General features: G+C 40.8%; 12 protein-coding genes, 2 long non-coding RNA genes and 1 other non-coding gene across 29 annotated transcripts; 9 read left to right on the forward strand and 6 right to left on the reverse strand.

Moving 5' to 3' along the window:
- Positions 1-10,167: 10,167 nt before the first annotated feature.
- Positions 10,168-18,429, forward strand: LOC122658692 (protein EXORDIUM-like 5). Its single transcript, XM_043853755.1, has 2 exons — positions 10,168-11,280; positions 18,404-18,429. Exon 1 carries the CDS (start codon positions 10,168-10,170, stop codon positions 11,227-11,229), a length of 1,062 nt encoding a protein of 353 aa, XP_043709690.1. The 3' UTR covers positions 11,230-11,280; positions 18,404-18,429.
- Positions 15,302-22,038, reverse strand: LOC122658691. 5 transcript variants are annotated; one of them, XM_043853754.1, is made up of 4 exons: positions 21,935-22,038; positions 20,347-21,434; positions 20,200-20,277; positions 15,302-15,510 (listed from the first exon to the last, which is right to left on the reverse strand). In XM_043853754.1, exons 2-3 carry the CDS (start codon positions 21,383-21,385, stop codon positions 20,201-20,203), a joined length of 1,116 nt encoding a protein of 371 aa, XP_043709689.1. In that variant the 5' UTR covers positions 21,386-21,434; positions 21,935-22,038; the 3' UTR covers positions 15,302-15,510; position 20,200. The 5 variants fall into 5 exon arrangements, with proteins under 5 accessions (XP_043709689.1, XP_043709686.1, XP_043709687.1 ...); XM_043853753.1 differs by having other exon boundaries at positions 15,466-15,524; XM_043853751.1 differs by having other exon boundaries at positions 20,200-21,434; positions 21,935-22,037.
- Positions 22,039-25,949: 3,911 nt separating this feature from the next.
- LOC122658428 (DNA mismatch repair protein MLH3) lies at positions 25,950-49,420 on the forward strand. 7 transcript variants are annotated; one of them, XM_043853383.1, is made up of 26 exons: positions 25,950-26,042; positions 26,546-26,701; positions 29,644-29,695; positions 29,793-29,840; positions 30,256-30,410; positions 30,510-30,567; positions 30,934-30,991; positions 31,149-31,241; positions 31,320-31,485; positions 31,589-31,604; positions 31,720-31,940; positions 34,928-34,997; positions 35,083-35,166; positions 36,294-38,027; positions 38,126-38,219; positions 38,303-38,400; positions 38,595-38,668; positions 38,808-39,005; positions 46,537-46,581; positions 46,694-46,747; positions 46,896-47,002; positions 47,372-47,420; positions 47,683-47,742; positions 47,877-47,949; positions 48,059-48,144; positions 48,948-49,420. In XM_043853383.1, the coding sequence occupies exons 2-26, from the start codon at positions 26,576-26,578 to the stop codon at positions 49,113-49,115; spliced, it is 3,987 nt and encodes a 1,328-aa protein (XP_043709318.1). In that variant the 5' UTR covers positions 25,950-26,042; positions 26,546-26,575; the 3' UTR covers positions 49,116-49,420. The 7 variants fall into 7 exon arrangements, 6 of the variants coding, with proteins under 6 accessions (XP_043709318.1, XP_043709317.1, XP_043709319.1 ...); XM_043853382.1 differs by having other exon boundaries at positions 25,959-26,042; positions 26,542-26,701; XM_043853384.1 differs by having other exon boundaries at positions 25,959-26,042; positions 26,542-26,701; positions 35,086-35,166.
- Positions 48,440-62,373, reverse strand: LOC122658429 (phosphatidylinositol N-acetylglucosaminyltransferase subunit H-like). Of its 3 annotated transcripts, XR_006332440.1 has the most exons (7): positions 62,245-62,352; positions 58,739-58,920; positions 57,864-57,948; positions 54,930-54,984; positions 52,307-52,445; positions 50,850-51,031; positions 48,440-48,460 (listed from the first exon to the last, which is right to left on the reverse strand). XR_006332440.1 is itself a non-coding variant. In XM_043853388.1 (6 exons), the coding sequence occupies exons 2-6, from the start codon at positions 58,916-58,918 to the stop codon at positions 50,924-50,926; spliced, it is 567 nt and encodes a 188-aa protein (XP_043709323.1). In that variant the 5' UTR covers positions 58,919-58,925; positions 62,245-62,373; the 3' UTR covers positions 50,824-50,923. The 3 variants fall into 3 exon arrangements, 2 of the variants coding, with proteins under 2 accessions (XP_043709323.1, XP_043709325.1); XM_043853388.1 differs by lacking the exon at positions 48,440-48,460 and having other exon boundaries at positions 50,824-51,031; positions 58,739-58,925; positions 62,245-62,373; XM_043853390.1 differs by lacking the exon at positions 48,440-48,460 and having other exon boundaries at positions 50,824-51,031.
- Positions 62,374-64,744: 2,371 nt separating this feature from the next.
- Positions 64,745-92,574, forward strand: LOC122660238 (Fanconi anemia group J protein homolog). 3 transcript variants are annotated; one of them, XM_043855458.1, is made up of 29 exons: positions 64,745-65,122; positions 65,825-65,918; positions 66,186-66,261; positions 70,397-70,461; positions 70,549-70,587; positions 70,694-70,794; positions 70,915-71,056; positions 73,012-73,073; positions 73,411-73,484; positions 73,563-73,633; positions 73,744-73,831; positions 73,942-74,014; positions 74,105-74,200; positions 75,471-75,576; positions 77,033-77,126; positions 77,217-77,300; positions 77,388-77,544; positions 77,929-78,116; positions 82,255-82,299; positions 83,637-83,665; positions 83,749-83,870; positions 87,305-87,352; positions 87,489-87,613; positions 87,756-88,058; positions 88,612-88,661; positions 89,033-89,987; positions 90,205-90,261; positions 91,787-91,867; positions 91,952-92,574. In XM_043855458.1, the coding sequence occupies exons 1-29, from the start codon at positions 64,777-64,779 to the stop codon at positions 91,979-91,981; spliced, it is 3,801 nt and encodes a 1,266-aa protein (XP_043711393.1). In that variant the 5' UTR covers positions 64,745-64,776; the 3' UTR covers positions 91,982-92,574. The 3 variants fall into 3 exon arrangements, with proteins under 3 accessions (XP_043711393.1, XP_043711394.1, XP_043711395.1); XM_043855459.1 differs by having other exon boundaries at positions 91,790-91,867; XM_043855460.1 differs by having other exon boundaries at positions 91,793-91,867.
- Positions 72,698-72,878, forward strand: LOC122660239. The gene is made up of 2 exons (XR_006332652.1): positions 72,698-72,750; positions 72,822-72,878. It is a non-coding gene; the product is annotated as an uncharacterized LOC122660239 (long non-coding RNA).
- Positions 92,575-94,732: 2,158 nt separating the features above from the next.
- Positions 94,733-117,112, reverse strand: LOC122657985 (WUSCHEL-related homeobox 8-like). The gene is made up of 4 exons (XM_043852816.1): positions 117,067-117,112; positions 99,132-99,424; positions 95,897-96,427; positions 94,733-95,148 (listed from the first exon to the last, which is right to left on the reverse strand). The coding sequence occupies exons 2-4, from the start codon at positions 99,370-99,372 to the stop codon at positions 95,063-95,065; spliced, it is 858 nt and encodes a 285-aa protein (XP_043708751.1). The 5' UTR covers positions 99,373-99,424; positions 117,067-117,112; the 3' UTR covers positions 94,733-95,062.
- LOC122657984 lies at positions 115,247-123,291 on the reverse strand. The gene is made up of 6 exons (XM_043852815.1): positions 123,027-123,291; positions 121,636-121,830; positions 120,968-121,047; positions 118,602-120,326; positions 118,301-118,469; positions 115,247-116,157 (listed from the first exon to the last, which is right to left on the reverse strand). The coding sequence occupies exons 2-6, from the start codon at positions 121,706-121,708 to the stop codon at positions 115,496-115,498; spliced, it is 2,709 nt and encodes a 902-aa protein (XP_043708750.1). The 5' UTR covers positions 121,709-121,830; positions 123,027-123,291; the 3' UTR covers positions 115,247-115,495.
- A 5,324-nt stretch (positions 123,292-128,615) lies between these two features.
- LOC122658513 lies at positions 128,616-132,567 on the forward strand. The gene is made up of 3 exons (XR_006332454.1): positions 128,616-129,317; positions 130,838-130,840; positions 132,557-132,567. It is a non-coding gene; the product is annotated as an uncharacterized LOC122658513 (long non-coding RNA).
- Positions 132,568-139,143: 6,576 nt separating this feature from the next.
- On the reverse strand, positions 139,144-140,829 carry LOC122658512 (HMG1/2-like protein). Its single transcript, XM_043853507.1, has 8 exons — positions 140,752-140,829; positions 140,590-140,644; positions 140,284-140,406; positions 140,049-140,106; positions 139,895-139,939; positions 139,713-139,793; positions 139,519-139,614; positions 139,144-139,391 (listed from the first exon to the last, which is right to left on the reverse strand). The coding sequence occupies exons 2-8, from the start codon at positions 140,634-140,636 to the stop codon at positions 139,371-139,373; spliced, it is 471 nt and encodes a 156-aa protein (XP_043709442.1). The 5' UTR covers positions 140,637-140,644; positions 140,752-140,829; the 3' UTR covers positions 139,144-139,370.
- A 17,788-nt stretch (positions 140,830-158,617) lies between these two features.
- On the forward strand, positions 158,618-166,268 carry LOC122658511 (heterogeneous nuclear ribonucleoprotein H-like). Its single transcript, XM_043853506.1, has 2 exons — positions 158,618-158,796; positions 165,461-166,268. The coding sequence occupies exons 1-2, from the start codon at positions 158,780-158,782 to the stop codon at positions 166,218-166,220; spliced, it is 777 nt and encodes a 258-aa protein (XP_043709441.1). The 5' UTR covers positions 158,618-158,779; the 3' UTR covers positions 166,221-166,268.
- Positions 159,886-159,950, forward strand: LOC122660607. The gene has a single exon (XR_006332720.1). It is a non-coding gene; the product is annotated as a small nucleolar RNA snoR101 (small nucleolar RNA).
- A 7,474-nt stretch (positions 166,269-173,742) lies between the features above and the next one.
- Positions 173,743-179,973, forward strand: LOC122660117. The gene is made up of 9 exons (XM_043855299.1): positions 173,743-174,366; positions 174,938-174,977; positions 175,070-175,148; positions 175,244-175,289; positions 175,373-175,471; positions 177,644-177,712; positions 177,794-178,154; positions 178,241-178,398; positions 178,830-179,973. Exons 1-9 carry the CDS (start codon positions 173,851-173,853, stop codon positions 179,781-179,783), a joined length of 2,322 nt encoding a protein of 773 aa, XP_043711234.1. The 5' UTR covers positions 173,743-173,850; the 3' UTR covers positions 179,784-179,973.
- Positions 179,974-188,832: 8,859 nt separating this feature from the next.
- Positions 188,833-191,350, forward strand: LOC122659881 (protein RKD5). The gene is made up of 3 exons (XM_043855031.1): positions 188,833-188,933; positions 190,251-190,471; positions 191,081-191,350. The coding sequence occupies exons 1-3, from the start codon at positions 188,849-188,851 to the stop codon at positions 191,318-191,320; spliced, it is 546 nt and encodes a 181-aa protein (XP_043710966.1). The 5' UTR covers positions 188,833-188,848; the 3' UTR covers positions 191,321-191,350.
- A 7,437-nt stretch (positions 191,351-198,787) lies between these two features.
- LOC122659808 (glycosyltransferase family 92 protein Os08g0121900-like) lies at positions 198,788-200,596 on the reverse strand. The gene has a single exon (XM_043854940.1). The coding sequence runs from the start codon at positions 200,587-200,589 to the stop codon at positions 198,820-198,822; it is 1,770 nt and encodes a 589-aa protein (XP_043710875.1). The 5' UTR covers positions 200,590-200,596; the 3' UTR covers positions 198,788-198,819.
- Between the last annotated feature and the right edge of the window lie 18,476 nt (positions 200,597-219,072).

Genomic DNA, 219,072 nt, shown 5'->3' on the forward strand with positions numbered 1-219,072 from the left:
GATTACCTCCCAAGAAGATTTGGAACAATTGGATATTTGTAATTTATCTTATATATATCTTTATGTATTTGCTTAATTCTCTCTTGTTTAAATCATTGTTGATAATTGTGCTCGGTTATGATTGATTCATTATTGTTTATGAATTGTAACATATAGTAGCCCATTTATGACCTACTTAAGGCTCAACCAAGCAATTACAAAGTTGTAGCTTAACAGCCTAGGGTTCAAGTCCTAAGTGCCATGTTGCCTATTATCTTCTAAGTTTTTTGTTTCACCACAACCAGTCTTCTCCTATGTCTGCACACAATCATTTATGTTCTTGAAGATTTTTAGTTTAGAACCTAATTTTGGAGAGTAAATCAAGAGTCCGCAAGACTGTGGTTGGTGCAGAGCATCATTGTCTCTGATACCATGTTGTCACACCCCTATCCCGACAAGGGATAAAATACAATATCAGGGTATGATTGGGGTGACACGCGTCATCCCACCTCACCGCCAGGATCTCGATGCAATGGCCAACTCACAGTCATAAACCAATATTACAATACAATAATATCAGAGTGCGAAAGATAAAGGAATATTACATTTCCAACGATCATAAAATAAGCGGAAGCGTTTACAGTAGTTACCTCATGTTCACACGGCTAAGTGATACATAAATAGTTTGGATGGATATCCCAAATGACCATAGCATAACTACCCCAAAACAAGTATAATAATAAATATTTATACAAGGCACGTGGCCTCCAAAAAAAAAACAAAAGAAGGGAACAAGTCCCAAGTATCAATACAGCCCGTAGGCACAATCATCATGGGCAACCATCGCCATGATCCTCAGTCACGGTCTCTGGCTCCACAGTAATCATCTGCATCAAAATCTAAAAAGAATGTGTACACGGGGTTTAGCTCCACCGAGCTAGTGAGAGAGAAAAGGGGATGCACAATCACACAATCACAAATAGTCCATGGTGCATGCTATTATTAATTCATTTACCACCTAACACACAATGCTAAGTCAATGGGTATATGCTACGCAATAACTCGGGAAGACATTGTGGATCCTTCCATTCTCACCACAATGCAACCTCAATTATTACTATGGAGCCCGCGCCGGTCGTAGTCATCACCACCCAGAGGCAGACCCGATAACCATTACTACCCCTGGCCTGGCCTCTCTAACTCTCCACAGCGCAGGTGCTCGGCTACCCAACACCTAAACCCCTATTGGTAAGGGTCGTAGCATAGGGAAGCGAGCCTAACCACGGATATACTACATGAATCCTATCGTGTTGAGAGGTACATCCGGTGTGTCAACGTCCCATTCCATCTAACACCGGTACCAGACAACACGCGCATACGAGACAAGAATGAGATGCAATATACAATTCCACGTAATTCGGGGTTCCGGTGCAGATCTTCCCGCACCGTAACCCAACACAAATCCATATCATCCAAATCATCATCATCGAATAAGAATAAATGCAAATATGCAATCATGCTTGAATGATAATGTCACAATATAATTCATAAATGCATGAATAAGCAATAGTAAACAAGCTCAAACAGTCACCCAAACCCACTCACCAATTACTTCAAATGGAGTTTGTATAAGCGCAACGATTCCGCTCAAAATCACCCCATTGCACATATGTTGGCGCCTATGGAAGTGAATAAGAGTGTGAGAGAGTGTAGGGGAGGCCTCATAGAGAAACCCCACCGTTTACATAAGTTATAAGCCTTAAAACGCATCGGAGGCAACGTCGGACTCGAGCTTGCCTCGACCTTGCCTCCGACCTTCCCTGCAGGCTCGGGACACATCGGAGGCAAACATCGGACTCACGCATCTTGCCTCCGATGCAACCCAAGTGTGATTTCAAGGTCTTTAAAAGCCCGGGTTGTCCCATTTGGTTCTCTAAGCCTCAAGGGACAAGGGAGGGGTGTCTTGGAGTCTATTTGGGTCTTAGAAACACCCAACATTCAAAGATTTAAGGGGGTTTAAAGGATCAAAAGCTCAAAATCCAGATTTGGGGTTTTCTTTGGTGGTTGAAGCTTTAGAATCAAATAGATTCAGCAAGAGGTCAAATAGAGGTCTTTACAGGGTTGTAATGAAATGGGATAGCATCCTACAAGGGGAAACTACACATGGCTCGAGCTAACCCTTTGGGTTTCCAAAAAGAAATCCCCATCTTGGGGCTGCAACCAACGAACCACCCAAGCTCAAACGAGCAAGGGGGAAGAGAGAAAAATGGGGGAAAAGGGCACTTGGCTTACCTGGTTTGAGGTACACACGAGGTGCCCTCTTTAAAGCTCCAAACCCAGCAGCCGTTTCCTTCTTCTTCTTCCCTTCCTTCTCCTCCTTCTCCTCCTTGCCGCCTCCTCTCTTCAAAGCTCTCCTCTCCTTTCACGATTAGGTTAGGAAAGAGAAAGAAAAAAGAAAGACTAAGGAATAGTCTTACCCCTCTCTCTTATAGAAAACCACTATTAATGGCCTGTTTGGATAAGGCCTCATAGTGTACCCTAGGGTCTATTTGGGTAGGGTCAAACATGGCAGGGCACCAATAGCACCTTAGCCACAGGGTCTCACCCACAAGGGTCCTTGTTAGCAGCATTGGATGCAGGGTCGGAGGCAGCCAGTAACCTTGCCTCCGATGCGAGTAGGAAGGTGGTTCCCACCATAAGAGGTCAGGGCCTTTGGACCATACTTCGAGGGCTTTGAGAGGGCAGTAAGCACACAACAAAATTTGGTCAACTACTTACCCCTGACACGTCAAGGTGCAACCTCCGTGGTCCCGACTAGTTTCCACAGGCAACCTCGTACTATGGTCAATATAGCTGGGTTTGACCACCAGTAAGAACAACTCACCGGCATACGTGGCAGTGATAACTACACGTCACGGGGAAGAATTAATAATTAATTATACTCCCGGGGTGCGGGTATAACAGATTTAGTACTACGGAGGGCAAGTGCATCGCAGCCACAGAAGGCGGGGAAGCTGTCACCCAACTGGGAAGGACCCTACATAGTCTCCAAGCAGATACGCCCAGGGACTTACCGCTTGAAGACTCCAGGGGGCAAGAAGGTAGACCGTACTGGAACTCAGAACATCTCGAAGAAGTACTACCGGTAGAAGCATAGCAGTAGTGGTAGTGATAATGAGCGATAGCGATAGGAGTAGCGATAGAGCGACATCAAAGACAATGTGAATTTCAGTTAAAATAAAGAAATGTTGCAAGAATACTTGTCTTCTCCTACCACTCAATCGAATCACGGCCACTACATTAAGGCGATATGCCAACACTGAGGCTTCGTGCCAAAGGCGATATGCCAACATCGAGGCTTCGTGCCTAAGGCGATATGCCAACACTGAGGCTTCGTGCCTAAGGCGATATGCAAACACTGAGGCTTCGTGCCTAAGGCGATATGCCAACACTGAGGCTTCGTGCCTAAGGCGATATGCTAACACTGAGGCTTCGTGCCTAAGGCGAGGCTTCGTGCCTAAGGCGATATGCCAACATCGAGGCTTCGTGCCTAAGGCGATATGCCAACACTGAGGCTTCGTGCCTAAGGCGATATGCCAACATCGAGGCTTCGTGCCTAAGGCGATATGCCAACATCGAGGCTTCGTGCCTAAGGCGACATGCCAACATTGAGGCTTCGTGCCTAAGGCAACATGCCAACACTGAGGCTTCATGCCTAAGGCGCCATGCCACCATTGAGGCTCTACGCCTAAGGCGTTAACTATAAAGGGTCAGAGAGCATCAACGCGCAAATAATCACCAAGCGGCAAGGCAATCAAAGAAAAGCAAAAGCGATCACATAGAAAAGTCATAGTAGTTACAATTCAAGTTCAAAAAAGGAAAAAGGTGGAGACGTCTACAGGATCGGGACGACCGTAAGGTCAATGGATCACAGAGTGGTGGGTCACCTCCGACCCAGCTGGAGACATCATGTCCGCCTCGGGAGGACGTGCGACACCCCTCGGCGGGGCAGCCTCCACCTCGACACCGGAGCGCTCTCCACCCAGTGCACCGGGCGCAAAACTTCAGAGAACCCGAGACAGAGAAGTCATAGTCGGGGTCACCTCCGAGACACAAGCGGCTAAGTCCCGGACCCCTCCCTCATAGGCGGGCTGAAGGCTGCGCACGATCGTGTCGAGAACGAGAGGATGCCTCGGAACTCAGCCACGGCTCGCTCACTGCGGATGCCGCTCCACCTCATGCCTTCCCCTCAATGAATGAAGCTCCTCCTCCAAAGCAAGAACCCTAGCCGAGCTCTCGGCCGCACCAGAAGTCACACGCAGCTCCTCGAGACACCTCTAGGAGCTTCCGGGACGCCACACGAGCTCCCCGACACCCTCTGCGCGTCGGCCTCGGCCCTCTCACGGGCATCGACCGACCACTGGAGCTCCCTCTCCACGTCACGCAGGTGCGCTGTATCTGTACCTCACGAGAAGCGTGACCCTCCAGTCGAAGCACCGCCTCAGCAATACGGTGATGGACCTACAATCAACATGGCAAGAGATAAAATAGTGTAAAAATAAATGGAGCAATGGACATGAGGAGACAGTAAAGGAATAACTCACCGAAGCCATGTCATGGTAGAGGGTCTGGGCCAGACAAGCATCGCTAAGCCTCTGCAAGGCCATCCTCGCGGTAGGGAGCCTGCCCCTATCCACCCACTCCCGCGATACGCCGGCCTCAGCCAAGGTCGAGCCCTCCGGCATGCCCAAGGTGATCACCAGGGACTCACCCAGCGTGGGAAGATCAGTGGCAGGAGCGCCCGAAGAACTCACACCCTTCCCCTTGGAAAGGGGCAATACAGAAGAATCAGAAGGAACAATAGAGGGAGGCAGAGGCACAGAGCCTGGAACGCCACCGTCACCAGGAGAAGTACGGGGAAGGAGGACCCGCACGCCAGAGCTTGTCACGCGGGCATGTCCTGGTCCACCCTTCCACTTCCCTCCAACAACCACAGGCACAGAAGCACCACTAGCATCGGTCACTCCAGCAGATGGACCACCCTGAGAAGCGGCCTTCCTCCGCAGATTGCCGCGGAGCAAACTGAAGTCCGGACGCGTATCCACTGTATAGATCGACCAACCAATCAGATTACACATACATTCAAATACCAACATGCCAATCAAGTACAAAAGACAGCGCTCTTACCAGGACTCAGCTTCCAGAGAGACAGGAAGGCCTCCGAGTCCAACTCCTGGACGTGGAACGGATCGCGACCCAGGCACAGCTTGAGGGAGTCACCCTCAAAATCACTCAGCTCAAGCCCCTGATTGACCCTCTTGAGGTCAATAACTTCCCTAACGGTCCGTAGTGGGCATCGGGGGACCGTGGCAAAAAAGAAGCGATCCCTCCAATACTTCACGTTGCTAGTAATCCCCGTGAGAAGCTCCACAGAGGCATAGGGCCCCTTGAGCACGCGGCGAGCAAAGTGATAACATCCATGGTTCCCCTTCTTCAACAGATAAAAGTGGGAGAACAGGGGAACAGTGGCGGCACGCCCCAGGCGGGCGAAGAAGACATAGAAACCCAAGATCACCCTCCAAGAGTTGGGCAACACCTGCCCAGGGGTGAGGTGCCAATGCTCTAACACCAACTCGACAAAGCGAGGGATAGGAAGGCGAAGGCCCTGGAGGAAAAATGCACGGTAGAGGCAGATCTCCCCCGCACGATGAGAGAAGGCATACTCGCTAGGCCCAGGAGCGCGCAACATGACCTCGGCGGGAATATGAAACTCCTCACGGAGGGAAACCAAGTCAGAGGGTGACAAGACGCTAGCAACAGGGCCTAACCTATCAGCAGGACCGGCAGCTGAGGATGCCGCCCCAGAGGGCTGACGATCCCTACGGGGACCGGAGACACTAGAAGGTCCCACTCGTCCACCAGTATCACTAGGGGAGGGTATAGAGGGCGGAGTACCCACAGAAGAAGGCGATCCGGGGGAACGCTCCTCTGAAGATCCAACCCCGACTGAAGCAGGGCCAAGGTCACCAGGGAACGACATGAAGGACAAGAGGGGAACGAACTACTTACTCGAGAAAGCAATCTCCCTGAAGCTGGCAAGAAAAAGGAAAGGAATGTCACCTGCAAAATATAAACAGCAGATCCATCACATACAAGAGGAGGAATAGGGAAGAAGAACGAGGGTCCATCACGTCCACGCCGCGGCCACCATAGGCGCGGCATCACCGACAAGGCGTGGACCACACCCAGGCATGGCCACCCAGCGCCGCCAGGCGGCCTCAGCGCGGCGGCCTCACCACGGGCGCAGCCTCAGCCACGGGCGCGGCCTCACCACGGGCGCGGCCTCACGAGCGCGGCCTTACCGCAGGCGCGGCCTCACCAAGGGCGCGGCCTCACCACGGGAGCAGCCTCACCGCCGGCGCGGCCTCACCACGGGCGCGGCCTCACGGCGGCCACACCCCGCAAGCGCGGCCTCGAGGAGACACCGCACAAAAAAAAAAAAAAAAAAAGGGGTGGGGATCGATTTACCTCAGAAAAAAAGTGACCGCACGGAAGAACAAGCACACGGCGATGACGTAGCCACACCACGAGGCACAATCAAGGGATAGAGGTCACAAGAGCCAAGGCACTCAAGCCAAGCACCACTCAAGCTTTCCAAGCAAACCAAGGCACCAAGGGCACCAAGAGAACACACCCCAAACACAAGGACCCAAAATCAAGCAAAGGGGATACTAGTGGAGGTGACCCAAAAACAAGCACATGGTGGGCACCAAAAAGAGGACAAAAGACAAAAAGGGGGAATTAAAGGAGAACAAAAGGGGAGACAAAAAGTAAGAAAGAGAAATGAGAAGTAAAAGAAGAAGGGAGAGGAAGGAACATATACCCACAAAAAACAAAAAGAAAAAGTGTAGGAGGTAAGGTTTGAACCCCCAACCTCTCCTACCTCATTAGTGGATTTACGGGCAAACCCCACAGGAAAGTTTATTCGCAGCGGACCCCTCACTATGCAAAGACACCTACTCTCTTGGACATCCTATCCCAAGAGAGTGGGGGGCAAATGATACATCCAATATTCACAGGGCCAATCAACGACTGCCACGTGTCATAGACGACCCGCCCCATAGCCAAGGGGAACGAACCGAGTCCCAAGACCATTCGGGCGGCCACTACTCGGCGCGGCCACACATTCGGGCGCGGCCTCACCCAGCGCGCGCCTCAGGCCTCAGCGCGCCTCCCAGCGCGGCCTCACGGCGCGCCTCACCAGCAGACATCATGGGCACCGAGGTGGGGGCCACCCATCTACGACCCCGATCGTATCGCTAAGACTCATGTCACTACCGGGCTGTAGACCCTTAGAGGTCACGTCATCCAGACGGATTCAAGCACCAAGGACGTTATCACCACACGCGGATATCTATCCACCAAGGATCCTGATGCCACCAGGACACTCCCTCCCGCGGGGAGATGGCCAATCAGGATAGAGCCCCGTTACCCAGGGCCTCTATCCACTCAACGGCACAATCCTCAATCAAACGGGGACTCTCCACACCGCCATATGCTACTATAAAAGGCAAAGGTACACAACCCCATAGGGGACATCTAAACTCATACTGAATAATCACTATTCATCTGTTTGCGCCAGGAGATCTAACTTTGGCATCGGAGAGCCCTAGGCCGGGACCACACCGGTTCTCTCTGATGACCCCTTTGGTCCACTTGCAGGTGACGGCACTCGCAGGACCGCTCGACGATTTCTTGACGCAACAGCGGGGGTGCTCATTTTGCCCCACCATGTGTCTAAGCGCAAGAACCATGCTCCCAAACACAGTCATTTTTTCGTTGTTTTAAATATTAGAATCCGACAGTCAAATTGGATTACAATTGACCATAACTGATTTTGATCCGATCAACTTAGAACAGACTATTACAACAACTCAATCTTATCTGAACTTAAATTTTTTTAACTACATGGATCCTTGCCCTCCAATGAGTTTTATTAAAGGTCATACTTAATAGAAGGCATAGGCTATGCATAATTCGCAATAGACTACTATTGTCCAAACTCTAGAATCACTGAATTTTCAGAACTAAAGTTCAATTCTAGTGAGTTTTTGGGCCGATTTCTATAAATCGGCAAAGACCAGTCCGATTCAGTATTTTAAACCGTGACTCGTGAAGGAAAACCCGGTCCACCGCTTATTAAAAGATCCAAAATATATTTACAAAAAGGGCGGCCTTGGGCAGTTGGGCCTTGGGGTGTGTACCACAGCTAAAATGGTGTCCGAAGAAGCCCTTCCCCAGTCCCACCCTTCTTCAACGAAAGCAGTTTTAAGGGTCCCAAGAAGAAAACACGTTCAAAGTTTTGAGCCACTCACCAAAAGTTGAAATTTCAAAATTTGAAATCGATCAGCACCGTTGGATCAGAATCAATGATCCATGCCCTCTGTAACGCAGTGTGCGTCATAAATCTTATGGCATAGCACCAAAGCTTGCCATGTGGATGGTGCGGATCAAGCTGGAAATTCGGATTTTAAAATTAAGAATGCATCACATATGCACAACACTTAGGATTTCCAGCTTGATTCGCATCGTCCAAATGGAAACTTGTCTACATGGCAAGTTCCAATGTCCCGCCACAAGATCTGTAGGGCACCCCGTGCTACAGAGGAGCCCAATTCCAGAATCAACTCCTCCTATTCACCTTATCAATTCAGTACCATAGTCCTTGTAATAACTTATTACCATTAGAAAATATGCCACAAACATTTGAAGGCTTTCAACTCCAAGTTTCAGGTTCCAATCTTAACGAAAGAGTCTTAAAGGACATCTGAATTGTTCCAATTTTAACGCAAGAATCTTAGAAGAAGGCAATCTAAAATTTCCTTCCACTAGAGGAAAACTAAAAGACTTCATCTCGCAGGTTTAAATGGATACCTTTTTCAAAATCTTTCGATACACTTGACTTCACTTCGTCCCCCATCCGATATAGACATTATTAGCTGGTCCCCTCGGCTTGCATGTGCCACAACACATCTCAAAGAAATCGATCCAAATCCCCCTCCCTAACTAAATTCAAAATCACATCTAATCCTAAACATATATTACAGTTTTTTTAAGTATAGGTGTTGTATTAAATGAATGGGGAAGTGTTCAGTGTTCTCTATCCGAGAGTGTGGCTATGCATGTGCACAGGGCCAATGGGAGAGCACATGAGGGCATCAGGAAGGGTGTCATTTGCGCATTTCATGGGGGTGGAGCGGTCTCCCCCCACATTTGTCTGATGCAAGGCGTACACTCCTAGATAGAGTTCTTATTCTATGAATTTATAAAGAAATAGGGAAAGGCTTCTTTGTTTGGCAGGATGGCCAATCAAAGTGCGTGCATGAGTATCAATTGGAGCGGAATTTTTTACATTCACAGGGGTGAGACGGTTATTTTGTCTCCCTTTGTGTCTGGGAACAAACACCATCCTTCCAGAGTTCCAGGCATGATTCTTTTTTTCCAAAGAAAAAAGAAACTTTAAAATACCTCTTCTATGCTCTCTTGTCTCTTGGGGTGTTTGTTTTCACACGTGTGAAATGAATTGGATTGTGATTAAACTTAAATCCAATTTTTTTTTCTTTTTATCAATATAAAAATAATTTTTTCTTTCATCTTGAAGTTTTGGACGTCAGTAACAACTAGTTTTCTGTATCTACTCTTCTAAACTTATATCCATCCAAATTAAGTGAAGTTTCAAAAAAGAAAATCTATTTACCGCTGATCAAATAATACACATTAGTATGAATATCAATATTGACCATGATCGATCCTGATACCTAAAAAATCGGGTTATTTTTTCTTAGATTAAACAATGAAGATAATTTAAAAAAAAAAAAAAAAGAATTAAAATTAGTTTTTCTAAAAATAAAAACAGTTAATTAGATAAGTTTTATATTTTCATTTCATTTCTAAGAATAGGCTAAACCGGACTCATCTGCCATAAAAAGTGAGTCGGGTATTACCAGAGAGAGAGAAAGAGAGAGATAATGCAGAAGTGTCCACATGGCAGCTGTCACCAGCTCCATTTCCCTCCCCTCGTACTCTCCAAGGCTCTGGGCTCCCTCTCCTTTATAAACCCCCTTCTCCCACTTTCCCTCCTTACCACCACCACCAGTTCCTCGTACTCAGTCGCCGTAGTTTCTCAAAATGTCGGTGACTGTTCCCCATTTTCTTCCTCCTATTCTTCTTCTGCTCCACTTATCATGCTGCCTCCAGGTCAGTGCAGCATCTTCTTCCCCAACCTCTGAAACCCTCAACATCCACCGGCCGAAATCCTTCAACCCAAAGCTCTCACCCTCACCACTCTCCGCCTCCAACAGGTTCGAGGGTTCCTCTAACCTCGTCAACGTCAAATACCACATGGGTCCAGTTCTTTCCTCCCCAATCAACATCTACCTCATCTGGTACGGCCTTTGGACACCTACCCAGAAACTCCTCATCAATGATTTCCTCCTCTCCATCTCCGCCGGTCATCGTGCCGCTCCCTCTCCCTCGGTCTCCGATTGGTGGAGCACCGTTACCCTCTACACCGACCAGACCGGCGCCAACATCTCTCGTTCCATCGTCGTCGCACGCGAGTACAACGACAACCGCTACTCCCAGGGGAAACAACTCACCCGCCTCTCTATCCAACAAGTCATCGGCAATGCGGTTAAATTCGCACCCTTCACTGTCGATCACAAGAGCGGCATGTATTTAGTCTTGACCTCCGACGACGTAACCGTTCAGGACTTTTGTCGAGCAGTTTGTGGGTTCCATTATTTCACCTTCCCTTCCATTGTAGGTCACACACTGCCGTACGCGTGGATTGGAAACTCGGCAAAGCAGTGTCCTGAGCAGTGCGCATACCCGTTCAAGGTGCCTGAGTACATGGCCGGTGGTGGACCAGGGGTGGTGTTGCCACCTAACGGGGATATTGGATTAGATGGGATGGTCAGTATTATAGGGCATGAATTGGCGGAGCTATCTTCCAATCCACTGATCAATGCTTGGTATGCAGGGGAAGACCCAATTGCGCCCACAGAGATCGGTGATTTGTGTCAGGGGCTGTACGGGACTGGTGGAGGAGGTGGGTATATGGGGCAAGTCATGAAGGACAGAAAAGGAAGGACATATAACCTCAATGGGAGGAATGGGAGAAAGTTTCTGCTGCAGTGGATATGGAGTCCAGTTTTGCAAGCGTGTACTGGGCCTAATGCTTTGCACTGAAAGTTAAAAACGGGTTGAAGCACACAGTTGCAGACAGAGTTGATCCCCATTTTTTTTTTTTTCTTCTCCTTCCTTGTTTGAACATCTCCTTCTCCTTTTTGTGTTAATATACCTGAGAGAGGTGTAGTTGGAGAGTCACCTGAAGGGAAGGAGGGAGAGAAGGATGGGTTCTGGTTCGATTTAATTAAGATTTTTTTTTTTTTTTGGGGGTGGTGGTGATTTGTTTTATTTTATTTTATTATATTATTTAATCGGATGTAAATGAAAGTAAAGGGAAACACTTGGAAATTCACTTCCATTAAAATTTTCTAAATTCAAACATGGGAAAGGGTTCCCTACGATGTCAGTGTGGGAGGCTCTCTTGTGTATTTGTCAATGTGTCTCCTTTTGCAGTCTACACGTTATCGGATCGATTATTGATTGATCACCTTTAAAATCAATATGATATCAATACGGTATGGAAAATTTTACCCTTGCTTCTCCTTATAAATGAGTTTTTTGATTTATTATTTTACCTCTATTCCATACTCCATGCCATTTCACTGATACGGTATTGATCACTTTCAAAATTGTGCAGTATTTGGCTATATTGGGCGAGCCGATAGCGATATGTCAAACCATGTTGATGGTTCTTAATTTTTTAATGGAAAAAAGAATACTATTTGGTTGCGTGCGATGCGCAGCTTGCATCATCTGGGATTTCTATCTTTCTATGGGGATGCAAATATGAAATGGTCATTTCGCGTAGTCTTGTGTTTAGGCGCAAGAGAGCAATCCGTCACAACGCCATCAAGTAGCATTCTCTTTTCCTTTTTTAATATTTTGTTTTACCACATAAGGACTGGAAAGTTTTACAACTAATAAGGGAGAGGGTTGGGCATGACTTTCAGTAAGTTAATGACATACACCAATTAAAGGGTTGGACACAAAAGGGCCGGGAGTCTTTTCCAAAAGGGAGGAGAGAGGTTGGCACATGATGTTGGGAACCCGATGGCACTAATAAATATGTATAAAACTAAAAGTTTGATAGTTAGAAACAACAAATAAACAAGGGAAAAATATCCTCACTTTGACAATGTAGGGATATTTTGCGAAGTTGAAAATGTGGGGATGTTTCCTTGTATCACATCCTAATCACATGAGTCCTACATTGTCAGTCTCTTCTCTAACCATGTGGGATTTCTATTGGACGAAATTGTTTCTTGTATTGTGATTGGTGTAGAGTAGTAGACTCACCCATACACTTTCGGCATGAGAAACCCACTCTCGACAAGAAAAAATTTGTATAGTGGAACTCAAGGTGTTGAAATGGATGAGTGATAAACATTAAAAAAAAATAAATAAAAAATGGACATATTATAACTAATTTAATAGTAACTCTTATACATGATAAATTGAGATAACATGTCTATTATGTAGATTGATCGCATTCCATTCCTTGGCTAGACAATCTTTATGTCTCCAAATGTTTGATGGTTTATGCTGTACACATGTTTTGAATCAGTAAATTCTCTATAAGAAATGTTATTAAGAAAAACATGCATAACTTATAACCCAATAGGGTTAGAGGGTGGGGGGGGGGGGGGGCATTAAAGGATTTACACTATCGGTGCTAGAGGAATGAGAAAAATCAATTCTCATGATTTGGAGTGGTATCTACTTTTTCTATGGTTGGTTGGGTTGATTTTGACTCTTGAAGTTGAGTTATTGAGATTAATAAATAGGTTGAAGATGAGACTTTTTAAGTGGGTTTTTTTTTTTTTTTTTTTTTTTTTTGGGTAAGAACTTTTTAAGTGGGTATTGGGTATAGAGAATAATAGAAGTAGACCTTAAAAAAGGAGTTTAGAAAAGGAGCTATGAGTTTATTATATCACATCCAACATAATCTAAGTCTCTAATCTAATGAAATAGCAATAAAATCCTACTTTTCTACTTTTGGATGATAATGAGATGTCCTGTCAAACCTAATAAGAGTATTGTTAGTTCTTATGTCATCATTCATTTCATAGATAGAGAGAATAAATTGTGTCCGTATCATGATTTAAAAATATCAGTATTGGTACCTGTCTGCCCAAACCAATATGATATGATACGGATCGTTCATCATTATTTAAAAGATCGATAGCGTGATACCTGTGTCTACCAAAACCGATATTAATTTTCGAACCGTATCTAACGGTTTAACCACCTTGCTTTTTGTCTTTTTATTTATTTATTATTTTAATAAATTTACTCCTGAATCAGACCATTATAGATTAGGCTACTCTGCTGCGTGGCAAGGCATGGACCGTTACACTCATATAGAATCGGGCACATTCTACTGATACCTATATAGCCGATACTGATTATCAAAAAAAAAAAAAAAAAAAATTCCGATCCTGATTCCGACTTATTCAAATCAGTCAATCTGTATCCAGTACCCAAAGATTGGGCAGAAAATAGTAATTTTGAGTTCTGAACGATTCCAACCAATCCGAAAAACGGAATTGAATCAGAATAAGCTTGACCCACAGTTCATGATTCCTTTTTTTTAATACTCTTGTCTATGCACTTTAGAAATCGAGTCTGAGTAAAAGGGTACCATACCATGCTACGACTTTATCACCTAATGTGGGTGGGTAGTTGACTTGACGACAATAACGCCATTATGAAGGAAGACCTCAATTGTGGCTGAGTGAGGAGCATACAGTGAATGGAGAGAGAGAAGAAGAAAAAGAAAAAGATGACCGCTTGTGAAGTGATCCTCTGCAGTACCAACGGGGTGGTGGTGCATATCCGACGGCACAGCAGAGATTAGGTGGCACATATGACACACATGACCTCTGTTGTACCGTCTGATGTGCACCATCGCCCCGCCGATACTGCATAGGATTTTGATACCCAACTTTTGTTCCAGTTTGGATCAGTGCCCACTTCAACGCCACTGTCTGATCGTCAGGTAAGTTTCAACATGTTCAGACTAAAGTCTTTTTAAGACAAAATGCTTTAATGGAGTGATAAGGTAACTAGGTAAGTGACACTAACCACACCCAACTGGGAACATGCAAAACCCCATAACCATTGACATTGATAATTGATATACCAGTGGTTAAAATTGCTTGTGAACTTTTATTAGTGTGGAAAGGGGAAAATAAAGAAATCATTAATACATCCAAGAGAAACCTAGTAGTTTCTGTGCAATCATAGTACATTGCTATATTAAGATAGAAACTGGAACCTTGGAGATGGCAATTCAGTGAGAAAAAGAAATAATAATAATAAGACACACGTTCTCTGTCTGGGAGTGCATCTGCCACACCCTGCGCCCAGATACATGGGACGGGACAGGGACGTGATTTTGGGCATTCAGGAGGGGAGGGCGGGCCGATCATTTCGTCCACCCCCCATATATCTGGCCACACCCTAAGTCCATTGCAGAGAACTTTATCCCAAAAAAATATATCCAAGAATTCCCCACGATGCCAGTGTGGGGGGAATCTCCCATGCCATACCAATGGCAATGTGGGGAATGGTATAACCCATATAGGGCCCACACATTTAGGATAAGAGAGAAAATAATAAATAAAAAAAACATATTGAGAGTGGTAGTACATTGGTGTCATAGGGAACCTTTTCCCTTATTAAAGCTCTGTTTGTTTCCATGAAAAAATGTGGAATTTTTTTTTTTCCTGAATAATAGAATTTCCCACTATGTGTCTTAATGTAAAATAAACCAAAAAAAAAAAGCATTGAAAAATAGAAAAATTTACATTGAGCATAAGTTGCAACTAAACAAACAGGTGTTAACAGTAACACAATCAGGACAGTATGCAAGCACCACTATTGTCCATCACTTGTTCGTTTAAGTATTGGTATATAACTATACATATATGTGATTTAAGGGAGAGAGGGAAAAAAACAAAAAACAAAAAACAAAAAACATTATACACAAATAGAAACATTGCTTACCTATTCTTCCAAGTGAGAGTGCTCATCAATTGATGTTAATCCACACACAATGGCTTCACATGGTAGGGAAGTTGTTATTTGTATTAATGAACATCACCAGGGGACCCAAGTGAATGATATATGAGAGTGGAATGGTTTGAATGATCCATCAGTACACCATTCCTCATAAAGCAGAAACAACTGAAGGGGACCAAAATTATGAGTGCTGCTTTTAGAAGACAACCACAAGATATTTTGGATATCTCGTCTTGTCACCACCACATGATCATGATCAAACGCCTATGGAGTTCACGTGATAATAGAGACCATATGACTGACCACTTGCTTCACCAGCTGTGTTGAATTTCCCAACTGTTACACATTAAAACTTCAATATCCAACAGATTAAGGAAGACATGCTATTCAAAGAGCTAAACAAGGCACAAACCCAGAATAAAGTATTGGATTAAGAATAAGGAGAAATACTAAATGCATACAGAAGCAACTAATGACATTAAGGCACAGTCCTTATCCAAATGGATTGTCTCAATGACACTTCTACAAGTGTATTTAGAACATGTAACTTTCTTTTGATTTCTACTAGTGCACTTTGGTGTAATGGTTAGGTTGTTCTATTGTGACCGAGTGCTCACGGGTTCAAGTCTCTCGAAACAGCCACTCTGTAAAGCAGGGGTAAAGCTGCGTACATTATGACTAATGTAGTCCTAGATAGGTAGGAGACCTACTAGGAGCCAGTTCAACCAGGATCTAATCTGAACAGGTCATCTGAATGGGTGAAACTTGAGTTTTAGGTCAAAATTAGGGTTAAAGTTAGGTTTAGGTTAGGGTTGTCTTATATAGTAATGATAGGCAGATGTAGGGAAGTCTAATGGTATAGGTTTTATGATGTTTGAGTGAATGGAAGTAGGTTAGATGAATTGGACAGCAAGAAAAGGTTATTTGAGACAATTCTTAATGGAGGTAGGAGAAGGGGATTCTAGGGTTTAGGGTGGTGGGGGTCTGATGAAACTTGGATCGAGTGTCAATAATGATGTAAGGGATGTATGCTGAAAGTTTGGTTTGAAACTGATGGACAGATTTGAAGTTATGGAGGAATCCTAGTTAGGGTAGGAGTGAAAAGAAGAAGGTTTAAACAAAGTTCAGATACAAACTTACTGGATTTGAAGAGATCTTCAATGGCAGCAGCTTTGAAGATGAACAATGGGGTCTCCTGATCTTCACGATGCAGGGAGATAAGTAGCAGTCCTCCCGATCTTCACGATGCAAGGAGTCGATTGGAGATCCGCCAATCCCTTCCACCTTGATAAACCCACAAGGATGCAACACTCTCAAGGAGCAACAACAGCAACAAAGGCAGCAAGCATAAAGCTGAGTCTTTATTAATCAAATTCGTCTTCAATGCTGGCCTCCCTTATAAACTTATATAAAAGACTCAAAAATAGACTTAGACACTAAAAAAGAAAGGCCTAACCCAATCCTTAACCTATTAGCTAACTTAAACTGACTAGGAAACTGAAATAGACTCAAATAAAGTCCTAATCCAGCCCAACTAAACAACTAAAAGAAAAACTAATTGAACCGGTTCAATTTAAAACACCAAATAAAAAGCAAAGTATGGAAATAAAACTAAGTATGAGAGCTAATCCCGTATGCAACCTATTTACCCATATTTTAGGCCCATAAAAGTGGCATATTACATAGAAAACCCATGGGATCAAAGGCCCAACATGTATTTAACCCAACCCTAGACGTATTCCTAATAAAAGAAGCCCAATTTGGTGATAAATCTGCATCAATGACCTTCCCCAAACCCCACACCGGGTACGCCCTTAACCTTCTTTTGTTTTCTACTTGTTTTGTTTCCGAAAGTTGTTTAAAGTTAGGAGTAAAATAGGTTTTCAAAATAATTTAAAAAAAACTTACCATCAATTACATTCTCAAGATTTTTCATTGTCTCACACATTTTTCAAGTATAGAAGTACAGATATAAAATGACAGAATTTCACCCTCATTGAAAGAGAAAATGTATTATTTTACTAAGAGGACAAGTGCACATTAAGGGCTGTCAATAAGAAAATCCCTTCACCAAAATATAAGAATTTATAATGTATTCTCATAGCAAACCCAACAAACCCATCATTTGAATGATATAATCATGTAAAATAAAAACCCAAACTTATGAATATGAGACGGGGATACATAGATCTATTTATCCCAGATCAAATTATCTTTCTTTGATTATATTTTAGTATATGTAAAATCTGAATTAGGAAATTACTGACATTAATAGGATGAACAGGAAATATAGATATCCACAAGGGTATTGGACATCAAGCAAAAGACTGCATGTCAAAGGAGAGCTGTGAAGCCGACTGTTCCATGCTTCCCTTGTAGAGGACAAGTCCTTGATCTAAAGACAATAATAAAAATCAGAAGTTACAGAGATCTACTTGTTCTTATTGGACATCCTGAAATTGTTGTATGACTCCCCCATATACAGAACTTTTTTTTTTTGTAAAAATAATGAACTTTTATTTTATGAATGATAATAAACATTAATTTTAACATAGTCTGCCAACAGAAGCTCCTACAGCAAGGGAAAAGGACTCCAAAACACTCTAACAGGAGAGGAGAAAACCAGAATTTGCAATTAGTGAGGAGTCCAAAGACCTTAGGATAACCGGTCTCCTCCACTCCAATGCAGGGAGGGAAACAACCTCACCAACTAAGAATTTCTCATAGAAAGCAACAGAACTTTGTTCTATATGGTCTCATAGACATTTATTTCAGCTGAATCTAAGAATTTTATACAAGAACTCAGCAAAGATCTCAACCATCCCTCATACCCTAGTAACCCTGCACCACCAATATACTTTCACAGGAATATTATGAACTCCATGGTATGTCAATACTGACTCATACTTGCATCAAATCTTGTTATGTCATCCAATTTTTCTATACCCTTGGTGAATAAGTCTCTAAGAATGCATCCATCCAGTTGGGGTAAACACTATTCCCTTGTGCAGTGCTAGCCTGCCTAAGTTTGCCAAGGCCTAACAAGTTGAGAGCCCGCAGAAAGGAAAAGGTAAAATAGTTAAAAACCATAAGCAAGGAGACTACAAAGCATAACAATTGATCCTCTAACCCAGCCACCGAAGCAAAAGGTTTTTTTATTTTAAAGAAGGGAAAAGTTCTCTGAGCCGCCAGGTGAGGGTACGCTAGCACCCTCTTTCTCTCTCTATCTCTCTCCTCACATGAAATGACCTTGTTGCCTTCCTATATATGAAACCACTCCGCCACACTTCATTGGTGCACTCCTCTATGACGCTCAGAGAACTTCTCCTTTTACAGAAATAGATTTTCAAATATTTCGACAGCAGGATCCCTGAACAAAAGACCAACATGGTAATCAGTATCCACGATTGGAAGTGTGGATACATATGCTGTGATATTGTCTGATACTGATACAACATATAATCAACAAATTCCTGTAATATCTAATAATGTCAAATATATTGGCCATGTTGGTATCAATCTTTTCAATATCATCGATATGTTGTAGGCTTATGACATTAGCATCTAATAAAATCCTTATAAATATTGTAGGGACATGCCATTACAATATTAGATGACATTAGCATCTAATGAAAAGCCTTATAAATATTAAGGGGACACTTCAATTATAATACTAGGGAACCTCTCTCTCTCTCTCCCTCACACATACACCCACAAACACAAACCCACAGATTTGTGTTACTTACTAAAAAAATTACATAACAAAGAACAAGATCGGCTCTTGCATGAAAACAAATATTATACGGTGCATGCTAAGGGTTTATGGTTCATTTATTTTTTTAAATACTAAAAGTAAGATTTGTTTACAAAGATTATCAAAATGTCACATTACACTTCTTCTTTTTTCCTTTGTCAAAAAACACATTACACTTCTTAATATGTAGATAAAGCAGATGTGTATGTATCTATTCTTCATTAGTTCTAGTCATTTTAGCATTGAAACAAACATTATTGCACATCTGCATGATTTGCATCTGTATCCTAAAAATTTCAATATGAAATCAACTTTTCCTCCCATCCATTTCTTTCCATACACAGCCTGCTAAACATGCTTTAATGACACTCTCATCAATACCAGTACACCAATAATAGATCGCAAGATTGAAACCATCAATTAAGTAATTACAAAGCAACAATATTTCACTTTTTAAGAAATGAATTTAAATCTAGAAGCATTTGAAATGTAAACAGAACTAGACATCAATACCGTTATTAATACAAAACTGATAGAAATAATTGTCACAAAGTGGAAACCAGAAAGGAGAGAGGTGTTATTTGGTGTGCAATGTTAGCATGTCAGTATAGTGATGCTTTGTAATTGCTGAAAAATACGAATAATCTGGAATATGTCAGACAACTCTCCCTGAGATTCTCTCCCCACTTCTCCAATTTTTGCCATCATTACAGAAACAGAGACAGTTAATAACACACCAGATTCACTCACTGAGTTTTTATAGTGGCATTATGTATTTAAGAAAAGCAAGAGGGTGGACCTTGGTGCAACGGTAAGGTTGCTCCATTGTGATCAAGTGGTCATCGGTTCAAGTCTTTGGAAACAGCTTCTCCATGAAACGGGGGTAAGGCTGCGTACATTTTGACCCTCCCTAGACCCCGCAGTGGCGGGAGCCTCGTGCACTGGGTACACCCTTTTTTATTATGTATGTAAGAAAAGCAGCAAAACAACTACAATAACCATAAGGGAAACAACATTGAAATTTTTCTAATACTATTTCATATACCTACCATCTAAACAGATGGTTTTGCAAACTGTACACATAGTTCATGTTCGACCAATTACATATAGAATGAAGGCCAATTTGGTAACTGACACTTCGGAGTAACCAGAAATGAATATATTCTAGCCAGTCCCATTTATAAATGCCATAAAATATTAATGATTAAAAAGAGAAAACATCATCCTCAGAAATGGAGAATAATGGATCCTACCTCAATGATCAACTTCTATCATGGCAGATCCTGTAGTCACTGTTGGATTTGAACATAAAGGTTGCATGATTTTATTCTCAGCAAAGCATGGGGTTGGTTTAAATTTCTTGCTCTTCCGTATCGGCATACACTTGACTGACTCCTCACCTTCAGATGGAGTATTCACAGAAATTAATCTCATATTCCTTGAAACAGATTCATCATTTGGCTCTCCCATCAATGAGCAGCCTATGGATTCTGAATCTTCTCTGAGATTTTCACGATCTTTAATGGTACATAGTGTTAAAGATAGCTTTTTCTGCTTGATTCTTCCCCTCTTTCTACCAGTAGTACCAGTATCCTCTGATATCTGCCCATGTTTTTTCTTTAGGTAAGTAGTTACTGCTTCTCTAGCTGATGGAAACATATCCATTTCCAGACAGTTAGCTTTAGTGCAGACCAAAGGTTTGGACTCCAAACCTCTCTCACTTACTTTATCAGTGTTTCCTACCTTCAGGATGGACCCCCTGCAGTTGACCTCACTTGCCACAGCATTCTTCTCACATATAGAAGGTGGATTTCCTTCTGACAACAACACTCCATCAGAAAACATTGGTTTATCTAACTCATGAAGATTTTTAGGGTTGTCATTAATGTGAATTTTACAGGCAGAACCATCAGAATTCTTTGAAATTCTGGGGGAGCTATTCATAGCTCGGTGCAGTCTACGCGCCAATTCTTCATCAGCTTTACAATTCTCTACGGGTTGGCGCTTCTTATATAAGAGTTGGACTGGAACATGTTTCTTTGGTTTGCTTTTCCTAATAGATCTATCTTTGCATGATGTCTTTTCGGAAACAGAAGCAACTAGCTCTAGGGCGCTCTTGGCAGCAGCTGCAGCCCTCACTGCCACAGCTGCCTTCTCTTCTGCTGCAGCTTTGGCTGCAGCCGCAACCTTGGCAGCAGCAATAGCTGCTGATCTGGAGGCATCCACGATCTCCTCGGCCGAAAGACCAAGGCTGTTAGAATCAGAGCCCAGCAGATTCCGCAGATGGGCAGTGTAATCAGTCGCAATAGAAGAAAGAGGTGATGAAGGAGAAGAGTAATTACAACTCTGCTTCTTCAGTCCAGCTAGGAGACGCTTTCGTGGAGGCAAACGGACATCGGCATCCAAATGATTGAAACCACAGAAGTTGGCCTCCTCCATTTCTTCTCTTCCACTCCCGCTGCCACTGAAACGATTGATACCTCACATGCTGCAAATACCCATCAAAATATATTACTGCTAAATCAGAAAGTAATCAAAACATATATCCCAAAAATAACCCGTAAGTTCATCGGCAAGAACGAATTTGACAAATTCAGAAATTCTGAAGCAAGCATTTCAATCATATACGCAAAAACAACAGCAAAATCAAGTATATATCCAAACAACATCAGATTCATTCGTCGATATCAATCACTGTAAGTTATCTTAATTCTTCGTTTCTTCAATCGCAAGAATTAAAGAGAACATCATGCAGACAACCAGACTCCAACTCATATGAAGGCTGAAAATTTCTCAATTTCTCCTCATGAATGGATAAAATTAAATGAAATCAAGGAAAAACTACCCAAAAAATATGATAAACATCAGATTGAATCCAGATTGAGCCAATTACGATTTCAATGAACTCTTCGATTCTCATCTTACATGGAATTTTCAACTTCAAGTAAACATGTTATGAAATTGGACAAATAGAAAAACAAAGAGTACCTGAATCCAGTAAATGAGTCACAGAGAGTTCGTCGATGAAGATTATGGATTTAATTTGACATCGAAATCAACGAATTTTGATAGCGATACCAGTCTCGGATGAAAATGGAAAATCTTCTGCAAAAGAGTTTCTGAGATAACACACACAGACAGAATCTTTATATTCCCTCGATGAATAATCAATAAAACGACCCCTCTTTGTATAGGAAACTACGAATATACCCTTATTCCTTTAATGACTAAAATGTTCTTACTAGCCGTTAATTCTGAGCATCAAATTAGCAACCTGGTTAATTCGTTAACGGACGGAAGACGATCGTCACAGTAGGGGTGTCAATTGGTCGGTTCGATCCGAGTTTTTTCGGTTTTAATGTGACTTGGTTTTGTGTTAGTTTTGATTTATGATAATGGATTAATAGCGATTTGGATTCGATTCGGTATCTGATTTTTTTAAATAAATTGGATTCAGTTTGTGCCTATTTTCTTCTTTTTCTCTTTTTAACTACATAAAATATTTCATTAGCCCCACACTTGAAAAGGAGAACAATGAAACAAGCATTGTTACAAATCAATTTTCCTATTTTCATAACATCATATTCTTTGATTTGTAATAATTTTCCTTATAATCATCATTTTGCTCATTAATGTTGAAATCAATTCAATTATTTATAATCTTATACTCATTGTTTTTTTATCGGTTTCATTCGATTCGATTTTTTGTCAATCGAACTTGTGTGGTCCAATTTTCAATCGATCCCATCATATCCCAGCCTTATGAATTGGTTCATGTTTCTAACTTCTTTATGTCTTCTCCAAGTGTCACCGTACGTTCCTTCTTCTCAAGTGGTGTTTCGTATGACTTTATGTGACTACCATGCCATGGGCTTCAAATAAGTGGAAGACCAGTGATTATCTGTGATGGGAGTTGATATCTTTTTATTGGGGATGGAGATTGGGCTTCTATGCTATTTTATAACGTTAACTTTATAATGGCTTCTATGAATTATGATGTTTCAAGTTGCCCACAAGACGAAAAAAAAATGTCAGATGCCAAAAAAAAAAGTTGCGCACAAGAGTCAGATGCCAAAGGTCTCGTTCAATGATTATAAGATGTCAATGATCAAAGGCAAATGGTTGTGACCCAATCTTTAGTTTGGATGCCTCAGTCGATGGCATGTGAGATTGGATCAATTTCTATTCTTTGGTTTTGGATACCGTATATTTATACCTTGTGTTTATCATGTCTTCTATCATGTATTTCATTTTCGTTTGCATGGTGTTGGGCGCGCATAAATGAATAACCCTCTTTCTACCAAAAAAAAAAAGGCCAAGGTTGGGATGAATTTTTATCCTCTATTGTTTGTTGCTCGAATAGCACAGTGTTGTCCCCTCACATGGGGTGCGAAATGACAACTTAACCTCCCCCAGACAATGTGTTTGGCAGGGAGGTTAAGTCATCATTTCGCCCCCATGTGAGGGGACAGCACGTGCTGTTCGGGCAACGGCAGTAGAAGATAACGATCCAGGTTGAGATGAGGTAGAAGTTTGGACTAACCGCAAATGTTTAATTTCTTGGTTTAAAATAGGAGAACAAATAGATTGACCGTAAAACTTATTTTCTATTTTATATGATATTTATCAACTTATTTTAAGTTTTAATATGTGGTTTTTGTGAGAGAAAAATGATAGATCTGTAATTTCGATGGCTGGTAGGATAGCTAAATGAGCAAGGATAGAGAAATGTTATAGAACTACTAACACTAATGTACATTTTTTCTTTTTCTTTTTTAAATGAAAACACTAATGTACACTTATTTTAATTAAAATTTCTTTTGCTCATGGAAAAAAAAATCCAATTTGATTCAACTTCCATTACCTTTATTTTCCTTCTATCTAGGGGGAGGCTAAAATAATCGTTGAAAGAGAATTTCAAACTATTGTGAAACTCATGCTAGAAGCATGGTTTCAAATATTAGTTGACCAATATCTAGTTAATCTTGTATCGGTGGAACAGTTCTTATTAAGAGTAAATTTGTTTCAAATAATTCTTTTTTATTATTAAAAATAAGGATAAAATCATCTGATATGATTTGATATATATCGACATCGATATGTCGATATCAAAAATCATCGAGACGACACCGATATTTAAAACCATAGTCATTGCATCTAAATTCAACAATTAAATGTATAGTTCCATTCGTGGATGGCTATTTTGCAAACCATTTTGATAGCAAATTTCTAATCCAATAGAAGATTACTATTAATGTAGCTTGTTTACTTAATCTAAAACAAAGACAAATATGGATTAATATTTACCTTGAGCTTAAGAGCCACATAATAGATATTATATAAAAATACAAACTAAGATAACATTTAAAATGGCTGGGATTGCTTTTAGCATGAGTACTAGTTACTTTAATGTGGTGGGTGTTGAAATGGATGCCATTTTGAAAAAGACATTGGTGGCCAATGACATATAACAATTATCCATACATGCCATCCCTTTCCTCATATAAATTGGAAATGTAATATAAAAGGATTTGAATCTTTGATAAATTTATGTTTATAGTTGATAAACCAAGTCTGTCGTATTAATCATGTAGGTAAGGAAAATTAATCCTAGGGTTACATATCCGATTATTAATTTATGTTTTAAAAATGAACTTTAGTGATTAGTTGGTGATTTCGTATGCTAATCACTTGAAGAGAGAGAGAGAGAGTAGTGAGTGAAAGCGAAGCAAACTTAGATTATGTGTGCTTAGAAATAAGTGAGTGAAAGTGAAGTAAGAATATATACATATGGGGTGCTGTTCTCTGTGCCGCAGCATAGTCTACGCCGAAACACATGGGGGTGGGTGCAATGACCCCCTACCCCCTGCATAGGCTGCCCATCTGCCTGGGCGCAGGCTGCGCTGCGGCATAGAGAACATTCTCCTTAATCATATGTAGAAAACCCTTTCTATTTCATTTTATCACATAGTATTTTTTTATTTTTTTTTTGGGGTCACTATGATGAGTGAAGTATAATGCTTCATTATTTTCCATACATGATAGTATATGAATTAGTCCGTGTGACAGACGATCATGCACGCATCTCATTCGTACAATTTCAACTTACAATGGATAGAAGAAATAGCTAAAAATACAAAAGATAACATTTTGTATTTTATATTTATCTCTATTTGATGGCATTGTAGTAATTTTACTATTTTTTTGTTGCTAAAACTTTGAATTTAAGTTTTGAGACTTTGAGTACTTTTCCTTGCTTGATTTGGACTAAAATTTGGTCATTGAGATATATGTGGGTTCCTCTATCATATGGACTAACCATGGTTTTAGGTATCAGGCACATCGGATGATTTGTAATGGTATTGACCAACACCGATACATGCCTAATACTGTATCGGTTGTACAATACGGACCAGGGGTAAACTTGTCAAAAAACCCACTTTCGAAGGAAAACTTGGGGTAAAACTGTCTGATACGGGTCAATCCATACCGATACCCAATATGATATCATAGAACTAACCATAACTCCATCTCATGTTGAATTCTACCCAACAAAAAAAAAAAAACTATAACTCCATCTTGTGCACTCTCATTGGTGCAATTTCATTAATTAAAAAAAGGAGAAAGAACGCTACTTGGGCACGCTGTCCCTGTGCCCAAACATAGGGGTGGGCGAAATGACTGCTGTGCCCCAATGAAAAGGTGGAATTTCTCAAGGACATGATGTTCATTTCGCCCGCCCCTATGTTTGGGTGCAGTGCTAGCATGCCGCACGCGCCTAGGTAGTGTTCTCTTTCCCTAAAAAAAACCTTCACTGTTTAACCAAAATGTAATGTGGAAAACGAAATCTCTGGGCAGCCTAAATATTTGTTCATTCATTGGGCCAGGTTTGGGTACTGGGCCTTGTTTGTTCGTCGTGGGCTCGTTATGGCCCAGTCCAATCGACTATCCCCTTCGCAACGGAGCATTTATATATGAGCAAATAAGGACATTGATTCACCGCCTTCACTGCCTTCACTGGTACTCTATGGTCGTTAAAACTTAAAAACCCTGAACAAATATTCCCGCCATTCTGGGGTTCTTCACTCTTCATCAGGTGAGTTGATCTACCAAAGCCTTCTTCCTTCTTACATCTTTCATCTATTCTACTTTCGCATTATTTCTGAACTTCTGAATTCTTTGATGTTAAATTTCTTGAAGAACAATCTCTCAATTAAGATTATATTTAAAGCTTTCATAGGGTTTAATTCAGTTTATGTTCTTCTTTGGCTATCTTTCTCTCGCTCTTTCTGACAACCCGGCAAATTTCCCTTTCATTAAACTGTTAATCCTATAATTATGTCACTTTTTTGTCTTCATTAGATTTACGATTAGTTCGTGTTCTGGTGGAAAAGTTCACGGGATGAATTTCTTGAATCCTGATTTGAACGGAACTTCTTGGTTGAAGCAAATTAATACTTCCTTTGATTAATCTTATCCTTTTGTTTGATCTTTGACAGCCCCTGAATATCTTTAATGGTTACCTTTTTGTTTCAGACCGAATTGTGGTTTTTAATTTACATGTGATGTCCTAACTTTCTTCTTGATGTATTTAGTCAGATTGTAGATACTCTCTCAGATATGGTGTAAATGAGGAGCATTAAGCACTTGCGAAGTGCTGTTCACAGTTCCTTACGCTCAAGTGTTATTCTGTTTGACTTGACGAGGGTTGTGGAAGAATTGATATTCAACAGTCTGGATGCAGGCGCAGCCAAGGTAAAAAAAAACAAAATAAAACTAAGAGAGCTATATAAGTCGACATTTTCACCATTTAATGGCCGTGCCTGTTTGTTTTCAGAGTTAAAAATTATTTATGGTTCAGCAGGATCTCCAGTTTATGGTTGTTATGCAATTTTGTTATGTATGGTTGGAGAGAAACTTATAGTTGGGTTTTGAATTGCCGAAGTTGCTTTAGTAGATGTTATGCTTCAAGATTTTATAATTGTAGACTGCTGAAATAGTGAAATCTTTATTTTATTGCTCAAAGTCAAGGTTGAATATGCTGTAATTTTACACTATTTGTTTTCTCAATATTAGCAGGCAAAATTCTATTACTAATCATAGACAAACTCTAGCAACTGAGAAATTACCTAAAGAAACTCCAAATGAAAATAGAACTTCCAGGCAAATAGCTATTCTCACAAACTGATAACCTGCATTTGGCCTTAACTTTCCCAAATGACATCAGCTTCATAAGATCTTGGACTTGGAGAGAGAACTGAATAAGCTTCTAAAACACCAAAATCAAGCCAGATGGGTATTTTGATCTTGACATAAATTTGACTTTTGACCACATAAGGCATGTACAAGCCAGGATACTGAAATATTGGCATATTAAAAAAAGAAAAAGAAAAAGAAAAGAATTGAACAGTAACAGTAGCGTTTTGGTGGCTGAATGCTCAACATGGTCAATAGCTTCAGATTATAAACCCTAAAACCGGTTGACTAGGAGGGCGGAGGCCTCGGTGCAATGGTAAGGTTGCTCCATTGTGACCTAGTGGCCGCGGGTTCAAGGTCGGGAAATAGCATCTCCAAACAGCGGGGGTAAGGCTGCGTAGATTATGACCCTCCCCAGAACCCACAGTGGCAGGAGCCTCGTGCACTGGGTACGCCCTTTTTAAAACGGTCGACTAGATGCACCTAAGCGACTAACTAATGCATGAGTCAGTCAGTCCAGATGCTCCTTCTATTCTTTTCCTTAGCACAGTTGGGTCATCCTGGTCTTGAACCAGAGACCTTGCCTATGAAGTAAATCATCACTCCTATGATCCAATCAATTGGGAGAGATTTTGCTTGTAATATTGATTTTCCCAAATAATTAGTAGAGCTGCTGCGATTTCTTGAAGTGTTTTCTCCCTGCGGTTTGGTTTGCCATTGCTGTTATTGATTTCTGTTGCCTTGGTTTGCCTCATGAGGCTTTTATTTGATGTCGTATTGCTCCTATATTGTTCTTGGTTGACATTTCTCCCTGTGGTTGTGATTTCTCTTGAAGTCCTTTAGCTTGCAGTTGTGATTCTGGTTGTTGTTACTGCCATTATTTATTCCCTGATACGATGAGTGACTCTAAGCCTTCTGTGGACAATGTCAATGTCCACATTACTTCTATTAAGCTCAATGGAGCTTCTAATTTTTTGTTGTGGGTCCAAGCTGTTAAGGTCTACATTAATGCTAAAGGCAAGTTAAAGTATCTCATATCAGCCATAGTTCCAAAATTCTAGTTTCGGCCTGACTGAATTGACCAAAATTTACCAAAATGACCGAAATTTTGCCTTAATTTTTTTGCCATCGGTTGGCCTTTTCAAGGGGCAAACAGCAGAAATAACCAAACTTTTTGCTGGAACAGTGCATTTTTGTCTATGATATCGGCATGACTGAAATTTTGACCAAAATGACTGAAATTTCGACTGGAATGACCAGAATTTACTGAAATGCCCGAAGCAGTGTTGAATTCCTGATTCCTGTGGCATTTCATCTCGGCCATGTTGAAAACACAGACATTTTTGAACTTTCGCCTATTTTTTGAACTATGATATCGGCACCACCACCTCCTGATTCAAAAGAATGATGAGTGGATGCATGAAAATGACACTCTACTTGTATGGTTGAACAGTATGGAGCCAACCATTGCCGCAAATGTTATGTTTCATACCACAGCTGAAGGAGTTTAGGGCGATTTAAATGAAAACTTCTCTCAAGATAAGAATATGTCTCGAATTTGTGACCTTTATGTGAAGAAGAGGGTTTTTTTTAATCCCCTCCCCTCCCTGAAGCATACTGGAGAAGAACATTGGTACTGGTACCATAAAATTCTTAAAGTTGGGTAGTTGTTTGTTCTATGAATGAGACTCAACCGCTGACAACAGTCCAGTTGACATGTGGGCATGATGTACCTACTTTTTAGACCTATGTTCTATGCTTGGAATGCATCCATATGTGTGACTTGGGAGCAATTGGCAGGTTGATTGATGCTCAAAGATGATATGAGGCGATACTTGAGAGTTTTTAGGGAAGAAACTCGGAGAATGAGAAACTGCAATAAATTCAGTTGAAATGGCCAAAGATAAAATTCTGTGGGTTGAAATTCTTTTTTATAGAAAATCTTAATTTGATACTATTGTGTAGTAAATTTTACAAGAAATGGGCACTAAACGTAAGAGCTAAGAAACGAATCACCATACCCCATCTCAACGAACTTAAATACTGACATGAACCCCCTTATTTATCTTGCAATTTTTTTTTCCAGCAAATTATTGAGGTCCAATACTAGAGAGTCTTAGCATTAGTGTAGAAAAATTATGCTATAAGTCTTGGAGATATCTTTAGACTGCCTATAGATCATAGAAAATGGACATCCATTAAAAAGTTATGCTTCCTGGAACCTAGTATACCAAATAAGTTTCTTTGAAAATGTGACAGTTCATGACTATTAACATTGGTGAAATGCTGAATACATAATATATGAAGCCTAACATCATCTTGTTGTCTAGTGCAAGTTAGCGAATCTTATGTTTTCATTATTTCGATTGTCTTCTCTTAAATGCTCACAATTTTTAGGATCACAAATGCTTATTATCATGATCTTTAATTTTGATGCTACTCGCTAATTTCTTCATGCTTCAGCAAGTGATATAAAATCTTTCTATTATTTACTGTTTTAGGTATCCGTTGCTATACGTGTTGGGGCATGCTTTGTGAAAGTAGAGGATGATGGTTAGTAACAACAATTTATTTTAAAATGTCAGTATCATGTAACGCATTCAATTATTTTCCTGCTTATTTTTTCTCCACCTGACATGCCTAATTGCAGGATCTGGTATTACTCGGGATGGATTGGTTTTGCTGGGAGAAAGATATGGTATTAATGTTAATTTTTTTTTTCAATTTCTTCTAATGTATAATCTTGCCGCTTTGCGCATTTGTGTGTACACGTTTGCCTGCTGGTTTTAATTGAATTAATATTTTTATGTTAATGAACTGCATCTGATTGAATTATAATCTTTTTCTTTTCTTTTTTAAACCAAAAGCTTGCTGTTTGCAATTGTTGCTGAGACCTTGATAATATTGGCCTCATGACAATAAAGTCATGAATATCCAACATTGGTCATCATGGCTTTGTTTAGCATACTAAATAGTTCAAGATTTTGTTGGTGACAGTTATATGTTTCATCCATTATACCGCACAAAATAATCTCCTATTTAGTCTGTGATTGACTCTTGAGATATTTAGTGTTGTCCATCTGATGAGTATGGTCTGTTTGATATGTGAACAGCAACATCAAAGCTGCACCATTTGGCCGAAATGGATGCTGCTAGTCAAAGCTTTGGTTTCCGAGGAGAAGCATTGGGTTCCCTCTCTGATATCTCTTTGTTAGAAATCATAACAAAAGTTCATGGGCGGCCAAGTGGGTATCGCAAGGTCATAAAGGCATGGTTTCTTCTCTGGGTTTTTGAATTTTGTTCCTGTAATTTTGTTTTCATACTATGATGCGAGATTATTTGTTTTTCTTTTTCTTAATATTGTCAGGGATGCAAGTGTTTGTATCTTGGAATTGATAACTGTAGGCAAGATGCAGGTACAACAGGTAAGGTCTCCATGTTGATTGGATCGGTTTATGGTCGCAAGACTGACTTTACTTACATTTATTTGTAAGCACCTGATTCTTGTCTTTAATATTTCTTGATGATATAGGTTTTAACATTTTGAACTGTTTATTTTCGGTAAACTAAATTTCAACTAAATTTCTTAGGCATACATTTCTCAAAGAACAAGAACTCATAAATAACATTTCTGGATAGTTTTCCCCCAAACACTCAAGGAATTACAAATATACAGGCCAAAAACAGATAATTCATCTTGTTATTGGTGTGACAAAGAAAAAACGCTATTACCTTATTTATCATTTTTATCTGGCTTTGTAGCTATGTTAAAAAATTATCTGTCGTTGCAGTCATTGTTCGTGAATTATTTTACAATCAACCAGTTCGAAGGAAGTATATGCATTCCAGGTTATGTATTTTCCAGAGATTTTGGCACTCCTTACTTCTTTTCTAATTGATTCAGAAGATGATTCTGGTTGTTTCTATTATATCATTTAGTTGTGTTATTGATTTTGGTTCTGCTGATTTCAGCGTTGTTATTTATTTTTATATCTGTCTTTGACAGCCCCAAGAAAGTCTTGCATTCGGTCACAAAATGTGTACTTAGAATTGCTCTTGTGCATCCGCATGTTTCATTCAAAGTCATCGATATTGAGAGGTATCTTTTTATCACAACAGGAAGATAGATGCTGCCAATTTTTTTGTGTCTATTTATATTTTATTTTCCTGAATGCAGTGAAGATGAAATGCTGTGCACACCTTCTTCCTTTTCTCCATTGTCTTTAGTGATGAGAAATTTTGGTTTGGAGGTTTCTAATTCTCTTCACAGACTGAATTTCTCTGAGGGTGCATTGAAGCTTTCTGGGTATTTAAGTGCTCCTGGTGACTCTTTCCCCATGAAGGTAGATGTTATTCATAGACCGAATAACTGTTATACCATAGTATGTTAACACATCATATCCTTCATTCCTTTGTTCTTAATCAGGGTTCATTATTTTTTTGCAGGTTTTACAATGTGTTTGTATCCATATCTCTTTTTCCCTATCTGTGAATATATTTTTCAATCTGACAATCCGATTTTCCCCCTTGATGACTTCAATTTACTAGCGGTTTGTTATTGACCTTTACATTTCTAGACATCAACTCACGGTTTGTTTGCAAGGGTCCAATTCATAAGCTGCTTAAAAATTTGGCTTATAGTGACAAGTGTTTGGATCTGTGGAAGAGAGAAACCGAGTCCCAATATGGGAAAAGGAGTAAGCCCCAAGCTTATCCGGCATATATTCTGAACTTGTGTTGCCCTAGGTCTACCTATGACTTAACTTTTGAACCATCAAAAACAATTGTTGAATTCAAGGTGATACCTCTCTCTCTCTCTCTCTTTGTGTGTTCAAATTTTCCTGATTCAGCGAATTTCTTTGTAGACATCCAATGGGTATCATAGTGCTTACAAATTTGCAATTGTTTAAATTTTCTTCCATGTAATTTGAAGAAATTATTAAGTCCTGCCAATTTTTTTTGGGTGAATATAAATTTATTACTAAAGGGAAAGAGAACAAAGGGCCCCTAAATAAAGTGGAAGAAGAAAAAACAATACAAAATAACAATTCAAACAAAGCGAGACCCCCTCCTCAAGGAGGAGGAAGAGGCCTCAAGAAGGGTGAGGCAGTCCCCAAGGACACAACAATATGGCTGTTCCTTGGGGAATCAACACAATGAGAGGTTACCTTAGATAACTTGCTCCTTACATCAAAAGAGATGGAGTCCCAAATCTGCTGAAAGCATAGTTCAAAATCTCGTTTCGTTTCGGTCGAAATTTGGAATATTTTGAGTATTTTGGTTGAGTCTAAACAAAATGCAACATCGAATTGAAAAAATGCAATATTTCGGAAATTTCGATTATCTCGTTTCGGAAATCTCGGTAATTTCAGTCTAAAAAATGCACCATTTCGTCGAAATTTCGGTTATTTTGGTCATTTTGTTTCGGTATTTCGGCATTTTACACCCACAAATGGCCAAGCAAAACTCATAGAAAAAATACAATATTTCATTGTAATTTTGGTGTCTCGGGAATTTCGGTTTGATTGAAATGGCCTTCCAAAACGAGATTTAATATTATGGCTGGAAGGATATGGAAAAGGAGGACCATTTCTTGAGATTACGCTCCATCCAAATATGGTTGATAGTAGCACCAAAGGCAAGTTTGCCCACCATGTCACAGGAAGAATTACCAGCAAAGTCATGTCCACCCAGATCCATTCCCTCGTGAATGGAGGAATCCTTTGTCTCCTTGGCCAGCATTTGAACAAGAGCCCCTTCCAAAGGGAAGAGGAAAAGTGGCACACAAAAAACAGATGGTCCACATCTTCAAAAGGATTCCAGTTAGAGGCAGCAGGAAGAAGAGACAAGAATTTGGCGGTGGACGAGAAAAGACTGCATTGGAAGGCAGTTGTAGAGAGTCCGCCAAACAGTGAAGCTGTGACGAGGGATGTGGTTCTTGAACCAGACTAGCTTGTGCCAAGGGGATGACGGGCCGCAAGATCTGATGCAGTCCCAAGCCGCTTTAGAGCTGAATAGGCCTGAAGAGGATGCAAGCCAAAAAATTGTATCTCCCCTTCCATGAGATCTTCTGGCAATAGAAGGCAATGCATTCCAGACGGATAATAGTAGGGGATAGGAAGATGGTGGGGGAGGCCCCAATAGTCGTGACTATTGATATCTGCAAACCAAAAACTGTTTAAAGAGACTCGGACTGTAAATGGCTCTAGTACCAATTGAGTGGAGGAGAACACCCATAGGGTGCCACTGATCATGCCAAAGGAAGGTAGAGGCATTGTGATCAAGTTGGCTGGAAATGTCCCCTGGAGCAATAGGCTTAAGCTTTATAATCTTGCGCCAAAGTTAGGAAGCGTCAGAGATGGAAGGAGCAAGTCCAAATTTTCTTGCGCAACTCATAGACCTAGGCATCATTCCCTACCTGAAAATAGGTATCCTGGGCAACTTTCCAAATTTTAGCAGCAATATCCAGAAGTAGATAACCCCGAGCGATATGGGGCCGCATAGAGTTGATGAGAAACAACATCACCAACAAATTATCTGAATTCCACTTCTTCTGAGTAGAATCGGAAGTGGTTGGCTAATCTGTCTCTCCTGTGAGAGACCCGGAATAACCACGGGAATTAATAGATAAGTAGCACAAACGATACCACATCAAACAATTACTCCTATCCAGCTTGATGGAGCTCATAGGGAATGAAGGAAAATCACCCCAACTCATCCTTTCAATTCTAGTTGATGCAGTAGTCATATCAGACATCATTACCAGTGCAAGAAGTACTCCAGGTAAGTAAGAGAGTCACCAAGAACAATCACACTCTTCCACAATCTGTAGATAGCGAGAATCAAATACTACCACAATCATGTAGAGATCAAGAATCACTGGAGAATCATTGAAGCTGAAAATCGACATTCAGGGATTGGTCCCTGTCTAGAAGCATCAAATAATAATCAGGGATTGGCCCTGTGAAGATCCGGCAGGTCAAGGATTGGCCCTGAAAAGAAATCGATAAGTCAGGGTTTACCCTAATGTGAGATCAATTTCAGGGTTTTGCCCTGGGAGATCCAAATAACTAGGGATTGGCCCTAGGTGAGATCAGCAAGCAAGTAGGGATTGACCCTGTAAGATCGACATCCACAAAAAGCAGGGATTGGTCCCTGTGAAGATCTAAAGAAGTCTCTCAGATCATAAGATAAAAAGTTTAGGTTGTTTAGGATCTGAGAGACATCAATGAAGCAAGGATCAAGGACCCTCGGTGGTCTAGAGAAATCCTATGGACAATTCTACCCTTATACCCATATTACAACATTTATCTTTGTTCACTTAATTAAAATCATATTTATCATCAAAAGATCTATCTGGACATCTCAACTTCTTGAAAATAGTTGGGTTCCTACAAAATAATTTTGCTCCATTGTCAACCACATTTAATAAAAGAACATTTCTTTGTGAGCTTCTTCAATAAAATCCAAGCGTCTCAGGAACTTACAATTAAACTTGGGCAAAATATGGGTTTCCTAAGATTGACTAAAAGTGTCGCATCTTATTTTTGTGCTAATTGTTGCTTCATCATTCCGGATATTTTTTCCCCTTATTTCTCATGGTTAGCAATAGGAATATTGTGCTGCATTTTAGAAACTCAATATTCATTTATTTGCCCTGCCATTCTACCTCATCTTCACCTTTTTCTGATTCAGTTTATTTGTTATCAAATTTATCTCCTATGGAGGATTTTTTTTTTCCCATTATTTTGGACCAGATGTCATATCCACCCCCCTGTTTTCCAGGATTGGGTTCCTGTACTTGCCTTTGTTGAGCAAGCCATCAAGCAATTCTGGCAACAAATTCCAATCGAAGGTTAACTCGAAGGACATAATTCTGTATTTTAGACTTCTTTCTTTTGATAATTTGTTAAACTAATCTAATTAATGATATTTTTTAGGAGAAGACATTGTTCATGCTTATGAGGCATCAGGCGGATATGAAAAATGCATGGAAGATGAAAAAATTGCATTGCCAAGACATGGTAATTGGACACTATGTTATTCTAAGAATCCTCTTTGGTGTAGATGTGCATCAAGTCTGACCCATGTTCCATGATTTTCCATTTTCAAATCATTTACTAAGGATAAAATCACTTCCTTGAATTATTGATTGTTTGCATAAAACCAAGGTACTAAAACTCGGAACTCGGTACCAACTCGGTCCATTGAAAAACTGAGTCGAGCCAAGATCTCGGCGAGATCTCACCGAGTTGCTGCATTTTTTTTTTTCCGACTCGAAGCCTCAACTCGGTGGGTTTTAAACCTAGTTTGGGTCTGAAACATGGTATTCAGCCTATTTTAGGCCATTTAAACACAATGGCACTATCAGATTTTGCAAAAACAAAGTCCAAATAGAGGTTATGTACTGGTCAAACTTAATTTGGTGTGCACGAATGCTGTCAAAATTGCTCTGAATGAAAATATTTTCTTAGACATCAAAACAAATGAATATTTTACCGCACTTTTGGTTTTTAGCAATGTTTTACCATATTAAGATTTATGGAATTTTTAGATTTGAGAAAAACTCCAGCATTAGAAAGTTGAAAATTGCACCTACCGTCGAAAATCCAGTTTTTGTTCTTAAACTGGGGGGTTGACTTTTTTACCTTTTGAAATTTGATTTTTTAACTATTTTTATTGGATTCAAATAGGGGGGTATTTGCTTATTTATGAATAATATCTTAAGTAAATAAAATACAAAAACATTTACTTAAATGATATTAGGCATAAATCAGTGTCTGTCTTGGTTCCTGGCCTAAATAAGTGTCTGTATACCAAGGTTTGCATAGAGAGGTGTCTGTATACCAAGATTTTCCACAAAGATCTCGAGATCTGGCACTCATATAAAGGAGTTTGGGTCGAGATTCTCGAGCTCTCGAGAACTCGGCGAGATCTCGAGATCTCAGTCGAGTTGTTGCACTTTTGCAACTCGTATGCCAACTCGTCTCGGTTTCTCAAATAACCGAGAAACTCGCCAAGATCTCGCGAGTTTTCGAACTATGCATAAAACCTTTTAAGCATGTTTTATAGAGACAATGAGAGAAGTAATGAATTTGCATATTCAAGATCAAATTTTTGAAGCTTTTGTCCATTGAACTTTTTATTGCAGATATGTGGGTAAAATCTGAAGCTGTAAAAAAGAAGCGTCGGACCCAATATGATCTGATTGATATTAGCCCATACTCTTGTCCTTTAAATGTCCAATCCGAAGAGTCTGACCTTATACCCCACCATAAGAACTGTAACACTCCATCAAGGAAACTTCATAGAAACACTCCATGTTTTGAAGGACAAAATACTAAGACAGGGTATGCTTTCCCAGTCATGACTCCAACTTCATTGAGTTCTTCTATTCCAAACCATATGCCAAAATTTAGTCCAGAGGGTTGCAGCCATACATGGACACCTGGAAACAATGTTTTTCCTTCAGTCGATAATTTAATGAAGGATGAGTTGATTGCCGCAGAATTGTCCTTGGAGTATGTGAAAGGTTCTTTTTTAAATTCAGGATGGGGAAATGAATCTCCTGAAGCTGATGCTAACATTAGCAGAGAATTTACAAGGTGGCTTTCGCCATGCAACAACCAGTTCAAATACAGAAGCAGTGTGAGGGGGGTTTCATTTCCTTCAGACTCTCCAAAGAGTCTTAAGATACCTCTTTTGGGGCGTTGCTCATTGTTGAGAGATGTGCCATATGAAGGTTCATTGAAATTGAATACAAGCCGTGAAGAATTTGAATGTTCTATGCTGAGAAATGTACCATATGAAGGGTCTTCGTATACAAGCCATGAAGAATTCGAAGTTCACCATGATAGATTCAAGACCAAAACAAAACCTTCTGATTCTGAGGAAATGGTGGGTGTTCTAGATGATGATGATGGTAACCAGAGTTTTGATTTCTGTTTGAAAGCTTCATGGCAAGATAGGCCAGAAACTTCTCAAATGTCCTCTGGCAGCATTAGAAAGTGCAGCACCACAGCTACAGATTTAGACTTGTTGCCAAGGGACTTTATTAAACCATATCCTTCTGATTTTGATAAGATGACGAGGGTCCCGGAAGCTGAGATAGGTCAACAGAGTTATGATATCTTTTGGAAATCTACTTGGCAAGATGAGGCAGAAACTTCTTGGTTATCCTCCGGAAGCATCACAAAATGCAGCACAACTACAGAATTAGATGTGTTGCCAAGGGATTTCATGAAACCGTCTCCTTCTGATTGGGAGTACCTTAGTGAAGGGAGTGGCCCTCCAAATGATTCTCCCCTGAAAGTTGGAGAAATAGGCTCTAATCATCAATCCATAAACTCTGAATGGTGTTACAGAACCTCTGATTCTATTTCTTGGGATACACCTTGGAAGGGTGAACATTTTTCTGGTGACTATGCATGCAGAAAGAATTTTAGGACTACCAAGAGTGCTATGTATGAACTTTCTGAAAATGGAGAAGGGAATGATGAATATGAAGTTTTTGGTTATGATACTATGCAGAATAGTCCCACTGAAGAAGGTTGCCCTGTTGTTTGTAGGGAAATTTTTTCTGATAAATTAACTGATGTAGTAGAATGGGTAGGTCTAGACGCTTCAAGGACAGATAATACAGATAATTGTACAGTACCCACACGGCCCTTTCCTTCTCCTTATTACAATAATAAGGGAAACAATCAAAGGGATCTGGGATCTCAAAATTGTGTACAGTATCATGGTCATACGCGACATTCCAGGAGAAGCCACTCAGCTCCACCATTTCACAAGGGCTGCAAAAAGTTCTCCACTGTTTATAACCATGAGACCACTACAGCAGAACCTGATGCATGGATTGTCCATGATGCCACTACATTACCAGGTATTTTTAGTATGTACAATACTCTTCTCCCTCCCCAACCCTAGTGCTAGTTTTTGTGGATTGATAATGCAATTTGACTATGTCCTGTGTTCATACAGGAGCTTATAAATTTAAGCCTTCATCACGATCTTGTGCTGTATCTGAGCAATATTCTGAAGGAAACCTTTCTGATAGTTCTTTTTTCTACATGGGGTACTGCCACTGTTCATTTCAACTGCCATATTAAAATGCAAAATGAATTTCCTTCTGTTCACTAGATTTGCTCTTGAATGCAGAACAATCAAGGAGACAATGCAACATGACAAACAGAATATCCATGGTATTGAAAAGATTGCAGAGATTGAGAAGACAAACGACCCAGATTCTCTTGAAGGTAGACATGATTTACTGTCTGTCAGTCTTACTGAAAGGGGATTTTGTTGATGTTGAATGTGGTTTTTTGAATTTTGAACTACAAAATTATTTTATAGTTTATAGGCAATTCTGAAAAGTATTTTAAGCCTTTTTTTTACTACATGGAGACTGGAGACCCTTAGCTACTGTGAATTCTACTTTTGATGATTTCAGGCCTCATAACCGATCGTCTGGAAGATTCAGAACTTTCTGGGGTCAAGTGGCGGAATAGCCATCTTCAGGCTACAGTTAAGTATATAGCGATTTTCAAGTGGTTTTTTAAGTGCAGGACTTGAGATAAGTGTGGCAATCATTTATTTACATGTTTAATTTACAAAAGTTGGCTCATCCGTTAACCCAATTGCTTTCAATGCACTTTTGTTTTAGGATGGAAATGAACCAGAGAATTTGCATGGATTAAATGATGTACTTGATGTCTCTTCTGGGATCTTGCAACTTGCTGGTGGTTCATTAGTTCCAGAATCTATCGAAAAGGATTTTCTTGAAAATGCCAAGATTCTCCTGCAGCTGGATAAAAAATTCATCCCCATAATGGCTGGTGGAACATTGACCCTCATTGACCAGGTTTACTTACTGCTTTGTTTTTTCGTTTTCCTCATCTTCACATGAAAATTGTGTTGCTTTGTTCCCTGCATAATCTGAAGGTTGCTTTATACCTGAATACACTTCAACTGTAGGTCTGCTTTTGTCATGAAGATGGCTTTAGCGTCTTTGTTTTTATGTTCAGTACTGGTTGTCAATTATGAGCTATAGGTCACACATGAGGCTGAAGTCATAGCCGTGAATAGATCTTTTATAGGAAACCATGGAACTTATGCAAATATACATATACCAAAAAGAGTTTCTTGTCATTGTTGAACCTCAAAAATTACCTGTCTAATCATTGATGTGCCTATCCTTGCACCCAAAATAAATAAATTTCCAAGGAACACAGCTGCTATTCTGTCTTTGAAATTTGAACAGATTCTCACAGCAGTACAGCCCTGAAGTCACTCCTTGATTTTTTGGCAATAGCAACCGATAGATAGAATTCACCTAGAAAAGAAAAAAATCTTCTGTTCGGGAGGAATCCCATTTAAGAATCGGCTAATGGCTTTAAACCATAACCCTAATGGGGATCATAATAATGCACTGCATCACTGAAAGGGTGCCATGTTCTCGGTATTACCTATTACAGTCCTCTCTCTTACCATTATGTAGTCCCATTATTTGGTACATCTGGTTAATGGACTCACTCTGGAATTCAAGAATGGAGTTACCTCAGCTGTCATTCTTATGCCTGGTATATGACATAATTGTAGTTGTCGTTCATGGCACCTAGGCGTCGCCTAATCGACTAAAATGTGCATATACCAAGCGGGTTTTAAATATAACATTTGAGATTTCTTTCCTTTAAGATGTAACTTTGAGGGGGGTAATCTGTAAAATGAAGAATTTATTTATTTTACTTGTAAATATGAGTGGGCAATGTATTTTTATAAATAATATCTTCTCTAAAGCTATAACTTTAGCAAATTAAACCCAAAGGAGCTGGTCTTCTTCCTCTTTGATGTGGATGGCAGAAGAGGTGGTGGTTGCAGCGCCAGTTACAGGTATGTACCTTCCTCCTTCTCCTTCTTCTGGCAAGGATGGAGGTGGTGGTTGCAGCGGTCATGGCTGTTGCATTTCTGGTAACAGTTTTGGCTTTCATGTCTGCTGCTGCTACTTCTGTTGTCTTCTTCTTCTACTATGATGGTGGTGGATAATGGTGGCAGAGGCTTCTATTGCAACTTTTTTTCAGCGGTAGTGGCAGCTACTATTGCTTCTCCCCAATTTTTCTTCTTATTCTTCCATCTTTTGCCCTTTTTCCCTCCACCATTTTCCCTGTCCCCCCCCCCCTTGCTCCTTTTTTCCATGGTTCTTGGGACTTGGGCACCTAGATAACTTGGCAATCGGTTGCCTAGGACCTAGAAAAATGCCCCGGCACCTAAGCTATGCCTTGAGAATTATGGATATGAAGACTGCTGTCCTGATTGTGGTCACTTCCTGGAATAGATTTTAGAAAAAATATTGATTAGTTTCTTGTTGCCTTTCCTAATACCAACCACGTTCTACTAAGCTTGTCTATCGGTTCTGTTCCCAGTATTTGGTTCTATTTCGGTTCGGCCCAAGGGATTGGCTAGTGTGAACCGATACCAAACCGAAAACCGATTTGGTTCTGGAACTTTGTACTCAAGCGGTCAAGCCGAGCATGTTCGGTTTCGGTTTGTATTAGGTTCCACTCTTAAAAATGTGCATCAGGGATTAGGGTTAAAGAGTCTAGGGATAACGAGGCATATAAGGAATTAGCCGGCAAAGTTGAGGAGAACACCAACTAAGACGACGAACTAGCCAAATGACTCCGGCTATTGTAGCAGCGGTATGAAGCTCCTCCCTGTCGATTCACTTTCTCCATCTCCTCTCCCTTCATTCTTTTTCCCTCTCTTCCTTTCCACCTTGATCTACCTTTTCCCTCTCTCCTCTCCACCTTGATCTACCTTTTCCCTCTCTCCTCTCCCTTCATTCTTTTCCATTTTTTTTCTCCGTAATTTTGGAGTTTTATGTTTAATCAAGAGATGTAGGTGGTGGAGTAGTATAGATAAAACGAAATGACAGGGGAAGGAGAGAGAGAATGGAAGAGAGAGGGGGGGTGGCAGAGATTATCTCTAGGTTGCGGGAGATAGAGCCCAAGACAATGCAGATCACTATTGCCAGAGCTGGGTTCGATCTATGGAGTTTCCCAAGAGAGAGAAAGGAGCTCTCTGGTCTTCAATAGTCAAAGGGAGTCCTTCCTCCCCGGATCCCACCAGCACCATGAAGGAGGTTATATCACGCGTGATGAGAAGGCACAGGCTTATGATCAAGCTAATGATAAGTGACTAATTCGGTTTGGTTTCAATTTGAACCAACAATTTCTAAGCCAGAACCAAAACCGAACCGAAATGATTTTAAAAACCATTGTTCAGAACCGATTTGGACCAAATAGATTCAGTTCGGTTTTGGGTTCCGGTTCCAATTTGACACCCCTTACTTTCTACACTATCAAATAAAAATATTTGAGCTGACAATGATGCAGTTCAGAAAAACAGTTAGGCCAGCAGCAAACCAAGATATCGGTTGTGTCAGATTGAACTAAGAATGGACCAATATGTTTAATTGTGAGTGTTTCAATGGGTTAAATGGGCCACGGGCTTAGTATTTTTCGTTTTTTACTATTGTACTGGGCAAATATGAGGGGATTTGAATCTTATGCGGGATTAGGTGTCAGTTTCTATTTTGTTAAGTTCTAGAAGAGTTTCTATTTTATGGAAAACTTAGGTTGTAACTTGTAAGGGATTCCTCTTTCCATTCATGGGGGGTTTCCTATTTTGCTTATTTCCATAAGTTATAAACAGAGAATAGGGGATCATACCCACCCAAATGATTTGAGAAATAATTTAGCCTTGAGCTTGTGAGTTCTATGAGAGGCAGAGCATGGTTCTGTGGGATTCAGTAGGGAAACCTTGTTGGTATGCCAAGGCTGGAGTTGTTGGGCCAGCTGAAAAACGTTAGCTAGCTAGGCTAGCACGCTACTCTGGCTCACTTCTGAAAGCGGAGCTCGCTGCTGTTAAGCCAGCAAACGTAGGCAACACAGCCTGCAAACTCCGGTCCGAGACCCAGTAAATGGAGCAAACGAAGGCTTTCAAGCCGGAGTGCGCTAGCGCTAGAGGCATAATTGTTAGATTGTAAACTGCTCTCAGGCAAGAGTTGTCTTTCTTTATTGGAACCGTAAGAGAGCAGTTTTTAGTCGGCAGCGCTTTGGGAGAACAGAACCACGCCCCCCCCCCCCCCTATTAGTAAAGCAGGCAGACAACCCAACCCGGCATTAACTACCTAGCCTAATGTTTGTTGACGTGCCGAATCTTAAGCCCCAACCTACAGATACCCTACCTGAGCTGATAGAGCTACCCTAGCTGACCTACCTTCTACAGCGACAGAAGCGGAAAGAGTCAGTTCACAACGACGCTACGAGTCCGAAGGCATTGCTACCGCCTCACACTCTGAGAGCGTCTTGCAGCGAACACGCTGCTTATGTTCAGTTTGTGACTAGAGGCGATGGTGAGGGCAGAGATGTTTCTCACCATTAACCTCGAGCCTTGGCACAGTACAGAGATCGAAGCCGTAACTTGTAAGGGATTCCTCTTTCCATTCATGGGGGGTTTTCTATTTTGCTTATTTCCATAAGTTATAATTAAAGAAGAGGGGATCATACCCACCCAAATGATTTGAGAAATAATTTAGCCTTGAGCTTGTGAGTTCTATGAGAGGCAGAGCATGGTTCTGTGGGATTCAGTAGGGAAACCTTGTTGGTATGCCAAGGCTGGAGTTGTTGGGATTCCTTCTCCATAATTAAGTGAAGGGCCTAACATATCCTTCTTGTTTCTATTTTCTTATTCTTCATTCTATTTTCTTATACTTCATTGTATTTTCTTCTTCTTCCTTCAAGTTTCAGATCAAGATATAGTGTTGGTTTAGCAAACCATTCCTTCCATCGAATTGAAGTTTTCTTGGGCATTCACTACTGATTCCTATGTGCTGTTACAGCATGTTCTCCATCCTTACTTCCTATAGTTCTACATGTTACTAAATCTGATTCACTTGCTATTTCTGTCCTCACTTACTAAATCTTCAAGCTGTTTAATAAGATTATGAGCACAAGGATAATGCCAGATGAATGAAGGAGAAGCATTGTGGTCCCAATCTACAAAAATAAAGGTGATATTCAAATCTGCAATAATTATAGAATCATAAAACTAATGAGTCATACTGTGAAGTTATGGGAGAGGGTTATTGAAATCCACATGAGAAAAGTACTATTTCGGAGAACCAATTTGGTTTTATGCTAGGAAGATCCATGATGGAAGCTATTTTCTTACTTAGGAAGCTCATGGAAATATTTAGAGAGGGCAAGAAGGATCTTCATATGGTTTTTATTGACCTACAAAAAGCATACGACAAAGTCCGTAAAGAGATAATTTGGCATATACTGGAGAAGAGAAGGGTGTCAAGTAAATACATGGACATAATTAAGGATATGTATGATGGTCTAGTGACTAGCGTAAAAACTATAGGGGGTCAAGGTAGTGAATTCCCAATTACAATTGGGCTACATCAAGGATCAGCTTAAGCCCTTATTTGTTTATGCTTATCATGGATGATTTAACCAGAGACATATAGGATGAGGTTCCTTGGTGTATGCTTTTTGCTGATGATATTGTCTTGGTGGATGAAACAAGAACAAGGATTAACGCCAAGTTGGAGTTATGGAGATCAACCTTTGAATCAAAAGGTCTTAAGATAAGTAGAATAAAGACGGAGAATATGGTGTGTAACTTTAGTTACACTAGGATGGTTAAGGAGGTGGTAAATATTGATGAGGGAGATTCCACAAAAGTGATTGTTTCAGGTATCTAGGCTCAATCATAAATAAAGAAGGTTGTATGGAGGATGATGTTGCTCGTAGAATTATAATAAGATGGATGAAGTGGAGAGGGGCGTTCGAAGTGTTGTGTGATCGACATATTCCTTTAAAGCTTAAAGGAAAATTTTATAGGACTGTCATACAACTGGCTATGGTGTATGGTGCGGAATGTTGGTTACTTAAGCAGCATGAAATAGATAAACTAAGTGTAGCGGAGATGAGGATGTTGAGATGGATGTGGCGCAAAACTAGGAAGAATAAGGTAAGGAACGACCATATTAGAGCTAATTTGGGAGTAGCTCCGATACAGTATAAGCTACGAGAAAGTTGTTTGAGGTGCTATGGTCATGTGGAACGGAGACATCGGGATGCTCTAGTACGGAGGAGCGATTTGATTCAGATTATAGGAGCTAAAAGAACCAGGGGCAGGCCTAAATTAACCATAGGAGAAGTGGTGAGGAAAGACATGCATAGCATAGGACTTGTATCATATATGACTTTGAATAGAGCTAATTGGAGAGCAAGGATCCATGTAGCCGACTCCATTAAGTTGGGACATGGGATAAGGCTATGTTGTCATTGTTTGTTACTAAATCTATTCTAATATTTCTATTTTGGGTTCTAGCTGCTATTTCTATGAGTTACAAAATCTATTCAACCAGAATTTCATGCATATCTTAGTTGTCCCTATACCTGTGATCCTGTCGCAAGCTGATCTCCCATTGCACTTCACTGATTTGAGATTATCACTTTATTAGATAATTTGAGGCTTATTTTATCCTAATGTACATAATTGTTGATTAGTTTCAATAGGTAATACATTGCAGAAAGCTGCTGCCACAACCCGAAGTATAAATGTATAATTCACCAACCCCTCCCCCTCCCCCCCCCCCCCAAAAAAAAAGTAGAGTCCTAGAAATCTTTTGATGCAGGAGCACTTCCTTGGACCGGGCCAAACCTGTTTGAGGGCCCTCCCCGAGAATTAGGCCTGAATTGGGACTTGGCTCTAGTAGGATAATTAGAGATTAATTTTCTATATTATGATAAACTTTAATATTTAATATATTTATTTTGTTTTATTTTTGTAGGAAGTTGGATATGTTGGGGTTTGCTTAGGATTAATTTCTTTATTGAGTTTGTTCCTAGGTTGAATGGGTTTCTTTATTTGTGAGTTGGATTTCTTCTTATTTAAAGATATGTAACCCAACGATTAGAGTAGTTGATTGAAATGGAATGAGTATTGGATTGTGGGTTGCTGCCCTGCGTAGTGGGTTGGTTGCATGTTCAGCCTCTTCTTTTCCCTTGATTCGTTTTCTTTCTCCCCCAGGTACAACCTTCTTCCTTTATTAATTTTCTGGCTTCCTTTTCCCCTTCCCTGCTGTTAATCCCTGCACTTCATAAATTTCCTGCTACTAGAGGACAAACAGAAACACACGGAAGAGACCATAGACTTGGCATACCTTATTGGTTTGGTCTGAAACTTGGAGCATAAACCATCCTACCTTGGTCGACTAGAACCCTAGAAGACCAGCCCTGGAGATGCTCTCTGTCATGGGTTCCACACTGAAACAGGAACTTGCATCTCCTTCTTCAGGCAGACTACATTTCAGTGAAGTTTCTTTAGTTATTCGATCGCTGGTTTGGTAGAGTATTAGTTGGGTTTAGAGGGGTGAGACTGTGAGTTACAAACTTAAATATGAGACTTTGTGAAGTTTGAATGTGAATCATGGGTGCTGACTCAATCTGAAGAGGCACAACTCCACCGCCTTGGTTCTGGTTTCATGGAAGGAAGAAGAGGAACTCCTCGTTCATTACTTCACCTTTTCTTTCTTATTCCCAATATATATATGTGGTGAATAAATATATTACCAACCCCAGGAGGGGGCACGGAGAAAAAAAGGGCGGGGGGGGGGGGGGAATAGACAAGAGAAAGGGGAAAAAGGGGGGGGGGGGGGAAACAAGAACAAGCAACCCAACCTACGCAGAGGTGGTAGACTGTAATAGAAACAAATCAAGACCCTAGGAGACAACAATATGCCTGTTCCTTGGGGTATCCAAAAGGTGACTGGCGAGTAAGACTGAGCTTACAATATGCCTTATTCCCAATATTGCCCCTTTAATTTAAGTATTATTTCATTCATTACCTACCTCCTCTTTTAGTTCCAATTTTACCCTTCTCTTTTAAATCTCAATACCCATTCTGTCCCTAATTTTGTTATGTTGCCAAAGGGTATCCAAACTTCCACCTAATTACAGTCTTTGCCACTGAATTCTTTTTTGAATTATTTAGTATTCATGTGGGCCCACAGAAAACCCAACAGGGTTTTGGAACCCTTGGATCGCATTATCTTCCTCTACTGGAGCAGTCACTTGTTTGTGCTTGGATCATATTTGTTTTATCTGTTTACTTGATGGTTATTGTTATATATCTGATTGAGTTTTCGAAGTTTTTTTCTTGATTACTTACTCTGTCAATATCCCATTCTATATTGCTTGCATCAAGTGAACAAATAAACCTTGAGCTTTCATTTGGGAGTCCCTGTTAAAAGGCAGGGAAAACAGCCAATTGAATGCATTTGGCTGTACTTATGACACCAATGAATTTCTTGTTCACAGCATGCTGCAGATGAAAGGATTCGACTGGAAGAGCTGCGTCACAAGGTGGTCTTGTCTTTCCAGTAAAAACTCTTGCAGTGACAAATAGATCATATTCTGTTGCTTCATCCCCCAAAAAGAAAAATGTAATAGGTCACAAAGCTATGTGATTTCTCAGGTGCTATCTGGTGAAGGGAAGACTGTTGCTTATCTGGACGCTGAGCAAGAGTTGGTATGTCCATGTTTGATGCCATGAAAGATCTAAGTCGATGTTGATGGAAGCTTTTATTTTATAGTTGGGATTCAGATCTTGTATATTCTTGTTTCTTTTTTTAGGTTATTGAGTGATCACCACTGTTTAATGACATTATAAATAACAGGTACTACCTGAGATTGGATATCAGTTAGTGCACAACTATGCAGAACAGATAAAGAATTGGGGCTGGATCTGTAACATCCATGCTAATGTTTCAGGTTCCTTTACGAAGTAAGTGTTGTATATGCAAAACTGCCTTTCTTATTCATTATGTATTAAGGTCATACTAAATGAGAATCCTGTGACATGAGGGACTCTATTTTAACTGTTGGCTTGGTGTCAGGAAGACTCTTGTCTTGCCAATGCTAAGTGCCAATCTGATGTTAGGAAAATAATAAGTGCCCCTCATTTGAGGATGCTTCATTAGATTGAGATATAAGTAGTTCAGTATCTATGTTCTTGTAGTGTTTCAACTTTCCTTTGGGAATTGTTTGAGGCACCTCTATTTTTCCAATTAGGTGTTTTACTCCGAAAATATGGATTTACATTAAAGCTAATCTTCTATCTCAGATAATGAACCAATTTTAATCTCTTCTTCAGGAACATGAATCTCCTAAACAGGCAACCATCCACTGTCACACTTCTTGCGGTGAAGACCCAACTTTCCTTTTTATTTCTATTGCATGCTTATAACTTTGATGTTCCTGGACTCTCTTTTAGGTTCTGTTTTCTAGTTTTAACAGCATCAAATGGATAAAATAGTAAAAGGATTAAGAAAATCTTGAGAACTCATTTCCTTCGTAAACTATTTTGTTTTTATCAAATTTAGGGAATGATCCCTTCAAAATTAGTAGTTCTATGCTGTCAGGTTATCTCATACTTAGTTTATGTTCTTCTAACTGGTTATGTAGGTACCTTGTATTTTAGGTGTCAATTTAAAGGACAAGGATCTTCTGGAGTTTCTGGAGCAGGTAATGTTGAGCATTTTACACAAATCGTTTTCTTTACTAATAAATGTCTCAATGTTAGCTTTGCTAAAACTTGATAATATACTCAAGTTATTGATTATGATGATCTGGCTTCATTTTTTGTTACTGTCTCTAAGCTTGCTGAGACGGATGGATCATCAACTATGCCGCCTTCCGTACTTCGTGTCCTCAATTTTAAAGCATGCAGAGGTTGAAATGTCTGAAATCCCTTATTTTTATGTCTTTATCAAGTAGTAGATGTGAACTTTGTTGTCTCTACATGCTTTTCTGATTATGACCATTGGACTTAACAATTAAGGAGCAATCATGTTTGGGGATTCCTTGTTGCCGTCAGAATGTTCATTAATTATCAACGAACTGAAGCAGACCTCCCTGTCCTTTCAAGTAAGTTCATTGTTTATCAATTTTGGGCAGAGACGTTTAAGTCAAATTCCATCATATGGAGTTTCAATTTGTATTTACTATTCTGCAATGGGGTATAATTATTAGATGGGAAAATCTCAGGTCTAGATATTTAGAATGCTTTACAGGTCTGGGGCCTTTATAGCTTGTTATGTGTCATATGCTCTATTAGGTGGATCCCATGTAGATCACGTGAAACAAAAATTAGCATCAAAGGATAATGCCATGGTGTGATCTTTTGTTCATTTAATAGAATGATTGAGAAACTTTTTGAGTTCCAAAAAATTTCAAAGCATAACATTTAGATCGGATGGTTAAAACTCATCTAATCGTGTTGTTTTTTTTTATGTATAATATTTAAGATGGAACCTGTTTAGCCAATGGTTATGATCCTTTAAAGGTGCAACACGTGGCATGTTATTGGTGCCCCAGATCTGTGTACAGGTCTGCTGCTGGTCCCAGATCCAAGTCATTCCCATATTGAGAAGAACTAGGAGAGAGAATCAGTTGTATCTTCCCATCCCCTTCCCCCCCCCCCCCCAACAAGTCCCTTGTGTATGAGTTTCCCAAGCAAGGGAATTCTAGAGAGAAATTCTCTGGACCCTTTTAGGCTTCTACCTTGTAGAAGTATTTTAGTTCTGCCTTTGTGGCTCTCTGTTTGATTCATGCTGATTGTATTATTTTGTTGTTTTCAGGCTCCTCTTCTGTTCTGTCTCTTTTCTCTATTAAAATTCATTATTCGTTAAAAATAGATAAAAGACTGATTGAAAGGAGCCTTTTTGTAGTGTGCTCATGGGAGACCAACTACTGCCCCTATCGTCAACTTGAAGGCCTTGCACAAGCAGATTACCGAGCTTCAGTTGTGGAATGAAAATTCCAATGGATCGTGGCATGGTCTGCGTCGACATAAGCTCAGTCTTGAACGTTCAAAACAGCGTTTAAGCTCAGGTTGAGATTGATGTGGATGACAAGCAAGGATGCCTTCATGTTGTCAGGTTTATGCCTCCCATTTCATTCCCATCAAATTGAAGGCCTTGCATAAGTAGGTTGCTGAGCCTCAACTATGAAATTTGCTTTTAAATAACCTCGGGCGTGACTTTCACTGATTTGGGTTGACCTAAACATGGAGAGCAGTATTTAAGCACAAAGTCAGTGAAGATGACAAGCAAGGTTGCCTTCCCTAGTAATTTGGTGGCCCTCGGTTAGGTGCCAAGCCTGCACAATTTTGTTCATTTGAAATGCATTCTTTGATTTCTTTGTACACAGTTCTCAAAGTTTCACCTCAATCCTTCAATCAAGCCTACACGGTTGACTTCATCGAGGAAACAGATATCATTAATGTTTGGACCCTACATGGGATACATCAACATGAATTGTACAGTGATTGCGGATATGTTAAGATAAGGCTATTACATTTACCATCTCAAGAAAAGGCAGGAGTGATATGGTTGCTATTGCCTTTTTCCTTTCTGTTATTTTTTTTCACCTTAGTATGAATAACATCTATTCATGTAATGGATGGACTGCCAGTGCAGATGTAGTACAACAGAAAGAATTTTTGAAGCAGAATACAACATAATTAGTAGGAGTGGTTAATGTAGCTGAGTTGGGATGGGATTTAGTTGCTTATGCTTTGTTTGGAGCGAGGGAGTTCAAACTCCCATCCATTTACACTATAACTGGCAATAATTTGATAGTAGGTTTTCTGTTCTGTCAAATTAGAGTCCCTCAGCCATAACTAATTCCTGAATCCTGCATTCTGATTTCTTATTCTGCCATTGTAGGTGGAGCTATAGTGTTTTGAATTCGCACTCAAGGGAACTAACCCAGCTAAATAACAAAACTGGTTGTGATGCTGGATTGAACTCCCCCCCACCCCATCCACATATTATTACCATCCAATCACTATCACAGCAGTTTGGAATCCCAAGGACTCAAATGGCATTTCAATATCTGTTGATACTCGAGAGTTGGTTTCAGATGGGAAAATAATCTATATTTCATCCTTCAATTGGGATATTTGTAAAAGAGTTAAGTTTTCTGTCCAATTTGAAAGGAAATTTAAATGAGAAAACAATTAACTAATTCCAATCACTTCCAACGTGGTCAATTCCTTTCAATTTTCTAGTGCAACAAAATTTACTTGCTTGAGCATGAGGGAGTAAATAGAATAAAGAAAATTTCCCTGGATTGCCACAATCGTCTACAAAGAAATACCAGGAAACAGTAGTGCAAGGACCTTGGCCTGGGTTGGGTAATTGAAAATTTTGAACCATATTGACCCTTGAACCCCCAGCCATGCTACTTTGGTACAAAGTAGATTCCCATTTTGGCCCCACTTGAACCTTATCTGGAAGCACAAACGCTGCACATTCTCTCTCTTTTTATAGTGACAATATGCTACTTTCCTTTTCAGTGCCAGACTCCACAAAAATATAAGGAAAAAAAAAAGGTAAATACCGTAAAAAATGGCCAGAGCATTAAGAAAAGAAGAATAGAATTTTTTATGCACATGTGCACTACTTGCTTGTAAGCTAATCAGATAACCACAAAGATATCTGTCCCAAAAAATAAAAACGAATTTTTCAATGGGACTTTCAACAATAATACATTTGTAAACCCAAAGATTTCATAGATTTTTTTTTTTTTGGGGGGGGGGGGGGGGTTTGTCATAATATTCATGGTTAAGTACAACAATTTGATTAAACTCATGGATGCATGTGCTTCCCTTGGTTGAGATAAAGCATCCACTGTTGAAGATTTAATGATCATCACCTTCTGTGTCGGTATGTGAGCTTTCTTTACTATCTGTGGCAGCACACAAAGCCTTCCAGATAGGAATCAATATTTTCACCGGTGGTCTTAGTTCCTGCACAGAAGAATGCTAACCCCATTAGTCAAGAGCGATGCAGAAAAATGTATGCATTGAATTTTGTGGCTTATCTTTATATTCAATCTGTTAGATCTGAATTTCCAGCAGAGGAGTATTGCATTATAATGGGTTGGGGTGTATTTTATAAAAATCAAAGGTCTATGAGTTTAAGCATTGGGACTTTCTTGTAAGAGGTTTTTATTGTGTTACACTGAATTATAAACCCCATTTGTGGGGTCTAAAAGGGACTACAAAATTTAGTAAGCATTTATAGTCTAGCTGTTTAAGAGAGTTAGTTGTTGAATTTAGGCAAGTTTCTAGATTGTGAGTTTCTTGGGAAGGGGATTTTAGTCTACACATACTATAAGGGAAGTTTAATAGAATGGAATGAATTTTATGGTTGACATGGTAGAGAAAGGTTCTCTCCCTTGAGGTTTGATGGGCAGACCTAAATCTGTTCATGGTGGACAAATCCGGTTCTCACCTCTCCTTTTCTTCCTATCTCATGCACTAACTACTTTTCTCTTTTATTGCTTTAAATCATTTGATCAACTCAATTTTCCTTCTCGGTTCTCTCTGTAACTTTGCTAGTTGTCTTCTGGCTTAGATCTAGAAAGCAGATCTACTTTATTCTATTGGCCCTGCAGGTTTTCAAAATCCACCTACATCACAGATTATTAATTATTTTTTTAATAGCCAGAAAGGAGATTGAGGTAGGACTATCTCCCCCAACATTTTAAAACCAAAATTGGACTCAGTTGAGGTGCCACACTTAGCTTGGTGGTAAGGTCTCCAGCTGTTGCTAGTGAAGATCAGGGATTGATTCCTGCCTCACTTAGGTTGGTAGTGGAGGGAGAATTGCCCTTATGCCCAAACCGCCCAAAAAAACCAAAATTGGACTCAATTCCAAAACTGAGTTGACTTGGCCAATACAGCCCAACTCTGGCAGATATTGAAGGAACTCAGATAGGATAGGGTAGAATCAAACGGATTGGTTGCTGCCAATCCCTGACCTGAGTTTTCAGACCATTATCAACCCCCCCCCTCCCACCCACTCCCAAAAAAAGGATTCTTGGTGAACGAGTGAGAAACCCACCACCACCTACTATTTCCACTGCTTTCTACTGGCCTACCCTAGTTCAAGTATAATTAGGGAAGGCATCCTTTTCTATTTCTAAATTGCATTCTATTTCCCCTCTTTAGAAGAACAGGAAAAGTATATAGAAAGTAAACATAAAGAGACCAGAAGGTTATAAATACAAAGACTTTTACCTGAAAGACTAACATCAGTTCTGATTCACCACGTATAATCAAAGCCAGGCTCCAATAACAAGTGACAGGTGTCACACACTCATTCAGTAGAGGTCTCAAAATTTTTCCCAAGGGAACAAAGCGGTGGACAATTCTCCCACTGGATGAGGAAAACAAAATCATATTGAGAACACGAGAAAATTAATTATAGTAAATAGAACTAGCCACAAGCTTAGTTGTAGTTTCCCACAATGATAGATTGTTTAGTTGGTATAGTTTAGGGTTCACGAGGAACACCTAGGTTCATAAAGCACTGTAGTTCTTCAGTGGATTATCTAACTAACCATGGGTTAGAGGGAACAAGCAGAAAAACATTTGATAGTTTACTGAATTTGCCTTGTTCTTTGGTTGGCTCCTATACAACAACAACTCAGGCTTATCCCAACTAGATGGGGAATCAACTCTATTTGAAGTCATACTTGATACAAGACCTAAGCTATGCAAGTCTTTTCTCACCACTTCTCCTAGGGTCATTTGGTTGGCTCCTATACAAAAAACAAACAACAACTCAGCCTTATTCCAACTAAATGGGTTGGCTACATGGATCCTTGCCCTCCAATCAGCTCTATTCAAGGTCATACTTGATACCAGGCCTAAGCTATGCATGTCTTTCCTCACCACTTCTCCTAAGGTCATTTTAGTTCTGCCCCTGGCTCTAGTTCCTTCAATCTGAATCAAATCACTCCTCCGTACTGGAGCATCCAAAGGCCTCCGTTGAACATGGCCATGCCACCTCAAAGGACTTTCTCGTAACTTGTCATATATCAGAGCTACTCCCAAACCAGCTCTGATATGATCATTCCTTACTTTATTTGGTTGGCTCCTATGTCCATTCTAATTATTCTCTTCTTTCTTCTTTCCAATTATCTAATCATTATTAATAAGGAAATGAATAAAATGTAATTCTACTACTTACCAAATAGTATAATGATCATGATGATAAAGCACATATGAGAACTCAAACAAGTCACAACTCCCCCCCCCCCCCCAATAAAGTTTCTAATGTACCATCCACCAGTAGTCACTCTTTCATAAATGTGTGATAGATCTACATTAGAACATGTCACTTTCCTCTTTTTAGAAGTACTTACTCGAGCCGCAAGAAAAGAAAGTTGATAAATATCTAACAAAACTTTACAAGAACAAGTATCCGTTATTAGAGTTCAAAACTCCAAGGGGCCAACAAGGTCGAGTTGGATTGGACATGTGCAAGAGACCAGCAAATGCTGCGAGAATCTGTATTTCAACTCCCTTGTTAATGTTGAAAACTTTTAGCTTGTTCATTGCTGCATATTCTTTAGAGTTGTATGACTATTTGATGAATGACTCTTATACAGGATGCTCAATTTTGAAATTACTCTCATGTCAAAAAGTATGACCATCATTCTTCCCTCTTCCTTATACCATCTTCTACATATGTACATATCAAACCCAACCTATTCCAACCCCATGAATTCAAAATCTTAGCTCATTTCTGCAGCCCCTAAATCTCTAACCTATTCCAACCCCATATAAGTGTGGCCCTTCAAGCTCTCATACCTACCAGACACCAATCTTCTTGCCCTATCTATAAGTCAACAACCTTTAACCCTGACCAATGTCCTGAAAGTCTCAGGAAGTAACCCATATTTAGGCTCCATTTTAGGACCACCAATAAGAGTTCAGCCTTAACATATAGTAAGTTTAACATAATTGATTGCCATAAGAAATGAAAACCCCTAATCATGACAAATAAAAGTGAGGGTGTACTGTTGTAAAGCCCTGTGGGCTTGGATCCTTGGTCCTTACACCTAATGCATTAGCATTTCCCTTGATTTGAAGAGCCCTCATTGGTCCTCCAGCATTGATTGTGACAAAGTGGCTATGGTAGCTTTAAGCTGCAAAAACTTAAAAGTTTCTAGCAGCCATTAAGATGTATTAATCACTTGCACCAGGTTTTATAGATATGTTATTGTTATTTAAATAATTCCTCAGGTTCAGCAGTACAGTCATCATAAATTTCCTGAGATAAAACATTAATTGGTCATTATATGTATGTTTGCATCAGTAAAGAATACTTTTTAAGCTGTCTGCAACACAACTTTGTCTTTCTAGTTATTATTGCAACAAGACAAGCAGTCTCTCCTCCTATATCTAATTTTGTCTTCTATTGATGGCTCAATCATTTTTTCATGGTTGATCAGCTTGTCCATAAGTGTCTATTAAAGAAAACAAGTTCTACTGCAAACATATCTTGCATTTAGAGACATATGAAAGTACTCACTGTGGTCCTACGTTTTCCCAAATCAGAAATAATAACAAAAATAAACTTCCTCACCCAGAATAACTTTTATAACAATAATTAATCACAATTGTGTCCCAGAGGACGTACCATGGCGCAACGGTAAGGTTGCTCCATTGCAATCTAGTGTTAGCTGGTTCGATTTGGGAAACAGCCTCTCCATGAAGCGGGGGTAAGACTACATACATTATGACCCTCCCTAGACCCCGCAGTGGCGGGAGCCTTGTGCACTGGGTACGCCCCTTTTTTAATTAACCACAATCTTAATTAATATAAAATTTCTGTTTTGAGATACAATAATACCTTCCATAGTGTGTCTCGAGTTGCACACCAAATGTTGGCATAACCACCACTGACTCTGTTTTATTCAAGCATAAACTAAGTGGTAAGATAGATGTGATGATTTCTTGGAAAAGATAAGTGATAATCAAATACAAGCACAATAACTCATGTTAGCTTGAATTCCATGGGAAAAAGAGGAGAATAAAGAAAATAATCAAGGATGTACTTAAAATTAGGGTGGGAGAGTCTGAAAATCATTTAAAATCAGTTCAATGTAACCTCAAGAAAATGTTAAATACATTTAACCTAATCTTACATATTGAGAGGGATGCAGCAGAATTGCATGAAAGAAATAAGAAAAACAGACCATGAGACAGGTACAAGAGTTAGAGTTAAAGATATGCGTCAGTGGACTCAACTTGACTGAAATATTCAAGATAAGGAAGGTAGAAAGTCAAAGAAGCAATGGATTGTTGTTTAATGTGATTTACAGATATTATAGAGCTATTTCTGTTTGGGGTCCGTTTTTAAAAGAAAAAATAATTAATTACACTATTGACAAAACATCAACATTAATTCCGCTTGTCGTCTCGGGTCAAATTGTTTGCCTATAATTAAAAGATGGCTCAAAGTAGAACATCAAAAAAGCCCTTGGCCTTTCAGGTACTTAAACTCTTGGAATTCTTGTAATCAGCTAGTACTCTAGTAGTGAGTCCAAACTCCTAAGTGTAATTAGACTCAGTTGTGACTTAGATCTAAATTTTTTTTTGTACTCCATGGCTTTCCTTGTATAAAATTAATAAAGAAAAATAGAAAGGAAAAATATCTACCCCCTCCCCTCTAAGTTTGCCTAATATCAATCCAGTACCCAAGTTTTGAAAAATATCTACCCCCTCCCCTACTTTATAAAGATTATATCAACCGTACCCTAACCATGTAACGGTGTTAAAAAAAACCTGTGTAAAGACAAAATTACCCTTTTTAATATCTATGGAAAACATTTGTCTTTCTCCCTTGATTATGAAAAGACTATATTACCCTTATGTAGAGTTAAAAGGCAAATCAAACGAATCTTGGCTTTCATCGATCAACTTCGACAACTCCGACTTGGGTAACCTTAATTTTACCCTCACCACGCCGGCGTCGGTCACGAGACTTCTTTCCTTCACGGACGACAAATCTGAAGTTGCCCGTCGGGTGAACATGAGGCTTTCCATTCTCTCTTTTGCACTCATCCGAACCCCTGGCCTCACTTTCCTCTGAAGAATATTCTTATCTTGTTGTTGAGGAAATTTTGTTCTTTCCAAGAGGAAATAGAGTTTCCTTGGCTTCAGTTCTTGTTGTGGTTCCAAAGGCTTTGCTTTGATGCCGAAGTGCTTCACAGCTTCTGATTCTATGAGGATATGGCCTGGGTAGTCTTTCGTTACTTCCCCTACTTTTAATGGCGTTTTAAACTTAACCGTCTCGCCATCTACGGTCATCACCTTCGCTAATCTTCTCCTTGCTCCTATTGTATTTCCCATTTTTTGTTTTGTGAATTTCAAATTCGAAACTCAGGCTTCTCTCTTGTTCCAGCAAGAGAACGATTTGGGAGAACTAACTCCGTTCTTCTATTTACCATAAGAAATGGATAGATAGATAGATAAGAGGGAAGAGATAGAGGCGAAGAGAGAGAGAGCCCGTGATATGTGGGCCGAACTCGTATTTGGAGGTGTTGAAGGAGATGGATTTTCGTAATTAAATATTGATTAACGTAAATAAAATATTAATGTGAAAAAGATGAGAGAATAAAGCTTCTCAAGTCTTCCTAGTTCTCGTGTGAATCTGTGAAATTTGGGGAAGATTCGTTTGATTTGTTCCTAGTATGAGTTCATCAAAATCTATCAAGACAAATCTATTTAGTAACTCTGTTTTGCTTACAATTAGATGATGAAAGTAGCAGAGAGAAGATGAAGATCGGCGGCATGTGTTGTGGTGTTGCCGCTGCTGCTGCTGCTATGATGGTGGTGCTGGCACTACTGCTGCTGCTATGGTGGTGGTGCTGGCGCTGCTGCCGGAATAATACGAAGAAGAAGAGGATCTGCCAGAGAAGAAGAAACCAGAGAAGCAGAGGAAGAAGAAGAAACGGAACAGGCAGTTAGAGACAAGAAGAAGGTGGGGCCAGTTCGGTTGTTCGTCTTCTTTGTTTTTTTTTGTTTTTTGGTAGAACGTCTTCTTTCCCTTGTTTATTTCTTCATTTTTTAGTTGCAGGTATGAAAAGGTCTTTGGCTTTTGGGGAAAAACGATGAAATGGGATTTGATTTTGAGAGAAAAACGATAAAAAAAATGCCTTTTGGGGGGGAAAAACGATAAAAAAAAAAAAAGAGGGGATTTTGGGATTGGAGGGGTAAAATTGGAATTAAAATAACTTAAGGGTAATTTGGGGGTTTAGATAAATTAGATCTGTCCACGTCATCAGTTAATAGTCATTTTTTAACGGTTAGGGTACGGTTGATAAAATCTTTATAAAGCAGGGGAGGGGGTAGATATTTTTCAAAACTTGGGTACTGGATTGATATTAGGCAAACTTAGAGGGGAGGGGGTAGATATTTTCCCAAATAGAAACTTCAAAACAAATTTAATTGTTATTTGTACTTGTATTATTAAGCTCTTCAGACTTTATCCAAGTTCCTGTGAATTTATTTGTGTTATAGCCTATAGGCAACAGGATTCTTGTGTTATTGATTAATTTAACTGCTCTGAAATAACCTCGCTCTATAGACAAACCAAATAGAACAAAGGTCAAAGGGTTGACTATGTGCAATGAAAAACAAAAGCAAGAGAGGCAAATGTCACTGCAATAGTGACGTCTCTACGATGTTGATCATGGGTAGCAAGCCTACCATGACAGATAAAGCTTCAGTGGCTGAATTTTCACATCTGTAAATAAAAAAACTGAGTATCTGCTTAACTCACCTTTCACCACACGCTTCCAATGCAATGATTTGGCAAATAACAAACCCAAAAGAGTGCTCCAAAGGAAAACAGCCCAAGAATTTTCCTGTTTTGCATTTTGCAAGGCAACCATGTCAGCTATTTATCATCAGTGATATCTTTGAGGTTAAGTCAATCTTGTCATGGTTAGTAACGATCAGTCGATCACAATACTAGTAATAACATTAGTAGCACCAGTAGCAGCGGCAACAACAGCAACAGCAGCAGTAATAGTAATAACACTAAGGAAAATATTTTCTTGTCTGAGGTCCATTTCTGCTACATGAAGGCTAATCTGGTCATTCTGACCATTGAATCAATGGGGGTATCCTCTAGATTGGCCACACGCCAAATTTAGTTGCCCATCTAAATCATGTGGTCCACCATATGTTGAGCTCTTTCTTATGCAATTCTAAAAATATGATGGGGATGATGATAAAGAAAATAATAAAATATCCCAGAAACCATCTTCTTGCATACAAGATCTTGAGATCCTTGAGTTTCACATGTATAGTTTCAAATAAGATTGTTTCCTTCTTTTTCTTTCCAGTTTCTGATATTCTCAAGTAAGATAAGGAAGCAGTCAAAATATTGAAAATCCCTTGAGAGTTTTGCTTGACAAGGACCAGTTGAGAATGAATTTCAACAAACATCAACGCAGTGACAGAACATTCAGAAACAGAATGATTGTGGGAGCATCTAAACCATATCATCCGAAATCACTATCAATTAGAAAATACATTTCCACCTAATTCCAGCCATTTAGGAAAGCAGTAGTCTCCTTAAATATCAATCCAGGACTGGGAAATATTATAAGGGAGAGAAAACAAATGCAGCAAAGAGAGACCAATATCTACCTTGAACATTACGATATTACAGGCATTTGCCAGCAAGAGGAGAGAAGCAATGTACGCCAGAAACCTCCCTGTGCCACTCCTCTGAACGACAACATGGTGAGTATCAACTGCTTGGAAAGGTCCAACATAGTTATCATGGATGTAGGTGTATCTCCCATAGGCAAAGGTGACCTTGGTCATTCTTAAACTGAAGCAGATGAATATTCATTCAAATAATCCTTGGTTATAACTCAGTCAAAAATAGCATGAACCATTTGTAAGCCATAATACATTGTGTATCTAAATTGTTTGATTGATGCTTTATGTAAATCAATATCCATATATAGGTGTCACACCAGTAACACTAAGAGAAGTTTATTCTTATCAACAACACTTTCTGAGAAAAATGAAGTAATAAGTTCTGCACTTCTGCAGTACCATAACCATCAATAGTGTTTATTTGCTGAAGCATTATGAAGTTGTTATTAAATACCTGTCCAACTCCTTTATTAGGCATGGGACGTGCATAAAATGTATAAGTTTGATTTTCCACAATGTTAAGCTGATAAATAATCTAGTTGATAATTTACACTACATAATAATATGACAACACATAATTTATCATTCAAGGTAGCCATATTTATCCGGAATGCATAGAAGTATTTCTGATCATTTAGGCCAGACTAAGAAGCTGCTTGAGAAAAGAAATGGCCACAAAATAATCAGCATTCTTCATCAGCTAAGAATAAAAAAATGACAGTCATTAACAAGCCAAAACCTCCGAGAATTTTCAGCATGATGAGCATCTTAACTTTTTTAAAAACTTGTAAGCCTTTTCCAATTTGTTTGCATCAATTAGCTAGTTATTCAATATCCTATAGATGAAATTGATAGGGCAGAATCCTTTACACAAGGATTCTTCATCCTACATTTCCTGCTTCCTTGTGAATAACCAAAGCAGCATGTGGAGGACCAAAGCTACACAAACGTTCAATAAAATATGTTCCTGCATCTGTTTTAGGAATAATTCATCTACATAACATCTCATCAAAAATTTAAAGTGCATCGGCCACTCTTTATGACTTAAGAGATCTAATCAGTTTGGTAAACGTATCAAAATCTGGTGCACAATTCATTTTCAACAGTTTCTTGTAATATTTCTGATGTAGATTCTGGCCAGAGGAAAAAGCAAAAAAACCATCGAATTTTTGGGCCAGAACTGGACCAGCTCGAGCCAGCCCAGCAGGACCAACTCAAGCCAGCCAAGCAGGGACCAAAGATGTCCCACAATTTTGATAGGATTCCCCTTGGACCAGTTAAGTAGTATTGGTGCATTTCAGTAGTTATCACATTTAGTAATTTCTAATTTGTTCCTTGCATGTGGCTGAATTATAAAGCCTAGTAGTTCTAATTTAGTTACCTTCTATTTTAGTTAGGATTTAGTAGTTTCTATTTTAGATTAGTTCTTATTTTAGAAGTTTCTATTTTCTAATGTAAACTTGCCTAAGCTATTAATAGGCTTCACATTGTAACGAAGGAACAGATTTTGATAATAGAATTTTCTGGCCAATTCAGCCATCGAATTATGGGAGATCCTCCTTGTTTCAACAGCTGAGATAGCTGTCGGTGAGAGACCATGCAGAGAGAGTCATTCCCCTACCCCTTTCTCTTCTTTATTACCCTGCTCGATCTCTGTTGAACTGCTGCCGTGACTGTTGCTGCTACTGGAGAACATCATTTGAAGGCTTCTGTGATCCCTCATTCACTTCTGAGTATTGCAGCTAATGCTGCGGTTGCTGAACTGACAAATCAGAGGCCGTACCATCCTATGGATTCAAGTTCTGCTTGGGTTTTCTGCTGTTACTTTCAAGGTTGCAAAACCCCTTATCCCTCCATCCAAAGTTGACGAGTTTTGGAGCACAACTCCACCCCATCATCCACTCCACTTGACCACACTCCCATTCCATTCCAGTGGCTGGATTAGCCTGCATCATAAAACCTTCTATTTTCATTCGTCCCTTCCATCTCCACTTCTACCCATCAACATTGACCCAAACTTGCAGGTCAAGCTCCAATCATCTAGGCCTACACTCGGCTACTGTTGGAGTTCTAGAACAGCACTGTTTTGAGGGTTTCTCTTAACCTTCTATTTTGGTGTTTCACTGATATCACCGCATCAGGCCATCAGAACTGAATCAAATTTGGAGTCAAGCATCCCTTTAGCATCAGCTACACTCGATCCAAGTTGGGTGATCATCACTTGGCTGGTTTGGTTTCTATACCGAATCATTTACTTTCTAATTTGGTAACCTACTGATTCTACTGTTTCTGGCCATCCAAATCAGTCCGTGTCTTTGAGGGTTTGCTGAGCATTCTCAGCCTTGCATTCGGCCTGGTCACAGTTCCTTTTAAGTGGCTGAAGTTGTGTTTGACTTGAACCCTAAATCCTATTTTCGGACCTGGTTTGTACCCTGCTGTTAGGGTTATTGCTGGTTGACTGCTGTGATATATTTTGGGTTTAATTGGGGCTGGGTTAACCCTAACCTTGCCTTACGTTAATTTCACTTATATACTGTGGACGAACCCAAACCACCAACTGATATAAAATTAGAAATCATCACATTGAAAGCAACAGTGTCGGGTGGACGGCCTTTCTCCTGCATCTCGTCGAACACCTCCACAGCACCATCAATCACCAGCTCTTCCTAGACTCTCGAGAAGGTAAATAAGCAGTCAAGATCTAACCCATCTTCTATCATTGCTTTGAAACTCCTCTCTACTTCACTAACTCCACCTAATTTTTTACCACCCACTGATGATAATATTGTACATTGTACGGTTAACGGGTATCTTTCAATTTATTGCAAGAAATAGTGAATGTGCAATACCAGCACTGGCATAGACTGGTTAAAGCACGTTGAGAGGCTCTGTATCACTTTTTAGACCCAAGCCGTTCCATTCTCTGAAACATTTGAATTGCTTTCGACACTTTGCAAGCTCTAACATAACTGTCCATTTCACTCGAAAGAGTCTTGGTAAGGGAGTAGCCCATGTTTATTCATTTCATCCAAGATCTCTTCCAAAAATTTGAAGAACTTCTCCAACCTAATGCCCTTATAATTATATGGTTAAAAAAAAAAGTGACCATTGCCTCTCCGCCTAATTTTCCACTGCTCATTACTTCCGCCACAGAGTGACCATTAAGGCAGATTCGATTGCAGATTTGCCGCAGAGTTTCTGAATGAAAACACCCCGCAATTTCTCTGCTAGTGTAGGTACCCATCCACCGCCCTGGATTCTATCGGATTATCTGATTAACTTTCTGTAAAATGACGATTTCTCAGTGTGTTTGTGTTGATAGGCAAACAGATTATAGAGTTTTTCCAGCACAAATAGTTCGTCTACGTTAGACATGCATTTAGTTTGGTCGTCTAATGGTTCATGAATCCAAAGAGCTTTTGGTTAAATCTAGGGTTGAAAACGGGATATAGATGAAATTGATGAATTTGAAAGGAACTTGAAGGTACCTGGTTCAGTTGTGATGCTCAAGCAACCCTCTGGATCTTCTTGTTCTAAACGCCATTAGAGAAATGCGAAATCTGATAACGTCGATTTCGCGGCAAATAACGGTCCTTGTACAAGCTGTAAGCTCACTTTCTAAAATGGAGTATGATCTGACAAAGTCGACAATACCCCCATGTAGGTCGTGTTTGTTTATTTAAGGGTTTGAGGGGATGAGATGATAGAAATTGTTAAATAGAAGAAAATTCATTATTAATTCTTACTGACTTACTGTAGTTTATACAGATATTTTGCACTAATTTCGATTAAAAAAAAAACATATTCTAAATAGATTTATTTACAAAAATTTCCTTTAAAAGGGATCAGCGACCATTGGAGTGATCTAAAACATCTTCCTATTGGACGAAGTTGATAACATCTTCCCCCGTTATATGATAGTAATGATACCCTTTGTTAGTTGAGGTCAGTAGATTCTCTTTCACCATGGCTTAAGGAAAACTTGATAGATCATTTGTTTTCAATTAAAATTGTTCTACCAATACAAAATCAGGCTTCAAATCATAGTTGGAAAATCAGGTTTCTTGACTCGACTTGTCTTTCCAAAAAAATTGGTGATTCCGCCATGTCAAACCCAGTCAAGGCGAAACACATTCTTTAAAATTTTTTAATGCAATAAATATGTATAAATTATAAAAAAAAATCAGAAATACCAATAAAAATAAATAAATGAATCACGTATTAATGCATTTTGAGTTGAGGAGTTTAGGGTTTTTAACTGTTTAGAATACTGATTGACTATTTTAACTCAATTTCATTTCTAAGTGAACCCCATTATGATGTTTTAAAAATAATTAAACTCGTTGAGTTTGTCATGACTCAGATAACAATACCAAGCCTTGTTTGACTCGAATAATTTCTGACCCAGTTTCGTCATTTTTTATCCTAACTTAGTCTATACGACTCTTGACCAGGTTTTCTAAAATTTTGACTCGACTCGGGTGACTCGCTCCAATCAAAATCTAGTTTTCCAACTATGGCTTCAATATCTACTATGCCTAATATCATTGTACATCGATAAATCTGATACCACTTTTTGTGAACCACGATTCTTACTCATTTCATTGGTTAGATTTTTACCATGTCTCGTTTGTGGATCTTAAAAGAAAGGGAGAGGGATATACCCGCATGCAGTAAGCTAGTGGAGGACACCAATGACGGTGTGGGATGGGTCATCATAGATGAGGGGCACAAGTCATTTCAAAGGGAAAAAAAGAGAGATAGACATAGTTGGTGCTAGCTCGCAGTATGCGGGTGGTGTTCCCAGCCTTTTCTCTTTAAAAATAAAAAGAGATAGAGGAGCAGAGAGATGAGGTGAGGATTGAGGAGAGCAAGAAATATCAATTAATCACTTCATTGTCTATCCTTGGGATTTGGTTTGTCATCTTCATTGCTTTGGTCTACTAAAATTCACAAGCTCACCAACCATGTCTTTGCTACAAATGGATCCTCCTATCCTCACCCTAAGACTTCCATCTTGACATCCTCAAGGGCTAAAGCTGCCTCAAAACTTGAATGGTTCTTGGAGTTGGTTCCTTTTAGAGTTCACATTGAGCTGCTTTGCCATCCTGCGATTCCGATTTGATTGAAATGGGATGGAAGCCTCTCATCTACTTCAATCTCAAAACCATTAGACCATGACCCATCTTGAGAGCGTTCAAGTGGCTACCCAAGGAGGCGACCCAGGGGCAATGTGTTAGGTACTTGATCGATATATCAAAAGTTTCAGAACTGATAGAACACATTAAATCAAGCTCTTTAAACCTATCCCGTACTAGGTTGGTCCAATCTAATGCTCATACATTAGATCAAACCCTGTTAGGCACAAAACACATTAACAATCAACATTGTTATTCGTGGGAGTGGGACTCTATATCGAGACACAGTCCTCAACTTTGCAAAACATCAAGCTAAGCCAGTGTTCACTTTCCTTGCATGTTAGCCATGCAAACTTGGGTAGGAAATAATGAAATATCTCTAGTTGGATCACCCTGTGAGAGTACTTTTGGTTACAATCCTAGTTCTCAATTCTGCGTGGGAATAGAAATTGATGCCACTAATTGGTATGTTTGAGTCTAATCTTCATTTTTTTTTGGTTTGGGTTTGCCATTTTTCAGATTTTTATCTCTTATTCCATAAAAGGATTTTGACACCTAATGTATTAAATAATTTATAATTTTACCTTTTTACCATTTTTCAGAATGAGACCCCTCTCGCCGGGAAACACCCCATCCATTCGTTGCTTCACTCGGAAGTTTTCCCCAAATTTTAAATCGTTGCGCGCCAAAACGTCATATTTCCTTCCATTTATATCCTCTTTCCCTCCATTTATGGTGATGTGAAAATTTTGAGTTGAAGCAGAAAGGTATAATACCCAACCGTGATCAACCCTGTTTCACGTTTTAGAAAGTTTTCAGTTTCAGTCTTTCGGAACAAACCGAAGAGAGATATCTAGAAAATATTAGCGAAGACGAGTGACGATGGATTCGACGGCACCCGCACCAAACACTAACCCTAACAATACTAGCGGCGTCTACCACATTGGGGGGATTCCTGTCGAGTTCCCGTACAAACCCTATGGTAGTCAGCTGGCATTCATGGGCAGGGTGATATCAACCCTAGATCGAGCTCAGATTCAAGGCCATTCTCATGCATTACTTGAATCACCAACCGGTACTGGGAAATCGCTGTCGCTCCTCTGTTCTACGCTTGCCTGGCAGCAGAATTACAAAACGAAGATTCTCTCTCAATCCAAACCAGCCCCCGAGGCCTTATCTGATCCACTTGCACATGGTGGTGGATTTATTCCTGAACCAGAACCTTCCGGTAATCTTGCTACTTTATCTGTGAACTAGCTAGAATCCTTGCTTGTAGATCATTCGAGGTTTCCTCGGACGTACGGCATATACAGTTGCTTGTTGCTTTTTCAAATTTTCACCATTTGATAATCATAAGTAATTTGAAAATGACTAATGCGTGATATATGGAGTGGCTCGAAGGGGAAATACATGAGCCATCTTGGACTTAAAATCTGCCCTTTCAAGCTTCTGAATCTAGTGCGCCCCGTTCGATTGATCTTGTCTTTGCCCCGTCTTGGTTTTTCCTTGATATAAATAGTTTTCTTTGTAAATATTTTCTATAGGATATCATAGAGTAAGAAAACGCAGTCACTCTGTGAACATGGGGTGGTGATATTGTACTATGATGGTTCATTTGAACTACTGCAACCTAGCATGTGACAGTTCTGTGATTCGAATCTTTAGTTCCATCATGTTTACCCCTTTTTCTTTCTTTTTATAATTGACATATAAACTTAAGTTTATTCTAGTGATTATTCATCATTGTATTGTTGTTGTTTAATTCTACTCGACCATACCATCTTTCCATGTTTATTGTAGCACAAGCAAAGAATAACGGACAGTGGCTACATGTTGATTTTTCTTAGCCCTTCAACTTCATATCAACCTTGTTGGTTTTTATGCATAGTTTGACAGTGCCAATAACATTGCTCATATTAAATTACTTTAGGTAATTCAATACCGGAAACTCTACAACCATCTCCATCTGCAAGGAACAGTAGGAGTCAAAAGATGCCGAAAATTCCTACCATCTTTTATGCCTCGTGAGTTTTATTTCTCTCTGCATTAGTATTAGGCACAATTGTTGTCTTATGCAGCTAATATGAAAATATATGGTAATTTTATTTGGGAGGTCTAATATATTGTGAAGTTGGATGAATTAAAATGTAATTCATGGACTTTTGTTGGAAGATTTGATTCACTGAAGAGGTGATAAGTTTGAAATTATTATTGATGTTTGTTTGATAGATGCTACTATTGTTACTCATTATTACTTGAAGTTATAACTTGTCTTTCACTGGTTATACAAGGAGGACACATACACAGATTAGTCAATTGATCCGGGAATACCGCAAAACATCATATCGAGTTAAAATGGCAGTTTTGGTAGGTCCTTATATGCTCTTAAATCTGTTAATTTATTCCTTTTGTTTGGATGAATTAAAAATATCTTCACTTCACTTGCTTTAGATTTCTAACCTACTTTGTATCAAATGTGTTAGACGCTTAACATTTATTTTTCTTTTTATAGTGATATCAAGTCTGTCAACCATTAATTTAAAATTTAGGGTTTTATTTCTTACAGATGGTTGTTAATGTGGCATCATGAGAGGATATTTATCAAATAATCTTTTTGGTTGTGTTTGCAAGAATATTGGGTTGTTTCATTGAACCCTTTTAGTGTTATGCCTTTACTCGCCATGTAGTTTCTAAAAACAAGTTACTTCCTAAAATGACTAAGCAATGTGTTGTTCTTCAATCTTACTTTCCTCTATAGTCACCATCATGTCTGATACATCATGGTGTAATTTCTGTCAGGTAGAGTGGTTTTTCCATAATACACCTGGAAGTGAACATACAGCAGAGCTTGGATTTTGTTCCTGGGTGTATCATTATCATCTGTTTATTCTGTCAGAATTATTCTTTGGTCTCCATGTCAATTTGACTATGCAAATTTCCCAGTCTGTGATAGTAAAACATTTTCCAATTTTAAATACAGAATAACTGGCACTTGTTTGTTTCACGCAGGTATGCCTTCAAACATATAAATCTAGGAACCACTAGGTTGACGTTTGCTTGAAAATCTAGTGGTTTCTAGTGTTTGTGGAACTGATTGAACCATAGGTCCTTTGAGAGCTGAGCCACAAGAGAAATGTACTCTGTTGTCCAGAATAATAATGAACAATAACTACCAAGAATTTTGGGTTGTTGGAATTCTTAATTTGGTTTTGGTTGTGAGGGTAACTAGGGAAAAATCTACAAAGATAGAGTTTGAATGGGATTAGAGAGAATCAAAGTAACATAGAAGAAATCAAGAAGCAGAAAAGAACAAGAGAAAATGTGAAAAAAGCGAAACATTGAATAAGATAGAGAGAAAAGGCAGAAAACACGAGCAGAAAAAAAGTTGGATAAGATAGACAGTAAAAAAATTTCCTTCAGATTTTAACTGGATATCTGAATTCCTTCAGAGTTTGAACTACAAATTCAGTTTTGGGTGAAGTTGAAACCTAAATTGACTAGTTGAAAACCAAGATTTAAGACCTGGCTGGGCATACCTTAATATCATAAAGAAAGTTGATTGAGCTTGGGCCTTGAAAAGCAAATACAACACCTAGGAGCAAAAATTAGTCTGAGAAATTGATTTTTTTTGGTGAATAAAATTCATTTCCAAAGGAGAAAGGAAACAATGGGGGCCCCTAGAAGAAGAGGGGAAGAGAAACAAACCAAAAGAAAGAGGTAAATACAAAGCCACACATACTATTAGAACCAGTGGGGGATTGTCCCAAGAGGCAATGATAAGCTTATTCTAGGAGAATCAATACATCTTGAGGGAGTCTTAGATAGTTTGCTCTGAATATCAAAAAGAATAGATTCCCAAATCTGTTGGTAGGATCTAGAACCGGAGGTCCATCTTTTGAGGATGCGCTCCATCCAAATGTGGTGAATGGCAGCTCCAAAAGCAAGCTTACCAACTCGGTCATAGACTGAGGAACCACCGAAGGACATATCCACCCATATCCATTACTGCTAAAGAGGCAAAATTCTTCTTCTTTGTGGCCAAAATCTAGTTAGAAGGCCATTCCAAATTCTTTGGGAGGAGGGGCAACTGAAGAAGAGGTAGTCAACATTTTCAATTGCATTCCAACAAAGACAGCAAAAAGGAGGAACAAAAATGTGCCTGTGGATGAGAAAAGCCTGTGTGGGCATTATACAAAAACTCGTTTTGTCTCGGTCGAGATTTTGAGAATTTTGAGTATCTCGGTCAAGTCGAAACGAAATGCAACATCGAATTGAAAAAATGCAATATTTCGAAAATTTAAAAAATTTTGGTCATCTCGTTATGGAAATTTTGGAAATCTCAGTAATTTTGGTCATCTTGTTTCGGGAATTTTGAAAATCTTGGTCATTTTGGCATTTTACACCCACAGAAAAAATACCAATTTTCGATGAAATTTCGTCGAAATTTTGATATCTCGGAAATTTTGGTTAGACCGAAACACCGAAACGAAACAAGATTTTAAACCTTGTGCTTGGGGAGGCAGTAGGATAGGGCCCGCCATAATGTGAAGCTGTGACGGGGAACGTGGGAAGAGAAGCAAACCAAGTTACTCCATGGCTTAATTTGACCATGAGATCGGATGAGATTTCACGCTGACGTAGTAGAGAACAAACCTGAGGGGGAGACCGACCAAGTAACACAATCTTCCTCCCCACAATCCTTCTAGGGATACCCGAAAGAGAGTATCAAATTGAGGCCATATGGGAGTGGGGAGGATGGAGGAGGAGCCCAATCATCATGCTGAATGATATCAGAAACCTTGGCCAATCTGTCATGATTCAAACTGTAGATACCTGTCACCCGCAACATGAAGGAGAACTCCTAAGGGGTGCCAATAGTCCAACCATAAACTAGTAGAAGACCCATCATTAATTAAGGAGTTGATAACTCTATACGCAAGAGGCCTAAGTTTCAAAATCTTTCCACAGACTCCAGAAGCATCAGTAATGAGAGGAGCTGTCCAGATGGAGTCATTATGGAGAAGCCTAGAATAGACCCAGTGAACCCAAGTACTTTTTTTCTTGGCTGCAATCTTCCAAATCAACTTGAGGATGCCAGTGGAATTGACTTCTTTAATGCGCCTAAGTCCAAGGGCCCCTTCCTTTTTAGGAGACAAACAGAGGCCTAGGAGATAGGGTAAAGAAATCTGGAGTAGTCAGATTCTTTCCAAAGAACAGAACACATAAGAGATTCCAACTTTGAGATAACAATCTGGGGCAAACGAAAAATGACTGACCATTAGATATAAGTGGACTGAAGATCCAACATGATGAGCTCAAACAGCTAGTATAAGATAGTAACTTACCCTTCCAAAGCTGAAGTCTCTTTTGCATAAGATCCAGCATGGGGGTACAATGATGAGCAGTCAATTTAGAAGGAACCAACGGCAACCCAAGATATTTTACCGGAAGAAGATCCAGAGAGAAATTAGTGAACTCCTTCAAGCAAGCTTTGACTTCTTCAGAAACCCCAGCCAAGAACAGAAGGGATTTAGAGAGTTTAAAATGAAGCCCTGACATGCTCTAAAGAATTCCTCAAGCTGGACATAAAAGACTCAACAGAAGTCGGATTAGCCTTAGAGAATATCATAAGGTCAACAACGAAGGCAAAATGGGAAAGGTTTAAGGCCTTGCATTTAGGGAGGGGGATAATAAGCTGCTGGTTTATACTAGATTGGATGGATCTGGAGAGGATTTCTAGGGCTAAAGTGAAGATGTAGGGGGAGAAGGGGCAGCCTTGGTGGATACCAACAAAGGGGGCAGAGTAAACCTGCGGGGCTACCATTGACATGGACAGAGAAATGGGAGGAGGAAGTGCAGTGGTAGACCCAATTGGTGAAAGCAGAAGGGAAAGACATCTTATTCATGACATTGGTAATAAAGTCCCATCTCAAGGAGTCAAAAGCTTTATGAATGTCAATTCATTAGGGGCAGCCGGGGAATGGTTCTTTCTTTCAAAGCGTCCTACAATTTCATACAAAGGATAATATTATCACAAATGCTTTGAACAGGGATGGAAGCCGATTGGATCACTAACTAGGGAGTCAAACACCAATTTGAGTCTATTGGCCAAAGCTTTAGAAATGAATTTGTACAGGAGATTGCAAAGGGCAGTCAATTTTTGAACCATGGTTTATACTTTATATTGATGCTAAAGAAGACTAATATTAACATAACATGTTCAGGATAATAGTAACCACTAAGCACTAATGTAACCTGAAAGGTCCTAAATTAAACATGTTTTATCCGCACCTTGAGCAATAAGGCCTCACCTACGCTCTCATGTGGGCCTCTAGGCTCCAAGGTACCTGGCCAGCACCATGACAACTATGTTATCTCAATCTAGTGTCCGTTTTATTTTTTCTATATATTGGTTTAGGTAATTTAGCATAAAATTTCGTATTCAGACTCGTTAGAATTTTATGTAGCAACTGTTCTATTGTTGTCTGTCCAATCTTTTCAGGCATCACGAAAACACTACTGCACCAACAAGCACATATGTGGACAAGAGAATATTGATGCGGAATGGTGCATGTCTAAGCCTTGAAGGAAATGTTTAATGTGTTTGTTTTCCCTTTATTTTTCGCTAACATGAGGTTTCTGTAAGTTTTCCAGCAAGAAGCTTCTGAAGGATGGAGAATGTTTTGAATCCAAGTGAGTTGTTTTTGTTTGTATATACATATATTGTCATGAATTCTTGATGTTCCTCAATTTCTTTCTGTCCATGAACAATTGATATCTGATCTCTTTCACCAATCAGAAACATGCTTAAAGTCGTAACTCACCAATCATTACAAAGTGGCGGCTGCCATGAGGCCCATGATATCGAAGACCTTGTGAAAGTCGGACAATCTGTCAAAGGTTTAGATATATTCTATTATTATTATTATTATTATTTTGAACTCAAATTTCTCCTGATTTAAGTTCATAAAAAATTGCAGGTTGTATCTAAAACTTTAACATGAACACCTTTTATTGTAGGTTGTTCTTACTATGCAGCACGCCATATGGCAAAAGATGCACGACTTGTTTTTTGTCCATACAACTACGTAATAAATCCAATAACTCGGAGAGCAATGGAAGTAGATCTTGAAGGATCGATTCTCATTCTAGATGAAGCCCAGTACGCTTTTTTTTGTTTTTATAGTTCCAATATGCATTTTCCTCAGATGCGTCTGATTATTTCAACATTTTTCACTTTCTGTTGAATACTGGAATTATTAATGATGCTCTTACTATGGATAAATACTTTTTATATAAAATGCCATTTATTATTAATATTTAATAATGCAATTTTATCCTTTTTTCCCCCTATAGATTAATGTACATTAACCTTGAGAAAGCACTAAATTTGTCATTACTTTGGGGATTTATATTTTTAAAGGAGGCGTCAATGGTGGTCTACCACATACTAACCAAAATTCAAATTCATATACTTTAGTCATTTGTTTTTTCGTCTTGTTTTCCTTCCCCTCTTCCCCCAATGCTCCTTTTAATGTCAGTATACATTTATTGCTATGTTACAGTTACGTTCTTTGTTTTGTTTTTATAACTTAAGGATTTGATGGCTAGGAGTCTTCTTTTGAGTGTTTGTTGTTGGAAAGAACTTAAAAAAGACAGAAGGGAAAAAAAAAAAGGAAGAAAGAAGAAAAAAAGACTGTCATCAGTCCTAAAATGAACCAGATAAACGATTAACAGTGGAAAGCATGCGTATTTAGAATCGAACTACTTTTCATCTTTAGCTTATTCCCATGCCTGGCAGTTTGGTGCCATATGCATTGATTCATCAATTGGTGGTTTGGGCTTGGAACCAAGATAATGGAGGAGCTCCCATTTGCTGTGGTGGAGAATTGACAGTCTGATCTTTGTCAATCTGTTAATTGTGTTGCTGATTGAGTAGCTAATGCTGTCATAGATGTTGGTTAAATTTCTCCCTGTTTCTTTCATTGAGATTGAGGGAGAAGTTGTGTTATTTTTCCATGTCTAGTATATTTGTGATGGTATTTTCAATGACTAAAGTGGTGGAAAGGCTTTCAAGAAAACCTGCAAGATGCCCTCGGAGTTGAAGGGAAGAAAACTGAAAAAGGAGTAAGATGAGGATCAGGAAGTTAATTGAAGTTGTAAGGGAGGAGATTAGGGATGGGGATTTCTGGTTGAAGGAATGTGTTTTTAATTTTTCTTGAAACACCTCCACAACCTGCTGGAATTGATTTCATGGTGGAATTTTGTTTTACAAAAGGGCAATTAGTTCTCTCCTTGTGGTGGTCTGCTGGGAGTCTTCTTTTGTTTGGTGTGCTGTGCCTTCTGTTCTTATATTTTGCCGTCGCCTTCTTTGTTTTTCCTAGCTGTGATCTGGTATGAAGTTTTTGATACCTTCCTGTACTCCGGGGGGTGTGATATTATTGTTCTTGTCTGTTATGTCTGCCTTGGTGTTTCCAGTTGTTTGGGTCATGTTCCTTGATTGCCCTTCTCGGCTCTTAATGATGGCTTTGAGGGTTCTTGAACCTGTTGTCTGTTACCTATGGATTTTCTTTTTGGGCTTCTCCGTTCTCTCCCCCTTTTCCCCTTTTTAATAAATTAACTGATTGAAATAACATAGGTGCTTGAAAAGAACTTTATAGAGTGGCTAAAAGTAACTTGAAATAAATTCATGCCTCCCAGGTGGCTATCTTTTAGAGCATACAGGCATCTTTTGATCTTAAACTTTGATTTCTCTAATATGTCTACTGCATCTTTAATTCGTATTGGTGCTGTTCATGAATGTGTTTGATGTGTCAAAGACATTGTATATTCCTCAAAATCATGGACTCTATTTCAGTATGAAGAATCCATTTCGTAGAACTTTGCATCCCTTGGGATACAGTTTGATCCATGTGAAACCACAAAAGCCCATGTTCTTCCTTACTTGTTATCATATAAACTACTATTTGTAGCAATTTAGGTTTCAGAAGATTGTTTCATCACATAACAGTAAGCAAGAGATAAGTTTTAGATCTTCTTATTTCTCTTTCTGGATTTGGGGTAATTAAGGTCATATTTGGTTGTTTCAATTTCTAATTAGATTCAACTGTATTACAGTAATATAGAGGACATGGCACGTGAAGCTGGTAGTTTGGATGTTGAAGAAGATGCGTTGGATGGTAAGTATTGCATCCATTGCTATTTCTTTTCTGTTGTATGCGGGGGTGGCAATTCTTGACCTGACCCATAGCCACCAGCTAACATCTGCCCAACCTGATCCAGTCCACAGCCACAATGCAATCATTTTCCTCTTCACTGTTTTTGGTTTGTAGATTCCCTCCTCTTTTCAAGGAATGGTTTACCTACTTGGTTTGTTTTTTGGGTCAGTTTAAATTCAGGTCAGGTTTGGTTGGGTAGTAAACTGTCATCCTCAGCATTCAAGCTGGCCAAATTAATTGCTGTTTTATTTATGTTGGGTCTAATATCCTTCCTTTATGTTGTAAATCGTTTTGAAAGCGTTGCAGACAGAATTAGGGCAACTGTGCTTATCTGATTCAACAATTTACCAACCTCTACACGAGACAATTGAGGTATTTTTTTTTTTGGGCTTACAACAGTAGTCATCATTGAGATCTGCCTGGTCAACATGGACTTTTAAGCTTGTGCAGGGAATTATAAGTTGGATTGGCCAGAGGAAAAGTACCTTGCAGAAGCATGAATTTCAGCACTACTGCACTTGGTAACTTGAAAAGTTTATTTATGTTTTTTTTGTATTAAAAATACTAGAACCACAGAACCAGAAAAACTTAGGTGTCTCTGCAAATTTATTTATTTTGTTGTCTATTTCAGTTGGACTGGTGAAAAGGCCTTAAGAGAGCTTCAAGAGGCTGGTATTTCTAAACAGTGCTTCCCAATCTTGCAAGACTGTGCATCAAAGGTATTTCTAGAAGTTAATTAGGCTTAATTCTTAATAATTATTTATCAAAAAAAAAAAATAGTTACAAAAAATCTAATAATTCTCACCCTTACTTAATGTTGTTGTTTAAGGCAATCAAAGATGCATCGATTGTGGATTCTGATGTAGTTGGTCTAAGTGGCATGTCTGCAGCGGTACTGGAAGGTACTTGTGGCATGTTTATTTTCATCCATTAATGATAAATTAGGCTTTTTATAGTTATTCTCTTTACACAATCCTTGGCATGCCATGCAGGGCTTTTCTCTGCGTTCAGTTATTTTTTCTCTGGAAATGGGCTTCATATCCATGACTATCAGCTTGTTTTACAACGCTATGCAAAAAGAGTTGGGGGTCAGTGTCTCACTTCTTCTTAGCCCACTGTGAGATAGAAAACATTTTTACTTTAAGCTGTAATTCAAGAACATTGTTATTGTGCCAATAGGAATTTAGTTCTTTAAGTTCTCCTTTAAATCAATATATTCAGATATCACTTATTATGATAGGGATTATTGGTAAACATGTTACTGCTGCTTTATTAGCTCATAGCTTAACAAATTATGTTAGGAACACTGCCTTAAATAGTCGTGTCCTACCTCTTTGTTGCTCACCATTCCTATAAGCACATCCATCAATGTGAAGTGGTCATAATGTTATGCAAATAATATCTACTAAAATATACTCATTTCTATTAATCACCAAAAAATATATGTATATATTATAGAAACAGTTTTGGGGAGTCCACTTCCTACATGCCTGTGGTAGGAATCTTTCCAACTTGCCTACTTAAAATTCCAACAAATGCCATGTGGCAGGTCAGATGAGGTCCAATTATTGTGGACAGGTAGACCCATGATTCCCTACTCACATGTTAAGTGTCAGCCCTATTGGAGTTTGCCATGTGGCAAAACAAAGCTCTTTGAAAATCCAGGGTTATGGAAGAGTGCACTGTAGTGGTCTTTTGTGAGTAACGTAAGCATGCATGGACATACACGGGATGCATGCCCATACACAGGAGGTTTTTTGATTGAATTAGGATCTGAAATCTGACAAGGGGCTAATTAAGGCCATGACCTTTCTATCCAATGTGGTCTTAATAGCTGCATCATTTGTCCACATGACAATAGTTAAAGTAGGTGCGTAGGAAAGGTTCTTACCATGGGCATGGAGTGACAATTTTTCCCATACCTTTATTTTGTAGAAGTCTAAAATGATTGCACTTCTACTCGTGGTTCCATTTTGAAGCATCACCATATGCATGGAAATGGTATGAGCTTGTGAGAATTCGAGGTGAAGTGATTCCATTCATGGTGGCAACCTAATTGAACCTAGTATTGTAATAGTATTGGTAATTATTTGCAATGCAACGATGTACAATATAGTAATACTATTTTATTAAATAATCTATTTTTCTAATATCATTTACTTTATATAACTATTTTCCCTTGTCTATACAAAGGTTGGAATTGCTACATCTTTAATCATGGGTTCCATGGAAATTCTATACTGATCTTATAAAGGCAAAATTGCCTTTTAAGTTATTAAGAGTTTCTATTTGTATTATTATTATGATGGTGATGGCATAACTTTTTGACATCTTATACTTGTATCATGGTGCGATCAGAACATGATGGCAGCTGGAAACATTCTTTCAGTCTATGGTGTCTGAATCCTGCAGTTGTTTTCAGAGAAATTGCGAATCTTTCTATGTCCGTGATTCTTACATCCGGGTAAGTGTCTAGGCACATACTAGATTATTTGAGTTTGTTCTAACTCCTGTTCCTCCACTCCTCCCTCATGAGAGTTAATTGTGAAACTTTATTGATTTGATAAAACTATTACAGCTGGGTGGGGGAATGGTTTAATGGAAGAGCCTTTCCCATCAGAAAAAATGACTTAACCAAGGGTTTCTTATCAGAGAGGGAAATAGAATAAAAACCCCTTGTCTTAAAACTATGTATTTCCTGCAATACAAGTGGTTAACCATATCCTAAACTAATGCCTTTTTCTGGATGAATGACAGCAGTGGATTTTTATAGTTACTGCTTTAGGCAGTCCATACTAGAGATGAACAAACTTTTAAATAAATGGACTTTTCATTGTTTCTCCATACCAGCAGCCAGCTGATACTTAGGGGTGTCAATTGGGACGGCTCCAGGTAATTGGGATGGGTTCTAATTTATTCTGCCTTTTGAGGCCAGGACCAGAACCACCCCGATTAACTAAACAAATACCAATTAATAGTGGGATGGTCCGGTTCTGGTTCCTAATTGGTTCTTCTCAAAATTAATGGTAAACGTTGAAAGATATCAATCCGACAATGATAAGTCCAAGTCTTAAGGTGGCTCCATTAGCCATGGCTGTTGTGACATCGTGGCGATTGCATCACTACTGGGACTGGCTGCCAGTGGTCCCCAAATGAGAGAGAGAACATTTATCCTCTAACCCTCTTGATCAAACCCCAAAAGATAGATGGAAAGTGAATGTAAAATTAGAATGGTTCCTAATCGGTTCCACCTTTTTGGTGCTTGGACCAGACTAATTGGTTATATATCCAAATCAAAAACCGGCCTTACATTCTGATGGGTGGGATGGTTCCTATCCCAGATTGACACCCCTAGATGATACCACTTTTTGTAAACATGCATAAGCATGGTAACAATTAGCATCTCTTAAAATTTAACTACCATGGAACTAATCTGTTACTCATCTTGACTGTACATACCTTATGGTAAGGGGTGGGTTTCTGCTTTAGCTGATATATGACAGTTTAATAGCCCAAAGATAATGGACCCAACTAAATCTGTAAATGAAATTGCACAAAATTTGAGGAAAGAAAGAGCTGAGGGACTTTTTATGCTGAATAGTTGTAGCCTGTAGCGATTGATATCATGATGTTTCTTTTGAAAACCACCCAGGATTTAAAAACTCAGAATTGCGATCCAGATCGGTCCTGGCCGATTCCGATCTGTCTGTATCGGTTTTGGAATCGGGGTGTAGATCCACACATAGGGTATCCGTACAATGATCGGGCCGATATCCCAATTCCCAAGGCATTTCTTAAGGAGGATTTTAGTCAAACTTTCTGGTTATTCTTGAGTATTTATCTGCTTAGTATTACAGCTTGTGGCATAATCAGGCTTTTTCTTCCATGTCTGCTTTTTTGTTGGTGGCTCAATAAACTAGGACATTATCTCCAATGGGATCATTTTCATCTGAACTTGGAGTCCAGTTTGAAACTTGTATTGAAGCTCCACATGTAATCGATGTTGATACACAGGTTTGACTCATTGTTCCCCTACAATGTCTTTCATATTCATTTCATACTGCTGGTTTTCTGTCATTTGTTACTAGCCTTCATTTGTTGCAGCTATGGGCTGCTGCCATTTCTACTGGTTGTGGAAACTACCCATTGAATGCAAGCTACAAAACAGCTGACTGTTATGCTTTTCAGGTATAGACAAATATATTCCCCTGAAATTTCACTACCCATGAAACGATACTGGTTTCATGATAATAATCTCTGAAACTGGTCGTGAAGGATGCCCTCGGTGCCACTTTAGAGGAAATCTGTAAGATTGTGCCAGATGGTGCTCTTGTTTTCTTCCCCAGCTATCATTTGATGGAAAAGCTATGCAACCGTTGGCGTGAAACAGGGCAATGGTCTCGGTTAAATGCACAAAAACCGCTTTTTGTTGGTGAGTTCTCTTTTCATTCCCTCTTAAGTCAAAATTTTATCATTAATGAACAAATATAGAGAAATTATATTCCGAGAACTGTCAACAAGCATCATCTGTTATTTTATGCTTTTTGCTTCGACTCTTGCTATGGATGCAAGAACTTAGCTAACCAATAGTAAGAGCTAGCCAAGCAAGCAAGCAAGCAACAAGGCACTATCGTGAACAAAGGTAGTGGGGAAGGAATAAAAAAGGCAGAAAAAAAGAAAAGAGTCATGGAAACTCTTGTTGCTTAGTGTCTTCTTTATCTGCATATTTTCTGCACAAGACTTTTACCTTTCTGGAAAAAAAAACTGCACAAGGTGTTGAGGTTGGGGTTGTCTAATATATTAAAGGTTTGTGTAGAGCCAAGAGGAAATCAGGAGGATTTTGAGCTTGCTTTGAAGGGTTATTTTTATTCAATTCGTCAAGGTAATGGGCCTACTTTTAAGAAACGAAGGGGGAAAAAACGTGACCTTAACCAGCTTGATGCAAAGTCCCCTCAGAAGACTTCAAAGGGCGGTGCTGCTTTACTTGCTGTGTGCAGAGGAAAGGTATGCGAGTGCTATTCGATCCTTGAGATAGTTATTTTGACCGAAATTTCTCCGCAACTGTGTCTTTCATTTGTATCTAATTGAAGTAAGGTTTTCATATGGGTTTAATGGACCCATGTATAGTCGTCTCAGAATTTACCTGAACCTTTGATGCAGTTAAAACACAAAATTAAGATTATTTTAGTGGAATCAGCCTTGGGTTGGGTTATGTATGTGTTGGGCCTTTAGTCCAATGGGTTTTTGTAATAGGCTACTTTAATGGGTCTAGATTATGGTAGGAGGTAGGAATACGAGATTTAATTTATATATGTTAGTTTGAGTTATTTTATTTCATTAAATAATTGTTATTCTTTGGTTGTCATAGGATAGGATTAGGATAGAATCTTGTCTTAGTAGAACTCCTATTCCTATTTTGCAGAGAGTTTTGGTTACGTGGGATGCCTATTAAGATCTGCTATCAGTTGTCAATTCTGGGATTCTGTTTTAAAGGATCCTATCAAGGCCTTGCTGGAAATATATCTGAGTTAATTGAGATAGGAAAAAAAGATGGTCTTTTTTCTGTTGTATTTTGTTCACAATGACATCAAGTAGAGAGTTTTTGTTTTTTCTTTGACAGTATAAGAACCTCAAAATAAGTAACCTAATAAGAGTCTAAGTTTAATTACAATGAATAAAAGCAATATTAAAAGGAAACTACAACTACAACTCAACATAACACAACGACATGGACACTCCCCCTCACAGTAACCTTTAATCCTCCCCCTCGAGCTGGAGTATATATATCTCCCATACCCAGTTTGGAACAACCACTAAGAAACATAGGTGTAAACAACGCTTTAGTGAACATATTACCAACTCGATCACTTGAATTTACAAACGGAGTTGAATCAATTTTTGAATAACATTCCTCACAAAATGATTGTCGACCTCAATATGCTTAGTCCTTTCATGGAAAACTAGGTTTCTGGCAATATAAATCACAGTTTGATTATCACACTACATCTCAATAGGTTTAGTAATTGAGGATACCAATTCCTGAATGGGAGATTTCAACCACATCGTTTCAGTTGTCGTATGTGCCATTGGTCTGTGTTCAGTCTCTGCACTTGACCGAGCCACTGTAGTCTGTTTCTTACTCCTCCAGGTAACAAGATTTCTACCAAATGTACATTATTTAGTAGTGGATCTACGATCACCATCAGCACCCACCCAGAAACCAATAATATCAGTATGACCATGACACCGATAAACAAGACCTTTCCTGGTAGCACCTTTAAGATACCTCAAAATGTGACAAGTAGCATCTCAGCGGCTCTACTTAGGATTTTTCATGAACTGATTAATAACACCCACATCAAATGAATTATCAGGTCGGGTAACGGTCAGGTAGATAAGTTTTCCTACAAGTTACTTGTACTAATGTTTATCTGCAAATTCTTTTTCATCACACTCTCCAAGCTTCAGGAATATCCACAGGCTTAGAGCCCGACATCTTAGTCTCAAATAAAAAATCAAGCACAGACTTGCTCTGAGATAGATTGATTTTTTGGTCAAAACCTGTCTCAAATCTGATAAAAAGCCTCATTCATGGATGTGATCGTCTCTCCTGCAAGGATTTGACTTTTGACAGGCTGAAGATCATATAGTCTAGTCCAGAAAAAAAATTTAGCAACTAGAGATTCAACATGTTGAGATTTGAAAACTTCAATATCAATAGAAAGAGGTTGATACATATTAAGTTCCTCCCACATGCCTTTTAGGGAATTGTAGTAGGCACCAACAAATTTGCCATTATGTTTAAAGGAGAAGGAATTTCTCATATAAATTATATACCCTGGACATATTTTGATCTTGAGAATAACATTCTTTGAGATCATCCCAGACACCCTTAGTTGTGGTACGAAAAATTATGTTGTTCCACAGCCAACAATGTGCCGCGGCATTTTCTGTTGTTCAGTTCCTTGTACTCAGCAGAAGTCGGAGCAGGTGACGGTAGAGTTAGATAGTCCATCTTCCATTTGGCATTGATTTAAACTCTGATTGTTTGAGCTCAGAGAAGATAATTGGATGCACCAGTATGCTTAACAGAGGTATTCTGGATGTTGAGGGAGTCCACTAGAGGTTTTGAATCGCCCATTATGTATATAAAAGAATAACCAACAAAGATATCTCAATGAAAACACTACACAAGAGCGGTCATTACAGCCCAAAGGCCGATAAGTAAGGATACAACCAATTCTTTAGAATGATCAGTGGCAATATGACCAATGAAAACTGCCAATTCTAACAAAACAGTACATAATTTAGTGTATAAACTAGTGATAGAATTGTAAATAGGTGGAATCTTAAATTGCTGTTTAGGGAAATAAGGGATAAGATGACATAAGGGGGATTACAATTAAGGAGGGGAGTAGTCTTGGAATAAAATAAATTTAAAAGACATTTGATTTAACTTAAAGGAGAAGGTCAAAAGAGGAATGTAATCCTTAAAAGAGAATAGCATGGGGTTTGAAGGTTGTCTTCAACCTCTTGATAGTCACGAACCAGCAGGAAGGGTTTGATGTCGAATGAGACTTCTTCCTTACGAGAAACCCAATGGACCTGGGGCTTTTGTGGTCTGAACCACTGCCAATGATCCTCTGAAACTCAGGTAGTAGGAAGCCCTAACCACAGCAGAATGGTCCACTGCAACACCTAGCTGGTGGTATTCCCAGATCTTTAGGAGATTTTGTACCACACAGAATCAGATGCTTGGATCAGCCTCAAGTTAAGGTTGAAGGACCTTACCAGGGAGGGCAATGCCCCCAGAATACTGGAAGGATCTGATGGTTATATCCTCAAAAAAGTAGATATCTCTGCTGCCAAAAATATCCCAAAAACAGGGCATCCACAGGTTAGAATCAGACCAGAAAACTTAAGATTATGAGAGCTGCGAGTGAAGAGCCTGTGAGAGATGTAATCTGCAGGCAATATCCTCCGCATCACTGCTTGCAGTCTAGATACAAGTTGTAGAAGATTGACACAAGATGCATCCAGCAGGTAGATGAAAACATCAATATATCATAAAAAGAACCCCCAGTTTTCCATGTTTTTCTCAACTAGGGTTTCATGGAATATCTGGCAGCATAGGGTGTTGCAACCCACGCAAAGATAACTCTTAAAGAGCTTTCAAAACATAAAAGGAATGGTTGGACCCTGATTTAGAGATGCTCTGATACAATGTGACAGTATAAGAACCTCAACCAGTGCTTATGATAGGAGTGAAGGAGGAGAACATGATTGAGAAAAAGAAGAAGAGAGAGCTAAGACCACGATAGGCTTCAGAATGTGTCTATCGTGGTCTAGACACATTCAAGTAATATACTTATAGTAGGAAACTACTATGAGTCTAAGTCTAATCACAATGAATAAAAGCAATATTAAAAGGAAACTACAACTACAAATCAACATAGCACAACTACAGATACAGTCCCCCTCACGGTAACCTTTAACATTTTCTTTGCCATATTTGAGGATCATGTTTAATTTGAAGTTTAGATCTAAAGGAATTTGAATGTTAAATTGCTTGACCTACATATCTTTGTCAGACTACAAGTGGTTGTTGTCCTAAGTGTAGGATGGGTGGCAGAGGTTTAAAGGTTTTTTTCCCCTCTTTGATTGTATGTTGGTAAGCGGGATTTATTTTTTGAGTCTAAACCTCGAAAGTATTAGTTTTGGTTGCTCTTTGACATCCACAGGATTGGGTAGATAATTTGCTCTGTAGTAGATTAGAAGTTTGAGTTCTGTTAACTTAGATCCAAGGGTAAACAGAACATCACAATGCCCCAGCTCAAAAGACATTGTTCTACTTCTTCTTCCCAGACTCTTAGCCCTGTGGAAATGTATACTTTGGCCTTCTATGTAAAATCATTTTTTACTTTCGTATCTATAATATTCATGCATAGCTTTTACTGGTTGTTAGACTACTTACAAAAACATAATGACTACCATATTCCATAGTATACCATCAGATAAGTAACATTACAACCTGCTCAAATGCCTAACATGTGTTCTATATCTATTCATGTACAGAAGGTAAAAAACTTTATTCTTCTTCTTGGCATTAAAGTTTTATGAAATGTTTTTTTTAACTTTGCAGGTCTCAGAAGGGATTGACTTTTCTGATGACAATGCTCGAGTTGTTGTATCCTTTTTGAATTGAACTTAAAAGTTTTCTTTGATTAGGTGACTAACTCTTCTGGAAGATTATGAAACTCTTCTTCATCTTGGGTGTTACTGGTTCATTTTCTTTGATGGAGATTCTAGTCATCTAAGGGTTAGGGCTAAAAATCCGTGAAGAATTCCAGAACCGCAAGGATAGGAACCGAGTTCAGAATTGTAAAAGTTTTATAACTCATAGAAGATTGTTCGGGTTACCCTCAAACTATGGCTGAATGTTCAGTTTAATGGACAGAATATGACTGGAAAGATAGAGTAAAATTAGATGGTCAGATGTTAAGTTAAAAAGGAATCCTACTGCTGGTAGGTAGGATTGCTCACCTTTTAGAATCGATGTCTAATTTGAAGGGTTTAAACCCAGCATTTGATTAGGGAAACAACTGAAATTAAATAGTTAAACTGAAACCAGAATCAGAACTGAAATCAGAAATTGAAAATTCACAGATTTTGAATAAGTAGACTTGAATTAGGAAACCTGAAATCCAGGAAGAAGTCAGGGTTCTGAGAGAAATTAAAATCTGAATTTCTAGGAGAGAAATTGTTGAAGGAAATATACCAGTGAATCATCAATAATCAGAGTTGCAACTTATGTTTTTGAAGCAACTTGGGTCTGAATATGAAAGCAGAACAGAAGTTGCAGGATAGAAAAGGTAGAGAAATTCTGACCTGTTTAATGAAGAAGGGATGGAAGAAAGAAGTGTTGGATTAGTCCAGGAATCCACCTTAACTGAGGGCCTGGAATCCATCAGAACTTGCTACTGAATCCACTGAGCAATCCCTCTTGAATCCACAGAGCATTAAAGCAACAAAGCCTTTTATTCAATAAAATTGTGGGTGGTGGGCATCCTGGACAGAAAAGGAATAAAAACCAAAGCAAAGACCGACTAAAACTCCCCAATTGCAGGCTCTGATGCGGAGTCCTATACTGACTAGGATTTTGAGAAAATAAGGAAGACCGATCAAAACAGGTCTGGATTTATAGAAACTTGATCCAGCCTGACTACTAACTATTAAATAAAGAAAGAAGATCCCACAAATGAACCAACTTCCAGTTCCCTGAAGTGACTAGGATTCTGGATTCTTGGACGGAATCTGTAACCACAGGCTGCTTTGGCTGACGGATTCTGACTCTTCTTCTCATGATGTTGCCATTGCCTAAATTCTGCATTATTCTCTTAGTTGTGTCCAGCTATCGTATGGTGCTTAGTTCCTTGAATTTAATGTGAATGTATTAATACAATGCCATTCATTTTAAAATATGCTTATATTGATGCTATTTTGAGTTGTTCTTGACTATTCTAGATAATTGTCGGCATTCCATTTCCAAATGTGTAAGTATTCTATAGAAACTTGTTGTGCAAGACTACCTACTGATTTAGGTACATTCATGCTGATTTATTCAAACTTGTGGCAGACATGATATTAAAGTGGCACAGAAAAAGAAATATAATGACACTTACAAGTCATCCAAAAATCTTCTAAGTGGGAGCCAGTGGTATTGCCACCAGGCATTCCGTGCTTTGAACCAGGCTGCAGGTATACTCTGTCTTTGGTCTCTGTTTCACCAATGTAGACAGGCGATTTTGTTTCAGTATAGGATAGAGTATCCACAATTTTTTTACTATATTTTTTTCTCAAAATCATTCCTGGTTTCATTGTTAGGTTGAGCTGTTTGCTCTTCATTCTCTGCATTTTCAGTGTAAGACATAAAAACTACTTTTAGATTTTCTCTAATTTTCCTGTTGAGATGGGGATCTTTGCTGTATATGTATTTCTTTGGTCTCCTTGTTACCCTGTCACTTTTAATTTTTAATGAAATCATGAATGATACTGGAACACCCATATATGTGTGCATATTCCTTTTTAGAATATTTGCAATAATTGTTTTTTATCTTTTGAATTTTTATGGTGAAGTCTATTTATTCTCGAGGGTAGCTGGTTCTTCCTTTTCTGTTTGCTAAAACATTCAACTTGACTTTTCAGCTAGTAGAAACATGCTTTAAAAAGGTGATTAATGGTTGAGCTTCTATTTTTGTTATGAGCTTCTATTTTGTTATGACCTCGAATAGAGCTGATTGGAGGGCAAGGGTCCATCTAGCCGATCCCATTTAGTTGGGTTAAGGCTGAGTTGTTGTTGTTGTTTATTTATGAATCCTTTCCTACTATCATATTAGGGGACCATTGATACCATGAGATTATAGGAACAACATACTTTCATGCCTTCTAGGCTGCATTTGGTTGCACTTCCATTCTGTAAGAGTGATCTTGGGGTGGAAATGATTTTTTTTTTTTTTTTAATTATGTTCCGTGAGGAAACTATAGGAGTAGATTGGCATTTGATAGCAAGGGGTAAGTGATTCTGGAACAGAAAAAGATTAGAATCAAAGTTTGGTAGACACTTCACATAATCACTTATGTTACCACACCCAATCATTACGAAAATGCCATCTCACTTAATACCAAAAATTACAAATTTGCCATTATGACATATGCAACCCACCCCTGGGTTGATCCCCTCTCCAGGTGGATCACCTATTTTCGTCGTAGGTACAAAGGCCTCCCCCCAAGTCAGTGCTCTAACCATCTGTCTTGTCATTTCTACCAGTTTTATCTAGAATGTCAGGGGACTTAACTCCTTGTCAAAACATGTTGACATTAAGTCCCTTATCAAATCCTCCCACTGCTCCTTTTGTGCTCCTAGAAACCCGTGTCTCCCTTGCGAACGCCCCTGCATCACCTCCTCTTGGTCCCTTTCCAATTATAACCACTCCCCTAATGGTCGTATTTGGTTTCTCTGGGAGTCTGGGACCCTTCTAAAATTCACGTCTCTATTTCTTTCACCTCCCCCAACTCCTCCATCTCCAATTATCTCTCCCTAATTCCCCCTCCCCCTTCTTCCTCTCTATTGGCTATGCCCACAACCGTGCCAATGATAGGCTGCCCTTGTGGTCCGATCTAGTTGCCATCAAACCTGCAGTCGAGTCTCTTCCTTGGTGTGTCTGTGGCGACTTCAATGTTGTTCGCTCTAGTCTTAAAAAACTGGTCAAACCCTCTTGACACTCCTTCAGTCAATGTTTTAATTGATTGTCTGGAAGACCTAGGCATAAATGACTTAAGATGGTCGGGTTCCCCTCACACTTGCACAACCGCCGTATAAGTAATGATCGGATCGCTTGCAAGATTGTCTGTGCTCTCATTAATGAAGCATGGCTCTCCTTTTACGCCAATTTCCATGCAAATTTTCTCCTCCCTGGGATTCCAACCATAGCCCATGTCTCCTCCTCATCCAACCTTATATCTCCTTTGGTCCTAAACCTTTCAAATTCTTTGACATGTGGATAAAACATTCCTAATTCCTCTCCGTCGTCCACTGTCATTCCCTTCCTCTCCTCTCTTTTGCGATCAAACTTCACAATACCAAAGGAGCCCTTAAAGTCTGGAACTCTTCTACTTTTGGGAATATTTCTTCCCCAGTCTCTTTGTGCTGTTCCAGCCTCTCGTCTAATCCTGCCTCCAATTTGACATGCTCAATCCCCTCTTGGTAGAAGAAGAGAAAAGGCTCTCCATTGAGCTTTCTACTCTCTCTGCCCAAGAAGAGAGCTTTCTCCGCCAAAAATCGCACATCAAATGGTTTGAGCTTGGTGATTCAAATACAGCTTACTCCCTCCTTGTTTGACTTTATACCAATTTCTCTTTGCAACCTTCTCTACAAATTCATCGCCAAAATCTTGGCCAATTGTCTCCAGCTGGTAGTGCCTTCCCTTGTCAGCCCCAACCAATCGACTTTCATATTGGGAAGAAGTATTTCGGACTACATCCTTCTTTGTTCCATAAAGCTTTTGATTCCTTTCGTTGGGACTTTATTACTGATGTTTTGACCCATATGGGCTTCCTCTCCCCCCCCCCTTTCATTCGCTGGATCGATGCTTGTATCTCCTCCCGTAGATTCTCTGTCCTTGTCAATGGCTCCCCGGCGGGGTTCTTCTCTTCACACCTTGGTATCTGCCAAGGCTGCCCCATGTTTCCTTTCCTCTTCTCCCTTGCCCTTGAGGTCCTCTCCAGAAGCATTCAGTCCAAAACCGATCAACTTCTTAATTCTATCATCCCCAAATTCAAAGCCAGTTTGGATATGAGCCCGTTCAGATCAGATTGCCTGATCTGTCAAACTGGGTTCAGATTGATTGATCCCTCAAACCAGTTCAAAATGTCTAATCAATGAATGATTGTCCTTTAACTCCCCATGTGGGTGGTCATTTAAATTCTTATAAAGGGCATAGCTTGTTTCATTTAAAAAAGGAAAGAAGAAAGTCATTGAGTACAATGAGTAGCACCTTAAGCGTTTGGTGCATATCTTGTTGATTTTATAACTAAGCTCATATATCTCACTGGATTTTCTGCAGGCCTATTGGCCCTATCTTTATTTGGATCAGACCGAGCCAGATGAGCAGGCCATGTGGGCCTCTAAACCTCAATGCATGTTATAGTTTATTTTATTGAATTTCTAGTGGCAAGGATTCCCAATTATTGTATTTTGCTGTGGTATATAATAGTATCAACTTTGGTCAGATTACTTTATACATTATAAGGTCTTGGTCAAAGTTAACTGGTGAAGTCATCTAATTTTGAGTGCTGAGTACATATCCTGTTTGTTTTAGTTGAATCATGAATCTGACTTCTTTTGACCCTAAAACCATTTTTTGCTCTTTTCCTTTCCCATCCCTCCATCTCTTGCTCTTAGGAATTTGTGTGCCATTCAGTATCAATGAGCCACTCTTTCTCAAACGTAGATGTACATGCTCACTAAACACCCACCCCCCAAACCAAAAAAAAATGGGAAAAGAAAAAGTCTATCATTTACACTTACTCTTAATTGACAGATTGGTAAATATGGATGCAAAGAATATTATATAATAAAATAGTGATAATCCATCATTGTGTTATCAATACTAATGTCTTTCTGCTTTCTCTAGGCCGTTGCATACGTCATAGATTTGACTATGGAGCCATTATATTTATAGGTATTGGTTACCCATCCAAATTGAGACTCATCCTCTGTCTTCAATTTGATTAATTTCAGACCCTATCAATTGCCATTATTAAAATACCCTTTTAATTATCATTTATAACTTTCAATTTATCTTATTGTGCAAGCAGATGAACGATATAAGGAAGATAGGAATAAAGCACACATTTCGAAGTGGATAAGGAAATCCATCAAACAGTATGGCGATTTTGACATGTCAATAGAAGGATTACAGTCATTTTTCCGAGATGCAAAGGTGTCATATTTTTCTTTTGTTTACATTTATTTTCTGTCTTATGCTTGGAGAGGTGGGCTTTGTTTGTTGAGTCTCTTTAACTTTAGTCTGTCAGAATGTTTGTGTTATTAAAAATTGGTTGCTTAATCTTACTAATTTGTAGGAAAAATATGGGCCAAATGAAATGAATGTGTTGGACACTCCAAACATTAAAGAGGAAAATGTCCTGTGTACAAAACGAAAGTCTTTAAGCAAAGGAGCTGTGAGAAAGAAAGTTCAGAAAATGCACAAGCATGATAATGATGAACATGGAGTAAGTTACAGCAGTATAACAACTGAAAATGAAAATCAATACTCTCAGTTTGTGATGTCTAGGAGCAAGGATGTTCCCACCCTGCCCCAAGTGAAAGTTCAATGTGGTGTTGAAGATGAAGCATTTGTTCCACTCGTTGAGAAGGATTTGGGTAGCTACAAACATGGTTCAAAATCTCGCGATATTTCGCGAAATATCGCTTAATTTCGTATATCTCGAGCTTACCGAGATGCGAAATCAGGTCGAAATGAAAAATACCATATTTCGTCGATATCTCGTGAGATATCGTGAGATATCGGCGATATCTCGTGAGATATCGACAATATCTCGATATCTCGTGAGATATCGACGAAATATGGTATTTTGGCTTAAAGTGTCACGTGAAGGGGGCTTTAATACAATATTTCGCAAATTTCGGTCCATATTTCGATGAGAGCTGCATTTGCTAAGGAATTTCAGTCTTTTGCCTATTCTTCCACTCTTCCAAGCTCTCATCCAACACTCTAGCCATTGTTCGAAGCACATTGTTGTCGGATTTTCGCGGTAAACTCATCGGAGGGTCATCTAAGCTCATCATCCAAGCTTTTTTCCACTATTTAAGGTAAATTCTATTCCTCTAAAACTATTTTTGAAAAGACTATGTACAAATTTTGTTGGATGGTGATGATATTAATATATGTTAGACACGGAGGCCGATCTACAAAGAAGCTACAAAGAATATATTGACTTAGATTGCAGTTCTAAAACAGACTCGAGGTAATTTAATAATAATTGTGTTTTTTTACAGCTATTTATCTAATAATGTACTCATCAACAACTGATGAACTAACTGGTGATGTTTTTTTTTTTTTTTTTTTTTTTAAATTTATTTATATACAGACTACATGGGCATAAGAACACATTTACTTCTGCAGGTTTAGATTCTAGAATTGTTGTATTAATTTTGTCGACTGAAAGTAGGAATTTAGACTGCTTGTCATCTTTCAAAGTTCTGAATGTTTTCTGATTTTTCATATTTTCAATTGTGTTGGATTACCTGAAGTGCTCATCTTTAATCAGTTTTCCTCTGCAAGCATCTACTTGTTTGTAAGACCATTTTAGCCGATGTTGAATTCATAACTTTTCAGGTGGTCAGAGGCTATACCTATGCCATCCTTTAATGAGAGTCGAGAAAATATCCTAGTCAAGGAAACACCTGGTTTGGGTGAGAATGGAACTGTTGGTAGTCCTCAAGACTTTCCCAAGGATGACAACTCAAATATAACCATATTTCAGGCCTCCAATGAGTTATCAGACCAACTTTCATTGCATTCGACATCCTTAGCAAGTCCAAGTGGAGCTGTTTCGCGAGGCATATGTTTTTTGATGGTTACTCCTGAAAGGAATGTTACTATGGACATCTGTGATAAAAAATCAGAAAATGAATCTTTGAATTTGAGTGTAAATTCTCATACCCAGAAATGGCGAAAGCAAACGAGTTCTCCATCAGTAAAGTTAATTCAAGATAAACAGTTTGATACTCCTGATGCCAAGTTTCCTAGCCATGTTGAGTGCATTGGAAGTGTGGGTTCATCTAAAGATGCGAGTCGCAAAATTGAATTTGGTTTGGAGGTCAAGAACCTTATATGCAAACACAAGAAGCTGAATCTTTCACAAATGCTCCCAGTGAACAACTATGGCACCTCATATGCATCTTCCAGTACTGTCTTGGATGAGATATTATATATTTGTTGCTCAATCTGCAAAAACCCATTGGGGTTGCCTGAGAATCATTTCCTTGTTACATGCTCTTTAGTTTTGTCTTCAAAAGTATACTTGGCATCCCTCCGGGAAAGTCGAGGTGCATCTCCACCCAGAAATAGATCAATAACTGTACCAGTTCTAATCTCTGATATCTCATCTGTTGATCAGCGGCTCTATAATAGACTTGTTCTTGATTGTGCTCAAAAGCATGGTGTCTGGTGTGAAGAAGATGGTTGTGTTTTTGGTACTGTTTTCTGCCCCTTCTGTTCCATCCCTGACAATTGCCTCGGTTTAAAGATTATGGCAACTGATTCATCAAATGTTCACTTACTTAATAAGGTAAGGATCATCTTGAAATCTAAATTTTTGGCATTATAGTTGCACATGGATCTTCAACTTAGGGTTTCACTCCTGATTTTGCTTCTTGCTTTGATTCTCCAAGTTTGAAATAACTGATTTCTGCAATTTCTTGCTGTTGCTACTCTAGTACCTTCAGCAACTGCTTTTTACTGAGGTTTAAGCTAATGATCCATTGACTTTTTTGTTGTATGTGCAGATCTTGTTTTATATTGATCATTTGCAAATCAAGAATCTTGAAGAATCAAAAGATGAGGTGGGCTTATGAGATTGTTATGTTTCATGGAACTAAGATTACTTGATATTGTGGCATTGCTTGTATAAATAAATGGATTTTAACTATAGAAAGAAAATACACCTGTATAGCATGTTGAGCAGCCAAGGATCCATTTGTTTTACCACTTTACCAGCTTCACATTTTGCAATTTTCAGCCAATTCATGTGGGCTCACCACCTCATCTGCATTTCTTATTTTTCATTTCTAAAGGAAAGGACTTGCATAAATCTTAATCATGATCTTTATAGGAGTGTTTATAGGACTGCTTGGTTCTCCTCGGTAGTTGACTTCTTACTTGAATCGTATCATGTGGAATTATGGTCACTGGCTCAGGCGACATTGCTGGTCACTAAACTGGCACTGTTTCTTATTTGTCTTTCTTCCTGCAGCATTCTCCTTCTCTTCTTTTATATATGTTATTATGATTAAATGAACTTTAATGGTGTTAAGATAGAATTCACGGCAGTAGGTAGGGATGAGTGTTAAATGAAAGGGAATCATTCCAATATCTGTGTTGTCTTTTTGTCAAACTCTTTGAGATAAAATTACAATTTTTTTTATGAAGAAACAAATTTTCATTAGGCTTTGCAGAGTAAAGGTATCCAAAAAGGATGTACAAGCCATACAGCTATATGGTTATATTCCCAACAAAAGAGTGATTCTTTGCAATGGTCTCACAGATCATGTCTTGAAGTTTGGAACTCAGATTTGATAAGCCATATATTTCCAGCTTACTCTCTTTCTTTCTCATTTCACAATTCTTTGTATGCTGGGACTTTTCAAGGAAAGAGTTAGGACTGATGTTATAAGTATCCACTTCCCAGGGGTTTTCTTTGTAATGGGCCTATTTTATTTTATTTTTTTGGGTAAATAATGGGCCTATTTAATGACCCTAAAATCTGAGTAGAAAGTAGGAAAACAGGATTTATTTCATTAGTTTAGTTAGAGTCATGTTTTGAGTCGGTTTCTTTCATTATTTGAGTTTCCTATTCAGTTTATGTTAGAGGGTGGGCCTTGGTGCAACGGTAAAGGTTGCTCCCTTGTGACCAAGTGGTCACGGGTTCGAGTCTGGAAACCTCTCTGCGAAAACAGGGGTAAGGCTGCGTACATTATGACCCTCCCCAAATCCCGTAGTGGCGGGAGCCTTGTGCATTGGGTACGTCCTTTTATTCAGTTGATGTTACATTTTTAGTTAAGGATTGGGTTAGGCCTTTCATTTTTAGTGTTTGAGTCTGTTTTTGAGTTTTCTATGTAAGTTTGTAAGGGGCTACAGCCTCGTACACGAATTTGATTAACATTGGTGAGAGACCAAAACATGGTGAGAGATCCGAGTCTGAGAGATTCTATCCTATCTTTTTCTTCCCTTCTTTTATTTTTTTTTTCTTTGTGTTATGAAATTTCCTGCAAATCTAAGCACCGATTGAAGTATTTACTGTTGGCGGATCGAAGTAAAATCAATTTTGTTGAATTTTTTTTATTTTGATTATAACTTGCCACTTTCCAGGTTTTGGTGTTGCCTTCAATAGATCAATTTTCTTCTTTACCACCACAGAATTCAGAAGGCTGGAGAACTACAAAAGCTAAGGTCGATAATGTTTAGTGCATTGTTCACTTTTTAGAAATTTCTTGACCCTGGTGACGGTCTCTACAATTTTCTTCAATCTTGCAGTTGAGACTACCCAAAAGAGGTCTGCCTTAGAAGTCAGAGGATCACTTTGGAGCTTAAAGAAGCTTGTGTCTGAATTGGGCTATGTGCTATCAAACTGGCTGATCATCCACCTGTCAATACTTGCAATATTAAGGGTTGAATCATGGGTGGAAATAATGCCAAGTCACTTTCTTTGTGGTTCAAAGAGAGGGAAGGTTCTTCCAACTTTCAACGGTCACTTTGTGCTTTTGAGTAGCTAGTTCGTTGGCCAATATTTTCAGAAGAGGAACCTTGCAGTCGGTTCTGGTCACTTAGTTTAGAATAAATTATAATCCTCATTATCCATAACCAAGCCTTGATTAAGTATTGGTATCCATAACCCACAACTACTGAGCACAAGATTTTCCACAGCTGCCTTAGGCTTTTTTTTTTTGGGGGGGGGGGGGGGGTTGGGTTTGGGATTGATTTGCAATGCTACTGGCTTCATGCTATCCTCGATGCATAAGAGCTGGTGGACCAGAGAAGGGTTTTTCTAGTGACATTTTCTGTTAAACCTCAGTTGTATATATTGATTAAAGAAGTCCTTGTAGGTATTATGTATAGGATGGGCATGTGCATTTTCTTCATTTTTTTTTCTGTACTTGAACAAAACTATTTTTGAAGCTGAAAAGTTCTATATTTCATTTGATGGTTTGTGCAAAGAGAAAATTAGCCCTATTATTGAGGGAATTACTGAAGATTTCTTTGTAGTTTACATATCACTGCCAATACTACACAGGAAATAGGGACAAACTAAATGGATCAAAAAGTAATATTTTGGCATCATCAGTAACTTATACTTGGCCATGTGGTAGAAATGGAAAATTTCCTTTACGTCCAAAGGTAAAATTTGTTGATTACTTTCTGCTGTTTTTGACATCTCTGATGCACTCTATAAAATGGTATTGTTTCATGTAAAGTAATATCTATATTTGTTATCATCCTTTAATATGCAATCCTGTTACATTTTCTTTTTCAAAAAAAAAAAAAAAAAGGTTTGTGAATAAGATTTGTTAGTTGTGATGTGTAAAGAGTATAACCATACTGCTTGAAAAAGTAGCACCAATTTCTTACTCTTGCTTCTAGTCCTTTGGGTTTAATCTCCAGTTGTGCAGGTATGCCTCTGTTTTTCAACATTGATTTAGCAGGTCATGTAATACTATCCCAGAACATCTATGATGGGGGTTTTTTTTTTCCATGTATTAATATGGATTATTTTGAAGTGTCATCTTGAGATTTCCTTTGTATTAGTAGGGAAAGATTATTATATGATGGCAAAAGGGTGTGTACATGCACCATGCACCATGCACCATGCACCATGCACCATGCACAAAACCCTTCCCCTGATTCTAGACAATCTAGATATATAAATTCTCTAAAAGGTAAAATTTGTTTGATGGGGACTTTAGTGGGATGGGAGAATTGGGGTGGAAAAGTGCTGATGTGGCATTTCAGAATCCCACCTTTACCTTATTTGGTTAACATGGGATGATGAATTTCCAAAAACTCAAGGAATAACATTAAATGTTTTGATTCACAAAAAAAAATATATTAAATAATGTCTACTGATGTGATACTTGAAAATTTCATTCCTATCCTATCCAAATTCTCATAAAAATGAAGGATTTTAATTATTGTTCATGTAAAAAGTAAAAATTCCAACCTTGTTCCCCAACCCATTACATTGTGGGATCCATTCCCATCCCATCCTCCCGTCAAAACAAATGGGGCCTTAATAGAGACATTGTGTTTGGGGGGCCTTAATATGTGATATGTGCACTGTATTTCACCACTTGTTCTTGAAACTAAGGTTGGTTCACTTGGTTGTGATGTCCTGATCATGGTGAATACCTTTGGAGGAAGGTTTTTAGTTGAAAGTCATTCAACTGCAGTCATCAATGGCATTCAGGACCAAAGCCATCAACCACCTTATGCGTAATCCGATTTAATGTCTCTTTTGGCTTCTGCTCTCTTTTCTCATATTCGGCCATCTGGAAATTATGAAACCATATATTTTGCTGGTTTTATCCTCCCAAGTGGCTCAAGGCAGCTCCTTGGCTTTGACAACATTTCTTGATTAAGCTCATAAACTAAAAAATATGGGGTTGGTATAATTTGGAGTTGGTGATAGTCATATGAAGTATTAATTACAAAAATTTATTTTTTAAGTATGAAGATTTCCCATCCCTTCCCTTTAATTTCACTTACAACCAAACGAAGCCTAAGAGTGCACACGTGGGCATCAACATGGATGAAATTATTTTTCACAGAAGATAGGACGGTAATTTCATGCGCTCCTGTGTTTAGGTGCAAGGACCACACAACCAAACAACATTTTTTTTCCTTTATTATTACACCAGTGGGGCCTCGAGAGCTCACTTTTGCCAATGTTTTATACTGGAGCATTTCTGGAAGCAGAGGCTTGCACCTTGCAGTATGGTTTTTGTTTTTGAAAATCCACTTCCATAGCAACCCATTGGAGTTCACCCACAGTTTCTGTGACACAAAATTGGATATCTTTTGGGGGCAACCAAAGAATTTGAATTCCAATTTCAACAGAGAAAAAAAACCTCACAAAGAAAACCATGAAAAAGAGCAATCCATCTTAATTAGATTACAGGGTGAGAAAATTTACAGCAAATCAGTACAAACTACAAACGCTGAAGGCTCCCAATTCTTTTCTGTCACCCCCTAGCAGCAAATGTGTTTTCAGTCTCCTACATGCCCCAAACACTCAGAATCCACATCCATCACAACATCACATAGACCCAACCAAGCATCACTAGCCAGAAAGAAATCAACAAGCACAACAGAATGCAAATTATTATGTTCCACCAAATGGGGTAATATATATACTTATCATATCCAAAGAAAGAAACTTCAGATCCAAGACACCCAGTCCTTTAGAAGTCCTGCTTAAGCTAGCTACCTGTGTATAACTTTAAACTTTTACTATGTTGTGTGTGATCCATATATTTTCATAAATAAACACTACTCTCTAACTGTTAACTAGTCTATCAATCTCAGGATGCCATCAGCACCTAGGATTCCAGTGAGCGTGTCTTGCGTGCCAAAACAAACACGTGAAGAGCATCATCCAATCATGTCATAGCCTTCTCCCTGCCGGTAAGGATTAAAGACACCTGGCATTTCCATTTTTCCCATCAGGTGGTCAATTCCTGCATACAGAGATTTAAAGTAATTAGAACAAGGGTAATGGCCAGTTTGAAAATTATAGGACACAACAAGGACAAACAAATCTTTCATTTCTCTGAAAATAACCTTAAATTTCCCATCCCACAATGTGGTGAACATTTTGAGTAAATCTGAAACTGTTGATGGATGAGGCCTGCCTAGGAGAAATAATACTAAAAGATTGGATAAAGCTTATCAATCCCTCAATGGATTTGTTACTGGATCCATCACTTAATGAGTTTGTACAAGTAAAAAAAAAAAAACGCATGGATCAGATTAGAAGCAGTGGCAATAAAGTGAATTTTGGGGTGTTGATCTTCAAAGAAGATCTAAATTGAATCAGTCCAATTCTGTGTTGCCAAGGAAATTACAAGAAAGAGTGATACACAGATAGTATATGCAAGTAGTGACGAAATAAATAAGAATATCAAAAGAGAGGGAACAAGGTCCAATTAAACAGTAGGCATTTTCTTTCATGGGTCAAAGACAAAAAAGAAAATGACGATACCAGAAAATCTGAGAAAGACATTACACTCCACTGACAACATTTCTCTTTCTAAAGCCAGTTATTTATTTTTATTGATAAATAAGCACTATTGGTTTCATATACATCATGCTTCTTTTGGTTTTCTTCAATTCTTAAATTTGTTCCTATCCAGTCTAAAGGTCTCTTTGCAGTGCCCAAGATACCTGATGGATTAAGTAGAGAATAGAGGTTAAATGTATACGTACTTGGATTCGATAGGACACTATCATAGAAAGATATGTGGCCCAAACTCCCTTGAGATTTTGAGCTACCATCCGATGGAAACGTGGACTCATCCTTATTTGGCTGTGAATCAAAGGCATGAAGGTCAGAGCTTATCTCCGGACTTCGGAAAGATAGATCCTCATTCCATGGATTTGGGTTCTCATGCGAATGGACGTCCTCAGATTTTGCTTTCTTTTCCTTCGGAGACTCAACCTCTGTCTCTACTTCTGATTCTGGATTATTTGATCCTGGAACCAGTTGCTTCCTTTTTGATCGAGCCCGCCTGTTCTGGAACCAGTTATAAACATTTGTTTCAGAAATTTGGCCATGTTGTGTTAGCTCAGAAGTTATCTCTTTGATCTTCTGCTTGCTTGGAGTCCCATTGCCTTGATCAAAGATTTGTTCAAGAATTTGGAGCTGCATGGGTGTAGGGGTCCACCGCTGCCTGGCAGTGATCTTGTGGCCGGAAGATGACATTAAGGGATCACAGTATAGATTTCCAAGCCTCATTCCTGGAAAAGACAATGTCATTATTTTCCGTTTGATGGAAAAACGAAGTCCCATTAAATATTCCAAGGCAACATTCACTTATATATAAAAGATTCAAGCACACCCTCACCCGGAAGTGGATCAGCATCCTCTGTATTTTCTTGCCATGTGGAAGGGTGACCTAGAAATTCTAACCATTGGGTGTTTAGCAAAAGATGCAGATTGGCTAACATGTCAAATTTCAAGAGATTCAATATATCCTTTCATATGTAGGCATACTCTGTAGTTCTTGATTTTTTTCAATGCCATGTTTTCGCCACTTGACAAACTCAGTTTGGGCTAAAACATGACGGTAAACAGAGGACCTTGGGCTCCACATATACACAATTTCAGCCCCATCTGAACTGTATTGTGGCAGTTATTGAAGGGCATGCTATTCTACTTCCGGGAATATAAATATAAATATACACACACCAGTATCATTTTCTCCCTTTCATACTTATTTTCTACCAGTCCCTCTTTTCAGATGATTGAAGCATCAATAAAGATCCCCCAAAGGAGAAATTATTTAAGCCTTTTGGCCCTCACACAAGGAAAAATTTGAAGTATCCAAGTCAACAGAAATTCTGAAGTAATACTAGACGAAAGCATTTCTTCTCTTTTCTATCTAATAATGTCAAAGGAGAAACAAGATAAAATTGTTGGCTGTAACATTATGTCTCATAAATAAACAGATGTTCTCCAAGAAATTTGCTAGAAGTTGTGTCGTAAAGACGAAGCAAATCAACTGCAAATATCAGGACACTTGGTAGTCCTATTGTCCCTACTGTCCGAAAGAAATGAATAACCATGCATGAATTAGCGTGATACCACGCAGAGGGGGAGGAGGAACCTAGAAAAGTTGTTTTTTTTTTTTTTTTTTGGGGGGGGGGGGGAAGGGGGAGGCAAGCAGAACTGCAGAAGGGCAATACAGAAACATTATTATTAAGATTAACCTAAATGGCTGCACTCGAATGCCAAAAAGGAGCATAGAATATAACTATTAGATGCTAATACATTGTCTTCTTTGCATCTTCTATCCAACCATCATGAAACCACTAACTAAATCTCAATGCAAGACCTTTGGTTCTAAGAATTAACTCGATAAAGGCATGAAATCAAGGTCAGACTGCAGGAAACAAGGAACAATAAATAATGACTTTCGCCACTGAGACTAAATAAACTTCCTCCCAATGACCTCACTAGTAGTAAACTAGAAATTTCCCATTGTCATGACCTTGTGAAGACATTGTTATGAAGATATTTCATATGGCACAGCATGCTCAGAGGAAGGCAAGGGGAATTTGAGGTTGCACATGCTTAAAGTTCCTTCTTTGTCATGTAAGAAGCTAGTCCTCTGCTACCAATCAAAATCTTGCTTATGTTCTCATGTCTTCCTTCTTTGACATGTAAGAAGTTAGTCCCCTGCTGCCGGGCAAAATCTTGCTTATGGTCTTATGTGGAGTCCATATCATTACACTTTGCCAAGTGGTTTCAGCGTTTATTGTAAATCCAGTTGATTGACATGGTCTATGAGGATAGTACTTTCTCTTCTTACATTTTGCTAAAGCATACATGTATTGACTTTGGAATCGCCTGGGTTAACTGGGGAAACACTACAGAGACCTCTCCTTCAGGATCCCCATAAAATTTCCACCAAGAATCAACCACAGTATTGACATACAACATTGATTTTATAAAGACAAACATAAGATTTTCGTAACACATAAAATTTTAAGAAACTAAAATAAAAAATGAGAAAAACACAGAGTACTCACTACGGTGGAGTATTTCCTGGACAGGGCAATGTTCGTCAACTTATGGGCTAACTTTGCAAGTTTCCACGACTATGAATCAAATTCCTGCCAAGCCTAGATCACTGGTGGTCTCTGGGTAGGAAAAATAATTGAAATAGATGGACACAAATGAACAGTTATGATGTTTTATGATTAAGATTTGAACAGAAAAGATAAAAGAATGATCAGATTCGATTTCAAAATAAAAAAATTCTATTAGAATAGGCAAAGGATTGAAATAATAGGACCCTACACAAATTCATCCAGCCCTTAGTATCATTTAATAACGATAAAAATTTGATTGTGGTTTTGGGCAGTTGAGGTTGCAACCTAAACTAAAACCTATAGTTTGGAATTAGCTTAAAATGGAGGACTTCAGGCCATTTCTTTCAAAATTAACCACCAAACCATTCATGCCAACCTCCTGGCTTCTTCACAGGAAGACCCAATTCAATCAAAATTACTTCCACAGCCATCAAACCTCACTCCATTCGGATCCCAAAACAATGAGATAAACTAAACACATAAAATACCAGAGGAAATTGAGCCATCATAGTACTTTTCTGAAATAAGTGTCAGATACTGAACAAATCTAACCCCATTTATAAGAGAAGGTTAAAACCAAAAAGCTAAAAGTGATAGCAAAATTCAGAATTACGCATGTAGGAGAGAAAACAATAAAACTACAAAAAAGAGCAGCGAGTAGAATACCGTATTGGGGAAAGCAAAAGAAGAAATTTCACCAAGACCCATTAAATGAAATAAAAAAACAGACCACGACTCAGTCAATAAAAGCAAGACTTAAGATTTAATAGCTAACCCATTTACCCACCAGAAATAACATCAAAAGCTTCACCATTACTAAAACTTGACACACAGAGAAAGAGGGAACCTGCAAGATCTTGTTGGGCAGTAATGGATTTGTGCATCTCAACAAGTTGCTCGCAAATGGTGGCATAAACAGAGATTTGGCGTCGAAGAATTTCCATTTGTTCATCTGTCATAACCTTCACGTACAGGGAACCTCCATTTTCTTGTTGTTGTTGTTGTTGCAGATGCTGTTGTTCTTGTTTCTCCCACTCCATCATGCTCATCTCTCCTTCTCTTTCTCCACCATTTCTAACTGTGTCCATCACCTCAATCCCTTCATTCTCTCCCTCTCTCTATCTCAGTCTCAGTCTCAGTCTCAGAGAGTGCAAAAAGGAAAGGAAACAGGAAAATATAAACAAAGTACAGAAAGCACAAGAAAAGGGAAGGTAGAGAGAGATTAGAGAAAGGTGAAAGACATGCACAAAGCAAAAGAGGGAGAACTGGTGAGGCATGTCTCAGTGCTCACACTGGCGTATGTTAGCTTTTCTTTAAGTTCACGAGTTATCTTCAACCGAGACAATGAGATTCATTAGGAAATATCCAGTAACTACATTCCGTAATAAGTAATTTTTTTTTAAAAAAAGCGGAGATATCGGAGATTTTTGCGATATAATAGGCAATTTATCGTAGGTGGTCTGCAAAGTAAGGACCAAAAGGAGTAACGATTACGGGACGGACCGAAAGAAGACTGGAGCGACTTGGTGGGACCAGACACCCAGAACGCGCTTTCCTTTGCCTTCTTTACTCCGTTTTGGGTTTTGAACCGGATTTGCTAATTTTTTTTTTTTGTAAAATTTGCTAATTAATTTAAAAAATTATAATTTTTTTTTTCAAATTAAAATTATTATTCGTCGCCGGTCATACTGCAATCGTATACCGACAATAAATCGTATCGGTTATACTGTAAGTCCGTAATGTACCGTACTGAATAAATTTGGTATGAGATATTTGGATCGAGTCAGTATTCAGTACGTATCAGTATAGACAACATGGAAAAAAAAATGAACCATACTGTACCGAATAGCTGTATCGACTTGTACTGAATAGATACGATATGGTATCCAAATGAAATATCTGTACCGATCGGTATGAGGTAAATGTACAGTGTCTTGTATCGATATTGTACCTAATACCGGATACTATACTGATTGACACCCTTACCCGCTCAATATGCACTCCCGAGGAACCATTGCCATAAAGAAATTCTCTCTAGCGCTCCAACCCCTTCAGCACGCATCCAACATCTGGAGGAACTTGGGGTGTGTGCCCGGATGCGTGCTGGAGAGGATCCAGATCTACCATGGCCTATGCTATGTCTAGTTTCTATCCTAACTTCCTAAGTCATGATTTGATGTATCGGAGATCCAAATTGGCATCACTAGCCATCGATCTCGAGATTTTGCTGATTCTATATCAATGAAATGGTACAGATCAGGGGTAAAACAATCCAAAATCAAATTTTTTAAGAAAATCAATCTTGATCATGGTCTGAGGTATCGGTATTAGAGTTCCATATCGATATCATTAGCCATCGATCTTGATATTATGTCGATATCATATCAATTATATGGTACAGATTATAGGTAAATCAATAAAAAAAAAAAACCCCAAAATTTTAAGAAAATCAGGGGCAATACTTTTATGATATGGGCGTATCCATACCGATTTGAATCAGTAGCATATCGGATACCTGATCTGAAACCATTTCTAACCTATTCATAATTACCTTTCTCATCCTCAAGTGTTTAATTAATTAATTCCGTATAGAAATCATCAAATGTATCCATAAATGGATGGGCCATAGCGTCTAATGGGATTTTTTTTGCTTTTATTTAGGTTGTGTAGACGAAAGAATCTAGAATAGAAAAAGCAATGACCGGCGCCGAACACCTTGACGGTCCAATTGGAAAATTCAATGCACAAAGATCTTCATGTACCACATGGTTCTAAGTATTGGTACCGTATTGGGTGATACGTATTGATTTTATATATAATCGATTTTGATACTGTATCGGTGACACGATACAGACAAGGGATAAAATGATCAGAAAAACTATTTTTTTTAAAGAGATTCAGGGGTAATTTTATCCGATAACGTATAGGTATCATATTGGTTTTGCAAGTGACTGATACAAGATCCAATACCGTGCACTAGAACCATGATCTACCGGTGTTGATTTGAGAGAGAGAGGGGTGATCTAAGGTCTCTCGGACTTATTGAAGTCCAATAGAATTCCATATATGTTCTGTTGATCATCGTTGGAAAATCAAGTATTGAGTATTGACTCAGGTGAGTTGCCCGAGTCAGATCTAAAATTGATTGAGTATTGACTCAAGTGAGTTGCCTAAGTGAGATCTTGAATTGAAAATTTGGCAAGAGTCATGTAGATTCGGTCAGTATAAAACATTGTTAGACTTACTTCAAGTTTGTCTAAGTCACAATAGAGTCGATGTTTTGACCCATGTCACATAAGACTCATTGGCTGCCGCACACACATGGCCCATGTGCTCCCCCCACAGAGATGCTCCTCATGTGTCCACACTCATACCAAATTAATATAGGGAAAAGAACTCTGTCCAAGAGTGTGGCTAACGTCAACACTCTCATGAGTCTATCTCTCTCCTCCCAATATGAAAATGCATCTTTACCCTATTGGTTTGAGAAGGAGAGAGATAGACACATGGGAGTGCAGATAAGCCACACTCCTGGACAGAAAACTACTTCTCTTAAAATTATTATTTGGCGCCGATCATACCGCATATCATATATCGACACTAAGTCGTATCGATTATACCATAACGTACCGTACTGAATAACTCTAGTATGAGTGTGGACACACGATTTTTTTTTGGTGCAATTCAAGGGCCCACCAACCATCAACCTCAACAAGACCTCACAAGGAGGCAATGAGGGGACCCACAAGGGGTCAAATGACAAATATGATACCCAAAGGCTCCACTTCTTGGAAAACAAGTAGACTAGATGTCGCTAAGGAGACTTGAACCACCGATAAATCTAGTATGAATGTGGACACACGAGTTTGATGAATACATTAATTCCAACAATGTTTGCATAGGACTCTAAGTATAGTATGTCCACAATACCCTCTTTAATAGATATGGTTGGAGAGAATACTCCACTCTAAAATATGAAATGTCTAAACAATGTGCATGCCCCCGTGCATGCCCCCCCCCCCCCCCCCCCCCACCTCCAACTAATTCAAATAATCAAATTCTTTCTGATCAGCTTCACATGGGAATGTGAAGATTACATTAAAGGAATACCATGAAGCAAGGCAATAGAGACATGTGTGAAGAGAGAGAGAGAGAGAGAGAGAGAGGGAGAGAGATGAAATCATGAGATCACACCTTCTATGTTCATCACTCAACAAATGTTAATTAGGATTTGAGACAAATGGGTGGACTATGACTTTTATTTTTTCAAACTAAATTTTCATTCATCCAAATTTCTTGCTTACTAATGATGTGATCATGTGATTGGACTGTAAATAATCGCTAATTTGGTTGATTGGAGACATTGTCGGTTGAATGCATGCCCCCTAAGAGGTAGGAAAAGAAAATTTGTGGGCCACACATATAATGGAGTCAAGGAACACCAAAAGTAATAAAAGGAAATATAATAAAAGATAGAGGGAAAATAATAATATAATTCATATCTTTATATTTCTATAAAATCCTACTAAATATGATAGGATTTTGAAAGGATTCAGATCCTCTACTGCCGAGCTGCAAGGCAGGATCGTGCAGCCTAGACAAGGTGAGGCGTGCAATGACTGCCTTACCCCTGTCCAAAAGTTTTACCCCGAGTGAGGGTAAGGCGGTCATGACGCGCCTCACCATGTCTAGACAACACGGTCCTGCCAGGCAGCTTGGCAGTAGAGGATCTGAATCCAATTTGAAAAGGGATAAGGTGGGATGATTTCCTTACTATATAAATAGACGTAATGCATTTTCACACTTAATGCATATTAACTGTTACTTTACCACCAATCTCATGCAAACGAATAATTTTTTGGTTTTGAAATTTTATGGAAAACCTTCAAACCATATATGTTTCTCTTTCACCAAAGATGAAGAGAAACTCAATTCTTTCTTCTAAAGAGTATAGTTTCTTTGACTTCATATGGTTTTAATCTGTCTTTTTTGTCCACAAAAAAAAAATAAAAATGGAAGAATAAGACAGAATGATTTGTTTACTGGAGCATCATTAAAGTAATCACAAGAAAAACACTTCAATAATATTCCATGTCTAAGAATGACTGACTTTGATTGGGCTGGCTCTTGGCTGTATATGGACATCTTTTTCTCCCCTTTTTCCATCTTATTTGTTGAAGTCTAAGGTTGTTGGTGCCTACCCTTAGCCGACATGTCATGTGCACTCCCCTTATATTCCTCGTATTCCCTCTCCATTTTGTCAAAACTTTGATGGAGACACTTAATTTAGGGTATCAAATCGTGTTTAGTTTAGACACTTGTTTTGGGTTGTTAGATCATGTTTAGAAATTGGCTTAATTAGTTGAAATCTATTACTAACCATGCCTTAGATTTTCTGCTTTCTTGGATAGCCAAGTACATTGAACCAAATTATATGAGAATTTAACATGGGTGTTACTGTCTGTTGAATTGTCACAAAATTCTCGTTAGTAATGTACGGTAAATCGCTTGATCTAAGGGTTCTTATCGATGCAGTAATGCATTGTGAGTTTTGACTTATCAACGGTTGATATCTCTTTGGTTATAAATTGGTGTACTAGATTTACACTGTTTGCCTATATTTGAAAGAGACACCCAACATGGTATTCACTGTCCTAATTGAGAGAATATCAAATAGATAGTCTGTCTATAATTGATTGGAAGCAAATCTGGATCTGATGGCATTTTGATAAATTATTTTGCAAAGTATTTTCAGATAGAAGGGGGTGACTTGAGATTCGATTCGGTTCCAGAGGGTGTTTCATAATTTACCGTTAATATTATCTATTAATATTTATTTTCATAAACAGTTTTGAAAAATATTTTTATAGGTTCAACCGGAATTACAAAATCTCAAAAATTGAATTTACAATAGTCTGAGTTTATGATAGTAAATTCACACATGCCCTGTAGTCTACTATGTGATATTGTATTATGAGGGGATTGCTGTGTAATTAACTACTTAATTTGAATTTTTTTTTGTCATAACTACTTGATTGTATACGTATTGGTTAATACTACATTAAAAATGTGGTATTGACCTGACACATGACAAGCTGAGCGGAATTCTCATTGGATCCTATCCCTTCCTGATCGGTTCAAGCCATCAACATAGCATATTTATTATTGGTCATAATCCTTTGGATAGGGATCTTGACGAGAGATGTGATTTCACATCAAATTTTAGAGAGTTGATGTGAAAGAGAATCTTTTCTCTATACTTTTTAATTTATAATTCAAATTGCTTCTAGGTCATACCATAATGGGATTTGATCCATAAGATATGATTTAGGGATTGATTGGTTATTGACCCCAATATGGAAAGCTAACCCGGCAATATTCTCTAATAGAGTTTTAGAGAAGTAAATTGAAAAAAGTTGGCAAGAAAAGTCTCTTGCCAATTTTCATTGCCATCTGCTCTCTCCTTAGATCTCTCCCTTGTGAGTGAGTGTGTGAGGTTGAACAATAGGGTTTTCACACAGAGGTATTGTGAAAGCCTTCTTGGAGGTGGTTAAATTGACGGGAATGAAAAGCTATGATAGTGGGAACAACTGTTCAGGAAAGGACTAGGATCGCGTGGAGGATTTGCATTTGTGAACCTCAAAGTAACCGACCTTCCTCTCTTATATTGTTAAAATTTTTGATTGTTTGACCCTACTGGTAGGATGATCCTCACCTCAGTTTCCACTAATAATGGCGTGAGAGATTTCTTAACGTGGGAAATTTATACCCATCAAATATTTAAGGGAGAGTTCTATGAGCAACGAGTAAGGAGGATCACACCAATAAGGGGCGACGAAATGGTTTTGTAAGTAGGGAGAGCATAGAGGTCATTTCATGTTTGAGAAATCAGAATCAGATCGTTCAATTCGGAATCGGTCGAGTCCCATCCCAATTGTTGTCAATCCAAGAAGGGATTGTATTCTCTAGGCCAATTCTAACCAATCTCCCCCCCCCCCCCCAGCACAGCCCCACCCTCCAAAATTCAATTGAAACAAAGTCGAAAATACTTTCTTCAATAATTATTCATTCTTTTTTATGAAAGTGTAATCACACAAACCACACACCAATCCCAAAAGGTTATTATCTATTCCTTAATTTTCTTTCTGTTTTGGATAAATATGATTTTTTTTATAATAATTAAAACCGGTGATGTAAATTATTAGTAGATTGTCGGAATGAATATGATAATGGATTGATAATAATAAGTTAATAAAAATAAAAATATTTTTTGGGAAAAAGAACGTTATCTAATCGCACAATACACGCCACCCTGCGCCCAAACATAGGGGCGCATGACAGGGGATGCGATCATTATGCAAGTCCCTATGCCCAGACACAGGGGCGGCGTGTGCTGCCCGACCAGAATAGAAAGATGTCAGGAATAAATATGATATTTAACATATAATAAGAATAAAGACTTTTGTTAACTTCACTTACCTTCTCTTGGATACATATTTTATCAGGAAATTTGTGATGTGGTTGATCTAGAGAATATTTTAACTAGCTAATTGGTTGGATTAAGCACTATCAGTTATCCATAGGCATTGCTTCTTTGATGGATCACCACTTGAACGTTTCATGTTGGGATCCACCTCTCTTGGATTCCATCTGTGCAGCTCAGGCTGTACGAGAATGGTTCTAGTACGAGAACCTGAGTTGCACTCGTGTTTCACCTGATATTTTATTCCTCTGTCAAATTTTAACCAAGACCCAAACTAGGGTTAGTAATGGGTAGCAGTTTATCTACCTTACTCTGCCAACCTTTGAAGGGTAAGGCAAAGGGGTCTTCTCACACTACTAAATAGTGAGGGTAAAGGTAAGACTGGTTTTACCTCTATTTACCTGATTATTCACATATTAATCTAGGGTTTAAAACCAAGAATCGGGATCAGGATTCGACCCGGATTGGATTGAAATCGACCCAGTGGAAATCAACTAAATAGTCTCTAAATCCTACTTTTCATACAAAATCGGTCCAATTAAGATTGACCGATCCGATCCGATTTTTCAAACCTTTATTAATCAAAGGCCCAACTACTATAATTCAATATCCATTCATCTACCGATCCAGGGCTTGTCCTGGTGGTTGGTACTTCTTCCTTAGGATAGTGCTTTAGGGACCCGATGGCATCTAAGTCATTGAAATGTTAGTATCTTTCCGGATCATTATCCTCTTCGGTTCCCTGCTCGGAATAGTTGTTTGGTTCCTCTCATAGGGGGCCGGAAATGATGATCTAACCCCTTGCCCTAACACAGTGTCCGAGTGAGGTTAAGTTGTCATTTCCACCTCCCTATGAGAGGAACTGGGCAACTGTACCGGGCAAGGAACCGGACATGATAAAAATTCGTATCTTTCCTGTTTCCTGTTTTTGCCACTTGGTAGCAAAGTTGTGGGATTGTAAAGTCAATGATTGTTAGCAATTGGGAGTTTTTTTAATTTAGGGAGAGAGATATTTGAGAAGCAACATAGGACTCTCACACCAATGAAGTGCGATGAAATAGTATCACACATAGAAGGGCAACAAGGTCATTTCATGTAAGGAATAGAGGGATAGACATAAAGGGGGCTAGTATATCCTACCCGAGCGGCTCAAAGAATCTTTTTGCTTTATGTTTTTTTGAACAGCAAGTTAAAGAGGTTTCTTTGATAACATACCTAGTTCGACCACATGGAATGTCCAATGAGTTAGGGAATTTATATATAGTTATACTCCAATGTCCATGCTGTCAAGTTTCAATTTAATACGAGATAACCACATGGCACAAAGTAAAACTTTGTATATTCTGAATTTGGATTTAAATACTTACAAGCGCATGAATCACTATCACGAGCTTCTTTTCTTTGTTGGTATCTTTGGCGAGCTAGAAATGATCTTGCCTTCAATACCAAATAATTGGTTGCCACTTCCAAAAGCCAACACCTGCTTCCACCAGTTACATCGTGTATATATCCCTCCAACGACAAATGGAAGCTCCCCCCCCCCCCCCCCGGATTTATCAAAGTAAATTGTGATGCAACACCACCACAAGGAAAATCAATAGGTGGGTTGGAATTCATTTTTGGAGATCACATAGGATTCCAAGTCCACGCTACTTCAGTGCCCCAACACTTCAGTTCAGTCATTCAAGGCGAGGCTATGGCAGTTCAGTGTGCTCTATCTTAGGCTTTGTCCACAGGGTTCCATCATCTCTAGTTGGAATCAAATAATAGGGAGGTCATACAGGTCCTTAAAGGTGCTAAGTTAGTACCACCTCTAGCGGTAGCAACAACTCTCCAGGATGCAAGATGTTTATGTGCTTCATTTACTTCTTATTCTTTTCATTGTAGTCCATGGACTCTGGGTAGTGTAGCAGATGCCCAGGCACGGAAGTCCTTGTCTATCATGTGTTTGACAAAATGACCTACTCCTTGTCTTCACACTCACCAAAAAAAAAGAAAAGTATTCCTTAGCTTCACAAACTATGTTTGTCTAGAGCAATTAGTTTTTTTTTTTTTTTGATGAACCAAAATAAAACCAAACCGGCTAGAAGTTCATACAAGCATTGCGTGCCAAGTTCTTAACTATGGCCTCACTAAAGGTGTCTATATTAAGATGAAAATTTATATTTTGGGTTAGATCAGAAATACGAAGTAGTTTAGGAAGTAGGTGTCATGGCCATGGGCATTTGGCTGGAGATGGAAGACATTCAGTGATCAACTTCATATCACACCTAATTTCCTTAATCTACAACCCAATACTGGCAGCATGGATGAGACCTTTAAGCATCGCATAAACATAGATATCTACATCATTTGTACAAAGCAGCTTGCCTGCATCAAAAAACTTAAACTTGCCGTCAACCAAAAAGATGTATGCCCACCCCGCCCTAGTCAGTCCAAGTGAACTGAATCCTGCACAGATTAAGACAGGAAAATTACAACCAGGTAAGAGCGGTGATAGGAGGGAGACACTTATATCAGAGATAGAAACATAAGCCTGGTCATCAGATCCAAAAGCAGACAGATTTAAGTCAGTTAGCCATTGTGAAACCGCCTGTAAAATCTTTAGGGGGTTAGGTTGAATGAGTTCCACTAATAACTTACTTCTAGCCGACCATATATAGTAGCATGTTATAATAAAGGTGCTAAAAAACCATCGCAACATGAATTTAGTAGGCTTGAAGTGCAAATAGAAAAAACGACAAAAGTTTTGGAGATTGTCGAAGGCCAAAAGTTCAGTCCTTAGCCCCAAAGGTCCTGCCACCCAGATACGTTTGACCCAATCACAAGAAAGGAAAAGGTGCCAAAGAGATTCGACACCAAATCCAAAGATATGGTTGAATAGCAAATCATAATAAATAATGGGGGAAGATTTTCTACGCCACCAACGTGGTAGAAATCTCTCACACCACACCAATCATGAAACGATTTCGTCAACAAAGGACACAAATATCAGAAAGGAGAGGGTATGTCAGTATGGGCCCCACATGGACAGAATGTGAGAGACCGTAGGAAAGGATCTCCACATTGTCGGCGTGAAGATCTTTTTCCCATAAATAATACCAAGGTAAGGAGTCCAAAAGAATGATAAAGTCCTTCTTTTATCTTTGTTTAGTTATTTTTGTGACATTTGAAAAAATAACAAAGCATTGTGACAATAATAATTAATCTTTTTTTTTATAAATAAAAGTGGGTCCACAAACGTAAGGACTAGCTTTGTTGAGACATTTTGATTGAGAATTAGAGTAAACAAAATGGACCAAACCCTATAAAAATAATAATATGACAAGTTTAACTTTGGATCCTTGCTATGAGCAGACCTAGTTGGTGTACCTAATAATACCATTAGCCCCTAAATCCAAAGACAACACTTTGTTTATTTAACACGTGTTCGGATCCTATTAATTAACATGTCATGTAATATTATCTATTAATATTTATTTTCATAAACAATTTTGAAAAATATTTTTATAGGTTCAACCGGAATGACACAATCTCTAAAACTGAATTTACAATAGACTGAGTTTATAATAGTAAATTCACACATGCCCTATAATCTACTATGGGATATCGTATTGTGGGGGGATTGATGTGTAATTAATTATTTAATTTGAAATTTATTTTTATTATACCTACTTGACTGTATACGTATTGATTAATACTGCATTAAAAATGTGATAATGACCTAACACGTGGCAAGCTGAGTGGAATCTCCATTGGATCCTATCCCTTCCTAATTGGTTCTACCCATCAACATAATATATTTATTATTGGTCATAATCCTTTGGATAGGGATCTTGACGAGAGATGTGATTTCACATCAAATTTTAGAGAGTTGATGAGAAAGAGAATCTTTTCTCTATACTTTTTAATTTAAAATTCAAATTGCACCTAGGTCATACCATAATGGGATTTGATCCATAAGATATGATTTAGGAATTGATTGGTTATCGACCCCAATATGGAAAGCTAACTCAACAATATTCTCTAAAACTCACTAAAACAGTTTTAGAGAAGCAAATTGAAAAAAGTTAGCAAGAAAATGTCTCTTGCCAATTTTCATTGCCATCTTCTCTCTCCTTGGGGATTTGATTCGCCCATCTCTCCCTATCTCTCTCTCTCTCTCTCCCTTGTGAGTGAGTGTGTGAGGTTGAACAATAAGGTATTCTCATAAGGGTTTTGTGAAAGCCTATTGTTCTTGGAGGTGACTAAATTGACGAGAACGCAAAGCTATGGTAGTGGGAACAACTGTTTAATAAAGGACTAAGATCGCATGGAGGATTTGCATTTGTGAATCTCAAAGTAACTTATTTTTTTGGGTAGAAAGCAAGTCTATTCATTCATGCACGCCCAACGACAAGCAAAGAAAAATGAAATACATAAAACAGATAGAGAGCATGATAAGCACAAGGTATGGATATATGGTATCCAAAACCAAAGAGTGGAAGTTGACCCTCAAAGTAACTGACCTTCCTCTCTTATGTTGTCAAAATTTTTGATTGGTTGATATCCTACTGCTAGGACGATCCTTGCCTCAGTTTCCACCAACAATGGCGTGAGAGATTCCCTAGCGTGGGAAATTTATACCCATCAAATATTTAAGGGAAAGTGGGCAACGAGTATGGAGGATCACACCAATAAGGGGTGATGAAATGGTTTTGTAAATAGAGAGAGCATAGAGGTCATTTCTTGTTTGAGAAATCAGAATCAGATCATTCAAATCGGAATCGGTAGAGTCTGATCCCAATTGTTGCCCATCCAAATCGGCCAATCCAAGAAGGGTATTGGTTTTAGGCCAATTCTAACCAATTTTTTTCCTGCTTTGTTCCCTATCCGGTATAGTGGTCCAGTTCCACTCATAGGAAGACGGAAATGATGTTTTAATCTCCCTCAGGCAGTGTATTCGGGTAGAGGGTTAGATTGTCATTTCCAACCCCTATGAGTGGAACTGGACCACTGTACCAGATAGGGAACAGGAGACAATAATGATCCATTTGCCCCCCCCCCCAAACCGCCCCACCCCCCAAAAATCAATTGAAGCAGAATCGAAAATACTTAATTTTCTTTCTGTTTTGGATAAATGAGTTTTTGGTAATAATAAAAGCCGATGATGTAAATTAATATTAAATTGTCGAAATAAGTATGGTAAGGCAGTGATAATAATAAGTTAATAAAAATATAAATATTTATTGGGAAAAAGAACATCACCCCATCGTATAGTACACGTCACCCATGCGCCCAAACATAAGGGCGCGTGAAAGGGGGTGCGGCGATCATTACACGAGCCCCTGTGCCCAGACACAGGGGTGGCGTGCGCTGCCTGACCAGAATAGAAAGATGTCGGGAATAAATATAATATTTAACATATAATAAGAAGAAAGACTTTTGTTAGCTTCTCTTACCTTCTCTTGGATACATATTTTATCAGGAAATTTGTGATGTGGTTGATCTAGAGGATATTCTAACTAGCTCATTGGTTGGATTAAGCACATCAGTTATCCATGTGGCATAAATCTGGTGGGTGACTACGGCATTGCTTCTTTGATGGACCACCACTTGAATGTTCCATGTTGGGATCCACCTCTCTTGGATTCCATCTATGCGGCTCAAGCCGTACGGGAATGGTTCTAATACGAGAACCTGAGTTGCACTCGCATTTTACCTGATATTTTACTCCTTTGTCAAATTTTAACCAAGATCCAAACTAGGGTTAGCAACAGGTAGCACTCGCAATTTACCTACCTTACTCTGCCTGCCTTTGAAGGGTAAGGCAAAGGGGTCTTTTCATACTCCTAAATAGTGAGGGTAAAGGTAAGACTGGTTTTACCTCTATTTACCTGATTATTCACATACTAATCTAGGGTTTTAAACCTTGAATCAGGATCAGGATTCTACCCGGATTGGATCTAAATCGACTCAGTGGAAATCAGCTAAATAATCTCTAAATCCTACTTTTCATACAAAATCGGTCCGATTGAGATTGACCGATATGATCCGATCCGATTTTTCAAACCTTTATTAATCAAAGGCCCAAGTGCCCAACTACTATAACCCAATACAATCCATTCATCTTCCGATCCAGGGCTTGTCCTCATGGTTGGCAGTTCTCCCTTAGGATAGTGCTTTAGGGACCTGACAGCCCTCCACCTAGATTTTATCAAAGTAAATTGTGATGCAACACTACCACGAGGAAAATCAATAGGTGGGTTGGGACTTGGGATTCATTTTTGGAGATCACATGGGATTCCAAGTCTACGCCACTTCAGTGCCCCAACACTTCAGTTCAGTCATTCAAGGCGAGGCCATGGCAGTTCAGTGTGCTCTATCTTAGGCTTTGTCCATAGGGTTCCATCATCTCTAGTTAGAATAAGATAATAGGGAGGTCATATAGGTCCTTCAAGGTGCTAATTTGGTACCACCTCTAGCGGTAGCAACAACTCTCCAGGACGCAAGATGTTTATGTGCTTCCTTTACTTTTATTCTTTTCATTGTATTCCATGGACTTTGGGTAGTGTAGCAGATGCCCTGGCATAGAAGTCCTTGTCTATCATGTGTTTGACAAAATGACCTACTCATTGGCTTCGCACTCACCAAAAAAAAAACGAAAAGTATTCCTTGGCTTCACAAACTATGTTTGTCTAGAGCTATTAGTTGTTCACATGTTTATCTTTAGTAAAACTCCTCTTTACCAAAAAATAAAAATAAAAATCCAACCGTTAAAACACTTTCTTAAAATTTTATTAGAAAAAAAAAAAAACTCAAATTAAAGATATAATGGTGAAAGATTTTCCACACCACCAACGTGGTAGAATACTCTCATACCACACCAATCATGAAACAATTTCGTCAACAAAGGACACAAATATCATAAAGGAGAGAGTATGTCAGTATGGGTCCCACATGGACAGAATGTAAGAGACCATAGAAAAGGATCTCCACATTATCGGTGTGAAGATCTTTTTCCCATAAATAATACAAGGTAAGGAACCCAAAAGAATGATAAAATATTCTTCTTTTATCTTTGCTTAGTTATTTTTGTGATATTTGCAAAAAATAACAAAGCATTGTGATAATAATAATTAACCATTTTATTTAAAATAAAAGTGGGTCCACATACGTAAGGACTAGCTTTGTTGAGACATTTTGATTGAGAATTAAACAAAATGGATCAAATCCTAGAAAAGTAATAATATGACAAGTTTAACTTTGGATCCTTGCTATGAGCAGACCTAGTTGGTGTACCTAACAATGCCATTAGCCCCTAAATCCAAAGACAACACTTTGTTTATTTAACACGTGTTCGGATCCTATTAATTAACATGTCATGTAATGACACTTTATAGATCTTATAAGATTTTCTAATCTCTCTTTGGTCCATGTAGAACTTAGTAGGGGAACTTTAAAAGCAAAAGAATATATATATTTTTTGGGGGCAAAAGGTTTGTCAGGTTTGGTATCATGGTTTTCAAATATCGGTATCAGTATCGGTATTTGTATAATCTCGGTGTATTGGCACTGCCCAATACTAATATGGATCGGCGGATACGTCTGATCCAATACCGATATTTGAAACCATGGTATCTCTAGTACATTTACAAAATTGTTGCACTATGTGAAAGGATGATGCAACACTTCTAAAAATAAGATATCTAAACTTTTTTTTGGGAGAGTGTTCCCTAAGGCAGTGTGGCCCCTGCACCAATGTGGGGGTGGGGGGGGGGGGGGAATGGGGGCATGCATGGAAGCATCATCAGGTGTGGGATTCTTGCCTTTCATAGGGGCGGGGCGATTATTTCATGCCCTTTTATGTTTGGACATAGTAGCCACGTTATCTTTTCGGGGCTATTATTTTGACTGAGGCGAGTCACCTGAGTCGAGCCAAAATTTTGGAAAACCTGGTCAAGAGTCATGTAGACTGGACATGGTAAAAAAAATTGACGAGACTCGATCATAAATCATCCGATCAAATAAGTCTCGATATTTTTATTGAAGTCATGATCAACTTGGCAAGTTTAGTCATTTTTTTAGAAAACCATAAAGCTAGTTCACTTAGACACTGAGTTGAGTAAAATAATAAATTTGTATTCTAAAATAGTAAGAAACCCTCAATTTCTTGACTCCCTTATCTTGTTCAATGGTATAAACTCAAAATGTATTGATATGATCCCTTGATTTTTATTTTTATGTATTTTTTTTTATTTTTACTAATTTCAATGTTTATAATTTTTTTTAAAAAAAAATTTACTGACCTTGACCGGGAACAAGGCCAAGTTAGTAGGTTTTTCTAATGATGAGTCGAGTCAGAAAACCTAGTTTTCCAACTATTCAAGAGACTACTCGAATAAATTTAGAGTGAACAAGGTTTGGGTTTCTTCGTAGCATACCTAATCCTTAGCCCATTTACTATGTCTCGTTTAATCCATGACAGCTCAGCTTGGCTGGCACGATTATTTGACATCTTAAGCTAACTGATTAATCATCCTAAGATATAATAATGACAATTAAGTCTCATCAAAAAGAAAATGACAATTATGTACTTGTTGCAAAAATATAAAATCCCATTTTTTGACATAGTTGAAACTTATCCATGGGTGGGTTTTATGGCCAAGAAGTGCACGAATGCACCATGATCCCACTACTCCGGGGTCTAGGGAGGGTCATAATGGAATTTAACTCGTCTCCAGGGAGGCGTGCGCCCAGGGTGCTGCCAAGGGGCATCCAGCGGTTGAGCTGTACCGCACACATCTCAGTGCACACCTAGGGATGTGTGTGGCACAGCCCAACGGCTGGCAGCACCCTGGACGTTCCCTGCTCCTTGGAGATGATCCTAATCCGTCATAATGTATACAGCTTTACCCTCGCTTCGCAGAGATGCTGTTTCAAGAATGGAATCCATGATCACTTGGTCACAATAGAGCAGCCTTACTGTTGCACCAAGACCCTCCTTCGTTTTAGTTACTAAGATAGCAGAAAATCATTGAAACTTACCTTTTTAGTTAGATTTATAGGACTTCTAAATAAAAAAAGTTCCAAATAATCAAAGATCTGTGGTATTTTTTGTTTCTTCATCTCGATTCCAATTTTTAGGGTTTCACCGGATTCGAGACTCATTCCATTACGATTCGAATTGGAATTGATGAAGGTTGATCTTGTGTCCAATTTCGGGTTTTAAAACCTTACCACAACCAGTTCTTGATGAAGGGCTTGAGATTATTGGTAGTTGAGATATTGGATCCATGTCTGCCCCTTATAGGGGAAGGGAGAAAAAAACATCCCCACGATGCCAGAGTAGAGATATTCCTACACCCTCACACATAATGAGCCATTGAACCCACATTGACACTCTATCTCCTGCCCTCTCATTGGTGCGGTTTCCCACTCTAGCATAATGAGAAACCTTTGCCAAAAAATAAATCCTGATAACAATCTGGAAGTCTCCCTGTAGTTTGTACCAACGTTGTGCGGTAGATAACAATTCCAATAATCAGAGAAGAGTCATGGAAATTGTGACTCACTGACTCGACTCGGCGAAAATCAATGTACATTTTGTATATCAAATATCAACCCCTCAACTAATGCTAAAAAACACCAAGCCCCACAACCTTCAGAAACTACAGAGCATAAATTTACAAAGTACAGCTACAAGGCAGGAGTCTGCATTTAAAGTCATCCTAAGGCTTAAACTGCTTTCATTCATGCCCCATTGCTACACTCTTAACACACATGGTCCTCACAGTTTCCCCAATCAACTCATATAGGATTGTCCGCTCCAGCTCTCTTGATATTGCCTCAACATCACAATCCATCATGCACAACCATGGTTTCATCCCTAGATCTCGGGCCACCATGTAATCAATTGAATAACATGAATCATCCATTGGGCGATAAGAGTATCCACGGATCTTCTCCAAAACACTATCTAACAATATCTGCCCACAAGATCCACAAGGAGGTGGAAACATGCTAGTACCAACAATCTTGTTTTTTAATCTCCAGGTCCTTGAAGAAGATCCAAATATGGTCGATAGAGCTTCATTCGTCAAATCATACAATAACTTGTGGCCTACCTCTCTCTCATACTGAGCTTTGGAACTTTCTTCTTTGTCCCTTCTTCTGTAAGATCCTTCCACTTCCTTGAAAACCCAGTTGCCAATGGGCCTTCCAATCGGGTCCCATCTTGAAGAAGAACCATCACACAGACCATCATACAAACCAGAAGCAAAGAGGAGATCTCGAATGTAGGCTTCTGCTGGACCTTCTAACTCCACCGTCTTGGCCTCCAAAGACTCCTCTCTGATCACCATGTCTTGGGAATAATCACACTCGAGTTCATTCAACTGCCTTCGCAGCTCTGTGTGGCCATCAACAGAAATAGTTATCAGATGACCGCATATACACAATGCCAACTGGCAATAGTATTGCACTTTCAATAAGAAAAGAGCATCACATTATTGAAGACTTGTGTACTATGGTACGAGATGAATTCTATTTTGTAATGGTCTACAAATGCTACAGTGTTGCAAATGCAAAGTCACAATCATTCAAAATGGAGTAAAACACACACAATCACACAAAAGGACTTCTTGCGAGTGAAGTGGAAGGGTTCAAACCCATTGGACTTTCATGACCAACTATAATTTATAAATCAATCAATCTTTTTCTCTAGTTCATTCGTCTTATTTTTACCGCATAGAGGATGTAATATGCAGTGGGAGGTTACAATTATCAAACCAGGTTAAAGTAACCTCCCATATAAGAAGCTCTGTTGTGCATACATTGTGTTCATAAGCTGTAAGACTTGAGAACTTTGTTTCCCCAACTCTGAAAACCCATCCTAGTTCTTCATATCTTCTTCAACGAGATAAAAACCTAAATTAATGATTAAGACCCATAAGTCGAGCCAATGGCTTACACTGATCGTAGGTCCCATCCATGGGGATCCACTGCCTATGAACAAAACAAGGTAAAATGGCATGTAACAATTTTTCAAAGATGTATCCATGCATCCACATAAATAAACCTCGTCTCTTGTTTGCCATGGCTGTAATGGCACATAAATCTATATTGTTTAATTCCATTTCTGTGTCTCTGAACATTTAATTCCATCTTTGGACATATAAACAATATATTCACACCAAAATCCCTAAAACTGTCAACATATGTTAGAGGACCATAATTATCATTTTTTATACAGACCACCATCTATGTCCATTTTGAGAAAGAAGAAATGCACTATCTTATATACAACCACATTTTGTGCCTCTCTCTCTCTCTCTCTCTCTCTCTGGTGTGTGTGTGTGTGTGTACATGCATTTCACCATGGTTGAACACATACACCAGCACACAAATGTAAATATGCGGAATAATCTGAAACACGGAGATGGACATGTCAAACATGACACTTAAAAGGAAATAAGAAAGTTGTTAGATACTTGTCTTAATGCAATCTGAAAATGCAGATTATGGATCTAAGATGCAAGTAGGCCAAATGATTACATCGGTGATCAGATCTGAAATAAAAGAAACAACTGCGTTGTTAAAGGAAAAAATCAGATCGATAGAAGGCGAGGGAAGAGAGATGAGATCGATCTTCTTAGGAGGAAGAAGAGAGAGAATGTATGGAAGAAAAGAGGAGAAGCAAATACATTTGGGATACCAATCCCGTATGCACTGCTCAATAGCCCCAAAACTCATTAAAAAAAAAACTCTTATTCTTCACTCAAATCATCTCTAATTGATGGGGGTGGATTACATATGCAAAGACCTAAAACTCTCTAATCATCTCTAATTGATGGTGGTGGACTCATAAAAGAACTCCTAATCACACTCACACACTCAACAAAGTAAATAAACCCAAAACCGAACTCTATCTAGCTATTAAGTATTATAATCTAACTCAAAACACACAGCTTAACTACTAATCCTATGTGCTAACTTTACCTCCACTTTATGGGCTTATAAATTAGGCCTATTATATCAATAAATCCAAAAATAAGAAGCCCAAGGTCCATAAAAACCAACCATGGGCCAAAATAAAGTCTTCTGAGACCCGACTGACCCAATTAGACAATCTTAACTGCATCATGTCTATACCATTGATGAGCTCATTTCTCCCTGTATACTACAGCTCAAGCAATATAACATGCCAAAATCATTTCATGTTAATTAGTCCTTACTCCTTACCGCAGTGTGCAAACCTACATCTGAATATCATTTAGATATTTTCTTTTTTATTATTTTATTCTTCCATGTATAACTTCTTTTTATCACATTGGACAAAGATATGCAGGTATGCTACATTGCCCAACAAAAGTCTGGACCTATGAGATCAGCATACCACATTTGCATGCATCAGATGATTGACCATGAGACAATGTATATTGAACAATGCATGCAAAATGTGGCAGGATCAGAGATAAAACCAGGTAGTATGACATGATGACGTAAAAGTGAGAGTAATATGCGCGTTAAATCTAAGCTCTGATCATTCATACCATGAAGGTTAGAGCTGATCTCTCTGAAAACCTGTGGTACAGGACAATCTTCTATCAAGGGTACATCCAAAGTGGAGATTGGGCTTGAATGGTCTGCTGGCCTACAAAATTCTTCATGAGCACTGCTACACACTGATGCAGGGCTTGGTGGCACTTCAGTTGAGTTCTCCTGACCCCAGAGCAAAAAGCCATAAATCAGAGAAAAAATGGAATAAAAAGAATACTTCAATTCAGAATGACTTTTATTGCTAATATATAAAAGACATCAAAATAATCAACTAAATTACAGTGTAGCTCTTACATGGGCATAGCCAAAATTCATCCCATCAGTAGGTCCACTCATGATATCTTTTATGGAATTAGATTCACTGCTTCCTGCTTCCTCCTCTGACTGGATCTTCCTGCCAAATAGTTTACCCCTCAGAGTGAAACTGGATTTGAGACTTGAAACTCTCCCTCTGAGACTGAACCTCTCCTTCCTCAATTTTCTTACTTCGACTGGAACATTTTCAGCAGCTTCATGCTTCCTCCTGATGTGAGCCCCGGTTAAAATGTGCCGATCCTCTAAAAGAAGCTTGCCAAATGAAGTTCCTGAAACAGGAGCTGACAAAGATCTTACTAGGTTCCTAGGGGACACTTCCCCTGCATAGAGCATCTTCTTGTTGTCTTGACCATGTCTGAAAGGTTTGGTTTGCATTTCAGCTTCATCTTTCATATTTTTCAACCAGCTCGCCTTGTTCTCAGTTTTCAAGACATCTCTGGTTGGTCTTAGCTTCTTCCCCTCATTATCCAAAACCGAAGCTCTTGAGCTACCATAGCCCATTTTCAGGACATCCACGTTACTTTCTCGGTTCAGTACATTCCTCAGCCTCTCCGACAATAATTTCCTGGTGTCTCTGTTGATAAACTCTGGGGAACTTGATTCATTGATTTGGATCTCACTTCTATATGAGCCAGTTGATTCTGATCGGAGCAAAGTCGCACCAAGGTCCTTAGTAACATTTTCTCTTACCTGCTTCGCTATATTCCTTGCAATTTCTTTCGGATCTGACAACTTCTCTCTGAAAGGGGTCTCGATTCCACCCCCTCTGACCGCCATCTCCCTTTTAACACTCTTTCCTTGTATCTCACATCTCAGCCTTTCCTTCACCTCCTCTAGAAAATCTTCAATACTCCCTACCCCTTGAATGCTCTCTGGTGAACCAGCCCAAGAGTCTTCGCTGCTTCCATTTCTATCAGTGCTGGGCTTCAATATCACTATCTTTGTGGGTACAGCAGATTTTCCCAGTTTTGGATCACAATTCATTAAGGGCACCTCCTCCAAGTCACCAGTTTGGGTTCTATTTCTCAAATTTACAGGTTCCATTTCATTAGTTTGGAGAGCTTCCTTCTTAAAACCGCGATGTTTTAAAGCAAAACTTCCTTGTGAATTCACTTCTGGTGTTGGCAGTGAATTGTGATGCATTAGTTCTATAGGTTTCTCTTTTTCTGTAGATCTCCTAGAACCTGCATATAGAGCCATCTTTTCCTTGTATTGACTAGGAATTCTGCCAAGTTCAACACACCTCGCACGTTCCCAGACCATCATTGCTTGCCATTTTTCAAATTCTCTCTTGAACTGCTGTAGTTCCTCTTCTTGAGGATGTTCTCGAGGTCGTGGTTTTTCAAACTTTGAGACACAACTGCACCGGTCAAATTCTCTTGTTTTATGATCGGATGCTAATTTTACTTCCCTTTGCTTTAAGTGTTTTGATTCAAGTGATTTAGAGTCAATCAAGACATTTTTTGTTTGTTCCTCTCTTTGGGGTTTCTTTCCTGTTTTCTCATTCCTTTTCTCCTTTACGCGTATTGCCAGTTTTGGTTCTGATGGTAATGTATCCATTCCCATCAAACGAGCCACAACACTCGGTGTATTGCGTCTGGTCTCTGGTCCGTTAGATATCTCCCCATCAATCAACTTCTTCATGGAATGCTCTTTTGGATAACAGTTTGTTTCAGAGGAATTCTGCTTCTCTTGAAATGAATACTGAAAGTTTAAATTGTATAATCAGTGTTCCGTATGATTCATATCACACACACACACAGAGATTAAATATCTATAAACAAAATTTATAGAATATATGAATTATCACTCCTCTGAGAACAGGATGGAAGACGCTGTTCTCCATGCTGTAGATCTTCACATGAAACATATCAAAAGGGATTGGTCTTCAATACAGCCAATTAGGAGATCAAGATCAGAATTAACCGGATGAGATGTTAGCAAAGACCAAATACAAACTCCTCCCCACTGTTCACCACGAACAACATTTCTGCTGTCCATGCAAAAGGATGCAAAAGTGGAGAGTTACTACCATAAACTGTGGATAAACCCTCTTTCATGTATGCCTCATGAAGAGCTATGCCAAAGGCAGATCATATGCATGGATAAATAATGAGAACCTATAAATTGGTCCTTTTTCCATGAAGGAAAGTAAGATATAACCACACCTCAAAAAGTGTCATTTAGGAAAGAATAAAGTGAAGAAAATAAAAGATTCCCTCCTTTAAAAAACTCATCCACAGGATCGACAAATGATATGCATCAAGAAGGCTTCTTATAAACCATGAAAGAGTACATTGTTATTTGCAGGAAATCCATAAGACAGAATATAAAGGAAAAATTACCAGTATGTTGCTTCCCAAATCACAAATGTTCTGAGAAATTTCTGTTGGCAGCTCCAAGCTATTTCGAGGGGCTTCAAAACCTGAGGAAGAGGCAATCAACAACATTACATTTCCAAATAAAATAACCAAAGAATAAATCATATAGATAAACTTCATTCAGTTTATTTTTCTGTGTAGCTGTCCCTTATGGGTGCATGGATGTCTGAGGTGATCCTAGTGATGAAAGCCTGTACCATCAAGACCTGATTGCAAGAACTTCCTACATTAAATTGTTTTTAACTTATATAAAAGGTAAATCTTTACCATCTTCTAGCTTAAAAATATTAACTTCCTATAGACTGTAACAACAAAAGTGCAAGGCCACAACCCTCAGCATTTGTTAAATTCATAATCAGCAATGAAACATTAGTTAAGACTTGGGAAAAGGTTCTACTCATACAAGGCTTTAAAATATTAGATACAAATACTACTAGAGATTGAAAATTTTAATTTTAATTTTAAATTTCGGCAGACCATTGCTTTCTAAAATTCATGAACTGTATCCCACATTGTGTCTTTTGCCACCATCAGACATCCTCACCCAGCCAAATAACAAACAAAACAAGAACAAAAACCCAGAGTTTATACCTACAAAAGGTACAAGACATATAGGTAAATAATCGCCCTACCATCGACATGTCTCTTATGTGCCCACAGCATGCTGGGCTGGCTACACTCAAATAGGTGCATTAGGCTTCCCATGTAGCCAGATCAGTCCTCCCTTAAGCTTGATTTGGTTAGCGGCACATCTATGGTTTATCACACTGTAACTTTAGTATTTGCTCTTTCTGCAATATAAATACTGCTAAACACCAACTCATACCCTACAAATCCACAACATAAAAGGTTATATCAGTAATATTTAAAGTCAGTAAAACAGTTAAGAAAAGACAAGTGGATTGATCTCTCCAATACCCAAATCATGGAACAAGATCATAGAAGTCCAACTTAAGGAACAAGCCTATCAATAGTTAAATTCATTGTCAAATAATCGCATAGTAAAGCAAGGTTCCAGCTTTACACCCACATTGCTCTCTTTACTTTCAGAAGGTATGATAGATTTGAACATTTCAACGTCCATCTGTGACACATGTATCATACAGTGTCTATGGACTTCTGCGAGAGATAGCTACATAAATAAAAATAAAAGAGGGAAAAGCTCAAACAGAAGAAGTTTGGTAATTGGATGTCTGACGGGTATGCTAAGTTAAGCTGTATTTGGTATGCATTCTCAGAATAAATTCTAGGTCTAGAACACATTCTAGAATCGAGAAAATAGAGAACAACCAGGTTCCAGAATATGTTCTAGACCCAGAATCTATTCCGAGAATGCATACGAAACACAGCCTTAATAAATCAATGTAGTCATGAAACCAACTATACTCAAAACCAGTAGTCCAACTGATCAAACTCATGGGTGTTACAGGGAAACATGAATTACTGCAATATAATGATTTACAATATGGTTCTCATGTGAAACAAGTCAAAGTACAAATCTTAGCCGCCCAATTCAAACGACTAGAGTGTTCCAATCTCCAATTTCTGACACATCATGCAAGACCAAGGAAGTGAGAACACCAAATTAACAGAAAACTGAAAATATCAACACAAAGAAAATAAGAAACATGCAAAGTTTCACGACTAATAAGAGAAATTAAATGAACTCAAATTCAACTAGCTATCACATCTAACTTGGCAAGCGAAAGGCCATGAATTGTTGAGCACCTGATCTTATTAACCTTGCCTGATTGCTGAAATAGAAAGAAACGCAACTCTAGTCTCAGACTAAACATTACAGGGGGGAGGGGGGGATCAAATTTCAAACTTCATACTGCAACTTCATTTCTACCCAAAATACACTTCATTCGAATGCTTAGCTTCTGACCCAAACAAAATAAATTATAAATTTGAACGAATCACAGTGGATATAAATCATCAGAGTAATAATTCAAGAACCCAATTTCCGAATCCAAGCATAGAGAACCAAAAATCATCGTCAAGAGAAATTAACCAAACCTACCATTCAGAGAAACCCATCACCGGGAACTTATCCTCCACTGCATTGAAGATAAAGTAAGATGGAATTCAAAGAAATTGAGATATCGTCCATCAAATGAGAGTCGCTGCGAAGTTGAAATTTAAAGCTACGAACAACACTTGTTTCGTGTTGGGACCCTGGAAATGCCGGAAAAGCTACACTTGTAGTAGTAGAAGAAGAATCCATGGCTGGAAAAAACGACCAGAAAGCGAAACTTCTCCACAATTTTCTGTTTTCTTTTAGTCTCACCTCTTTGTTATCTTTACTGTGAAGGGGTTATTCGATTCACCCATGGTTGGTAGGACGGGAAGAAACCATCCTCCTAGTCTGACAAACCTTGTAATGGGGTCCACACCATGATTGGATGGTTATGATCAGCACAGTGCTCTTTTGATGATTAACGAGAGTATTCTAGTGAAACTCGTCATAGAAATCATTGTCTGCCTCTGCGTCTTGTGCCATTCCTTGTCTATGATTATCACCGTTGATGCCTTCCACGTGTACATCATTGATCAGGAGCACAGTTCATTTCGGTCCTTCTGAAAATAGCCTCAAATTTCCGTTATTTTTGCCGGTAAGGATTTAATTTTTATTTTTTCTCCGAGAAAGTGAAAAATATGAGGAAAGCCAGGAGCCAGCTAAGGTGTTAATTTTAGCATATGCGCACGATACATCCACTGGGGTGCATATTAAACTAAGGGAAAATTACTTGATTAGCTACTTTTGGGTTTTCATTTACAAAATTGTTCACTCTATGTTTGAGTTAACAAAAACAGACAAAAACAAGTTGAGGATTACAAAACTGGACAAAATAGTATCTCTTCCTCCCAAAATTATTTTTTTAGATATTTTTACCCCTGCCATTGCCTTCTTGCCTAGGCATCCTCCATTCCCTGCAACCCACCCCTGTCCCCGCCGCTGCAGTTCTCTGCTACCCAAACCCGCCCCTCCCTTCCCTTCCCTGTGATTACCCAGGATGCCTAGGTGAGAAGGCAATGGCAAGGGTAAAAATGTCTAAAAAAATAAGTGAGGGAGGGAGAGACACTATTTTGTGGATCCTGGTCCCTATTTTGTCCAGTTTTGTAAACCTTAACTTGTTTTTATCTATTTTAGTTAACCCAAACATAGAGTGGACAGTTTTGTAAATGAAAATCCAAAAGTAGCTAATCATGTAACTGAGTTTGGAGTTTAGTAAGGAGTAAGGACGACAGATTGTTTCTATACTGAGCCCAGTGCGCAATACGCACTTCTGATCAGGTCGTTCCCCTCAGAGTTCATGCCCTTCTTGCCATCGTTTTCTTACTGCCCTGTTTGTTTGGCGGGAAAAAGAAGAATGGAAAAGATCTAAGTTATGAGCCACACATATAATGGATTTAAAGAACAGAAAAATAAGGAAAAGAAACCATGATAAATAATGAAAGGGAGAATATTCTTTGTGCCGTAGCACAGGCTACGTCCAGGCACATGATTCTGCCACTTAGGCAGGATGGTCATTGTGTCCACCCTCATATGAAAAGTTTCATTAAAAATACGCACATAGCCCTAAAAATTTTCCTATAGGGCTATTGCCCCAATCCCCACATGGACCCGCCAATTCATCACGACCCAGTAACAAAGATTAATTCACAAGATGAGTCGATTCCTAGGATCCTTTGGAATCAGCTCACTTATGCAAACGATGGAATACAAGACACCATACCCCCAACATTTGGGAGCTCAACCAACAAAACTATAGGGAAAATTTGTGCCCATATAGTTTTGACTTGTGTTCTATTCTACCATTTTCCTGTTCCAAGCTAATAAAAGTTCTGGTTTTAACTTTTTTGAGATGGCATAGAATATATGTATCCAAAGATAACTTTGCTTTTGATGAGACCTGAAAAAAGGGTGAGAAAGTATATAAACTGTAAAGTATAAAGTACTAATGGTTCCTCTAAAAAAAGAAAGAAGAACCCACCACCACCTTATCCTTACAACTCACATAAACGATGATGGTGATGATGAAGAAAGTAAACACTAAGCTTTATAATCGTTGTGGGGTTTCCAAAACCTCAAAAAAAAAACCCTTCTCTGCAAATGATGCAGAGAGCGTGTGTCATGTGCGCTGTTGCCTTCTTGGGGGCTCACACAGTTTCAGTACTTCACTATCTTTTGAAGCCTTTTCGATCGATTCTTATAAGAAAAAGTTTAGTTTAATGAAACTAAGTGGAGCTTTCAATGCTTTAATGGCGAAGACAAACAGTAAACGCCGCGGCGCTTAAATAGTTACACCCATAAGCTTCTTCCTTAATTATTCCACTTCACCTAACCCCAAGTGGTATTGGAGTGTGGTGGGGTAAATATGGAATTTTGTCCCTCAATAATAGGAGTAATATGGACCCTACCCTTTTCCCTAATAATACATCACAAAGGTGTCAAGGGCATAATGGGCATACCCAGTGCACGAGGCTCTCATCACTGCGGGGTCTGGAGAGGGTCATAATGTACGCAACTTTAGCCTTATGTCCTTACCTCCTGCTTTCGCAAAGAAACTATTTTCAGACTCGAACCCGCGACCACTTGGTCACTATGGAGTATAGAGCAACCTTACCATTGCACCAAGGCCCTCTCTCACAAAGGTGTCAAGACCATGGTTTAAGTTCACGGTATCGAATCCAGAATCGATCACCCCAGAAACCCATATGGGATCGGATATGGATCTGTGTATTAGCACAGTATTAGACAATTTTGCCTTGATCTGTATAGGGTTAGGAATCGACATCAGACTCAGTCGATACAGATACAGATACAGATCGATTGATACGAGCCATCCCAAATTGATATCTAAAACCATGGTTAAGATTGTGCCTAGATGACAAGGGTGTTTTTGTAAATCTAAATGAGACAAGGAGAATTTTGGTACCTAGCAAAAGAAGAGTGCACCTAACAAAAATTTGGACATGTCCCTCTCACACATGTCCAATGCATCGTGCATGTCTTCCATGTCTGCCGGTTAGATCTAGTTTCAGCCTATGAGGTTGTGAGAGATTGGTGGTGTGAAATGATCGATTTGGTTAAATTTTTGTTGATTTGTTGAAGTTTTTATAGGGAAAGACAACGCTACCTGGAAATGACTAGGGACTAGGGGTGCGGCGGTCATTTCATGCACCCATATGTCAAGGCATAAGGGCGGCGTGTCTGGTGCAACTAGGTGGCATTCTCTCTCTCTTAATGGTGAAAGGTGCCACGTACTCCACTAGTAAAGAGCTTGGATTGCTATGGCTAGCTCTGCCTTCACCCTTTTCTTCGAATCCTCCGATTACACTTGAGAGAGAGAGAGAGAGAGTTACTCCGCCCTCCTTGCCTCATTCTTTTGTTGAAAGGCAAACAACCCCCTCCAAAGAAAGCCAGTGTTGGATAGTCAACATAGTAGCTTAAGCCACACACTGGTTAACTAAGTGGTCGCACATTCAGCATTCTATAAGGTTCACTAGTAAGCCTATTCGGTTGGCCGACAACCATACTGGCAGTCGTCTGAACCCGAGACCCAGCCTCCAAGCTGTGTCTCCTTCCCGTGGGAAAAATTAATAATCGGCCAAAGATTTCATACACAACTGTGCAAGCATGCACGGTTGTGTCCCCTCTCACAAGGAGTTAGAAAAGTCATAAAACCCCACTCCTATTTAATGCCTTGAAACTCTCACCCTCTCACATGCATGGCTTACACAGTCATGTATGATAACTATCCCTTTAATAATTTTTTGAAAAAGAAAAAATTTTAAAAACCCAAGGCAAAAGGTTTCCAATTTGGATCCTCTACTGCCAAGCTACCCAGCACGACCGTGCTGCCGAGACACAGTGAGGCAGTGAATGACCGCCTTACCCTTGCTTGGGCAAAGCGCTCGAGCAGGGGTAAGGCGATCATTCCCCGCCTTGCTAGGTCTCTGCAGTACCATCCTGCCGGGCAACTCGACAGTAGAGGATCTGGATCCAAAGGTTTCTATGCACGGTGCTATTGCACGACCGGTTTCATGGACGTTCGATTGGCATAAATGCCTGATCTAAATGACCAAAATCCCTCCCGTGCATGAATCCCTTCCCCAAACTTAAATAGCAAAGGTATTTGCATTGAATAGTTTATACCGGGCCTAACCCTTATTTGGGTTGGGCAAGCCATTAAGCTGGACTGATGCTCGGCCCATACATATGTTGGGCTAGGGCTGGCCCGGCCCAAATTTCGTCCCTGACCACAAGAAATTTTGTTCAATTCGGTGGCGGTCCTCTGGTTCTCTGGCTAGAACATATTAACAGTCAAGAACTTCCCCACCCACTTCGTCTCTTCTCCGGACAGCTTTAGATTATCTTCAATTGGAGTTCCCACTTCGCACAATCTGTCCCTCTTCCTGTTCTTCTGGGGACCTTTGATGGTAACTCTCTAGTAAATTGCAATAATGGATGCCATCTCTAGTACTCTTTACTGCTCTTGAATTGTTTCAATTTAGGTTTAAGATCAATATATTTCTACGTAAAGTTGCAGAGAGTAAAATAAAAGAGAAATGTTTTACTTCCCTTAATATATCTTTCAGTTTTGGAGCATGAAATATGCTTTTCACTGAGAAGATTTCTACCTTCTCAGGTGTCTGAAAGTCCACTTTGGTGATGAGATTGTTCAAAAGCTCTGAACTAGATTCAAGGTTTCTACACTCGTAAAGGTTTTTTCTATTTCTTCTTTCTTCCGATTCTGATTCTGTTTACTTACTCAATTTTGTTTCTTGTTCACCTCTTGTGTAAATATTTACTCATTTGTTTAGTATCAACTACTCTACTACTATCCCTGCTTTATTGTTTGGACACTGTCGAGTATTGTAAATTTGTAACGTAGGTTATCTGAAATGAGTATAAAATGGGTTTGGAATAGGTGAGATTAGTTAAGGGTTTGGAAGGATTGAGTTTGAAGTGGTAATCTTGGATGGTCGAAGGGGTCCCCTTCCTTCTAAACCAATTCAAGGTTTGTCTTTTCTTCTTTTTAATCTGTTCCCATGTTCTAAATTCTTAATTTCTTATTCAGATGTTTCCTTTTAAGCTCAACCCCTCCCCCAACGGTTGTTGTTTTTCAGTTCAAAAGATATACACAAAAACCCACAGTTCTTGGAATGAGAATTAGCCTTTTACAATATCTTTTGCTTTACTAAATAGATTTTGAGTCTGAATTCTTCTCTGAATCGCCAACTGGTGCACTAAAAGGCTTATGTTTCTCGAACTTAAAGCAGGGCAAACAAAGAGAAGAGAGAGCAGGTGAGAGGACTAGTAGTCGTTACCTGTCAACCCTTGCAGCAAATGATCAGTTAGGTCATAAAAAAAAATGTGTACCATTATGAGAACGATGGCGTCCTCAAGTGCATAGAAGACATCATGGTCCGGTGGGTTAGACCATGAGCAAAGACACACCACTTCATGGATCTACCTGCGTGAATAGATGAGATTATAATTTGCCTCGAACGGTTCACCTGATCGGTTCCCATTATATTGATGTCCATCTTAGCTCCTTCTAAATTTATCAAAAAAAAAAAATCTTAGCTCCTTTTAAACGGTATCTGCCATTTATTGATTTGCTTTATTGATTGGTTATTGTCTTATAGAAAATGCTAAAGTTAATGGGCAATCGTCTATCTCTTGTGAATTAGAGGTATCACCTCGTTTAGTCATATCCTTTGTCCAACTCCTTGATCAGTTCTGTTCTAGGACAAATTATTTGTAAACGTGAGTTTCCGATGCATTATGTTGACCTTTCAATTTAGTTCTCTCCTCAAGAGTTTAGGCGGAGAAATGAAATTTCATCTTGTATTGTACCGTGCTTGTTTGCAGAATTTTGTGAAAATCTGGTTTGCATGATGTCCTCTCAAAGTGAAAATAAGCCATTCTAAGATTAGCATGAGGGTGGGCAAATGACAGCACAATCAAAGCCTGATAGGATCTAAATTAGGTATTGCAAAATGCAAACCTAAAGGATTACGGTTAGGAATCCTCAAGTAAAACTGGAATCGCAGGAATGAGGAACAACCAGATTTAAGAGAGAATCAATAAATTAATGAAAACAAATCTGATTAGGCCAAAACCTTGGTTGAGTGATCTATTTATCAAGGGGGACTGTCCCTTAAAGTTTGATTGAAAACTGATAGCTATTTTTCAAGTTATGAAACAATCCTACTGGAAATAGGAAAGTTCATGAACTGCAGAATCGATGGACAGTTTAGGGCACGCCCTAAAACAGAACTCATTCAATGTGTTAAGTAGGTATCTAAACAAAGTAATGAAACCAGAAAACAGAAACTGAAAATCAGATTCAGGAAATCAGAATTTGAAGAAGTTATCCTGAAATCAGAATTTGAAGACTGAGAGATAAACAGGATCTGATACTTGTAAATTAGTTAGTCAAATTGATAGCAAAAATCAGCAGAGATTAACCAATGATTAACTTGAAACTGGAACCACAACTAACCTGAAAAATAAACTAGAAGATGCAAACAGGATTAGAAATCGAAGGGAAGATAAGTTCAGAAAACCTGACTGGATATGAGATGGAGAGGTTGAGCAGAGATAAGGGAAAGATAATCAACCAGTATCCCACCTCATTGCAGGATTGGAATCCACCAAAGCCCTATTCTGAATCCATAGAAGTACCACTCAGAATCCACTGAGTGGACACCTTAATCCACGTATGCCTAAGCCTGAAATCCTCTGACCAGCAAAGCACAGCTTCATTCATAGAGGAAGGCATTCTTGATGTCCATTTGATAAAGGGGCCAGTCCAAATTGACTACAGAGATATGAGAACACGAACAATTCAAACGGACAACGAGAGAAAACGTCTCAAAATAATTGACCCCATATGTCTGAGTGTACCCTTTTTGCAACCAGTCGTGCCTTGAGACGTTCAACAGTACCATTGGGATTGTACTTGATGATGTACAGTCAGTGAAACTTCACAAGATCCTTAATTGGAAGTAAATCCAATAGAGTCCATGTTCCCCTAAATGATAAGGCATCCATTTCCATGTCCATAGCCACCTTCCAACCAGAGTGAGGTAAAGCTTCACAATGATTGTGGGGAACAGAATTAGCAGACAATGAAAAAGCAAAATTATGGAATTAAAAAGGAATATGAGAAATAATTCTCAATAGGATAAGCAGTCAAAGACTTGTGAGTACATGCACGTGTACCTTTGGGAAGAGTAACAGGAAGAATACCAGTGAGCACAAAACCAGGATCAGATTGCATGGCAGGTGGAGCAGGGACCGAACTAGCATGAGGCACAATCTTCTTGCGCTGCTGTTATACCTACAATGGTTTAGTAGAAGAGGTAGAACTAGGAGAGACATCCAAAGAAATAAGAGTAGAAATAGGAGGACTACTAGCTGAAGCTGCAGGTGAAGAATAATAGGATGTGTTCTCAAAGAATGTGACATCAGCACTAATGTATTGCTTATTAGAAATAGGATCGTAGCACTTATAGCCCTTCTGAGTTCTAGAAATAACCAAGAAAAATACATTTAACAGCACGAGGAGATAATTTATCTACATGAGGGTGTAAGATATGAACAAACCATACACAACCAAAACTCCATGGGGGAAGGGGAAAAAAAGGAGAATCAGTAGGATTAAAGCACAGAAAATGGGGAGTGGTTATCTAAAACAGAAGAGGGCATCCTATTAATGAGAAAACAAGCAGCGAGAATAGCATCGCACAAAAAAATGTGCGATGGGGGTGTAAGATATGAACAAAACATACACAACCAAAACTCCGTGGGGGAAGGGGGTGAAAGGAGAATCAGTAGGATAAAGCACAGAAAATTGGGAGTGGTTATCTAAAACAGAAAAGGGCATCCTATTAATGAGAAAACAAGCAGCGAGAATAGCATCGCACAAAAAAATGTTTGAGAACCTGCATGTGACTCATAAGGGATCGAGCAACTTCAAATAAGTGCCAATTTTTGCGTTCAGCCACCCCGTTTTGTTGAGGTGTATAGGAACAGTTAGTCTGATGAAGAAATCTCAGTTTGAACATATTCAAGGACATTATTAGATCTGAGAATTTTGATAGACGCATCAAATTGAGTTTTCATTTCATGGTAAAAATTCTTAAAGACAATAATAAATTCGAATTGATCTTTTAATAGATAAACCCAAGTCAACAGGGAGTAATCATCCACAAAAGTAATAAACTAATAAAAATGAAATCTATAACGGACACAACATGGTCCCCAAATATCAGAATGAACTAAATAAAACAAAGATGGACTCCTTGACACTCTCTTAGAGGGTAACGACGATCTGTGATGTTTCCCCAGTTCACATGCTTCACTCAAGATGGGTAATGGACTTGCAACCGGGAACCATGAGTTGTGCCTTGGATAAGGATAGATGGTCCAATCGATGATGCCACTGAAGAGGAGATGAACCACCAGTAGTTGTAGTAACCGCAGTAGATGGTCTCGTGCCGTCCAGATAGTATAGAGTAGCCTGCTCAATCCTGCCACCAATCATCCTCCTTGTCTAAAGGTTGTGAAAGACACAGTAAGAAGAATAAAAGTAACATAAATGGTAAAAGCCTTAGCGAGTTGACTAACAGATAATAGGCATGACGGTAAGCGCGGAACATGAAGAACAGATGACAGTGTCATAGAGGCAGTGGGTGAAACCGTACCATGAATTTTACCTGTGTAGAGAAGCCATCAGCAAGGATGACTGAGGAAGACTGTCGAAGTTCAGAAATAGAGGAGAATAACTAAGCCTTACCTGTTTTGTGAGAAGAAGCGCCATAATCAATGATCCATGAAGTAGTTGTAGTGAGTAGGGCAGAGTTACTTGTGTGAGGATGTGGAAGTAGTAGTAGCTGCATCAAGTTGTTGCAGATGCTTGAGGATCTTATTATAATCATCTCGAGGAATGGACACAGTGGAAAAAGCTCTAGATGCAGATAAATTGTTGCCAGAAGGTGCCCTCTCAGTAGTATCAGTCATAGCAGTACTAACTAACTCATTGGCCCACTCAGGTCGCCCATGCTTAGCCCAACAAGTATCAATAGTGTGATTTTGCTTATTACAGTAGGTAATGTCAAGAAGTTTTGTCAAACTGCTGTCCACCTGTGCCACTACCACCAGACCCACAACCACAGCCTCGTCCAGAGAAGGATGAACCACGGCCTCTACCAGCAATAAATGCCGAACCTTCCTTTGGAGATGGAGAAGGTTCAATCTTGGAAGAAGTAGATGTGCGTTGAAGACGATAAAATGTTTCATTCATGGAAAGCACTTTCTCACAAACAAGGAGCTGAGTCTTAGCAGACTGATAGTCAGGGTGTAGACCAGCAAGAAATTTTGCAACATGGCATTCAGCTCGCTGCAGCTTTAACTGCTCCAGATCAGTAGTAAGTGGTTGATGAAATCAATAAGGCCCTTGTAACTGCTGAAATATTCATTCAAGGACTTGTCACTTTGTTTACAATTGAATAATTTCTCATACAACTCGTAAGTTTGAGAAATATTTTTCTCCCGAGAGAAACTTTCCTTTAGATCATTCCAAACACACTTTGCAATAGTATGAAACATAACATTGGCAGCAATAGTAGGATCAATACTATTCCACAACCATATCTTGAGTGTGGAATTCTCACGCATCCAATCTTCATATACAATAAGAGTAGCAGAATCCTTAGGATCAACTTAAGGAGGATCATCAGTGAGGTATTTTATCTTACCTTTAGCATGAATGTAAATAAGGACTGCTTGAGACCATAACATATACTTAGATAGCCCATTCAATTTGATATTGGTGATCTGAATGAACAGTGTCCATTGGAGACTGATCAGCCATCATGCAGGTAGGAAATATGGGAATCAATGAAAGCATCAACATTCAACAGCCACAAGGATCAGTAGTAAAACCTCAATCCAGTAACAGTAGAATGATTTTAGCACAAATCAGCAGCAAGGGATAGCAACCAGCAGTAGAAAAAGAAAAAGATCAAATTGAGTCACCTCGATACCTGACTGACCCAGACTTTGGTGATTATTAAGTAGCAGGTAGACCACAGGTCTGATTGACCTGAATTTGTGATCGAAGGAGCTTGGTATCCATAGAAATAAGTTCCTAAAAGATTGGGAAATCATATGGCTGGATTGTATACAGGAGCAAATCTCAATGGGAAGTATTCTGCTAAAAAAAACAGAGTATCCGTCAGCCACTAGGAGAAAGTTTATTGCACCAAATCAGGAGTTCAGATTAGCTTTATAATACCATCGAGTGATCCTTGTAGTGTAGTAGTGTAGTAGTAGTAGTAGTAGTAGTAGTAATTAGTCCTCAAATTCTCAGAGGAATCAAGTGGCTGCAGAAAAACAAATTGTAGATTCAATATCTTTAATAAACTGGGCCTACGGTAGAAGAAATCTTCATAAAACTTGATGAAGGCAGACTTAAAACATCATAGATCAGCAGTGTAGATATGAAACCCCTAGTTTGTCTTCTTTCCATTATAAACTAAGGCAGAGAATATGAAATAGGCAGTGTTGAAATATGTACACCAGAATACCGTGGGGGTATTCTGGTCCTTTTGGGTTGTTTACTTATTATTTCATTATGTACTGCCTACTCTTCTAATAGTCGGCTAGACTAGGTTAGGGGCAATTCTGTCCTATTGTAATATTTCCCTTCATTATAAATAGAGGTCTTGTCTGATCTATAGAGATCACTCAAGCATTCAGTTTCAAGGCTGTTTACAGGCAGCAAGGGCTGCTGCAACCAGGAACTGAGATCACCTTTTGAAGAACTCTCAAACCAGCTGTGTGAGAGGATCGATCAGTGGTTCTTATGCTCTGATACCATGTGACAAGATCGGAATATGGAACCAGCAATGAAGGAGAAGAAGAAGAGATTGCGGGAGGCTGCTAGAAAGGCTAACAACCAATAACCAGCCTCCCCCTTTCGAATTATATTTATAGACTGATTACAATGGTAGCTTCCCTATTCAGAGTAGGAAAGAGAATTAGTAAGTAAGCAAACAACTAAACACAGATTCCTAGTACAACTAGGAAAGAAGAAAATAAAAGAAACAAAGAAGTAAAGACATCCCACTATAGAGGGACTCCCTCTATCGTGGTATACATAATCAACACCCTGGGTTAACCAAACAGGACTGGAATTAAATAACTTAACCCAGCTTGAATAAACAATAAATAAAGGAAATAAGAACTGGATATGACTAGTACACATGAAGTGGCTGTCATGGTTGCTATCATGGTGCCAAACTGGCTGTCACTGTGACAGCTGTGACGTTTCAAAAGTAGTTTTATTCTCTTTCCTCTGCTGATACTGCTGAATTTCTGCATCAGCTAGTTCATAGGGAAAAGATGGTTTTGTTGCTCTTCCTCGTTTGCTTGGTACTGGTTTCTGCTTTCTCGCATTTGCAAAATGATCTTTTGCTCTTAACATAGGATGGGGTTTGTATTATTTGCTTGTGGCTCAAAGACAAATGCTTTTCAACTGATAATTCAGTCGTGGACAAGTTTTGTTTCAAGTCTTGTATTTTGGAGTGCCCATTTACAGCTGTTGGTTGAAGAAAGAAATCTTTAGATGCTTGGTAAAGAACTGTGAAATCGTTAGATGGAGGACCAAATTGTTGAATTCAGGTAGTGGGACTCCTCTGCCAGAAATGTTCATAGTGGTGTGACTATTTCTACACAATCTGCAAAGATGGTGCTGACAAGGCTTCTCTAAATGTTTGGTAGGTTTCGTACTAATTTGCCATTGGAACTAACTGTAGGATAATTTGGATAGGTTTTGTGCTAATTTGCCGTTGGAACTAACTGGAGGATAATTGCATATATCATTTGATGGTATAGAAGAATGTCTGAGCCTTTGAAAGGACGTCTTGGATATTTAGAGGCGCCAGCCAACAAAGAAAACGTTTCAAATGAAGATGATTTGGGGTTGGTTCAAGTAGCAGCAAATTGTTGAAATTTCATTGATGACTATAGTTTGGATATAAATTATTTTTATTGTGATTCTCATAATGGTTCAAGCAACAAATTGCTACATTGAGCCAACCTGATGAACAGTAATGGTTCCTTGAATAATAGAGAATATGCTACTTTCTCAAAGACGTTTACCAAATCACCAGCTCTAAAGTGCAGCTATCAAATTAGAAAAATTTGTTCATTTGGAGGCTTACAGCTAATTAAAATTTCACAGATAAAACAACCTGAGGCAATGTTCAGCATCAAAGTCCCTTCTCCTAGCATAGTTTGGAGCAAGGCTGTTTTGCCTAAGTTATCTATAGATAGATTGATAGACGCATATGTGTTATATGTCAGGACATTTTGGGTTTCCCTTCAGTAAAATTTTTATATTTTTGCTGGAAAGCTCTCTAGTAGGTGGCCAGTGAAATAATGTGCAAAAATTACAACTTTTAAATGTCAAATGCAATTGATACAAAGGAGAATTGTTTGAGGAACTTCTCAGTCATATACCATCAGGTGGAGTGGTTCCCATTAATACTCCCATTATCTAAAGCATGTTTCACAATGGCAGCCCAGAGTCTCTTCAGTGGCCTAATGTGGGGAGGTATATAGCACTGGCCCAATTGCAGGGTGGCTTTTCTGAAACTGCTGATGGTTTGGTTGCGTCAAATTAAATTGTGACCAAGAAAGTTATGAACCAGAGGTTTGTCATCCTGATCAAAACCTTACCACCTTAATGGTGGCTAATATCCATCTGCCTCATCCATTCAATCATGGTTGCCACTTGGTTGATAAATAACCCCAAAATTGGAATCTGTACACATGTAAGATTCATGTCTTGTAAGTCAACTAAACTGGTAGCAATTTGGTATTTAAGTTTCAAGCTAGAGCCATCTGAAATGCCACCAGGATTCTGTATTTCCATTGAAATCATTGAAGTTGTTGGTCGCATGTCATTGACTTCTACATTGTGTATCAGGTCAAAGCAGACACTGATAGTAAACATAATTGATGGTGTTGGGAGGATGAAGTTACTCAGTTCGTCATTCTTTCCTGCAGTCCTAAAGTTCTAGAATCCAATATCCCAGTATTGGCAACCGACCAATACTAAAAGTCTGGACGTGACATTCCATGAGGTATTTTTGTTATTCATTTTTTCTTTCATTTTTCATCAGCTAGGATCCTATTGGAAATCAATCCCCCTTCCATACGTTGTAACCATGGTTCTAAAACATGGTATTTTATCGGCGTATTGGCCGATACATATCGGCATCGGCGAGACTCGATACTGATACTGAGCCGATATGGATTGGCCAACACGGTACGGGTGTGGTTTTTTTTTATTATCAAAAAGTGGTCTTGATATGGAATCGGACTAATACATACTGCTATGGCCAATCCATACCCATATCGATATCGGCAGTGACCAATTCAATATCAGAGAACTGATTTAGACACAACTAGTGGGCTTGCTTCAAAAGCACTAGATACCTCTAGACAAGGATACAATACTTTCTAGTAACCATGCAATTCAATAATGGTTTACTTGATCAGCCTTTCAGATACAAATGCCTCTTCTCTACAAGGAATATAGGTACTAGATTGCTCTTGTGAATCTTTTGTTGCCAAGGAAAGGAGCAACCTTATATACTTTTGACATTAAAAATCAATTTTATGACTAATAATTTGTTCCATTTTGTTTGAATTTCAGACATTTGGAAGACAATGATTTTGTTAGTTTTATGGGGCAACAGTCTCAGTAATTGCAGAAAGATTGGAATACACTTCTTACAGGTACTCGTGCAATTCAATAATGGTTTTTTTTTTTCCGATCAACCTTTCAGATACATAATTGCCTCCACTTAAACAAAAATTGTAGGTTCTCAATTGCTTTTATAAAGCTTTTGTTGTCAAGGAAAGAAGCTACATTATTCTACTTGCCACGCATCGGAGATGATAAAATTCCTATTTATTGTTATAATCATTTGTTGGGGCTTTGTTTGAATCTCGCACATTGGATAGACAATGCTATTATTTGTTAATATTGGGCAAATTTTTATACAAATCCGTATTTGGATTTTCTTATACTAATAGCCCCAATATCTGTACAAAATTATATTAGTATATTACGTAAGCATAGCATTGATAATCACCCGAGACACATACACACAACTAGTGGACTTGCTTTAAAAGCATTACATGAACTACTTGACACACATTAGAAATAATAAATATCATTTTATAATTATAATTATTTGTTAGGTTTTGTTTGAATCCCAGACATTTGCTAGACAATGTTATTGTAAAGTTCAATTATCCAATCCTATTTTGATATACTTGTACTAACAACCCCAATATTTGCAATTTAACAACTTGGTTGTATGTCAAATGCTACAAATATATGATCCACAACATTCTTAATCACAATAAACACAAGTAACAAAGACGCAATGACAAGATTTGTGTACTCTTGGAAGTGCTCCAAAAGCATAAATTTCTTACTAAAGAAAGGTGCTACATTGTTCTACTTAAGCACAGTATTCTACTTGGCACATATTTGAGATGTTAAAAATCAATCTCATTACTAAATTCATTTGTTGGATTTTGTTTTAATCCTACCCTTGATAATATTATATTAGTTACATATTGGGCAAAAGTTTACACTAACAACCACAACATTAATAGTCACACTAAAATAACACACATAGACGCCATAAAGAACTTAACTACACAACTAATGGACTTCAAGACATATAACGCATGGGGCTCCTCTGTAGCACAACAAGGCGTGTATCACACATCCAACAGCCTACAATGCCGGGCATACAACCCAACACTCCACCCATGTGTTGGGCTGCGGGTCATCAGATGTGTACACACTTTGTCATTACAGAGGACCCAAATCCTATATACCTTGCCAAAGCCCCCACAATTAAATAATGGTTTACTTGTATATATCAAGATCTTGATTAAATGATGGTTACTTTAACAATTATCAGCCTTTCAAATCCATAATATCCTCTTTTCTACCAAAATTGCAAACACCATAATGCTTTAATTAAGCATTTGCTACTGAAAATAGTATTCAAGATATGAAACGATGAAAAATTTGACAACTAGAGGAGAGAAATATTTAACTCCAGGCTTCCCTCACTAATCAAGGAACTACAGGAAAGAAATGCTTCGTTTGGTATTTGAACAAGGACAATGAGATTCCTACCTATCCACAATTTGAGTCTAATCTGACCTACTAAATGGTAGAAATAGCTGTCTTCATACACCAACTTTTGTACACATCCATCAACAGAAACAAAACTAAGAAAATAATCAAACATCTAATGAAACATGAGATTATAATTACAACTTATAGAAATTAATTAACAAACAAACAAACACCTTCAAGCATTGTCTATTCAACATGGATCAAACACATCTACTGGGACACTTTAAATGCTTAATAAGTATATGTTTTTGTTCTCTATATATGCAACAAGGGAACGACCAACACAAGAAAAGTGCAAATTCCTTTCGTTCTACCACTCTTGGAGCTGACCCATGGTCCATGATGGTCTACTCTTAAGTCTCCTACACAGTTTGGAGTGGACAATAATTTGTCTTGGTCCCTCGACCAAATCTTTTCTGACATACCTGAGACAACCTTTTCCACACTTGCTAATAAGCATTCCATCTCTTTAGAGACAAATATTCAAATCTTGAAAAGAGCCCACCAGTCACAATCTGATCTCCACTTCGTCAACTAAAACCTACAACAATGGATCTCCACCCCCCCCCCCCCACAAAGTTTGGAATGACTATCTGGACGGACTGATAATAAAAAAAAAAAAACAAAACTACCCACCAGCATCAAACTCCATTGAAAGAGCTCCAACAAAAACAGAGCTCGCTTAAGGAAAACATTACAAAATCATGTGTGTGTAATGGATAATCTATGTTTCCCAAACCATTCACTTGGCCTATTAATAATTAGAAAGAGATGGCATTTCATCACAGAATGAAAAATGAAATAATATCAACCAATACACAGCAGAGAGGAGGAACATTTAAGAAATGGAAAACGAGGGAGAGAAACACCCATAAATTAACTGCCCTAGATGGAATCATTAGAACATGAAAAATTTAAGTACAGAGGTTGATTGTAAGCATGGCTTTTTCTTTCTTCATAATCCAAAAGTTAAAACACAAAAAGGGGGAATGGGGAAACATCTATTTTCCACCGAAGAGATGTTAACAAGAAATGGAAGATAATCCTAGAACGGTCCTACACAACTAAAAAAAGTTCCATCTTTTTATCTTCCAGTAGCCTATCCACTCCTACTCATCATCCTCGTCTTCCTGCATCAGAAAAGCCAACGTTGAAATATTAACAACCAAATAAGGAATTTTTAAACAAACCCCAATTTTAATCTGCAACAAAACAGTGATTCCAATTCCCTAATTTTAGGAAGAATGAGAAGCAAACCTCTCCACTCTCATCCTCGTCATCGTCGTCATTCACTTCAGACTTGGATTTATCAGACGATTCCTCATCGTCATCAGCTGCATTTGCTCCTTCAGCCTAAAATCGATTTGAAAAACCCATAAATAAATAAATCATAACAATAACCAGAGACTATTAATAGAGGAAACCAATGAGAAATGGTTATTAAAGGAAACCTGTTTCTTATTGTAGGCTTGCATGCTCTTGTTATATTCGACCTTCCTTTTCTCGGCTTTGGCAACATAAGGAGCTTTTTCCTGCAAGGAAAAATAATTTCAAATTGTTTATTTTTATAAATGATTCCCTAGCGCAACGAATAATGCAGATTTCTAAGAAATATTTCTCGTAGAATACTCACAGCATCTGACAAAGACTTCCACTTATCGCCACCGGCTTTGCCAACCTTTATTTTTATGTGATAAGAAAAAAAAAACAAATGAAATTATTGAAATTAGCGACAATAGAAGAAATTGAAGAAAAATTTGATGGATCTACGGAGAAGGGAAACTTACAACAGAGACAGATTTGTTGTTAGGGTGTTTCTCCTTGAACGTTTTCCTGAACTCTTCCCTTCATTTCCAAACAATGGAGGAAAAAAGAAAACAAAATCGAAGGAAAAGGGAGAAAAATAACCCCCCCCAAAATAAAAACTGAAATTAGCTCTGATTATAAAAATTATTGAGAGCAATGAAAAAAAATCGGATCTATTGAAGAACAAACATAGTAAAAAAGGAGGAGACTTTTTACATGAACACAAAAAAGGCACTTGCAGGCCTTTTCGGCTTGTTAGGATCCTTCGCTGACTTATCCTTCTTGGTTGGTTTTTTGCTAGCTCCGTCACTAGCGCCAGCTTTCCTCTTCACAGAGAGCCTTTAACCAAAAATAAGAAACATCAAAAGGTATAAAAAATGAAAGAAAAAAAAAACCCCAACTTCTGACCAGCTGCAAGTCTATGATCCAAACGTTCTCTCGATAAAAAACAAAAAAAAAAATCGCAAACCCTAGCTGATCGAAATGAAAAGGGTAAATAAGTAAGGATCAACGAAAACTCACTTGTTGTCAGCTTTCCTGGTATCGGGCTTCGATCTTGTTCCTTTCATGGCGAATCCTGCAGAAAAACGAACAGATCAGTAAGAAATCATGTAGAATCGACCCAAAAACGATGAAAATCGGTGGGAATCGGCTAGGGTTAGGGTCTACGGAAGAGTTCCTTACCTTTAGGGTTAGGGTTTCCCACAGAAAGGGAAGGGCGAAAGCGAATAACCGATATGCTCGTTTGGTGTAGTGGTGTATGTGAAAAGGGCTTTGAGAGAGGGGGGGTGATAAGGAGAGAGGCTTGGGAGAGAGAACCAAAATTAAAATTCAATCACAAATTGAAATGAAATCCGGGTTTGGGCGGGATTTGAAAAATCTTTTGCCACGTCATCTATCCTTGTGCTCTCATTCTATTGGCTCACATTGCTTCTTCCCCCCTTCCGTTATTTACTTTGCTTTTCCTTCTGTGCTTTGTGTTGTGTTTGTTTTCAATCTATGCTCTCTCTCTCTCTCTCTGTCTCTCGTTTCAGAATTGAAGAGCCGTGGGCCATCTTCCGCTGGGGCCCGCTGGCTCTTCAACTGCTTTGAGGATTTTTTTTTTGACCTTTTCCTCCTCTTGACCCTCTTCTTCGTTTTTAATTACGGATGTATCCCCATAAAGTCTAAACAAATATGAAACTATTTAAATCCACATGGGTAGAGAATATACTCAGGTTGCAAGTTTGGGCCAACAAAGCCCAAGTATGACTTTTTAACCTGCAGATGGGTCAGAAAATAGAGATCTAAGCCCAAGATTGGGTTGGGTTGGATCTGGGTTGAAGTTTCGGTTTGAGCCCGGCTCAACCTGCTATTAAATATGGGAGAAGTTTTCCTCGACATATACAGTCATCAATGGCTGTAAATATCTATCTCCTATTTACGAATGATCGAAAATATTCCCTAGTGTTGTACAATACCCTATGAACACCAATCGAACGCCTCAGAAAAACTTGATCCTAAAATACATAATATGGGAAAAATCTTGTTGTAATCAAAGTTTGTTATGTAACAAAATTATAATCTTACTTTTTATGTGATTTTAGTACCACATATTTTTTATTCCAATGATGGCAAATTTGTTATTTCACATAAAAATTGCATTAGATATTGTATTAAATGATTTTCAATTTTTTAAATTTTTTATTTATTTATATATTAAATAACTTTTGAAAATAAGACAATGGGCAACTAAAATAATGTTTACAATTTGTTAACTCACAACTTTGTGATAACAAGTTAACCTTAATACATAATTATCTATAATTATGTCATGCATAGAGGTCGACCCAACCAAGGTCAATAAGGCCAGTTTGGGCTGGGATGGGACCGACAAAACTACACATGTGCTGAAATATCCCAGCCCAACCTCGGGCTAGGGTACGCTTGGACTGAGTTAAGGCAACCTTGGGTTAGGCCGGCTATATTTAATCATTTTTCTAAGCTTGAGCAAGTTTTCGACCACGATCTTGCCATGATATTATGTTAATTCAACAAATTTTAGTTGGATTAGTCTAGGGGTGTCAATAGGTTGATTTGGAATGGTTTCGATGTGAGAATGAGTGAGTCCAAAACATGATCCAATAAGGGTGCACCAGTTTTGATTCGCTTTCGATTTGGATTCAGTTTGGTTTCCGGTTGGTTTCAGTTTGCCTTGTAAATATTTTCGAAAGTGTAAAAACAAAAAAATGTATTTTTACTGAATTTCGGGTTGGTATTGATTTCTTATTTGGTTATATCGGTTTTGGTCAATTTTCTAGTTTGGTTTGGTGTATTATTTGTTTCAGTGTGGTCCAATTTGGCTTCGATGTTACAAAACCTCAATCCCAAACATGATCCAATAAGTTGATATCGGTTTCAATTCAGCTCAGTTTCGTAGGTTCAGACTAGGTTTTGACACCCCTAGACCGATACACCACCCAACTTGTTATTGAAATTTTGATACTAAAAACCTCTTACCACAAAAGAAAACCTTAAAACCTTAAGTCACACACCAATTGTTGCATACCATATTCCAACTTCGTTAATACCCCTGGTCCACATCCCATTTGGCAGTGTCTTAATATTCTATTCTAATAAATTGCTATATTGTCCTAATTCGTAATGTTGAGTACATCACACCCTAAAGGTCACGGGATCGACTTCTCCTAATTGCATTTTTTTAGTAAATATGATCCCTTTCTTGGTAGTTATTAAGTTGTAGATTCTCCCCTTTCCCCCCTCCTCAGTAATGGTAGTTATCTTGTTGTTGGTAGCTAAAGTTCCATTAGGCAGATAGGTAGGATAGTCCCCCCCCCCCAAAAAACACAAAATTTGTTGTTAACCTTCCATGTGAGATCTACAATAGCTCAGATATGGATGTATCCATGTAGGTAGATTTTTTTATTTTTTTTATTTTTTATCTCTCTACTCTTTTATATAAACGAGGGAGAGAATTTTCTGAGCATATCAATAAGGATAATAATGATTAATTTTTGTGTCTTTCTCTCTCTTCAGTTCAATTATTTTTTCAAAGCTTTTCTTGGGAAATTTCAATATTACTCAAGAATAACTTTCAATTTATTAAATAAATAACCCACTAATCTTTGATTTAACAAAACTATAAAAAACAAATTTAACCCAAAAAAACTTTTAAAAAAATGGCATACACAAGATATAGATGGGTATTACAAAACTACTGAAAAGAGTGTTTTTCCCTCACCCACCTACACGAATACGCACACGTAGATGCACATGCCCACAAAAATGAACACAAACAAGCACATGTACACGCATACCCTCATCCACATGCATATGTACACGTACAAGCACACCCATAGGTACACGCACACGCACAATGACAACTATGTTGGCATTGTACTGACACGGAAGGAATTCGAACAATAGAACAAAGGTACTCATTTTCCCCTTCCTCACAACTGCAATGGCTTTCTGTGATGTCTTTGTTAGACTTAATGGATTTTGGTAGGTCTTTGATCGACTCTTTGGTAGCAATGATGGTGGTGGGTCTCCTCTTTCTTGCTTAGTTTGTTAGTAAGAGCTCCGACTAGGGCTTCAACCGGTACTTCACATCTTGCACTGCCATAGACGATCAACTCTATCACCTTCTTTTCCTTCCCTTCTTCTTTCGGAATTTACCTATAAAGGAATTTATCGTATTTCACCTTCAATCACCCCAAAACAAATCATTTCAAAATGGAAGGAAACCTCCCAAAAACAAAACAATGAGGAAATAGAACAAGAGTTTTTTCTCATCTCCCACCTTCCCCTCTTTTTACTGACCTACCAAACCTACCTCTCTTTACTGGCCTATCAAGCCTAGGTCAAGATCTCTAGATTGTATTTGGGGTAATTTATTCAAGGGGAAAAGAATGCTACTTGGTTGCATGGCCCATGTGACTCATGCACCTACACATTGAATTGCGTGAAAAGTATTATGCAACCCAATGGAAAGGCGAAAATCCCGCCTAGGGCGATGCTTGCATGCGGACTCCCATTGGCCAGTGCACACATAGGCCCAAGTAGCGATCTCTTTCCCTTTATTCAATTAATTATACTCACAATACTATCATAATTCAGAATGAGGTAAAATAAGAAGACTTTCTCTCTCTCTCTCTCCTCAATAGGTAGATCAAAGCTTTAGATAATTTGATGTTAGGAGGTGTCGGACAACACCTGATGCAACGAAGGATTGGATTGATCTCATCTTGCATGTAAAATATATTGTACAAAACTTGGGGAGAAACGAGTTACCTTTGAATCGTAAACGAAACTCCTTCACACGATATTAGGTCTTCTACAATCGCACAACACAAGGAATACGTTCGTTGATGTGCACACAAACAATATCTCACCTAGGGTTTCTATAAACCCTAATTTCCACTCGAATAGGGAAGGAAGGGTAGAGAGAGAATCGATTGAGATAGGGAGAGGACAGCCAAAATTGTATCAGCCCTCCCCCCTTCTCCTTTTATAAAGAGAGGTGCCTAGTTAGGGTGGGTTTCCCAGTCGGAATGCAATTGGGATTCATAATCCTTTCGAGATTTTAACCCCAACATTGCCTTATCTGGCTCAATGACACGTATCTCTGTCAATCCTTCAATGACAAGTGTCATTGTATGTTACAAAAGAGGGAAGAAGTAGAATTTCATTGGGTATCCTACCTTATCAAAATATCTTATAATATCCATTAATTTAATGACTAGGGAGAAAGAACGCCTCCCGATCACATTAGACACACTGCCCATTTTTGGGGTTTTAGGGGGTGTGGCAGTCATTTCACCCTCACCTATGTTAGGGCGTAGGGACGGTGTGCACTGTACGACTGGGTAACGTTCTCATTCCCTAATGATTATTACAATGATATATCAATTAATTAAGTTAATATCATTAGTTCCCTAACATAGTAGATATTCTAGGGGTGTAAATCCAAGGCATGTACCTGTAGAATTGACCTATCCCAACTGGTCAAAGCCCATAACCGACACAACTGAATAATAAATATGACGGGCTTTGGACTGGACCGATTGTTATTCGATCAAAAACGGTGCAGAGGAGGAGCCCGACCGACCTGACCGAATAAGGCAATATAAGAATGTGTTCCATTATCCGCTATATCACAGATACATATCACGTATATCATCATTACTCCATTAGCCTTGTCCCCCAAACCTCACCAGGCCACCTCAATTATTTTTAAAATTTTGAACTGTAGAGTAAATAACCTGCCCACATTAACTCTCTCCCTCACAAACCCTTAATCCCAATTTTCTTCTTGGTTTTTTCTTCGATGAAAGCCTATAACTCTATTTCTTATTTGATACTTCTCCATTGAAAGCATTCAACTCCCCTCAAAGTGGTGAAAGGTTGAGAGGCAAGAGCTACTGGGAGTCTGGGAAGATCTTGTCTTCCCACAACAACGAGCTTTTGCCTCTTCAAAATATAATCCAAACTCCAAAGAACGAAAAAAAACATCGATCTTTGGCATCGTGAGCCTCTCGTTGATCTTACCGGTCATACTGATTATCTCTCTTGCTAAATTAAACACTGTGGGTCTCTGTTCTGTTTACCTATTTATTGGAATAGGGACTCCAAGATACAAGTGTACGTGCACATACACATACGGTGTGTGCATTGAACATAATCACAAGAGAGTGGATTTTGGCGCTCGATACATCCAATATTCACCGGCCAATCAACGACCGCCACGTGTCACAGCGACCCGCTCCATAGCTAAGGGGAACGAACGGGTCCCAAGACCACTCGGGCGCGGCCACCACTCGGCGCGGCCTCCTCACCCAGCGCAGCCTCACCCAGCGCGGCCTCCTCACCAGGGAGCGGCCTCACCCAGCCGCGGCCTCCTCACCGGCGCGGCCTCACTCAGCGCGGCCACCACTTGGGCGCGGCCTCACCTAGGCGCAGCCACACATCCAGCGCAGCACCTCACCCAGCGCGGCCGCACCAGGCACAACATCGGGCACGTGAGGTGGGGGCCACCCATCTACGATCCGATCGTATCACTAAGACTCATGTCACTACCAGGACTCTAGACCGCCGCTTAGAGGTCACGTCATCCGCACGATTCAAGCACCAAGGACGTTATCACCACACGCGGTATCTATCCACCAAGGATCCCGATGCCACCAGACACTCCCTCCCACGGGGAGAGGGCCAACCAGGATAGAGCCCCATTACCCAGGGCCTCTATCCACTCAACGGCACAATCGCCATCAAACGGGGACTCTCCACACCGCCATACACCGCCATATGCTACTATAAAAGGCAAGGTACGCAACCCCATCAAGGGACATCTAAACTCATATTGAATAATCACTATTCATCTATTTGCGCCAGGAGATCTAACTTTGGCATCGGAGAGCCCTAGGCGGGACCACACTAGTTCTCTCTGTTGACCCCTTTGGTCCACTTGGTGACGCACTCGCAGGACCGCCGACGATTTCTTGACACAATGATTGGCGCCGTCTCGTGGGAACGACGCTAGCCATTACGCCTACTAGCTCGCTTCCATACTCATTCAATGGCACGAAGGAAGACTACCACCACCAACAACGGAGCAAGGAATGGATCACCACCCCGAGTGCTCTCGCCGCAGAGCCAACAACCAGGACCATGTCCCTCCGGGAGGAGGAGATCCCCCTTAATGACCGAGTTCGTGATCGCGAGCCCAACAATGACGAGGCCGACGATGTGGTGGTGGAGGTGACACGACCCCAATGCTCCAGCCACCGTGGGTCGATCAGCGACCCGCAACGACAGATCCTCGATGAACAACGACTCTTTCGAGAATACGACGCGTGCGACATCTCACCGTCGGAGGACTTCACCATCGCAAGGGTGGAGTCCATACCTCAACAAGAGCCAAACCCTAGGAGATCATCTCCCAGGGGCGCGAGATCGAGAGACTTGCGCGACAGAAACCCCACTCGCAATGGGAGCCTTCCGGCAAGATCCCAGGAGAACAAGAGACCTCTCGCCACGGTCGGAACGTGGGAGGACGCCAACACCCGGGCGAGGGTGTCTAGCCCGCAGAGATCGGTCCGGAGGTCTCGTGTTCGACTGGACGACCGGAAGAAGGTCACATACCCACGAGGCCGGACTCGCAGAGAAGAAAGCCCCTCACCTTCACGACGGGGTTCATCACGGCATGACCATTCACCATCCCGCCAACACTCAAGGCGGGAGGGGACATCCAGGAGAGAGCGTGAATGGGGTCGCGGCGAACGTTCGGCTAGGCGTGGGGGCGTGACACGGACGAGGAGCTCGATCAAAGACTCCGCGACCTGGATGAGAAGTGGAAGGGTTGAAGAAGCGCATCAAAGGCGAGACACATTCCATACCGGACAACATCCCTTCTCGGCAGAGATCATGTCGACCACACTACCTTCCGTGTTTCGACTACCCACCTTTGAACTCTACGGTGGTACCACCGACTTTAATGACCACATCAACTAGTTTAATGGCATGATGACGCTGTTTGGGGGTCGGACGTGGTATCCTATCGGGCATTCCCCGCTTCCCTCAAGGGAGCAGCCACATCATGGTTCTCAGTGCTACGACCGAGATCTATATGCTCGTTCGTAGAGCTATGCGAACAGATTCGTCACCCGTTTCCAAAGCAAGATCAGCAAAGAAGACCACCCTCAATCTACTAAATGTGGTACAGAACCCTGGGAATCTCTCGGGGAATACGTTACCAGGTTCACCAAGGAGTCCCTGGAGGTTCGAGACTTGGATGACTGAGACACGAGATGCAGCCCTAGCGGGAGGTATTAGGGACTTGGACTTGATCAAGGACTGGCACGTCATGAGACCAGACTATGAAAGAGCTCCTGGAGCGGTGCAACGAGTTTGCAAATATGGCCGAGGTACTACAAGCTAGAACAAAAATAATCGAGGCCAAGCCACGGGACAACAAGAGGTCGCACCGATGACCGCAAAGAGGGTAAGAGGTCGAGGACAGAGCGCCGACAAGAGAAGAGCGACCGCCCATCTAGGAGGACAGATCACGCCAGAGAGAAGTGAGAGGGCAAGCACCCCCGAGTTCACACCATCAACACCACCAGGTCCCGTATACTCATGCAGATCCGGATCGTGACCTACTCCATTGGCCAGCGACCCATGCTAGCAGCACAGAGAAGCGAAACCCTAACACATATTGTCTCTTCCACAAAGAGAATGGGCACGACACAGAGGAGTGCTATCAATTGAAGAGAGATAGAACAACCGGTAAGAGCAGGAAGCTTGAACAAGTATGTGAAGGGGAGACGTGACAACCGCTCGTGCCAAGGAGATAGAGGTCGCGACGGAGACAGAGGGAACCGAGACAAGAAGAAAGAAAACAGATCGAGAGAGACCGCCGTAAGAGCGGAGAGATGCCACAGAACCTAGTGACACCAAGGGACCTCCTATCCTCACCATACTTGGAGGACCAGGGTAAGAGTCCACCGAAAAGCTAAAACTCATGCCAGGTTCGTGGGAGTGGCAGAGAAGCCCAACAAGATAGCCAAGATCGAGGCGGTGATCTCCTTCTGGATGAAGACCGGAAGGACTAAACTTTCCGCATGAAGATGCCTTGGTAGTACAGTGGAGGTAGCCAATCGACTTGTACATAGGGTACGATAGACACAGGGCGTCGTTGACGTACTCTCCTTGGATGCCTATCGACGTTCGGGTTCGGGGACGACCGCCAAACCAGAGCCCACTTATCTCCATGGATTCTCGGTGCCACCGCCTCCATCGAGGTACCATAGAGCTACCCGTCACCTTCGGGTACACCTCAACAAGTAACCATCATGGTAAATTTCATGGTAGTCAAGTCCGTGGTGTCCTTCAACGGCCTCTTAGGCGACCATCACTGACATGCCCTTAGAGGAGTCATATCACCACTTCACTGAAGATGAAGTTCCCCACCGAGAATGGGGTTGGCGAAGTCCGAGGAGATCGGAAGAAAGCAAGGAGTGCTACGCCACCTTCATGAAAAAGAATAATGGCAACACCCGTGGAATGGCACTCGCCTAGAGAGCATGATCGGTGACTGAGAGAGATGAACTCGACAGAGAGAAGGGGAAGGCCAGTGGAAGACCTCATCCCATGGCCCCTCACCAGGATGACCCCTCCAAGGTCGTTCAGTCGGCTCATTGCTAAGCAAGGAACAGAAAGAAGGGCTTGGACACCTCCTCAAGCGAACATGGATGTCTTCGCATGGTCGACCTCCGACATGCCAGGAATACCACGTTCCATAGCGGAACACCGACTACATGTCGACCCAACCAGAAGCCCGTTCAACAAAGCGGCATAACTTCGCCCTCGACCGACAAGCAACAATCAAGGAGGAGGTCGAGAAGTTAAGCCGATCAGGGTTCATCGAAAGGAGAAGTTCCCAACCTGGCTCGCCAACGTGGTCATGGTACCAAAGCCAAGTGGGAAGTGGAGGATGTGTGTCGACTACACCGACCTGAACAAGGCATGCCCAAAAGATGAGTACCCACCGCCCGGATCGACCTCGATCGACGCCACCGTCGGCCATGAGATGCCGAGTTTCATGGACGCCTACTCCGGATACAACCAGATCCTCATGTATGAGGATGATGAGTCTTACACCGCATTCGGACGGACAAAGAGAACTCGCTACAACGTCATGCCGTTCGGGTTAAAGAATGCAGGGCCACCTACCGAGAGAATGGTCAACAAGATGTTCGAGGAGCAGATCGGCGCAACATGGAGGTATATGTGGATGACATGCTCGTGAAAAGCGTCCACACCAACCAACACCGACCGACCTAGAGGAAGCATTCACGATCGAGGGGAACCAGATGAAGCTAAACCCGCAAAGTGCGCCTTCGGCCTAACGTCGGGAAAATTCCCGGGGTTCATGGTCTCTCAGTGGAATAGAAGCCAACCCATCCAAGATCAAGGCCATCCAAGAGATGGCACCTCCTCGAACGGTCGGGGAAGTGCAGAGGTTGAATGGAAGGGTTGCCGCCCTTTCCAGGTTCGTGTCACGATCAGGTGATAAGTGCTTACCATTCTTCAAAACATTGAAGAACCTCCGAAGCCCTAAGGACTTCACATGGACGGAAGAGTGCCAAAAGGCGTTCGGAGAATTGAAGGAGTACCTAGAGAGCCCACCCCGCTGGGCGACCGGAACCTAACGAAGAGTTGCGGCTCTACTCCGGCCGCCACCCTGTCGCGGTCGTAGTAGCATCTCGAAGGAAGAAGACAAAGTCCAGAGGCCCATCTACTACGTCGGCCATGTCCCGATCGATGCAGACCAGGTACACTAGGATCGAGAAGGTAGCCTATGCATTGGTAATGGCAGCCAGGAAGCTACGACCATACTTCTAAGCCCATACCATCACAGTCCTCAGCACCTACCCTTGAAGAAGATATTGCACAAGCCGGACGTCTCGGAGGATTGATAGCATGGGCGGTGGAGTTAAGTGAGCATGACATCAGGTTCCAACCAAGGACACCATCAAAGGCCAGGCTCTTGCAGATTTCATTACGAATCGTACCCGATCGAGATCGAGTCACAAACAGGGAGCCCGAAGAGAAGGATCACGATCGTGGGACATGTTCGTGGACGGGTCGAGCAATGCGGCAGAAGCGCGCCTGGGCTCATATTAACCACCCAGGGATTTCGTATCCAATATGCTCTCCGATTCACCTTCCAAGCATCCAATAATGAAGCAGAGTACGAGGCATTACTAGTGGACTCGGGTGGCCAAAGCCATCCAAGTCACACACCTATCCGCCCGGAGCGACTCCCACTAGTGGTGAATCGTGTGAATGGAGAGTATGAGGCAAAAGATGAGAGGATGGCATCATACCTAGCACGCGCTCAAGCATTGATCGAGGGTTTCGAGAAGTTTGAGATGGTTCGAGTTCCCAGGAGGAGAACGCCACCGCCGACGCCCTATCCAGCTCGCCAATGAGGAACTCCGAAATTTGGCTAGCGCAGATCTATGTTGAGATCCCGCATGAGCCAACGTATAAGGATAAGCAGTTAACGAGATCACTGGAGGGACCTAGCCGGATGGACCCTCTACTCAACTACCTCCGAACGATGTCTTACCGTAAGACAAGGCCAAGCAAGGAAGATCGGGATGAGAGCGCAGCACACCGCCCCAGACTGGATCGTACAAGCCTGGGCAACAAAGACCACTACTCCGGTGCCTAGGACCCAAGGGGCAGAGTACGCCTAGCCGAAGTCCATGAGGGGATATGTGGAAGCCACATGGGGGACGAGCCCTAGCCTACAAAATCCTCCGCCGGGACTATATCGGCCACGAATGCAAGAGGAGGCCATCCAATATGCCAAGAAGTGCGAGCAATGTCGCTTGTTCGCCCCAAGATTTCATCTACCCGCCACCAAGCCGACATCAATCCTCAACCCCATACCTTTTGCCATGTGGGGACTAGACATCTTAGGCAACTTCACCGCAGCACCAGAAACAGAAAGTACCGGGTCGTCGCGATCGACTACTTCACCAAGTGGGTTGAAGCTAAACCCTTGGCCAAGATAATGAGACAGAGATGGAGAAGTTCGTCCGCGACGACGTCATCTCAAGTTCGGGTACCACGGATCCTCGTCTCGATAATGGAAAACAATTCAACAGACTCTAAATTCCAAGCATTCTCACACCTACAACATCGACTATCGGCTCGTGTTGTAGCATACCCATGTGCCAATGGTCGGTGGAGGTCACCAAATGTAACGCGGAAGGAGTCAAGAAAAGGCTAGAAGGAGCCAAAGGCAAGTGGGTAGAAGAGCTACAAGCGTCTTGTGGGCATACCAACTACAAGACGGACGCCCACAGGAGAGAGCCCATTCCGCCTAGCATATGGCATCAAGCATTGGCGCCGGAGAGGTCTGCGCTATGTCCCATAGGGTTCTCGCACTTCAATGAACGCACCTATGTCGACGGACCGAGGGCGAACCTAGACTTTATAGATGAGGTCCACGAAAGAGCACTACTAAGGAACGTCGCCTACCAAAGAACGATCGCTGTGTACTATAACGCTGTAGTCAAGGAAAGGCTATTCCACCAGGGAGATTTAGTACTTGGAGGGCAAGTGCATCGCACCACTGCATATGGGAAGTCACCCAATCGGGAAGGACCCTACATAGTCTCCAAGCAGATACGCCCAGGGACTTACCGCTGAAGACTCAGGGGCAAGAAGGTAGACCTGCACGAACTCGTAACATCCGAAGAAGTACTATCGGAGAAGCATAGCAAGAGAGTGGTAGTGATACATGAAGTGATGGAGACGACATCAAGGACAATGTGAATTTCATCAAAATAAAGAAATGTTGCAAGAATACTTGTCTTCTCCTACCACTCAATCGAATCACGGCCACTACATTAAGGCAACATGCCAACATCGAGGCTTCATGCCTAAGGCGATATGCCAACACCGAGGCTTCATGCCTAAGGCGATATGCCAACACCGAGGCCGTGCCTAAGGCGATATGCCAACACCGAGGCTTCGTGCCTAAGGCGATATGCCAACACCGAGGCTTCGTGCCTAAGGCAACATGACAACATTGAGGCTTTAGGCCTAAGGCGACATGCCAACATTGAGGCTTCATGCCTAAGGCGACATGCTAACACCGAGGCTTCAAGCCTAAGGCAACATGCCAACACCGAGGCTTCATGCCTAAGGCGCCATGCCACCATTGAGGTTTTACGCCAAGGCGTTAACTATCAAGGGTCGAGAGCATCAACGCGCAAATAATCACCAAGAGACAAGGCAATCAAAGAAAAGCAAAAGCGATCACATAGAAAAGTCATAGTAGTTACAACTCAAGTTCAAAAAAAAGGAAAAAGGTTGAGACGTCTACAGGATCGGGACGACCGTAAGGTCAAGGGATCACGAGTGGTGGGTCGCCTCCGACCTGGGCTTGGAGACATCATGTCCGCCTCAGAGGACGCGCGCAGAAGACCCCCTCAGTGCGGGCAGCCTCCACTCGACACCGAGCGCCTCCACCACAAGCCTACACCCGAAAGCGCCGCAGAAGAAACTCGAAAACCCCAAGACAGAGAAGTCATAGTCGGGGTCACCTCCAGACACAAGCGGCTAAGTCCCGGATCCCTCCCTCATAGGCAGTCAAGCTGCGCTGAACATGCACGAGAACGCAGAGGATGCCCGGAACTCAGCACACGCTCACTCACGCAGATGCCGCTCCACCCCATGCCTTCCCCTCAATGAATGAAGCTCCTCCTCCAAAGCAAGAACCCTAGTCGAGCTCTCGGCCGCACCAAAGAGAGGTCACGCGTAGCTCCTCGACACCTCTAGGAGCTTCCCGACGCCACACCGAGCTCCCCCGACACCCTCCGTGCATCAGCCTCGGCCCTCTCCACGGCATCGACTGCACCTCGGAGCTCCTCTCCACGCCACGCAGGTGCGTTGTATCCGCACCTCACGAGAAGCGTGACCCTCGCGAAGCACCGCCTCGCAATACGATGATGGACCTACAATCAACATGGCAAGCGATAAAATAATGTAAAAATAAATGGAGCAATGGACATGATGAGACAGAAAAGGAATAACTCACCAAGCCATGTCATGGTAGAGGGTCCGAGCTGACAAGCATCGCTAAGCCTCTCGCAAGGCCATCCTCGCGGTAGGGAGCCTACCCCTATCCACCCACTCCCGCGACACGCCGGCTTCGCCAAGGTCGAGCCTCTCGCCAAGACGCCCAAGGTGATCACTGGGGACTCACCCAACGTGGGAAGATCGATGGCGTACTCGCCGAGGAACTCACACCTTTCCCCTTGGAAAGGGGCACACGAAGATCCGGTAAGGAACAACAGAGGGAGGCAGAGGCACGAGCCCGGAACGCCATCGTCACCGGAGAAGTACGGGGAAGGAGAACCCGCACGCCGAGCTCGTCACGCGGCATGTCCTCGGTCCACCCTTCCGCTTTGCTCCAACAACCACAGCGCGTAAGCACCACTAACATCGGCCACCCAGCAGATGGACCACCCCGAGAAGCGGCCTTCCTCCGCAGATTATCGCGGAGCAAATCAAGTCCGGATGCGTATCCACCGCATAGATCGACCAACCAATCGATGACACATACATTCAAATACCAACATGCCAATCAAGTACAAAAGACAATGCTCTTACCAGACTCGCCTTCCGTGAGAGACAGAAGGCCTCCGAGTCCAACTCCCGGACGTGGAACGGATCGCGACCTGTGCACGCCTTGAGGGAGTCACCCTCAAAATCACTCACTCAAGCCCCGGTTGACCCTCTTGAGGTCAATAACTTCCCTAAAAACCGTAATGGGCATCGGGGACCGTGGCAAAAAGAAGCGATCCCTCCAATACTTCACGTGACTAGTGATCCCCGTGAGAAGCTCCACAGAGGCATAGGGCCCCTTGAGCATGCGGCGAGCAAAGTGATAGCATCCATGGTTCCCCTTCTTCATGAGATAAAAGTGGGAGAAAAGGGGAACAAGTGGCGCACGCCCAAAGTGCGAAGAAGACATAGAAACCCAATATCACCCTCCAAGAGTTGGGCAACACCGCCCAGGGGTGAGGTGCCAATGCTCTAACACTAACTCGACGAAGCGAGGATAGGAAGGCGAAGGCCCTGGAGGAAAATGAACGGTAGAGACAGATCTCCCCGCACGATGAGAGAAGGCATATTCGCTAGGCCCAGGAGCACGCAACATGACCTCGGCGGAATATGGAACTCCTCACGGAGGGAAACCAAGTCGAAGGTGACAAGATGCTAGCAATGTGGCCTAACCTATCGCCAGGACTCGGCGGCCGAGGATGCCGCCCCTGTAGGGTCGACGATCCCTACGGGGACCGGAGACACTAGAAGGTCCCACTCTTCCATCGTATCACTAGGGGAGGGTATAGAGGAGGAGTACCCACGTAAGAAGGCGATCCGGGGAACGCTCCTCGAAGATCCAACCCCGATCAAGCAGGCCAAGGTCACCGGGAACGACATGAAGGACAAGAGGGGAACGAACTACTTACTCGAGAAAGCAATCTCCCTAAGCCGGCAAGAAAAATGAAAAGAATGCCACTGCGAAATATAAACAAGCAGATCCATCACATACAAGAGGAAGAACAGGAAGAAGAGCGAGGGTCCATCACACCCACGCCACGGCCACCATAGGCGGGGCATCACCAGAAGGCGCAGCCACACCTAGGCGCGGCCACCGGGCGCGGCCACACCCGTAAGGCTCGGGCCACACCAAAGCGCGGCCATACTCAGCGCGGCCACCCCGCGCGGCCACATCCGCAGGCGCGGCCTCACCTCGGCCACACCCAGTGTGGCCTCACCGCAGCCAGTGCTACCTCACCACGGCTACACCCGCAGGCGCGGCCTCACCGCGGCCACACCCAAAGCGGCCTCACCGCGGCTACATCCGCAGGGCGCGGCCTCACCGCGGCTACACCAGCAGCGCGGCCTCACCGAGACCGAGGAGACACGATACAAAAAAAAAAAAAAGGTGGGGATCGATTTACCTCGGAAAAAGGTGACCGCGCGGAAGGGCAAGCACACGGCGATGACGTAGCCACACCACGAGGCACAATCAAGGGATAGAGGTCACAAGAGGCAAGGCACAGCCAAGCACCACTCAAGCCTTCCAAGCAAACCAAGGCACCAAGATAACACAACCCCAACACAAGGACCCAAAATCAAGCAAAATGGATATTAGTGGAGGTGACCCAAAAACAAGCACATGGTGGGCACCAAAGAGAAGACAAAAGACAAAAAGGGGGAATTAAAGGAGAGCAAAAGGGGAGACAAAAAGTAAGAAAGAGAAATGAGAAGTGAAAGAAGAAGGGAGAGGAAGGAACATATACCTACAAAAAACAAAAGAAAAAGTGTAGGAGGTAAGGTTTGAACCCCCAACCTCTCCTACCTCATTAGTGGATTTACAGCAAACCCCACAGAAAGTCTATTCGCAGGACCCTCACTATGCAAAGACACCTACTCTCTTGGACATCCTATCCCAAGAGAGTGGGGGCAAATGATACATCCAATATTCACCGGGCCAATCAACGATCGCCACGTGTCACAAACGACCCGCTCCATAGCTAAAGGGAACGAACCGGGTCCCAAGACCACCACTCTGGGGCGCGGCCACCACTCGGACGCGGCCTCCTCACCCAGCGCGCCTCACCCAGCGCGGCCTCCTCACCGGGCGCGGCCTCACCCAGGCGTGGCCTCCTCACCCAGCGCGGCCTCCTCACCGGGAGCGGCCTCACCGGCCGCAGCCTCCTCACCAGGGCGCGGCCTCACTCGGCGCGGCCACCACTTGGGCGCGGCCTCACCTAGGCGCACCACACATCCAGCGCTACCACACATCCAGCGCACCTCACCCGCGCGGCCCGCACCAGGCACAACATCGTGGGCACGTGAGGTGGGGCCACCCATCTACGATCCGATCGTATCGCTAAGACTCATGTCACTACCAGGACTCTAGACCGCCGCTTAGAGGTCACGTCATCCAGACGGATTCAAGCACCAAGGGCGTTATCACCACACGCAGTATCTATCCACCAAGGATCCCGATGCCACCAGACACTCCCTCCCACGGGGAGATGGCTAATCGAGGATAGAGCCCCGCTACCCAGGGCCTCTATCCACTCAACGGCACAATCGCCATCAAACGGGGACTCTCCACACCGCCATACACCGCCATATGCTACTATAAAAGGCAAGGTACGCAACCCCATCAAGGGACATCTAAACTCATATTGAATAATCACTATTCATCTGTTTGCGCCAGGAGATCTAACTTTGGCATCGGAGAGCCCTAGGCCGGACCACACCGGTTCTCTCTGTTGACCCCTTTGGTCCACTTGCGGTGACGGCACTCACAGGACCGCTCGACGATTTCTTGACGCAACAGGCGCACCAAAGGTTGATGAGTTCATGACTATATATCGATGTACTTTGTTCATGATATTTGATCGGGAGCGAGAAAGATGGTCAACACAAATCCATTGCTCTATTGGTGAATATCAAGGAGAAAGTTCTGTATACAATTGGACGGAAATCCAAATTCGGTAACAGTTTTGTAAAGTTTTACAAATCGTTGTTATACTATTTAATAATATTATTATTTTGAAAAATATTTTGATCCAATCATTGACACAAAATATTTGTGCTAGCACATTCGATGAATTGGAGTTTGGCGGTAATAAAATCACAGACATGTAGTCCATCACATGATATTGTTTTGTGAAGAGATTGATATGCAATTAGTTGGGTTAACTTACGAATATCTTAGGGGTGTCAACCGGTCGGTTTCGATTGGGTTTGACCGGGCCACACCAATCCTAACCCTTGCACTGTGACCGCTCGTTTATGGAGTTGGGCTTCCATAGGGCACGCATGAATACAATGACAATCGGTCGATCGGTTAACGATCACTAAATGAGCTAAAGGGGCCATAAACAGGCTGTTCTTCGGTTTCCTATATTATTATTAATAATAATAATAACAATATTATTGCTATTACTATTATTATTATTATTTCAATGGTGGGATAGGGGATGTGAAAAGAGGTGGTTTGAGGAGAGAAAGAGAATGGCTTGTTTTGGTTTCATTCTTAGTACAAATTTCACATGAGATTTTACACTCGTTATAAACACATGTTTATTAAAATGTAGCGTTAAATATTTGAGATGGATTTCTCCTGAAATAGGGCATTTCAAGACTATATTAAAATTGGTATCAATATCATATTAATATGGTGCAAAAATCATATCAGATACCTTACCAAATTAAAATAATCCAGGAAATAATTATCGAAATTATACCAAAACCTACAAGTCATTATAATCCCTATAAGAAGAAGAACGTTGTCTAGTCACGTGGATCCTACATTCAAACACAGGAGCACGTGAAATTACCGGCCCATACCTCATAAAATTAAAAATCCCATCCATGTTGATGCTCTTGTATATGCATAATCTCATTGGTCCCGAAGCTGGTGCATGGATCTCTTATCTTATCCCTATGTAGGGACAATGTTTTTTGTGCCGCATCGTAGGTTGTGCCCAGGCACATAGGCTTGCCACTTAGGGGGGCAGGGTGGTCATTGCGCCCAACCCCATGTTCTTGGGTGCAGCCTGCGCTGCAACACAGAGAACAACCCCCCTATTTATTAGTAGGGAAAAGGTTATCTGAGCCGCTGTCATAGGTACACTAGCATCTATGTATTCATAATGCGTTATCTGTCCGAAAGCATGGTTCCTGTGCTAGTACCGGCCAATGGGAGTGCGCAAGTAAGCATCATCATGAATGCAGTTTATGCCTTTCATGGGGGTGAGGCAATCATTTTACCAATTTGCTCCATCGGTGTGCGGGAGCAGGGACCATACTCCCGGACAGAGTCCTCCGATTTCTATTTATCTCATGAAGTGTCCTTGTAAATCTACGCCGCTTGCTCACAGAAACGGGAAAACCTCTCCCTTATTATTAAACGTGGTGGGCGGAAGCCGCGGAAGGGCACTCTGCTTTGCTCTGCGGTTAGGGTTCTGGTTTTCTTCGTCTCCTTAGGTTGAGAGCCAGCGGGTTGGGGTTTACTTGTTCCCTCTTTCAAAAGTTCGAATTCGCTTATTCTTTTTACTCCCAGCTGAGATTTACAAGGAGCTTTTCGAATTTCAACACCATGTACGGATCCAGAGAGTGAGTTCAAACAAATCTCTGCGTACCTTTTTCCTTTTCAATTCTCACAGAAAGGCAGAATTTTCATTTGTTGTCTGTATATGGTCGACCCGGTTTGTTGTTTGTTATTTTTATTCATCTCAATTTTGTTGACAGAACAAATGTTTGGAACTAGTTAGGTTTTTTTTTTTTTTTTTTTTTCCCGTGGGTTTAGTATGGTTATTGGACACAGAACGGTGTTTCTTTATGAATAATTGTCACTCTGGAATGAACACTTTATATGTGAAAGCTTTAGTCTCTCAAGATTTTTCCATAGTAAAAGATCTTATGGTTTTTTTGGGTTCGTTAGGTTTTGAATTATTATGCTGTATCCTGGTGTAAGACACCATTTTATGTTGTTTGATTCTGGAATGGATGTTTTTTATGGTTCTGTTTTATGTTATCGCTGGTTTTGAGACTAGTAAACATTAGTTTCATGATATTTTATGCTGCTGCTGTTGAGAAACACTCAGTCGTACCGGAATATTGTACTAAGAGCATAAGGTCAAGCTTTTATTGGAGTGGAAAGAGGGGAGAGGTTAATTTAACGGTAGAGCTTCCTTCCTGAAACTTATGAGATTTAAACTATTAATGCTCGAGTTTGAAACGTATCTTGACCTTCTGACCTCATGGGAAAATTAGGTTGTATGCATTATTGATTTCAAGCGGCTCATTTTGTTGATTATGAGGTATTGTCACTTACTTGAGTGCCCTCCATGGGTTGTAAGTCCAGTAGCTTATATCAAACTTAGCTTTCTAGTGAATACTTACATATATGGGGAGATTTCTGGGGATTGATGTTGGACCCCAGTCTACTCAGGTGTGAATCAGTTATTCTATTTCTTTCTGACAATAGAATATGGACTTGACCTTCTGATCTTTTATTTTATTTTATTTTAAATAGTAATTTTTTCCTTTCTTCTCGATGACTTGTAGGAGTACTTTATTTTCCTCAAATATGATAAGCTAACCTATTGCTTCTCCCGATCTCTTTCTTTTGTGCTACTAGATTTACTCCTCTATTTTTTTTTTTTAAAATCTTTCAATTGGTTCTAAGTTTCAGCAAATGATGTCTTACACTTGATCTCTGAACTTCAGGTAAGTTCATGTGTAGACAATTTTAAGTTACTGATGCTTTTACTTTGCCCTTGAGTTTTTGGATTAAAGCTTTCTGTTATTCCATTCCAATGTCTAATGAATGGGTAAGCCAGTATGTTATTATCTGGGTCTTTTGTTCCCCCTCATAAGAAAAAAGGGAAAAAAAGAAGTATTTAAGTAGCTTTCTTTTCCTTATAGTTATTATTTTTAAAATTAATAGTTTTGATCATCTAAGGGTTGTGGTTCAGTATTACAATTTCCAAACAGTTTCATATCCCCTCATATAGTCTGTCTGCGTTTTTAACTATATTGTTTTTTTTTTTTTTTGGTTTTATTACTAATATAAGAGAATATACTTCTCTACTAAATCTTAACACCCCACCCCCCCAAAAAAAAAAAAAAAAAAAAAAGGTGGGGGGGAAGAAAATCAGAAGAATCCCAAATCCTTTCCAAGTTTCAAACTAATCCAAGTCCTTTACCGTCAACCCTTCCTCTCATCTTTCACATACTCCTGGTCCCTTTTGTTTGTGCATTATTATTTTGGCCTATTGGGCGTCAAGTGTTGGCATCCAATAACCGCTTTTAAAAGTAAAAGAACTATTCTTTTGGCCATATTCACGTGGTCTAGCAATTGTTTGATGTAGACCTAGAAGGAATCAGATTCTAGGGTGCTGAAGCTTGAGGTTTTGGGAAGTGAAGGAATTTTTGGACTCTTAATGGGTTTAGGGTTCCTTAACCAACTTTGTATTCCTTATGTTTTGGTTGGTTTCAAATTGTGATGCCAATTCGGTTGTTGTTAGCATTTCAGTCATGGAATTGGAGGATATTTGGTATGATTCTCTGCAAAGTTTGTATGAAGTTGTACTCCCTCTCTATGGTGGTTGATATTTGAAGCAGCTAAACTAAGACCGTTGTTGTTTTAATATTAAAATCACAGGATGGACAGTGTCACAGTGATTATGTGGGTATCCTAGAAGAGATTAGGGTTTACACTATATATGAAGCTTAGGGTTATTAGATTTAAGATTTTTGGATCTTGTCTGACATACTATGATTAAGGACTAATGGAGACTAGAATTTAGTGTCTACAGGAATGATTGTTGGAAGACCAACTTTGCAACAGGCCTTAGGATAGATATGGTATGGCCTGTATGGTGAAATGGATCTAAGATTACTAGTCTAGTAGGAAGAGGGGGATAAAATGATGGTGAAGTTGGTATGTGTTGTGATCGGTTGCTGATCTTGAAATCCCGAAGAAAAGATTGAGAATGAAGCTGCCACAATTTTCTTTTCTGTGAATTTCAATATTATGATATCATAATTCTACCTAAATATTTTGAAGCTGGGTTCTGCTTTGATATGACTTCCCTAAATCATCTTGAATGCTCATGATATTGGGTTTGTGGGAGGAGTGTTTGATTGAATTTTCAGATGGCAAGCCAAAATCATGCAAAATTCGTAGAATAATTGTGGATGGTTCTTAGAAATGGAATTTAGGACTTAAAAGGTATTTATCTCGGGTTGGTGGAATCTAATTTGGTTCTGGATTTATATCAATGGGCAGTTAGGAGAAGTTGGACTGACTAAGTAGGTTCCCCACCTATGGATATTAGTCTAATGCTCTAGACAATTGTACACATCTTGTGTGTTTTGGTAGTTTTTGACACCAACCTAGCTTTGTCTGGGTGAAAATTTGTCTTTAAATTTTATTTTGATCTATGGGAAGTTGCTATTGATTGATGTTTCTGGGGTTTGATGAATGTTTGCTAATGGGACTACAATGGGGGTGTGATGTAGTATCACTTATGTGGACCGGGACAAACCCTTTTGAAAGCCTAGATCGAACCGGGTCCAAATCTGATTTGGGTCTAGTAGGATATCTAGGCATTAAATTGGGTTGATATTGTAATCTATTATTTTATTTTTATACTGTTTTCTTTTAGTAGGAAGTTGGATACGTTAGTAGCAACTAGGAGATAGGATTTGATTTGACTTCTATTTCAGTTTTAGAGTTTGGTTAAGAAACTTTTTTTCTTCCCCCCCCCCCCCCCCCAATTTATATATGTAAGCAACCCACTGTAATGAACAGATCGAAGAATGAATTGGGTTTGTTTGTTTGGTTGAAGCCTGCATGGCCTGGGCAACTTTGGCTGTCGTTCTCTTTCTGCTCTCCCTCTCTTTCCCTTCTCAGGTAATCTTTTCCCCTGCAGTTCCATATTCTTTCCTTCCCTCTCTTTTGTCCTACTTCTCCTTCCTATTTCTCTGTTTATGTTTCACCTCTGTTCTAGTAATACCAACAGTGCCTCACGTTGTAAGGTTGATTTCCTCCATCTCTTTTCTTTTCTTCCCCATCTTTTGTGTGGAGGTCCCTCTACCTTAGGCAATTCCATCCCTGGGTTCCTAGCCCCAATATCTTCTCTACCATAAACCCTAGTTCAGTCCTTCGATATCATACTTGTGATTGTTGTTTGGGTCTCTGTTGGACGGCAATTGAGTGTTCTTCACCTCAGTGATCTGCCCCTAAAACATCGGGATCCAGATCCTCTACTGCCGAGCTGTCCGGCAGGACCGTGCTGCCCAGACATGGTGCTGTGCGCAAAGACCGCCTTACCCCCACTCAGGCAAGGCGTTTGGGCAGGGGTAAGGCAGACATTGCGTGCAGCACCGTGTCTGGGCAGCACAGTCCTGCCGGGCAGCTCGGTAGTAGAGGATCCAAATTCAAAACATCGGCACCAACAGAGGACCCATGACCCATGAATTAGAGGGAGTTCTCTCCTTCGAAGAAACCTCGTTTCCACCTCTTTGCTGCGTCTTGGTTGGTAGCTTGAAGATGAGCCGGTGATGCTGTTTTAAACAACAACGTATCACATTCTTTTTCCCAAAATACTCTCATCTTATTTGTTTACCCTCTTTTGTCCATGTGTTAAAACCTTGTAAGTTTATCCATATTCAATAAATACTGTTTCCTTTTGTGTCCTTAGCCCTTTCATTTACCAAGTCAATCTGGTTAATTACGAGATCACCGCTCCCATCGCTTATTGACCTACTAGGCACCTAGGTGGGTCCATAGCTATCCAAAATGGATTTTTCGAACCCAGGGTTGCATTACAGTGGTTGGGGATGGAAATCATGGAATATGGATTTAGACTAGAGTGAAAATTTTCAGGTTGATGCTTGGATTATGGCCGGTAAAGGAACCAATGGATCAGGTAGGGGCAAATTGTGTGAAAAATAGAAAAGGAACTTACCCTGATTGTATAGGATTACACCTGATTCTGGACTGGATCTGCGTCCCACATGTGGACTGATGCAACACACTCTGTTGAGCTGTAAATTAAATTCGTTCAAGTATGAAAACAGGTGTGGTTCCCATATGGACATTTTTCTACGTGACTTCCAAATTAATCTGGCTAACTAATAAACTTTTTTAATCTTTAATGGCATTGGACACTAAGCCTTGGACAGTTGTACCACTTAAAATGGATTTGCTCGAGTACATTACTACATTCACAACTATCAATGCATTTCATAAGTCACCTGATCAATGTTTCATGATTTAGCAACTTTTTGATTCCTTTGAGTAGGTATGGCCTTACATTGGGCCAATGCTTAGGGTTTTTCATAGAAGGTTTCTCCCTAGTGGAAGCATGATGAATTGTGGCTGGGCATAGGCTTGGTTTGTGCAAGATTGAGTTTCCACCTGCTGTTGTAGTTTGGTTAGGGCCAGTGTAACCGACCTGCTAGTGTGAGTCACTATTGAGGTCTTGTGGCAAAAGCCTGATTAGTTATCTGGGCAAAAATGCAGGATGTTATTACTGGTAAATATTGAGGTGACTAGTTTATTATCTTTCCTGTGTTGTCAAGTGATGTCTTGACATTGTTTAGGAGTGGTTTAACTGCCCTTTCTATTTTCTTGTCTTTTTGGATATAGAAAAATATCTGATTTTCGGACTTTTGAATCCTTTTGGTTTTGTTGGCTCAGACCATTTATTTGACAAAGTAGATTATTGCATGCGAGTTGGATGTGGTATTGTTTCATGGATCTGTTTGTACATGACTACATGTGTAATTGTACAGTTGGCTTGGTTCTTCATGCTTTAATAGAATTATTTACTTTGCTATGACATATTTCCTCTCATACAATGCTGTTTGAAATTCTTTTAATGAGATAGTTGAGGAAATATGGCATGGGTTGTGCCTTAGCCGCTGAAATAGATGATGTGCAGCTGTTCTATGTGCATGTCTCTTGTGGACATGCTCAAAGAATTTCTTGTGCTAGGGCTTTCAGTTGGGTGTGTGGTAGGCAGGCTATGATCCATCCAGGAGGTATGCTGTTGATTGGGCTGGCCAAAAAAAAGTGGTGAGTTAAGGCTCCCTGATTAATGTGGTTCTGGGTCACCGAAGGTAAGGATTCCATAAACCAATCAAAACCAGAATTGCAGACTAACTAAGGTTTTCCAGAATTTAGGAGAACCCAATAAAACAGAATAAAAAATTCAGATTTGGCTGAAACTCTGGTCGGAGGCTATTTTAATATAGGAGAACAAGATATCAAATGCCCAGGGTGATCAGATGGTCAGATTCTGAGATCTGGTCAAATCCTATTCAGTTAAGGAAACTCACAAGAGAGTTGCAGGACCAGAATGGGAAAAAACTTATAGCTTAATAAGCTCAACTCAGAAACATACCAAGGGCTAGTTGAAGGGTGTTTCAGCAGATTTTGATGGGTAGATTAAAAGATACTTAAGAATCCTATTTGAACAAGGAAGCTCAACTAGAACAGAATCCAATTGCTGTACTGAGCTGATTCAAAGATAACGAATCAAAATAAGGATTAAAAGTAGTACTGACCAGCAAATAACCAACAGAAACAATTGTTTATAGATCAGAAACTGGGATTTGTGAATTTAAAAGATAAAACCAGAAAATAGAGATATGACTTTGGAATCATCACCAAAGCCTAGCCTGGACTGACCACCAATCAACCTATTAAATCACCACAGTAGAGTTGGACTTCATCATCCCACCACCAAGTCTCCGTTGGGGCCTGACGACTAGCCTTCGCTTCCCCTAGAGCATCTTTGGCAACCCTCTTAATACAGGCCATCATCTCGTTCCACATCACATTGGTGTCTCCCTCAAATCCCCAGGACTGAATCACTACATTACCAATATGCTGAATCACTACATAATAAACAAAAGTTGAAGCCAATTCTAGTTACTCAAAAATCAGAATCGCAAGGGGGGGGGGGGGTTTGTTCTCTGGCCTGGTTCTTCTCATGCTTTGGGTGTACCTAGCGGTCCTAGCCTTGAATCTGCATCACTGATCCTTATTAGGGTGCTGCCCATGGTGTATTTCCTCATTCTTTCTCATTTCATGGATTTGTTTTGCTTAAATACTTATATTGGGATGGTAAAGTATGAAAAATGCTTGAGAATGGTAGGCAGAGGAAACAACTAGAAATTAGGAAGTTGTGGGTTGGGTTTGGTTTTATTAACAGGGTTGAGTGGGGATTGTTTCTTTTTTTTTGGGTTTGAATAATTGAAGGGCAATGTTGGGAAGCGGGGGGGTTTTGGACGGGTACGAGGTCGGCTCAAAGAGGCAGAGAATGATGGAATCAAATCCCTACTTGACAGTGAGCAGTGCTGCTGGAAGCATCCAGCCTTACAGCTACAATGGCGGGTTCCACCCAACCTTCCCTGTGGTTCGTCTCAGAGGTCTCCCTTTCAACTGTACCGACGTTGACATCTTCAAGTTTTTTGCGGGGTTAGATATTGTGGACGTGCTGCTGGTGAACAAGAGTGGACATTTCTCTGGAGAGGCATTCGTCATCTTTGCAGGCCTCATGCAAGCCGAGGTTGCGCTCCAGAGGGATCACTTTAACATGGGACACCGATATGTGGAAGTCTTTAGGTGCAAGAAGCAAGACTACTACAATGCTGTAGCTGCGGAGGTAAACTATGAAGGCTTTAATGATAATGGTTACCGTGGCAGCCCACCTCCCCCTCGAGCAAAGAAGTCTGTTGACAAGGACCAGTTGGAGTACACTGAAATCCTTAAGCTTAGAGGCCTCCCCTTCTCTGCGACCAAGGCTCAGATCCTGGACTTCTTTGGTGAGTTTGGGCTGACAGAAAACAGGATACATATTGCGTGCAGGTCGGATGGTAAAGCAACCGGTGAGGCATATGTGGAGTTTGCTTCAGCTGTAGAGGCTAAGAAAGCAATGTGCAAGGACAAGATGACAATTGGATCACGGTATATTGAGCTGTTCCCTTCAACTGCCGACGATGCCAGGCGAGCTAGATAGAGTTCATGCAATGTGGTTTAACACTTCACATTGTATGACCTTCAACTCCCCCTCCCCCTCCCCCAGACATGTTTTTCAGTTGTTTAACTAACTTTGAAACTCTTATTTTTGTCAAGTGCTAAAGTTTTTTTTTTGTTTGGGGGCAAAGTGAAAAGGTTTATCTGGTTAGAGACTTAAAGTAAATGATGGGAGGGGTACACTGTTCACCTGCTAGATGATTTGGTGATTCTAACAGTTTGATATATAAGATCTGATTTGGACTAGCAATCTTTCTAAGTTTCAATTCAAGTACCATTAAATATCTTACTAACTTGTTAAGTTAGCCGTGTTTTTTTTTTCTTCCTATCAACTGTATGTAAAATATTCCAATCATTTATTTTTGCCACTTGGCCAACTCTGATTTAGCTGAAACTTGACATGTGAGCACAGGGGGTTTTGAGGTCCCACTTGTTTCACAAAGTTATAGAGACCCATCATCTAATATGTTCTATGATAGAATCAGGACACGCCTGGAGAACTCTCTTTGGATGGAGGTATCTTGAAATTCAGCTCCCAAAACAAATATGGTAATTAAACTTCACATGCCATTGGGAAACCAAAAAAAAAAACCAACATTATTGATATTTTTGATGAAATGTGAAGTAAAATTTAATTGCCATATTTAATAAATTATATTATTGTGCTTATTACATAATTATTCTTTATAATGACTGCTAAATTTTTCCATTTTGGTTGTGGTATAAAGTTTTACTGCACTATTAATCAAAGATTGCCTCCTGTTAAGGGAGGTTGGCTCTCTTCTTTGGTTAATTCGTTTACAAAGTTGAGAAAACTATGGAACATAAGAGCAGATCAAAGTGTCCATATTACCTGGGCCCCTTTAGATAAGCTCACAACGATGTTTAAATTTCAAGAAATGCTGTTTGATCCAGGGTTTTAGTTCATAGTATCGGCACTGGTATTGGTATCGATATTTGCCGATATCGATATAGATCGGGTTGTATTGGGTTGCTATAAGAAAATTCAAAAAACAGTCCCTTTTTGACCAATACCATTGTTCCGTATATGAATCGGCCGATACCTCCGACCCAATACTGATACCTAAAATTATGAGTAGAGAGGAAGAGTTAAATGGTCTGACCTTGCCACCTTGACAGAAGTTACATGCAAAATGTATTGGACTTTGTCTTTTTTGCGGAAACATATAATCATACAAATTTTGTAGAGATTTCATTTGAATGCAAGGAAAATTGAAGGGAAAGGAGGTAAAAGTTTTCAAATCTATAAAAAGAAAACTTTTGTATTCATTACTCAAATAATATAAATTACTTAAATTTATTACTATATTAGTTTTTAGATGTAATTTTTATTGTACTTTATAAACCCAAATGATTTAGATGTGGAATAAAATAAAATTTAATAATCAAATATGAAATGATTTGGAGTCTGTGATATTATCAGTGGTATAATAATGGTTGCAAGCGTCCTTTACCCCAAAAAAAAAAAATGATTGTAAGGTTGCGTTTGTAACGGTCCGAACAAAGAACGCCCGTTCTTAACTAAAAACGTTCTTTGGCATTTCTAGTCCGGAACGGCGTTCGTGACCAAAATGACCGTTTGGTAATGGTCTCAAGAACATGTTCAGAACGAAAATGGTGTTTGGTAAAACCTGTTCTTCCAAATTTGATATTAATTACAATAATGCCATTTCCTTCTAAATTATACAAAAAAATACTTGTAAACCCCTTTTCTCTCTTACCAACGTTGGCAATAAAATTAAAATATTTCATTAACATAACCAAAATAATTATAAAAATGTCAAATTTCAAAAATACCATTAATATTGGGTTCTTGTGTGGATTAGTGTCATAAGCTGACTATATATGACAGTTAAATAAAAAGGGTCTTGGTGGATTTGAACCACCATCCCCTGGAACATGCTCATGTTCCAAGTGCTCTACCCATTTGAGCTAAAGACCCATTAAGTAGAGATCTAAAAACAGAAATACAACCAAAAAGGTCACAGTAGCATGAATCTTCACATGAGGAATGAAATGAGCAAAGGTCTAATGCAGAAATCAGCAAAGAGTCGCATTGAAATGAATATTTGCATGAGAAAGTTAACAAGCAAGATTTCTACATAGGAATTCAGCAGGTGAATTATGATCTCAAAAATGGGAAATCAATAGAGTCAACATGAATGCATCTAACTTGAAAAAAAAAAGGAAAATGAAAATTCAGGAGGGAAGTTATGAATACATCCATTCACAAGAAGAAAAAGAGATCTCATCTTCCATATCTTCCCCAAAGCTATGCGAGGTTTGAAGGCGCAATTGTTCAAAGGGGAAGACCCTTGATTGATCTGTTATCATATATAGTTAAGGTAGAGAGACTAGAAAGGAGAAAATAAAAAGACCAAGCATAACTAGAAAGAGAGAAGGAAAAGAGATGAAACTCCGATTCCCATCTTCCCTTTGAAAATTTACAGGACTTTGAGTTCGACACTCCACATAGAGTGAGTGCACCTTTCACACCACCACGATCTAATGGATTTCTTCCTCATCATTTCCTCCACTTCGTGCTATTATTGCAACAGCAATGTGAAACATAACTTGGAAGGGACTCAACAGCCCACATGACAGCCTTATGAAGCACTATTTGGCAGCCAATAAATGGGTATTGGGGATTGCTTCGTACCACTACAGGCCGATCCTCTAGAAATGGAAAAATAAAGATTGTCTTATAAAAAGCAGGCATAGCCTGTTTGTGTCAATGACAGTCTTAAGGAGTTGAAATTTTGGTTGGGAGGTAGACCCATTGTTCTCTTCCGTATGGCTATGCAGGTTTGCATTTTCCTTCCTAAGCTAACATCGAAATTTCATAGCTGCTATATATATTGCCTTCACCATGGACTGATTTACCATAAGAAATATATTACAGCTTTAATCATATGATATGACGAGACAAATTAATAAAACATTACCCCGAGGAACGGAGGGAACCCAAACACATTTTCCTTGGCAAATTGTCCAAAACCATGGAAACCCAAAATCCTTGGTAAGATTTAAACAGAAAAGAACAGAGACCTTTGTTCTTTCCCTCAATTCATGATCACAAGTAGGAAGAGAAATTAACAAGATAAGCTTTACCTTTCTAGTTTCTCTTAAACTTTCGCCATCAACATCATCATTAGATACCACTCTTCTTCTACCTTCCTTAACCACCATGTTTCCAAGGCCAAGAGATCTTTTCAATCTAGCATCCATCATATCTTTTGCAAGAGATCTCTTTCTTTTGCTCCTCTAACTATTGTTGTTTAGAGTTCTTCATAATTAGTCTTACTTATAATGGTTGGCTTAGGGCCTCTCTATCGTTTTTGACTTTTAATTTTTCAACATATTCAAAACCCAATCGAGTTATCTTTCTCCATTACACATCCACCTACAAAGAATCACAACCCATCTAGGACACAAAACACCTCAAGCGTTTTGTTAAATAGCGAAATAGAGAAAGAACCCTAAAAATTTGAAGCACGGATAACATATTGAGGCACAGATTATCTACTAAACAAAGAACCCTAAAAATTTTAAACATGAAGAATTTTTAAATCAATACGATACATCGAGAGAGTGTTACATTATCCAAAAGCCCTAAAATTGCTCAATTTCTTATGAAATCCATACCTTTTGATCCGACTTCTCGACCTAACACCGAGGGTCTACAACTCGGGTAGAGAGAGAGAGAGAGAGAACGAGACAGAGAGAGTGAGAGGAGAGAGGGAGAGAGAGAGAATGAGATAGCAAGATAGAGAGCGAGAGAGATATGAGATCGTGTTTTGTTGTTCTTACCTTGAAGGCGGAGTTGCGGTAGAGGTCTCCTCCTCTGCTCCTTCTCTTCTCCTTCTCTTCCCCTTCTCTTCCCAACGTTTGATCGCAAGGTTGTATCCCCAAACCAAGACCTTCATGGATTTTCACGGGTTTTAGTTGATTTTTGCTTTTGCCTAGTCGTTTCGTTCTTTACAGACGTATGCGAGGCGGTCTATAAAGAACGTTCTTTTGGCAAAGATTCTCTCCGGTTCGTTCTAAAAGAACATAAAAATGAACCGACAACCCAAACAGATTTTCATGTTTTTTTGTTCTTAAAGAACGGAAGAACGGCAAAGAACGGTGTTCGGACCGTTACCAAACGCACCCTAAGTGTTTTTGTTTTTTTTTTTTTTGAAAATTTTTACTTCTTTTCACTTCAGTAATCCTTCCAAACAAATGGAATCTTAGATGTTAGAAAAATAAAGTAAAAATTGTATAAAGTACTATTGCTAATGGTATTCTAGATAGTATGTTGGATACTGATAACAAAAGTTTCTTTTTTAACCAATTGAAGAGTAAAAAGTAATCATTACGATTGATTTATACATGAAAAAAACAGAAAAGAAAAGAAAAACAAACCTTTAATAAGAGACAAACAAAAATTGAAGCTACACATTGATGATGTGTTTGGTATGTATTCTTGGAATGCATTCTATGTCAATTTTGCATTCTTGAACAATGAAAACAACTATTTTTATCATCTGAGAATTCAAAATCGACTTAGAATGCATACCAAACACAGCCGGAGTTACCTGAGTCTTAAGTCCTTTGTGAGAAGTTGGGATATAGTGCATTAGCATTGGTATAATCACACACGTTCTGTGTGAGGAGTTCATAGTAGAAAATTTGTTTACTTATGGAGAATTTCCTTCGTTCAAAAGAGTTGTAATTATTATTAGGCGAAGGTATTCATACATGTTAAATTCTCCCATTCGACTTCATCAAATAGGGATGGCAAGGGTGTTTATGTCATTTCAAATGGATGTTTATGTCAATCTCATAGCATTTAATGTCGGTTGTGGACATGTGCGGCTGTGTATGAAAATTTTTGCATTATTTTTATTAGGAAAAAAGATCTCTACTTATTATTATTATTAATAATTTGAATGACACGTTCAAGATTCTTTCACTATTTTACTTTGTTAGGAAGGTAAGAGAAAGCACATCGGTTTAAACTTTGTACTATTAGAATAGTTCTCCTTATCTATTTCTATTGGCTTTAGTCATATCTATCAAAACAAATAAATGAATACATAAGTAAAATAAAAATAAGTCTAAGAATGGAAAATAAGGGTGAAAAGTTGGAACTAGAATTGAAAATTGAAAGTGGAATGAATAAGATGAACCAAGCCAAATAAATTTCATCCAAATTCAATTATGGAATTTAGGAATCAAATAAATTTGGTCCGAATTCGGTTCTAGTTAGGTAGAACAATTGAAACCGAATAAGACCAAACCTGAACGGACCAAATTCAGTTTGAATTTCAAAAGTTTGGAATGGAACCAAACCGATTTACAAGCTTAGTAGAACATTCATACCATTTAATCTATTGCTTCTTTTGAATTCTGATAGTCCTTGATCTGTACTATCTGCAACTTTGCTACTCTCAATTTCTGCGCAACAGAACTAAGTCTAAGAGAAACTGTCACACCAATGACAAATGTGTTTGAGTTACTCTGATGCAGTGAAGTAGAAATCTCTGAATCAATCAATGGATCAAAATATTGCGGAACAAACATCTATAGAAGAGTGATAGATACATAAATCGATCATTATGTCATCGGAATTTGAATTTGAGGAGAGAGATAGACGTATAAATCAATCATTGTGTCATTATAATTTTTATATTTTTTCTTTTTTTTTCATTCAAACATAACAAATTGAAGAAAAAAAAATAATTTTTGTAATTGATTCAAACTTTTTTGATTTATGATCATCCATAAAATTTTTGTACATACAATCATCTATAAAAAGTTTTGCTAACAAACTCATGTGATGAAAGCAAGGTTTAATAATCCGGAATTGGGATTCAAAATCGACCTAGAACACCCAAAATTTGGCATGTCGATCCGAAATATAACAATTCAATTGGGATTGGCTTCTACCAAAAAAAAATAAAAATAAAATTTGGGATTGGTCTGATCCAGTTTTTAAATCACTGCCTGAAATCAATAATTCCCTCTCTCATAACCTTAAGGAGTACCAAAAAGCACCTTGGTCTACCATCGACTAATCTACATCTTTTGGGGTAACTTGCAAAACACCTTGAGGACTGTGAATAAATAGACTCATATACATTAATTGCAAGTATTAAATCTTTAAATAAAAATAAAAGTCTAAAACAAAAAATAATTTATTATTTCTTATTAACACTTCCTAAAATAATTTAGAATTTTACCTTTTTACCTTTGTAATATAACATATTTGTTTTTCTTCTTAATAAGGGTAAATTATGTCATTTCACATGAGTGCTGGAAACTATGCAAAGATGTGACAATTTTTGATAATGATATAATAATAGATCAAATAAGAAAAGGGCAATTAAAAGGTGTCAAACTCTAAATAACCTACAAGGTGTCATTTACACAGTTTGAGTGTAATAAATTTAAATTAATAAGTTCTATAATCCTTGTATTTATGTCATATATGTATATAGAAAAAGGCTATATAGTCCTCTCACACTCTCGTAAGAGTGTCTCTCTTTCCTAACATGTGGACCCTCTATTTATGAATCATGCGATATCCTCTCTCCTGCTCCCATTTGTTGGGCATTAGATGTCATTACATGTCGGTGGCATGTAATATTATATAAACTTATAATGCGTACATCAAATATTAATAAGATATGAGTTGGTCCCATAATTTTATGTCGTTCTTTTGGTTATGTATTTTTTAAATATAAACATTTAAAATCTGTATCGTTCGTTTTTATTTTTTTTTTATCGTTTTTAAAATGTTTGATCGTATTTTTTCACCTTTCCATTTGAATTTTGAGCCATTTTAATCATGCCATATCATTTTTTATTTTTTTTGGCTTTTCTTAATTTAAATAACTATATACCCAATCGACGATCAATGTTATCAATCCGGTACTCAGGGCCAGATAGAAAATATAAGAGTGAAAAATATAAGGATGTAAAGACCAGATCAAAATCAGATGGATATAACCCCATAAAAAAAATCGAAAACCCAAAACTTTCCCATTGATTTCCTTATGTATACATGTGAAATCGAAAAATGGACCAGACTGAACACGATAGCAACTTGATTACAAAATGATAATGAAAAAGCTGATAAAAAATCAACCAAACCATATCAGAATCGAATCTATGTCTAAGTTTGGTTGTCAAGAAATTGATAGAAAAAAAAGTAATAAAAAGACAAAAATCATGGTGAAACAATGATTGATTTATATGTCTCTTCTCAAATAAAAAGAAATAATTTTTTTCTTTTCTTTCTATTCATTTCTTGCCAACCAAACATATCGTTAGGATTTGAAGTATTTGATCTTTTGAAGTAAAAAAAGCAAGGGATTTCAAAAGCATTGTCCACATGGGGTAGTTAGCGCTAGGCGCGTGAGATACTCTCGTGTCACACTTTCAAACCCGTGTGGTTCTCCCGTGCGAAGCTCACTTCTAAAGGGTCGTAAGTAGAATTAAAATTAAAAAAAAAATAAAAGAAAAAAAATTACCCCTGTTTGAAGAGAGAGGAGAGAGAGAGAGAAGAGAGAGGAGAGAGAGAAGAGAGAGAGGGGGAGGCCACAATGGGTAAGGTAGTGGAGAAGAAGAAGAAGAAGAAAGGACGACCATCTCTTTTAGATCTCCAAAAGCGAAATCTCAGACAACAACAAGAGCAGCATCAACAACAACAGCAAAAGCAAAACCCTAGATCTAACCCATATTCCAATTCTAATTACAGAAACCCTATCGTTTCCAGTCCTAACCCTAACCCTAACCCTAACCCTAACCGTCGATTAACTCGTCGTAACCCCTACCCTGACGGAATTCCTGCCGCAGATTCCGAGGGAGCCGTTGCCGTTGATGAGGAAGACGACGACGACGATGAGGATTCCAACGGTAAGCGTAAGGAGAAGAAGCTCAAATTCGTCCTTCGACGACTGCCTTCGAATCAGCAACCCAGATCTTCTTTGAATTCTTCACTGAATTCTGGTTCTTATGCCTCTGATTCCAATGCTGAGGATGAGAACTCTGGAACGCCTCATAAGAAGCGGAAGATTAATGTCGTTAGGGACGGATCTGGTCCCGGAGATGTGCAAAAGGTGACGAATTCATGATATGTCCTGGAAGAAATATATATTTCTTTTAGTTTGAATTGGGTTTGGGGATGTAGTGATTCGTGGGTTTTACGGATCGGGGTATTCCGATGCTGAAGGCACCATTTTTATCCCCGTAAAATCTGGATGAATTCGGTTTTTATTTATTTGAAATTCCCGCTTTCGTAGAATCTTTAGTCTATGTGATTTGGAATTCACTGGGAATTTGCTTTGAATTTTTTCATTGGTTTTCAGAACTGGAACTTCATTGTGTCTGATGACTAGGTCAAGTATTTGATTTTTTAAATTTGTTTCTTTTTTGCCTTTTCTGAAGTCTGGGGTAAGTGATAAGTTCTTTCCAATTTTAATCTCTGTATTTGCTTCTTTTTTTATTCTGGATTGCATTTAATCGACTTTTACTTGCTCAAGTAATTATTTGACTATCTTTCTTGTCTTAAAAAGTTCAACTTCGTCTTTTCTCCAAATATGTTCGTTCAATTTTCCACTGGTCTATTCTTCAGTTATCAGAGAAATATTCTGTTATTTCTTTAAACTGATTGCTGGGTGAATCTTTCAGGGAGAAAATGCGAAGTCTGCCTCGAAAGGGGAAGAGTCAGGTTCGCTATCAATCTCGTTTTCCTCGCCAAAAAAGACATTCTTGAAAGCTGGAATTTCCTATTTATTATATTTATTTATTTTTTGTGAACAGAGTCACCATTGGAGTCCGGACCCACAACACCTTTACCGGACAAAAAGTTGCTGGTGTTCATCCTTGACAGGCTTCAAAAGTGCGTTGTAGCTTCTCAGATATTTTCCTCTTTTTCACCAATCCTCGTTTGACAGTTGATTCTGTATGTACTGAGGCTTCCCATCCTACATGCAGGAAGGACACTTATGGAGTGTTCTCTGACCCGGTGAATCCAGACGAAGTGCGTTTTTGGGAGTAAAAACATTTATTTCAGAAATTTGTATAATTCTTGTCCTTTGTTTGACCTGGAAATTCTTTTTGCAGCTGCCAGACTACCATGAAGTCATTGAACATCCAATGGATTTTGGGACTGTGAGGAAGAAATTGGCTGGAGGAGCCTATGCGAACTTGGAACAATTTGAGGTAGGTTAACAACTTATTACGATACTGTAGCTGACTGTTGAACATTGTGAAGTGCACAGTATGTGCATTTCAAAAAAGGGCATACCCAGTGCACGAGGCTCCCACCACTACAGAGTCTGGGGCATTTCATTTAAGGATCAAGAGAAATAAATTGGGGAGGGGGGTTGTTGTGTGAATTACGCGTGACATTCAAACAAATAATCCTTTCTTCAGTAATTGTTCTGAAACTTGGGCTCTGCTCTGTTTTTTCTTTCTTTGCTTTTGTGTTTATGTTATGTGCATGGGGGTGGGGGTTGAATTATGCCTGGCATTCAAACGGATAATCCTTTCTCCAGTAATTGTTCTGAAACTTGGCCTCTGCTCTGTTGTTTCTTTCTTTTCTTTTGTGTTTATGTTATGTGTGTGTGTGTGTGTGTGTGTGAGAGAGAGAGAGAGAGAGAGAGAGACAAGGTCCTCTCCTTGCAGTTTAAATTTTTACTCCCTTGTACTCAATCTACTAAAGATGTGAAGGGATTCCAAGGCTATCCCTGCATAGAACTTAGTCTTAAACTAACAGAGAGAATGAAATAGTTGGAATCCCCTGGCAGCAAATTCAGAGGAAATCGAAACTGGTTGAACAAGTAAAAGATTCCTAACTTTGCAAGATTGTGGACAAATTCTTTTTGGGTTTGGAGACCTTATCAGGATAACGGGAGAATGTTTGATTCTTCCCGGCCTAATGAACTTTGGACCAGAATGTGATACCCCCCCCCCCCCACCCCGCCAAAAAAAAAAAAAAAACCCATCCCCCATGTTGTGGCCATCTCTTGGCGTTGGTACTTAATTGTTTTGGAGATAGACCCCTACCATATAAGGGCTTATAATGCCTCAAGGTAGAGATTTTTTTCAATAAGGCTGAGTTTGTTGTTGTTGTTGTAGAGATCTTTTTCAATATGGTTTTTTTTTTTTAAATTTTAATTTTATTTGCTATTCGAACCCGGGAAAAAGTGAATTTTTCATAGAAGAATTTATTTTTAGATCATTATGCTTGCTTTTTCCTCGTGTACTTTTTGCTTTTTTCTTGTCTGTCATTATTGTTCTATATGTTTGCATCTTGGTTCATTGGCTTGAAACTGATTTGAGTTGCATTTAGGTTATCATACTAGAGGATTCAAAGAATACAAATTAGGTTCTTGGTTGTTTTGTTTAAGTGTGATCCTTTCTTTCATCTAGTTAGTGTTTTTTCCTTAATTTTATGAATCTAAAATGATCGCAGTGCAAGATGGAATATGTAGCGTCCTTGATACTTTGTTGGCATTTTGCACAAGAAAATCAACCCTTCCTGAATTGGTTTGAAATAGCTTTTCTTCCCCTGTAAACTTATGGTCAGTGAAAACTTTACACCAAAATGTTGCTTTTTATGTTTGATTTGTGAAAAGGAATAGCCTAGTGTATTTCAGTGGCTATTGGTTATGCCTAATTTATCTGACTTGTTGTAGGCACTCGAGTGCTGTTTTTTAATTTGTCCTCAAAACTGAATTAGAAGCTTTTCTTGAGCTCGTACATTATAAATAGTTAATGAACCATAAAGCTGATTTTACTTTGTTGCAGGCATGAGAATTGCTATATATTAGTGTTTTACTTTTATTTTTCATTTCTATTTAGCCAGTAACACTCGTCTAATAGAAAATTGAACCTTGTATGATGCTTGTTTTATTGATTTAACCTGGATATAATTCTCCACAGGCTTCAACACCATGATGGAGGTCCCCCCCTAGAGGAAACTTTTGTTGGTGGGAGTATTTTATGTGTGTTGTTTCATGTTTGTGTATATGGAACACATTTTCTCTCTCACACTGTGTGGCACTAGAATACAATGTCTTTGGTGACATGGCTTGTTTATATTCCACTAGAATAACACCTCTGGGTTTTTTTAGTGATGTAATAATAAAAATTTGATAAGTGTCTTTCTGGTATGTTTTGGATGATGTTATACATATATTACAGTTACTTCTTTGAAATGGATGATATTTACTGTGATGTCTTCCTATGTTAATTCTTAAGGTTGATCCCAATATTTAATTTAATGGTGATCCTCCCAATCACTGCTGAAAGATAAAAATTATTTGTCCTTGAAATAGTAGAAAACGAGTTGATGAGTATATATATTTTTTTGTGGATGTTATCATGCAGAAAGATGTCTTATTGATCTGTTCAAATGCAATGAAATATAATGCACCGGATACCATTTACTACCGACAGGTATAACTTCTAAACTTATTTCATTGTCATATTCAGACTATATTTGTGAGCTTCATGAGCAAATTATTTTCCTTCTCCCAGGCACGATCTATGCTAGAGCTGGCACAAAAGAATTTTGATAATTTGAGGCAAGATAGTGAAGATAATGAACCAGAACCAAAAGTAGTGAGGCGAGGTAGACCACCAACCAAACACCTGAAAAAACAACTAGGAAAGCCTCCTTTTGAGCGTGCTGGCTCTGAATTTTCTTCTGATGCTACTCTTGCTACTTTGGGAGACAATTCCAACTGGCAAAACAATTATGATCAAAGAAAAGGATCTCTTTCAGATAGGACTGGGCTTTCTGATGCATCAGGGAGGATTTTTCATGGATCCCACAACAGTGAAGCTTATACTAGTTGGTTAAATGAGCGGAAATATGAGAAGAATGAAGAATTTCCAGGTCTGAAGCTTTGATAATCTGGTACAATGTTATCCCTGTTTTTTTTGCTGGTGGCATTCTCTTGATGCTTTCCTCTCTCTTTGCAGGGTCTGGGTTGAAAGGTATGTCAGTGAAGTATGGGAAGAAGCAGTTTGTTTCAGATGAAAGCAGGCGCAACACCTACAAGCAGTTCCATCCATCAGTTGTTGGATGCAAGCCATCAGTATTTACTGTCTTTGATGGGGAGCCAAAGCAGCTAATGACTGTAAGTGAAGTACTTTCTTTGTTTTTTAAATAATTTTCTTTCAAAGAGGAAATTATAGGCTACCCACTAGTACTGATAAGATTGTTCATCGGTACACATGACATTGTGTGGAGAGTCGGGAGCTGCCATTCATAGGTCCCACCAAGATGATTTCCTATGTAAATTTAATCATGTTTGGTGTCTTCAGTCTTCACTATTTGGGAGTGCAGTAAGTAAGAGTGATATTTCAAACAGTTACAGGAAAGACCTGATTGTTCGTTTGGGAGTATTCAGATCATTCAATTATAGTAAACTTGGCAATACTGTGTCAGGACCCATTGAATGGGAGATTCTGCAGTTGCACCTGTTAGTGCAGCTCTATACTATTTCCCCATTTTCATTTTATTGTGACCTGAATTTCTGAATTGTGGGCTTTGCTTCATCTGAATCAGGTGGGGCTTCAGGCGGAATTTGGTTATGCAAGGAGCTTGGCTCGCTTTGCTGCAAATCTTGGGCCTGTTGCTTGGAAGGTTGCCTCCCAGAAGATTGAAAGGGCATTGCCTCCTGGACTGCAGTTTGGTCCTGGTTGGGTAGGAGAAAATGAGGCGCCACAGCCACGGCCACAAGTACAAGCACCATCTCCACCTGTGCAGCTGCTACCGCATTCCTCTTCCTTACCAAAGATCTTAGCATCAACTGCTACCTCTCATGCAGGTGACCCTAAAGCAGGTAGAACATCAGAAAAAGACTCTTCGAATAACTCTGCATCAGATGGCATTCATTGCAAGCCTCCCCCACCGTCTACTGCAGCCTCTTCTGCGTTCCATATTAGAAGTAGAACTCCTGAACCAACTACAGTAGCAGAAGCTGCTGGAGGATTAAATTATGATAGTGGGTTCAGTTTATTGAATAGCAGTGGTGGTACAATCAAGCCTAGGCCTCCCTTTCAGATTCATCAGAGTCCTCCAATCCAGAACACTATGAATGGTTTAAGTGGGGGAATTGGGTTTAATGTTTCACCTCAGATGGGGAAACTGTTAAGGCCAGGCAGGCCAGCAGGTACCTTTGGTTCAGAGGCTACAATGGCTTCAGGAATGGTTGGCATGGTTGCCCGAAGCAATAACTTTGCCCATTCAACACCTGTTGGCCATTCAGAATCCGAGGACAAGAAGTTGTCGGCAAGTTCAAATACAGTGAGTTCAGGGGTTGCGTTGCCAGATTCCAACCAAGAATCACAGTTGGTACCTGGAGTGGTGCACCGGAAGACATCGTGGGGTGGATTGTCGTTGCACCAGAAAACAGATTCAGTTCCACCTGACCTGAATGTTAGATTTCAATCACCAGGATCTCCAAGTTCCAGTGTTCCGGTTGATTCACCTCAGCCAGATTTAGTATTGCAGCTCTGAGGATCGTTTAGTTATTCTTCTTTGGCAATTAGTCGGAGTTGGGAGCTCCTGGGAATAGGAGGGAGGCATAGGGAGTCTCTCTAGATAAGCTGGTAGGGCATAGTCACACCTAATTGTGTTGTAAAAGAGTAGGGGGAGGTTTGTACAGATTAATGTATTCTAATTTTATGGTTCAAATTTAGGAGGAAAAGCCCGAAAAAGAAAAGTTCTATTTGTATTATTTTTATAGTTACATGATGATTCAAGGGTTTTTGGTTCCAAACTACAACTTCTGACTGAAATAACAGTCCGGTGATACATCAGATTTGCTAATCCCAATCCATAATATACAAGGAATTTCGATGTATGTATGATGCCATGTCAATCAACCTATCAGTGTCCGTTCTATGCAGTCTAAGACATCACCCCTCATTCGGGGCAGCTGTACTACAGAGGGCCTAAGCACATCAATGGCCACTAAATGCAGTAATCCAGTGGAAGAAACCACTCTCCAGCAAGGGAAATCACTCCCCAACTCTCCATCGCATTTATGAGCATTCAATGATGCCTGCCAAAGAAGAGCTACTATCGATATAGGGGACCTCACCTCAATAAAGGGCTCTCCATACGAGACTCTCCACGTTAGAAACAGAGAAACACTCCGCCTCCTCACGATAAGAAGGTTCCTCCATTGGTCACATCAGGACATCTACATTGACACTACGCCCCAAAGGGATCAAGCCCTATAAATGGGAAGGTAACACCTCATAGAAGGGGATCAAAGTCTTGAAACTCTTAGGATGCGTTTGGTTGCATAAATTTCTGGATGTTTTCAACATTCAAATGTAACATCCATAGATTAGAGTATCTGTGGATTTGGAATTTCTGGGTGCCTGCTTTAGTTCTCTATTTGGTTACCCTGATTCTGAACCTGAATCTACAAGAATAACTGTTTGGTTACTTCACCTTTGCAGCCATTTCAAGTTATTTTCTGTCATTAGGTTCTCAGTTCAATTTTCTATCAAGCTTTGCATATTGTATAATTAGTGCTGCCTGATATGTAGTTGCTGGTAATTGTGGTGTTCTCAGCTGCTAAAAGACGACTTGCCCAAATTTTGGAATCATTTCTAGCACACCACACCATCACACATCTTTAGTTTATTACTTGAAGATCAATTCGAACATTTCAAACAATCAAAACCCTAAAATTAAACTGAAAAGGAGAAAGAAAAAAAAAACTAGAATTTATAATTCGAACATTTCTGACAATCAAAACCCTAAAACACTGATGTTGGCTATTTGCGTAACGAGAGAGAGAGCTGCAGACAAAGAACAACGGCATTACTTACGAGCAGCGGCGATGACGCGAGGAGCAAGCAGGATACGAGCGGTTACCATGAACTTGGAAAATCTCAATTTTTTTGAATCTCCAGATGTCGAGGCTTTTATAGAAAGGGGTGAATCTTCAGATTTCACCTTAAGAGGTGAAATCTGAAGATTCATGATTTTTAGTGTAAATGGTGGATCTCTGGATTTTTGTGTATCTCTAGATGTCATCTCTTAAATCAACCAAACACTACATGAAGTTGAGAATCATGATTCTGTTGATTCAACATCGATCCAGGGATTTACACAACCAAACACGTTCTTAACTGTTTCATCTGTTTGCTAAAAAGACTTAACTTAGGCATCAGAGTATCCCCGCCGACACTCACCTTCTTTGCCTGTTTGTTATTTGGTGCAGGTCTCCACTCTTTGAGGATCCCCCAAAAGTTTCTTGACGCAACAGAGACCATTTTAATAGCCTCTTTAGTCAAATAAATCTGCGATAGGACTAGCTTTCCTATAACAATGGGAAATCTTCCAAACAATATAAGACAAGAATGGTCTCACGCTCCATCCATCTTGTATTAAGTACCATGGGATCAAATTTGATTGAACGGAAATAACCAGGCAGCTCAATCACATTCAATTTAAATCATGCGGACTCCCACTCTATTGCCTTTTGCAATCCACCTACCAATGCTTGAAATTCAGCTTCATAATTTGTCTTTGTTACCAAAAGAGAAAGAAAGAGAGGGTAAAGTACACGTACCCCCTAGAATGCACATAATATTTCACGTACTTCCCTAAGCGGCTCAATATTCCGCGTACCACCCCTCAATATTCCACGTACCACCCCTGCTTTACACCCCAAATGCCACATAGGTCCAATCCGTTAAATACCACCGTTAGATGACAATATTTTGACCATTTTACCCTTTGCTTCATTTTCTTAAATATGAAAAGACTTAAATATCCTCACTTATTTGTTGCCCAAAACTAATTGAAAATGACCAATTTACCCTTTGTTTTATTTGCATAAATGAAAAGACCTAATTGCCCTCACTTATGTATTATCCTAACCTAATTTGAAAAGACTATTTTACCCTTAAATATTTGTTCCTAAAAACCCCAAAATGCCCTCATCTTCCCCAAATCATCATCTTCTTTTACATACCCACCACCACCGCCCACCATTAACACCATCACCAAAGCCAATACTACCACCACCACCCACCATTGCCGCAGCCACCATCACCACCACCACCACCAAATAAGTGAGGGTATTTAAGTCTTTTAGATTTCAAAACATCTTTTGGAAGCTTCCACTAAAACTAGAGATGGAAGTATTAGAAACTCTGTTTATCTAACAGAACTTCAAAGGTCAAAAATTTTGTTCTTCTCTTGATCAATCATTATCTTTTTAGTTGTTTTCTTGCATTGGACATCAAGATTAGTTCAGAAAAGTTGAATTTTAAGTATATAAGTTTCATCATTGGTTTAGGGTTTCATCGAATTGGTTGATAAGAGGGTTAGGGTTTCATTGAATTGGTTGATAAGAGAAACCTGTACGGAAATTGATTTGTTTCTAGAGAATTTACCTCGCATTTGTCTTAGAACCCAAAGCCAATGGTGGTGGTGGTGGGTATGTAAAGAAGATGATGATTTGAGGAAGATGAGGGCATTTTGGGGTTTTTATAAATAAATATTTAGAGGTAAAATAGTCTTTTCAAATTAGGTTAGGGTAATACATAAGGGAGGGCAATTAGGTCTTTTTATTTATGAAAATAAAACAAAGGGTAAATTGGTCATTTTCAATAGTTTTGGGCAACAAATAAGTGAGGGTATTTAAGTCTTTTCAAATTTAAAAAAATGAAGCAAAGGGTAAAATGGTCAAAATATTGTCATCTAACTGTGATATTTAGCAATTGGACCTATGTGGAATTTGGGATGTAAAGCAGGGTGAGTACATGGAATATTAAGGGTGAGTACACGGAATATTGAGCGATTAGTGGGGTACGCGGAATGTTGGGTGCATTATAAAGGGGTACGTGTACTTTCCCCAAAAAAAACCGCATCCATCACTAGGCCAGAGTGATCTCTAAAGACACCATTCGTACCAGCCCTACCTGGATGTGCCCTACTCTAAAAACCCTTTAACAGAAATGGGACCATCAAGGCAAATTCGTACAATAACTATTTCTGATTTCTTGTACACTATTTAACATTGAATTAAGTTTTCCTTTATCTACGGTAAATTGAGAATCTCTTCACCCACCATTTTTTATTATCAGTGTTGGATAAAATTGTTCTGCAGTTTAATACACCATTCTCCTAGAATCTCCTCACCATAGATGAAAAACTTTCAAGGTTCTTTTATTTTCCAAAAATAAAAGAATCTCTTCATTTAAGATGATTTGATGCTATGATTGCACCATTAACTCCTGCCCTCGATTTAAGATGCAAAATGTTTTCTCTATTCAATTGGAAGATCGGATTCTATGAATTAAGAGGTTCTCTCGACCATTTTCGTTATGGATTAATCTTCCCTACTTGATTTCTAAGATTAGGACATATTTTGTTCGATTCCAGCCTGATCGAAATTCTGGTTCGATCAATCGATCAAAACGAAAGGAAATCGATGAATCGGATCTGAAATAGGGAGGACCAATCCTATCTAAATCCCCAATCCATTCCTCTTTTAAACCTTTAATTATATCTTGTAATTTTGTAAACCAAAGCCGTAAAAGAGGACAAAGAAGAGGCAATTTCGTCATTAATAGGGGAGGTTAAGGGTAATTAATGATTATTAATTAATTGTCCAGATGCTGCTTTGTTGCCACTTCTCCAGCATGCGGCAATGGAACCTCGCCCCAACTCCCAAGCTCCGTTAAGTAATTAACTAAGGTTCGAAATTTGATTGTCCAGAACGCCCCTGACTTAGTCGTTCTTCTTCTTCTTCTTTTTGTTTTTGAGATTGTAAAAAGTCAATTCAAAAGAATATCTATGTAATTTCACATATGATATTTCAATATTAACCCTAATTAGATAGTGGATTCAATTATTCACTTTCGTGTCTTCTCGAATTTTTGTACTCTTCAGTGTTTTGTCGCTCGACTAGACAGTGAGATCGCAACGCTATATTCTCTCTCCAGACTCACGATTCCACTCTCTAGTCTCTAGTCTCTATTAGGGATGTAAATGGATAGTCAAAAATCTAGATTGGATTTGTGTTCATTTTCGTATAGGAAAATCTATATTTAAAAATAGGTTTCTGAAAACTATCTCAATCCGTTAGAAAATTATATTCAAATCCATTCCATTGCATCCCTAGATGTGCCCTACTTTAAACCCCTTACCAAAGACAGATCGGTCTAGTCGTCCAACAACTATTTCTGATTTGTTATACAATATTTAACATTGGATTAAGTTTTCCTTCACTTACGATGAATCAAGAATCTCTTCACCCACTTTTTTACTAGTGTTGGATAAGACTATTCTACAGTAGACATCACTATTCTCCAAGAATCTCCTCTTCATAAATGAAAAACTTTCAAAGTTCTTGCTACCAAGGCGAAAAGAGAATCGCTTCATTTAAGTTTGGTGTTATGATTAGACTCTTAAAGAATAAATGTGATAATTAATTCTCGCCATTTACTTAAGAAGATACGAAATGCTTTCATATGTGATCAGTAACGTTTGGAATAAGTTTTATCCAATATTCTAAGAATCGAGATCAGATCAGATCGATCGATCGATCCCTACCAAATTTCTAGGGTTAGGGCATATTTTGATCAACCACTTGATTCAAAATGAAATCGATGGATCGAAATGAGGGAAGGACCAAACCAATCCAATCCAAATACCAATTCCATTCTTTTAAACCCTAGTTTTATCTTGTAAGCCAAAGGCAACAAAAGAGGACAAAGAAGAGGCAGTTTGGTTATTAAGGGTGAAAGCTAAGAGTGACTAGTGATTAACTGATTACTAATTAAGTGTCCAGATGCTGTTATGTTGCCACTTCTCCAGCTTGCGGCAATGGAACCTCAGCCCATGCTCTGTTAAGTAAGTAATTAATTAGTTAATTAATACAAGGATTCTGATTGTCCAAAACCGACCAACATTTAATAGATTTATAGTATTTAAGAGATAGATACCATAAATCTCATAGGATTTTAGGAGTTAGTAGTGACACCGAGTTGAGGTGTCAAACGGTTGGTTTGGTTTGGTTCGATTCAATTTCAGTTGGATTGATCGATTTTATACATCACCGCAAATCAAAGAACCGTTAAGGAGTTGTTCATTGTTGTCATACCAAACATTGATTTTGAGAATTTTTCGTTTTCCATGCGCGAGCAAGCGACATAAAAGAGAATACAAATAAAGTGCGATAGAAGAGTTTCATACTTTGAAGAGCAATTAAAATCATCTCATGTCAAGAGAAGAGAGAGAGAGAGCGAGAGATAAAAGGCTAGCGTACCAATGTTTGAATAAATATATCAGATCTAGTATTAATTAAGGCAAATTTTTTTTTTCTTTTTTTGGAGACAGGAGGGTTATCCGACTTCAGGCCGACTAAATCCCCCCTGGGCTCTTACATGACCCCCGTGCCACGCATGAACCGGGAGCTTCTAGGCCCTAGTGAGCCTCAAGCGGGTGGCCCTAAGAAATTATGTAGCGGCGAAGGTTTGATCACGAGACCTCGCTTCTTGAGGAGGAGTATCATGTCCCCTCCAAGCCAGCTGCGCTAACCCCTTGAGGTTAATTAAGGCAAATCTTGATTCTCCCAATCTCGGTTCAGAGAAATTTTTTTTCCCCAAAAAAATGGTTTTTATCATTCCCCACCTCCTTTTGGGTTATTTTTTTTTCTATTTCAATTGGTAGACCCAACCCCCATTAAAATCATGGTAGCAAAGTTGATCCGATTTGGTTCAATTTTTATCAGTTTCAATTGGTCTAGTCGGTTTGACCGTTTGGGCTGCCTTTTGAGCTTAGATCATGGAAGAAAACTTGATCGAAATCTGTCAAAATTATCAAGTTAACTCAATTTCCCAGATTTTCAAGACGAATTTAAAGGAGATTTTATAAAATCCCTAGATTCAACAAGTTTCGATTGATTTCCACCATATTTCAGTGGTTTGGAAACATTTACCCATCGAAAGTTTAGACACCCCTATGAGTTGTTATTAATTAATGAGAGAGAGAGAGAGAGAGAGAGAGAGAGGATCAAGATGGGTTGGAAGAAACAAAATTGGAAAGGAAAGGACAAGATGAGGAAGGAAACTTTTGGTAACTAAAATCAAATCAAGCACAGAAGCAGGAGTTGGTGTGTGAATGTATATATAGAGTGAACTCACTCGTCGTTTCTCCATTGTTCTCGTGTTCAGTTCTTTCATTCCTTTCTTAAGACTATTTTTTGGAGTGTGTGTTGTTCTCTGCAACACTCCTCTCTTAAACCTTGGCAGAGTTTCACATAGTCATGATTATTCTCTTTGGATTCTTCTAAAAGCCTTCTTCTTTTTGCTCTTGCAGTCTTCAGGAGTCTCCTCAAAGAAGAAGGTAGCTACCTACCTACCTCCCCTGTTGTTGTGGATTCAAAGAATGAATACTTGAATTGTTTTCAGTTTTTCTTTTCTTTGTTTCATCTGGGTTTTTCGCAATATGGTTGCAGAACTGATCAGAAGCGTCCATTTTTTTTTTTCGATTAAAGGATGGGCAGGAGAAGAGAGTGGAGAGAGGGTTCATGTTCTTGCCCTTTAATTATATGGAAATGCATTGCCAACCATTTCTCAAATTGTCCAGGGCTTGTGTGTCGGACTTCGCCAAGGGTAAGGTGATCGGGCGTTGGCACTGTATATTTGCAGTCAACACCCCAATACTCCTTGTCTTCCTTTCGACCTTCCTCCGGTACTAACTCTGTCGAGGTATTTATCTCCTCTTCTTTCTTTGTTCTTCCTTTCTGCTTCCTCATTGCTTTCACTTGTGTCTTTTTCGAAAATTTCAATCAAGTTTCATACTTGCTGCTGTATTGAATTGAATTGAATGGATTCAAGCTGCCTTGTTTTATTTGTTATTATCTCAAGCTCTTACATCATGGGCTTTTGGAAGTTGAGATTTGCCTTCTTTGGATGAGAAGCGCGGAAGTTTTTGATTCACAGTTCTACAGTTTTAGTGCTTTTCGCTTGGTACTCAATTTATTAGTACATTCCAATGAAAACTTAAAACCCATGTATTGGATTTTCTGCACAATATTACTGTTTGTTCTTTTTTTAAAATAAAAAAAACCAGTTATTGTCGATTCACCTTAAACTCATCCTGAATTGTTTGCAAAACGAGTTGGCAGCCAGATGAATCCAATCTCTTGGATTCAATACGGCAATGGGCCATCCAAGGCTTGCATTCTACTACTAGACTCCAGAAGATGCTTTCTAGCTCTGCTGTTATGGGTGAGAAACCTGCAAAAAAGTGGGCAAGTTCGCTAATGAGCATGTCTCGCCCTAATGAATTAGTTGGCACTAGAAATATTAGAAAAAATAAACGAATAGAATAATAAGAATTGAAAAGGACAGAGACACTTCCCAACCAGAAAGCAAAGTTCCCACTGATGGTATACTTAGTGTGAGCGAGCTCCACAGCTTCTCGAAGCCAATCTTGCACTTGACACACAATACACACCAGATTAGAAAGATCACTAGGGAATTGAACCATTAGTGCCGAGGGTAGATTCCTTCTGATCTGATTCCCGAATCATGTGGGGTAATGATTACAAAAGTTTTCTTTTTAGGTTAAAAATTCACTTCCCAACCCCTTTAATTTCCCTTGCAACCAAATAGGGCCTTGATTTTGCTTTTGAATGGGAAGTTAGCATTGGTAATGGACAGGGGTTTTTCCCTTGGCTTATGATACAGGTGGCCTAATTATTGAACCGTCTAGACTGTGAAATTGGCACCCACATGTGGAGCAATGTTTCAGATAAATGTGATGGAACTCAGATTATTCTGGTCCTATTGTTGATGCTCTGATGGTCCAACTGTCAAGGTACAGTATAACTTTTTTGGAGGTGATGGTTGTATGTGGCAGATTTAAATGGAAAATTTTTAAAGAGTTCATCAGAAAAGAGTTACATTAATAGATTATAACACAGGTGCTTTCGGACTGGTGGCATGCTTGTTACTTTAAGTTAAGAGGGTGTGGTTTTCAGTATTATAATGCTCATTCCCATTCAGCTAAATATTTTTTGTCCTAGTTCTACAAGAGTTCGGTTCTAGAATTGGCAGATACACCATGTGGTTGATGAACACTCAAGAGTTTAACTGGATGGCCTGAATGGTTTTTTGACCAACTCAATGGCTCTTTAGCAAAGGGCAGTCCGGAGAGTAAGACCATTAGATGCTTTGTTTGTCCAACCATCTGGTCTGATCTAGTTCTCAAAATAATGGTATGGAATAAAAGCATTAAGACATTGACCTTTATTTTTGTCACAAAATCAAACCTTGACCTTGGTTTTTCTTGAAGGAAAATATAGCTTGGTCTATATTTAATTATTGGAATGATCAATCATCATTTATAAACCCACATAAATTATACCCTTTTTTTTCATTGTACTAAATTTTTTGTTCAACATTGCAGCAATCCCAACGCTGGCACATGATATTCAAAAGGCATTGCAATTGAGGTTTGGAACAGAAAACAAAAAGGTCCTGAAATTTGCACCCAAGGAAACATGTGAAGAGAAGAAAGATCACCCAAAACAACATTGTTCCATGCTTGATTTAGATCTTAACTGTCCTCCTCCTATTGAAAAGGAAGAATTATTGGAGAGTCAACAAAGTGATGAAGCTGTACCAGGTGTGAAATTATTCTCCTAGAATATTTTTTGAGAAATCCTGTTTTTCTTCCTTTAATTTCATTCACTCCTGGTTAGGAAAATCTCTCATAGCTATGAACCAAGAAATGTTTCGTTGTATGACATCATTATAAACTGAGACTTACAAATTGAAGCTGTATCAGGTTCAAAATCTTTTAATTGTGTAATTTTTTCTTTTGGGTGTCATGTTCATTATTTCTTCTCTGCAGGCTGGGAAAACCTCTCATGGCACTAAACCAAGAATTGTCTTCATGTACGGTATTTTTATAAACTGACAGCTAAAGTGTCCCATGGGTTGGATTTTAGAATACCTAAAACTTTGCCACCTAGAAATGGTCCTAGGTGATGAGGGGAAATGAAGAAAGCTGGGATAGCTATTACCTTGAATGTGTATGCAGCAAACCCATTGTTATTTACTTCATGATCAAAGAGGGTCTCATTAACTCAATTGATCAGTATAGTGACCTAAACAACTGTGAGTTACCTGTGGTAGAAACGTTTCAATAGTAGTATGGTACATTGTAAAATACGGAATAACTGAAAGCTCTTATTTTCATCCCCAAAGCTCAAAATAAAAACAAAAAGATGGGTATTTTCTGATGAAGTTAAATGCTTTCAAATACTTAATATGTTGGTTGGACAGAAAACCGTATTAGTTCTTACTTCAGTTTCATTAAGATATGTATCATTACTTCTGCTCAGTGACAGAAGAGACATTTCATTTTCAAATGGTCCAATGCTTTTTCTTCAGAATGCTTTCATCTTGTCCTGTTTCTGAGTAATCTCATTGTCCTCTTCTTGAAGCAAGTTCCTTTTGTTAACTTCAAAGATTTCATATAATGAAAATCCCATGCATAATGAAATGTTTATATTTTGTTAGGGTCTTTTCCCTTAGTTAGCCTTCTTGGCTCTTATTTGTATTTCTTTTCCTTTTTTAATATATATTTTATCTTTATTCAAACATGGTAGTAGCTAGTTTTACTTAATTCTGATTATCTGATGCTGATCATACTAGATAGTAAGCTGGTAGAGGCACTGCTACTTAGTTGATCTTTGATTTGAATTAATTGCTGTCGGGTTTCAGCTGAACCCAGTTCCTTGTAACTTATGCATTGTTCTGATGTGATTTGGACCAGAAATAACTTGGTAAAATAAACGGTTCAGCTTCCTCTCAGCTGGAGGACCATAACTTTATATGATTGTATCGACAAGTAGTTTTTTTTATTTTTCTTTGGAGGGGGTGTTTCCCCATGATTTGATAATTTTCATCTTCTTATAGTTTGAATGAACGATTTCAGAGGCCTCGGTGAAGGAGAAGAAGAAGAGGGCAGCAACAGAGGACATAGCTAGAATTTCATTATCTGATCTTGTAAAAAATTTTGGTCGTCCCATTGCTGAAGCTTCAAGAAATCTGAATGTTGGACTCACTGTACTTAAGAGAAAGTGCAGGGAACTTGGTATACCTCGTTGGCCACATAGGAAGATCAAATCCCTGGATTCCCTTATACATGATCTCCAGGTATCTCTCTTTGCCTTTATTTTTTTTCTCGTGGGCTGCTTTATATCTGACATGTTGAGCTGTATTCTTTCTCCCTGTAATTTGGGTAAATCTAATATATCTAATATTTGCCTGATGAAAGTCATTCTAGGCGTGCATACAGTATGGTTAAAAATAGAGATGACTCAATTTCTGATTAGGGTATCACAGTTTTGCAGCAAACAAAAACCCTAACAATACAAACTTGGCTTAATATGGCTGTTAGGTGCAAAGTCACCAGATGAGACCAATTCCAATTCATCTTCACCAATGTAAGAAGTGCTGTGGTGGCAATTCTTCACACAGCCAATAACATGACCTTGCCTCTGCCAACCCCCCCCTCTCTCTCTCTCTCTCAACCCCTGATTGAAGTATGGGCTCAGCTCAGGTTCGACAGAGTACCTCTTAGCCTTGATCAACTAAACTTGAAATTGAGGCATTTTGATAACCCTAATAGTTTGGGGTAAATTTGGAAAGATCTTGAGGTGCTGCTGTAGTTGTGTAATGCAATCAGACCTATGCATAGAGGTATGCTTGTACATGCATAAATACATATATGTATATACATTTAGACCCTGACTCGGAAAATAGGATATACAGGAAGATACAGAGCTGCAGGAATCGGAGGACAAGGCAACAGCCATACAATTGGCAAAGAGGCAAAGGATGTTGGAGAGTGAAAAGGAAGGTATAGAGAGGACACCATCCATGGAGATTCAGAGTGAGATCAAGAAATTCAGGCAAGGTGTTTTCAAGAGCAGACACAGAGCAAGAACTTCTGCTAAAGCGAAAAAATGTTCATCAATCTCTCCCAACTCAAAGCATCATTAAATAATATTTAGAACCTTAATTAATACAAACTTTCTCCCGATTTTGACTTTTCTCTGTCTCTGGACAGGTCTATAATCTTCTTTCCTCTCCCTGGATCTCAAGAATCCTTGTAGAGAGCCCCCAGTCACGGCCCTAGATCTTACTAAGCAACCGCGCCGGCACTTAGCACTCACTCTAGCACTAAGTCAGCCTTTCACCAACTCTAGCAAGGGACTTGGGAAGAGAACTTAGAGAACACTAGAGAGATTTTGAAAGAATGCACTTGAATTGCTTGAAAGCTTTTAGTACAAGACTTGATAGCTTGCTTGCTTGATTGCCTTGGCCAAATGAGGTCACCTCTATTTATAGGCAACCAAGCCTATAATGAATGGCTATGATATTTACATGTGTCCTCCATCCAACGGTGGAGAACCTTCTAGAATAGAGTCTAGAATAATCCTAGATATTTACAAGAATGCTCTAGAAGCTTGCTAGATCTTTCCTAGCTTCTAGAGGTTCTTCAATACTTCTAGAATGAGTCTAGCCTCTTCCGTGTGGAGAGTTCTAGACCTTGGTTCTTCCTTGGCCCAAGGTCCATGTTAATGGGCCTTACAAGTCTTAGCCTTGGGCCATAATTAGGCTGTGACATTCTCCCCACCTAAGTTGGCGACGTCCTTGTCGCGTCCTCCTCGTGGAACCTTCGTATTTGCTCCCGAAAGCGCCATAGAGAGTCCGCATGTTCCCAACTTGCTTCGCTCTCCGGTAGCTCTTTCTACTTGACTAAGTACTCCCTACTAGGAGGTACTCCTCGCTTCCGCATAACTCGGTCGCGATCATATACTCGAGCCTCCTTATCGTAGGAAGTTGTGACACTCATTGGTGCCCTCGTTGACGTTCCACGACTTGGGTCTTCCATGTCTCCATGATAAGGCTTTAGCATGCTTGCATGAAAGACTGGATGGATCTTGAGCTTAGAGGTAGGCGCACCTCATAAGACACCTTGCCTACCTTCTTTGTGATTTCAAATGGGCCCTCGACTTGAAGAACCAGCCCCTTGTGTACCTTAGTAGGGACTTGAATTGTTGAGGTAGAAGCTTCACAAGTACCATGTCCCCAACTTCAAACCTTTTGGCCTTTGTCCTTATCCGCCCACTTCTTCATCTTCTTAGTGGCTTTGTCTAAGTATGACTTAGCCACATCCACCTTCTCTTGCCACTCCTTGGCAAATTTGAACGCCGATGGGCTCTTCCCTATGTAGCTGTCATCACCGTATGTGGCGTTAAGGGTTGCGCCTGTGGCAATCTCAAATGGACTTTGATTGGTTGCCTCGCTCCTTTGGAGATTGTAGGAGAATTGGGCTACATCAAGCAACTTAGCCCAATCTCGTTGGTTAGCACTCACGAAATGCCTCAAGTAAAGCTCCAACAACCGTTGATGCGCTCCGTCGTCCATCGGTTTGTGGATGGAAGCTTGAGAGAAGTGTAGTGCCGACCCCATCAACTTGAATAGCTCCGTCCAAAACCTCCTGTGAAGCGAGGGTCTCGATCGCCGATGATCGACCGTGGCACACCCCAATACTTGACGACGTGCTTCAAGAATAGTCTTGCCCTCTTCCGCAGTCGGATCTCTTGGTGCCGCCACAAACGTGCCATACTTAGAAAATCTATCCACAACCACCATGATTGACCCACACCCCTCGACTTGGGTAGGGCATCGATGAAGTCCATGGAGACACTCTCCCATGCTCTCTCGGGTATTGGGAGTGGCTCAACAATCCCCTAGGTGGTTCTTTGCTCCACCTTATCTTGTTGGCACACAAGACAAGTCTTCACATAGGCCTCTATGTCATCACGCATCCGAGGCCAATAGTCGCCCTTCCAACAATGCTCGTGTGCGGGTGCCCTGGGTGACCAGCCCATTTGGTGTCGTGGCATTCCGCCACAATTTCTCCTCAAGTTGTTCCATTTAGGAACATATAGTCTTCTCTTCTTGGCGTAGAGCAAACCATCTTGCTCCCAAAACCTCCGTGTCTTGCCTTCTTTGGCAAGTGCAAGTAAGCTTTTAGCCAGGGTCATGTTGTAGACCTTCCTTGATCAAGCCCATGAGCTCTCCTTCCGGTTGGCTAAGGAAGCTAACTCCGCCTTTCTAGTTAGCGCATCGACCACCTCGTTGGCCTTGCCCGGCTTGTACTCGAAGGCGAAGTCGAATTCCTGCCAAGAAGTCTTGCCATCTAGCGGCTGGGACTTAGTTTCTTACGGGTCGCAAGTAGCTAATAGCAACATTGTCCGTCTTCACCACGAACCTCGACCCCAACAAGTAGTGTCGCCATGTTCTTAGGCAATGCACCACCGCGGTCATTTCCTTCTCGTGGACGGTGTATCGCCGCTCCGTGTCATTGAGCTTGCGGCTCTCATATGCAATGGGGTGTCTTTCTTGCATCGATACCCCTCCAATTGCAAAGTCGGATGCATCCGTATGCACCTCGAATGGCTTGCCATAGTGCGGCAAGGCAAGCCGGTTTCTCCATGATGGCCTTCTTGAGGATCATCAAAGGCATCCTGGCATGAGTTTGACCATTCCCATGCCTTGTTCTTCTTTAGAAGATCGGTGAGTGGAGCTGCCCTCTTTGAATACCCTTGAATGAACCGCCTATAGTAGTTCACCGAGGCCAAGAAAAGACCTTAGCTCGGTAACCTTTGTAGGTGCCTCCCACTCTGTATAGCCCGCACCTTACTCTCGTCCATCCTTAGTGTTCCACCCCAATCTTATGCCCTAGGAACATCACCTCCTCTTGGGCAAAAGAACATTTCTCCTTCTTAACATATAAGCGATTGTCTTTCGGCACCTTGAAGACAACCCTTAGATGTTGCACATGTTCCTCTAGGGTGTTACTATAGACCACGATGTCGTCTAAGTACACCACCACGAACTTGTCGAGGTAGGGATGGAAGACCTTGTTCATCAATGTGCAAAATGTGGCTGGTGCATTGGTGAGGCCAAAGGGCATAACCAAGAACTCATATGAGCCGTCCGTGTCACACATGTGGTCTTGGCTTCATCTCCCTCGGCGATGCGGACTTGATAGTAGCCCGATCGCAAGTCTAGCTTCGTAAAGTACCTTGCCCCACCAAGTCTATCAAATAGATCAGCTATCAAAGGAATGGGGTATTTGTTCTTGATGGTTACCTTGTTTAGCGCCCGATAGTCGATGCATAGTCGAAGTGACCCATCATGCTTCCGTTGAAAGAGAAGCGGGCGCCATATGGAGCTTTGGACGGGCGGACGAACCCGGCATCAAGTAAGTCCTTATTTGCTTCCTTAGTTCCTCTAACTCCGGCGACATTCGATAAGGTGCAATGGCTGGTGGCTTGGCACCGGGCTCCAACTCGATCGCATGATCCACCTCCCTCCTAGGTGGAAGTCTCTTTGGCGCTACGGTGGCATGACATCCTTGAACTCCTCAAGGACCTTCTCCAGCTTGGGCAACACCTCCGTAGGACTATTCTCCCGCTCCTCAAGCAATGCCGCAAGGTAGGTGTCTTCCCCCTTCTTGACCCCTTTCTCCAACGCATGGCGAGAGTAGCTTGGGGCCTTCTTTGGTCCCTTGCACCGTTGGGACCATGCATGGTGCACCTTCTTCCATGATGCACACGGTCTTGATGAATGGCATGGGTATAGCCTTAACCCTTCTTAAGAACTCCATACCCAACACCACTTGAAAATCATCCATAGGTACCACCGACAAGTCCACGGTGCCTTTCCACGTCCGATGCTCATCTCGACCCCTCAGCGACACCTTCAATGGGACGAGCTTGGGAGTTAACCGCCTTGAGCCATCCTCCCTCCTTGGACACCTTTAGTCAAGCTTCTTTGCCTCCTCCATTGAGGCAAAGTTGTGTGTGGCGCTGTGTCGACCATAGCTCGCGAGGGCTTCCCGTTGATGTGCACCTTCACATACATAAGCCCCTTCCGAGAGGTAGTGGCCTTGACCTCCATCGCCTTGGCCTTGATAGCACCCGGTTGTTGTAGAGACCCCATGTGTGCTTCCTCTTTACCCTTCTCCAATAGGGCATTGAGAGCTTTCCTCTTGGGGTAATCCCTAGCCAGTGTGGCCCGTCACACAAGAAGCACTTGTCCCTTGGAGTGAACTTATCTTTCTTGTCAAACTTGGCCTTACCCTCCTTGCTTGTGGTAGCCTTACTACTTCCTTCCTTGGGAGGGTATTTCTTGGGACCTTTCTCTCCCCCACCATTTCCTCCATTGCTCTTCTTGGCCTTAGCAGTATCTTCTCTCCTGAACTCCACCAATGACTCAGTGCTGCTATGGCCGAAGCAAGATCTTGCACGCCTCGGCGTTGTAGTTCTTGCGGCCCAACTTGGAGACCATCCATGAAGTTGAAGAGAAGTTCTTCATCGGTCATACTAGGGACCTCAAGCATAAGTGTTGAGAATTCCTTGACATAATCCCTAATAGACCCAGGTGTGTTTGAGCCTTTTTAAGGCTCTTTCTAGCCAAGTAAGGTAGCATTTTAAGGTAGAATTGCTTCTTTAATTCCTTCTTGAACTCATCCCAGGAGTCTATTGTGCACGTACCTCTTTCTATGTCGGCATGTCTCCTTCGCCACCAAAGAGTTCTTTGTGTCGGTGAGGTAAAGTGTTGCGGTCCGCACCTTAGTCGGCTCGTCCTCGAGTGCCATCGCCTCGAAGTACCTCTCCATGTGCCACACAAAGTTGTCGACTTCCCGTGCATCTCTCTTCCCATCGAATGGCTTGGGCTTTGGTACCTCCACCCTAGGTACCTCACGCGAGGTAGTGGCTCCCCCAGCCGCTGCCCTCCTACACATTGCCCAATCCGCTTGTACCTCATCGATGCGAGCGTCCATCTTGGCCAATGCTTCCCATACTTGAGCCTTGAAGCTGGCAAACTCTTCCTGTTGGGCGTGCATTATGGTGTTGAGAGTGGTTTGTAGGGACTCCTTGAGCTCCCCCATTTGGCCCACTAGCTCCTCCTTGAGCTCCATCATGTGGCCTTCGAGCTCCTCCCCACTTTGCTCCACAACATCGAGGCGCTCCTTCACCTCGGCCGTTGCTAGCTCCACCCGAGCTAGGCGTGGCTCCATAGCTCCACTAACGTCCACAGACTTGTCCTTGCCTCTTCGCCTCTCCTTGATGGGAATGGCCTCCCTCCCACGGGCTTGCTCACTCACCATCATGTCTAGCACTTCCGATTCGTTAGCCATGATGTCGAATCTACAAGTATCTTCCCTCGCAACCGAAGCTCTGATACCACACTTGTCACGGCCCTAGATCTTACTAAGCAACCGCGCCGGCACTTAGCACTCACTCTAGCACTAAGTCAGCCTTTCACCAACTCTAGCAAGGGACTTGGGAAGAGAACTTAGAGAACACTAGAGAGACTTTGAAAGAATGCACTTGAATTGCTTGAAAGCTTTTAGTGCAAGACTTGATAGCTTGCTTGCTTGATTGCCTTGGCCAAATGAGGTCACCTCTATTTATAGGCAACCAAGCCTATAATGAATGGCTATGATATTTACATGTGTCCTCCATCCAACGGTGGAGAACCTTCTAGAATAGAGTCTAGAATAATCCTAGATATTTACAAGAATGCTCTAGAAGCTTGCTAGATCTTTCCTAGCTTCTAGAGGTTCTTCAATACTTCTAGAATGAGTCTAGCCTCTTCCAAAGGTGGAGAGTTCTAGACCTTGGTTCTTCTTTGGCCCAAGGTCCATGTTAATAGGCCTTACAAGTCTTAGCCTTGGGCCATAATTAGGCGGGCTGTGACACCCCGCTCCCCTAGAAGTTCGGGAATCTCTGGAGCATATGCACCCTGTCAGAACTTATTATTTTCAGATTCCTTAGGAAGGGCAACCAGGCGCAAGGAAAATATTTAGTTGAGCGAAAGGCTCTTTCTCTTTGCTGTGTCAATCGGTCCACAAGGAGCGCAGCAACCACGGTTGAAATAGTTGCCGAGGTCTCGAAGATGTCCTGGAATTAAAGTGCCTTTGGCGCCAATCACGTCCTTGAAAGGGTCTCATCCTCCTCCGAAACAAGTAAAAGATAAAGAATTATAATATATAATAAAATCAATCATTCCTGTATTCTGTATTGATATGAATTTCATTCTCTCCCAACCCAACAAACAAGGAAAGGATGCCTCTAGGGGCATTTGAGAATGATTCAAGCTGTATGAAGGGAAACTCCCACGTACAGTTTGTTTTGGGGGGGAAGGAGCCCGACAGGATCTCTCGTTTTCTTTGCTGCGTCATGAGTCTACAAGCCTTTCTCATTTCAGTGCTCGCCTTTTGAATCTTCAGTAGGGGCCTTTAGTATTTTGATTAGAGTCGGGGTCGCGACACTCGGTTACTACTCAACCCGAGGGGGGTGGGAATGGTTCGGTATTTGTTGATATCATATGAATGAAAGAAGGATTGACTATGCCATATTGAAGTTTTTTTTTTGGTAAATATATTGAAGCTATTTGATGTCATTTTCGTGATCGAATTCATAGTCGATCTCCAGCAATCCTGATACGCCAGTATGATACCGATACTTAATACCTTGACCCTAACCCGCTAACTATTGCTATCCTCTGCTGTTTCACTGGACCTAATTAGTGTCCCAATCTTCTCATTGGAAACTAATTATGCAATGAGATGGAAAATAACCAAATGAATGTTGTAAGCTGGATTCTCATCTGATCTCTCTATCACTCACCACTAAAGCCCTAAACGCCTATCCCTCCTTCCTGCATCAAAACTCACTCAACATGCATCGGACACACTATGCATTGACTAAACGGGAAAAAGTTTCCCTCCAATCCACCTGTGATCACAGGCGTCGAAATGGAATCCCATTCCGAACAAAAGAGGGTATGTTTAAAATACTAAAAGAGGAACAATTCGCTATGGGGAGCCTAGGGGACATGCATGCACAGTAGTCAATGAGCATGTTGGCATCACGGTGTGGGATTTCCACCTTTCATGGGGTCTGGATGTGGCTTGCAAGTTGCGCCCCAGAGAGAACATCTTACAATACTAAAATTTAATGGGCATTTGCGAATCCATGAGAGAAGGAGATTATTCTATTAGGGCAATAGCAATATTTTCACAAAAACTTAGGTACCAATTAAGGGATTTATTCCATCTCTTTTATTGATATCAATGGAAATATAGAACAAAAGAATCTGTTCCTTTTACCTATCCCCCCAACCCCTCACCCCCCCCCCCCCAAAAAAAATAAATAAACGAGAGGTTAAAATCGGCCAAAATATGCCCTAATCCTAGAAATCTAGTAGGAATCGAATCCAGATTAATTGAAATTGGAATCAGTTTTGACCGATTTTGATCCGGATCGACCAATCCAATCCGATTCTTACAACACTGGAGAGGAAAAAAATTGGGCTAGAAAAGATTTCAAATTTCTTTTCTTCCTGTTTGTATGTCCAATATGCGTATGTTATCGTCCATTCTTTCTATACCGGTTAGACCTCACTCTTGTCTCTCACTCATCTTGCCAAGCCATTTTGAACCCGGTTCTCGACTCGGACCCGAACCATTTCTGAGTAACCTGCTGCAACCTCGTATCATTCACCTCACAGAACTTATTGGCCCACCCTTTGGGTTTGACCGGTAGAAAACCCAACCCGGGTGTCCTATCCTTAGAGTTAGGGTTCGTTTCTTTTTTCCAATCCGCCACGTAAGCCGAGACCCGCCGCCGGAACTTGGTCTTGAATTCCGGCCACGCCTGGTATTTATAGTGGTTCACCACTCCTTCTCCTACCCTCAACAACTTCTCTCTGTAACCCTCCTTCAGCCGGAAATGGTGGATCACGTTCACTAAAGACTCATCCACCGCGTCCAATAGGACCATTGATTTATGCCTCTGGTCGGACCTTCTCCGACAAGTATAACCCTGAGTCACTCCTCGAACCGGATTTAATCTCTGGTTCGATGGCCCGAACTCGAGACACCGGATCCCAATTTGCCCTAACTGTGACGAGTTTGAGGAAGACGATGAGATCGGCAAGAAGGATCGGAGCATGTTAGTGGATGGGTGTGAGGAATTGAGCCATGAAGGGGAGAAGATGAACTCGTCCACATCAATGTAAATCATCCATGAACACGAATCTCTCGCATGTAAGGCACAGTGTGAGAATCCAGCCTCTTGTGTCTTTGGCCATGGCCACCATAAGATCTCGATCGTCACGTTATTGTATGATTCACGGCGGAGGAGAAGCTCTGAAACCACTTGTTCTAAGCCATCGCCGCTCCCGTTGTCGTACAAGAAGAACTTCTCAACGCCGAGCTTGGAATGGTAAACAACCCATTCCTTCAAGAACTTAGCCACGTTGTACACCATCGTACATGCGCACATTAGCGACTTCTCCTGAACAACTACTGCTTCTGCTGGTTTGGACCAGGGTGTGTAGTACGCCACGGATGGTAACACCTTCTTCTCTTCTTCTAACTGGAACTGGAGGGAAATTTTAATCTTTTTTTCCTTCCCGCCGTGAGACAATCGGGCGAGGGCAGTTTCGTCCGGGTGTCGACAACGAAACACTTCCTGCGAGGAGCTGGTAACGTCCGTTACAACGCTGTTACTAACACTAACGTCGTCGCCGAACACGCAGCGGAGCTCCGTCGGAGACCGGTTGACGCCTTGGCGATGGTTCACTCCTTTGGCGAATATGATGACGTCATTTTCCGTAGAGAACGATTCGTACGCAAGAAAACCCCATCGAAACAACTCGGGCGATTCCGACGAGTTCACGGGCCAAAACTCTCGCCGCTTCGTTAGAATGGGTTGGAAGATGGGACGATTACGGCGGACGCTACTTGGGAGAAGGCACTTGAAGGTGGCGAGGTTAGTGGAAGGTAAAATTCCGGCAGGTTTCGCCGGAAAAGTTGCGTTGTTCTGGAAGAGGCAATAGTATATGTCGCCGGTGGCGTCAAACGATAACGAATTATCCGGCGAGAGGATGAGGAGGACTTCCCAATCGCGTAAGAGAATGGAGGCAATACGGGGATCATCGGCAATGGATGAGGATGAGAGGTGGTGGTGCTGGTGGTGGAGGGCGCGGCGGATATCATCTTCAGTAGCGATGGCGTGATGGAGATTCTTGAAGGATTGGTGATTCCTGAAGATCACCGAAGTTGGACGGATTTCTCTACCGGGTAATAAGAAGTGGCGGGGGAGAGAGAATAGGAAAGAGGCGAACAGAGCGGCGGAGACCAACATGAACAGAAGCGCCGTACTGTTCTTCCGGCGCATTTTTCCAGAGAGATAATTGATAATCAATCCTTAGTTCTAATGGAAGTAGTCTATATATTTGTGCTGATAAGACTGAAACAGAAAGTGAGTCAGATCCAGTGATGCTTCCATCTAAGTTATTGCAGGTTTGAAGGAATTGAATCAGGAATTACCAAAAAAAAAAAGAATTACCAATTTAGGAGAGACGAAGTTGAAGTACGTTACTTGAGTTCGAATTTAAGAATTAAAGGAGCCAAGCCACCATGGAAGGAAAGGAAACAAACGGATGGTTCATAAAACTGCAATTTATATTTAAACGCCATGAAGGATTGAATAAGGAAGATTTAGTGCTGTTCTTCCCTGATCGATCATCTTCCTTATCTCTCTCTCTCTCTCTCTATCTCTCTCTATCTATCTATCTATCAGTTAATGAATATATTAAGTTTTTAGTAATAATTCAATTGGGTGATTAGTGATTTACTGGTGACGAGTCATATGCCAAGAAAATCATGGGAGGATACAGGCCAGTATTATTCCTTCCTTCCTTCTTCACCATGTTGCAGCTCAGAGGTGAGCGGAAACCTACCCCTCTAAAAGACGTGTTCTCCATTACTATCGCATCAGCCGTATCGGAATCGCTGGTTTCCAATACTATCTAATTCGTATCGTATCAATATTGATACCTATAATCCTAAGCATGGTTCTGAATCTCGGATTGGATCGGTATCGGTCGAGGCCGATCCTGACATTAGACAGATACAACAAGGTTTGATTGGATCATTCCCTGGATTGACCAACTCAGTTGGATCGGTTGATCCGATTGAATATTTTTTGATTTTTTCAAAGTTTTTAAGTTTTTTTGTTTATTTTTTATATTATCTTGATCGATATTGACCGATACCAACCGATATTGATCGATCTGATTCGGATAATATCGGCCAATCCAATCTCGAGATCAAAACACTCACCAATTTTGTCCGATACATGACCCGATCTATAAAAAAACGATTTTGGTGTTTTTTTGATCGATCTTGACCGATTTGTACCGATCCCGATCCCAATCCGAAAAGGTTTTGGCAATGACCGATATCAAGTCCGATACCTAGATTTTGAACCTTGATCCTAAGACCACTTCGAGAGGGTTTTATATTAGAAAAAAAAAAATCCTTGAAAGGCAACATGGCCTTACGCCGTGACATAAAGGGATGTTAAATGATCACCCCACCACCATGAAATGAGATAGCGTGGCCATTCGCCCCGACACAGAAGAATGCAAAATGACCACCCCACCACCATGACAGGCGTTGATGTTTATGTGCCTCCCACTCCCACTCCCACTCCCACTCCCATTAAGCAGGCGAGTCTCTCAAAATGAAAAAAATTGACAAAAAACCAAATCGTCGATCGGATCTACAGCTGTGTGTGTAGACGGAGGAGGAGAATCACCTCCTTATACTAAAATGAAAAATATGGAAATGCAAGATATGCTTCGTGCCTTACACGTCAAGAAGGTGCTTTTAACCGTACATGTGCGTATATCCATGCCAATTTGTATGTCTACTCCCCAAAACACTAAAAATGATCATTTGGAGTATTTTATAATTGGAAGGAATGCATGATTTTGTGCGGTTGTTCGTACTTATGTTGTACAAAAAAAATTATTTACAAGCACATCGAACCCAAAAGTCATGAGGGACCTGATACATCCAATATTCACCGGGCCAATCAACGACCGCCACGTGTCACAGACGACCCGCTCCATAGTTAAGGGGAACGAACCGGGGTCCCAGCACCACTCGGGGGCGCGGCCACCACTCGGGCGCGGCCCCGCATCAGGGCGCGACCTCCTCACCCAGGCGCGGCCTCCTCACCAGGGCGCGGCCTCACCCAGGCGCGGCCTCCTCACCCAGGCGCGACCTCCTCACCCAGGCGCGGCCTCCTCACCAGGGAGCGGCCTCACCCAGGGCGCGGCCTCCTCACCAGGGCGCGGCCTCACTCAGGCGCGGCCACCACTTGGGCGCGGCCTCACCTAGGCGCAGCCACACATCCAGGCGCGGCCTGCCCCCAGGCACAACATCGTGGGCACGTGAGGTGGGGGCCACCCATCTACGATCCGATCGTATCGCTAAGACTCATGTCACTATCAGGACTCTAGACCACCGCTTAGAGGTCACGTCATCCAGACGGATTCAAGCACCAAGGACGTTATCACCACACGCGGGTATCTATCCACCGAGGATCCTGATGCCACCAGGACACTCTCTCCCACGGGGAGATGGCCAATCAGGATAGAGCCCCGTTACCCAGGGCCTCTATCCACTCAACGGCACAATCGCCATCAAACGGGGACTCTCCACACCGCCATACACCGCCATATGCTACTATAAAAGGCAAGGTACGCAACCCCATCAAGGGACATCTAAACTCATACTGAATAATCACTATTCATCTATTTTGGCCAGGAGATCTAACTTTGGCATCGGAGAGCCCTAGGCCGGGACCACATCGGTTCTCTCTGTTGACCCCTTTGGTCCACTTGCAGGTGACGGCACTCGCGGACCGCTCGACGATTTCTTGGCGCTTAGATTAGCGCAAATGCAGCCGTGGGAACAGACGCTAGCCATTACTGACTACTAGCTCGCTTCCATACTCATTCAATGGCATGAAGGAAGACTACCACCACCAACAACGGAGCAAGGAATGGATCACCACCCCCAGAGTGCTCTCGCCGCAGAGCCAACAACCAGGACCATGTCCCTCGGAGGAGGAGATCCCCCTTAATGACCGATTCGTGATCGCGGGCCCAACAATGACGAGGCCGACGATGTGGTGGTGGAGGTGACACCGACCCCAATGCTCCGACCAGCGTGGGTCGGATCAATGACCGCAACGAAAGATCCTCGATGAACAACGACTCTTTCGAGAATACCTGACGCAGCGTGCGACATCTCACCGTCGGAGGACTTCACCATCGGCAAGGGTGGAGTCCATACCTCAACAAGAGCCAAACCCTAGGAGATCATCTCCCGGGCGCGAGATCGAGAGACTTGCGCGACAGGCAACCCCCACTCCGCGGCGGGGAGCCTTCCCAGCATCCCAGGAGAACAAGAGACCTCTCGCCACGGTCGGAGACGTGGGAGGACGCCAACACCCAGGGAGAGGGTGTCTAGCCGAGAGATCGGTCCGGAGGTGCGTGTTCGACTGAACGGCGGAAGAAGGTCACATACCACGCGAAGCCGGACTGCAGAGAAGAAAGCCCCTCACCTTCACGACAGGGTTCATCACGGCATGACCATTCACCATCCCGCCAACACTCAAGGTGGGAGGGGACATCCAGGAGAGAGCGTGAACGGGGTTGCAGCGAACATTCGGCTAGGCGTGGGGGGCAGACACTGGACGAGGAGCTCGATCAAAGACTCCGAGACCTGGATGAGAAGCTGGAAGGGTTGAAGAAGCAGACAAAGGCGAGACACATTCCATACCTGGACAACACCCCTTCTCGACAGAGATCATGTCAGCCACACTACCTTCCAGGTTTCGACTACCCACCTTTGAACTCTACAGTGGTACCACTGACCCTAATGACCACATCAACTACTTTAATGGCATGATGACGTTGTATGGGGGGTCGGACGTGGTATCCTGTCGGGCATTCCCTGCGTCCCTCAAGGGAGCAGCCACATCATGGTTTTCCAGGCTACGACCGAGATCTATATGCTCGTTCGCGAGCTATGCGAACGATTCGTCATCCGTTTCCAAAGCAGCGTCAAGTAGAAGAAGACCACCGTCAATCTACTAAACGTGGTACAGAACCCTGGGGAATCTCTCAGGGAATACGTTACTAGGTTCACCAAGGAGTCCCTGGAGGTTCGAGACTTGGATGACCAGACACAGCATGCAGCCCTAGCAGGAGGTATTAGGGACCTGGACTTGATCAAGGACCTGGCACGTCATGAGACCAAGACTATGAAAGAGCTCCTGGAGCGGTGCAACGAGTTTGCAAATATGGCCGAGGTACTACAAGCTAGAACAAAAATAATCGAGGCCAAGCCACAGGACAACAAGAGGTCGAGCACCGATGACCGCAAGAGGGTAAGAGGTCGAGGACAGAGCGCCGAGCAAGAGAAGAGCGACCGCCCATCTAGGAGGACAGACCGCCGCCGAGAGAGAAGTGAGAGGGCAAGCACCCCCGAGTTCACACCCATGAACACCACCAGTCCCGGATACTCATGCGGATCCGGGACCGTGACCTACTCCATTGGCCCACGACCCATGCTAGCGGCGCCAGAGAAGCGAAACCCTAACAAATATTGTCTCTTCCACAAAGAGAATGGGCACGACACAGAGGAGTGCTATCAATTGAAGAGAGAGATAGAACAACTGATAAGAGCAGGAAGCTTGAACAAGTATGTGAAGGGGAGACGTGACAACCGGTCAGGCCAAGGAGATAGAGGTCGCGACGGAGATAGAGTGGAACCGAGGACGAGAAGAAAGAAGAAACGGTCGAGAGAGACCGCCCGAAGAGCGGAGAGATGCCACAGAACCTAGTGGCACCAAGGGACCTCCTATCCTCACCATACTTGGAGGACCAGGGCAAGAGTCCACCAGAAAAGCTAAAGCTCATGCCAGGTTCGTGGGAGTGGCAGAGAAGCCCAGCAAGATAGCCAAGACTGAGGCGGTGATCTCCTTCTCGGATGAAGACTGGAAGGACTAAACTTCCCGCATGAAGATGCCTTGGTAGTACAGTGGAGGTAGCCAATCGGCTGTACACGAGTACCGATAGACACGGGCGTCGTTGACGTACTCTCCTTGGATGCCTATCGGCGATTCGGGTTCGGGGACGACTAGCTCAAACCGAGCCCACTTATCTCCATGGATTCTCGGTGCCACCGCCTCCATCGAGGTACCATAGAGCTACCGTCACCTTCGGGGTACACCCTCAACAAGTAACCATCATGGTAAATTTCATGGTAGTCAAGTCCGTGGTGTCCTTCAACGGCCTCTTAGGGCGACCATCACTGACTGACCCTTAGAGGAGTCATATCACCACTTCACACGAAGATGAAGTTCCCACCGAGAATGGGGTAGGCGAAGTCCGAGGAGATCGAGAAGAAAGCAAGGGAGTGCTACGCCACCTTCATGAAAAAGAATAATGGCAACACCCGTGGAATGGCACTCTGCCTAGAGAGCATGATCGGTGACGAGAGAGATGAGCGCGAGAGAGAAGGGGAAGGCGGTGGAAGACCTCATCCCATGGCCCCTCGGCCCAGGATGACCCCTCCAAGGTCGTTCGAGTCGGCTCGCGCTAAGCGAGGAACAGAAAGAAGGGCTTGGACACCTCCTCAGCGAACATGGATGTCTTCGCATGGTGGAGCATCCGACATGCCAGGAATACCACGTTCCATAGCGGAACACCGACTACATGTCGACCCAACCAGAAGCCCGTTCAACGAGCGGCGTAACCGCCCTCGACCGGCAAGCGGCAATCAAGGAGAAGCTCGAGAAGTTAAGCCGATCAAGGTTCATCGAGAAAGGAGAAGTTCCCAACCTGGCTCGCCAACGTGGTCATGGTACCAAAGCCAAGTGGGAAGTGGAGGATGTGTGTCGACTACACCGACCGAACAAGGCATGCCCAAAAGATGAGTACCCATCTTGCCCGGATCGACCTCTGATCGACGCCACCGCCATGAGATGCTGAGTTTCATGGACGCCTACTCCGGATACAACCGAGATCCTCATGTATGAGGATGATGAGTCTTACACCGCATTCGGACGGACAAAGAGAACTACTGCTACAACGTCATGCCGTTCGGGTTAAAGAATGCGGGGCCACCTACCGAGAGAATGGTCAACAAGATGTTCGGAGGAGCGATCGGGCGCAACATGGAGGTATATGTGGATGACATGCTCGTGAAAACGTCCACACCAACCAACACCGACCGACCTAGAGGAAGCATTCACAGATCGAGGAGGAACCAGATGAAGCTAAACCTCGCAAAGTGCGCCTGATTGTAACGTCAGGAAAATTCCTGGGGTTCATGGTCTCGGTCCGTGGAATAGAAGCCAACCCATCCAAGATCAAGGCCATCCAAGACATGGCACCTCCTCGAACGGTCGGGGAAGTGCGAGAGGTTGAATGGAAGGGTTGCCGCCCTTTCCAGGTTCGTGTCACGATCGGGTGATAAGTGCTTACCATTCTTCAAAACATTGAAGAACCTCCGAAGCCCTAAGGACTTCACATGGACGGAAGAGTGCCAAAAGGCGTTCGAGAGAATTGAAGGAGTACCTAGAGAGCCCACCCCTGGCAGGCGGCCGGAACCTAACGAAGAGTTGCAGCTACTACGGCCGCCACCCCGTCGCGGTCGGCGCAATCGCCTTGAAGGAAGAAGACAAAGTCCAGAGGCCCATCTACTACGTCGGCCATGTCCTGATCGATGCGAGAGACCAGGTACACTAGGATCGAGAAGGTAGCCTATGCATTGGTAATGGCAGCCAGGATGCTACGATCATACTTCCAAGCCCATACCATCACAAATCCTCACAGACCTACCCTTGAAGAAGATATTGCACAATCCAGGACGTCTTGGACGATTGATAGCATGGGCGTGGAGTTAAGTGAGCATGACATCGAGGTTCCAACCAAGGACAGCCATCAAAGGCCAGGCTCTTGCAGATTTCATTGCAGAGTGTACCCGATCGAGATCGAGTCACAAACAGGGAGCGAAGAGAAGGATCACGGATCGTGGGACATGTTCGTGGATGGGTCGAGCAATGCGGCGGGAAGCGGCGGGCTCATATTAACCAGCCGAGGGATTTCGTATCCAATATGCTCTCCGGTTCACCTTCCAAGCATCCAATAATGAAGCGAGTACGAGGCATTACTATTGGACTCAGGGTGGCCAAAGCCATCCAAGTCACACACCTATCCACCCGGAGCGACTCCCGGCTCGTGGTGAATCAGGTGAATGGAGAGTATGAGGCAAAAGATGAGAGGATGGCATCATACCTAGCACGCGCTCAAGCATTAATCGAGGGTTTCGAGAAGTTTGAGATGGTTCGAGTTCCCGGGAGGAGAACGCCACCGCGACGCCCTATCCAGGCTAGCCAATGAGGAACTCGAAATTTGGCTAGCGCGATCTATGTTGAAATCTGCATGAGCCAATGTATAAGGAAGCGAGTTAACGAGATCACGGAGGGACCTAGGCTGGATGGACCCTCTACTCAACTACCTCCGAACGATGTCTTACCGAGAAGACAAGGCCGAAGCAAGGAAGATCGGGATGAGAGCCGCAAAGTACACCGTCCCTGGACGAGTCTGTACAAGCCTGGGGGCAACAGCACCACTACTCCGGTGCCTAGGACCCAAGGGGGCGAGTACGCCCTAGCCGAAGTCCATGAGGGGATATGTGGAAGCCACATGGGGGACGAGCCCTAGCCTACAAAATCCTCCGCCTGGGGACTATACGGCCACGAATGCAAGAGGAGGCCATCCAATATGCCAAGAAGTGTGAGCAATGTCGGTTGTTCGCCCCGATCACCCCATCTACCCGCCACCAAGCCGACATCAATCCTCAACCCCATACCTTTTCCCATGTGGGGACTAGACATCTTAGGCAACTTCACCGCATGACACCAGGAAAGCGAAAGTACCGGTCGTCGCGATCGACTACTTCACCAAGTGGGTTGAAGCTAAACCCTTGGCCAAGATAACGAGACAGAGATGGAGAAGTTCGTCCGCGATGACGTCATCTACGAGTTCGGGTACCACGGATCCTCGTCTCGAGACAATGGAAAACAATTCAACAACCCTAAATTCCAAGCATTACATCACAGCTACAACATCGACTATCGGCTGTGTCGGTAGCATACCACGAGCCAATGGTCGTGGAGGTCACCAATGTAACGCTCGGAAGGAGTCAAGAAAAGGCTAGAAGGAGCCAAAGGCAAGTGGGTAGAAGAGCTACCAAGCGTCCCGTGGGCATACCGAACTACGATACGGACGCCCCAGGGAGAGAGCCCATTCCGCCTAGCATATGGCGAAGCATTGGCGCCGGTAGAGGTCTGCGCTATGTCCCATAGGGTTACGCACTTCAATGAACGCACCTATGTCGACGGATCGGGCGAACCTAGACTTTATAGATGAGGTCCACGAAAGAGCACTACTAAGGAACGTCGCCTACCAGAACGCGTCTTGCCGGTACTATAACGCCGGGGTCAAGGAAAGGCTATTCCACGGGGAGATTTAGTACTACGGAGGGCAAGTGCATCGCGCCACGAAAGCGGGAAGTCTGTCACCCAGGGGAAGGACCCTACATAGTCTCCAGCGGATACGCCCAGGGACTTACCGCTTGAAGACTCCAGGGGCAAGAAGGTAGACCGTGCACTGGAACTTAGAACATCGACGAAGTACTACCGTAGAAGCATAAGCGGTAGTGGTAGTGATAATGACGATAGCGATAGGAGTAGCGATGAGACGACATCAAGGACAATGTGAATTTCAGTCAAAATAAAGAAATGTTGTAAGAATACTTGTCTTCTCCTACCACTCAATCGAATCACGGCCACTACATTAAGGCAACATGCCAACATCGAGGCTTCATGCCTAAGGCGAGATGCCAACACTGAGGCTTCATGCCTAAGGCGATATGCCAACACTGAGGCTTCATGCCAACACTGAGGCTTCGTGCCTAAGGCGATATGCCAACACTGAGGCTTCGTGCCTAAGGCAACATGCCAACATTGAGGCTTCATGCCTAAGGCGATATGCCAACACTGAGGCTTCGTGCCTAAGGCGATATGCCAACACTGAGGTTTCGTGCCTAAGGCAACATGCCAATATTAAGGCTTCGTGCCTAAGGCGATATGCCAACACTGAGGCTTCGTGTCTAAGGCGATACGCCAACATCGAGGCTTCGTGCCTAAGGCGATATGCCAACACTGAGGCTTCGTGCCTAAGGCAACATGCCAACATTGAGGCTTTATGCCTCAGGCGATATGCCAACACTGAGGCTTCATGCCTAAGGCGATATGCCAACACTGAGGCTTCGTGCCTAAGGCGATATGCCAACATCGAGGCTTCGTGCCTAAGGCGATATGCCAACACTGAGGCTTCGTGCCTAAGGCAACATGCCAACATTGAGGCTTTATGCCTAAGGCGACATGCCAACATTGAGGCTTCATGCCTAAGGCGACATGCCAACACCGAGGCTTCAAGCCTAAGGCAACATGCCAACACTGAGGCTTCATGCCTAAGGCGCCATGCCACCATTGAGGCTCTACGCCTAAGGCGTTAACTATCAAGGGTCAGAGAGCATCAACGCGCAAATAATCACCAAGAGACAAGGCAATCAAAGAAAAGCAAAAGCGATCACATAGAAAAGTCATAGTAGTTACAACTCAAGTTCAAAAAAAAAGGAAAAAGGTTGAGACGTCTACAGGATCGGGACGACCGTAAGGTCAAGGGATCACGAGTGGTGGGTCACCTCCGACCCATGTGGAGACATCATGTCCACCTCGGGAGGACTCGCAGCGACACCGCCCTCGGGCGGGGCAGCCTCCACCTCGACACCAAGCGCTCTCCACCACGGCTACACCGGAGCGCCGCAGCAAACTCGAGAAAACCCCAAGACAGAGAGAAGTCATAGTCGGGGTCACCTCCGAGACACAAGCGGCTAAGTCCGGACCCCTCCCTCATAGGCGGGTGAAGGCTGCGCGATCTGGCGTCGAGAACGCAGAGGATGCCGGAACTCAGCCACGGCTCGCTCACTGCAGATGCCAGCTCCACCTCATGCCTTCCCCTCAATGAATGAAGCTCCTCCTCCAAAGCAAGAACCCTAGCCGAGCTCGGCTGCACTGACAGAGGTCAGCACGCAGCTCCTCGGACACCTCTAGGAGCTTCCGGACGCCACTGATGAGCTCCCCAGACACCCTCTGCGCGTCGGCCTCGGCCCTCTCACGGGCATCGACCGACCACTGGAGCTCCCTCTCCACGTCACGCAGGTGCGTTGTATCCGCACCTCACGAGAAGCGTGACCCTCCGATTGAAGCACCGCCTCGGCAATACGATGATGGACCTACAATCAACATGGCAAGCGATAAAATAATGTAAAAATAAATGGAGCAATGGACATGATGAGACGAGAAAAGGAATAACTCACCGAAGCCATGTCATGGTAGAGGGTGCGAGCCGGACAAGCATCGCTAAGCCTCTGCAAGGCCATCCTCATTGTAGGGAGCCCCTATCCACCCACTCTGCGACACGCCAGGCCCGGCCAAGGTCGAGCCCTCGGCACGCCCAAGGTGATCACCGGGGACTCACCCAGCGTGGGAAGATCGATAGCGATGCCGTCGAGAGGAACTCACCTTTCCCCTTGGAAAGGGGCAATACGAGAAGATCGGAAGGAACAACGAGAGAGGAGGCGGAGGCACGAGGCACGGAACGCCATCGTCACAAGGAGAAGTACGGGAAGGAGGACCCACACGCCGAGCTCGTCACGCGGGCATGTCTGTTCCACCCTTCCGCTTCGCTCCAACAACCACGTAGCGGAAGCACCACCAACATCGGTCACTCCGGCGAGATGGACCACCCGAGAAGCGGCCTTCCTCCGCAGATTGCGCGGAGCAAAGCGAAGATTGGACGCGTATCCACCTTGCATAGATCGACCAACCAATCGGATGACACATACATTCAAATACCAACATGCCAATCAAGTACAAAAGACAATGCTCTTACCAGGACTCAGCTTCCAGAGATACAGGAAGGCCTCCGAGTCCAACTCCTGGATGTGGAACGGATCGCGACCCAGGCACAGCTTGAGGGAGTCACCCTCAAAATCACTCAGCTCAAGCCCCTGATTGACCCTCTTGAGGTCAATAACTTCCCTAACAGTCCGTAATGGGCATCGGGGGACCGTGGCAAAAAAGAAGCGATCCCTCCAATACTTCACGTGACTAGTGATCCCCGTGAGAAGCTCCATAGAGGCATAGGGCCCCTTGAGCACGCGGCGAGCAAAGTGATAGCATCCATGGTTCCCCTTCTTCAATAGATAAAAGTGGGAGAAAAGGGGAACAGTGGCGGCACGCCCCAGGCGGGCGAAGAAGACATAGAAACCCAAGATCACCCTCCAAGAGTTGGGCAACACCCGCCGGGTGAGGTGCCAATGCTCTAACACTAACTTGACGAAGCGAGGATAGGAAGGCGAAGGCCCGGAGGAAAAATGAACGGTAGAGACAGATCTCCCCGCACGATGAGAGAAGGCATACTCGCTAGGCCCTGGAGCACGCAACATGACCTCGGCGGGAATATGGAACTCCTCACGGAGGGAAACCAAGTCGAAGGTGACAAGATGCTAGCAACAGGGCCTAACCTATCAGCAGGACCGGCGGTGAGGATGCCGCCCGGAGGGTCGACGATCCCTACGGGGACCGGAGACACTAGAAGGTCCCACTCCTCCATCAGTATCACTAGGGGAGGGTATAGAGGAGGAGTACCCACGAAGAAGCGATCCAGGGGAACGCTCCTCTAAAGATCCAACCCCAGTGACGGGGCCAAGGTCACCCGGAACGACATGAAGGACAAGAGGGGAACGAACTACTTACTCGAGAAAGCAATCTCCCCGAAGCTAGCAAGAAAAATGAAAGGAATGTCACCTGCAAAATATAAACGGTAGATCCATCACATACAAGAGGAAGAACAGGGAAGAAGAGCGAGGGTCCATCACGCCCACGCCGCGGCCACCATAGGCGCGGGCCACACCCAGGCATGGCCACCCAGGCGCGGCCAGCCAGGCGGCCACCCTCGCAAGGCGCAGCCACACCCACAGGCGCGGCCACACCGAGGCGCGGACACCCCCGCAGGTGCGGCCTCACCACGGCCACACCCGCAGGCGCGGCCTCACCGCGGCCACATCCGCAGGGCGCGGCCTCACCGCGGCCACACCCGCAGGGCGCGGCCTCACCGCGGCCACACCAGCAGGCGCGGCCTCACCACTGCTACATCCGCAGGGCGCGGCCACACCCGCGGGGCACGGCCTCACCGCGGCCACACCTGCAGGCGCGGCCTCACCCGGGGCCACACCCGCAGGCGCGACCTCACCCGCGGCCTCACCACGGCCTCACCTAGGAGCAGCCACACCCGCAGGCGTGGCCTCACCTAGGCACCGCCTTACACAAAAAAAAAAAAAAAAAAAGAGAGAGCAAAAGGAAGAAAGGGGACCGATTTACCTCAGACAAAAGGTGACGCGCGGAAAGACGAGCACACGCGACGCGTGGCCACACCACGAGGCACAATCAAGGGATAGAGGTCACAAGAGGCAAGGCACTCAAGCCAAGCACCACTCAAGCCTTCCAAGCAAACCAAGGCACCAAGATAACACAACCCCAACACAAGGACCCAAAATCAAGCAAAATGGATACTAGTGTAGGTGACCCAAAAACAAGTACATGGTGGGCACCAAAGAGAAGAGAAAAGACAAAAAGGGGGAATTAAAGGAGAGCAAAAGGGGAGACAAAAAGTAAGAAAGAGAAATGAGAAGTGAAAGAAGAAGGGAGAGGAAGGAACATATACCTACAAAAACAAAAAGAAAAAGTGTAGGAGGTAAGGTTTGAACCCCCAACCTCTCCTACCTCATTAGTGGATTTGAGGCAAACCCCACGGGAAAGTCTATTCGTAGCGGACCCCTCACTATGCAAAGACACCTACTCTCTTGGACATCCTATCCCAAGAGAGTGGGGGCAAATGATACATCCAATATTCACTGGGCCAATCAACGACAGCCCACGTGTCACGGATGACCCGCTCCATAGCTAAAGGGAACGAACCGGGGTCCCAAGCACCACTCGGGCGCGGCCACCACTCGGGCGCGGCCCCGCATCGCAGCGCGGCCTCCTCACCCGGCGCGACCTCCTCACCGGGGAGCGGCCTCACCCAGCCACGCCTCCTCACCAGGGCCCGGCCTCACTCGGCGCGGCCACCACTGGGCGGCCTCACCTAGGCGCAGACCACACATCCAAAGCGACCTCACCCAGCGCGGTTTGCACCCAGGTACAACATCGTGGGCACGTGAGGTGGGGGCCACCCATCTATGATCCGATCGTATCGCTAAGACTCATGTCACTACCAGGACTCTCTAGACCGCTTAGAGGTCACGTCATCCGACGGATTCAAGCACCAAGGGCGTTATCACCACACGCGGTATCTATCCACCGAGGATCCCGATGCCACCAGGACACTCCCTCCCACGGGAGATGGCCAATCGAGGATAGAGCCCCGTTACCCAGGGCCTCTATCCACTCAACGGCACAATCGCCATCAAACGGGGACTCTCCACACCGCCATACACCGCCATATGCTACTATAAAAGGCAAGGTACGCAACCCCATCAAGGGACATCTAAACTCATACTGAATAATCACTATTCATCTATTTGCGCCAGGAGATCTAACATTGGCATCGGAGAGCCCTAGGCCGGGACCACACCGGTTCTCTCTGTTGACCCTTTTGGTCCACTTGCAGGTGACGGCACTCGCAGGACCGCTCGACGATTTCTTGACGCAACAGGACCACTGGTCGTAGTGGTGTCTCAAGTTCGAGAACCCTTCTCCCCCATTGGCTGCAACAATCAGGTACTTTCTAGAATAAGTGTTGGTTCTGCGTGAGTTCCTCTTGCCTCTTTTGGGTCTATCGCTAGTGAGCTTCTTGTGGGTCACCTCTAATGGGCTAAATTTTAGCAAAAAAAAAAAAAAGGTGAGAATTTTTTTTTATTTTGGAGGTTGGGGAGAGGTAAGAGGAGAATGGTTTGATTCGTGAAAAGTTGGACAAGGGCTTCAATATCGACCGATTTGATAATGATTCCTCAATCCATTTGAAGCTAGATGGAGAAACAGCACAGGGTGCAAGGAAACTATAACCAAGAATTAGGCTATTGCAGTTCAAAGATCTGATATGTTTCGAATCCATAAAAAGATGATGAGGTAATTCAAGGAAATATACTTTTCAATGTAAACTTTATGTGAGGTATATGTATTTTTTGAATTAAAAAGCATATGAATAGAAAATAAACTGAAATTTAATAACTAGATTTGAAATGTTTTCGAGAATCTGGAAAACCATTATGTGAGGTAGTGATTACAAAAATCTCCACATTAGTATTGAGTTGATTTCACTTCCCTTCCAACCAAATTTTAGAGATGTTTTTATAGGAATAGGGAAGGGGTAAAACGGTCTAAAAAAATCAAGGTATCAATATTTTGAGGGGCAAAACGGTCCATCCAACCTGATACGGCCAATTCGTATCGATCGGCCGAAACCAGTATGGGATGGATACCAATAATTGTGTCTGTTGTGTAGGTATGAAAGAACTGGCAGTCACTGAAATGGGAAGGCATATCACCGGTTTCTGCCCATGTTCATGGGCCCCTTTTATGCCCATTCTAGATCCATTATACCATGGTAAGCTCAATACAATTTGAAGCCCAGGCCCATTACTTTTTGATGGCCTGACATGGTTGGATATCTGGGCTTGGACTTGGGCTTGCATGAGAACCTACCTCAGTGTGCTGCGTCTAAACCTCTGGCCCAATAACTCACTACAGCCTATCTTTCTGAAACCCAACATAGAAACTTAAATAAGTTTTGGGCTCTGAAGAGCATTTGTAGATACATGCATGGCTACTAAAGATGGCCCTTGGCCCAGTTAGAAATGTGGCCCAAGCAATCTTACCACGCCTCAGTTTGTAAATTTCTAGCCCACGCCCGCTATTTGTTTCTAATGGGCCTCGATTTGGACTTTCAGAGGATGAAACTTGGATGGGGCAGGCCCATTTACTAGCCCTACAAAGGCCCATAATATTTGGGCCAGGTCAGCCTAGCCCAATAAAGTAAGGGCCACGCTGGCCTGACATTTACCCAGCCCAAACTATATTTGCAGCTAAGCACTATATATGCTTTGGACCAAGTTTCTCTACACCGTGGGTGCGGAGGGAATCTCCATATTTATTTCTAGGGAAAAGGGTCATTGTGTCCGTCTCTCTCTAAAGATGTAAACAGATTGAATTCGGTCGGATAGCGGCATTATCATATTTGTATCCGATTATATTCTCATGGATTCGAATAATATCCTATTAGTTTTCAAACAGATAGGATACGAATTAGGATAATATCCTATCCGTTTTGTTGATGAGGGTTAGGGTTAAGACTTAAGAGTTCAACAACTACCATTTCTGTTACTTTTCTTAGTCTTTTGATTTTCTTATGTTTTTTACTTTTTATTTTATCTTGTATTTATTTTAATAGATGTGTAATTCCATATATCTCAGTGCATAAAACAATATATATAAACCAATATAAAATCTAAAAAAAATAATCACATTATCTTAACTTATAAAATTATAAAAATAAGAAAGGAGAAAGTTTTCATACATGGCTGTGTAAGCCGTATATGTGAGAGGGTGGGAGTTTCAACACATTAATTAATGGGTGGTGGTTTATGACTTTTTCAATTCTTTGTGAGAAGAGACACCACCGTGCATGCTTACACGGCTGTGTATGAAAACTTCCCCCAATAAAAAACATAATCCAAAAACTTAACTGGATAGACAGACACAAAGATATAATTCAGATATTTTATTACCATCAGATTGCTAAACAAATCGGATAATAATCGATTGACTAGGGGGATTATCATATTCGTATTCGATTAGTTTTTGGACGGATTCGGATTCTCCTAAACAGATACGGATCGAATACAGATTTTCGAACATCCATGGACATCCTCCCCTACCCATGAGAAAATACCACCATCCCCTCCCATGCCACCCCCTCTTATTGGGCAAGGCCTAGGCTGCCCGCCTACTTACCTGGAGCCCGCGTCGTGCCCAACCCTCTCCTTTTAAACTATTATATTTGAGAAAAACAAGCTACAAAACTTACAAAATATCCAGTAGCACTACAAAAGGAAAGCTAGAACGTACCACACACTCGAGTCTTGACTCTTGACCTATCCATAGTCTCCCGTAAGCCTTCAAAGTGAAAAAATTATCATTTCACAAAAACCTGGTAAACTTGATTATTTTGATCGTTTATGCAACAATTCCGATCCGTTCGAATTGGAATTCATGGAGGCCGATTCTATTGTCGTTTTCACTTACTTGAACCATGACTGAGGATGTGAGAGAAAGAGCAATCCAAATTGTCTATGGCCCACCTGCCCCAACGGCCTGTGCTACGCAAACACAAGGCGGTGCGCAGTGACCGCCTTACCCCTGCCCAAGTGCCTTGCCCGAGTGGAGGTAAGGCGGTCATTACGTACCGCCTTGTGTCTGCGCAGCACAGGCCGTTGGGGCAGCTGCATCGTAGAAGATCTGGATCCGAGAAAGAGATGGTGTGTGCATGCAAGAATTTGCACTAGCATCGTGGCAATATTTTTTCCTCCTTTTTTATGGTCAAAATTTCGGAGTTTTGATTGTCTTGAGTTGCCAATTGTAATGAAAACAAGTCTTCAATTAAGGATGTCAAAATCAAAGCGATCATATAAACCATTTAATAAATGATTCAATTTCAAAATTGAGACCTCTTAATTAAATGATTTAAACAGAATCAGACTGTTTAACACTATTAGATGTACATAAATGTGTCAAAAAAAAAAAAAACCCACCATTTGTCAAAATCAAACCGAATTATTTAAACTGAAACCGTTAAACCATTTAATAAATGGTTCGATTATGATTTTAAAATCAAGACCATTTAATTAAATGGATTAATCAAAATCAGACTGTTTAACACCTTATCTTCTATCAAAGGAAACTTTGCACACAGTATTAAAAAAAGATGGTTTTTGAATGTGAAAGCATTTCTCACCCTTTTATTCTCTTTTCTTGGTATTTAAACATAGCGTAATCCAATTACGTGGGTCTGAGGAGGGTCATTTGACCGCAATCTTTACCCTTCCTTGCTTTCAGAGACTGTTTCCAGACTTGAATCAGTGACCCCTTGGTTACAACAGAGCAACCTTGCCGTTGCACCAAGATCCGTCTTCTTTCTCTCTTTTCATTAAATATATATTTTTATTATCTACTATTGACTTGTCGTATAAGATGCGAATATAAACAGACAACGTATAGATCCCTCTAGCATAAATTAATTTGGTTATGTTCATAAAAATTGGTTTGCTCATGCATACTGGACCAGCGCCATGTGTTGCTTCCACCTATGATGGGGGACCCACGTTTGATCTATATCTGACCATAAAAAACTGAATGGGCACAGTCCACATGCACTAACCAAAAGTCCAAAGTGTTAGGTTGGCATGCATATGATTCGTTTGAGCAACCACCCTTTCCCTTTCGTTTAGTGTAGGGCCAACACTGGCCCATTTAGGGCTGGCATTGGCATATCCAAAGCCCATGTCAACGTCTATACTTTTGAAAGTGGACCCAATGTGGGCTTAATCAAACTGGGCCCACAAATAGTGTACCATTAACTCCCCTACCTCTATTTTGTACTAGGAAGTTACTCTCTCCCAAGTTCCATTTTAGGATGTAAATCATGAGACCCCCAAGTTGAGGGAGAGAGACAGTTAGACTATTAATGTCTGAAATAGGAGTAGAGTTGTGTTCTTATATGGCAAGTCCCATTATGAAATACACCCCTTTCCTACCAAGATCACTATTCACCCTTCCCCCTTAGAATGGAGACTAGATCAGGTTCTCAGAATCATTCTCGAATGTTGTAAGGCATACAGATGGAATCTACTCACTCAATTGGATTTCATATGTACGTTGCACCTGATCTAGACTCCTTAAAATGTCTTGATTATCCTACCCTATTTTCAAGGTTCCTGTAACTACACACAGGCGTCAAAGGGAACCCTCCCCCTTTTTGTATTATTCTATATTTATTAAGGGCGGAAGTTCTCTGTGCAACAGCGCAGGCTGCACCCTGACACATGGGCTGCTCATTCAGGGGGGCAGGGTGGTCATTTTGCCCACCCTCATGTGTCTGGATGCAGCCTGCACTGCTGCACAAAGAACATTTAGCCATTTATTAATATCAAGAGTAGGTTCTCTAGGAATGTAAGAGCAACTTAGGCTATGCTCATATAGCATAAGAAACAAACTTTTTTTTTTCTTTCTGGTAAGGAGAATATTACAAATTCTAAATATACCTATAAATGTGTCATTTACAGAGTCTCTTAATTAAATATTGGTAGTTTGCAAGTTGGAGATAAGTATTTTGGTAAGGGCTTTGTTTAGTAGGAACTAAAAGGTTTGAAGAAGAACAACTGCAGGTCAATCTTCATAAATTTCATCGTAAACGTCAATTAATAAAAAAATGTGGGAGAAATAAAAAAAGATGCAGGGTCCTTTGTTGCCTGGCTAGTCAAGCATGGGCTAATTCATAGATCTTTGGGCTTCGATTACCAGGGAATAGAGACTTTACAAATAAAGTCTGAGGATTGGCACTCAATTGTTATTATTTCATTTGTATATTTCAAAATAATTTGAAAG

The sequence above is a fragment of the Telopea speciosissima genome, chromosome 4, assembly GCF_018873765.1.
Source record: "Telopea speciosissima isolate NSW1024214 ecotype Mountain lineage chromosome 4, Tspe_v1, whole genome shotgun sequence".
Lineage (NCBI taxonomy): Eukaryota > Viridiplantae > Streptophyta > Magnoliopsida > Proteales > Proteaceae > Telopea > Telopea speciosissima.

Excerpts from the sequence above, each read along its gene's own strand:
- LOC122658428 (XM_043853383.1), top strand. The coding sequence starts at position 26,576 with ATGAGGAGCATTAAGCACTTGCGAAGTGCTGTTCACAGTTCCTTACGC. Across the intron at positions 47,003-47,371 it reads GTTTCAGGTTCCTTTACGAA|GAACATGAATCTCCTAAACA; the intron begins GTAAGTGTTGTA and ends TCTCTTCTTCAG. Across the intron at positions 47,421-47,682 it reads CCACTGTCACACTTCTTGCG|GTACCTTGTATTTTAGGTGT; the intron begins GTGAAGACCCAA and ends CTGGTTATGTAG.
- LOC122658692 (XM_043853755.1), top strand. The coding sequence starts at position 10,168 with ATGTCGGTGACTGTTCCCCATTTTCTTCCTCCTATTCTTCTTCTGCTC.
- LOC122658691 (XM_043853751.1), bottom strand. The coding sequence starts at position 21,385 with ATGGAGGAGGCCAACTTCTGTGGTTTCAATCATTTGGATGCCGATGTC.
- LOC122658429 (XM_043853388.1), bottom strand. The coding sequence starts at position 58,918 with ATGACCAAGGTCACCTTTGCCTATGGGAGATACACCTACATCCATGAT. Across the intron at positions 57,949-58,738 it reads GTAATATCGTAATGTTCAAG|GAAAATTCTTGGGCTGTTTT; the intron begins GTAGATATTGGT and ends AATGCAAAACAG. Across the intron at positions 52,446-54,929 it reads CTCGAGACACACTATGGAAG|TGGGAGAATTGTCCACCGCT; the intron begins GTATTATTGTAT and ends TTCCTCATCCAG.
- LOC122657985 (XM_043852816.1), bottom strand. The coding sequence starts at position 99,372 with ATGGACACAGTTAGAAATGGTGGAGAAAGAGAAGGAGAGATGAGCATG. Across the intron at positions 96,428-99,131 it reads TGCCCAACAAGATCTTGCAG|GAATGAGGCTTGGAAATCTA; the intron begins GTTCCCTCTTTC and ends TGTCTTTTCCAG. Across the intron at positions 95,149-95,896 it reads TAGTGTCCTATCGAATCCAA|GAATTGACCACCTGATGGGA; the intron begins GTACGTATACAT and ends CTCTGTATGCAG.
- LOC122657984 (XM_043852815.1), bottom strand. The coding sequence starts at position 121,708 with ATGGGAAGCCTAATGCACCTATTTGAGTGTAGCCAGCCCAGCATGCTG. Across the intron at positions 118,470-118,601 it reads TGAATTTTGGCTATGCCCAT|GAGAACTCAACTGAAGTGCC; the intron begins GTAAGAGCTACA and ends CTCTGGGGTCAG. Across the intron at positions 116,158-118,300 it reads GATCAGCTCTAACCTTCATG|AGCTGCGAAGGCAGTTGAAT; the intron begins GTATGAATGATC and ends ATGGCCACACAG.
- LOC122659881 (XM_043855031.1), top strand. The coding sequence starts at position 188,849 with ATGCTTGATTTAGATCTTAACTGTCCTCCTCCTATTGAAAAGGAAGAA. Across the intron at positions 188,934-190,250 it reads AAGTGATGAAGCTGTACCAG|AGGCCTCGGTGAAGGAGAAG; the intron begins GTGTGAAATTAT and ends GAACGATTTCAG. Across the intron at positions 190,472-191,080 it reads CCCTTATACATGATCTCCAG|GATATACAGGAAGATACAGA; the intron begins GTATCTCTCTTT and ends CTCGGAAAATAG.
- LOC122660117 (XM_043855299.1), top strand. The coding sequence starts at position 173,851 with ATGGGTAAGGTAGTGGAGAAGAAGAAGAAGAAGAAAGGACGACCATCT. Across the intron at positions 177,713-177,793 it reads ATACCATTTACTACCGACAG|GCACGATCTATGCTAGAGCT; the intron begins GTATAACTTCTA and ends TCCTTCTCCCAG. Across the intron at positions 178,155-178,240 it reads GAAGAATGAAGAATTTCCAG|GGTCTGGGTTGAAAGGTATG; the intron begins GTCTGAAGCTTT and ends CTCTCTTTGCAG.
- LOC122659808 (XM_043854940.1), bottom strand. The coding sequence starts at position 200,589 with ATGCGCCGGAAGAACAGTACGGCGCTTCTGTTCATGTTGGTCTCCGCC.
- LOC122658512 (XM_043853507.1), bottom strand. The coding sequence starts at position 140,636 with ATGAAAGGAACAAGATCGAAGCCCGATACCAGGAAAGCTGACAACAA. Across the intron at positions 139,615-139,712 it reads AAGCCTACAATAAGAAACAG|GCTGAAGGAGCAAATGCAGC; the intron begins GTTTCCTTTAAT and ends AATCGATTTTAG. Across the intron at positions 139,392-139,518 it reads ACGAGGATGAGAGTGGAGAG|GAAGACGAGGATGATGAGTA; the intron begins GTTTGCTTCTCA and ends TTTCTGATGCAG.
- LOC122660238 (XM_043855458.1), top strand. The coding sequence starts at position 64,777 with ATGGATTCGACGGCACCCGCACCAAACACTAACCCTAACAATACTAGC. Across the intron at positions 66,262-70,396 it reads GAGTTAAAATGGCAGTTTTG|GCATCACGAAAACACTACTG; the intron begins GTAGGTCCTTAT and ends CAATCTTTTCAG. Across the intron at positions 78,117-82,254 it reads TTGCTGTGTGCAGAGGAAAG|GTCTCAGAAGGGATTGACTT; the intron begins GTATGCGAGTGC and ends TTAACTTTGCAG.